Source organism: Choloepus didactylus, chromosome 7 (genome assembly GCF_015220235.1).
Source record: "Choloepus didactylus isolate mChoDid1 chromosome 7, mChoDid1.pri, whole genome shotgun sequence".
In the NCBI taxonomy this organism is placed as follows: Eukaryota; Metazoa; Chordata; class Mammalia; order Pilosa; family Megalonychidae; genus Choloepus; species Choloepus didactylus.
The window spans coordinates 8,955,311-9,199,103 of record NC_051313.1 but is presented as its reverse complement, the minus strand read 5'-3'; the positions used below and the strand labels follow the sequence as shown (position 1 = coordinate 9,199,103).

Genomic DNA, 243,793 nt, shown 5'->3' with positions numbered 1-243,793 from the left:
GGAGTACAGGAGAGCTGCTTGAAAGAAGCTGTGCTGCAATAACTGGACAGTGGCTTATAGGAAAAAGGACCTCAGGGATCAGGGCCACGTTTGATTCGAAGGACTCTCCTTTCACCCACCAGTGTCCCTATTTCCTGCACAGTAAATCAGCCTGCAGTGCTCATTTCAGGAAGGAACCTCTGCCACTGGGAGACAGAGCCTGTCCTCCTGGGACACCCACCCCGGGCATGGGGCCCAATCAAGTCGGGGTGCAGAAGTGCCCTGCTTTCCTGCCCTGGTCACCCTGACTCCATCCCCCAGGAGAAGCGGCAGATTATAGTCAGTTCAGAAACAGAAGGGGGCAGAAGTCAGACCAACGTCGAGGCCATTTCCAACGGGCAGACCAAATGATTGCTGGCTTTTCTTCCAATGATTGGAGAAAATAAGGCGGAAATGTTAGCCCTGGGGCTTCTGCCTATGACTCTGGCACTGAGAGTCTCAGGGTTTAAGGAGGGGCGTCGCCAACCCTCCCGAGGTTTTTAGATACAACATGGCCCATGATGAGAAGGCACCACGCATCTCAGGGGTGAGTGGAGCCCTCGCTGCCCTACATTTCAGGGATGCCTGTGAGTTCCTCTCTCCCCTGCCCATCCTCTGAGCCATCAGTCCACCGGTACTTCATAGTTATTCCCAAGTCCTCAGGACACGACTGAGGTTGGGTTCTGCTTGTGCCATCCAGTGTCACTATCACCCGCCCCCTCTCGAGTGTCCCCACCTCCCACAGATGCCTGGTCCTCGCTGCTGCTGTTTGTACGCCGCAGAGCCCTCAACAATCCTGTGCAAGACGACCTAGCTCAGGACTCGAGGCAGGTGACAAAGAGAAAAGTTTCAAATATTTACAATTGTTTTATTCAAAACAGTTAAAAACCTGGTGTAGTTTCTTTGTAAGGCAAATGAGGATTTTGTTACGGTTTTATGATTACCTTGCACATAAATGATTTATGTATTAAGTTAAAGGCTTCACATATCCACAGCTGTTCTCATATTTTTTAGGTAGCCAGGGATATTTTTCATATTCAAAAGCCATCGCTACTCTAATAAAATTCAGAAGATAAGATCCTTGTTCTCAGTGCAGTAGAGGTTTGCTGCAAATGATAAGTCCTTCTGCCTTGGGCTAGAAAGCAAGTCTTGATTTCCGGTCGTGGGTGGGGGTGGGGAAGTGTGGTGTTTTCTTCAGAAAAAGGATGTAGCCTTAATTCTTGAGGCTTGTTTTTCCTGACAGAGCTGTGTAAAACAGATATCTAAAGTTTTATTATATAAGTGACTTGAACTGTGGGGTCCAACATTAGATGATATTTTCATACCAAGAAAAAAAAATGACAATTGGCAGCTGCATTTTATTTAGACAAAGAATCACAGTACTGTCATCACAGGTCCTTCTGATGCAGAAAATGAGATTCTGCTTTTACTGAACCAACGAGAAAAGCAGGCTAGATGGGAGGAAGTTGGGAAGTGATAAGTTTATTACATTGAAATAAATTACGCACTTTTCTCTCATGTTTGAAAATGTAGAAATTCTAATTGAAAAGGCAATTAGCAAACTCAATTATTTATAAACAATGTAAAAACACACAAACCAAATGATGCAAAAAGTCATTTTAATCTAGAAACTCATTTCCCAGGGCTAATAGCCAAGCCCTGCCAATTAGTATCAGTTTATTTCACTAACAAGAGCTATTCGGCATTTTCTTCAAAGTAAGATAATAGACTTTGATAAACCCTCCTAAATTAGGACGTGATACCACAGGCAGGCAAAGGAAAAATAGCTGTAAATTTTTCTTTGGTGTAACCAAAAGTATATCCAAAAGTTAGCAAATGTTGACATCTCAAGGAATAAGAAATTGCCAAGTGGGAGTTTAAACTCTGGTACAAAAACGGGCTGTAAAAGGAACAGCTCCACCCACAATTCTGTAGTGCAAGTTTTCATATTTAATTCTGAAAAATAACTTTATTTCATAAGCAGGAAACAAATTCCAGCAGTGTATCACCTCCTTCTCTCCCCAGTCCCCCTCTTGCCCTCTTGCTTGTACACACCATCACTTCCTTCTCCAGGAAGGTCTCACTGTCCTCACGGAGAAAGTACACTTACAAACCACCCATGTTTCCTAAACTCAGGCTACGAGTTGTGTGTACGTGGGTACACAGCAGCAGGCTCCACGTTGCCATTTCCACAGGTTTGTCATCTGTACAAAAGAGAAAGGAAACCCTTTTCCCCCAGAAAAAAAGTACCTGAACCAATCAGTCACACAGCCCTTCCCAACTTCTCTGTGCCCATGGTGCCTGCCTCTCTTCCAGGCACACTGTGCTCGTGTTCAAACAAGTGTGTTCTGGGCAGCAAGAGCCAGCCAGCCTCCCCCTCTTGCTAGAGGCCACGGGGGCAGCTTTCACAGGAAATGCACCAACACCCATAAACATTTCTTTTATAGCGGTTACCGCCTGGTCCAGAAGACTCCACTGCTTTCCCTACCTTAACTCCCCCCATTTCTGTACATGCTGTATTTTTTTAAAATAAAAAATGTTCCAAAAAATGTGCACGCCCACACACCCTGCACACGCACACACACAGCATTGAGCAAAATCACCTTCCCCAGGAAGCACTTTCGGCACTTGAGCGTCTACTGGCTTTTACGCCCCGGGGCGAGTGCAGGCGGGTCCCCAGGCCTTGCCCTGCAGCCCCGGGCACCGAGCGGGCTGCGGGGCTTCCTGGAGGCTGTGTGGCTCGCCCGCCCCGCATCGGCGGGAGGCTCCCGGCCCGGCCCCTAGCCCTCTTCCCTCGGGGGCTCCGCGCTCTGTGCCGACAGGTCCCTGCCGTCGGGGCCGGGCCTCGCGTCTGCGGGGCCGGGGGCCGGGGTCCCCAGCAGGGCGGCGGGCTCGTCGGCCCGGTCCATCCCGGGCCCCGCCGGCCCGTCCAGGGCTCCCCCGCGGGCGGCGCCCGAGGCGCGGCGGGCTCTGGCGTCCGCGGGCTCCGCGGCCTCCCCGTCGCCCTCGCAGATGACCGTCATGGCGCTGCCGTGGCTGCGGTGGCGCGCGCTGTAGCGGCTGCTGGCGGCCGAGGGCGGCGTCCGGCTGCGGCCGTAGCGCGGGCCCGAGAGGGACAGGCTGCGGGGCATCAGGCCCTCGTTCCTGGCCCACTCCTCCGGGGCCCTGCGGTGCCTGCCCGGGGAGGGGCTGGCCGGGGGCTCGGGGGCGTCCGGGGCGGGCTCCGCGCGGGGCCTGTGGACGCGCGGGTCCGTGCTCCGGAGCATCTCGGCCGCCGACATGCGGGCGCTGGCGTCCGACCGGCTCCCCTTCCTCAGCAGAAGCGCCTTGAAGTTGTCGCTGCTGGTGCTGCTCTTCCGCAGGCCCCGCTGGATGGACCCCACTTGCTTCGGGGACGTCAAGCCGGGGGTGGCACTGGTGGGTGTCACCGGGGGGGATGGGGAATGGTTCCGGGAGTGGTCCTCATCCGAGTCCTTCCGGCCCAGGACTTTCCTTTTGGATCTGAGGTTGAAAAACAGAGGGGCAAAAGTAAACTGTGTGGGCTAAATTCGGGGTGCTGGCCACCCCCACCTGCACATTCCCCTCACCAGCAATTTAAAATATAGTCCAACACACAGCCGGAAGGAGAGGTCACTGTGTCACCAAGCCCACGTCCAACTGCAAGTATCATGAACTCACGGCCACCCTTCTTTCATCTCCACCCCACTGCATTACTTTGAAACAAATCTTGGACATCAGATTAAACTTACTTTGGATAGGACCATTTCCAGAGTTTTTAATAATTGCCATTTTTCATGAATGCTCATTTTTCATGACAGCCCTGTTATTAGACTGATGATGAGTGGATTTCTCGGTGCTGACCTTCCTCCCTTTCTAACTCTTCCTTTTCTCTTTTGGTGCCAGCACTTGAACAGGTCTAATAGATAAGCTAATGCCCAGAATATCCCCCATACCAAGATGTTCCCCACCCCAGATTCTAGAACAACCCAACAGCTTTACAGTCATTCTCAGTCATTCTGGGCTGTTGTGGGACCCCATGTGAACCGGACATCCAGTTTTCCAAAACAGCAGTGTGAACCTAGTCCTATTCCAGAACTGACTTTAGGGAACCCCCAACTGATCATAAAAACATGGGGAATGGGACGGGCCCTGAGAGAGGATGGTCGGATCAGGGAAAGTCAATGTTTCCCCGTGGTTCTTTCTCACCCCCAGTGCCCAAAAACCCGTGTTCGCTGTGTGTTCCATGGCTAGCAAAACAGATGTCCACGCAGGTGAGCCACGTGGCTCCTGGCTGGTCTCTTCATTTTAACAACTCAGGGAGTGTGTCTTCCATCAGGCCATGCAGGTGGGCCTTGCTTTAAGGAAATGCGATACAGCTAATAAAATAAAGATGTGGGTTTAACTCTCTTCCTGCGGCAAAATTCTAGAACATGCAGCAAGGAAAGGTTGAGAGTGTGATATCCTGCATAGCGGTTAAGAGTTGGAATAGAGCCCTGCCAGCTTCTAGCTGTGTCATCCTGGCCAAGTTACCCACATGCGTGGCCCCTCGGTTTCCATACCTGGAAAATGGGCATGATGATAGCCACCCCGTGGGCTTGTGAGGACTAAATGAGATAAAGAACACAGCCTCTGGAGTCACACAGACCTGGGTTAAATCCCTCTGCTAAAGGTCCCTTGCTTTGTGACCTTGGGCATGACAAATGTTCTGAGCCCATTTCCCAGCTGAAGAAGGGGACACAACACATAGCTCATGGCTTATTGATAAGGATAAAGGCAATTAGAGCTGTGAAGGGTCAGGCCTAGGGGAGGTGCTCATCAAGCCCTCAAATGACTTCCTGCCACTGGGTCAGGCTTCAGCACTGCTTGGATGCCACCTGCCCCTCAAGGCAGTGTGGACAGTGGCAGGCTGATGGCCCTGGGCTTGGCATCCCCAGTATCCTCTCCACGCTTCTGGCTAAAAGGAGCCACTGAAGCAGAGGACAGGAAGCAGAATGGACCCAACACAGAAGCTGAAGGGCCAGAGCTGGTATGGTGCCTGTGAGGGGCTGGCCTGGCACTGTGGGCTTCAGAGCCTGGCAGGAGGGACTCTGGCTCAGTGGTCCTGCTCAGCCTCTCCAAGAGTAGTCCCCCAGGAGAGTCAAGGACCAAATGGCCAACCCATGGGAAGAATAAAATCCCAGGAGTTTAGAGCTGGGCAGGACATCAAAGGCAGAGATGAGACAGACTGGCATGGCACTGTGGCTTCCAGGGAAGGTAACTTGATCCAGAGAGCAAAGTCACATGGCACCAGGATGAGAATCCAAACTGGATGGAGCATCTCTCCACGGAGTCCACATGGATTTCTCCTCCATGGCGGCTCTGCTCACCTCATCCTTTCAGCTACTGGTTTGTGGTATAATTTTTAACTGGGTTTTTAGATGGTCAGGCTGCACGGAGAGCCATAAACAAGCCCCAACTACATATACAAAGCTGTGTCCCTTAACTGTAGGTTTAGAATGGTTGTGAGAGAAAGTGGGATTCTCTAAATGCATTGCTGTTTCTCAAGAGCAGCTGTCCATAAAATGAGAATTAAATCTAAATGTACGAAGGCACTCTCGCACACGTGCTCTGTCTCTCTATACACACACACACACACACATATATATATAAACAAGATGGCCAAAAAAAAGTGCACTTAAATAGTTAACACTGGCTGAAAAACTAATTACTTCAATAAATATAAAAACTTCACACTTCAACTGGTGTTCTATATTTTCCATCTGGCTTTAAATCTGAAGTGAATTCATTTGCATTATAAAATTTGGAAGCTGCGTTTCAATTGAGCTATTCTTTATTTTAAACGATGAGCTGAGTTGCTGTAGGACATGAAAACAAAGACCCCCAAACATCCCAGACTCCAGGTGGACTTCCACGAGGTCGGCCCATCCATTACCAAGGCCACCATGGAACTTAGCCTGGGTCCTTGCCGTGCCCTGGCCCAGCGCCCCCGCGGCTTGCCTGGCCTGCACGTCTACAGGGCACACACACACAACGCAGACTGGGTGTTTCTGCATCGGCAGGACATGGGACTCTTTAGGGGAGCCACCAATTTCTCAGTGTCTTAAGAAGGCTGCCGAAACAAAATGCAGAAGAGACCTTTGGCGTTATTTCTGGGCAAAACACATAGCAATTTGGCCCAAAAGAGCTGGCTTTCATCCTTGAGATAAGTATTTTGTCCACAGAGCACCAGGCAACACAGATCTTCTCTGTGGGTTGCTATTATAAAAATACATGCTTGTATAACTAGAAACAATGTATTCCATACTAAATGAAAGCCCAGAATCTTAGAACTTCCTAGCTGTTTGATTCCAGTGGGTTTTGGTTTTATTTAAATCAGAAAATACTGCTTGAGAGCTTATTATGTGTCTAGCCTGCTCAAAGTCAGAAACAACATCTGTGCCAACTTCAAGAAATTCCAACAAAGTTGATTTCAAAGGAGGCAGCATTTTTAATTTTCCTGTTTTGAGAAATAGTTAGATAGCTAACTACCTTTTTATTTTGAATGAGATCAAAGGAACAAGTCAGAAAATGTTTATAAGGCATTATGTTTTAAAGTAGTTGCACCTATATAATCTTACCAGTTTTCAAAACGACACTAGTGGGGGCATTCAGCTGTTTACAACCAGAAAAAAAATGGTCAGTAAATAAAACTTCACTGCTAAATCATATTCACTCTTACGACTGACCATATGTCACTTATAACAGTTCAGGCAAATTAGTTTGAAATTTTCGCCCAACCTTTTTGTTAAGCCCAACCACTTTTGACACCTGTAGAGGGCACTAGAAGTATAGAGCAAGGCACAAATTTTATTCCTTTTGCTCCCGCTTAGACAAAGATGTGCTCTTTTATTGAAACATTAAGTAGCCAAGGAAACTGCACTTTGAAGCCCTGATTTTTCCGTAAATTTAAAAATAATAAAGTAAGACACCCTGAAGAAAAGAGGCACACTGTAGAGCTGTGCATCTAAGTTCAGAGAATACTGTGTACCTCCCTCAGCTTAGCAAATACTTTGCCACATGCCCACCAAGAGGCATCACATCTGCACCTTGGTCTCCAACATCAACATAAAAATCAGTGCAACAAAGGCAACCAGAAATTAGAGACCGAAAAGGAATAAAAATATAGAAAAAATCAACAGGAAAGTTACTGAATCATGATTAGGTGACAGAAGAAACCTTAAGAAAAATAAATAGAGGAACCTTTTGGAAAGGGGGGAGGGTTATGTAAAGCACCTGTGGATAGCTGCAAAAAGGTCTTCGGTGGTCCTGGGTCTAGTGGGGGTCATCGCCTCGTCACTCCCGTCTTCCCCGAGGGCGTCACAGGCCTCCGAGGCGGGACCTGCTGCATCCGTCTCCAGCACGGCAGCTAGAGAGTGGCCCCAGACAAACCAGACACAAGGGATTGAGTTTGCAGTCTTTAGCCAAGCTCCCCAGATACTCTTTCCTGCCCTTCCAGGGAAGGTGAGGACCACCTGGAGGCACAAGGGGTCTAGGGCTTGATGCACATTCATGTTCTCTGTTCGAGTACAGACTCGCCCCAAATATCTCCCGCATTTTGTGCCATTTCTTTGCAGCTCCTCAGAGGGAAGATGGCATGTTGTTGTTTCATAGCCAACATATTGTGGGACAACCCCACCCCGATTTTTTTTTTTTTTTTTTTTTTGACATTTCATAAGATGCAAAGCTGGCAAGCTACCGTATAAGCAGCACAGGAAGCCTGCGAGTGGCTGGCCTGAGCGTGCGTGCCTCTAATCTGCTCTCCCTGGCTTCCGTGTGGGGACAGTCAACTGCAGTGTTTGCCTCACCTGCATTCAAGCAGAGGAACTGAGAAAGCAAGCAAGACTTACCCTGTCCGCCCTCCGGGCCCAGGCGTCTGTCCAGGCACCCTCCGTCATCCACGCTGTCTTCCTCCGAGGCGCCTGGCTTCCCCTGCTTGGGGGTTGGCACAGCATCGGGTGGCACCATGGGGACATGGGCTTCCACTGTGCCCAGGGACGCCGCAGCTCCGGCAGCTCCTGCCCCAAGCACCGGGTGACCACTGGAGTCAGGCTCGTGGGAACCGGACCCCGCTGCCAGAGTCTCTCTGGCTTCTTCTCTGGGAGGCCTTGGCTGGGCACAGAGGGCTCCGTGGCCGTCCTCCACCTGCCGCTCTGGGAAGTCTCTCTGTGGAGGTGGCACCACCAGGAACAGTTTGGGCTTCTTGGAAATAGGAGGCGGTTTCCTGCTAGCTGGTGAGCCGGGCTGCTCTGGGACCGGTGCCGTCCCCTGGCGGGGCTGAGCCTCTGTCCCCGTCCCCGCTGAGGCCCTGGCTGGCCAGGCGTCCCTGCGGCTGGGTGGACTGTCGCGCTTGGCTGCCCCGGCACGATGGTGACCCTGAGTCGGGCTCTGGGCGGGAGCCGGGAGCGAGCTGCTCGGGGAGGCATTCCGGCTCTGGCTCTCCATGTCATTGATGCTATTTCTGGATTTCAGGAGAGCAGATGGCTTTAAATGATACTGTGGAACGCCCGGAGCTGGTTTTTCCTGAGCTATCCTTTCTGCTAACAGTGCTCCCTCGGTCCCTGAGTTCTTTTTCACGGGCCTCAGCTGTACCATCTGTAAGGCTTCCGTGGTGATCAGGGGCATGGGGGGTCTCAGGCTGTCCTCCCTGGGGGCAGGCTGCTTAAAGGCACTGCAGGTGGCTTCTGGCTGGCTGGATGGTGTGCGAGAAGGCCTGGGATTCTGCATCCATTTGGGGTCAAGAGGAGGGGCAGGGGGAGGAAGTGGGGAGGGTGAGAAAGGTGGAGGGGACGGGAAGGATGCTGAAGGCTCTGGGAGGTTGGGGCTCAGTGATGTGGGGGGAGGAGAGAAGCAGGTGTCAGTGGGGGCACATAATGCACCCAGGACTTCTGGTGGCGGAGGGGGGAAAACGGGGGAGCGGGGCAGAGGATAGTCGTCGGAGGAATCTGCCAGAGGAGGAGGGGGAGGAGGCAAAGGAGATCTCTCAGCATTTCCTGGGGGTGGCCCAGCTAGAGGGGCCGCCAGGCAGCTGGTCCCCGACTCGGGCTTCCTCAGTGTCCCACTCCCTTCCGTAGAAGTATTAGAAGAAAGCGAGGTGGAAGAGGAGGAGACGGACAAGGAGGATATCAGGGAGGACTTCCTCTCCGGCACCTTGGGCCGGGTCCTCCCCTTCCCGTTTGCTGGTGACGTTGACCTTAAGAACACAGGCACGGGGGTGACAGCTGTGGGCGTGTTGGACTGGCTGGAGTAACCACTGGATGGAGACGTGACCCTGGGCAGCTTCTCAGGGGAGGTGATCTTTGGTTTGACCGAGCCACCACTGGGCGCCTGCGGCCCCGCAGCCCTGAACCCGTCGGGGACATCGCGGGCGGTCCCGTTCCCGGTTGGTGCCCGGCCACTGGCCGGACACAACCCTGCCGGATGGCCGGAATCCTCCTGTAGGCCCGTGTAGTCGATGTAGTAGCCCCAGGAGTCTGCGTACTCGGAGCGGACGCTGCTCGTGTCGCTCTGCGACGGCGTGGCCGCCCCGAGGGAGCGCGCCGTGGGGGTGGCGGCGGAGGCCAGGCTGCTGCCCACACTGGCCGTGCTCTGGCTGCGGGAGCGGGGTGGCCAGGGCTCGTCGCAGTCGCTGCAGGGCCGGGGCGAGGGCGAGCGGCCGTCGGGGGACTGCAGGCCCAGGCGCAGCGATTGCTGCAGCGAGGCCAGGAGGCTCTCGCTCAGCACCTGCCCGTTGGCCTGGGTGCCCTTCTTGGGGACCCGGCGGAGGGAGTCTGTGCGCGAGGGGGGCAAAGGGGGCTTCTTGGCTTTCTTCAGGGAGATGTTTCGCGAAAGGGATTTCTCGGGGCCATTTGGTGGCCGGTCCCCTAGGGTTTTCTGGGCTCTTCCATCAAAAACATTGACCACGCTATGCCTGGGGTTTCCGAAGCTATCCCGGCGATTGCACAGATTCCCAGATCCGGGGCCCGGGTCCGTGGGCCCAGGGATGTAGTAGCCATCGGGGTCCCCGGAGTGCAGGGACCCCGCGTCCTCCCTGCTGGACGTCTGCTCTAAACTGCAGCTGCTCCCAGGACTCGCGGGAGAGGAGGACCCGGGCGCCCCGAGGGGCTTCTGCGGGGAGGCGCTCCCGGTCCCCGAGGTCTGATACTCCCAGGGCCGCGGGCTGCCGGGCCCCCTCCCTCCGGAATAACTCGACTCGCTGCGGCCATCCGCATCCTGGGGGGAGCTCGGAAAGCTCAGGCTGTTTCCGCAGTTATACGCCGCGCCTTGGGCCCCGTTCTCACGGCTGGCTGGGGGTTGGAGAGGGACAGCGGGGTCGCACAGGGACAGCAGCGAGGCGCCCCCGGGGGAGCAGGCGTCCAGAACCCGGGGGAGGGCGCAGGGGGCGCTCCCACCCCAGAGGCCCAGCGCACACGGAGGCGCGTCCCTCCCGGGCGCCCTGGAGGTGAGGGAGGCGCGGGGTTTCAGCTTTGGGTGGGCGGAGGAGGCGCTGGCGGGGGTCCTGAGCGCAGTGTGGATAAGAACGACTTCCGAGGAGCAGGGCAGCCTGGCGTTGGGGAGGATGCTGGTGGAGTAGGTCGCGTGAGGGGAGACCAGACACGCGGGGAAGGCCTGGCCGCCCGCGAAGTGCCGCAGCTCCTGGGACGCGGGCCTCCAGAGGGTCCCAGCCCCCGGGGCCCCTCCAAAAGGTGCTAGGATCCCATCTGGGTGTGGGTGCGCGCCCGGGTAGGGGAACGTGCCGCCCGGGTCTTCAGCCGCCAGAGCCCCGGGGCGGGGGAGGCTGTGGAAGCCGGCGTCGGCGTGCAGGCGGGGAGGGGGCACGACGCCGGCGGGGTCGCTCCGCACCGACACGTTCCCGGAGGAGCCCGAGAAGTGGCTCATCTGCGCCGCGATGCCCTGGCCCCGCTGCGCCCGGATCCTCCGCATGGAAGGGGGCACGACTTTCACGTCCTCGGTCTGACAGCTCGAGTCCCGCGTTTTTGAGCGCTGCCCGGAGGCCCGGGAGCTGCCCAGCCGCCCCAGCGTGGCGTAGGGCTCGGGGGCGCACGTCGAGGGGCCGCCCACGTCCTCCCGGCCAGCGCCCGACGCTGGAGACAAAGCAGAGAGAGGCCTGTCACCTGAAAATTAGAAACAGTGAGGGACATCGCCTCTACCTTTGGACACTGTGATTGAGATTATATATATATATATACATTTTTTTTGGGGGGGGGGAAGCTTTTCTATTTGATCTTTTTCTTCTGCCATCAGCATCTGAATGAGTTGAAATAGCTCCTGATAGCTCCTGAAGTAGAATACCCTTATTAATTTCACATCTTTCTCTTACTTTGTATTTCAAATCCTCCTGTAGATGGAATTCACAGGCATGCCCTTCAAGATCAAGGCTACTAAGTGTTCTGTGGGGGCACTCTCTTCACATAACCCCCTTTCTGCAAGACTTCAAAGGGGACTCACCCACAGGCAAACATTTGCTCCCTCACCTTGACCGGCCCAAAAAACCTGGCAAGCACTAAGTCTCCTTCCCAAAGGCAATGAACGTGGCAGTCGAGAAATAGGGCTACGGAGATGGATATTATGAGGGATATTGGTGTAAAAACAGTGTTAATTACATTAATGTTTTATGTAAGAAAGAACTTCTAAGAAAGAGGAAAATGATTTACAGGCCCCATCTGTGTTCCAAACATTTCATTATCCATCTTAAGCCATTATCATCTGTCTGTCAGTGACATTCGAAATTCAATAGCAATCTGTCGTGTTCTGGTGGGGGAAAAGCGGTGGGAACTAAGCCAGTGAACACTGCCTCAAATTATGGTTATTCATTCCTTGGAGCTTTACTACCAGAGTAGGTACGTTAAAAACTGAAGCACAGAGAAGGGCCAAGAGAGAGGGAGCTGGATGAGAAAACACAGATGTGTAGATCACCAAGATTTCAAGTTACCCGGGAAAGCAAAGAAGCTTTAAAAAAGAATCATGAAGCCAAGAACTTACCCAAAGTGTGGTGGGAAAAAGAAAAATCAATCCCTAGATGGTAATCATCACTTATGAAGTCTTGAAATACAGCAGCAAAACCAGAGTTCTCCCTACGCTGTTTTCATCAAACAAGGACCTTGAAGAATCTCAGGCATGGCCATTGCCGAGCAATGCTGGTTGAGCGCCTACCTGTACCACTTTGCTCCTGGGTGAGGTGCTGATGGTGCAGGGGCCGTCAAGAACTTCCCCTACCCCACACATGGATGCTATACCGTGGCACATGCCCTTGGCTGGACAGAGGGCCTTCTGCTCATCCCAAGAGCAAAGGGTGTTACTAAAATGGCGGCCGTTTCTATTGACAGGAGAGACGTTACCCTACAAAGAAGGCACCTGGCATCAAGCCGTGTTCTTCATTGTGATGGTGGAGAATCGTTTTATACGTAGGTTCTCAGCAAAGAGGATATTTATACTTCTTCTACCCTCTGCTGGAAACCCACTACCTTGAAAACCACCCCCAACTCGAGAGGTTCTCTATTCCGAAAGAGGGGAGGTTGGCAAAAGGGCAGGAACAGAAAGAAAATCCACTTTGAGGAAAGAGAAACAAAAAGTGAAAGTTTTAGCAATTTGCTGTCTTAGGAGATGGGAGCCTGACTTGTGTGGGTGTATCAGTTTGTATTGGCTAAATCCCAAGGATTCAAGATAACTTATTCCATTCAGCAAAGGGTTTTAATTTATTCCTTCCATCCCCGCTCTGCCCCGAACAGTAGTGGTTTTTCCAAGAGGTCAGTGGTAGATTTTTAGCCATCTTTAAATGCCATAAAGCTCTGAGTTTTTCAGATAACAATTCTGAATGTGAAACCATTCTAGGCTTCTAGAAAATGAGAATCTAGTCATTTTGTCACCATCTGCAGCTGGCTATCACTTCCCTATTAAAATAACATTGTTTTTGTAAAGACTTTTAAAAATATATGAAAAGTAATGTATATATAATTTATCACGGGGACCACCAAAATTGAACTGTCAGTATTTTCAGTTCAAAAAGTTTCAAAGTATCATAGGAACCAGATGACAGCCATAGTGATTAGAGTGAAAGAAGGAAGAAGAGAATTGCAGACAAATGTGGGACACTTGGGCACTCTGAAAATCTGGATGGGGTTTGTCTGACTTAAAAATATTCATGTGAAGAAACAACTGTGCATATTTTTCTCTTGTACTCATTATGTAATACTACAAGGGATTTCCCATTTTAAAAAATACATGTTATTAAGGACGATAGAAATCTGTAAGTTAAGTGAATATTTAAAAGTCTTGTCAGGCCTTCGGTAATGTACTTAGTACAAACTATCAGAAATTACTCAAAATATTACTCTTGGGATTCCTTTAAATGAGACTTTTTCTACTTGGAGAATGTGGATGGGAATAAGTTGCAGGAGAATCCAAACTATGAAGTAGCCAAGTAAAATTATATACCAACAAAATAATCCTATCTGATTCTAAAAGATGAAACCTCACAACATGATGGTCAAATGCATTTTAGATAAGATTTAGGAAAAAAAAAATGGAGATTTTGCCCCATTTAAACAAATTGTAAACACAAGTCATCATCCTTGATTTTAAAGCATTTTATGTTGGCTAGTCTCTAGAGACCACTTTTTAAGGATGTTGAAGTGAGAAGTGGATATGGAAGGGCTTGTTTGGCTAGACTTTTTTTAAACTCCAAAGCACTTGGCAATTTGGGGAGTATCTAGCAGCCAGGTCTGCAACTTTCCTAGTGAATTCCTTCTTTCAAATACTATTTCCTTTTTTATCTAACTTGTTTGGCTCAGCCATACTGCCTTATTCATTGTACCTAGAGGAAGGCTAATTTTTAAAGAAAACATGAAATATCTACTTTTGTTTATCACTGGTTAGGTAATCCAAGGCTTCCAAGCCAAAGTCTTTATAGGTACAAGATACAGGGAGAAAGAGGCACAGTTGACCAGAGGTTTTGAAATAGAGCAGATACATGATTCTCTTCTTTTTCTGCTAAACAAAGCTGTGTTCTAATGTTATTTTCCCTCATTCTATGCACCAGTTCTCCAGCTAGCGTAGCTATAAAGGTAGTGTCACGGTCTGACTGTCTAATTTTCTAGCTAGCTCCAGCTTGGATGCAGCTGCCTCCGATCGCCTCCAGCTGGGTCCACAGGCCACTGATGTGTGTGGGTGCATGCCTGGCAATGTGGCAAAAGCTACTTTCCTTCCTCCAGCATCAGTGGTGGTTCCATGTCACAGGCAAAAGAGAAATGAATGTGGGCTCTGTGGAGTCAACCACTGATTTAGAAAATATTAAAATGATAGAAGATACGATTTACCTGGCTGTCCAGATCATTCCAATAAGATAAAAGCAGCAGCTGAGTTATCTGGTATGTATTGGTGCTAAAAGTGATTAGAGTTCATAACTCTCAGGTTCCAGCATTCATGTTATTATGTAGAAAATTCACAAAACCACCCAAAACCCAGCTGTTTTTGTTGGAAGGTTGGAGGGTAGCCAACCTCAATCATCAAACTGTTGACTTCCAAAGGGCCTCAACTGCCTATCCTTAAAGTCAGTCCCTTTCAGTTAAGGCATATTTCCTAAAAGACCCATTAAACTATAAATGTTACCTGAGAACTGTAAGAAATTAACCCATTAAGCATCTACTGAACATTTTAGTACAAATTAGTTTCTCACATTAGTTAGCTGCCACCTAAAGGAGAATCTAAAGGAAAGGGGCACAGCCAGGTAAGTTTTGAGGAGAAGTGAGGCCCCATTTATATCAAAGACCCAGGTATAGCAGGTCTTGGGGCAGCAGAGGAGGAGGCTGGCTCATTAAAAGGAGCAGCATGTGGGGCATGAGCCTAAGACAGACTTCCCAACTGCACGGCATGCGGTCTGCCTTTGCTTCTAATAATCCCTGTGTTACGGGATAATGTGAGCATCTGCATGTCATCTGGACCACCAGCGCAACCCAGAGCAGAAGGCAAGCCATCAGCATCCTGTTCGGATCGTGGTTACGGCTTAGGAGGCAGAGCAGACAATCCTGGAGCACTGGATGGCAGTAAGAGACTGCCAGGTGACGAAGAGGGAGTGACTCTCCCCCTGAAGACAAGCCATCGCAGCAGGGCTGCTGGGGAGGAGCCCCCACGGAACAGCACTGTCTACAACACCGACGCTGGAAGGCTACCTCCAGGTGCTACAGCAGCACGTGTGACTAAAAGGCTAATGGCCAAGTTCAGAAAAAATGATTCTGAGTTTCTAGAATATAACTGTCCCTTCAAAAATAAATACAAACACACCAGTGGAAGTGAATATTAAGGAAGAAAGTGCCTGGTTGACTGAAGAGGTGATTTTCAAAACAGGCAGTATTGGGAATGACGTCATCAACATGGTGATATAAATAGCTACTGAACACTTCTCTCCAGAGATTCAACCAAAAAAAGGGACAATTCTGAATTGTTTGAAACTCTGGAGGAGGATATAGACTGGAGAAGGACCCTGCAAATGCCGAATTGAAGAAAGAGAAGAATCATCAGAAATGGAATTGTCCTCATACAGATAGTGTTGGTGAATGCACACCTATATGATTATACCGGGAACCATTAACTGTTTACTTAGGGGGGAATGTAAGGTGTGTGAATAAAACTATTTGAAAAATAAACAAAGGGATACAAGTGCTGGAGAAAATGTGGAGAGAGGGATGTACCTAATCACTGCTGCTGGGGAAGTAGAATGGTGCAGCCCAGCTGGAGGGCAGTGTGGTGGTTCCCCTGGAAGCTAAGCATGGGGTTGCTGTATGGTCCTGCAACCCCGTTATTAGGTACATACTTGGAAGAGCTGAAAGCAGGGACACGAATAGACATTTGCACAGTGGCATTTATGGTGGCAGTATTCACAATTCACGATGGATGGAGGTAGCCTAAGGGTACATCAGCTGATGAATGGAATGGTGAACTGTGGTGTATACATACAATGGAATACTGAGTAGCTAAAAGAAGGAATGAAGTTGTGAGGTATGCAACTAGATGAATGGGTCTTGAAGACAGCATGTTGAATGAAATAAACCAGAAATGAAAAGACAAACATTATAATGCCTCATTCATATGGACTAACTATAATATACAAAATCTGAGAATTGAACCTGAGAGCACAGGTTATCAGGGGAAGGCTCATGGTCAAGGTTCCTAGATTGTAAGCTCTTACAGCAGTTGCATGTATTCCTGAATTGTAACAGTTACGTCTAAATTCTGAGATGCTGGGATCTTTGTGTATAACCTTGTTGGTCCCTGGAACTTTGGGTATCTGTGTGACCCCTGAGACTCAGAGCCAGAGTCTGTCAGCTGTAAATGTCAACATTACCCCATACAGCATATGTTAAAGAAGCTGAAAAAGAGCTCAGACTTCAATTCAAGATATGAACAAAATGGACTTAGTTAGGGATAAGGTAAATCAGACGAAGGGGTAAAGGACTATATTGATGATATTTAAAACTTCAACTTCTGTGTGAGACCAAAAGAAGAGAAGTTTATTCAGTGAAAAATCTGTATTTTCTGTAGCACACTATACAATTTAATTTGTATGGTCAGTTTATTCAAACATCATAATTACATGGAACTTTGAATAAGGAGTAAGATCTGGTTGGTTTGTACAGGCCAGAGTGAAGCCCCAATATATCCCAGAGTAATTTGGACACCGAATGAAAAGTATTTGCAAAGCTCCCTTGAGGGACTGGGGAAAAATGTGGAAACATGAAACTTTCCCACCTGGGGAACTCCTGATATCCTCATAAGCACTGGGGACTACTAATTTAGAAGGCTGAGACCTCAATCTTGGGGCTTGCCCTCATGAAGCCTGTTACTGCAAAGAAGAGGCTAAGCCTACTTATAATTGTGCCTAAAAGTCACCCCCAGAGAAGCTCTTTTGTTGCTCAGATGTGGCCTCTTTCCCTAAGCCAACTCTGCAGGTAAATTCACTGCCCTCCCCACTATGTGGGACCTGACTCCCAGGGGTGTAAGTCTCCCTGGAACATGGGACATGACTCCTGGGATGAGGCTAGACCTGGCACCATGGGATTGAGAAAGCCTTCTTGACCAAAAGGGGGAAGAGAAATGAAACAAAGTCAAGTTTCAGTGGCTGAGAGATTTCAAATGGAGTTGAGAGGTCATTCTGGAGGTTATTCTTACGCATTATATAGATATCCCTTTTTAGTTTTTAGTGCATTAGAATAGTTAGAAGGAAACACCTGAAACTGTTGAGCTGCAACCCAGTAGCCTTGATTCTTGAAGACAACTGTATAACTATAAAGCTTACACGGTGTGACCATGTGATTGTGAAAACCTTGTGGCTTATACTCCCTTTATCCAGTGTATGGACAGATGAGTAGAAAAATGGGGAGAAAAATTAAATGAGTAATGGGAGGGGTGGTGGTGGGATGTTTGGGGTGTTCTTTTTTACTTTAATTTTTATTCTTATGTTAATTTTTTTTGGAGTAATGAAAATGTTCAAAAATTGATTGTAGTGATGAATGCGTAACTATATGATGGTGCTGTGAACAGACTATAATTTTGGATGATTTGATGGTACTGAATATATTTCAATAAAATTGAATTTTTTAAAAAAATAGGTAGTACTAAGGTAGTGATGACGTTGGCAGCAGTACCTGCCACCAACTGCTTCGTGTGTATAAATTCCTTTGACCCTCACCCAGTCCTACAAGGTGGCTCCTATTAGCATCCCTAACCCTGCTGTTCGAATGAGGAGGCCGTCTCAGAGAGGTGTCACCCGCGCGTGAGTGGCAGAGTTGGGACCCAAGGCTGGCCCTGGCCCTGCTGGCGGCTGGGTGCTGCTGCCTCTGCACCTGTCCCAGTGGGTCTCATACAGAGTGAGGGGGAGGGTAGCCCAAAGCACAAAGACCAGAAGATGGAAAATGGAGACACAGTGAACAAAACAACCCTCTCCACCAGCCAAAAACACTGTGTGGTTGTTTCTGTTTTCTGCCTTCTGTTTTTATCACAGGTTGAAAAAATACCAAATGAAAAAGCTTTGTAACTGTTTCACTGCAAGTAGTGGAAGGCAACTGCCGACATACAGTGACTCCGTCCTAGGGTACTGAAGTTTACCGCTAACCCCAGTTGGCTTTTCTGATGACAAAGTGCCACCTGCATGATCAGAACAACTAGTGAAGTCCCTATTCATCATTTGAAGTCCTAGAATGAGTTTTCAGAGTCTTGAAAACCTAAGATCCAAATGAAAAGTAAATTTAATTGTGGCACTACCCAGTGTTCAAGGTACACAGAGATGATGACCTAATGTAAATTTGTTATCCCGGTTAATAGTCGTCACTGAAGTTCTCCCCCTACCTTTTAACTTAAATCCAATAAATCGCCTGCACTGGGTGTTAAGATTTGCACCCGATGCCTGATTCAGGAAGGAAACTGGACCTTGGAGCACCAAAGGCTATCAGAATGTATCGATTTCAGAAGCATCACCAAGGAGGTTAGCAGTGAAAAGCCGAGCAGCAGTCAAGGGCAACAGAATACAGTTCTGATGAGCCATACCTAGCTCCTTCTGAATGTTGTCAGGGACTCCTGTAATAGTCTTTCTCCTTTTGACTTTCTTCGGTCGTCTTACCAGACTGTCTGTGTAAATTAGAGACCGCCGAAGGCTGGCCTGGCGATCGAAATTCTCCCCTAATGGAGAGTAGCAGAACAAGCAAAGCAATGTTACTTTCAAGCAAGCTGACACCATGCACTTTCTTCCAGAAGCTCGTTGTAAAATGATAGAAGGTATTAATAATGATGTTAGCCAGTCACATGATGAGGTAGGCTGAAGGGCAAAAAAGGAAGGAAAGCACATTATCATCATAAGGCTGTTTTCCAATTGCTATGTGTGTGGTCCTTCCAAAGGAAGAACCTTCACGTCAACTTCAAATGAGCCGGAGTAGCAAGTGTGACTCTGGAAATGATACACTGGAAGGGTGATTCTGTTTTCTGGTCACCAGAATCGCTCTTACATCAGTGTCTGTGCTGTGACGGCACTGAATGTGCTTTGGATCAATGTAGTAATTTTTACGTGAAAAGCATCTATAATAGAAAATAAAAAGCCTTATAATGACAAAGCACTTCCATCACAGTGAGACCCATTAGCACAGCCGCTGTTAAAAGCTCAACGGCTTCCCTCTTCCCATGATCCCGGCCTAAAGCTGACCCTAACCCAGGGGTTTCAGGTGATGTGTCCTCAAACCTGGGATAGCAGGGCCACAGGATGGTTTCCTGCCTGGAGTGTAAGCTTGTGTGATTAACACACCACGTGAAACTGAGAAATAAGTAAAAATCTGTAACACTCTCAGTTGTTTTTCTGCCTTGAATTACCTACCAGTTTAACTAACAAAAGTTTTACAGCATTGACCTTTTAAATGGTCAGATTATTCTCCTCAAAAAGAGATTTAAAAAGTACAAATATACACATGAATCACATACTTCTGTCATTCTTATGTAGTAAGAAAAGTGTACAAACACATGCTCTTCTAGCCATATTGGCACACATTCAAAGGGGGGTGCTGTGGCCAATGGAGCTTCTATTTTAATAGGAATAAACTGTAATAGAACCTTATCTAGTCAAAACTGAGGATAAAAGATCTGAATGACCAATACTGAGGAACAAGCTTAAATAAATGCTTTCAAGCTTGCAAACCCCTGCAGATTTGTTCCTAATGGAGAAGAAGAGACCCCGAACCACCAGGAGGTGCTGACACTGTGCTATGTGGAGCACTAAGTGCGAGAGCAAACATGGCATGTGTAAGGGGCAAGTCACGACTTCAATGCGTGGCCTGTGAGTTCTCTGAGTAAAGGGAAAAACATCTCTCCTTGTCAAAGACATTTAAGGGGGAGCAAAACATTGACACAAAGTTGCATTTGGTCTTCAGCTCTGGTTCCTAAACCCAAACAAAAGATTAAAACCACACAGCAACCACGGTATTAAGAAGAAAACCATATGAGGGTGAATATCTAAGTCATATACCATAAAAGGAACCAAACCTCCCGTCTCACTTGTGATGTAAAAGGACGGTCTTCCTGCTGGACTGTACGTTTCTTGAGGGAAGGAAACCATTTCCTGATTCATGTACCTTAGGGACCCACGGGGAACTCAGTTCAATGACGGGGGCAAAGTAGTTGTTCAATAAATATCTGTTGAATTGAGAGGACTCGAATCCATCCTATTCCCTGAAAAATGGCATCCATAGTCTTGGGTCCTATTTAGAAATAAACTTAGCTGGTGCAAACATTGGTACAAAGCCAGTTTGTAAAAGTTGTTTAAGTATATTTGCCCACTCTACTTATTTACCAGGTGGAAGAGTTGTCACCCTATGTGACAGATGATAGAATATACTTATATGTACAAACATTTCAGTTTATACATATTTTTCTCCTCAACCCTGAGGATATGCTGAGTCCCACGGGACTACAACTAAAGGGATTAAATCAGTTTTCAAGCCAGCAGCTCACTGTGCTAATGCTCTGTCCATCCCTGTTGGATTTTGCTCTGACTGTGAAATAACATATTTATTGGCATGTTTTCCCATGGAAACTTACTGAAAATCAAATTAGAGAGTCAATGTCCACCCAAAGTAAATGAATACTTGACAACTGCTTGCAGAAGCCAACGTTTTATCTCAAAAACCTTCTAGGGCTTTAAAAATGCATAATTTAAAGAAAGGAAGCTGTATAATCTATGTCAGTTCAACCAGCAAAACTGACATTTTTAAAATTTAATGTTTCTTTATGCCAGAATAAGAGAAAAACTAACCCCTTTAAGATATGCATCTGTGTATGCCTATGAACACACAGATCCAGTGAAGATGTAAGTGGATATTATATTTAATTTCTACATTTCTGCAAAATGTGAATCACTCCATTAGAAGTAAGTTGCATGTGGACATAACTCATTTTGCTCCTTCTTGTTTGTCATTCACTTTCCCTGTATGGCATTTTAAAGGCCTCCTTTGAAACTCTATTTAGTGTATATTCATCTGTTTCAAGTAATTCCTATCCACTGAGTCATTAAACAGGAGCAAATTAAAGCGCAAAGAAATGGCACCATCTTCTGTTGCAACAAGGTATATTATTGCAAATAATTCTTTATTCTTAAAACTCCAGTTACTCTGTTTTAAATTTCCTAATCTTATGATAATGCATTTTATCCTAATTCTATTAAGCGTTGCCACATTTCATAGCACAATCTTCTCATTTTGTAATATTATCTCTGGGCATTTAATCATACATAATGTAATTACATTTCTGCTGCAATCAGTCAAATAATATAATTCAATTTTCTCAAAGGAAATATTGCCCATGTATTTAATCTAGCAATAAAACATATACTTTGATCTGTGACACAGCTACACATAATAATCAAAATTATGATCTGGGTGTATGAAAAGCACGTTCAGAAAGATCAACAAAATATTTACAAAGAAAACGGATTAAAATGCCATGCTATTCCTATAAGGGTTAAGTAAAATAAATGTGGAAAATGCACGTGACATGTAAAGGAATACATGCACTCATCTGTTAAATTTATACGGAATTCAAAATGGTGCTTCAAAGCAAATTTTTAAACATCTGTAAGATTTTTAGAAAACCTTCACTAATCAGCAAAATGTTCTTCTCCCCTTCATGTTCCCCAATGCCAAGGCAAAAAGCCTTCAGCAGTAGCCTCAGAAACATGGCAAAAATGCCATGAGTTCTCATCCTAGTTACAGGTCACCTGAGTTCTTCAGATTCTGGACTTATGGGCCATCCTTTGCACAGACTGGTCACGAATGATGGCTAGTATTAACTCCAACTCTTGAGCACACATTCTAATTGTCAAAGCTATGAACTCTTCTTTTATACTCTGTGCACTGATCAATCCCCTAAACTAAGTTCTTTGTGGGTACAGAAGTGACAAGGTGGGATAATTTTTGACATCTTCTAAGCTTGTCAAGGATCATCTTGGAACTTTGTGTACCGTGTTCTTTGTCACCTGAATTACCGCAGGTGATCAAAGCCAGAGCATAGTATCCCCAAAGAACTTGAATTTCAGGGCTGGCAATTAATATTCACATTCTAGATTATCATATTCTAAAAAATTTATATTCAGAATGAATATAATTCATTCTTTTACACCAACCTTTGATGATACAGTCTTCTAAACGCATACACCATCCTTATTTCACAAGCTCACACTTATATGTTTTAGTATTGCCATTAAGCAATAGGCAGAAGCCAAACCACAGCTCTTTACCTCTGATGTATAAAGGAAATGCTATGGGCATATAATAAGCAAAAACCTTAGCCATTCTCCCAAGCATGTTCTGAGCCTGCCTGCAGAGCAAAGCGTACCAGTTATGTTAATCGGAACCACGTCGGCCTGGACCGTCTGAGCTTGCTGCCGCATCTTCTCTTCGGGCGTCGGCAGTGGAAGCGACTTGGTCCAGTTTGTCTGCGTGTTAAGGTCAGAGAAGTCACTTGAGGTTGGCGTTTTAGGTCTCCTGATGGAAATAAGCCTTTCTTCTTCCGATGAAGATACAGAACACTATGGGGGGGAGGAAGTAAGAAGAAGCTAGAGTGTGCAAATAGCTGACAGAGGCATTTACAAAGACACTACTTATTTTTAAAGAATAAGTTAAATGTATTTAAATCAAGCCAAAGCAATCGGCCACATTAAGGAACAGAAGTGATGATTTCACGAAGATCGCTTGTTATGATGAGCAGAACCAATATATAGGATTCACATTGGACCTGGGCTCTGTGTGAGGATTGCAAAAACTATGCTGACCCCCCCCCCCCCAATCTTGTAAGTCCATCTTCTTTTCCCTTTATTCACTGTGGTCAGAAACCTATGAATTTAGTCCAACATCAGAAGCCTAGCGAAGCATCGCAGCTGCAGCCAGCCTTTCCATTTTTATGAAAAAATTTAGTTTTGTTCAAAGTTATTTCTAGCCTCCAACTTATTTCCTTCAGGTGCTGACCACAAAGAACATTTCTAAAATGAAATAGCTATTGTTCAGCCATTTTTGCTTCTCCAAATCATTTATATGGGAAAAAGTCAGGGTGAAATTGTTAAATTCTAAGAAGCTGACGACAGCTCAGTTCTGGGCCTTATTGGAATTTCACAGGATTGTTTCTAGCAGAGGCTGTTTTGATTCAGATGAACATTCTAACTGCAGAGCTCCTCTTTAATGCCCTTCTTCCCATAACACCTTCAAAAGCATGTAAGGGGAAAGTTGCTTTGGACAGCATTCCACGCTGGACTCCACTGCAGTGCCCGGCAGCTGGTTTGGTGACAAGGAAAACCTGGGAACCAAGAGCAAGTGCGCTGTGCTTAGGAGCAACAAAGAAGGGTAGCTGATTGTACTGGTTTTTATATATTATGTCCCCCAGAAAAAGCCATGTTCTTTGATGCAATCTTGTGGGGGCAGACATACTAGTGGGGATTAAGTTGGAACATTTGGATTAGGTTATTTCCATGGAAATGCACCCCACCCAACTGTGGGTGATACTCTGACCGGATGATTTCCATGGAGGTGTGGCCCCGCCCATTCAGGGTGGGCCTTGATTAGTTTACTGGAGCACTATATAAACTCAGACAGAAGGAGCGAGCTTGCTATAGCCAAGAGAGACACTTTGAAGAATGCACAGGAGCTCAGAAGAGGAGCTGCAGATGGGAGACAGTTGAAGACGGCCATTGAAAGCAGACTTTTGCTCTGGAGAAGCTAAGAGAGCAACTAAAAGTGACATTTTTGAGGAACTGCAGCCTAGAGAGAAACATCCTGGGAGAAAGCCATTTTGAAACCAGAACTTTGGAGCAGACGCCAGCCACGTGCCTTCCCAGCTAACAAAGGTTTTCCGGACACCATTGGCCATCCTCCAGTGAAGGTACTGTATTGTTGATGCCTTACCTTGGACACTTTATGGCCTTAAGACTGTAACTTTGAAACCAAATAAACCCGCTTTATAAAAGCCAGTCCATTTCTGGTGTTTTGCATCCCGGCAGCATTAGCAAACCGGAACACTGACTTTTATGGGGAGATGGCAGTTTACAGTCACAATAAATGCAGAAGAACCCTTCAAGTCCAAAGCATCCAAAGGGAATGCTCTCTTAGGAAAACAAGGCATTTAAAGAATGTGGAGGAATAAAAAGCAATGAACCTTCCCAAAAGGAAATCCTGTGGAACCAGTACCTGGATCAATTCAGAACCCCTGTCCCATCCAACCCCATCCCCAGGCTCCCAAATGAGGGTAACAGCTATCCTGACTCCCAACACGCCAGCTCAGTTTTGCCTGTATTTCAACTACATATAAAGAGAATCATAATGTATGTTCTCTTTTGGGACCTTCTTCTTTCACTCAACTTTATGTCTGTGAGGAGTGGTCTATTTCAAAAAGCATGTTCTGATGCCTTTCTGGGTTTATTGCAAGGTTCTAAGAGGACATGGACAAGAAAATTTTCAGGAATGAATTGGTAAGAAAACTCAAGCACATAGAAAAACTGTTGTCACTGTTTGCTGCTACTGAATTACTCCTGCTGCAAAAAATCTGCATCTGTTCTACAACTACTAGAGGTTCACAGATCTGAACTAATAGGGGATGGTTGCCCTTGACTAAGACTCCAAAGATCTGGCATCTATTCACGCTATACCTTTCCGGCCAAGCAAGTGAGAAGGCGTCCCTTTGTTATCGAGCGGGGCCAGCCCAGGGGTCACTGCTGGGACCTAACGAGATGACATACGTGGACATGTTTTGAAGGTTAAATATCATGGATACAAGGCCATGGTCCTCTGACCTTGACTTCAGAATATCAAAACCATGAACTGACAATTACCCACTTTGTTATACTGCAAGGAGACTACAGACAATAGAAATATAAAATTAACGATAGGATCGGATATCTCAATATGTTTTGACTTACTATTCCAAAGAAAATATACAAAATGAAAGACCTATTTTCTTTTCCATTTAAGGGAAATATGAAATATAATATTTGTAATTAAAGTGAAAAATCAATGAACTCAATTTATAAACTGAGCATACCATGGATACTTACTATGATACTAAATTGTACCATATCTGCATTCCTCACATTTGATGGCGTTCTGTCAACTTTACATGCATCATTGAAAGACAAACAGCTTTTTCATTCAGCTTCAGTAGCTGAGCCACATCGAAGTAAAGCAATTCTTTACAACCTCTTTGCAGCTGTGACCCTCCCATTACATTTAACTGACAGCATTTTCTGTCTCTACTACCCTCATGTGCAGATACCCCCCATCCCCACACAGACAAGTAAATTAAAACTAATTTTATTAGAGGATTTCATGACAGTGCTTGTGATAAGCCACATGTAAGGCTGGATCTCAACCTAGTAAGTTAGATGGTCATTTGATTTTCTGATATGTTCACATATAAATGATCTTTCGGGTTGCACTGAAACAGAGCATAGGAGTTGGAAGGAAACAAGAAGCCAATCGTAATCAAATTAAAGTTTAAATGCAGGGACGTCCTCTGGAGGAGACGCAGGAGGTGCTTCTCCACCCCCTCTACATCTCGATGACACTCTTCTGCCACTAACCCACTTTCCCTTAGCTGGCTGCTGGTGTCACAGTGGATAATGATCGCAAGGAGAGAGCACTTTACCATGCCAATGGGCAGCCCCAGGGTCTGCTCCAGCATTGACAACTGATACAGATAATCCATTTTATAAAGCTCTCCCTTCTCTTCCAAGAAAATTCCCCAGACAAGTAGGGCACCCATGCAGTTACGTGCAAATGTGACTGTCACACAGAGCCACAATCTGCTAAAGAAAAACACAAACCAGGAGGGCAAGACCTCCAGGCTGACAGGGCTCCCATCCCTGCTGTGACTCCAGGCCTGGCCATGGCAGCTCGCTGGCGGAGCCCGTCCCGGTGACTCCACGCAGTGGGTATTCTCACGCTCTGGATGATGACATTCACCTCATAAGGGGTCTCCATGCTTCTGCACTTCTGACCACGTTTCCCCCTTAACAGTCCACTCTCAACACAGCAGCCAGAGGGATCCTTTAAAAATGTAAGGCGGATCAGGTCTCACACACACACACACCTGCTCACACCTGCTTACACCCCACAAGCCCCTACTGTCATCTCTTGGACCTCACCTCCTCCTATTCTACCCCTTTTAATTCTGCTCCGGCCACCCCGCCCTCTGTGCAGTCCCTCTTTGCACCAGGCAGCTCCTGCCTCTGGACCTTTGCATGTGTCACTTCTTCCCTTAGACCCCACACAGGTGGGCCTTCTCTCCCTCCAGGTGTCTGCTCAAGCACACCCTCCTTGCTGAGGTCCTACCTATCTGTCCCGTCTAAAATCTCCACTCCTCCCCTACAGGCTACATCCACCCCCTCCCTGGCTTTCTTTTTCCCTTTCAGTACATATCACTAATATATACACATTTTCTTAGCTTGTTTCTGTCTCCCACAGGGACCTGAGTCCCACCAGGGGAGAGCTTTTCCTCTGTCCCCCACTACTGCCCAGCTCATCGAGTAGTGCCCGGCTTAGAGGAGGGACACAGTGTCTGCTAAACATTTTCCTAATGAAGTAATGAAGGGAAGAAGAAATGCTGCTGCCCTAGAAACTTTAATTCTTTGAATCAAAATTCCACAGAAAGCTATTTCAGAACTTTAATGACAACAGTCACCATTTACAAACTGATTGCTAGAAGCCTGTCCCGGCTCATGGGCTTCACAGCAACTGTGGCCTCACTGAATCTGCACAGGGTTAGCCTCAGTTTATAAATCAGGAGATGGAGGCAGGAGTAGTCAAGGAACTTCACTTTTGGGAAGGTCACAGTGTGCAACTGGGTTAGAACCCAGACTCGGCCCCAATGCCTCTGCTTTTAAACGGTGTAAAATAATAACTGACAATATTTACAACAAATGACTGGAGCTCTCTGGTTCAAAAATAAAATCTCCATCTGCATCTCTAAATAAGAACAGAACCTTTTGAAAAGCCAGCAGCATGGATGGAACTGAATTCTTTGGAGTGAAAACTTTCTGTGCCAGCACCCTGCCTCTATCCCCGGCCTCTGCCCCCACCTCTGCCCCCACCTCTGCCGTGTGTTCTGAGCGGCTCCCTTGATCTGCCTGTGCCGAGGACAGAGCTTGTGGCCCATGCAGTGTCATCGCGGTAATGCAACCTCTGAACGCAGGAGGAATTACATCCAGGACTGAGTTGTAAATCGCCTTGCTTTCGGACCTGAAGGGCAGGTTTTTAGACCTGTTAGTGGATCAGTAACATGGGTCAAGCCCCCCTTCCTTGGCCCTGGAAGAAGGGAGGGTCACAAATGGGACAGGAGCGATCCTGGCTCCTTGGAACCCAGTGATTAATTTAGAAACAGCGACCCTGCGACACCACGGCCGCCTGGTGGCTCTGGACGCCGGGAGGCCTGCACCTCGGGGAACACCAGGCCGTGCCTGAAATCAGACAGACGCCCACCAGATGGACGTGGGGCCTGAAGACACTATCTGCCGTGGGTTGAACCGGGTCCCCCAAAGACACACGTCAGTCCCAGCTCCCGAGAGTGCACCTTATTTGAAAGAGGGTCTCAGAAGATGCAACAAGTGAAAATGAGGCCAACTGGACCAGGGTGGGCAGACGGAGGAGCCAGGTGAGACGGGGCAGAGCCGGGAGCCCAGGGGCTGCCCCAGAAGCTGGGACAGGCGGGGAGGGATCGCCCCTGCGGGTTATGGACGGGGCACAGCCCTGCCACCACCCTGGTTTTGGACCCTGGCCTCCGGGACTGTGGGACAGCAGGTTCCTGAGGTTCCTGGATGTGACCCTCTGTTAGGGCAGCCCCAGTCTCCCGTCCGGGCAGCCACAGCACCCAGCAGCCGGCCGCAGAACCCAGCCCTGCCTTGGCCTTTTCTTCTTTTATTTGCTAGGCTCTTTCAAATCAGAAAGCCCACTTTTAACCAGAGCAAAGTGTATCATTCATTCAGTAATTATTACATGAAAATAGATGCAGAATAGATGAAAACTATACTGAACCTATTGAAGAGGACACCGCGTACACTCACCCCTTTCTGCAGAATGCTTGCACAGTCTGCTGTTTTTCCTCCCAGAATTAAATCTCTTTTGGGTTGACTCTCTTGGTTTTTAAGATCCTGGGTAGTTTAATAACAGGCCTGAACCTTCGCAGTCTTGTTTGGCTCTGTGCCACCCCTGACTTCCATGTACCTAAGCACGAGAGAGCCTGACTTCCTTCTGTGCTCGCTTTGTTCCTTTTACTCATCTTTTCTGGAGACAACACATTTTTTAAAAGGGGAGGGGGACGGATGGGAGGGATCATAGACTACAGCCCCTCCAGCAACACCTGAGGCCGGAAGGTGTGAGGTGGCTTCTGCATCTAAATTATTCAATAACTTTAACTGTTCCTTCCCCCCTATTAAATATTCTTATATTCGTTCCTTTACCACAAACCTCATTCCTTTATCAAGGGCTCTAATATTTCTTAGCATATACTGAATTATAACACTTGAGATTTTGACTATCCCACATTAAGTGATATTTTCCTAAATTAGGAATTTCCTAAACTCCTAAAAACAGTGAAAATATTCAATCAGAATGTAAACATTTAAAGTAATATGGTACTTGGTTTCTAATCATCTTTTTAGTATAATAAACAACATACACAAAGTATATAGCATAACAGTGATTATTCAAGAACTCAGTACCCAACCCATGACCTAGAATATTGCCAGTTACCCCCGAGCTCCTCCCTGCTCCGCCCAGAGGTACCCACTATCCAGAATTTTGTGCTCATTATTCCTTTACTTTTCGTTATAAATGCACATGTGTACATGTATCTAAAGTGTATACTTGGATGTGCTGTGACCTTTGTGAAAATGGTATCATTCTTCTGTCTAGTGTTTTTCACGCAACATTATGTTTTGAAGACTCATCCATGCTTCTGGGACCGGCCGTAAGTCACTCGCCTCACTGGCTGTGACCCTCCGTTCATACCGCATTTATTCCTCCATTCTTCTCTACATGGACAGTTGGGTTGTAACAGATGTCATTCTCGTTACTCATCGATGCACAGCGCCCCGCAGGCGGCAGCCAGGGCCCTGCCCCGTGGGCTCACTGCAGGAGGGACCGTGGGCATCGGAGCCACGGGTCCAGATTTAAGCCCCAGGTATGCTTGCACCTTGACTGTGAAGATGGCTTCGCGTGTGCACACATGTCAAGACTCATCACACTCCACACTTGCAGTGTGTGCACAAACTGTGCTAACTACACCTCAACAAAGTGGCTTTCAAAAAGGAGAGTGGTCTCGGTTTCTGTATTTAAAAGCGATGTCATCTTCAGTCATTGGCCTAAACTCTCCGAGGTTCTGTTTCCTCCTCCGTGACGTGGGCACCGTTGCAGCTAGCTTGTGGGGCTGCTGTGCGTCCTAATTACACCCGCATGCGGCACCAGCACCGTCTCCAGGACCCGGGCCTAACGGTGCCAGGGGCGTGACTCCACATGGGGCTGCAGAGACCCAAGAGATAAGGATTCCCTTCCAGATGGGAATAGAGCCTCCAGGGGCCCCTCACAGGGCTGGGTGCACAGAGGCCTGGAGGTGACCAGACTGATGTCCTCTTCCAGGCCTGCAGTGTCCAGCTAAAAGTGCCATGTTTTGCAGAGCAGTGAGCACACGGAGCCAGCACGGCCGCCTCTATGTCCACACAGTGCCCTGAGATGACTCAGTGATAGATGGAGTAACGCGTGATTGCCCTGCGAGTCATCATAAAAAGATTTTCCAGACTGTCTGCTCCCCTCGGCCACGGATGTGTCTGTACACTGAGACCAAGCAGCACTTAAAAGGTTTTTGAAAAGAAGAAAGAATGAGTGAATCAATGAGTGAATGCACGACACATCAAAGATGGGATGAGCAGGAACGGGCATGGGCACCGTGGGAAGGGCTTTGGCCCCGATGTAACCTTACCATTTTTTTTTTACCCAAAAGGGTACCATGAGGCAGAATGGAAAGTGAAGAGGCCATGTCCAGAAGTGATTTTTGCATTCCTGAGCCCCAGTTTCAGTTCATTCAACAACAGGAACAGTGATTAGAATATCTATTCCCTGGGAGTCCTTGTGGAAAATGAGATAGAATTTGTGTACATTCTCTGGAAATGTTGGAAAGCTTACATTAGGAGCCTAACAGCAGGACTCCAGCAGTTCTGCCAATAGGAAATCTTTTTGGAGCAGCTGAGCCCCCTCAAATTTGTTGCTTTAAGGCAAGAAAGTCTAGGTGCCTGGAATGAAAGGCTTAGACCTTGGCTTAGGCCAAATTTTCATTAAAACAAACACCATTCATTGTGTCATTTCCACCAGTCTAGCTGGAAAAACCAAGCAGTTTAATAATATGAGTTATCATTAACTGAGCATATACTGCATGCCAGGCAATGGGTTTTATGTGCATGAGTTCACTGTAACTTCACCAAAGCCCTCCAAGACAGAGGCCGAGTAAGTGTCGCATTACTCGGCATGTGTGTGAGAGTGGAAGGGGTGCTATGAATGATTACACAAGTGGCAGCCGCATGCAAGGGAGGGCTGTCCGAGCAGAGCAAAGCACGTTGTCTGTGTCTCTTTGCAGTGGAGGGAACCGAAGCTCACGGGGGCAGCCGCCACGCAGGCCACCCTGCACCTGCAGTGGAGAAGCTGCCATGGCTGTGCGCGACCATCGGCCACACAAGCTTCCCAGGGTTCCGGTTACAGCAGCAAGGCGATGGCCCTTTTCCTGTCTTCCAAGTCCTCCTTCGATTTGAAATTTTTCCATCAATGAGACCTTGCACAGAACCCAAGGTGCCACTTCAAAGAATAACAAGAAGTAGAAAAGAAAATTCCGGTTCTCTCCATACCGTAACAGCCCACTGTTTACTGCCAAGATCCCGGTGTAATTCCTCTCATCGGTGGTGGGTTTTACACAGGAGATTGAGTAACTCGTGATTGACAATCTCCCGCTGAGACAATGAGGCCTCTGTGGACGAGTCGGCGATTTCAGGAACATACGGCCAAGGGGTAACTACCCACAGCGGCAACTGGAGAAATTCCAAATCCACGCACAGCAAGGATTTCTGGCACCTGTGACAGAACTGCCTTCAAGCACCTGAGTAACCCGTGTGCCAGGGCCTGGTACATCCTGCCCGAAAAAGCCAAGCCAAGGCTAGCACAGCACAAAGCAGCGACTTACTCTTTGATTTTGTGACAGAGTAAGAAGGTATTTTGTGGGGATTTCCAAATCCCTCTACAGACAGCATTTTTTTCACCCACCTGCTGAAGGTGTAGATGACAGATACGTAATAGATACAGTGGGAAACACCGTACATGTTTTTTTCTTTGCAGCCAGCATCACCACTTTGTGTAGCAAAGATTTACCTGGATATTATCAGCAAAATACTTGTCTTCACACCGTGAGCACATGACGGGGTCCTGCTTGGTAAACGTTTAGCATGAGGATAATTATTCTGGAATCAGCCAGTATAAATATGCAGATCAGCTGTCCCCTAGTTCTCGTTTCTAATGAATAGGTTCTCAACCTCAGCCTCATGAGGAACTCTCGTTGTAGGAGAGTGTTTCTGTCCTAAGCACATGGTAGATGCTTCATATTTGCTGAATACAAATCAGACGTTCTTTAAAAAGATCGATTGTGAAGTTGGGTTTTTGTGACCAATATTGTCGACTTGTCCGTCTCTTCTGCTATATATTCCTCTGCTCTCTTCATCACCACCCACCCCCAATGCAACCTTGGAAATTAGAAAGAAAAGGGTTTTTCCAATAGATTTTTTCTTCCAAAGTGATTTTACACCCTCTGGATTTAAAATGACCACAAACCATTAGAGCGACTTGAAGAACATGACTTGGAGCTGGGGGCGGTGGTCTGAACATGAAGATCCCACTGGCTGAGGCCCCAAATTTCTGGATTCCCATCCTATTTCAAACACCAACTTGACCAGATCCTCAACCCACAAATATTTAGGTCTTTTTCTGGACTTTAAATTCTGTTTTTAACATTCTCTTTTTCCCATCTGTGTGTTCAGGTGCCTCGTGGGAGGACACCTGGGCCTGCAGGTAATCGCACCTGGAAAGGTGACACCCCACTCTCCCTGCTCAGCTGGTTTAGGGTTTTCTTTGCTCCAAACTTCAGATGCAGCTTCTCTCGTCCTCCCCCCATCCAAGAAGAACCCGCCAACCAAAGCAAAACAGAACAAAACTATCAACATTTTTTACTGGTATTGTGTGATTTCTATACATTAACTTGGGCAGAATTGCCAGCTTTTTGATGTTGAGTCCTCCTAAGAACATGCTATATCTTTCCATTTGTTCCCATCTTATTTGTGCTCTTCTTCTATAATATTTCAAAGTTTTCTTCATGGATTTTGCACTTTTCTTATTAAATTCATCCCTAGTTATTTTGTCTATTATACCTGTTTTAAATAGATGTTTGTCTATTCTATCTTTTAACTTGCCTTTGTAGACATGAAAGTTACTGATTTCTGTAAATTGATTTTACACCACACTACATCAGTGAATTATATTATTTATGGTAGTTTTTAAAATTTCTTCTCCTGGATTTACCAAGTACACAAATTTACCACCTACAGAGAGTGATAATATAACCTCAACCATTTCCATTTTTCTACCTCTTACTTTTGGTTATCCTGACCGCATTGGTTCTTCCCAAACAGTGTTAAGTAATAAAAGTGATAGCGAATGTCCCTGTCTTACATCTCATTCTAAGGAGAAGGGCCAATTAAAATTTTGCTGGGACGAGTTGGCAAGATGGCAGCATAGATTGGTGTGGAATTTAGTTAGTCCCCTAGAGCAACTAGTAAATAGCTGGGAACAACTAGAAAATAGTCTGGAACAACTGATGGGAGGATAACCATGACTAGACAACATCATACACCAGTCAGGAATGGGTGGAACAGCTGAGATCGCAGCACAGAACTGTAAGTAAAGCTCCCCAAACTGCGGAGCTGGTGCCCCTCCCCCACCAGCACAGCAGGCTGAGCTGCAAAACTTCACTGTGGGAGAAAGAAGCAGAACCTGCTGGGAGCAAGGGACTATAGCTCAACTAATCTCCAACTTTGATTTTAATTAACAAATGTGGACTACTGAACACATGCTATGAGCACCGATAAACCCAGAGCAAGCAGGAAAGGAACCCAGAGGTTTATCCTGGCAGAGAGGAGGCGGGGCTAATGGAAAACACATATATATATATTTGAAGAAATAAATAAAAAACAGAGTCTTTTGGAGTCTGCTGAGCTCAGAATACTGGAAAAGGGCTATGTCCCAAGAAAGGGGCACACAGAACCAGGTACCAACTGTGTGCGATTCTTGCCTGGTGAAATGTAGGGCTGGGAACTGGCTCTGAAAAGGGGACTTCCTGCATTTTTCCTTTGTTTTCCCCTCTCTTATTCTAAGTAGCTCATTAGGGAGAGCCTCAGGCAGTTTCAATTGTCAGCACTGACCCAGGCTAGGATGGAGTTAAGATAGTCAGAGAATCAAAGGAAAAACTCAAGTGAAAGATACAATTCAATAAAGGGCTTATCTTCCCTAAGAAAATGGGGGGGGGGGGCAGCTAAATTGGCGGCCCTCTGTCAGAGAACTCAGACCCCAGGGGCTGGGGGAAACAGAAACAGCTTAAGCTTGGCTTCTGACAGCCTCAGTCTCTGGCCCGGATAAGGTCCACTGAGAATTAAATACACCAGACCTCTTTACCCTGGTGGTGAGCTGTGGGCTGACAAGCACCACCTGCTAGCCAGCATAGAAAAAGCAAAGCATCTAGAGGCCTCACAGCAAAGTCTCACAATCTTCTGGGTCTCAACCTCAGGGAAACCTGATACTGAAAACAGCCTCCTCCTGAGACCTGGGCCCATCTGGTCTGGGAAAGTCTGATTGAGGTAATCAAGGAAACGAGATGTCTAGACAACAGAAAATTACAGATCACACTAGGAAAAGCAAAGATATGGCCCAGACACAGGAACAAACATGCACTTCAACTGAGATACAGGAATTGAAACAACTAATTATTAATCAACCAAATCTAAATCAATTAAAAAATCAAATCAATGAGTTGAGGGAAGATATGGCAAAAGAGATGTGGTATACAAAGAAGACATTGGGCAAACATAGGGAAGAACTTGAACATTTGAAAAAAACAATTGTCAGAACTTACAGGAATGAAAGGACAATGGAGACCTACAACAGCAAATTTGAAGAGGAAGAAGAAAGGATTCATGAAATGGAGAACAGGACATCTGAAATCCTAGACACAAAAGAACAGATAAGGAAAAGATTGGAAAAATACGAGCAGAGGCTCAGGAAACTGAATGACAACATGAAGCACATGAATATATGCGTCACCGGTGTCCCAAAAGAAGAGAAGGGAAAGGGGCAGAAAGAATAATGGAGGAAATAATCACTGAAAATTTCCCATCTGTTATGAAAGACATAAAATTACAGATCCAAGAAGCGCAGTGCACCCCTAACAGAACAGATCCAAGTAGACTGACTCCAAGACACTTAATAATCAGATAATCAAATGTCAAAGACAAAGACAGAATTCTGAAAGCAGCAAAAGAAAAGCGACCCATCACATACAAAGAAAACGCGATAAGATTATGTGTGGATTTCTCAGTAGAAACCATCAAGGTGAGAAGGCAATGGCATGATATATTTAAGAAATTGAAAGAGAAAAACTGCCAACCAAGAATTCTATATCTGGCAAAACCGTCCTTCAAAAATAAGGGAAACTTTAAAATATTTTCAGACAAACTGACACTTGAGAGAGTTTGTGAACAAGAGACCTGCTCTACAAGAAATGCTAAAGGGAGCACTACAGGCAGATAGGAAAAGATAGGAGAGAGAGGTTTGGAGAATGTAGAAATGAAGACTATCAGTAAGGGTAAAAAGAGAGAAGAAAAATAAAAATAAAATAAGATATGACATATAAAATTCAAAAGACAAAATGGTAGACAGTAGACACTACACTGATTGAAATTAGCCAGAAACAAAAGGATGGATTCTGTATGGTCTCACTAGTATGGACTGACATTGATGAGCGAAATGTGTGAGTTGAGAACACAAGTCCTCAGGAGATAGAAAGAGGTTAGAGATCAGGCATTTGATGCTGAAGGAGTACAGAAGGTTCAACAAGATTGACTGTATAGATCTGGAAATGGAATGGATCATATAATAGTGTGTGATGGTAACACAATATTGTAAGTACTCTGAACAAAGATGTGTGTGAGTATAGTTGAAAGAGGAAGGCAAGGGGCATTTATGACACCAGAAGGAAAGACAGATGATAAAGACTCCAATTGTATAACTTAGTGAAACCTAGAGTGGTCAATGGTGGTGATTAAACGTACAAATATAAGAATGTTTTTAAATAGGGAGAACAAATGAATGTCAACATTGCAAGGTGTTGAAAACTGGATGGTATAGGGGAAAAATACAATGAATACAAAATAGATTTTATAGTTAATGGTAACACTGTAAGATGCTTCCACTAATTGTAACCAAGGCAATATATCAAAGCTAAATGCCTATAAGAGGGGGATATAATGGAGTGATATGGGATGCTAGGTTGTGGTGATATTGTCTGACCTTTTCATTGTATTTTATTTTAATTTTTCTTCTATCTGTTGTATTTTTATTCTTTATTTTTTCCCCTCATTTTCCTCTTTCTTTAGGGAAGAGATAGAAATATCCTCATATAGATTGCGGAGGTGAATGCATAATTATGTGATTATACTGGGAATCACTGTGTTTACTTAGGGTGGATTGTATGGTGTGTGAATAAAACTGTCAAAAAACAAAAAACAAAAAAAAAACAGGGATACAAGTGGTGGAGAAAATGTGGACAGAGGAATATACCTTTTCCCTGTTGGTAGGGAAATAGAATGGCATAGCCCAACTGGAGGGCAGTGTGTTGGTTCCACAGGAAGCTAACTATGGCACTGCCATATGGTTCTGCAACCCCGTTACTGGGTATATACTTGGAAGAACTGAGAGCAGGGACATGAGTGGACATTGCACACTGGTGTTCATGGCAGCCATATTCACGATTCACAATAGATGGAGGTAGCCTAAGGGTACATCGACTGATAAATGGAGTAGTGCCCTGTGGTGTGTACATACCATGGAATACTGAGCAGCGGCAAGAAGAAATGAAGTTGTGACATATGAATAGACATTAAGGATAGTATGTTGAATGAAATAAGCCAGAATCAAAAAGACAAACATTATAAAAGCCTCACTAATATGGACTAACTATAATGTACAAACTCTGAGAACTGAATTTGAGAGCACAGGTTATCAGGGGAAGGCTTATCGTAAAGGTCCCTAGATTGTAAGCTCTTACAGCAGTCACATCTATTCATGAGTTGCAATGGTTATCTCTAAATTCTGAGATGCTGAGCTGTTTGTGGATAATCTGGTTGGTCCCTGTAACTTTGGGTATCTGTGTGACACCTGAGACTCAGAACCAGAGTTCGGCAGCTATGAATGTCAGCATTGCCCTATACAGCAAATGTTAAAAAAGCTGACAAAGACGTCAGACTTCAATTAGAGATGTGAACGAAATGAACATGATTAGAACTAAGGTAAACCAGACTAAGGTAAAGGATGATACTGTCTGTGTTTTAAAACCACAACTTCTGTGTGAGACCAAAGGAAGAGATGCTAATTTGGTGCAAAATTTATACTTTCTGTAGCACACTATATAATTTAAATTGTATGGTCAGTTTATTCAAACACCATGATTACATGGAACCTGGAATGTTGAGAGCCGGCTGGTTTGTATAGGGTAGCATGAAACCCCAATACATTCCCGAATAATCTGGGCAGAGAGTAAGGAGTATTTGCAGGGCCCCCTTGAGGGCCTGGGGAAAAATGTGGAAACATGAAACTTCCCTACCTGGGGAATTCCTGATATTCTCGCAAGCATTGGAGACTACCATTGTAGTAGGCCAAGTCCTTGATCTTGGGGCTTGCCCTAATGAAGCTTGTTACTGCCAAGGAGAGGCTAAGCCTACTTATAATTGTGCCTAAAATTCACCCCCAGAGAACCTCTTTTTTTGCTCAGATGTAGCCTGTCTCTCTCTAAGCCAACTCAGCAGGTCAACTCACTGCCCTCACCCCTACATGGGACATGACTCCCAGGGGTGTAAATCGCCCTGGCAACGTGGGTCATGACTCTCGGGAATGAGCCGGAACCCAGCACTGTGGGATTGAGACAGCCTCCCTGCCTGACCAAAAGGTGGAAGGGAAATTAAACAAAATAAAGTTTCAGTGGCTGAGAGATCTCAAATGGAATTGAAAGGTCATTCTGGAGATTATTCTTATGCATTACATAGATATTCCTTTTTAAAAAAGTCTTTAGTGTACTAGAATAGCTAGAAGGAAATACCTGAAACTGCTGAACTGCAATCCAGTATGCTTGATTCATGAAGATGACTGTATAACTATATAGCTCATACACTGTGACTGTGTGATTGTGAAAACCTTGTGGCTCACACTCCCTTTATCCACTGTGTGGACAAATGAGTAGAAAAAAGGGGAACAAAAAGTAAATGAATAATAGGGGGGAAAAGGAGTATGAGATGTTCTGGGTGTTCTTTTTTACTTTTATTTTTATTTTTATTCTTATTTTTTGGAGTAGCGAAAATGTTCAAAAATTTATTGCAGTGATGAAGGCACAACTATGTGATGATACTGTGAATAACTGATTATACACTTTGAATAACTGTATGATATGTGAATATATCTCAATACAATTGCATTAAACATTTTTTTTTTTTTGCTGGATTTGGGGCCAAGACAGCTAAATTTCACCAAGTTCTAGAAGTATGCACTTACCTTTATTTTATTGAGTGTTTTATCAAGAATGGTTACTAAATTCTATCATACCTCTTCAACAGCTATGGTTTTGGTTATATGATTTTTTTCTTCCCTCATCTATTACCATGATCAATATATGATTAGACTGCCTAATACTGAACATTCTCTACATTAATATTGGAATAAACTCAAGTTGCTTTTGGAGAATTCACCTGTTAATGAGCTGCAAGATTGTGTTTGCAAATGTCTCATTTATTGCTTACACTGATTCTCACTCAGCCCATCTTTTTCAGATTTTGGCATCAGTGTTAGAATAATTCATTTTAAAAACCTGCACCCTTTCTTTTTCTTTGCTCTGGATCAGTTTCAATAGCATTGGACTTACCTATTCTTTAAAGGTTTTAGTAGAATCCCCCTGTGAAACGTTGTGGGCTTGGTGCTTTTTTTCAGTTTGGTGCAAATCTTTGATAGAATTTCTCTTTTTTCCCACAGAAACCAGTCTGTTAGGATATTCTCTCTTCTAGGGTCAGTTTTGATACATTACATAAATTAGAAAACAGTTTGCACATTATCTATAGATCTCGCATCTAACAAAAGATGATATATTTGATTTCATTCTTAAATTATAAAATCCTACGCGAAAAAAAATGTGTAATTTCCTGCCAGCTACACCACCCAAGCAAACCCCTTACGGTTCTGCGAGCCTAACCCTAACCCCCAGCCGCCCTCCGGCACTGCCCCTGCTCTCGTCCTCGGTGAACTCGGTATCCCCGGTCCCTTCCAGCAGCTTCTCTGATCCGCAACCCTGCCTCGGTGGCCCACTCCCACGAGCAAATGTCTCGTTCCGTGACACCTGAGTCGGGATGCCGGAGCCGGCTCAGGACATAGCAGTCCTATGAATATGCCGGAGGAGTGAGAAAAATAAGGAATCAAGAATACATCTAGGTTTTGACTTTAGCAACTGGCAGAATGGAGCCACACACTGCTGAGGGGCCGAGTAAGATGAGGCCTGAGAATTAACTATTAGATCTGGCAAAGTGGAGGTGACTGGCGGACTTAACGAGAACAGTTTTGTTTGCAAGCTGGGGATAAAAGTCTGCTTGGAGTGGGTTCAAAGAGATTGTGAGGAGAGGGAGTGGAGACAGCAAGTCTAGACAGTTCTTTGGAGAAGTTCTGCCACAAACAGGGACGGAAATACCGGTAGAAGTTGGAGGGGGATGAAAGGTCAAAGGACGCCTTCTTCAAGAAGCGAGAAAACAGCGTGTGTGTGAAATGACGGTCAGGAGGCAGCAGAGAGAGACAACATTATGCCAACGAGAGCGGGCTGAACTGCAGGACTGAAGCCCTGGGCAGGTACTGGGTGCCTCCTGTGTGCCAGGCCCTTGGGGTACAGCAGAGAGGAAAGCAGTGAGGGCCGCCTGCCCGTGGTGGCAGCAGGAAAGGGGCCGTCCACCCAGGAAGGGATGCGGGCAGGTGGGCAGGCCTGGCCGAGGACACATATACCCTCTGGTGGCTTTTACTTTCCCAGTGCACCAAAGAGGAGGGACAGTATCTTAGAGTAAAGCACAGAAAGGGGTGGTTGGAGATTTCAGGGGTGAGGTAAAGGCTTGAAATATAATTTGGGAGATGGAAGAATGAACTGACGCTGACAGGGTGGGATTGCTGGCTGGCACCACAGCTTTGGGACCGTGTATGTACAGAGAGAGATCAGGCTTTAACACAGAGCAGGGGGGGAGCTGGATTAAACCAGGGATGCGACTCCAGGGAACGACGGCAGAAGAGCTGGGGGCCAGTCAGAGCTGAACGTGTGTGTAAAGAAGCAAGTGAATGATGGACTGGAGCACAAGCCAGGACAGGCCAAGTGAGGGTGAGAAGCAGGTGGTGGACAGTAAAAAGGGAAGAGTTGACAGATTAGAATTGCTGACAGATTAATAATTTTTGGAATGGGATTCTAGAAAGATCTTGCCGGAATGGTGGTAGATGGAGTCATCCTTCACCAAATCCAGCAGCATCCACTTTCAAAATACACCGTCCCAGCCCCGTCTTCCATCTCTAGCCTGGGTGACGGCAACAGCCTCCGGCTCAGCCTCCACCTCCACCCCCAAGGTCTGCCCTCCACTGGGTGACGAATCACATTAACAAGTGAGTCAGCCCGTGCTATTGCCCTCCCCAGTGCCCCCCACAACAATTCCCAATTCAATCCCCCCATCCCACCCAGGAACAACCAATCCGAAGTCCTCATCGTGGCCAGCGAGGCCCCACAACCCTGGGCTGTCTTCCCGTGGACTTCACTCTCCCCACTGGGGCTCTGGTGTGGACACGCCGAGACAACCCCATTACTGCCCCCAGACCTTCGCTCTTGCTCTGCTTTCTAGCAAGTTCTAGAAAGTTCTTCCCCAGATGAACTCCACACGTGGAGCCCCCACCCTTCACTCAGAACTGCTCCAAGGATGCCCTCAGAGGATGCACCTCCAACACACGATCTAAAGCTCAGGCCCTGCTGCGCTGTAACTCTCCTTACTGCTTTAATTCAGAACACTCATCACCACCTGGAGTTAGGTTACACAAGTTCGCTTATATCATTTTCCCTCACAAGTATAGAAGCTTCTGGAAAGCACACCTGATGGGTGATCGGGCTCATTGGAGGTGCTGAATAAATACTTATTGAGGAAATGCATGAACGAACAGCCTGTTGAAGCAATCTCAGAGACCAATCTTGCTCCACTCCCCACTTTCTAATGCATAAAGCTATGCCCAGAAGGACCAAGCAAGCCAGCCAAAGGAACACAGCAAGGGGCAGGGCGAAGACTCAAAATCTGCCTCCCAGCTCCGGGAGGGCCACCATCTCTCAGCTCCATCTATACTCCCCCTTCCTCGCCAATCACGCACCGTCTTGTCGTTTAGGTCCTCAGTAGCTCTCATGGGTTGTGAGAGCCATGTACGGATTTCTCTGCTCTGTCTACTCTCTCCCAAGCCCTCCCCCATTTCCTGCCTGCCCTAGTCAGAAGAATTCTCTTTCACATGCTTCTACATGCGAGACACTTTCCGCAGCACGCAACGCACAAATCTTTTTATTCTAATTAGCTCGTCTGAGTGCTGTAAGGCCCTTGAAGTGAGGACAAATACCTTGTCAATCTCTGCATTTTGCAGTGTCTGCTGTACAGCACACGCTTAGGAAACGTTTCTCACACTGACTGCCTGCTCTTCCTGGAAAGTTCCTCTCCAACTGCCCTGCACGGCTCCCTCGTTCAACCCCACCACCTCTCTGCTTCACTGATCCTCTAAGGTGAAACTGCAACTGCCCTGTCTGTGCCAGATTGCATTTTGCACCCTAGCAATCTTAGTCTGAAGCCGTATTCCTGTGGATGTGAGTGCATTCGTAAACAGGACCTTTGAGGGTGTTATTTTCAGGTAAGGTGGGCATTCATCCCCATGACTGGAAGCCTTATAAACAGAAGACATCAGAGCACTGCACACAGGAGCCGGAAGCTGGAAGTCAGCAGAAACCACAAAGAGCAGACACAAGGAAGGAGAGATGGCCACGTGACGGGAAGCAGACGTGCAGGTCAGAGAACACTCAGGATTGCAGCAAGCCAGGGCCAGGACACTACGGACTCCCGTGAGAAAGCACGGCCTTGCTGACGCCTTGACTTTGGCCTTCCTGCTTGTGAAACCAAGAGACAATATACGCTCGTTGTTCAAGCGAACCCACTGCATGGTATTTGTCATGGCAGCCTGGCAATCTAAGACTGTCCTCTCACTCTCGTGCTTTCTCTTGCTCCGGACACACGCCACTTCTCGGCACAGCCTCACCACTGACCCACTCTGTCTTCCCCGGGAATCAAAGCTGCGCTTAGGGCAGGGCTCTCTTCAGTCTGGTTCGCTGTTGAATGAATGAGCCAGCCAGGCGGCCGATCGCCAGCTATGTCCCACGTGGGGAGGCTCACAGGAGACCCTCGCTGTGGCCTGAAGACCCTCCCACGCCAGCTAGGGAGAGGGTTCTACGAGGAGTGGGAGAGACAGGACAAGGACCCACGGTGGTTCTTTTCCACGTCAATGCCAGGCCCATCGCTGAGAAGCAGCCAGAAGCCTTGTTAACTTTCTATCGTTCAGAAGGAAACAAAAGCATATTCTTTGGCAGAGGGCACTGCAAGTAATCCAATAGTCATGAACATACAAAAGATGGAAGAGGCGCTCTTAGATCACTCGACTGGATACGGAATGGTGGGATGGCAAATGGATGCTTCACCACTCCACAGAACCAAGAACCTGCAGGAGTTAATACAACATCGGATGAGGCAGCACAACAGAGGAAAGTGCTGAGCTGCAGGGGAGGGAGGGAGGGAGAAAAGGAGGGACAGGAGAGGAAGAATGGGAAGATGTGAATTAGCAAAAACACACACACAAAATAAAAACCTTTGTTAAAAGGGGCACATTCACAATACACATACACTATTTTTAAAAGCCAAGAAATCTGACAGCTGGGGACATCCTTTCTTTTCCTACGAGTCTGGATTACAGTAGTCATATTATTCAAATGTGCAGCTCAAATTCTGTTGTTCCCATGACATGCCTCCAATCCATGGATCAGTCATGGTTAATTGTTTATTAACAACGAAGGTGGCCTTGCAATGTCCCTTAGCCGTGTGGCCTGTCAAGGCTGACATTTCTGAAGAACGAGAGAAGGATGGCCATGCACGAGTGAGAATGCAGACCATTCAAGGGAGCGTCCAGACTCTGAAAGTGAGGATAAATTCCCGTAGGTCACGGGCACTCGGGTATTGTTGGACCTAGTGGTCTTTACTCCACCGAGCACAGTTGGATCAGATCAATCAAGTTAACAGAAAAAAAACAACAATGAATTATGATTAATAAATACTATTTCAAACCAGCTTCCCTTTTCCATGGCTTATATCTGCTTTTCAAGAGTTATAATTAACTAGCACACAAAAATGTCCTTCTGGCCCAGTTAAACCTTGTGTTCACAGGAAAAGCTCTAGCCCAATCCTGATTTATTATTTCAGACCCCATCAGCCTGTAGAAAAACAGATGATCAGCAACATAAGCATAAAGTACATTTATGAAATTATTTGTTAAGAACAGTAATTCAGAGGTATTTTGAAATTCACAAAGAAATATGCTAAAACTGAACGTAAATTTTTGGCAAGATTAATCTTTCATGAAAGCCATTTAAAGGGGCGATAAGCTTGAAGTCTTAGGATGAAATTATTCTAATGAATGAAAGAGAATTAAGTTTTAAGATAGAATGAGAAAGCTACTGGTGCTAACTGGCATTTGTTAAAGCTAACACACTGCCATTTGCCTATCTATCTCGTTTGAGCCAAATCCTAATAAAAAGCCATTATGAAGAATAATTTGTTCTTAGTAAATTATTTTAATTCATGTTTACATATTCAGAAATCCATAGTTGCGGTTAATTATACTTTACAAACTTGACAGCAAAATTTCAGATGATCAAAACAACCTTTTTAAGCTTGAAACAACATTATAAAAGGCAACAAGTACAGAGTTACTAGATGGTATAATATGCTAGCTGATATTTAATTAATACATAATCTAACACATAATTTATAATTAACTAGTACATTAGAGATGTATATTTGATAGCCCCAAAGGATAATTTGATGTTTATCTTATTCTGAAACAAATTTCTTAGCAGAAATTGCCTTAAGTAGACATTCAAACCCAATTTAAAAATCCTGGATATAATTCAACTGGCTTCTATATATTTAAAAAGAAATAAAAACAGTTCCCCTTAAATATCACTAACAATTTATCCCAAGGATTTCAAAACACTTTCTATCCAGAACATGTATGAAACTATCATTAACCTGAATTTTTAAAAATCACAAAAATAACAAAAAAGTACTTACGTTACACAAGTAACAAAAATCTTAGAGTGGTGAAGGAAGCTAAGATTTGCAGGTGCCTCTGTGCTTTTGTGAGGGCCGAGAGAGGGGGAGGACCGCAAGTCCAGGTCCTCTAGCTGAGCCTGAGCCAGGCCGAGGTCGTGGGGACCCAGCAGGGCCCAGAAGGCAGCTCTCCTCCGGCTCGTGGCCCAGTGGGATCCTCAGGGCTCCAAACTCCGCCATGTCAAAGAAGGAAGCATGTGGGAGTCCCACGAGCACCTTCTACCTCCTGCCTAGTGAGCCCAGCGCTGCCCATCACCCAGAGGTCCTTATTACAAGACGCTTATGCCTATTAGACTGGGCCGCGTCACCTCATGTCACGGGAAGGAGGATACGATGGGTTCCCCCTATGCGCGCTGGTTATTCTCTAAAGAGTCACCATGAAGGAGGGATTCGCAAATGCTGAGCCATCACTCGTGGGGAAATGCAAAGACAGGTTCCTGTGAAGGTCTCCCCACAAGATGTTTGTCAACCGATCCATACTTGACCTTGTTTTAGGTGTGTCTCTAGCTAATACCTTATTTCAGACACACTGTTGATTCGTTAACACAGAACTCATGGCCAAAGGCACCGTAACTCACGCCTGAACGAAGCCTGTCTGAGACACGGATCTTCTCCATGAGGCACCTCACAGCCCCATGCTTAGGAACACTACACAGCACTTCAGCACTGCACCTGGAGTCCATTTTAAAAAGCAAAATTGCAAACAAAAGGCACAGAAATGAGAAAACGGCACTAAACAGACCACGAGAAGGGCTGAAACCAGAGGGCAGAGCGTTGCGTCATCTGGCCTTAGCTGAGAATGTACATGCCGGGCCACGCAAATTTCTCACTGCTCTGCGCAAGTCTGAGAATGGCTGTGCACGCGCTAAGAGTTTTGATTTTGGGATTTATTGGTAAATTCACAAATATGGAATCTGCAAATAATGAGAAATGATTGTATTTACACATGTTCTTTTCACCATGATAATGCATTGACTCATTTTTGACATGAGAGGAGCCTGTTTTCTCAGGGGTAAGGATCTATCGATACCAATCCACACGCATCTGGGAGACGGCTGCTCGGAGGTGGGGCTGTGGCAACGGCACCCAAGACGAGAAACTAGTCCATACAGCCTTAACTACCCTCGGATTTGAGCATCATGCTAAGCAAATAGTTGTAATAATTTAGAAACCGGGTTTCCACTTTTCCCCAGACCTTAGGGTGCTGTTGAACTAATGCATCTCTGCCACCAGGGGCTCCACGGCTCTTGGGCACCCCAACTTGAGCAGCCACACCCCACCTAGGAAACATCTCTACTTCACGGGGCCCCACTATAAACGGAGATTTCCTCCTTCCCTGAGCATCAGTGTAAGGCTAAGAAATATCTGGATTTTAAAAATCTCACTTTACAATTAATTTTCTGGCTTCTCTTTTCCTTACCTATGCCAACAAAAGAAAAATGAAATGGGTTTTAAAATTAAAGACCAGACTAATTTTGAAACAGCTGCTTTCTCTGTTATAGTAAGAGACTTTCTTTGTATGTTTCAGAATCCCAAGGGACTAACCTAATACGTGAAAATATCTTTAAAGAAATATGAAAAAGACTGTGATTAAAAACCTGGGCCCAATCTTCATTAGAAGGACAAAAATTTAAGGTAGCAATGGCCCATTTTCAACCAACTGTTAAAATACTACCCTTTTCTCTGACTTTACCTATTTGAGGAAAAGAATAACAAATTTTAATAATGTTCTCTACCCATATCACATTTTTGTATGGACCTCATTCCACCGAAAGTTCTTAGACTAATTAAAAATAGTGTCTGAACTAAACCTTGCTCATCAAACCTTAATTTGTTTAAGGAATTCCAGGGTCAGTCCATCACCTAATAAAACACATTTTTTCGTGTGCATTTAGTACTGAGAAAATACTAAAAACACTAAAAGATAAACTTTATTCTGATTTCACCAGGTTTTCCACTTCTGTCCTTTTTCTGTTCTGGGATCCGATCTGCGATGCATGTTGAATTTAGCAGCCTTACCTTTTGGTCCGTCTCCTCATCCTCATCTTGGTAATCGAGGCCAAGCGGGCTGGAGCTGGCGGAGAAGGTGGGTCCCTGAGAGTAATACTGAGAACTCCGATAGCCGTCCCGCCGCAGAGCATCACATTCTGGGGGGGACAAGAGGGACAGGGAGAGAGCACACGAGAATCAAACATGAGCATTTGCCTCACCCCTCCCCCATGAACCTTTTCTTGGCATAATAAGATTTCGAAATAACTGACAATATAAATAATGAAAATAACAATGAAAACAACAAGGAATTCTTAGTCCCCGCTGTATGCGTGCTAATAGATGTGACATGGATCATCTCGTTTAGAGCACACAACCACCCTCTGAAATGGATACTATACACATGGCAATGCAAGTTTACGGTAATTTAATTATTCATCCAGGAATGCTGGGCGAGTAAGCAGTGGACTCAGAACTTGAACCCAGGGCATTAATTATTATCCTATATACTATGTTATACCACACATGCGCGCACTCGTGGTAATTTTTGACACAAGACCAGCATTTCCACACAAAAAAAGGACATGCGATTTTTGTGCTATGTTTGTTTCTTTGGCTGGAAGACGGATGTGACAGCACTGGCTATAATTCCCCCACTTTGGTCTTAGTTCTCAGTTTAACTTGGGTGGCAAAGGGGCTGACAGCCACTGTGGACTTCCACTTGAACCTGGGGGTGAGGGTGCAGCCTGGCGAGCCTACGGGGCTGGCAGGGGACACTGGCCATTTGCGGAAAGAGCGATTCTGTCCGAGGAGAGACAGTCACATCGACTGCACTCACGAGACTGGCACACACATCAGTGAGGGGACAAAAAGTCTCCAACTGGAGTCTACAAAAATCGCATTTTCTTTTGTTACTTTCCATCCTGCTTTGACCTCACAGTGGGAATGGATAGAGGTTTCCAATCCAGAACTGCAAATCAGATTTTTAAAAAAGATTCCCATGGAAATAAAAGTCATGAGGCTCTATCAGAATGCCAAACTAACTAAAAAATGCATACATAATCATAAGATAGCCAAATAACACTGCCCCAGATACTTAAGAGCTGAAAGATTTGTGGCTGGGCTGGCAACCACTCATATTATCAACTAAAATGGAAATTTTTGTAGATTTCTGAAGCTTCCAGAAATGACATATTTTTTCATGAGTATTTACTCACATGAATCTAACCTTTTTTGATAGAAAATATTTTCACACTTTCTCCAACATTGGACACTTTCTCTAAAACAATAAATAGTACAATTAGAGTTTGTATTCTCACTCAGCAGAGATAAATGTTACATAAGTATCATTGGTAGTTTTCAAACTGGCTCTCTGCAGAATGCTGGGCTTCTGTAAATATTAAGACATGATTTTATCTCAATAACTACCTTAAAGCCAAGATAAAAAATAGCTCCCAAGCTCAAAAGTTTTACACTCTGAATTTTAATACAATGCAGGGAATTAATTCATTATCTTGTGCTGCTAAGTTAACTTCACCACATAAAACTATTCCTGCTAGCTCTGTAAAACTGACGTGTCCCAAGGATTCAAGGATATACCTTGTAAAACAAACTAACAAAACTGTTATCACTTGCAGCTACTTATCTAAGTAATTCAGGGTTTTCCAAAACTCAAGAAACAGAACAGGATAAAGGGGAGGTCTAGGCCTTTTAAGACTAAATCCTTCTGTTGTTCAAACAGATTACTTTGAAAAATCTGATTCATACAGATGAATTCATACAAGGCACCAAGTGGGGGGGAACATTGGATAAGATAATTTGTAAAGACAATATTGGTTCTGAGATCCTTGGCAATACTATTCAAAATAGCCAAAATGACCTGAATGCATTAAATCTTCAAAGACTGAAATAGTGCAAAATTGTTAGGCATACGTTAAACAAATGGAAGGTTGGCAGTTATCTGTACTTCCAGTGTGTCACCTTTCTGAGCCCAGTTTAAAAGACAGTGCATCTTTTCCTACTGTGTGGTTTAATATTTACATTACAGAATTGCTTAAATAGCAGTATAACACATGAAAAATGATGCTGGATTAAGATAAAGCTGGATCGTGGCAGACGACATATATATACTCTTATCCAGCTTCTAAAATCCAGTAAACTCATCCAATTTTATTGTCACTTGTCTTATTCCAACCCTAGAGGAAATCTAGGAAAAATTCCTTTTGTCAAGTTGTAAGAGATCTCAGTTTCTTAAATGACCTTGTTCATTAAAAACTGTCTGTACATATAGGTAAGAGCAAGCCATTATGAACAAGCAAAGATTTTTTAATATTAAAATGAGACTGCAGGCAAAGCATAATTAAAGCCAGGTCTGGCCAGCTGCTACAGGCTGGGAGCAGAAAAGCAGGTGAAAAAGATCCACCTCACATGCTTGATGCGAAACGGTTAGCAACTTAGCACAAGGCGGTGTTACTGCTACCATACTGTGTCACAGTGCTGCTCAGAAAAACTTATCCCTGTTCCTTGCATCCTCTGCTCTGTTGGGAAAACCACAAATGCTCTCCTCCTTGCTTTCATGGAGGCCAAACCCTTTTCTTTAGTGCAGGGACAATGGAAAAACTTTTCTTGGCACACTAATGTTTTAAATATAGAAGAAAAAAAAATGATATCATAGAACGAGATGGTCACCAGATCATCTCATAAATTTCCTACTGCCCTAGCCTCCAAAACTTCACTGCATGCAGCTATTCTTTAGACTCCCCATTTTAATATTTGAGACATGTTTAGGGAGTCTACTGCAAGAAGCTTTAAATAGTTATTTTCCAAAATAATTTTCTCTACTGGAACACGTCGATTTCCACTTTCGATGTTGTTCTTCCTAAATTTACTCACTTACTCATAATGAGCTAGAATATGCACCAGTTACAACAGTTCCAAAATCTCAGTGCTTAAAACAGCCAGATGCTTCTTCCTAGTTCGTTCTCCTCATCCAGGCAGAGCTGGCTCAGCAGCCGGCAGGTGGAAGGCACAGGTAGGCACAAGTCCCCTGTACTTCCTGTTTCACGTGGCTGTGATTAGGACACGGAGCCTCTCACACGGGCTCCACAACTTCTGCCCAGAGATCACAGGCATTAGTTTGGCTCCTACTCCATTGAACAAAACAAGCAATGGGGCAATTCCTAACCTCAAAGGCGAAAGAGAAGTACAATCCCATCACATGCACAAGAAGGGGAAAATTGGAATATTCCACAACAGCTCCAATGACACCACCAGAGAGAGAACACTGAGTCCAGATTCTTGTTCTCTATTTCCCCAAGACTTACTTGAATATTGGTTTCCAATCCCTCTTGAGTGAGGTCGAGAGGCTTGTGGTGTGGAATTTGCAACCACAAATGAAAAGCTACCCTGCCCTGCTTTAGTAATAGAAGGTGAATTCCTGGGAGGAACTCCAAAGGGAGTTTGGAATCCAGATAGGCATGTCACTTCTTATAATCTGTGAGACCTTGGGGACAGCATTTTAACCTCCTGGGGACTCAGATTCCACCTTTGTAAAATGGGAACAAGACTTCCTCATGGAAAGCTGTAGCGAGATTCGTGCAACAAATCTTTCCCGAGTGCTCTGAGCCAGATACAGTATCAGGCCCCACAAGAGACATGATGCAAATCACATCTGAGCTTTGCATGGCCCCTCCACGTGGCAGGAACACAAACAATGGTTGTTGCTGTCACAATTTACCACATAAGCCATAACTATCCCCAAACTCTGGCAATTTTAAAAGCCAGTAAGTAATCATATAATGAGATTTGCATGGCTGCACAATTCTTTTTTTGATTGCACCATTCTCACCAGCCTTTAGCTACATTGTTACCAAACATCATGTGGCCACAAGAGAAGGTCACTCTGGGATTCTCTCACTGTTGGTGGTTTTAAGAAACATCTGTGGGAATCAAAGTAATCCCCAATTCTGCGGAGGATCTGAGTAAAAACTGCTATGCTCTGAGTGTTTCTAACACCTCACAATTCAAAATAGACCAGAAAAACCTGCATTGATCTGGCTGACTTAAGAATTTATAAGTTATTATCAAATTGATTGCATATAGCATGAAGCCTTGTACTTGGGAGTACTTTTCTTAGATGGAAAGGGTATCAGCCAGATGCTTAATAAATATTCTTGAGATATTGTAACTGCTAAAACAAGGAGAGGAGAGGACCTCAGATCTTTCACGTCTGAAAGTCTGGAATGACCAAGACTCTAAAACATGGAAGAAATTGATGAGGATCCTCATGGAAATAGAGGTGAGCAGCAATCCTCCTTGGTAGGCGCGTCAGGCCATTGTGGGAGGAAACACGAAGGGCATCGGGAGTTTCCTACATGGGCAGCTGTGAGACTCTGGGCATAAAATGTCTCCATCAGTTTGCTGGTTTGGATGTATTATGTCCCCCCAAACCCCATTACCTTTGATGCAGTCTTGTGTGGGCAAGAAATGTATTGGTGGTGATTGGGTTGGAGACTTTTGATTGGATGTTTCCGTGGAGATATGATCACTCAACCACAGGTGAGATCTATATAAGCTCAGACAGAAGAAGCGAGCTTGCTATAGCCAAGAGGGACACTATGAAGAATGCACAGGAGCTGAGAGAGAGCTGCAAATGAGAGACAGTTTGAAGATGGCCGTTGAAAGTAGACTCTTGCTCCGGAGAAGCTAAGAGAGGACAAACATCCCAAGAGCAACTAAGAGTGACATTCTGAAGAGGAGCTGCAGCCTAGAGAGGAACGTCCTGGGAGAAAGCCATTTTGAAACCAGAACTCTGGAGCAGACGCCAGCCACGTGCCTCCCCAGCTAACAGAGGTTTTCCGGACACCATTGGCCATCCTCCAGTGAAGGTACCTGATTGTTGATGACTCACCTTGGACACTTTATGGCCTTAAGACTGTAACTTTGTAACCAAATTGGCCCCCTTTATAAAAGCTGATTCATTTCTGGTGTTTTGCATTCCGGCAGCATTAGCAAACCAGAATAATCAGCCACAGGGAGTCATCGCTAAGGTTCCAAGAAAAGTTACTCCGTGTGGTGGGGAAGAGTGAGATACAGCAACAGTCCTCAGCAGTCACAGTAGTAACAACTGCACAGCAGTAGCTTTGACTTTGATGGAGGGCTTCCAATGAATCAGCCACTGGTCTGGCACCTTCCATAAAGTAAGTCATTTACTCTTCACAAGGACGTGAAGAGGTGGGGATTATTATTATCCACACTTTACAGGTGGAAACTTTGAGACACAACAAAAGAAACTTGCTCCACCTGGCAGAGCCCAGGTTAGGGTGCAGGTGACCTGGCCCAAAGCTGGCTTCCTGCGGGAGGTAACAACTTCCTGAGGATGATGATATGTGGGTTGGAAACTCCCCTCCCACACTTCTCTCTGTACCACACTTCTTAATGCATGAAATTACATTCACCTTTATCTAGTGAATCAATAAATTCAATATTAGGTTTTAGCACCCTCAAACTCTTTCCTAGAAAGAAATATTTTAAACTAGTTCTATTATAGCTTTTTCCCACACCTCTATTTTCATAGTGAAAACAAATGAGTGCAAAATGAAATGAGTGTGTTGTGCTTAAAGCAAAGACTGTTGGCCTTTAAGGTCTTCTGATATAAGATTGGGGAAGAACTCCCATCTCTTCCTCAAAGGAAAAGCAGTACGTGGCAACACTGCAGAGCTCCCAGAGGTAAGGAAAATATCAGGGAAGCCAGTGTTTTAAGATAAAAGACTCTTTCATCTCTTCTTTCGGAAAAGTATTTTATAAATCCTTTAATTTATATTAATTATGTATACATTAATATGTAATAAATATCAACCATCACCACTTTCCAAAGCCTCTAGCAGATGACCTCAGGCCAGGCCCTCTCGGCCTGTCATGGCGGCCGACGCACTTGTAGGCAAACGTCTCCCCTCCTTCGAGTTTAGCTCAAACCCTCACTCTTCTACGAAGCCTTCTCCAGCTACTGCAACCTGCCACACTATCCTGAACTCTTCAGTGCTGGAGTAATGATGTTGCACCTTCAGCTGTCAAGGTCTCCCACACCCTTTGTTCAAACCACCAAGTGTCCTCTGTTTCAAAGGAATGACCCACAGCTCATGCTTCCTTGGAGACCCTACTATGCCTCCCATAGTAAACAGGTTCAACTGATGTTTTAATGCAAGAACAGGGGAGAAAAGGAGGCAGAATTATGACAAGAAGCCATCAGCCCTAAGACAATTCCCTCTCGCCTGTAATTCATGAATTACTATTTCAGGGCAGAGGGGCCCCACCCCACACTCATTCATTAAATCAACAAATTACTATTTACTAAACAGCTACTACAGGTCATGCACTATTCTAGGGCCTAGGAGGTTTTACAGGGAAGAGAACAGAAAACAGAAGAAAAAGGAGACTACACAGCATGTCCCAGTGCTCTGAGAAAATAAAGCAGGGTGGTGACATCTGAGCAGAGAGGGGTCCACAGCTAGAGCGAAGTGTGGCATTGGCTGAGTGAACAAAGGGGAGAAGAGGGGAGATGCAGTTAGGAAAAGGCGGGCAGGCACAGGGCTGTGGGTTACTAGAAGTTTGCTGGCTTTCATCCCGAGGCGCAGGTCTCTGAAGACTGAGCAGGTAAGTGACACAGTTCAGCTTACATTTGACACTTCCTTCCTGGCCACCCCCTTTACCCAAGATTCTAGGATTCAGGTCAAAACTACTTGTTCCGGTTTGCTAATGCTGCCCATTATGCAAAACACCAGAAATGGATTGGCTTTGATAAAGGGGGTTTATTTGGTTATGAAGTTACAGCCTTAAGGCCATAAAGTGTCCAAGGTAACACATCAGCAATCGGGTACCTTCACTGGAGGATGGCCAATGGTGCCTGGAAAACCTCTATTAGCTGGGAAGGCACGTGGCTGGTGTCTGCTCCAAAGTTCTGGTTTCAAAATGGCTTTCTCCCAGGACGTTCCTCTCTAGACTGCAGTTCCTTAAAATGTCACTGTTACTTGCACTTGGGGCGTTTGTCCTCTCTTAGCTTCTCCAGAGCAAAAGATTGCTTTCAAAGGCCACCTCAAAAATGTCTCTGTAATCTCCATTTCTCTCAGCTGCTGTGTGTTCTTCAAAGTGTCCCTCTTGCCTGTAGCAAGCTCGCTCCTTCTATTTGAGCTTATATAGTGCTCTAGTAAAGCAATCAAGGCCCACACTGAATGGGCGGGGCCAAATCTCCATGGAAATTATCTAATCAGAGTTATCACCTACAGTTGGGTGGGGCACATCTCCATGGAAACACTCAAAGAATTATAATCTAATCAACACTGATATGTCTGCCCACACAAGACTGCATCAAAGAATTTGGCTTTTTCTGGGGGACATAATATATACAAACTGGCACGCTATTCAAATATATAAATTCCAAATAAACCATAGTAAGAGTCTGAATGTTATCAGCGTGGGAAAAGGCCAATCCAAGCACGTCACCTGCATAGTCACCTAATGATGCTGGTAAAAGCACGTGGATGTTTTTACCATGGGTTTCCATAATTGGTCATAATTGATTCTTTTCACATGTATAATTCAGTGAGAGGGAAACATGCTATGCAGTGAAAATTTTCCTGAGTTTATTATAAAGATTTTGAAACACACTGTAAAAGGGGCAAAGTTCTTAAGTTACAAAGATGGTTGGCGCTATATAATGCCCAAAGGGTCTGACCTGCTTAAATGAGATGGAGAGAGAGGAGGAGAAGAATGAGACCAAAATGGAATGCAAAACAGGAATAAAAAAAGATATGTTCAATAATAATAATGGATCGGTGTGGGTCCATCAATGTAACAAAGGGGCCACCCGAATGCAAGACGTGAGTTACATGCAAAGCCCCTGGGGGTTGGGCACAGGGGAATATTGGAACTCTGTACTTTCTATGCAATTCTTCTGTAAACCTAAAACTGCTCTAAAAAACAATTTCTTTAAAAAAAAAAAACAGAGATTTGTTTTTCTACTCCCCAAGGAAAGTATGATATGGGAAAATGAGAGGAAACTAGAGGAAACAAGTGACAGGCGTTTGCTGGATTGTGAAGGAAGAGGGGAATGAAGAAAGCAGTACTTAAAAGAAGGGATGCTGCAGAAAACCCCAGGACCAGCTAAGTCAGCTACGTCGTCATTTTCCAGGCTGTATACGGGTCCTGTTGGAGTGCATGAGGATGAAGGTTTTGAAACATTCGGATCAAAAGAACAATTTTGGTATTTTGCAATAGTACAGAATTCTAGACATACCATACTTTAAAATCTGAATGTGGCTTACTCTTAGTATTAAATCTTTCATAATCCTCCTACTATAATTCAAGATCATTAAAAATTGGAAGGACTCCAGCTCCAAAGTGAATTACAAAAAGAATGGCCAAGATCTCCTGCTTCAGCGAAAATGTCCTGTAATGAACCAGTCTACAAACCACCCCACCCCCCTTTTTTTTCCAGTTCACTGACTTTAAAAACCAGTACCACTTAAGAAATGAATTTCCTAAACCAAAAGCCTTTTTGCCGTCATTATTTGGATTTGTGCTAAAAGTAATTCTGGGGGAATTGGAAAGCAGACATGATATCTCTCTCATGGATTCAGCCACATAAAGTTTCCGGCAGATCCAGTTTTTTTTGTTTTGTTTTGTTTTTTTAACTTCTGTCCCAGTTATTTATCCACCAGATTAGCAACAGGTGAAAAACCAGAGAGCAATGGGAGAAAAGCCTGGTTCTATTATATATCGAGTCCAGCAGAGGAGGACTGAGAACACACGAGAACATACACAAACATGTATGTTTAGAAGAAAAGCAATTCCAGCCCAATGGCTGTATAGGGGATTACATTATCATATAGTTAAAGAATCTACTGGAGCTTTCAAGTAAGCATGTAGGAAAAACTAACTGCACTTAAATATTATGCCTGGTAAAAATTAGAGAACATATCTTCATAATGAAAATCAGACTAAAAGGGATTAAAGACTAGAAGGGAGGCTTTACCCAGCTCACTGATTTGTTGGGGTGGCCATACTGGGAAGAGAAAGAAACCAGATGACACCATAGTTAGGGCTCTGCCTTGCTAGACATGCACACTGGATATCGATGTATTTGGATTTTCCATAAATTCTTCTGAACAGTTAAACTTTAATTTATTAAAATTGTCTTCAAGAATCCACAAGGATAACTAAGAGACTAAGTGACTCAGTTATTTGTAGCATATCAATTAGTTGAAAAGTTGGGTTCCATCTTAAAGACTCTGTGGACTTAATATAGGTCTTTTTAATGGATATTGTACTAGATGATTGACACTTGGCATCCAAAGCAACATAAAACATAAAAGGATAAAGAGAAAATGTTTTAATGATTAAGTCCAATTTTTTATAAACGTTCTGAAAATAAATATCTCCTCTAAAGGGTGCATACAAAACAATGTTCCAGGTGCTAGAGTATAATTTTCTTAACTACAGGTGAAGAAAGAGCAAGAAAGGGCAGTCGGAAAATGCCAGCTATCACCGGACGTTGAGGAAACAGGGACTTTCCTGAAGGGAATGAGTCTCAAATGGCCGCAAAAAGAGCTGGAGAAAGAGAAGTGACGCCGGTGACAAGGATATCTTTCTAACCTGAAGTTTCCAAGATTCTCCTGCCAGGTGCTTTGTCAGCCATTTCTTTCTACACCTCTGAACACTCTGCGTCCAGACATTCCGGGCCATGCTAACACGGAGAAACCACGGAATGGACGGGTCATACAGTAAAGTCCGGTTTCTCCAGCCACCCTCTGCTAACTCGCCGAGGGATGAGCAATGGCAGCTCTCTTCAAATCCCAGCTTGTAATGAGCTAGTGGGGCTGAGAAGGACACATCCCAACCTTCCTGGTTCTTGCAAGGTAGCTGACTGATAAAAGAAATTCCTGTAACAACTTAGAGAGCTGTGGGTCTCAAAATTTCTGAGCTTCAGAATCCTCAGAAGGGCTTGTTTACAAAATAAAGTGCTGTCACGGCAGGCTTGGGTAGGGTCCTTGATTCTGCATTTCTAACAGGTTCCTAGGGGCTGCTGCTGGTCTGAGAGCCACACCATGGGAACAACCATTTCCGAGAGAAGTGAGAACCTATAGGGAAGTGGAAACAAAGCTAAAGGTGCTAGACACCACCTCCACTTGGGGTGGAGGGAAAGGAAGAGGACAAGTCTTCCTGCAGGAAGTGTAAGGTGCAGCCCCTGAAGAGGGAAATAGAATTTGATGATTAAGAGTCTTTCTACACGCTCCCAATGAGAAATGATAAAAAGCCTAAGGGGAGAAGGGGAGTCTGTTTCTCCGGCTGTGCCATAAATGATCCACAAAGTGACTGATCCACACTCACCCAGAGAAAACCTTCACGGGAAGACTGGAAACAAAGGATGAAGAAGCCAGCTGGCTGGTACAGATCTGGGGGAGAGGGGGAGATGTGTGGGAGCTGCTTCTGCTTTCAGTCCTTCAAGAATACTGTTTGGGTTCGGGAAAAGTTTTTACTTTTTTGCTACTGGAGAACGTGCCCAATAAGCCAAGCTTTCCTTAGCACACTTGGATGGTTCTTGCTGTCATTTTAACACCCCAAATGCAGAGGAAGCTTCCAGAGTCAACTCTCACCTGGTCTGCCTGCTCCCACCCAGACCCCTAACCGTTAACTTCTCCCACAGACCCAGAGTGACCCATTTATAAACCACAAGTCAGACGATGTCACTCCTGAGTTCCGAGCTCTTCCTCCTGAAGGTCAAAGTCAAAGTCCTCCTGGTGAGTTCTAAGGCTCTCCAGGGTGTGACTCCATGTTGGCTACAGGTGCGCAGTGAGTGGATGGACTGAACGAACCCTCACCTGTATTCATTCTGCAGCGACCTTGAATACGTGAACGGGAACCATGATTAGAGGGCAGGACCTGCCCTCACCCAGGTGCGCCTCATCCTTGGCCACACTCTGCAGCCCGATTAGCCCAGGGCTCAGGAGCTGCCTCTCCATCCCAGGGTGGACGTCATCAGTGTTAATAGCACAACCGGAGTCTCTACCGAGTTTAACATGGAAGGGGGGAATCGAGGGGAGATTTCTACCACTCTCACGTTCCAGAAATAGAGAAAGGGGAGGGGTGCTGCATCAGGGTTTCTTAACCAAGGAAATCTAATCTCAGAATTTCCGAGAAACCAACCAACTCCAGAAATAAAAGCTAACTGCATCCTGGGCAATTCCCGAGAGCCCTCTGATCTGCCAGAACAGATGCCACGGGAAGGCTGCGTTTCCAGAGACAGCGCCGTCAGCCGCGAAAGTTTTGGGGGAGGAGGAAGGTGGGAGGGAGGGATGGAGATGGGATTCCCCGCCAACGGAGAACAGAAGAGAACGACCAGTAGACGGCAGGAGTCACAAGCCTACAGATCATTTCAGCCCAATCCCACCTGACTTCTCGTTTCCATCTGCCACGCTGCATTCAGGGAAATAAAGTGATCGTTTGGTCGGTGGAGCACCACAGAGAGAAAACGGGCTTCTCATTGTGGTCGCCAGCTCAGCACACAAACTGGAGAGGAATTGCTGACCAGTGCCTTACCCCGTATTGGAAAGAGGCTTTTCCTCCCATATCCTGGGCCCTTGCGTTGACATTTAGCAACCACAGGCAATCTCATTTTATGGCGAACAGTTAAATAAAGGTCGTCTCGAGCAATAGTCTCCCTCCATGGTTACCTCCTGTTAAGAGTAAAATAAAACCTCCCCAAATCTTAGAAACCGAATATAAAAAATTAAAATTTAGGTAAAACTCCTAGCTTTGTTTTTCACTGTACAACATGGATAAGGTTACTTTTAAAACACCACTTGTCATAATGAAAAACCAGTTTTTAACATGTCTTTGCTTTACGTACTCGAATTAATTTAAGAAGACATGAAGGTCAAAATTGGATTTAAATTAAAGTGCAAGCTTCTGGAAGCCCGTTATTAATGAGTGTGTGCGAAAAGTTGGCATGTTGAATCGAGACACCCTGAGAGTACAGCAGCATTGGAGGTGATCTCATTTCACTTTAGAATTTAAAGAGAATTAAAAAGCCCAGTGACTGACTGCTGGTAGAAGATCATCACCAAGGTTACTCAATCTCAGCCTGAAAAGACTCTAAACCAACACGAGAGCCTTCAGCTGTGCAGGGAATGATAAGATACCTTCAATGTTGCGTTTTGATACACTGCATCCAGTGAAATATAGAGGCCACTCAAGTTACTTAGTTTATCAGGAATTAAAATAGAATTGCTGAAACAGCAGACTGGCCATGGACACAAAAACCAAACAAAAAGCCTTTTGTTTGAACAATCCATGGTGCTTTGTTAAGTCCGAGTTCATTTAAATGACTGTCTTTGCTGTTTTATCTTCTTTGTGCATTGCTACCTTGAAAAAAAAAAGGCAACATGTCACTTTATCTTTTTCAAAAGGCAACTATTGTTCAGTTCTCCTTCCTCTTGCATCTGACTTCCCTCTCACAGGTAAACTACCTCTAGGAAAGCCCTTCTTTCAGGGCTACCATACTCAGAATAGTATTAGAAAAATAACCTGAGCCATCAAATATACTTTCCCAAAGAACAAAAATCCCCAAATGTCTAGTGAAATACCAACAGATAAAAATAATAATCATAATCATAATAAGCCTTCATAGCATTATCATTTGTCTCTGAAAAGTAATGGATGGTGGTGATGGCAGCACAACATTATAAACATAATTAATGGCATTAAAATCTATATCTGAATGTGATTAAAAGGGGAAATGTTAGATTGTATACAGGGTAACAGAATAAAATTTAAAAAAGAATCCATAGAACTGCCCTACACAAGTAAACCCTAAGTTAAACCATGGATTACAGTTAATATTACGATTATTAAAATGGGCTATCATCAATTGTAACAAATGTGTCACACCAATGAAAGGGGTTAATAATAGGGTGGTATATGAGAATTCAGAACTTTATGCAGGATTGTTCTGTAAACCCACAACTTCTCTAACAAAGCAAAAAAAATTTTAAAGGATAGAAAAAAATAATCAACCACCAAACAACAAAGTCAACCTAATTAAATTCACAAGCACTGAGCAAGAGGGCACAACATGAAGTCATCGTTTTCTCTAAAGGACCAACAAAGGAGCAGGGGCGCATCTCAATCAAGCCTCCAACACCACCCAGCGACAACTTCAGCCCCCTTTCCTCCATCTCAAAGCAAGTCCCTGGCTGGGAGGTAGAGGTCATAACCTCTGACCCGCCACCTGTGCCTCCCACGTGCTCAGGGAACATTCTCGGAGCCCGCCTTTTTACAACTGTAATCTTTCCCCCTTGTGTTGGTTCCTTTTGTCTAAAACCATGTTTAATTGGCTAGTCTGTGTGTGTTTTTTTTAAGTAATATTACCCCTACCCTGCTATCACCTCAAACTGTCTTTCTTTGCCTTTTTTTATGTCAATCACTCTAATTCCTTATTTCTTAAAAATACCTGTATTGTTTTTCGATTTATAGAAATGATTCTTATCTCCTGAAATCTGACTTCGTAATTTAAGGGTGTCCTTGAAGCTTCCGTTTGAAGGTCACCAACGACTCTTCTGACTCTCCCCTTCCCTGAGCTCCTTGATGGCTACTCCACTTGATTTACTCTTTTATGACTTCTCCTTTCCAGCTCCCCAAAAGAAACCCTTCAAGGCTCAAGCCTCACTGCTCTTCTCCTCTGCTCTCCCCGTCTGCATCCCATCGCTCCATGCTGTCACCAGGTGCCCTGTGACTTTGACTCCGATCTCTCCCAAGTTCCAGATCATCCTTCCTAATGCTTTCAGGGTCTGCACCGATGCATCCGTATTTACTGGACGATGCACTGGACTGCATGGTGGTGGTGGTGGTGGTGGGGGGCCTAAGTGAAAGACAAGGTCCTGCTCCCAAGGCCTTGGTGTCAGGTGGTGGGATAAGCATGTAAACCCGATGGCACAGCTCAGCATGAGGAGTCCAGTGCAGGGGTGTCTGAATGTGTGGAAACATGCAGGAGGGGGTGGCTGGTCTTCCCAGGGGAGTCCAGGAAAGCTGGGGGGACAAGGGAACCCACAGAAAGACTCTTTAGGGGGAATAGGTTTTGGCCAGGCTTGTGAGGTGAAACTCGGAAACAGAAGGGATGGATCAGGACATGTCGTGGGCAGAAAAGGCAGGACAGGATGGTGTTCCAGTGGAAGGATGTTCCCCTCCACGTGGAGGCGGCAGGTGCCTACAGGACTTGAGGGGAATGGTTGCAATGCATCCAGGAGAAGGGGCAAGTGGGAAGATGAGACTAAACCAACAAGGGCCAGATCATGAAGGTTCTCAGATGCCAAGGAGCCTGGGTTTTATCCTATCAGTGGCGGGGAGCTAGGAATGAATTTTTTAAAAAGAGGAGACATGATTGGGTTTACATTTTCAAGACAACCTTCTAGGAGCAGGGGCAAGGCTCAATGATTCCAACACCATCAACTCATCAACTCCTGCATCCTAACTACCTGGTTAGCTCTGAGCTTCTGGAGGGAAGTACCGAAACCATTCATCTCCAAGTTGGCACCCAGCCCAGCATCCCACGCACATTCCATGCTCAGCACAATGTCACGTCAACACAAACTTGATTTTAGACAACCCACTTAGGACCCATGTTCAGCAGTTGGTTACATCTTCACGTTGATGAACTTCACACTCATCACCCACAAACACTTACCTACCCAGAGGCCCAGTGGCATTTTAGAGCTTAGAAGGGAACTTAGAGATTGCAAACTGTTTTCCAAAAGAGGAAGCCACAGCACAAAAGATGGGACGTTTTGCCCAAGGCCCCACGGTTGGCTACTGAAATCAGAATTCCAGCTCCGCAAAAGAAACCCTCCAGTCTCATTTTCTGGAACAGTCAGTGACACAAAGAGCAAACTGTCATTGCTGCTGGGTTTCAGGAAAGACAAGACAATTGTATTTCTTACCTCTGTTCAGGGGCTTTTTCAGAATGGTTGACCACTTCTTCCTCTCAATTCTTAAGCCAACTTTTATTTAAACTTTATGAGTGAGTATAAGCAATTTCATGTTTCCTAATTATAAAAAATTAAAAGTAATCTCTCTTTAACCAGTGATATGTTACCCTCTCCTCAATCAATTTTACTGAAGGATTTTTCAGAAAGAAGACAAGTAATGAACTAGGCAAAGTGCAAACTCAGCCACAAGTGCTCAATCATTAATATATTTAAATATTTCCATGGCCTCATCTTCCTCTCCCTTGTCCTTCCATAACTGTGCCTTTAAGTCCACTGAGGCTCTAATGACTTGTTATAACCCTGAAGAAAGTACCAAATGCCAAACAATGGCTATAATATTAACCACACACAATGTTGTGTGATGAAGCTTCCTTTCTTTGATTTTCTTAAACTTATTTGAAGTTTAATGAAATCACGATGAGTGATGAAATCACAATGAGCGAGGAGAAGGTTCCCTGGGCCATGGGTTGGGTACCGTGGGACGTGAACTGGCTTTGGACACTGAGCTTGCCCGGACCACAAGAGGCCAGCCCAGGAGGCACGGGAGGCTGACTCCCAGCCCTGGCCCAGCCATCCACAAGCTGCCGCGGGGCTAGAAGCTGACCCCAGTGGAAAAGAGACAACGACCGGGCCACCGGGGCCAGTCCTCACAGCTCCAGCTGTCCAGGGGTCGCTCACGGATTGAATGTGAGCAGGAAGGAGGCGTCTTGCTTATGTGGGTGAAATGAACCTGAGTGCCAACTGCTCCTGGCAGTCACTGTCCTCGGATGATGCCCACTGTCCTGTTCCTCTGTCCCTGCTCCTGACGGCCTGGTCTCCAGAGCGTAAGGATTTGGGGGAAAGCACCAACTCTACCATGTTGCCATTTGGGAAAGAGGGCTGGGGATTCTAAATTCTGCCTGTATTCAATAGGGCTTAAATTAAAATGGACCCCTCTCTCCACCAACACTGCATCCACACTGAGGGGCAGGCACTTTGAAATACTTCGCATAAGTAAGTCCACTTTTGTGCTAGTTTGGATATATTATGTCCTGCCAAAAGCCATATTCTTTGATGCAATCTTGTGGGGGCAGACATATTAGTGTTGATTAGATTGGAATCCTTTGGGTGTTTCCACGGAGATGTGCCCTACCCAACTGTAGGTGATAACTCTGATTGGATAATTTCCATGGAGGTGTGGCCCTGCCCACTCAGCGTGGGCCTTGATTAGTTTACTGGAGCACTACATAAGCTCAGACAGAAGGAGTGAGCTTGCTACAGCCAAGAGGGACACTTAGAAGAATGCACAGGAACTGAGAGAGTTGCTGCAGATGAGAGACATTTTGGAGACAGCCTTGGAAGCAGACTTTTGCTCCAGAGAAGCTTAGAGAAAACAAACACCCCAAGAGCAACTGAGAGTGACATTTTAAAGAGGAGCTGCTGCCTAGAAAGGAACGTCCTGGGAGAAAGCCATTTTGAAACCAGAATTTGGAGCAGACACAAGCTATGTGCCTTCCCAGCTAACAGAGGTTTTCCGGACACCATTGGCCATCCTCCAGTGAAGGTACCCAATTGTTGATGCGTTACCTTCAACACTTTATGGCCTTAAGACTGTAATTTTGTAACCAAATAAACCCCCATTATAAAAGCCAATCCATGTCTGGTGTTTTGCATTCTGGCAGCATTAGCAAACCGGAACAACTTTATTCCCAGGAAAGCAGGTATTATGATCTCTATTTTATAGATGAGAAAACAGCCTCCAAGTTAAAGAAGGAAACTCAAAATTAAACTCAGATACTAAGCACTCAGGGGATGACAGAGTCAGCCCTCGACATGGCCTTGCTCTTTCCAACAACCCTGGACTCTGGTTGCGAAGCAAACACAGGGGGCTTCCGGAAGGCAGGCCATGCTCCCTTTTCTGACCTGGGTAGTCAAAGGGAATTGATGTTCACTTTCTAATCGGTTGTTAAGCCTCCCACGTTTTATGTGCCTCTCTCTTATATTCTATAATTTCTAAAAGAAAAGTAACAGAAAAGAAAAAGATGCAAAGCTCAACGTCATTAGCAAAAGATAGGCAAAACAGAGTCTCACCTTGAGGTGGTGGGCAGATGGGTCATTCTGGAAGAGAGGGCCCTCGGTCGGCACACACAAGGCTGAGGCCAGGCCGAGTCAGCCCTGACAACCTTGGCCCCGGGGGAGACCAGGCAGCCAGAGCCAAGGGGCCGGCAGACCTCCCCAGGCTGAGCAAGCGCCGCCATCTCGGAAAGCAGCTGGGGAGTGCCAAAGGGAACCGGGGGGCTTCCCAAGAAGGAGGTAGACACAGTCACCCTTAGATGAAGCCCCAGGGAACCCTGCTGGAGCCCTGCAGACACCATGTGTGTGCACGTGTGTGGGCAATATAAACAATAGCTGTATTACACACCCCCCACACACTATTGGCGTGAATCATTTGGTACAAATATTAACTTCTTCACATTTTAGATCCTCATCTCCTCTACTTCCGGAGAGAAAAATATACACCATGGACTCAGAATTCACACAGGTCAGATTTGACACTTGCCTTGCCCTCCCTTGTCTAATTCTGCAGGCTGAGGCGCTCAAATGTATTTCTTCAGGGGAGAAAGCTGCACAAGGGAACATTTCTGATAAAACAGCAGAAGCTCTGCGAACCGCCGGGTTCCGTGGACACAGTAACTAACTACTTTGTTACCATGTGGGGGAGATTATGTTTCTCCCTCCTGCTGGTTGGACTTTTCTGGTGATAGAGCCTTAAAAATAACTCATGTGTTTCTTTCAGGCTTTAACACGCTCAGACTTGTCAAATAAGGTCCACGGGTTATAAAGAAATGAAATCAGACCCCTGAAGGGCCTCAGCTTGGCTGCCACAGCCCCTCGATGCTCCCGTCTCCCTTTGTGCTCTTCTAGTAAACTAAAACCCGTCCAGATAGAAACCCAGTTAGCTGAGCGTTACCCATCGGCACAGCTAAGCCAATGGTTGCAAAGGGCTCAGACAATCTGGCCACAGAAAGGGTAGACTTCTTCTGTAAATTCAGTGTGAAACTGAGTGAATTCGTTATGGATAACAGGATCCATCTTAGAAATTCTCTTTTCTAAGAGAACTAAATATCCAAACACTGTTTTGAATCAAGGTGCACGTATGTGTTAAACCATTACCAAAATATCCAGGAATAAAACAAACCAACGAAACTAAGTTGTTTCCCCTAGAAGCATGACCAACCGAATGTTATCAGGTTCTCCAGACACTATCCAAAATCACCATGTCACAAAGGTCCGTGCTGTATTTGTCCAAAGTAGATGAAATTGCCCAAGGAAGACGACCTGCTGCACAGACAGCTCGGAGGACAGTCTCCTCTCGAATGCCAGAGTGGCGGTGTGGGGGACCCCCCCCAAAGCTTTTGCTTTCCAGCTGACTGATCTCCCCCTCTTCCCAGACATGTCTCCATTACACCACCGTCTGTGTTCTTGAGGCCGCAAGTTCATGATTAAAACCTCCTGGCACAGTACAGAATCGATGCTCAAATACATGTGAAATTGCGTCTATTATCTGCCTTTGTGTACTAACTCCAACTTATGTTTTTCACAAAACATTCTCTGGCAAACCAGTTCCTCCCTCAAGCCCTCTACCAATCACTAAGCATTTCTGCTCAATGTTTACAACATTAGGTTATTGATTATTACTTTATCATTTCCCTCAGCCTCTATTGTCCTCAAGAACAGAGCCGCTCCCATAAAAACTCACAGAACAATTCCTACAACAAGCATTTAAGGACCCTCACCCTGCTCAGCATTAAAGATCATGGACAAGGTTACAGCAAGAATAGAAGAAAAAAATAGGTTATTTATTATGAATAATTAGCTGCCTTTCTGTATTAATTTTTAAGCAAAGAATGTTGAGGTCAGATTAATTCTGACTAACTTATACAACAGCAATCCTCAGTGGTGGCACCTGTTTACTCAGGGAGTGGATTCTTTTCATCTTCACTGATAATGAGGCAATAAACCGTCTGCACACTGGTTGTGTTTATCTCAGGTTGCTAAGATGATTCAGCGGAAGTGGTAGGCAAAGTTTTGTGAAGGTAATTAACAGTGAAGAAACGAAGGAAAAAAATAAAACAACCCAGACACGCTTCCTCATTTCATCTTTCCCAACCACTGTTTTGAAAGCTGTTATTTGCCTGTCTCTTTTTAAAATCCAGACTTTAAAAGCTGAGCCCCCAAGAATTTTCCAAAAGCACTAGTTTAATTAATATTAAATCCCTTTGATGAACCACTTTAGAGCTTTAGAGCAATTAACAAAGCGTGTCTTTTCAAAATAAAAAGTTTAGGCAAAATCATTGGTGGTAGCTCATGCGGATCTACCGAAGAGTCAAAAAGAGAATAAAGTTGGACAAGTCTATAGAAAGATGTTCATTTTTTAAGGGGAAGAAAAGAGACGCTCCAATCTGATCCTTTAAAATACTTGAAATAGGCAGTGAAGCACAGTTTCCTGGAGAGAGATCAAAAAAGGTTGGCTCTGAACATTCAAACACACACACACCTTCTCGAAAGGGTTTTCTACAAGCCAGCCCATGCCCCTCCACTAGAAAAACGGTTCACAAAGGCAATGCCTCGGGGGTTTGTCCTGGGAACTGTGCCATTTAATATTCTTATAAATTATTTGGAGGAAGGCGAGCTATAAGTAGAGAACTTCCTGGGTGAAATGTACTAAAGGTGTATCACTAGGAACTGAAAAGATCTAGAAGAAAAACTGACTGGAGTAAGCACATGAAGAGACCAACATCATGAAGGCAATGAAGCTCAAAGTACAATTTGAAGGCCACAAAAAAGAGCCAACCTCATGCCTTTTTTCTCACTTGGAGCTTCTGGCAACTAAAGGTATAAGACTACTCGGGTTTAATGGAAGGGGGAGCCAATACTGTCCTCACTTCTGGACAATGCAATTCCAAGACTGGAAGTTGCAGGTATAGAAGAGCTCTTTTAAGCGTTTGAAAAGATCAAAAAATAAAAATAGGGCTATAGCCTGAAATGTGCACCCTGTTCCGTCCAAAATACCAAACCCATTGTGATTCTATGGAAAGCTACTCCTCTCTCCAAGCAGAAACTGTCGACTTCCTTCTTTATTTCCCACATAACCATTCTGGGCACATCTGAGTATTTTTCACAAGTATCGGTTCCTTGAGAGCAGAGCCCCCTGCCTCTGTACTCTGCAGTTCCGTGGAGCAATCAGGAGTACTAGCTCTCCAGCCTCAGACTGCCCGAATTTAAACCCTGGTGCCACCACTAACTCGCTCTGAAATCGTACATGAGCTTCTTATTTTAGTGCCTCCACTGCTTCATGTGTACATGGGGATAGTGATCGTAAGTAATGTGATCACTGTGAGGGTTAAGGGAGATGACACCGTCAAACATCTTCTAAACAGTACCTTATGCTTAAGTCTTTAATAATCGTTCACTAGTTGTCATAGTCGTGGCCATAGTTCTAAGAGTGGTACATTGGAAAATGCATCAATATGTGATTGACGAACTTGCAAAAACTATCATAAAAATTAGATGGGGCTTGTGCTAGGTTTGCCTTGCACCATGACAAAATTTCTCCCAGATGTGAGTCTTCCCAGATAACATACACCATGCACAGCTAAATTAGAATCACATAACGTATGATTGTGTCCCAAATACTGCATAGTAAGAGAAAACTGGGAGCAGCACCATCAGGTAGGAGAACTTCGGTTTTGTTGTGGTAAGACAAAGGCTCTGAATCTTACAAGTCACTGCTCTCTTCTTTTTCACCTTCATGAAGCCCATTTGGCCATGCATGTAGTCTTCACAAGGTCAACAATAAGTTGGAGCAAAAATGAGAATTTTAAGCTAGACCTAGCAATACAGGCTTCCTATATTTCCTAAAGGCTACAAATGCAGGCTGCCCTTCTGTGGACAGAGCCTTGCTGAAAGGAGCCCATTCTGTCCTCCTTCAAAGACTTCATCTACATCCCCTTTCCACCCAACTTGAACTAAAGAGAATAAACCACTGGAAAGTACCAGCTTTAACAAATTTGCTTTCAATAATTACCAAAGTTTTTAAAAGGCAGGGCTTTGTTTGGATTACATTACAACTGGTGGTTTAAACCCCCTCAAGGGCTTCTAAACCTGGGTGAGCTCTTTGAAGACAGCTCTGTAAACAGGCGGGTCCCTACAGCGGTCAGAACATTTTAGGCATGGATGGGGTTGTGTTTATGATTTAATCTTATAAAGGCACGTGTGCTACTCAATATAAATAGATCTTTTACAGATAGAGATCAAGTTCGTGCTCTGTTCTGATCGTCAGCCATCCTAGAAAGACAAGCTGGTGGGGGGCAGCCGTCTTACCCCTCAGTACTGATTTGAGGTTCAGCTGGGCTTGGCGGTGCAGGTCCTCCACGCAGGGGGGCCTGGTGGAGGGAAGGAACACGTTCTCCTGCTGGTGCCACGGGGCCGAGTAGTGGACCGTCCATCGGCTCTCCTCATCTAGGTTGGAAACAGCTGTAGGAAGAAAGACAGACACAATTCAGGCGTCCAGTTGGCCTTCATTGGCTCCAAGTCGATCACAGCAAGATGGCATCTTGGTGCCTAATAGTCCCAGGGAGTAAGGGGCAGCAAAGGGCAAAGGAGCACATTCTGGATGGGATCTAATCTTGGACTCCAAGCGTCCTTCCCGCAGTATTTTGTCTCTGAAAGAAACTCTACAGACCATCCACCGACCACCATGTTTGGGGAAGAATGTCTGCTTGGTTAACTGCTTCCCAGCATTTCTGGTTATCCCTCTCCTCATTACAAAACCATTGAAAAAATTAATTGACCCCAATCCTACTTAACTCCACCATGACAAAGAACTGTAGTGCAACTGTACAAAGCCACTGTATCAGTCAATGTTAGATCGTCCTAACAATAACAAATTTCTTACCAAGAGGTGGAGGACAAGACTTTCCTCTCTAAAGCATTATTTTAAAACACCATTATCAGAAAATCAACTAAATTTTTTAAAACTATGCAAGGACATTCAATTTAATACATTTAATTTGCATGTCTAATAGAAGTGGGAGACATGCTACAAAAGTTTCTCTGCATTTCTTGCTTCGTGGAGTACTTTAAGATTAAAATATTTTTTAAAAAGATAAACAACACAGTTGAATTGACTTTTTTCCAACACAATCCAATTCAATCAAAATTTCCCAACACAAAACAGATCGGAACACGAGAGAGGAAAGTGATAGTAACCATGAGAACAAGGAGAGCCCTAATAGAAATTTTCCTTTTGTATTCTTAGGGTTGGGGACCCCTTCATCTCTCTCATTTCTCCTGACATTACAACCTAGGTTGGGAACCAGTGGGGCCCAAAATGAAGCCAAGAGCACCCAAACAAACCCATCAACATTTTAAGACTTTTTATATACCTGGCACTGCCACCCAGACATAGGAGAGACTAAAGGGGTACAAGAAGATCCCTGGGCTGAGGCATGCGCTTGGGGTGATTGTTCTAACACTTGTCAAATCCTAGAACGGTGAGAGAGGGCCAAGTCTTCCCCAACTCTACCTGGTGCTGCAGAGTTCACACTGGGCACACCTGTGACAACTGAGCATGTGACTGGCAACCAGAGCATAAATCAGATTCTCAAAGGTAGGAGAGCAAGCAGGTAGGTAACTTTGAGCATATTTAAAATTGAACACACCTAATAGAAAAGCTATCAGGGCTACTAGGAGATCAAATGAACTAATATGGGTAAAGCCCTGAGTTCGTGAAACAACTGTGAAGTATGGTTGAGGCAGGGAAGCGAAATTTCTTTAAAGGAGCCCCTCTTTTAGAACCTCAACTAAAGAGACCCCAAAGCGCCCCCTTCAGAACCTACACTGAAGAGATCCTAGGAACCCCCTTTAGAACCCCTACCAAAGAGATCTCATGCTTTCTCAGCTGCCCTGTGAGTCTGGGCCACAGTTAAGCTCTCAACTAATGCACCATCATTTCCACTGCTACTAAATCCTCCAATTCCTTGAAATCTTTGCCTCCACCTAATTCATTTCTTAAATGATCCCACCTTCTCCGTAACTTGCTAAATGGGAAGGGAACTTTGAGAACAAGACCTCAATTTAAACCAGTCACATCCTGTATACTTGCTGCTTTTAATTTAATGCAGCATGTGAACCAGGCACCTAGTGTTTCATGTAATCAATCCCTTGGTGAACAGAAGTTTTTCATGGCGCAAAAAAACTATCAACCTCACTTCATGAAGTTCACAAAGACCTGACTCATCTCTCATTTATGGATCCAAGAACTAGCAGAGTGCTGAGCACATCATGTGCCCCCCAAAGAGTATCTGTGGTTCATTAAAACATTTTGTGCCTATGACAATGTATTTTAAAGATTTTATTACTCAACTTCAGAGTTGGGAAATATTGAAACTCAACATTCTTCCTATTTGCCAATTACGGATCGAATCGAAGTATTGGCCCGGGGTCTGCGGTCACAACACCGAAAAGGAGCCCACAGTGCTCTCTGCTGCTGCTTCTACCCACACCCCCACGCAGGCACATGCATCTACTTTAAATCAGTGGTCCCAAAACTAAAAAAATAAAATCAGCCGGCAATGATGTTCAAGTTCAACCAGGTATTTGTAAAAAGTACATTTTTAAGGGACAGAAGAAGGTGCACCTGGATTGAAGAACTTCAAACCAATAACGAGCACACACTGAATCCACACCACCCAAGCTCCGTCCTTTACAAGATCAGGGATCCCTCTCGACAGCCCGTCCTCGAGAGCTCTTAACAAATACCTAACCGAGAGCCCCCCCCACCAAAAATAAGTGATGCCTCACTCAAAGGCTCCTTGATTTCTGCTGCATATTAGCCAAAGAATCAAAAGCTATATACATCAAGGGAAAAGTAAAGCAAACACAAAGTTTTTCCCCTCCTTCTTCAAAGGCCTTTTGTGAGAAGCACAAAAGAAGCGAATACACTTTTTAAAATCCCAACTATAAATAAGAAACATGCTAAGATCACATAAAACTGCCCTTTGTACAACTCATACCAGTGTTTGCTGATTCACAAACTCCAGCTCAGCCACTCAAAGGATGAAGTACATAGAGAAATGCACACACGGCAGGAGAGGGGAGAAAAGGAACTACTTACTTTTCTTCTTAAAGAGTTTAATTAGAGACTTGATCTTGGCTTTAATGAAGACCACCATTTCCAGGCTGCCTGCATAGGCTCGAGAAGCTTCAATCCCATGAAGAGCCCAGCCCAGCAGGCAGGGGAGACCACTGGCTTCCTTCCGTCCCCAATTCTAACTTTCTTCCTGGTCACAGGTCCTTAGGCATCCGCCCGGGCTGCAGCAACTGAGGCTCGGTTTATTGTCAGGCAGTCGCAAACCATTAACAAGCAGTCCTTGAACCTGAAACGCTCCCACGGAAACGAAACCCAGTCTTTAAAGCTCAGTGCAGCCAGTCACCAAGTCCTCTGGAAGAAGGTGAAAACCAATCACGGCTCTCATTTGCACGGTGGCCCCAGCAGGCTTTCTGCTGGGACGCGCGTTCACCCGTGTTTCTCTCCGAAAGATCACAAGTTTTCCTCTCCAGAGCACGGAGAGATGGTGCACTCTTTCCTCTACAGAAGTCGGGGTGCAGCGAATGTGTCTCCCCTTCCCCCAGGCCACGACGCACACCTGGATGTTTTACCGGAGCCCACAAGCCTGCAAGCAATGGCAGCTCGCTCACTGCAGTGAATTCAGGGTGTGTGGGATCTGGACTGACTTCGGGGGGCGGGGGAAGGGCCACGCCCCCGGGCTCTGCCAGGCCGGCCTCGGAGCCCATCACAGGCGGTGCCGCTTTCCAGTCGCACCTCCCTGCAGCTGCACGGGGGGGCATTTTCGTGCTCATCAGGGCCCCAGCCCCCAGAGTCTCACCCTGCTTTGCCGGCGAGGGAGGGTCCCCACTGGAGTTGCCCTTGATGTGATCCTATTTGCACGGAGCTGCCACACGCTTAAAAACAACAACAATAAAACAAAAAGCCTGCCTCATTCCAACTAAGAAATGAGCTAAATCACCGTAATCACCTTAATCTCCATTTAATTACATCCTGAGCGCCTGGAGATACAAAATTCTTCAACCTCCCTGGATGGGGGGAGAGTCATAAATATTATTTGGGGCTGCCATCTGCACAGGGCTGGGGTTCTTTTGCACATTTCCAAGGACCACAGGGAGAACTGGAGGAATCAGAAAGTGGGGGGTGGTGAGGATGGGGGGTGGGGAGCATAAACTACAGAAAAGGATATCCCAGGGTAAAAAGGATAGGAACACAGATCTGGAAGTCTTATGAGATATTATGAAAAGAGAGAAGAAAAGAATGCCCCCCACTTCTCACCCCAATCTCCCTTCGCAGCAAAACCGTTTCTGAAACAAACTGGATGATGTCTTACTTCACAAGGCTTTAAAAGAGCCCGACTTAGAGCTGAATGGAAGAAGGCAATAAGCCTCTAATTCAAAACACTTAGCTTCTAACCAAAGCTCTAAGTCAAAGAATAAAATTTATGTAAGGGGCTCCTTCTAGGAAAAGCTTTGGAGTGATTCTTCCTCAGATATTTGTTTCCCTCTTTAACTTAGGTTTTGAACAGCAGCAACGAAAGCAAAGCAAAGCAAAGCAAAGCAAAGCAAAGCAAAGAGAAAGCCGAGAGAACACAGGCTTCTATCACCGTAAACATCATCGCAACTTTCCAGAGTGTTCTCTCATCCTACACAGCTTTATGGAAAAGTCCCTGAAGTCTTGGACAGCAAATGAGCAGGGAACGAGATGAGAGCCAGAGAGCTGCCTTAAGTTAGGGAGGAAAGTCCCCCTCAGGGAAACAGACTGCCCCTGAACTCACTCCATGAGGGACAAGTGGGGTTCTGGGCAGAAGCCCCCTACTCCCAGCCCACACGTTTCCGCACGCTTCCAACCGAGAGCAGGAAGTGCGCCTTCAGGGAAACAAGCCTCTCAGCTCTCACGCACACAAGGGCATCTGCGGGCAGATTCGTTCATCTGAAGACTAGAGCGCCAGCGCCGGCTGAGCCCCTCTTTCCTTCATTTGGGGAGCCTCGGGGAACAGGCTAGGTAAGAACCCTGCCCTCCCAGACGTCTCATTGCCTTGGGGGTGGGGAACTCGAGGAACGACAAGCAGGACCCCTAAATTACCTGCTGCATGAGGTGATGCCTGCAGTGGCCAAAAGTTGAGCCCATCAAAGGGGTTCTCAGGGGACGGGGAGACGGCCGGGCTGCCCGACTAAACGGGAGTCAGGGCGGACCTCATTGGAAAAGCGAGATTTGGATGAAAATTTGAAGGTGGTGATGGCAGTACAACAAACATCTGTCCAGTGAATCCCCTGACCCTTTTAAAGGGAGAGAGCTATTGGCAGAGCAGCGGGACCCGTTCCACCAGCCGGGGAGCCCCCCTGCCTCCTCAAGAAACAGACCACAGCGGGAGTCCTGTGGGGTGACTTCCTCTCCCACTGGGCAGTCTACACCCGCAAGTGGCAGACGCAGGGGCAGAAAACAGCCTTCCACCCAGCACCCCAGGGCACGGCTTCCTCTGTGCATTGCTCCAGACTGCCTCCTAACGCCCCAACTCCTGGATCTTCAGGAGAAAACCCAAAGAAATGATCAGATTTATTAAGTTGTGCTTTGGGAGGCCTCAGCCATTACAGGAGTTTTCCCCCATCATTCCATCCTCTCTGACTTTATCCCCTGCATGTAAGCAGGGAGCTAGGAAGGGCTGCTTCTGATCATTTGCAACATGTCAGTGCCACGGTTTACTGGAGAACAATCTTTTTACGGAGACAGCAAGTATTCTGAAGTTGCTCAGTTTATCCATTCCATGGAAAATACGTAAATCTTTGGCACCCCCTATTTTGGCTTCAGCCATATGAACAGCAGGAGCAGCAAATAAAGTTCCCATCTCCTGGACAGCTAGCCTGACTCTGGAGTCCACTGGCTTGGTTCTCGGCCACTTACTAGAGGCGTGACCACTCCAGGCCCCGGGTTCTGACCTGTCCAATGGAGGTGATGATGGCCTTTACATCATGAGGTTGTGAGTGGCGATTAAAGGGGTTACTACTGATCAAGTACTGAGGGCAGGGCCTGGTTCCTGGCAAAGCACAGGTGCATGTTTGTTAAATAGATGAAGACAATCTTAGGAGATGGCTCAGCTGCTTTAAGCTGCATAAAAGGCCCTGCTTTACTGTAAGGGAAACCAGCTTTGTGGACCTGAAGTTTGTCTCTGGATTGACCTGAGTTAACCTCCTAACTGCTTGAATAACTGCTTTCTAAGCCCACTGCTTCCAGGGTTGATCCACATATTCTCTTTCCTACCTCCTGAAATGCATTCTCAGGTCACCAGTGAACTGCTAAACTAGTAGCCATGGGCTTTTTCTCCATCCTCATCTGCCTAACCATCTTTTTAGTCATACACTGTTAACAACCCAGGTCTCGAACAATTCTTTGTTGACACTGCAGCCTGCTAGTCCCCTTCCTCCATTCTCTGTACCTTAGCTGACAAAACTCTTAACCAACTTCAAGGACCCAGTCCTTAAACCACTGTCCAATTCTCTTGAAACCTTAAAGATTCTCTTGGCCTAAGGCAGGAGCTGCCCAATTACGGCCCTTTGGTAAATCCAGTGAACCTAGTTGGGAAACAAATTACAGGGAGAATAATATTTTATGACGTGAAAATTATATGAAATTCAAGTTTCAGTGTCCACAAATAAAGTTGCATAGGAACACGTCACGCCCATTTGTTTACATATTGCCTACGGCTGATCTGGGCTGCTACGGAGACTTCAATAGTTCTGACAGAGATAGGACTCACAAAGCTGAAAATATTTGCTATCTGGACCTGTGGAACAAAGGCTGCTGACCCCTGGCTTAGGCTACTGTCTTCAACCTCCTGCTCAATCTTCATTTCTAGCTCTTGCCTTTCCTCTTCCTCTCCTTCAGTTTCATGATGCTAACCTCTACTCAGAATTCACTTTATCTCAAGCTGAACCTGTCTAATATTAAGTCATTCCGCACCCCCTCCCAAGCCCTAGCTGCTTCTCAGGAATTTTCGTATCTGTGTTAGTGGGTAGTCATCTTTTCAAGGAACTGCACAGGTCAATTTAGCTCCCAGTTATAAATGGAGGAGGCTGAGTTCTTGAAGCTAACGCAAGTCAGAGCTAAGAGGACAATCTGGGTGTCCCTACTCCTCCTTCATTAGCACGTACTCAGTTTTAAAAAGATATCTTTAGTAACTACATTGAAGTTAATATGCTTTACATAAGAGTCATTATAGAGACACACAAATAATAGAAATGAAAAAAAAAAGTCAAAAGATTACAATGAAAAGTCTGCTGGGACATCTCTGGAATAATCGTGGTGGCTTAACCTGGTCCACCAATTTGGAATTTGGAATTCGATCACATGTGTTACTGTACACGTATTCATGCCCTTTTCTGCTTAAGCTACCATTGAAATGAAATCTTATTCCTAACCAATTTTTAAAATTTTTTCCTCTAGGAAATCACACAATTACCTGGTTACTTCCCAGGAGTATACAACACAACAATAGAGATATACAGGAATATTTTGCAAAGTATTACACAGCCTCACAGTTTTCATAACTATGTGTTTCTGTGCAGTCATTCAACAGTTCTATACTGAGTGACTACTAGCTGCCTGGAGTTAAGGCGTCCGGGTCAAAGTGAGTCAGACTTGGTTACTGCTCCTTAGGAAGTTCACAGTTCAGTGGGATGACACACCCAACCAGATGAAGACGATAGAATAATGAGTAAGAACATGACTGTGGTGTTGCTGGGGGAAATGACAAAGGACACCTAACTCACTTGGACGAGGGAGGAGCAGCTGGTGGGGCCAGAGGGAAAGAGGAGATGCTTAAGTGGGGAGTGGGAGGGGGAGTGAGGGGAGGGGGCCGTGGGGATCTGCAGATAGAGGAGGGGCGAAGCAGAGAAGGAAGGGTCTTGTTGCAAGGGCTGGGGGTGGGTGGGTTTTAGGGGGTGGGCAAGAAGTCTTGGAAGGAGTTGAAAAAGGAAACTCAGTGTTGCCATATTTAGCAAATAAAAATACAGGACGCCCAGTTAAATCTTTGTTTATCTGAAATTCAACTCTAACCTGCACCTTGTATTTTATCTGACAGCCCTATTTTAAAATTTACTCCCTTATTTACACATTTATTGATTGTATTAATGCACCTGCCTGTTATTAATTAGCTTTATGATATGAATAAATGATTGCTATTTTGATAGACAGAAATTCCTGTTCTCAATATGAACATGTTTATAAAAACATGAAATATAATTCTTATCTCCAAAGTTAAACTTAAAGCTCTGGGAAGACTTTGCTCTCTCATAAAGAGAGGACAGGCTCAAGCTATCTGTAAATTTTTCCATTGCTAAAGCATTATGAAAAACGTAAGTGAATAATGTTGCCAGCTAATTTTTAGAAAGTTTTAAAATCATATACAACTAAATGTGCACCTTTTATTTCATGGGCCCAGAAGACCTACAGTGGATGTTTTCTGATGTGATATTTTCCAATGCTCATGAGTCCAAAACGCCTAGAAGGTGGGTATGTCTGTGGATTTCAAAATTGCATTTCAAGTATTTTAACCATGCAGAAAGACAAGTACACAGTAATTCACTGAGTCGTGGGCAATCTATTGTCCTCTTCTGTGCTATTTAAGATTAATTAAAAAAAAATAGCCTGAAATGCATCAACAATCAAAATAAAAGCACTTTTTATAGATCAGGTTAGACTGAAATTTTTTATTTTGAAGAGTTGCCGTTTCTCCCAGGAGCAAATAAAATGCTCATTTGCGACAGCCCCTAGCAGAACTCAATTATACCTGAGTTCCTTTCCCTTCCCTCCCCTTGCAACTTAGAAGACCAAAGTGATCTTTACTGATGACACTCCATTTTCAATTGATCAAGGATTCAAACTGTAGGTAGTTGAAAATCTGTATATACCAATTTAATTTTATTGCTTTTGCAAGTCTTGCCATACATGAAAGTAAGCAAATAAAATTAAACAAATCATTTGTCAGACTGCAGTTATGCATTGGCTTAGAAATAAGGCCCAGGTAGCCGTGACAGACCGCTAGGGAACTAATGTAGAAAGGAGGGTTTCCTGGCCCTTCTCAAATCATAGACTTGGGGGGGTGGGGTTGAGGGCAGGAGAAATTTGGCCCTATGGACATTTGGCAGTGTGGCTATGAAGGCCTGTTTTAGAAAAGTGGGGAAATCTGAATAAGCACTGGATCAAGCTTATTCTCATGCTCACAATTTTTGTAGCTGCATGAGATAAAAAAAAACACATATTTACAAGGCAGTTGTGGAGATACTGTCTTGAAAATAGCAGGTGCTCATGAAGAACTGAACCAACTGTCCTATGACTCATGTTATCTCACAAAAGTATAATAAAAATCACCAATATTCCAGAATGCCATTGGTGCAATGGTCTCTTCTTTCCTCTGCTTCTGAATTCACCGTTAGCGATGAGCCGCACTGCCATGGCTTTCAGACATAGCGAAAATAAGACAAACAGCAATCTCTCTCCTCATCAACATGGGTGCGGGAGCGCGCGGGCAGCCGGGAAACCGTAAGAGACAATGTATCAATTCTGGGGAAGGAACTTGATCCGGCATCCGCTGCGCTAGTGAGTTCCGAGGCTAGGAAACACCCTGGGCTCTGCATGTGTCGTAGCTGAGGGCTTCTGCTGTGAAGCTTAGTTAATAATTTAATCCAACATCATCGCTACCATCTGCTCGGTCAATTTCAAACGTCTGCCCTCACTCCGCCTAGTTTAGTTCAGCCACAATGTTCATGTGACAAATGTTGAACAAATGGAAAGGCTAGGCTGACAGAAAAAACATGCTATGGCAAAAAAACAAAACCCAAATCAAAGTGCGAAGCACAAAGGGAGCCTGGTGACCCAGCTCCAGACTGCCTGCATGGATGGGGAGTTGGGAGGAGGACATGTCTCCAGGGCAGGGATGGGACCTTCCAGAGACTGTCCTCAGTGGGTGGAAACGAGGTGGGGCTGCCGGAGGAGGGCTTTCTGGAGGAGAGGGGCACTGAGGTGGGAATTAATGGCGAGAGGGGATGTAGCGCCAGCAAGTTTAAAAGGGGAGATTTTGTAGGCTCCCAGAAGGAGCTAAAAAGGGTCTTAGGGAACATCCAATCCACTTCCTTTATTTTACAAAATAACTAAGCGATCTGCAATAGATAACAGTCTCTTAGCATCTGAGCTGATTCTCCATCCTGTGCTCCAGTTCTGAATGCAACACGCCACCTGCTGCCTTCTCCGGGCCGGGACCCAGGGTTAGGGGGTGGGGGTGGGGAGAAGGCTGGAGGCACGAGGCTCCACCCTCCACCCTCCAGCCTCATCTCAGCAGCCCCCACCCACATATGCTCTTGTCCACCTGGGATGCTTGGCCTGGCTCATCTACTTGGCACACCTCTATTCATTGTCCAAGTTCTAATTCAAGCGAGAAACTTCCTTACGAAGCATTCCTTGGCAGAGCTTTGGTAACTGTTTCAAAAATGAATGTCATCTTATTTCAAGGACAACTTCCCCAAAAGTAACCATATCTGGAAGACGATGAGTAACTTGCAGGAACATCATTACATGTAAGCCAATTATTCTACCAAACATTTTATCCAAGTAGCACTGATTGCATCTTGTTCATTCCACTCATTTCAGGAGAGAAATAATGTGTATGACCAGAGCTACATATCAGTTAGCTCAAGTGCAAAGTTAACTCACTTTCCCTCTTCCAACTCAATCACTGGAAACTTATTTTCTGAATGTATATTAAGGGTCTAACACATCTTAAAGACTATTTTTTTCAAAGACTTGGAAATTACAATATATTTACAATTGTAATATATTTAACATCATTATATACTTTTACAAGAAAAATAATTTAAAGAGACATGAATCTTAAAAAATTGCAAAGAAAAAAAAATCAACACAACCTTTCTTCTAAAACCTTTGGGGAAGGAAAAAAAAATTCCCATGTGCAATGAAAAGCCCAAGTCTAATCTTATGATCTCTCAGATCTTATTTAAGAGTCGGGGGCTTAGCTAAGTAGTTTATACTCTGGGATCGCCCGTACTTTTTAATTGGACAATATTAAAGACCTGCTTTCTTGATGGTTCTACCAAACCTACAAGAAATCTCTACTTGACAAGAATTTTCCGCTTAGAGAAAATTGAGAGCAAAGGAGACAGCTCCCCCTCAAGGTCACTGGGGGAATCTGACGGCAGGAGAAGGCTGCCACCTACAGGGGGACCGGGGACGCGCGACGGAAAACGGTGCCCGAAGCCCTTCGCTCTGCACGCCCATTCCCGGTGGAGCCTCGTTGTCTCCCACCAAAGAAAAACGCGCTCTATAGCCCTCGTGCCCCTTTGAGCCTCACATTTTGACAAAATTGGGAGCAAACCTGCGCAAAGATGCATATTAATAAACTCCTGGGTATCTGCAACCAAGCGCAGATTTGAGGAAGCACAACATGAAAAAGACATTTCTGAAAATCAATAAGAGGGCAGCTGCATTTTTAACTGAATGTCTAGGGCTGAGACAGAAGAAGTCCACACCAATTTACAGCCAAGAGGTAAAGTAAAACCCACACTAGAGGAAACCCAAGGAGCGTCTTCATCTGGAGAGAAGAGGACGCTGGAACCACTTTGTCCAAGAACACAAATAATAATCTAATTTAAAATAATGGAGTGGAAAACAGATTTATCATCGCCTAATGTCTTCCCAATTAACGACCAATAAGGATAAAGGTTTAGAGAAAAGGATTATCAAGCTAATTATTTAGTAAACGATGGAGTATCTTTCTGAACTTGTGTTCTGAAGGTTTAAACTGCTGTTTGATTTTTCTCTCTGTGTTTCCTGTGATTTCTTATATTGTTTCACATATGATTAAGATGAGTGCTACAACTGATAAGCTAGTGTGATGAACAGTTTTGTAAGAGGGCAGGTGATTCAAATGCAAAAGGATAATTAGACAAATCGAGACCTGCAGCTTTTGTTTGCCGATGAACTGACAGCACCACGTGATGTTAAATGTTTCCAACTCTACTTGGTTTTCTAGGAATGGTAAAGGTTGATCTAGGTGAGGAAAATATTTACCTGATTAACGTTGTTTTTTTTAAAAAAACTTTAATTGTCCTAAACAACTCAATAGAAGGCAGTAGAATTTGTCAGACAGAAAATCATAGTTTTTGTCAAGCACGGGCACCAGGAAGGCTTAGCGATTATGCTGGAGTTTGGGCAGCAGGGGCCAAGGAAAGTCTGGGGCATCAAACGTTTTTCAGAACCAGCCCAGGGAGTCCTTAAACACATCAGGTGTGCCAAGACCCTCAAGGGGTACAAAACCATCCCACATGCTCAATTCTTTATGTCCTTTCAGTGATTTTTCTGTCAAAGTCAGAAAGATAAAAATATTTTTAACGAGTGAACAAGTGACGAGAATAACAACACTGATGACTGTATGGCGTTATGTGTTGTTCAGAATCTTTAAGTGCCAGTGACCTAATATCTCTAAAACAAGGATGTCACCAGGTCGTGTTCTGAGCTGATGCCACAGAAGTACCACAATGTTTTCTGGCATTCCATTCCTGGAGGGGCAGCCGAGTGGCAAGGGGGCTGGGTGATGGGAGGGCCACATGATCAGCCCCCCTGCTCCCAAGAATCCGAGAGAAATCACACAGTCTCAAAACAAAACTCCTAATCATATGGCTAGCCGCCGACTTTGTAAAAATCATACACTCAGCACCTCCCATCAGCATCATGGATGTCAAAAACAGAAAGAATAATACTGGAATTCTTCACATGTTAGTGAATTAAAAAAAAAAATACTGGGAAAGGCTAAGGCCAGCAGTCTTCCTCATGTATCTAAAAGCTTTTTTAACTGCAGTCAAAAATAGGAAGCCTGAAATTGTGAAGACGGGTGTGAACAGATTATAATTTGGTCCATTAAATCTACAACCCCAATCCCCCAAGAAAAAAAGGGCAAGGAGTACAAACTTCTATAGGAATTTGATGGAAAGTGATGATGTAGGGAATCAATGCTTCCCTGATCCAGAATTAAAAGGAAAAAAAAAAAAAGTAAGCTATTTGCAGAGAAAATACACAAGAAGGGATCTCACAGTGCTGGGGTCTCCCAGAAGCTCTCCAAACTGTCCGGCAGCTCTCAGAGTAAGTCAGAGCAACTCATTTTATCACCAAACCTAAAACAACTGTCTCTTCGTGAGCAGCTTTCCATATAAATTTTTCTATGGTAAAACAGGTTTCAATTAAGCTGCCACAATCAATTTTCATTAGCAACACACATTTAATTAAATATACATTCATGCTATTGAAGGCAGTCCTGAAATGTCTGCAGCTTTCCACACTTGTCTTGATGTTTTTGCACAATCAACTCTCATCAACCTGGAATTTAATTATTTTACTGTAACTGCTTTCTCGAGAGAAATACTCACCAACTGCACCCCATCGGAGAGAGGAGACAGCCACGGACTCCAGAGAATATGTTACATTCATTGCAGAAATTCCAGGGTGTCCCACTTTGAAACAGGATAAAATTTACCTTTTCGCTCTTCCCTTTTCCACTTCTTCTACCCGACTGCCCTTCGACAACAATAATGCCAGATTCCGAACTTTCTAGCTTCACTTAAAGGATATTTTAACTCCACCCACGCACCCCCCCACACCAAAAAGTGACTGCCCCCTTCTTTCTGCAGCTGCCACACACCACAAATAGCTTCTTGTATCATCTGCATTAGAACGCACCCAAACTAGACCTGCTGAAGCAGATGTGAATGCCTCATTCAGATGGAAGTGAAGTGGGGCGCAGGGAAAAACATGGCAGTAAGAGAAAAAACCCTGCAGAGCTTGCAGTGGCACAGGGAGCCTTGGGAAGTCCTGGGCAAAGAGGACAGCTTTCAGCTGGAGCTGCCAGTTCTCAGGTCTATGCAAAGGGCGAGAGAATGATTTTGGAAAATCCCCACAAGGGTCCAAGGAGGCCCAGCAAGTTCTCCAATTGCCCTAACTAGATGGGGTTGCCCAGGAGCTCCCACTGACCCCCACAAATTTGTTTCTCTTCCTGCTTTCTTAATAAAATGGTACATAACCCTCAATCTCTTCATGCTGTAGCATCAATTATTCATTCATACATTAACTACAACACTTTTTAAAAATTTGGCTTAATGCATCACATGTTCTCCACGTGGCACAATCCCCTGTGAAGTTTTGGTAGGATCCTGGAGGGACAGAGCAAAATCCATGTGGCTCGCTTTCCACGGCGCCCAGCTGGGTCCAGGCAAAGCTCCATTTTCCTGGAATTTCATCTAAAGTGACAGCATGTAACATTCATGGGAGGATTCAAAGAAAAAGGATGATCACCCATCTTTTATCAAATGGGTGAGAAGGAGCCTGGAGAAGTAAAAGGTATTTGTCCCAGAAGGCCCTGATACTCTAACCTGTATGAAAATGTTCCTTAAGAAACAGCTTGCAAATATTAAATAAAAAATTCCACAAAGATAATGGTTGTTTTCACCTAAAGCATACTCATGGATGTTAGCAATTTTTTTTACCAAGCTTCCCTGTCTGTTGAAAGTAGAACTTATTTTCTTGACTACCAGGTATACTGGCCATCAGATGATTCTGGGGGCCAGTGGGCAAAGGAAGAAATAAGGATTAAAAGAAAACCTCGGGGCGGGGGCAAGATGGCAGACTGGTGAGCTGTATGTTTTAGTTACTCCTCCAGGAAAGTAGGTAGAAAGCCAGGAACTGCGTGGACTGGACACCACAGAGCAATCCGACTTTGGGCATACTTCATACAACACTCATGAAAACGTGGAACTGCTGAGATCAGCGAAATCTGTAAGTTTTTGCGGCCAGGGGACCCGCGCCCCACCCTGCCAGGCTCAGTCCCGGGGGAGGAGGGGCTGTCAGCTCCGGGAAGGAGAAGGGAGAACTGCAGTGGCTGCTCTTATCGGAAACTCATTCTACTGATACAGACTCCAACCATAGACAGACTGAGACCAGACACCAGAGAATCTGAGAGCAGCCAGTCCAGCAGAAAGGAGACAGGCATAGAAAAAAAAAAAAACACGAAAAACTCCAAAATAAAAGCAGAGGATTTTTGGAGTTCTGGTGAACATAGAAAGGGGAAGGGCCCTGAGGCGCATATGCAAATCCCGAAGAAAAGCTGATCTCTCTGCCCTGTGGACCTTTCCTTAATGGCCCTGGTTGCTTTGTCTCTTAGCATTTCAATAACCCATTAGATCTCCGAGGAGGGCCCGTTTTTTTTTTTTTTTTTTTTTAATCCTTTTTTCTTTTTCTAAAACAATTACTCTAAGAAGCCCAATACAGAAAGCTTCAAAGACTTACTATCTGGGCAGGTCAAGTCAAGAGCAGAACTAGGAGAGCTCTGAGACAAAACGCAATAATCCAGTGGCTGAGAAAATTCACTAAACACCACAACTTCCCAAGAAAAGGGGGGTGTCCGCCCACAGCCATCATCCTGGTGGACAGGAAACACTCCTGCCCATCGTCAGCCCCATAGCCCAGAACTGCCCCAGACAACCCAGTGTGACGGAAGTGCTTCAAATAACAGGCACACACCACAAAACTGGGTGTGGACATTAGCCTTCCCTGCAACCTCAGCTGATAGTCCCAGAGATGGGAAGGTAGAGCAGTGTGAATTAACAAAGCCCCATTCAGCCATCATTTCAGCAGACTGGGAGCCTCCCTAGACAGCCCACCAGCCCAGAACAGCCCTGGGGGGACGGCACTCACCTGTGACATAGCACAGTCATCCCTCAACAGAGGACCCGGGGTGCATGGCCTGGAAGAGGGGCCCACTTGCAAGTCTCAGGAGCCATACGCCAATACCAAGGACTTGTGGGTCAGTGGCAGAGACAAACTGTGGCAGGACTGAACTGAAGGATTAGACTATTGCAGCAGCTTTAAAACTCTACGATCACCAGGGAGATTTGATTGTTAGAGCCACCCCCCCCTCCCTGACTGCCCAGAAACACGCCCCATATACAGGGCAGGCAACACCAACTACACACGCAAGCTTGGTACACCAATTGGACCCCACAAGACTCACTCCCCCACTCACCAAAAAGGCTAAGCAGGGGAGAACTGGCTTGTGGAGAACAAGTGGCTCGTGGACGCCACCTGCTGGTTAGTTAGAGAAAGTGTACTCCACGAAGCTGTAGATCTGATAAATTAGAGATAAGGACTTCAATTGGTCTACAAATCCTAAAAGAACCCTATCAAGTTCAGCAAATGCCACGAGGCCAAAAACAACAGAAAATTATAAAGCATATGAAAAAACCAGATGATATGGATAACCCAAGCCCAAGCACCCAAACCAAAATACCAGAAGAGACACAGCACCTAGAGCAGCTACTCAAAGAACTAAAGATGAACAATGAGACCATAGTACGGGAGATAAAGGAAATCAAGAAGACCCTAGAAAAGCATAAAGAAGACATTGCAAGACTAAATAAAAAAATGGATGATCTTATGGAAATTAAAGAAACTGCTGACCAAATTAAAAAGATTCTGGACACTCATAGTACAAGACTAGAGGAAGTTGAACAACGAATCAGTGACCTCGAAGATGACAGAATGGAAAATGAAAACATAAAAGAAAGAATGGGGAAAAAAATTGAAAAAATCCAAATGGACCTCAGGGATATGATAGATAATATGAAACGTCCAAATATAAGACTCATTGGTGTCCCAGAAGGGGAAGAAAAGGGTAAAGGTCTAGGAAGAGTATTCAAAGAAATTGTTGGGGAAAACTTCCCAAATCTTCTAAACAACATAAATACACAAAACATAAATGCTCAGCGAACTCCAAATAGAATAAATCCAAATAAACCCACTCCGAGACATATACTGATCACACTATCAAACACAGAAGAGAAGGAGCAAGTTCTGAAAGCAGCAAGAGAAAAGCAATTCAACACATACAAAGGAAACAGCATAAGACTAAGTAGTGACTACTCAGCAGCCACCATGGACGCAAGAAGGCAGTGGCACGATATATTTAAAATTCTGAGTGAGAAAAATTTCCAGCCAAGAATACTTTATCCAGCAAAGCTCTCCTTCAAATTTGAGGGAGAGCTTACATTTTTCACAGACAAACAAATGTTGAGAGAATTTGCTAACAAGAGACCTGCCCTACTGGAGATACTCAAGGGAGCCCTACAGACAGAGAAACAAAGAAAGGACAGAGAGACTTGGAGAAAGGTTCAGTACTAAAGAGATTCAGTATGGGTACAATAAAGGATATTAATAGACAGAGGGGAAAAATTATGACAAGCATAAACCAAAGGATAAGATGGCTGATTCAAGAAATGCCTTCACGGTTATAACGTTGAATGTAAATGGATTAAACTCCCCAATTAAAAGATATAGATTCGCAGAATGGATCAAAAAAAATGAACCATCAATATGTTGCATACAAGAGACTCATCTTAGACACAGGGACACAAAGAAACTGAAAGTGAAAGGATGGAAAAAAATATTTCATGCAAGCTACAGCCAAAAGAAAGCAGGTGTAGCAATATTAATCTCAGATAAAATAGACTTCAAATGCAGAGATGTTTTGAGAGACAAAGAAGGCCACTACGTACTAATAAAAGGGGCAATTCAACAAGAAGAAATAACAATCGTAAATGTCTATGCACCCAATCAAGGTGCCACAAAATACATGAGAGAAACACTGGCAAAACTAAAGGAAGCAATTGATGTTTCCACAATAATTGTGGGAGACTTCAACACATCACTCTCTCCTATAGATAGATCAACCAGACAGAAGACCAATAAGGAAATTGAAAACCTAAACAATCTGATAAATGAATTAGATTTAACAGACATATACAGGACATTACATCCCAAATCACCAGGATACACATACTTTTCTAGTGCTCATGGAACTTTCTCCAGAATAGATCATATGCTGGGACATAAAACAAGCCTCAATAAATTTAAAAAGATTGAAATTATTCAAAGCACATTCTCTGACCACAATGGAATACAATTAGAAGTCAATAACCATCAGAGACTTAGAAAATTCACAAATACCTGGAGGTTAAACAACACACTCCTAAACAATCAGTGGGTTAAAGAAGAAATAGCAAGAGAAATTGCTAAATATATAGAGACGAATGAAAATGAGAACACAACATACCAAAACCTATGGGATGCAGCAAAAACAGTGCTAAGGGGGAAATTTATAGCACTAAACGCATATATTAAAAAGGAAGAAAGAGCCAAAATCAAAGAACTAATGGATCAACTGAAGAAGCTAGAAAATGAACAGCAAACCAATCCTAAACCAAGTAGAAGAAAAGAAATAACAAGGATTAAAGCAGAAATAAATGACATAGAGAACAAAAAAACAATAGAGAGGATAAATGTCACCAAAAGTTGGTTCTTTGAGAAGATCAACAAGATTGACAAGCCCCTAGCTAGACTGACAAAATCAAAAAGAGAGAAGACCCATATAAACAAAATAATGAATGAAAAAGGTGACATAACTGCAGATCCTGAAGAAATTAAAAAAATTATAAGAGGATACTATGAACAACTGTATGGCAACAAACTGGATAATGTAGAGGAAACGGACAATTTCCTGGAAACATATGAACAACCTAGACTGACCAGAGAAGAAATAGAAGACCTCAACCAACCCATCGCAAGCAAAGAGATCCAATCAGTCATCAAAAATCTTCCCACAAATAAATGCCCAGGGCCAGATGGCTTCACAGGGGAATTCTACCAAACTTTCCAGAAAGAACTGACACCAATCTTACTCAAACTCTTTCAAAACATTGAACAAAATGGAACACTACCTAACTCATTTTATGAAGCTAACATCAATCTAATACCAAAACCAGGCAAAGATGTTACAAAAAAGGAAAACTACTGGCCAATCTCCCTAATGAATATAGATGCAAAAATCCTCAACAAAATACTTGCAAATCGAATCCAAAAACACATTAAAAAAATCATACACCATGACCAAGTGGGGTTTATTCCAGGCATGCAAGGATGGTTCAACATAAGAAAATCAATCAATGTATTACAACACATTAACAAGTCAAAAGGGAAAAATCAGTTGATCATCTCAATAGATGCTGAAAAAGCATTTGACAAAATCCAACATCCCTTTTTGAGAAAAACACTTCAAAAGGTAGGAATTGAGGGAAACTTCCTCAACATGATAAAGAGCATATATGAAAAACCCACAGCCAGCATAGTACTCAATGGTGAGAGACTGAAAGCCTTCCCTCTAAGATCAGGAACAAGACAAGGATGCCCGCTGTCACCACTGTTATTCAACATTGTGCTGGAAGTGCTAGCCAGGGCAATCCGGCAAGACAAAGAAATAAAAGGCATCCAAATTGGAAAAGAAGAAGTAAAACTGTCATTGTTTGCAGATGATATGATCTTATATCTAGAAAACCCTGAGAAATCGACGATACAGCTACTAGAGCTAATAAACAAATTTAGCAAAGTAGCGGGATACAAGGTTAATGCACATAAGTCCGTAATGTTTCTATATGCTAGAAATGAACAAACTGAAGAGACACTCAGGAAAGAGATACCATTTTCAATAGCAACTAAAAAATCAAGTACCTAGGAATAAACTTAACCAAAGATGTAAAAGACCTATACAAAGAAAACTACATAACTCTACTAAAAGAAATAGAAGGGGACCTTAAAAGATGGAAAAATATTCCATGTTCATGGATAGGAAGACTAAATGTCATTAAGATGTCAATTCTACCCAAACTCATCTACAGATTCAATGCAATCCCAATCAAAATTCCAACAACCTACTTTGCAGACTTGGAAAGCTAGTTATTAAATTTATTTGGAAAGGGAAGATGCCTCGAATTGCTAAAGACACTCTAAAAAAGAAAAACGAAGTGGGAGGACTTACACTCCCTGACTTTGAAGCTTATTATAAAGCCACAGTTGCCAAAACAGCATGGTACTGGCACAAAGATAGACATACAGATCAATGGAATCGAATTGAGAATTCGGAGATAGACCCTCAGATCTATGGCCGACTGATCTTTGATAAGGCCCCCAAAGTCACTGAACTGAGTCATAATGGTCTTTTCAACAAATGGGGCTGGGAGAGTTGGATATCCATATCCAAAAGAATGAAAGAGGACCCCTACCTCACCCCCTACACAAAAATTAACTCAAAATGGACCAAAGATCTCAATATAAAAGAAAGTACTATAAAACTCCTAGAAGATAATGTAGGAAAACATCTTCAAGACCTTGTATTAGGCGGCCACTTCCTAGACTTTACACCCAAAGCACAAGCAACAAAAGAGAAAATAGATAAATGGGAACTCCTCAAGGTTAGAAGTTTCTGCACCTCAAAGGAATTTCTCAAAAAGGTAAAGAGGCAGCCAACTCAATGGGAAAAAATTTTTGGAAACCATGTATCTGACAAAAGACTGATATGTTGCATATATAAAGAAATCCTACAACTCAATGACAATAGTACAGTCGGCCCAATTATAAAATGGGCAAAAGATATGAAAAGACAGTTCTCTGAAGAGGAAATACAAATGGCCAAGAAACACATGAAAAAATGTTCAGCTTCACTAGCTATTAGAGAGATGCAAATTAAGACAACAATGAGATACCATCTAACACCGGTTAGAATGGCTGCCATTAAACAAACAGGAAACTACAAATGCTGGAGGGGATGTGGAGAAATTGGGACTCTTATTCACTGTTGGTGGGACTGTATAATGGTTCAGCCACTCTGGAAGTCAGTCTGGCAGTTCCTTAGAAAACTAGATATAGAGTTACCATTCGATCCAGCGATTGCACTTCTCGGTATATACCCGGAAGATCGGAAAGCAGTGACACGAACAGATATCTGCACGCCAATGTTCATAGCAGCATTATTCACAATTGCCAAAAGATGGAAACAACACAAATGTCCTTCAACAGATGAGTGGATAAATAAAATGTGGTATATACACACGATGGAATACTACGCAGCAGTAAGAAGGAACGATCTCGTGAAACATATGACAACATGGATGAACCCTGAAGACATAATGCTAAGCGAAATAAGCCAGGCAGAAAAAGAGAAATATTATATGCTACCACTAATGTGAACTTTGAAAAATGTAAAACAAATGGCTTATAATGTAGAATGTAGGGGAACTAGCAATAGAGAGCAATTAAGGAAGGGGGAACAATAACCCAAGAAGAACAGATAAGCTATTTAACGTTCTGGGGATGCCCAGGAATGACTATGGTCTGTGAATTTCTGATGGATATAGTAGGAGCAAGTTCACAGAAATGTTGCTATATTAGGTAACTTTCTTGGGGTAAAGTAGGAACATGTTGGAAGTTAAGCAGTTATCTTAGGTTAGTTGTCTTTTTCTTACTCCCTTGTTATGGTCTCTTTGAAATGTTCTTTTATTGTATGTTTGTTTTCTTTTTAACTTTTTTTTTCATACAGTTGATTTAAAAAAGAAGGGAAAGTTAAAAAAAAAAAAAAAAAAACCAAGGGAAAAAAAAAAAGATGTAGTGCCCCCTTGAGGAGCCTGTGGAGAATGCAGGGGTATTCGCCTACCCCACCTCCATGGTTGTTAACATGACCACAGACATAGGGGACTGGTGGTTTGATGGGTTGAGCCCTCTACCATAGGTTTTACCCTTGGGAAGATGGTTGCTGCAAAGGAGAGGCTAGGCCTCCCTATGGTTGTGCCTAAGAGCCTCCTCCCGAATGCCTCTTTGTTGCTCAGATGTGGCCCTGTCTCTATAGCTAAGCCAACTTGAAAGGTGAAATCACTGCCCTCCCCCCTACGTGGGATCAGACACCCAGGGGAGTGAATCTCCCTGGCAACGTGGAATATGACTCCCGGGGAGGAATGTAGACCCGGCATCGTGGGACGGAGAACATCTTCTTGACCAAAAGGGGGATGTGAAAGGAAATGAAATAAGCTTCAGTGGCAGAGAGAATCCAAAAGGAGCCGAGAGGTCACTCTGGTGGGCACTCTTACGCACACTTTAGACAACCCTTTTTAGGTTCTAAAGAATTGGGGTAGCTGGTGGTGGATACCTGAAACTATCAAACTACAACCCAGAACCCATGAATCTCGAAGACAGTTGTATAAAAATGTAGCTTATGAGGGGTGACAATGGGATTGGGAAAGCCATAAGGACCACACTCCACTTTGTCTAGTTTATGGATGGATGAGTAGAAAAATAGGGGAAGGAAACAAACAGACAAAGGTACCCAGTGTTCTTTTTTACTTGAATTGCTCTTTTTCACAATTATTATTCTTGTTATTCTTGTGTGTGTGCTAATGAAGGTGTCAGGGATTGATTTGGGTGATGAATGTACAACTATGTAATGGTACTGTGAACAATCGAAAGTACGATTTGTTTTGTATGACTGCGTGGTATACGAATATATCTCAATAAAATGAAGATTAAAAAAAAAAAAAAAAAAAAAAAAGACATAATGCTGAGCAAAATAAGCCAGGCACAAAAAGAGAGATATTGTATGTTACCACTAATGTGAATTCTGTGAAAACTGTACAATGTTTTATACTGTAGAATGTAGGGGACCTAGAGATACCAATTAGTGGAGGGGGAATGATAATCTAATAAGAACAGATAAACTATGGAGGGTAATCTCAATGTTATGGGAATGCTCAGGAATGATTATGGTTTGTAAACTTTCTTGGATATAGTAAGATCAAGTTGGAAGCAATAGAGTTATTTTAGGTTTTTTTTATCTCATTCCTTTGTTTTCTTAGGGGTTGTTAATTTTCTTGGGGTATGGAAGGAACATGTTGGAAGCAATGTAGTTATTTTAGATTATTTGTTTTTCTTACTCCTCTGTTTGGACATGGTTTATTAATTTTCTTGGGGTATGGTAGGAACATATTGGAAGCAAAGTAGTTATTTTAGGTTATTTGTTTTCCTTAATCCATTGCTTTGTTTGAAATGTTGTGGGGTTTTTTTGGTTGTTGTTTGCCTGTTTGTTTTTAATTTTTTGATAAACAAAGTTAAAAAATTGAAAAAAAAATCAGTAGAAAAATGGGAGTAAAAACTAAATGACAAATAGGGTGGGATGGGGGGATGGTTTGGGTATTCTCTTTTCACTTTTATTTTTTATTCTTATTCTGATTCTTTCTGATGTAAGGAAAATGTTCAGAAATAGATTGTGGTGATGAACGCATAACTATATGATCATACTGTGAACAGTTGATTGTATACCATGGATGACTGTATGGTTTGTGAATATATTTCAATAAAACTGAATTAAAAAAAAAAAAAAAAAAAAAAAGAAAACCTCTTCTTGCTGGTTGTGTCAAGGGGGGAGGCAGAGGAACCCAGGGTTGCTTTCCCCCTGCTCTCTACATCCCTGGGTCTCAGATTAAGTGCTGTTTCTTCAGGCAAGTGAACCTGTTTAGACCTCCTGTCATTTGCTCTCATGGAAGCCTACAGTTTTCTTTCACAACACTCCTACCAGTTTTTGAGCAGTTGTTGGTTGAGTGACTATCCCCCACTAGACACACTCTCTGGGTCTTGAATCAGAGGCACGTCTTGCTGGATGTGTAGGGTCTGCACCTGGCAGGCATGCAGTTAATATTATTTTATGAAATGAACAAATTGCAGCAAGAAAAGAAACAGGTTCAACAAAACAATGAGCTCAAGGGAATTTACCCTTTTTCTACGGTATTAGTCCTCAGCCTCTTCAACTGGTAGAGAGCTTTTAGCTGGAGACAAAAGTTCATTTCAAAGAAATCGGTGCTTTCACTTCCAGCCTCCTGCCTGAGGCACTTACCCACTCAGTATGCTAGACCACCTGTACCAGCTGTACCCTCGCAGGAAGCCCTCCTGACCTCCCCTCGCCCACCAGCTCTGCATGGGAGGGCGGACTGTCCACTCTCCTGCGGCTGGCAACACAGTTCTGCATCTTTGTTCCTGCAACTAGGACCCGCAGTCCCGAGGACAGGAACGGGCCTTCGCTGGCCCAGGAGATGCCAGGCAGTAAAAGTCTATTGCCCATAAGAATTCCACTCGATGGAAGAGAACAAGCACAATGAAAAGGTAACCAGGCACAACTTGAAACAGAGGGCACTTGCCTCTAACAGCAGGGCAGACTTGGCGGAGCAGGGGAACCTGAGCTGGACCCTGATGGGAAACAGGGTTGGCTGGACGGAGAAGGACAGGACGCACATTCCAGGAAGATAAGGAGCGAGAGCAGAGGCACAGAGCAGAGGGCGTGCACCCGAGTGCTGTGAATCCCGGGGCGTGTGCACGCAGCCCCTTGGCTGAACCACCTTGTGGAATGCCTTACTGCATGGCGGCTGGAAGCAGAGCCTGTGCTTCCCAGACTCCCTTGCAGTTTGCCCTGGGCACCTGGCCTAGCATTTGCAGCACAGGTGCCCCTGGGGCATGTGGCTGAGAGAGGCATCTGCTGGGGCACTTTGGTAGGACAGAGCCATAGTCTCATGGGGGTGGGAGGCAGGGAACATAACACTTGTCTTGCTGTGAGGCTGAAGTCTTGGAGTCTGTTATGGGGAACAATGTTCCCCAAAGACACATGTTCAAGTTTTAATCCCTGGCCCCATGGATGTGACCTTAAATGGAAACAGGGTCTTTGAAGATGTGATTAGTTAGGATGTGGCCAAACTGAATTAGAGTGGAGGGTCCTTAGAAGAAGAGGGAAAACTGGGCACACAGACAGACAGACAAGACCGTAGGAAGATGGAGGCACAGCCAGGAGTGATGCTACAGCAAGCCAAGGAACACCAAGGCTTGTCGGCCAATGCTGGAGACTGGAATGGGGAGGACAGATGATCCCCTACAGGTTTCAGAGGGAGCACGGCCCTGCCGACAATTGATTTCACACTTCTGGCCCCCAGAACTGTGAGAGAATAAATGTCTGTTGTTTGAAGCCACCCAGTTTGTGGTGCTTTGTTACGGCCACCCTGGGAAGCTAAAGCAGAGTCAAACGCTGGGGCGCCAGCTTCCTGACTCCTGCAGAGATGACAGCTCCAAGGCAAGCCAGCTCCGGGTGGAGTCTGGGAGTCATTCCTGGGGCTCGATTCGGATCTGTTCCCCATGCTTCTCCAACCAGTCCATAAGTACCACACACCCCGGTTTAAATCCCCCTCTGCTGGCACTGCTGTTGGCACTGAACCTCCCTAGAACAATCTGCTGGACTGACGGGGAGACAAAGTGGGCTCCTGGGGATATGGGGAGACATGGCTGGGAAGGAAGGTCCAGACCAGCAGGGGGTACCCTGGGTGCCAGGCCAGAGAGTCTGGACTTCAGTCGGCAATGGGTGAATGTCAAATGAGTTCATGCAGGACAGTGAGAAATTTTACAGATGTGGAAAACTGAACCGAAAAAGGAAACCAACTCTATAAATCCCAGGTATGTGGACACTGGTGAGAAAAGGATCAGTGGCAAATGGTCGGTCCTCTGCGAGGCACGGTTCCCCGATGCCCCATCTCTGGCATTTCTCTTATCTGCTTTACTATTCCCAGGAGAGCCTGGGGGCAGGTGCTACCACCTGTTGGCTCGGGTGGGCCTCTGGTCTCACCTGACCCTCTCTCAGTTCATGCTGTTGGGCAATTTTGAATGTGCAATATTTTAGTTCCTGATTGTTACTTCTTACACCAGACTAATGTTTCTTCTCAGAGTGGGGTTTGCAGAAATGGTTTGATCATGATCAATGCCCACACATGGAAAATAATAGCATAAAAGCCACTATCTATTCATATTTTAAAAGCTGACACTTTTACCCTAATATAGCGTAATTACACAAGATTCTGAAATATTGCATATTCTGAAAAAGAACATACAAAACTCTTGGCACAATCAATGTTTAGCGAAAGGACATCACATACTCTAAACAAGACAGCCAGTGGCTTGTTCAAGTGGAGAGGAAGAAAGGGAACACAGCATGCAGGGCCAGCAACAGAATGCCCTCCAGTTACATAAGGCAGAAAGGGTTTATTAAGGGGCATTAGGGGGATCTGGAGACCTCCAGGAGGGTCAGAGGCCCAAGTCTACAAGCCACACAGCCAGGATGTTGCAGAGAAATGCCCTTCCTGGCTATCTGCTGCTTATCCCTGATCACCCGAGGCCACAGTCCACGGAAGCCACCTTCTGCACAGTAAGATGCTGCTGGGTTCAGAGTCACCCCAAGAGAACCTCTTTTGTTGCTCAGATGTGGCCTCTCTCTCTCTAAGCCAAACTCTGCAAGTAAACTCACTGCCCTCCCCCCTACATGGGACATGACTCCCAGGGATGAGCCTGGCCCTGTTATCAGGGGATTGAGAGTGCCTTCTTGACTAAAAGGAGGAAAAGAAATGGAGTAAACTAAGGTTTCAGTGGCTGAGAGACTGCAAATGGAGTCAAAAGGTCATTCTGGAGGTTACTCTTATGCAAGCTTTAGTCACAGATTGCAAATTGCCACCATATGCCAAGCCCCAAACAACAGTATTCCTGAATATCCTAAAGAAAACCCAGGGCTCTATCTAAGACTCTACAAAAGTTTTACTTATTAAGTTTATTTTTCAGAAACCTAAAACTTCCAATTTGTTCCTATGCCAGATAAGCCCTGAAGAGGTACCAGTCTCTCCCAGAACATCAATCAGCTGGATTCCCCTACCCCATAATGTTGACACCCTTTTTCAGCATGAAAAGTTAGAATGGTCATTGTCCAAATATCCCTCAAGACTGAGAGCATGATCACATGAGAGGGGAGTTGTAACAGAGAAGTTAGAATTTAACAAATGATTATGACTACAGAATCATTATATAGATATTTCCAAAATGGCAGATTAGGAGAGACAGAGGAAAATTCTTCTCCGTGAAAAACACCAGATAAAAGACAGAAAGTGCTCCAGAATACTGGTTCCAGGGTCCCACCGGCTGGGCAAGGACTTATATTTCTGTAGTGACTGAGCAATTGGAAAAGCAAATAGTCTGTGTTCAGAATTGCGTCAGCCTTTGATCCACAGAGCAGCTGGGAAAACGGCAGCCAGACACGTGCTGTGGCTGGAGGTGGGTCGGAGTGGGACTTGGGGAACAGCCAGGTAGATGGCAGCCGAAGCACGGCGGGGAGTGCCTGCCTTCCCCGCCCCAGGCACATGCCTCGGCAACTGGCGTGGGTGATAGCCCTTTACACCCCCACAGCTGAAGGCCCCCGAGTTAGGGACAAGCTGCTGCAGCAAGTGGACAATTGCAGAATTGGGTTATTTTCCCTGCCCCAGGCAACCATCTTTGAAGTGGGCTGGGAGCCACCCCTTCCTGGTGCACTGCAGCCGAGAGCCTCCTCAAGGGAACTCGGGAGTCAGCTGACCTGAGACAGTGCAACCCGCCCCCCACCCCACTCCCCACCGCAGAAGCCCGCAGGGCACACAGCGCAGAGGCAGGGGGTCCTGCAGGGAGGTGACAGGAGCCCTACACCAAACCCAGGGACTTGTGGGTCCACAGCAGAGAGGGACTGAGCGGAGTCTGAGCTGAAGGGGAGGATGCCTGCCGCAGCCCCAGGGTATCACAGCTGCAAACCCAGGAACAGCTGGGCATACTGGGTCTTAAAGCCCTCTTCCCTGCCAAACTGCACAGGGCACAACCCCCCTTCCCCCCCACTCAGGGCCGGTGGTCCCCATTGCACAGGGAAAATTGGTGTACTGATTGGGCATCCACATGGTTTGGACCCCCACTCGCTGTATAAACAAAGTTGGGGAGATCTGGATTGAGGATGAGGGGTGGCTCAGGAGCGCCATCTGCTGGTAGGTCAGGGAAAGTGCACTGCATCAAGCTGTAGCTCTGTCAAATTAGAGAGAACTTTTTAAATAACCTGCATATTGTAAAAGAACCCTATCAAGAAAAACAAGCTCCAAGAGGCCAAAAACAACAGAAAATTATAAAGCATATGAAGAAACCAGAAGATATGGATAACCCAAACACCCAAATTAAAAAATCTGAGGAGACAGAGAACTTGAAGAAATTAATCAAAGAAATAATCATAAACAGCAATACCATGGCTCAGGAAATAAAGGACAAAAGAAGACCCTAGAAGCGCATAGAGAAGAATTTGCAAGAGTAAATAAAAAAATAGACGATCTTATGGAAAGAAAAGAAACTGTTGATCAAATTTAAAAGATTCTGGATACACACAGTACTACATTAGAAGAAGCTGAGGAAAGAATAAGCAAATTGGAAGAGTGCAGGCTTGAAAGTCAAAGTACAAAAGAAAGAAGGGAGAAAAAAACTGAAAAATTCGAAATGGATCTCAGGGATATCATGGACAACACGAAGAGGACAAATATAAGAATCATTGGTGTTCCAGAAGAGGAAGAGAAGGGTAAAGTACTAGGAAGACTATTCAAAGAAATTGTTGGAGAGAACTTCCCAGCCCCTCTAAATGACATAAATACACAAATCATAGATAACCAACAAACTAAAAACAGAATAAATCCAAATAAACCCACTCCGAGACATATTCTGATCAGATTGTCAAATGCTAAAAAGAAGGAGCAAGTTCTGAAAGCAAGAGAGAAGAAATTCCCCACATATAAAGGAAACAACCTAAAATTAGTAGTGACTACTCAGCAGCCACCATGGAGGTGAGAAGGCAGTGGCATGACATATTTAACACTCTGAAAGAGAAAAATTGCCAACCAAGAATTCTTTATCCTTCAAATTCAAGAGAGAGTTTAAAATCTTCACAGACAAACAAATGCTGAGAGAATTTGCTAACAAGAGACCTGTCCCACAAGAAATACTAACGGGAGCCCTAAAAGAAGAAAGGAGAGAGAGGTATGGAGAAGGACACAGAACTAAAGAGTTTTAGTAAGGATATGTTAAACGAAATAAAGAGAGGGGGGAAATATATCTGACAAATAAGAAAGAAAGGTTATGATGGCAGATTCAAGAACTGCCTTCACAGTAATAACATTGAATGTGAATGGATTTAACTCCCCAATTAAAAGATACAGACAGGCAGAATGGATTAAAAAATATGATCCATCAATATGTTGCTTACAAAAGACTTATCTTAGACCCAGAGACAAAAAGAAATTGAAAGTGAAAGGATAGAAAAAATATTCCATGCAAGCTACAGCCAAAAGAATGCAGGAGTAGCAATATTAATCTCGGATAAAATAGACTTCAAATGTAAGGATGTCATAAGAGACAAAGAAGGACACTGTATACTAATAAAAAGGACAATTCAACAAGAATAAATAACAATCATAAATGTCTACACACCCAAACAAGGTGACCCAAAGTACATGAGACAAACATTGGCAAAACTGAAGGAAGCAGTAAATAGGTTCTGCAATAACTGGGGAGACTTCAATACATCACTCTCTCCTATAAATAGATCAACCAGACAAAGGAACATTAAGGAAACTGAAAAACTAAGCAATGTGATAAATGATTTCGACTTAACAGACATATATAGAGCATTACATCCCAAATCACCAAGACACATACTCTTCTCTAGTGCCCACAGAACTTTCTCCAGAATAGATCACATGCTGGGCCACAAAACAAGCTTCAATAAATTTAAAAAGATTGAAATTATTCAAAGCACATTCTCTGATCACAATGGAATACAACTGGAAGTCAATAACCACCAAAGATTTAGAACATTCACAAATATCTGGAGGTTAAACAACACACTCCTAAACAATCTGTGGGTTAAAGAAGAACTAGGAACAGAAATTGCTAAATATCTAGAGACAAATGATAACGAGAGCACAACATATCAAAACTTATGAGATGCAGTAAAGGGGGAAATTTATAGCTCTAAATGCATACATTAAAAAGGAAGAAAGAGCTAAAATCAAAGAATGTATGGAACAACTGAAGAAGCTAGAAAATGAACAGCAAACTAATCCTAAACCAGGCAGAAGAAAAGAAATAACAAGGATTAAAGCTGAAATAAATGACATAGAGAACTAAGAAACAACAGAGAATAAATAAAACCAGAAGTTGGTTCTTTGAGAAGATCAACAAGATTGACAAGCCCTTAGCTAGACTGACAAAATCAAAAAGAGAGAAGACCCAAATAAACAAAATAATAAATGAGAGAGGGGACATTACTGTGGATTCCAAAGAACTTTAAAACATCCTAAGAGGATACTATGAACAACTGTATGCCAACAAACAAGATAATGTAGAGGAAATGGACAATTTCTTAGAAACACATGAACAACCTTGACTGTCCAGAGAAGAAACAGAGGACCTCAGTAAACCAATCACAAGCAAAGGGATTCAACCAGTCATCAAAAAGCTTCCCACAAATAAATGCCCAGGGTTAGATGGCTTCATAGGGGAATTCTATCAAACTTTCTAAAAAGAACTGACACCAATCTTACTTAAACTCCTTCAGAATACTGAAGAAAATGGAACACTACCTAACCCATTTTATGAAACTAACATCACTCTAATATCAAAACCAGGTAAAGATGCTACCAGAAAGGAAAACTATAGGCCAATCTCCCTCATGAATGAAGAAGCAAAAATTCTCAACAAAATACTTGCAAATCAAATCCAAAGACACATTAAAAAAATCATACACCATGACCAAGTGGGGTTCATTCCAGGCATGCAAGAATAGTTTAACATAAGGAAATCAATGTAATACAATACATTAACAAATCAAAAGAGAAAAATCAAATGATCATCTCAATAGATGCTGAAAAGGCATTTGACAAAATCCAGCATCCTTTTTTGATAAAAAACACTTCAAAAGGTAGGAATTGAAAGAAACTTCCTCAATATGATAAAGGGAATATATGAAAAACCCACAGCCAGCATAGTACTCAATGGTGAAGACCGAAAGAAAGCCTACCTCCTAAGATTGGGAACGAGACAAGGATGCCCGTTGTCACCACTATTATTCAACATTGCACTAGAAGTGCTAGCCAGAGCAATCTGACAAAACAAAGAAACAAAAGGCATCCAAATTGGAAAGGAAGGAGTAAAACTGTCATTATTTGCAGACGATATGATCTTATATTTGGAAAACCCTGAGAAACTGATGACACAGCTACTTGAGCTAATAAACAAATTTAGCAAAATAGCAGGATACAAAATTAGAGATGTTCCTATATGAACACGGAATATTTTTCCATCTTTTTATGTGTTTCTAAGAAATTGTCCATTTCCTCTACATTATCTTGTTTGTTGGCATACAGTTGTTCATAGTATCCTCTTACAATGTTTTAAATTTCTTCGGAATCCACAGTAATGTCCCCTCTCTCATTTATGTTCCTATACACTAGAAATGACCTAAATGAAGAGACACTCAAGAAAAATACTCCATTCTCAATAAATAAAAAAATCAAGTACCTAAGAATAAACTTAACCAAAGATGTAAAAGACCTATACATAGAAAATTACATAACTCTACTAAAAGAAATAGAAGGGGACCTAAAAAGATGGAAAAATATTCCGAGTTCATGGACAGGAAGGCTAAATGTCATTATGTCAATTCTACCCAAACTCATCTACAGATTCAATGCAGTTCCAATCAAAATTCCAACAACCTTCTTATTAGATTTGGAAAAGCTAGTTATCAAATTTATTTGGAAGGGAGAGATACCTCAAATTGCTAAAAACATTCTAAAAAAGAAAAACAAAGCAGGAGACTTACATTTCCTGACTTTCACGCTTACTAGAAAGCCACAGTAGTCAAAGCAGCATGGTTCTGGCACAAAGATAGACATACTGATCAACGGAATTGAATTGAGAATTCGGATATAGACCCCAGATCTATGGTCGACTGATGTTTGATAAGGCCCCCAAAACCACTTATCTGGGGCATAACAGTCTCTTCAACAAATGGGGCTGGGAGAACTGGTATCCATATCCTGAAAGAATGAAAGAGGACACCTACCTCACACCCTATACAAAAATTAATTCAAAGTGGATTAAAGACCTCAATATAAGAGACAGCACCATAAAACTCCTAGAAGATAATGTAGGGAATCATCTTCAAGACCTTGTATTAGGAGGCCACTTCTTAGACAGTACACCCAAAGCACAAGCAATGAAAGAAAAAACAGATAAATGGGAACTTCTCAAAATTAAAAGCTTCTGTAACTAGAAGGAATTTTTCAAAAGTTGAAGAGGTAGCCAAATCAATGGGAAAAAATATTTGGAAACCATGTATCTGAAAAAAGACTATCTTGCATATATAAAGAAATCCTACAACTCAACGACAATAGTACAGACAGCCCAATTATAAAATGGGCAAAAGATATAAAAAGACATTTCACTGAAGAGGAAATACAAATGGCTAAAAAACACATGAAAAATGTTCTGGGGAGATGCAAATTAAGACCACAATGAGATATCACCTCACAACAATTAGAATGGCTGCCATTAAACAAATAGAAACTACAAATACTGGAGAAGATGTGGAGAAATTGGAACTCTTATTCATTGTTGGTAGGACTGTATAATGGTACAGCCACTCTGGAAGACAGTCTGGTGGTTCCTGAGAAAACTAGATATCATGTTACCCTTTGATCCAGCAATTTCACTTCTCACCGTATACCCAGAAGATATGAAAGCAGTGACAGGAACAGATATTTGCACACCGATGTTCATAGCCGCATTATTCACAATTGCCAAGAAATGTAAACAATCCAAATGCCCTTCAACTGATGTGTGGATAAACAAACTTGGGGTATACACACACAATGGAATACTACGGGGCAGTAAGAAGGAACGAGGTCGTGAAATATATGACAACATGGATGAACCTTGAGGACATAATCTGAGTGAAATAAGCCAGACACAAAAAGAGAGATATTGTCTGTTATGACTAACGTGAACTCTGTGAAAAATGTAAAATAAAGATTTTATATTGTAGAATGTAGGGGACATAAAGACAGAAAGCAACTAGTGAAGGGAGAATGATACTCTACTAAGAATAGATAAACTATCGAGGGTAATCTCAATGTTATGGGAACGCTCAGGAATGATTATGGTCTGCAAACTTTCTTGGTGGTAGAATCATGTTGGAGGCAATGTAGTTATTTTAAGTTATTTGGTTTTCTTACTCATTTGTTTTGTGGAAGCAGTACAGTTATTTTACGCTTAAATAAATAAATAAATAACAATCAAATGGAATTTTGACACATCTCATAACTCAAATATATTTCGTGCTTCAAAAACACCCAGATATTATAATTTAAAAAGCATTAAATAATGATGTTCCTGTCCAGTGTTTAAATCAGAGACATATCATCTTGGATGAAGAAATCAAAATTTCCTGTCCTCCCAATACATGAATAATTTAATTTTCAAGACTAGAATGATGTTTGTATGAGATGGTTTTTCACTTGTCCATGATAAATGGACTTGTGATCAGAAGATCAGCAGGGAGCAAGAACAAGAAGAAAATGAACTCCAGTGAACAACCTGGTCTGTCTTTGTAAACAAGCAGAGCCACCAGCCTGCAGGTTGTAGCCTGGGGGGTGCTATTTCTTTCTCCTGCTTGCAAAGGATGCCTCTTCCCCATCCCCAGAGCTGGGGGTCTCCAGCAGGGTAGCTGGAAAAAGATCCAGAAGCTTCCATTGGGAATATTTCCTATTCCGTCCAGACTCAGATTGGGTTGATCTAGCAATTCCTTGATTCTCGTTTATATTACTGAAATATTCTCTCTTTAGAGAAAATGCTCTAGGAGCATCCCTTAAAAAGTTGATAGGGAGGAAGACACTATCAGAAATTCTACCTACACTTCGTAACTTTTCCCACATTTTCTATTTTTCCAGCTGCCTTAAATTCTTTGGGAACAAGGGAAATGCTCAAAGAATTTTTTTCCGTAAACTTGGACATTCAGTATACAATTAATTACCGCCCAAAATCCAATTATGTGGTGAGGTTTTTAAGGTTAGTGACAGAGAGTAATGACAATCATAATATAACAAAACTAAACAGCTTGTTTTAAAAGAAAAAAACAAATAAAACATAATTCCACAGAATCCTGGCAGACTGAAAACATACCAAAAAATGCAAAACATTAGTAGTGAGAACTAACCAACAAAATTTCAAAATTAGACACAGCTCTCCCAACACTAAGTACCAGAGCAGTTTCAAATTATAGCTCCACACTCGGACATAACCTTGCCCAAGTTGCTTAACCAATCTGTGTTGGTAAAACGGGAATGCTAATGAGAAAGCCTGGTAGGGTTGTAGTGGGGACTACAGGGTTGGGGGGCAATTTACACAGGCTCTTAGAACACAGTAAATGCTCATTGAATGCTAAAAGAATCTGGCTGCATGACAGCCTTCTGCCCCTTCACAATAGCTTAAAATATTACACCAGTATTAGATTTTAAAAACCAGCATTTCTCCTTAAAGCCTCAAAAATCCTTACCAAATTTGTATATTGCATAGATACTGCCTATGATGGAGCCCAAATTAACAGTTGGCCATTTCTACCTCGAGTTTGACTTTCTGCAACAAAAACATGGGCTTCCAACAGATACTATCCTGCAAAGGCTCAGGTTCACGTGTAACCGATCTGTGTTGAGCGGCACATGGGACATGGTCAGGAATCAACTTAATTGGAATTAATCAATTATCCCAGCAGCAATGTTTGATCCCTCTTTGAGGTCCCTCAATGCCTCTTTGAAGAAATGGAAAAGGAGTCACAGGATGGAGCCGTGAGCTTGGAACACAGTTGGGGATTCGGCCTCATACTTCAAGGTCTTCCTCCCAAAACCTGGGAAATCACTAGTGGAAGACAACAAAGAGAGACCCATGGCCAAACCCAAGATGGGTGCAGTTGCTGTCAGAGTGGGAGTGGCAGACTGCCCAGCTCCTCACACAGGTGAATGATAACTAGTACATGTGCTTCTCTAGTAAAAGTGCAGGTATCTGTGATGGATCATGGCGATGAATTAGTAAGAACTCATGGGTTTGCAGCTCCAGAATCTCGATCTAAGCTCTAGAAAACAAAAAGACAAACGGTCTACGCCAGCACTGCCCAACATGGTAGGTACTGAGGCGGTGGAGGCTGCTGACACTTGAAATGCTTTCAATGAAAAACACTCTCCAGATTTTAAAGACTTTGTATTGAAAATATCGAAAATACTTCAATAATTTTTGGTGGTGACTACATGCAGAAATGATTATATTTGGGATAAACTGGGTTGAATCAAATCTAGTACTAAAATTTCTGAATTAATGAGTTTCATTAAAGGGGAAAATGGGGGTCTCCATCCCCCTAATATCACCACCCCTTCACAGTTTCTCTGTACAACATTCTGCATTCACCATCTTCCCAACAACTAACACAGGCTGGGTTCCAGTTCTGGAACATTCCTGAGAAGAATCGCTGAGGCTATCCAGTAAAGTCAGGCTTTCAAAGCCTTGCAGCTCACTTTGTATTTATGAGGAAAAAAATTAACTGGAAGCAGAGAGGGCAGTGGATTAAGAACTTTTAAAGAGAAAGAAAGCTGGAGCAAAAAGCTCAGCAATAGAGACAGTGGGCTGAGACAGGGAGGTGTTTTACTCATCTGGAATCATCATGAAATAGTTGAACAGAAGTGTAATGGAGGGAGTGAGATCTCCCTCTTTGAGGATTTAAGGATGGGAAGCCTAAACCCATGTCTATGTTTTAGGTCCATCCTGGAGCCAGATGGCAAGACAACTTCATATTTTTAAAGCACAGACCCGTCTTTAGGGAAACAAAATAAAGACAACAGCTTGAAGTTAGTAACGTTTCCCACGAGCTGAGCATTTTGTGGGTATTATCTCATTTAATTCTCATCACAGTCCTGAGATAGACAAGCTTATTTTTATCCCCATTTTTAGAATTGAGAAAATGAAGACTACATAAGAAGCAATTTTCCAAGACCATGAGCTTGTCAAGTGGGGGGTGGGAATTCACCCAGGACTGGGGCATGCTGGGAAATGCCTACGGCGGGAAGGGGCTCTTGCGCAGTGCACAGAGAACCCCATATCGACTCAGACGAAGCCGGAGACTTGAAAGCTAAAATTAAGCATGGATGTTAAGCAAACTTTTTAACTGGAACAGAAATGGTCACAAATCCTAAGCGTGCGGCTCAACGCATTGCCACAAAGTGCACTCCCACACCACCAGCACGAGGCCAGCCTGCAGGAGGCCACCACTCCCAGCAGCCCCTGTGCCTGCCCTGGAGGCTGCTCCCTGCCCCCAGCATAACCACCACCTTGAGAGAATCTATGGTTCTTCCGGCTTATTTCACTCAACACAGTATCTTAGATTCACCGGCATGGTGGTATGCAGCTGGGCTGGTTTGGAGCTGATATGGACCCCAGAAAAGGCCATGTTCCTTCAATCCATCCATCTCGTGGGTGCAGAACTGCTGTGAGTGGGGCCTTTTGATCAGGTTGTTTCAATTGAGATGTGACCCACCCAATTCAAGGTGGGTCTTAATCCTTTACTAGAGTCCTTTATTGCATGGCAGCACCTACAGCAAACCGGAACAGAGCCAAAGTATTCTTATTGCTGTGTGGTAATGGATCGACTCAGCCATATTAATGGACATTTGGTTTCTTCTACTTTGGGGCTTTTAAGGATAGTGCAGCTATAAACATTCTCGGGCTTGCCACTTGGTGAGCAAACATACCTACTGATGTCGTGTTTAGTCCTAGAAGGGTATTTGCTGGGCACATACTCAGCTTGAGTGGAACACCGCCAGAAAAGTTTCCAACGAGTGATGAAAAGGTTTCCTACCCCAGCTAAGGGACACTCAAGTCAAAACAGCATTTTAAAGTATTCAAAGATACCATGAAAATTATCAGAGGGCCATTCTTAAATATCAGAAATAAACTAAAAAGAGAGTCTTAAAAACTTATCTGAAGGATAGAGGCCTGATTGCCAAAGTGGCTGAACAGGTCTTGAGGGGATCGCGTGTTTAAGCAGCACTTGCACTGGCTACAAGCTGTGGTGGAGACAGAGCCTGGCCAGGCACCGCGATTTCTATTTCTTGCTTTGCTGCCTTAACACCTCTCAGCCTTGGTTTTGTCACCTCTGTAATGAGGATCACACCAGTTGAGCTCTAAGTTCTATTTTGGGCACAAACTTACCTGATAAAGATAAAGGAAAAGAATGTGTCTGGGCCTGTTATAAACAGCCTTCCATGCTCACTATACAAAGACCCCAAAGCTAAAAAATATAAAGTCAAGGACATACTTTTGCCACAAAACAAACCAGCCTAACCAAGCAAGAACAAAACAAAATACAGAAAAAATGAGCTGTGCTGATACGTGAGGGCACACAGGGGAGTTCTATGGACAATTTTACTGTTAGAGAAATACTTGGGGGTCTGGTAAGGAAACCTTTAGGGAAAAAAAAAAGACTGGAAAATATTTGGCCAAAATAATCACAGGATTAAAAACAAAATAAAACATTACATGCTCTTGGGTTCCCAGGTCAGAGGGCAAAAACCTATTTAGCCCGATACAGCCCCCTGCTTCTCTTCCTTCTTATACAGAACATCCGTGTAATACATGAAATAACTTCCAGTGGGTTTGTCATTTTTCTCCTACTTTTATTATTAGCTTATTTTTTTTTTTACTATGTCCTTCATACTTTTTGAGTTGAAAGGTTAGTTTTTATTCCTTTTCTTTAAAAATGAAAACATGTAAGTTTATTAATTTCTCTCTGGTTGCACTTTGGGCCACATCCACTTTTATATATAGCTATCCCCTTTTCCTTCTTTTTTCACTGTCATACTAATAAATTCTATATAACCTGACACACGGACTTACCCTGAGCCAAATTCATCTTGATCATATCTATAAGAAGTTTATTGTTCCTGGTAATTTTTTTTGAAATTCCTCCCCCATCCATCCTTCCTCTTTTCACTCCAAAGATACACTTTAAAAGGGCAACACATCCTGTCATGTGTCTGACATTCGCTTCTTTGTCTTTACTTTGCAGTGTTTAAAAGGGAAGCAAATTGTGTCAGCTGGCCAAGCAGAGCCCAAGCCCATGTTCTCCCGAGAGACCCCACCTCTTTGTCCCATTGACACATGAGGTCAAGACTAGAGAGAGCTGTGAGGCTTCGGCGGATTTTTTACAGATAAAGATTTCTTTCACAGTTAAAGTATTATGAAAACCGAAATTAAGTACAGAAGAAAAAGCACTATGAAACACCAAAAATCGTATAGACATTTAAACGATCATTCTGACGTGGCTTACGAACAGCAGTCTGAGAATCTGAAAATGGAAGGCAAAAGTGTGGGGGCGGGGGGAGGGAGGTTCTTTTCTCTTTTTAATTTGAAGCAACAAAATAGGGCTTATGAGGCTTGTAGCACCAGGAAAACAAATCCCTTCATTTGCATCAGTGAACAGCAGCTCAATACTTAACTCCTGTGAAACGGTAAGTCAGACAGCACGGTGGATCACCAGTGTCACTGAAAGCATTTGCACATGAACGGCAGAAAGAAGTGGGCAAACATTACACCCTTCACAAGCCACTTAGGAGCAAAAACCCCAAGTGAAAAGAAGCCTTTGCCGCTGCAAGTGTGACAAACGCCAGTTAAGAGCTTCCCCGGGGCGTGGTTGCATTCACACACACACGACACAAAGAAAAGCAGTTAACAGTTATTGGCTCTAACTGTGTTCCGGGCAAGCTGTCCTTACATTATCCCATTTAAAGTTCATGAAAAACTTATGAATTAGGAGATTACCATCTGTGATTTAGAGATGAAAGAGCCAAGACCCTGGAAGTTAAGTGACTTGCCCCATACTCCACTCAGAGCCAAAATCACTGTCGGTGATTAAAAAATCCCAAATGAGAGCTCTGAACTGAAGGCCAGGTCTTTGTCCTTATTTATTGCTCCTGTGTTCCTCCGTTTTCCAACTCATATTGTGTTATCTACTGGGAATTGGTAAATTATACATATATGACTCAGACAACTTGACTTAATTATAAGGGTTTACAATTTATATGCCTAAAATACCAATACATTACATTTAAAAATATGTTTCTATTTCTTCACAGAAGATATACAAATGGCCAGTAAATACATGAAAAGATGCTCAACATCATTAGCCATCGAGGAAATGCAAATCAAAACCACAATGAGATACCACTACACACAAACTAGGATGGCTATTTAAAAAAAAAAAAAGCAACTGGAAAATAAGTGTTCGCAAGGATGTGGAGAATTGGAACCCCACGTGCATTGCTGGTGGGAATGAAAAATGGTGCAGCTGCTATGGAAAACAGCTTGGCATTTCCTCAAAAAGTTAAACATAGAACTACCATCTGACCCGACAGTCCCGCTCCTGGGTATCTACCCAAAAGAAGTGAAAACAGGGACTTGAGCGGATACTTGCACATCAACGTTCATGGCAGCATTCACAATAACCAAAAAATGGAAACAACCCAAGAGTCCATCAGCAGATGAAAGGATAAACAAAATGTGGTCTATCCATACAATGGAGCATGATTCAGCCATAAAAAGTGCTGAGCCATGCTACAACATGGATGGAACTTGGAAACAGTTTACTGAGTGAAAGACACTAAATACATGAGGACAAATGGTGTAGGATTCCAATTATATGAAATATCTATAATAGGCAAATGCATAGAGATAGAAAGTAGATGAGATAGGAAGTTATCAGTGGCCAGGGGGGAAGAGGGAATGAGAAGTTATTGCTTAATGAGTATAGAGCTTCTGTTTGGGGGATGAAAATTTTTGGAAATAGATAGTGGTGATAGTTGTACAACATTGCGAATGTAATTAATGCCACTGAATTGTATGAATCATATGTATATATATTTAAAGTGGTTAAAACAGCAAATTTTATGTTACATATAAAGTCACCATTTATGTGACTTATTTCTAATACTCAGATAATAATTGAAATATTAGAGAAGTAAATGATGGTTGAACGGCGAGAAAGAGCCGAAGGTTTCCATTCAGAAGGAACAGACGGGATCATATTTTGGAGAAAATTCAAAGCAGATACAGGTTAACAATTGTGCTAAGTCTCAGGGTCAGGGAAAAAAGGAAACAGACTTGGAAACAATTTACCAACCAGCCTGGCTTTCAAACACCACAGTGATGTAGGTTTGCTCTCATACTAAATAAATGTTTCTTTTGTAAAATAAATATGCTATGACAAAGGGAAGAGATGAGCTTAGAAAAGCAAGGAAATGTAGAGTGGTGAACTCAATGTGCAGCATATCAAATAAAATTTGCATTCCCAAATTTGGGATTAGATATTAAATTCATTACACATATAAAATAAACAAAGCAAGCAAAAAATATTTGACAGTGCTCCACGACCGTGTTACAATGGTGAGATCAAGGCAGTAGCCTGTCTCTTAAATTTTCATTCTTTGGCTTGTCATGCAGGAATTGTCTGTAAGTGTATTATTTGGTGCTCTGAGAGACTTCAATGTGAAATCAATGACTGTGCTACAGGGAGATGTAGGCAGTAGTAACATTTCCACAGGGGTGAGTGACTAAGTACCCTTATCCACTCTGTTCTCTTCTGACTCTGCTTTTCCAACCTAAGCCGATACCACCGAGCTCTCTGTTGACTCAAGTCAACAGTGTCAATATTTCCTCCAGACCAATTCACTGCCCTGGCAGAGCACAGCCCACACTCAAGTCTTTGCCTGCCTGCAGCTCACTAAAAGGAATGGCTTCTAGAACTGGAACCTGAGAGCACTGGAATTGGAAATGAAATTGACACCAAATCCTCTCTTTTGATTAGTACACATTTCAAGCATTTGGGACACGAAAGGGCCTTTGACAAAGAGATGGTGCTCCTGAGGGCAACATTAGAAAAGCTGCTAAAAAGAAGTAAACAGCTCAAAGTTCCTACCTTTACAAGAAATCTGGAAAAATCTAGCATGAGGCTTTGCTATCTTACTACCCAAAACACTCATCAAGCCTGAGATTTATTAATGTTTCCTCTGCAAAGTCAGCATCTAATGATGAAGTATACCCTTGGTTGATCTTGCCACTTTCCTTAGAAGCTGAGACACAGCCTGGAGCACTGCGCCAACTGGGATGTTCCAGAGGACGGTGCCAGCCATAAATAAAGACCTAGTCCAGCTGTCAGAAAGGACCTTCAGTTGCAGTATTTGGTAGACACAGTTAATTCAATTATTAAAGTCTACTAGAAACTAAATCTTCCTCGCAGAAAGGTTCCTAAATCCAAGGAGCCCATAGCTACTTCCCAACTCCATTTTTTGTTTGGTTTGTTCATCTACTGGTCTCCTATTGCTGCCGTAACAAATTACCACAAATGCAGTGGCTAAACCACCACCCACTGATTACCTAGGGTTCTATAATTCACGAGTCCAGCAGGGTAGGCTGCACCCTGTCCAGAAGGTCTCACAAAGCTCCAGCTGAGGTGTCAGTCAGCCTGGGCCCCTGCGTGGAGACTGTGGGGGAGAAGCTGCTTCAGGCTCACACAAGTTGTTGGCAGAATCCGTTTCCTGGTAGCAGCTCCCCCCACCTGCAAGCCAGCAACTGCCAAGTCCTTCTCTTGCCTGGAATCTCTCTGACGTTCCCTTTTGCCCTCAGCCAGGAGAGAGCTCTGCTTTAGGGGCTAGTGGGATTACTCTCCCATTCTTAAGGTTACTGACTGGTAATCTGAATCATTTCTGCCAAGTCCCTTCTGCCGTGTAGCATAACATATTGAAGGGTGTGACACCAGGGGGCAAAGGTCATGGGGGCAAAATTCTGCCTGCCACAGATGATGGAGAGAAAGGTTTTCCCAGTATTTGAATTTCTTAATTCTTAAAGACTCGTTGTATACTAAACAGCCCATTTTACCTTCATAATCCATTATGAATCCATCATTAAATGGTTCGTGCTTTTCTTGAAGGAGTTCATAGGCTTAGTTTGCACACACCGTTTCAGGCATAACTCATATTCTCTCCCCTTTGCTTGCACTCCTGCCAGTGCCTCTTGAATTTGTCCTTGGGCCCCCTTCTCTTCCTCCATGGGTCCCAGTGCACCCCCTGCCTGGACAGCCTTATCAGGCTCCCCACCCCCCAATTCTGGGCTGATGGCCCCTTAATCCCTTCTCTCAACTCTGTCCAGAGTGGGAATGACAGATCTCATCTGCACTCCCTCTGGGGTTAAAAACCCTGCATGTCCTTTCCCCTCCCCACCCTCACCCCATGGTCCTCAGGATTGGGTTTACATCCTCCTCCTGACAGGAGGCTCACCCCCAGATCGACTCTTCCCTATGCATATTCCCACTTTGCTTGGCCTTTCTTTGCAGAAGTTAGGACCCTCTGCCTGGAAGGCGTCCACGTGTCTCCCTGGTTACTTCAGCCTGGCATCTAGATTAGACGCAGCTGAGAATGTTTCTTCCTCCCGGAAGCTCTCCCCAGTATTCCAGAGCTTATTAGCCCCGTTGCCCCACTGCTGCCTGTTTTCTTGTGCTGGACAGTAAGAGTCTAGAGCAGGGTGTGGGTCCTATTCATTATTCCTATTGGTTGAATGAAATCATTAATATTTGAAAAATCTTTAAACATCAGGGAAAATTCTAGTGTATCCCCTGCCTTAGTATTAGAAGCAAAAGAGACAGCAAGGACATGCAAGAGCTGAGAAAAAGGAGCGAAAACAGAAGCCCAGAGACATTTTGGAGAAAGCTATTTTGAAACACAACCCAGAAACAAAGGACCAGCCACATGCCTTCCGAGACAACAGAGGTGTTCCAGATACCGTCGGCCATTCTTCAGTGACGGTATCCTCTTGTTGTTGCCTTAGTTTGGACACTTTTATGGCCTTAAACTGTAAATTTTTAACCTAATAAATCCCCTTTATAAAAGCCAATCCATTTCAGGTATTTTGCATAACAGCAGCACTAGCAAACCAGAACAGCAACCTATCGGGTGAAGTCCCCACAACCTCTAATAACTGCAGTGGTCCCCAACGATAACAGGAGAGAATAAAGTTCCTCTTCAGCTGAGCACCCCATCACTCCACAGACAGAAACACAGCCACCTCCAGGAACACCCTGACGTGAGGCTCTGAGCCACTGACAAAAATCCAGTCTGTTCTCTTGGTACCGAATACAGACGGACGGACATAACAACATACCACAAACAGGCTTAGAGAGAAACGGGGAACCAAGGTTGTAATGGAAAAACAATGGAAGATAGACAGGTGAACCTGGAAAATCATCCAGTGGCCCTAAAAATTTAGAACAACGGGTGGGAAGATGAAATGAAATAAAATTTCAAAAGATATCTTGGAATAGATAGCAAATGGAAATAGCAAACATTTAAATGGTTTCCTAAAAGAAAGCAATCCTGTATTTCAGAAGTAATTTTACCGCTTTCCCTTTCTGTCAATTGCCCATTCTGAAGTCTAGGCTTTGGAATAAGTGTTCAAAAAAAAGTGAAAAGCCAAAGCGCTCAGAGAGTGGTGCGTTTCTCTTCGGTGAGTCCTCAACCCCTTAACCAAGAGAAGTGTAAGCACTTCAGAGCGGTGCTGAGGGGACACCAGGGGCTGGCCATTTCTCAGCTGGTGAGTTGCCACTTCAAAGACCAAGAGGACACCTGGGAAACAAACCTCCGTCCCCAACACAACAGAGACTGGACTTGTTTGTTCTGATGTTTATATTTCTGGAAATACATTAACCTTTGTCCTCTGTCACGGCCAGCTTCCCACTCTTACAAGCCATTAATGATTGAAACAGCCCCATCTGATTTTTCCATTGGGTTGCCATAGTGAATAAGAACCAGAAAGCTCTGCTTATTGCCTGCATATGTTTAGTTCTGTCTAAAGTAGAAAAATCTGCTTTTATGTTTTAAGCTGCCCTTAAAGGTCCACTTATATGCATGCACTGGGATGGTTCAAGTCCTTTTCCCTGAACTAGGTTAAATGTTACATTTCATTCATTTAATACACAAATATTTGCTGGAATTCCTTCTTGGGCATTGAGTCAAGTCCTCAAGGAACTTGGAATCCAGTAGAGAAGTCAGAGGACCCCAGCACCTCACTATTGCCTGACAAAAAGCGAAGCGTGCCCCCAAGAAATGTCATTCCACTCAGCAAGTGGGCTGGGAACCTGCCCTCAATTTTACTAGACGCTACAAAAGAAAGGGTCCAGGAAAGGCACAATACTTAGCAAACAAGCTCGGCGGAACAGATACGTGCATGAGAGTAAAAGTTGATTTGCTTGTTAAACGTTTGTTAAGTTACCTTTCTAATTTGGATGGGTTTTTATTCTGTGGTTCTAACTTAATCTCTATCAATAAATTTTCAAATTTCAAAATGCCAACAGAAACTCTCTTAGCAAACTTACCTAATGAAGCCTAAAGGTAAAATCTCTGTGCAGCTGGGGCAGCACAGGTTGCTACTTTTAATGATGAAATGAGATGGGATAAAATGATCTTCCTTCCCACTGAGGGAAAGATGAAGGAGCCTCATAAAAGAATAGCCAACCCCACACCTCTATAAGCATCAATCGAGAAGTCACTCCTGGGAACTTAGCCCTGGCAGAGAATCCTCTTCCTTTTCTGCGAGACCAAAGGACTTGCAGCTGCAAGTTCCGTGGCCTAGAAAACAATCTTTCTCCTCTATGGCTTAGTTTTAGCCTGCGATTGATTCTCCCAAAATCAAGTGAAATTGCTAAGCGATATCGAAGCAAATGCAAATTCAAAGTGCCAGCGCTGCCCCACAGAAGCTATGCGTTTTGCAGACGTGTGCCCCGACACATGGAGACAGGTGAGAAGGCCGGGGAGGGGGACACGAGGTTTTCCACCCAGGTTAGAAAGAGGACAATGTGTAAAAGGGCAGCTGCTTTGAAGAAACTGGATCCAACTTCAGGAAAAGTGGTCTGTGTGGACAAGAAGAGCCACTGGGAAAACCGAGCATGGAGCCTCTAGCAGGTGCTCAATAAATATTTCTGGAATGAAGGAGATTATTCTTTGGACAAATCCAGTGTTTCGGTGGGACAAGCCAGGTGCAGACTGGATCAGCCATGTGGGGCGTGAGGCCATCAGGTGATGAGCCGGTGTTGCTGGCTTCAGTAAGGTTGTAGTTTGTCTTTGGTTTTATTCCTTTAAGACAGAATGGACTAAAGTGAATGATAAATAGAAAATCACTGGGCTCCCAGAAATGCTCTGAGAGGATGGCTGCACTTGGCAGGTCTTTTTCAAATTAGATGCATTCCAGAAATGTCCACTGGACATCTGCCAAGCTCTAGGCACTGGTTAAAGCACCAGGGAGTTGCTGGATAACAGAACAGCCCAAAACCTGTGTCCTGGTGGGGTGTATAGTCTAAGGCATGGTGTTAGGGGACAGATGAAAACCAAACAGAAGTAATTATTTAGTATGTTAGAAGCTGTTAAATGCTATGGAGGAAAACATAGTGGGAAAGGGAGTCCTAGAAGGGATTACAGTTCTAAATACAGTGGGCAGGTGGACCCATGGAGAAGGTACATGAGCAGATACATGAAGCATGAGCAGATACATGAAGGAGCAGATACATGAAGGAGGGGAGCAGATACATGAAGGAGGGGAGGGAGGAGCCCGAGGATCCCTGGGGGAAGCGTGGACCCTCGCCCTAAGGCCCCCGCATGCTTGGAGGCCTGAAGAATGACAAGGCCAGCCCAGCGGAGCAAACCCGGGGCAGAGGAGGAGGAGACAAAATCAGACAGAAACCTGGGGCCAGACTCTAGCCAGCCTAGAAAGCTGTCAGGACTTTATAACTTCTACTCTGAGGGAAATGGAGTTTTGAGCACAGAAGTGGCTGATCTCATCTATGTTTTAAAAGGTTCACTCTGGCTGTAAAGGGACAAGGAAGCTTGTCAGGAAGCAGTCCAGGTGAGTCCAGGTGAGACTCAGACCAGGGGGGTAGGAGTGGCAGTGGCAAGAAGGAGTCAGATCCTGGAGATATTTAAAATAGAGTCAATAGGTTGTCCTGACAGAGTGCAGGTAGACTAGGAGAGGCTTGCCACTGTGGAACAGACTGGGGGTGGTGGGGGAGTTTGGTGTAAGTTAAGGACGTCTATTAGCCATACCGGGGGAGGGGAAAGGTGGAGAGGCTGCTGGGTGTTCTGATTTGAAAGTTCCCCTATGGCAGAGAGACCCAGTCTCCCTTTGCCCCCAGGGCGCTCACGCAGAGCAGAGAGGGGCAGGGCCCGGGGGGCACAGGGGCAGGTAGTGGCCCTCCATTCACCACACTGGAAGGTCACCTGCCAACGTGGGGAAGGGAAAACTATTAGAGCAAAGAGAATCTAGTCAAACACAGGCCAGAATAGCTGCCTGGGCGCACCCTCTGGTATGTCACATGCCAAAGGAATCTCATCTATTTTAGGGGCTCCAGTTTCCCCCTCCACTCACAGATACTTTATCTTTTGCAGATAACACACCAACACTGGTCCATTCTCCCATTTCATGAAGGTGAGTGGGGGGTGGAGGGGACGCAATGAAGACAAATGCTTTTCAGCCAAATGTATTACCCTAAGCAGCTAAAAAGGCATAAAAATTAAGACCTATAACATTTGCCAGAGCAGCGTTAGCTTTCTATGGGAAGCAGAAAAAGTGCTGGACTTCAAAGCTGGAGATGGTCTCCGTGGGTTACTATAAAAAAGCCTCCACCGTGGGAGGGGTGTCACAAACCCAAACCTGAAAGTGATGGCAAATGCAAACTAATGCTTAAAACCATCAAAAATACACATCCTCCTTAAATCCTTTCAGAATATACAACCTCTGCTTTTTTGGAGGGATGGACACATAATGTCATCTTTTGAGGCTGCTGCTTTTTTTTTAGCATCCGTTGTCATTTGCTGACGATGCAGCTGCAAAGCCCTTGTGCTCAATGACCTGTCCTCCTTAGGGTGAAAAATGGGCTCCCAATTACTGGGTTAAGAAAGAATAGAGTACCTCATTGAAATTAAAAATCTTTTGTTCCTCAAAGGACTTTACCATGAAAGCAAAACAACCACCTATATATTGGAGAAAATTTTTGCAAACCACATATCCAGTAAAGGATATATCCAGAATGTACAAAGAAATCCTTCAACTTAACACAAAAAGATAAACAACTCAATTTTTTAAATGGGCAGAAGACTTGAACAGACATCTCTCCAAAGAGGATATATGGATGGTGAGAAAGCAAATGAAAAGATGCCATCAGGGAAATGCAAATCAAAACCAGGATGTGATAGCATTTCATACCCATTAGAATGGCTGCTATTTTAAAAACCCCAAAACAACAAGTGCTGGAGAGGATGCGGAGAAATTGGAACACTCATTCCTTGTTGATGGGAAGGTAAAATGGTGCAGCCACTGTGGAAAACAGTCTGGTGGTTCCTCAGAAAGCTGAGTATAGAACTACCACATGACCCGGCAATCCCACTAGTAGGGGTATATCCCAAGAATTGAAAGCAGGGACTCAACAGACATTTACACACTTAATGTTCATAGCGGCATTATTCACACTTGCCAAAAGATGGAAGCAACCCAAGTGTCCATCAACTGAAGGATGGATCAATAAAATGTGGCACATACATACAATGGAATATCATTCAGCCATAAAAAGCAACGGAGTCCTGAGATCTGTGACAACATGGATGAACCTGGAAGACATCACGGTGAGTGAAATAACCCAGACACAAAAGAACAAATATTGTAGGACCTCACTGATTTGAAACAATTAGAATAAGCAAACATATAGGGTCAGAATCTAGAATACATGTTACCAGGGGGTGGAGAGGGGATAAGGAATGGGAAGTTAGGGCTTAAAATGTAGAGATCCTGTTTGGAATGATGGAAATGTTTGGCTACTGGATGGTGGTAATGGTAACACAACACTGTGAATGCAATTAACAGCACTGAAATATATATATGAATATGATTACAAGGGGGAAATGTTAGATTGTATATACGGTAACAATAAAAATTTAAAACGAAAATTCATGGAACTACACTACACAGTGAGCCCTGAGTTAAACCATGGACTTTAAGTAATGGTAGAATTATAGAAATGTGCTATCATCAGTTGTAGCAGAGTGTTGGTGGTGGGGCGGTATGCCAGTTTGAATGTATTATGTCCCCAAAAAGCCATGTTCTTTGATGCAATCTTGTGGGGGCAGACATATTAGTGGGGATTAAGTTGGAACGTCTGGATTAGGTTGTTTCCATGGAAATGTGTCCCACCCAACTGTAGGTGGTAACTCTGATTGGATAATTTCCATGGAGGAGTGGCCCTGCCCATTCAGCATGGGCCTTAATTACTTTACTGGAGCACTATATAAGCTCAGACAGAAGGAGCGAGCTTGCTACAGCCAAGAGGGACACTTTGAAGAATGCACAGAAGCTGCGAGAGTAGCTGCAGATGAGAGATAGTTTGAAGACGGCCGTTGAAAGTAGACTCTTGCTCCGGAGAAGCTGAGAGAGGACAAACACCCCAAGAGCAACTGAGAGTGACATTTTTTAGGAACTACAGCCTAGAGAGAAACATTCTGGGAAAAAGCCATTTTGAAACCAGAACTTTGGAGCAGATGCCAGCTAACAGAGGTTTTCTGAACGCCAGTGGCCATCCTCCAGTGAAGGTACCCGATTGTTGATGCCTTACCGTGGACACTTTATGGCCTTAAGACTGTAACTGTGTAACCAAATAAACCCTCTTTATAAAAGCTAATCCATTTCCTGTGTTTTGCGAAAAGGCAGCACTAGCAAACCAGAACAGGCAGTATATAAAAATACTGTATTTTATTCATGATTGTTTTCTATTAGAAAGAAAGAGAGAGACAGAAAGAGAGGAAAAAAAAAAAGAAAAAAGAAAGAATATAGTGAGAAAAGTATAATAAAATCCCTCAGCACAGCTGTCCCCCTAACTATGGACATTTCCACCTAGGAAAGGACAAAACTATCTGTCCACCCATTTCTCACATCTAGATACGGCAAGTTTTTTTTTTTAAGTGAAACTATTTTATAAAAGGCACCATCTGAGCAGCCCAAATCTTTTCTTAGATATTTGTCAAGTATTTGTTCTTCCAGGAAGCATTTCCAAAAAGGAAAGGTCTCAATTGCTGTGGCAGCCAGCTCGTCCTCTGGGGCAGTCAGGCAGTATTACGATACTCCTGGCTTACAGGGCTTTCAAAATATTTGTGTTGGTACAACGCTCATTTGCCAGTAATTTTTGTTCATCTGGTTGTATTTATACAACCACGATTCCAGAAAATTTTACAAAAGTTGTTGTAAATATGCTGCAATGAAAAATGAGAAATCCATCTGCTCTTTTCGCTGAGATGGTTTCACTATTTTGGCAAATTATGGTACAAATCAGTCTGTACGTTCATAAGTCCCAGGTAAGACTAGTCAGTAACTTTTGCACGCACTTAGTGAGGTCATTTCTAAGTAATATCACCATATACCTGTGAGTAAATGACCAATATCTTATGTAAGTCACTATTTTATCCTTGGTATTTTTTAGGTAGATTCTATTCTCGCTTCTAAGGAAATCTTTACTCCAGGCATTAAACTTGTATTATTAATAAATAAAGTTGGGACCTTTTGAATCTCCTTCACTAAGCTATTTCTTGGTTCCTTAGGGCTACTGTAGCCAAACGCCACAAACCCGATGGCTTCAAACAACAGAAACGTGTTGTCTGACAGTTTAGGAGGCCGGAAATCTGAAATCAAGGTGTCTGCCACACCGTGCTCCCTCTGGATCCTGCAGGGAAGGACCTTGCCTTGCCTCTCCCAGCCCCTGGAGTTTGTCCGCAGTCCTCGGGGTTCCCTGGTTTGCGGATTAATCTGTACTGTTCTTCCCTGTGTGGCTTTCTTTCATGTTTCCCTCTTCACATGGGCTTCTCCCACGTGTCTCTTCTCTTCTTATAAGGGCACCAGTCTTATTGGATTAGGACCCACCTACTCCGGTTTGGCCTCCTCTTAACCATCAGGTCTTCAAAGACCCTATTTCCAAATAAGGTCACATTCACGGACAGGGGTTAATACTTGGGTATGACTCTCTGGGGGAACCCAAAACACACAATCCAACCCATAACATCTATGTTACTTATTCTGGTTATTTGGGTCATGATTGACAGGAAAACCCTTTAAGAAGTCTCTGGCTTTGCTTTGCTCTCAAAGCCAATCTTGAGGAAACAGGAATCCCCAAAAGGGAGCACAAAATGGGGAGCATCTCTAAACTGAAGCAGAAAGCAGCTGGAAGCTTTAGGGGTTCAGGAGACCCCGGCTCACTGGAGGGGAGTCCTGGGTCCTCCTAGAGGCAGGGAAGGATGTCCTGAAGGGAGGGGAGGGTCTGGGCTCCCAGTTAGTGCCTGTCAATAGCTGGGGGGAAATCGCACACCCCAAATTCTAGTGAAACCTTTGTTATATTTGATGAGCTTCTGACATATTCCAGCATATCAACAAATCTTAGATGAAATTAGACGTTAACTACCTCTGGTAACATTGGAGTTTTCTGCATAAAATACTGGGTGTTCTATTACAGCAGCACTTTCCAAGGAACAAAGAATGGACCATGGCTTCCTTTTTCCTCTTAAAATTAGGAAGGAGTCTGAATAAAGCAAAAATCCAATGTGCAGCAGACAGGTGAGGAAGGAGGGACTGAGAACCCCCCAGGGTCAGGCGCTTTCACTACTCCACTGCCCTCTGACCCGCCATCTGCATTGGGTGAATAACCCCCAACCCTCCCCTCCCCCAGATTCACGTCCTTCCCAGTACCTCAGGACGTGACCTTATTTGGAAACAGGGTCTCTGTAGAGGGAATTCATAAAGTTAGGATGAGGCCTAACTGAAGCAGAGGGGCTCAGAAATTCAGGATAGCTGGTGTCCTCGTAGGAAGACAGAGACCCCCAGGGAAGGCGGCTGCGTGAAGATGGAGGTGGGCACTGGGGTGAGGCGGCTATGGTGACGGCTGGCTACCACCGAGGCGTGGCGCAGATTCTCCCTCAGGACCTCCAGGAGGAGCCAACCCCAAGACACCCTGACTTCGTACTTCTGGCTCCAGCACCAAAGCCACCGTGTTTGGGGTAGTCTGTTAAGCAGCCCCAGGAAGCCAAGACGCCATCCGTCTACCTGAGGCCAGGGCAGTTTTCACTTGCTGAGGAGGGATGGCCTTAGATGACTGACCCAAGTGTCACCACCCTCAACTCCGGGCACAAATCGGTTTCCCCAGCTGATCCTCCACCAGCACGGGGGGTGGGGGTGGGGCTGGATGCCTGCTGCCCTCCTCAAGCTGACCCAGCTGGAGTACCCCAACCCCTCTGCCCCCTCTTCCTAAGGAAAATTCCTCCGCCCATCACAGTTCAACCAGACATTGGCTTCCTGGGAGAGCAGACACGTTTGCCACAACTTTCACCCAAGTTTCAGTAACAGGAAAGCTTGCAGTTTCACTCGGTGAAAGGAAACAATCATTACAGGAGATGTTCTCTTGGGTGTCCAAGGCTGTCTTGCAAAATTTCTCAAACAAGTGTGTCATGGACAATCTGACCTTCTGAAAACCATTCCCCATGTAAACGTAAAGTCACAAGTTTTATTCCAACTCATTGTCCCTAAAGCCCGCATCATGCAGTTCATATCCTTTTTGTTATAAGAAGACATTCCGGAGAAAGATGACCACCAGAGTGCCCAGTTCATGCACCCTCCTCCCCAATTAAACTCACATTGGGGTCCCCATGGCCTTTTGTCTTGGCGGTTCTCAGTGCCAGCACATTTTCACCATAACAAAGTTAACAAAAACTGATAAATGCCACGCGGTCAGCAGATAGAAGGTGAACACCAGGATGGTATACCAGATGGCTGGCCATCATAGTGCCTACAAAATTAAGACCCCTTTGCTTTAAATTCAATTGCTGTAAGATTCTACAAGATAATTACGAAGACCCATCTTCCCACCCTGAGTAGTCCCCAATAGTCAATCTTGCCAAGCTCTTTGGTCATGTAAAAGCTATTACCTGCTTAGAGACCCTTTGGCTGTTTCCTGATTTCAAAATAGGATAATCCCCACCCCTGCCGGCCTCTGCGCCTGCCTGAAGGCAGGGTCAGGGTGTGCTGGGCGGAGAAGAGCCTTAATCACAAGACCCGCCTGCCTAGCAGCTCACCTTGTTCAGGTGTGTGCAGGTTTCTTGGCACTTGAGGGGGGCTCGAAACCTCGGTAGGACACAGCACCCCCCCAGGGGGTGATCAGAGAAGAGGAGGAATAAGAGGGGGGGGAAGAAAAAGACAATGCGGGGCAGATGAGAAACTCCCCCAAATCAAGGCGAATGGGACAGGAGGGAACGCCGGGCTCTTACCTGAGAGACCTGTGTCAAAGCTTTCAGTCATTCAAGGCTTTCCACCCAATTCCCCCAAATCGCGCAGAGCAATATCCTCGGGCAGAGCCTGCTCTTAACACAAGCAGACGCCAGGTTCTGCACTGCAGGTGGGAGGTTCATTCACTGCTGCTTCAATCCTTAAGGATGGCTTCTCCTAGCTGAAAATACTGCATGAGCTATTCAACCAGCGGTCTGGCTTCTGCTGCAGTGCATTGAAAAGCAAGATTTTGACTGTTTGTGGAAGGAGGAACGAGAGCTAGGAAGCATAATAAAGTTTTCCAGGGAAAGACAAAGGAAACGAAGGGCTAGCTTTGTTTAGTTTATGAAATTAACAGGGCTTCACCTGGCAGTGTAAAAAATGTGTGTCATCACCAGTGTGAAGGTGCTACTTTATAAACTGCAGATTGAGAAACTGCTAATTCCCTTGGTAGCTGTAGATTGCAAACTAACTAACAATTTGATGCAATTTTTAAGTGAAAGAAGGGAGAAAGAATGGGGAAGATTCACAGGAAGGTGGTTCTAAAAGCTGCTGCTGATTTAAGTAAAACTCCAAACCAGACTGGGTCATAGCACAGGAAGATGTTCAGAGCCGTGTTAGCTGCAATATTTCCAGGATCACTTGGTATCTTGATTACTTCAGTCTTTTAAAGGATGCTCAGAATAAGAGAACAAAGGAGTATAAATGTAGACTGTTTCCTTGACGGCTTCTTAGAGGACACTTCTTAAGGACCTTGCAGAGTGGATGTCTGCTCGCTAGCTCACTTGAAGAATGCACTTGTTCCAGCACAGAAATAACAAATCTGTTTCTGATTCCAGACATTATTTTCTAAATGCTGCCAAGAAAGGAATCTAAGGAATTCTTTTACATGCACAACACACATGAGACAACTGGAAAGGCCTGCCGTCTGTCCCAGGGCCGGAGAGGAAGAAGGGGCGAGGGAGTTTCTAGATGAACGGCCTCGCAGGAGGAGAGCCGCATGCCTGAGATGATTCGGGCCTCTAATCTCAACATAAGTCTTTGCTAATATTAGACAACCAAAAGGCTCCCCTGAATCTTGTGAAGCAGAAAAGGATACAGCCAGGCTTACCGTGCCGAGCATGCAGTTGGTGGGGATACACCCACTACACAGAGCCTACCACTTGCCTACTCCACCAAACTCAGTTCTAAATCTTGGAAGAAACACAGCCATGAGAAAGGGCCAGAATGTAGCTCAACACCAAACCTGGGTCTGTATCCCAACGGAGAGAACGCAGACCCAGGTTAAGATCCAATATGAAATCCAGCAACTTAAGGTCAATGAGGCTCACAAAACAAACTGTAATTAGCTTTATTTTTAAAGCACAGGTGTATATATTAGTCCTTTCCATATTCAGAGCAACAACATTTTTTTTAAATGACCTTTTTTTTCAAACTCAACCTCACCGAGGATGGATCTTCCTTCAAAAATTTCAAAATTATGTAACGACCCAACCAATGATTTTTAAAGGGCGTAGTTTAGCACGCATTACTTGTGTGTTATCAAAAAGGGGGGAACTTGCTGCAGACTCAAATATGGAAAGAAGCAGGGGAAGCAGGAGAATGTTAACAGACTGAGTCATCCCCCAGACCAAGCTAGCAAATCCAACTGTGTAAATTTTTTGGCTCATACCGAGTTCACTGCCGTGAACTAAGTTCAATTTCCTTTCTTGATTTTTCCCTTTTCAGCAGGATAAGAATCCATGAAGGAAATGGAATCATTTATAGGAACCCAAAAGGCAACGTTCCTTTTGCATGGCTGATCAAAGAGTTTGGACCTTTTCAAGCCTGCCACCTACATATAACACACTTGTCCCCGTGAGCTCCAAACGCTCTGTCAAAGTGGCCATGGTCATCACACACCTCCTGTAAAGCACCCATCATCAGCACAACTCGCGGGCCATCCGCCAGTGCTGTCTGCCAACAATTACCCCAGGAAATGAGAGGAAATGTTTAAGGACGTTTACTGCTGTTTGACATCAACGTCATATCACAAAGCACATGATTTTATGTTTTCCCAAAATATCAGCCTGTGATGGATTGGACATTAAAAAAAAAAAAAATACTCTTCACCACAAATTAGAGATACACTGCAAAGATCATTAATATTTATAAAGATGAAGCTGATGTAGTGTAATTAAGAAATCTGCATTCTGCACCATCTCAGAGAAACTTAATTATGTTCCTTGTAGTTTTTGTGGTAGAAATGCTTTCTTCTAATTTTTTGAATTAAATAATCAGTGGCTGGTATACTCTCTACGCATGCAGGCATCCTATTAATCATATTATTTCATAAGCCAGAAAACCCCTTCCCAGACAATGGGGGCTCACAGTGAAGGAACAACCTGCTGTCTTTGTTAACCATAGGGATTCTTGGCAGAGCTTTAGAGAACAACATCCCAGAGCTGAGGGGTGGGTGGCTGAGATGTTGGTCATACAAAAGGCATTTGGGTGGAGTGATCTAAGCCAGAGTCTTCACGGCCCCACATGACCCAGGAAAGCCCTTGGTAATGACAAAAATGACATCTCCTTTCCAAGAAGGTCCTTTCTCTAGCACCCGGTTGATCCAAAGCTAAACAGACAGGACTCCAGGGGAAAAACAGTCTAAATGGACAGAAGATGCTGCATCAATGTGGGAGGCTGTCAGATTGGAATATTTTCTTTCAACAATGAAAAGAAACACACAGGAATATGATTTTAAGCAAAAGAGGGCCAATCCCATTTTCTTTAACATCAGAGCTAATCATAAGCCCAGCCCCTAGGATATCAGCGAAGCAAAGAAACAGGCCAATGCCCGAAAGCCTCTGGAAGAGCCTCGAGGAAAACACACACTTATAGCAAGGGCACAAACATCAGCACAGAATCTCCGACGTCATGGCTTTACCGTGGATTCGCCTCACTGTGTGACTCAAAGAATAACCAAAAACAGCATTATTGTAACTCAGGAGATGGTAAGTCACAGAGAGGGAGCCAGGGCCACCAGCCAGTCTAGTCTGTCCTGGCTGCTGGGAGGTCAGAAAGTGGAGGGAAAGCTGTGAACACACACTTCAGTCTACAAGTTCTCTGCTGTCATCGCATGCCAGACACTTGACTTTTTAAAACTTTCCTAAGTTACCATGGAAATTAAGAACACACAAAATTGAAGGATTCTTTAATAAAATGAATTGCTGTTGTGGGAACGGGTGGAGACAGATCTGATGAAGTTGCAGTCACGCTCTGTAAGGGCTCCAGGCCCACATTCAATGAAAACCCCTGAACCCTCAGAGAGCACTGAATCATCATGGGGAAAGGACACTGGGTTAGCAGCACCCTCACCCAATAATACAGCATTGTTAACTCTTCATAGTTCAGCTTTTTTTTTTTTTTAAGGAAAAAAAATGTAAGAAACAGCATCATGAACTCTTGTAACTGCTTTCATCTAACATTTTTTAAGAAACATTCAAATTCAAGTTAGCCCTATGGAGCATCTTAGAACTCTATAGTAAATATATTAAATATATATAAATATATTAAATATATATATAAATATAGCAAATATATATAAAATATATTTATATATATATTATATATATATCCTTCTAGAGTAAAAAATTCATTGCTTAGTGAGAGAAACATCTGATGTTCTTTTTTGTTCTTACCACCTCCATTTTATCAAGTACAAGCACTTACTATGAGGATAAACAAACATTCCAAACTCTGTGGAGACATTACAAGGGGACGAGGGAGGTTACTATGTCATATTAGGATTAGAACTGTAAAGCTGAGGCTCAGAACCTATGTCCATACGTCATTAGCAATCAGCCAAGCCGGCAACATTTCCCAACATTGACAACCTGTCAAGAATTCCATATCAACTGAATGACATATACTGAAAAATATGAACCAGACAACCTCAATTCCCAGAAAATTCATCTTAACTCCCCCATTCAACAGTCTCACAGCCAACCACACTCTCAAATACCGAAATCAATCATATTATGCCAGGAGTTGGGAGAAAGAGCTGAGGGAAAAGAATTACCTAAAAGGAGAAAATACTCTCCAATTAATCAGGGAATCACTACATACACTCATACATTTAGCATCTTACACTACTTAGAAAGTACTTTAACCCATCCACACCTAGAATATACAGAAGACTTACATATAGTGAAGTTCATCTCACTCCTGAATTCACATTTTAATCACACTTTAAGTCCGATTAATGAGGAATCCACTTTTCCCCGTTTCTATCACTTTGATCCTCTACACAACTCACTCCAGAGGACTCTCACTACAACTATAAACGAGTCTCAAATTTAAGCGTATTCTTTAAAAACCCTCTTTAACTTGAGAATTTTAACGACTTTTGTCCCTGGCAAAACCCATACAAAACACATTCCAACTGAGAAATAATACCCTTTTGGTCTAAAAGAAAATTCCAGGTCCCCAGCAGGAGCTCTGTCTTCCTGTTTGCAACAAAAAAAGAACAATGACTTTTCCACTTTCATACTTAACAAAACCCCGTCGCACCCTGGTTCCGCCGCGGGTGCTAAACGCGAGGCCCCGGCCGTCCCCGGGCCCCGGGCCCCTCACCTTTCAGGCAGAACATCCCGAGGCCGTCCCATGGCGGGGCGGGCGCTGCGCGGGGGGCGCGGGGCGCGGGCGCGGGGAGGCGGCTCCGCGCCCGGCCCTCCCTCCCCGCGGCCCGCCCGGCCAGGCCGGCCTTCCCGGAGCCGCGGCCCAATCCGCAGCCGGGGGCCGGGCCGCCCACACCGCCCGGCCCTCCCCCCGGCCCGCGGCGCACGAGCCTCCCGGGGAGCGGGGAGGGTCTCTGCCCGTTGGTGTGCGCTCGGCTCCAGCACCTTCCACGGCCGCTCATGTGGGCAACGCGGCCGAACGGAAATCGCTGGACTCTGTTACCCTGTTGGCTCTCAGCCGTGACCCCGTGATTGCATTTCTGTCCACACGCAACCCCCCCCCAATATGGAACGACCCATGTGCGAGTGCATGATTAACGCTCAACTATCATCATAGGAAACTTGGCGCACGGTTGTCCCATTAATAAGGATAAAAATGTGAAGGGACGTGATTCTACTGCATGGCCATGCTTCAGACGAAGAAACAAAGATTAATACGACTGAGTCAGCACTGAGTCCTACTGTAGTTTTGCAGCCATCCTCAGGTCACCGCACGTCCAGTCCCCGCACTCCCCATCCACTGGAAAGCAGGCTCAGGGCTACTTTACCGTGAACTCAGGCTCCAAAGTGAAAGCAGGAGCTTCACGACAGATCTGAAGAGGCACAGTCGGCAGACGCTGCACAGGCCACCCGGCTCCCTGGGTCCTTCCCCGCGCACACCCGCGGGTGCTGGCCGCAGGGAGCAGCCATTGTTCGCAGGAACCGTTGCTGTTTGCACATCTTCCTTCTGGCCGCACAGGATGCAGGAAGCTGACTCACGGACCGAGCCATCCATCCGTCTGTGTCCTGGGGCGCGCACTCAGCCCTTCTGGATTTAGTTGTCTGGGGCAGTGCCCCCTGGTTGGTTTCGGCTCCACATTCTTGCACGTCGCCGGCAGCGTCTGGTTCATAAAGGCCTACCATGGGGAACTCACCATACTGGCTAAGAAAGGTCCCTGCCCAGGGGCTTGATGGGTTGGGAGAAAGAAAAAAAAAAAACTGCCTATGGAATGATAAACAGGGATACTAACTCTTAGAACTGGAAGGAGCCTGGGAGCTCATCTGGCTTTGTAGCTCTCTGTTCAGAGAGGAAAAGTGACCTGCCTCACTCACCAGTAGCCGCAGAATCAAGTGGGGCCACCTGACTCCACCATCCCCAGCCCTCCAGGAACCCTCTCCGGGGGGGGGGGGGGTCGCCCTCGGGCCCCTCCTCCTCTCTGAGGTCTTACAGGCAACTGTGAACCGCAAAGGTGGTCCTGAAGGCCTTCTCCTGGGTTAGGGTCACCTCTTAAATTGCACAGAGAGAGAGAGAGATGCTGCCTTTCAGCTTTGGGACTGGGGACATGGGCTGGGACCCACCACTCTACCAACACGTGCAGAATACACCTTTTTATAGACAACTCTATACGCTGGAAGAACGCTGAACTGGAGAGTAGAGAGACTCCAGCTGCACCACTGATGCTCTCTAGCTGGACTCCTAGCAGCTCATTGCCTGTGAATGTGGGGGTTGAAAGGGAACTAAATAATCATGAAGAGTCTACCCTCTCCGTTAATGTTTTGGCGTGACTGTATAGTAGCACTTTGTTAGATGCATCATGTCAGGTCTCCAGAAAAGAAATCAGCTTTGTGTTCTCACGGTTTTGTTAGTGCAAGAGGCAAGTGGGTGACTAAATAACCATAAGTCAACGTAAGCTAGATAGTAGAAGAATATATGAAATTAATAATGATCAGTGGGAGCTTCTTGCCTATTCCCATCTAAGCAAGTTAAAACATTTATAATTTAACAAGGTAAACATTGTGGCAAACGGGGAATGAATGCTTTTTTGCTTTTTAAATTACTTTCAATTTGTGTTTGCATGGGCCAAAAACCTGTTTTTCCCATAATCCCGGTTCTTACTGTGGCTAAACTGTTAAGGAAAACACCTTCCTACAGTAGAGCACTACTAAGCAGCACAGACACCATCCTCTATGAAATTAATGGCCTTATAGAAATCATTGTCCGAAAAGCTCAGAATGTTCAATTCAAGCAATGGAAACAGATCATCATTTTTAAAAGCCCTCACTTTCAACCTCAGAACAACTATGAATATGTTTGGAAAAAAAACATGAAAAAGTGCATTATTCAAACTAGGAAAAAAATAAGAACTATCCATTAAAACTACTACTATTTGCCACCACTGATCACTGCTAGAAAGAATGAAATGTAAGTCCCCAGGCAGCTGACGGAAGGGGAGCCAGATCTCAGAATTTACAGCCTCTGGGCAGGACAAGATCTGCTTTGCCAATCACCGCCTGAGGGCGGCAACCTCTTTCCCCCCTGTAGGATTACAACATCCAGCATCATGTTCAGATTTAACAGTTATTTTCCCTGCAAGAGGGAGTGGTAACCACAAAAACAGCCCCCAATTTTCAGATACTTATGCCTTCCAAACCACACCAGTGCTATTTCACTTGTGTGCTATTTTTGTTGTTGTTTCAATAAAATAGTAGGGATAAGGATAAATTAGGAATTAATTTGTATAACACATGGAATCAGTGAGTCTAGATGAGCTCCAAACTCTACTTTGTTCCTGGCAAAAGCACAAAACAAAAGTATGCAAGAGCAGGCAAACTACGTCTCCCTCCCTCTGCATCCTGACTTCTCTTATCAAAGCAGCCAGACAAACACGGAAACGCTCTTCTCATACCCACGCGAGGATTTGTTTGCCACCGACTGGAAAGTGCTGCCGGTGTCATCAGGGACAGATCTGCTTCCACATCCGTATCTCTAAGCCTGCATGTCTAAGGCCACTAAGACATTTTTCAATCCTCATTTCCTCCTATATTGAAGATGCTGAAACCTTCTGGTACATTTGAGATTAGAATGTTCAGATAATGCCAGTTCCCTGGAGAAGATGCTCTGAGGGCCAAGGTCGATGACACTGTGACCTTCAAAAGCAGCCCCATCGGCACATCTAGCCAAATCATAGTTATCCCCTGCACCCCCACCTCACCCCACCCCATTGTTTTAAAATGCATCTGATATCTGTCAATTTCTGAATTGCTCAGAGGAAATACAGGCTCCTTCATGGCTTTCCTATGTATTTATTACTACTGCAACTGCACGACAGAGATGGGAAAAAAATTCTAGCATTATTCTTTTAAATTGGCGAATTTCACTTTTTCTGTGGTTGGTTTAAAACTAGTCCCTGTTTTTGGCTCAGCCCAGCCACCTCTGTAGCCAGAGCTATCTCATCCGAGGGAAATCTGGAACACGGGTCTTTGTTCTGGACACTTCCTCTGCCTAACACCATCTGACCCCATGTCCTGTTTGGTTTTCCTGCACTCCGGAGCCAGGCCTGATCTACTGCACCCCGGGGCATCCCTTCCTCCTCTGCGCAGTCAACTCTTTCTTGGGAGATGCCCAAATCCCGATTCTTTGTGTGCTAGACACAAACCATCGACCCAGCTCCAAGCCAACCTGCAAGGACCTCCACTGGCTTCTGGCCTCAGGTGGCCCCATTCCCATCCCTGTATTTCCTCCCTGAATCACAGAAGTTCTGCTCAAATTGCTCATTTTTCCCCTAATGTAAGATTTCTGTGCAGCCAGGCATCCCAGCCAAGGAGGTAGCTCTCATTTTGCTCCTTGCTGTGACATTTGTCTCCAGTCTCTTTCATGGCACCCCAGCTCTCCTAATACTCAAAGGACTCTAGTTTTCCCATTTTATTATCTTTGGGTGCACTGGTTCCATCTTCCAAAGGAATGCTGTGACAAGTCTCCAACTTGGCCTGGGCTGAGATATCCCCGCAGCCTCTCCCATCCCCTAGACGTGGCTGTTCCAGTGCTGTGCCCTGACCCCAGTCTGACTTCACCCATTTCCCTGGAGGCACGTTCGCCCTCTCGGACCCTGGAAAGGAGACTTCCTTGCATTGCTGCACCTCACCTATCCTGCCCTCGAGGGCTCCAGAGGGTGTAGCGACGGCGGAGACCTCTCTGTAGTAGACATGTTTTCCTCTCTAAGTCCAACCTCTTAATCCACCTTCATACCTTCTACACCTTTCTCAAAGAGCTCCAATTGCTCCTTTCTATCCCTTGAAAGAAAAATCATGTTTTCCCTTAAGTGAAAAGCACCTGATAAGGATAAACCCCAAACTAAATATCTCGCAGTAAAGGCCCTCTGGATTGGGACCCACTTCCTCCCGGGGAGGCTTCAGGCCCAGTACAGACGGCCGCAGGCTCCACTAGCTTTGCTCAGGATATCATTTCTTTTATCTGGAGTGCACAGCCCCCACCCAAACATGACAGGTGCTCAATGTTTGTAGCATAAGCACAAAAAAACAGAAAAATTATTGCTTCAAGTTCTTACCCACAAGCAAATAATTAGTGGGAAATGTATAAAACCACGGGCAAGATATATATGCAAAAGCAAAACAATTCCTATGAAAAGTCATTAACTTATTTAACATATTCCTGAAAATTCAATAAATGGACACTATTTTCCCTACATAAGGCTGTACTTGATATTTGTTATTAAATGAATTAAAGACCACTAATAGTTAACCTATGGTGGAATTTTTATAAATTATCATTTCTTTAAAAATAGGCTAAAGAGGCCTCATTTTCAAACACGCAAACACAGATACCATTCTTGCTGAAGTCAAGTTCACCAGAGCACACTCAGAAAGTAGTTTTCATACTCTCATTCAGCTGAATTTAAATATCTGAAAGAGGATGGATGAGAGGAAAGGGGGGGAGGGAGTAGTTTTTCTGGAAGTATCCATACAAGAATATTAGAATATCGATGTCCCTGCACCCAGCTGGAGGAAGGATACCAGAACATGTCACAGTAGTGACTCCAGATCCCCTTTCTTAGCAGACTGCTAATGATATGTATTAAAGGAGAGAAAAACAAAAACAATACAGTCTAAATATCATTCTCTTAAAGCTTTACCCTGGTTAGCAGCTCTAACAGATGCATCTCACATTTTGGAAGGTCTAGGTTAAAGGGTATAAAAAAACTTCCAGAAAAGAGGTGGCACCGTGTCTTTCATGCAGAATATTTCATCCATGACGTCCTCGAGGGACTGTCTCCCAAAATACACAGATCAAGGACAACCTCCTGAACAAATAACCTAACATAATGAAGTCATTTGTGTCATTTTCTCCTAAGCGTCTGAGTAATCTGAGGAAGTCAAAACAATAACCAACCTTCAACTACAGAAGCAGGTGCTACTCTTCCGCCCACAAAATCACCATCCCAAATCATCCTAAAGAGAAGTCACCTACAAATCAGAATTATCCCAGCCCATGGACCAGCCACCCAGGAGGACCACAAAGTCCTCCACAATTTACTTGCTAATAAAATGTATGCCCATAATCATGGAGAGCATCTGGATTGTAATGACTTTTAACAATCAAACAAAAAGATAAAAATAAAGAGGAAGTCACAAAACCCAGAGTCCTGATCATTTCTGCAAAGATGATACAGTACATTGTGCTAATGTGTAAGCTACTGAAGACTTATAAATATGAAGTATTTAATTTTGAAGCCAACCTTATAAGAGAACCTCAAGCCTCTGTAAAGAGCTACAGAATGTCTGCAGAGAAGGAGCTTACATCTGAAGTCACCACGTTCTCCAACTTTTGACCCACTTAAACCTTGGTGGCCAGGCTGAAAGGAAGTAGCAAATCATTTCCTTTTCGACTGCCAAGCCTTCGGAGTCTCCAGGCCGCTGGAACTTCAGGAATAGTGAGTTATTTCGGGACCCAGAGGGTTTCCAATGATAATGGGTTGAGGAAACCACAGCATCTGGACTCCTTTGGTCATTTTCCCCGTCCTTAGGAGTTTAAAAATAAGCACGCAAATGATCCTTCACATTGGCAGACCGATTTCCAAGGTGGAGTCTTACCACAGGGCGTAAAAATCACAGTTAGAATCCGCAGAGCACAGCGCACCCCGCGAGAACAGCTCTTTCCTGATCCTCCTCTGTGATCATTACAGACGGGGCTGAGTGTCTCCCTTTTTGGTTCTGGTTTTATCTCCTCCCTCCCTCTCAACCTCAGCAAAGCCGTAATAGAGGCATCTGCACGTCTTTTCATGGTAGTGGCGGGCGTTTCCTCTGTGTTCTCTCTTTAATGCACCGCTACAAGTTCAGCTATTAACTATAATAAATCCTCAGCCATTCCAGGGAGAAAAAGTTATGTGACAAAAACAGAAAACTCAGTTTAAAGCTTTAAAATGCATTAATTTCTCTTAATGCACGTGTGCTTCTGAAAGCTCCAGCCAGTTGTTTGAATGCCTCCAGGGACTTCAGTTTACACAAAAGAAAGTGGGCAGCCCGGGGCCTTAGCATGGTTTTTCTCCCCCCTCTTCAATTCTTTGAAAGCAAAATGTATTTTATTATTACTCCTGGAGGAAAAGTGAGAGCAGACGGCCAGTTTTCGGGGTGCAGGTTCCCCGTTTGCCTTGGCCGTCCTTAGTGAGTTGCTTATCTTCTGGATATCAATTAAGAAAACCTGCTTCCTGATACACAGGGAATAAAAAGTTTCCAGAACCTGCTCTGTAAGGTCAGCAAAGGAATCCCTCTCTTGACCTTCTTGGGGCAGTCAGGAACAAGCAAATTAAAGAAGCTAACCGGACCACACTCGCAATAACTTTTAAGAGAGGAGAAACAAATTCAGGGCCGTTGCCTGGCTCAGCCACTGCTGGCTGCATGCTCTTGAGCAAGATAACTCATCTCCCAGCATCCTCATCTCCTTATCTGTCAAAAAAGGGATCAGACGGGATTATCTGGAAGGCTCCTTCCAGCCTCAACACATCAGTGACTGCACTAGCCCGAGCCCTGCAATGTCACTAGGCTCCCATTTAGAGACCATGGATAAATAATATACAATTTAGAAGCCAGTGACTACATATACCAACTCAACTGCTCGTGAATGGCAATGAAAGGGGAAAATATGTGCTCACTGCTTCAGTAAGGCCTCTTTCTAAACAATCACGAGAGTTTATTAATTAGGTCTATACAGAAACCAGTTGCACTTCTGTGAATTTTCATGACATCAGAAAAGAAAGAAATTTGTAAATTAAGTCACCATCTCTGAGAGTTTACAAGCAAAGCATAGAACTGGGAACCAAAGAGTCTGAGGTCTCGAACATCAACCATGAAGTTTGTGTGGGGAGAGTGGGAAGATGGATAACAGTTTCTGAAATTGTTAACGTTTCTCTGAGCCTCATCCTTTGAGTCACAGAACAATATTTTTTAAAAAAATCTTTACTTTCAATGAATTTAAATTTTGTAGCTCTCCAAAGTATAGATCAAAATATTTATTGAGCAACTTCTGTGGGCCTAAGATGCAAATGGAGATTAGAGCATTTCAACACAGACCCTAAAAGGGCAGGTCCAGGCCGAGTATTGGGACATTAGTGGTTTTTTTAACAAATTCAAGGAAAAGGCAGAGACTCAGATCAGCCTTTTAGTTGCATTTTGTATCATTCCCATTTATGTTAAGGAAGGTCAAATGTCACAAGGTATTTGGCCAAAAATGTTCAGTGGAGCAGAGTAGCTTTGGGTTTATCTGCCTTCTCTTCACCATGTCATGATGTCTTTAGAAGCAGATTATGTGAAGAGAGATAGAGAACTGAGGATTCAGGAACTGTATGAAAAATGAATAAATATATTTGGTGTCCAAATATCAGATGGCAGGAGGAGAGGGGAGGGAGAAGGCAGGGAGCAAGAGCCGAATAGGTTGTTAGGGAAAGTGGTGAACAGTGAAACCCAAGCTTAAAGGCTTAAAAGCCATGGCTCTGCCTAAGGGAAACACTGCAGCAGATGGTGCTTGGCGAAATGCAAGTGAGTGCGCACTGCACGGGAATCTGGGGGAAATGCAGCATGAGTGTGCACTGTAGGGGGAATCCGGGGGAAATGGAGAGTGAGTGTGCACTGTAGGGGAATCTGGGGGAAATTGAGAGTGAGTGTGCACTGTAGGGGAATGCGGGGGAAATGGTGAGTGAGTGTGCACTGCAGGGGGAATCTGGGGGAAACGGAGAGTGAGTGTGCACTGCAGGGGGAATCCGGGGGAAATGGAGAGTGAGTGTGCACTGTCGGGGGAATCTGGGGGAAATGCAGAGTGAGTGTGCACTGCAGGGGAAATCTGGAGGACATGCAGAGTGAGTGTGCACTGCTGGGTGAATCCTGCCCCCACACAGACATGATCAAGTCCTAAGCTCAGTCCTCTGGATCCTAACTAGGATCTTCGAAGATCCCACTTGGATGAGGCCAAACGCACTCAGGATGGCCTGAATCCCTGCAACTGGGGTCCCTGAAGCAGAGATCTGGGCACCATCAGTAGGGGACAGTAGGAGGTAGGAGATGGGTGGCCATGACGGAGGCAGAGGTGGAGTTATGGGGAGCCAGCAAGCCACCCCAGAACGCCAAGGGCTTCCGAGAAAGCACGCCCCTGCCCACACCTTGATTTTGGACTTCCAGCCTCCAAAACTGGGAGGCCATAAATTCCTGTTGTGAGAGACAATCAGCTGTGGCATCTGGCCTCGGCCCCGGCACACTAAGACAACGACTTCGTAGAAGTGCTTAAAATTTAACGTTCACAAAAAGAACTGGGTCACCCAAACACAGCCACAATCCCCTAACTGTAATGCAGACATTTTTTCAGCTATACTGTACTAAAAAGAAAAGCCAACAGAAGATACTCAAATAAAAAGATATTTACACATCACAGTACACCCCATTTATCACGAGATCGATTTTCTGAGAAACTCGACCAGTCAAAACGTGGCCAAGAAGCTGGAGTGCCCTCCAACCAGCTGACTCCGTGGCTCAGGAACTTGCTCATCTTTGGATCAATGCAGCTGTGATAAACTGGGTTTCCCAGACACCCCACACATGAGGTAACAGATCAGAAACCCCCTAGGGAGGTGAAGAGAGAGCACACGGCCTCCAGCTAAAAGGGAAAAAGAGAAAAGTTTAAAAACCTGCCATCAGAAGTGAAAGAACACGTCAGTGGAGACCACCTGATGTCCACCCCAAGAGGCTTACGAAACCTGGAGGCCACCGGGGCATCCCCAGGGCATCCCCAACCATCCCATGGTTCAGCAAGGACTCCCAGCAACACCGAGGCATCGAGACCACGTCAGGCATAGATGCAGCAGACCAAGTCCTAAGCCAGGGATTCAAATCCAGGCCACCCCACTCACTCTTTCTGTGGCTTCAGCAAGTCACTTAATCCTGCAGGGACTTTCTTACCACCAAAGGGGGGGGTCTTAGTTTCCTGGGGTTGCTATAGCAAAGTATCACAACCGGGTGACTTAAAATAACCATCTCCGTTCCGGAGGCTCTAGGGAAGGACCCCTCTTGCCTCTTCCAGTCTCGGGCAGGGCTGGGGGTCCCAGGCGTTGTGGGGCCTGCGGCTGCCTCACCACAACCTGTGCTCTGGCTTCCCATGGCCATCTTCTGTCTATCTGTCTGTCCTCCATGATGCAAGTCACGTGGGACCAGGGCCCACCCTAAATCCAGTTTGGCCTTGTCTTAACGGATCACATCTCCAAAGACCCTGTTTCTAAATAAGGTCCCATCTGCGGGGCCAAGGGTTGGGACTTGAGTACGTCTATTTGGGGGGCGCAATTCAACCCCCAACAGGGGTAATTCCCCCTTTCCTGCCCACCTCACATAACTGTCCTAAAGACGAAGTGAGATGTGGAGCGTGGGAGAGCTGCGGAAACCACAAACCACAAACAGACACGCTCTGCAGAGTCACCTCCAGGGACGTCCACAGAAAGAGCATTTGAATCGTTTAGAATCCCCATGGATGACTGAGCAAGCTTCTGTGACATGGAAATATAAATAAATAAAAGGCTTATTCCTATACTCTTTGCACAAGCTGACATGTAGTCCATATGACCACAATTTAGAAGATATCCCTAATCAGTGATCCATTCTTTACTACAATAATTTTATGTTTGAAAGAAAATGCAGCTTTCCTTGCAGCCGGGGTGTGGGATCCCTGGTACATGCAGGCTACGCGGCAACCTTTGGAAAGTAAAGCTAAAGGGACGAAGTCTCTCAACTAATTTTCCGCTCCGTGTGGTGGACAACAGGCCACTAAGCATGAAGACGGGAAAATCTACAGGAAGAGGACAGATGCTGGGGAGACCCTGGGGTTCAGGGGCTTCCCCTCAGGAGGGCCAGGGGGTGTGGCCGTTCAGCCAGCCCCTCCATGGGCTCTGACGCGGCCTCCAGCAGGGACCAGGGTTCCCCTGGAGACAGCTCAGCCCTGTCGGCCAGCTCCCAGCGGGCATGCTCCAGCCGGGGCTGCAGGAGGAACCCCTGAAAAAGACTTGGTGTGCGTGTGCGTGTGTGTGTGTGTGTGTGTGTGTGAGAGAGAGAGAGAGAGAGAGTGTGTGTGTGTGTGAAATCTCAGGGGCTCAGGAACAAGGCAGTTCTCTGGCCACACACTCTTCTGAGACAAGCCACTCACTGTGCAGCCTCTGCAGATCCCGCGGGTGTGTGAGGCCCGTGTGCACGGCTGGCATGGCCCCCAGCGGAGGTGCCACCACAGTCTGTGACGTCTCCTAGACGCGGTGGGGAGCCTTCCAGTACCGGGGCATCATAAAACCCGACCGGAAGAAACAAAGCCTATTTAAAGCACCGCTTTGCCAGCTGAAGGCTGTGACCTGACTGGGGGTCAAAAAAATCAAATGAGTGGATCAGGGCTGACATTTTTTTAATTTAATAAAATAGAAGAGAAAAGAGAGAGTATTACATACAGTCATATAGTGAGGGGAAAGAGTTTCACCAACTTTTGTTTTAGAATATATATATAATATATATGAAGAGATATATATATATATATATTCTCTGTGTGTGTGTGTGCACATGTGCAAAATGTGTATTAGGACTCAAAGACAAGTGTATTTATTACTCTGCACACATGCAAAATTTTTGAAAGTCATTGACTTAAAACTATTTTTATCAACTTCTCAGACACTGAGAAATTCAAAACTTTCACATCATAGTTCCACCGTAAAAGATTCTCTCCCCCATTTCAAAAAAGCGTTTATTTGGATGACCAGATTGACAATATGTGGTACATCCATTCAACGGAATATTACTCAGCCATAAAAAGGAATGCTGTTCTAATGCACACTACATCAGGATGAACCTTGAAGACATTATGCTAAGGGAAGTAAGCCAGATGCAAAAGGACAAATATTGTAGGATTCCACTCTACAAAATATCTAGAATAGGCAAACTGATAGAGAGAAAGTAGGTGAGAGGTGACCAGGGGCTGTGGGGAGGGGACATGGGGAGTTACGGCTTAATGGGTACAGAGTTTCTGTTTGAGCGGTGATAGTTGCCCAACATTACGAATATAATTATGGTCACTGACTTGTACACTTAAAAGTGGTTAAAATGGAAATTTTTACATTGTATATATTTTATCACACTGAAAAAAAACACATAGGGGAAAAAAGCATTTATTATAGAGAAATCTAGCTCAACCTACTCAGAAACTAAAAGATAGACCCTGCCCTTTATTAGCTGGAGTTGGAATCAGAACATTCAATATTTCTAAAGTCAGGTTCCGCGCCTCTCTCTGGCTGTAATGACACAAGAACATAGATTGACTAATAAAATGACACATATCCCAGGGTGTGGGATGTAGCCAAGGTCTACGAGCCAAAGGAAAATCGGAGAAGAGCGATCCCCACCTCTCCAGCTTCATACAGCATCCACAGCACACAAGAACATCCAAACAAGAGAAGATGGCTTACAACTTGCTTATAAATCAAGCAGGACTAGCCCCCTTACGATGGAAAAACATTCAGAAATTCATACTCCAGGACAAAGCACTGGACTTGGAAAGCTAGCTAGAAAGAAAATTACAGAACAGATCTTTCTACAGTAGAGTACGGTGTGTTGATAAACTTGGCAATACAAATTACTCTAAGGTAGAAATCAAAGTTCTTTTAACAAGAAGTCAAAGCACTCCATGTACTTTCTACTAGTGAAAAAATTATGTAAATAAATAACGAGCAGGCAAAATGACACGGCAAGCAAGCCAAGTGCAGCCACAACCACCTGCCAAGGAAACGGAGCCAATCATCTTCTGTGTGCTTTGTAAAAGAACCCAGGACCAATCAGGGCTTCGGCAGCACACACACCTGAGCTCAGGTAGGAATTCTGGTTTATCTCAGACTGTAATCCAGACAGAAGAAACCCAGTTTCTACTTCAGCCGAGGTGTGTCGGGTTACAAAGTGGAGGAGACTCTTGGGAGACGGAGGCAAGGGAACTTTGTAACAAAAATAAAATACATTTCTTCTCACTTTCCCATTTAAAGGGTACTGCAAAGACAAAAGTCAAGTGATGCAGTTCGTCGACATCTAAACTGCCTGTGGCTTTTACTTATACATGGGATTTCCTTAGAGAAAGAAAAACATACACCTAGTTCAAACCTGACAATTAGCTTTTATCCTTGTTTCACACCTTTTCCAACCATCTGCAGAAATTTCACCAAGCCCTAGCTAGAAAATAAGCAGCATATCCAGAATCCTGCCCGAATCCCAGTGGACAGCCATTGGCATCTCTGGGCAGGGGGGATAGGGGTCCAAAAGCTGTTAGCAAAGAAGGGGGCAGAAGAGAGGGAGGGAAACACATGATCTTTCCACCTTGACATCTTTTGTCCTCCTCTTCCCTCCAGTCCACTCTTTTCGTGAATGTCTTCCATTCATTCCTGCCCCCAACTCAAGAGAGCATGCAAATGTGGGTCAGAGACCCCTCCATACCACCCACCCTACCGAGTGACATCCTGCAGAGCGGTTCACTCCAGGTCACCTCAAAATTCACACCCTTTCACCCTGAACCTGGGAGAGGCTTGCCCCTCACTGTGGGTATCTCAAGGAGCGGCTTTATCCCAAGCCATACTCAGCAACAGGTGCTCTCAAAACACACCAACCCACGCTGTGTACCCAGGCTGGGGAGTGAGCCCAGCAAAGGGTGGGCAGCAGTGGTGGGCAAAGCTCCTGCCGGGAAACATGGCTCTCAAATCTCCCCAGGGAGATGGTCTTGGAAGCTGCTAGACAGACCCATGTACACCGCTTATCATACATGTTTAAATATCCAACACAAGACGTTTCCTGCTTTCCCTGCGGGATTCCAGCCAGAATGAACTAAATACTTGTTGGCTGAATGTCCATGATGAGCAGTTGGTCTTGAAATGATGGGGACACGTGGAGAGGCTGAACTCGCTGGAAAAGGACAGAGGTGCTCGAGTGCTGGAGATGGAGGGGTGGGCCAGGGGGATGTCACAGCAACCCCAGGCACCACAGGGCCTCACCCCATGGACATCTGTGCAAACCCACAGCCTGCCAGGGGTTGTTGAGGACACAGAGCGTTCCAGTCACATTTATTACGATACACGATCACCATAAATACCATCCTTAAAAGGGAAGATTAGAAATATAAGATAAAGACCAGCTACATGGCCTGAAGCTAGAAAAAAAAATAACTGAAAAACACAGCTGTACACACTACAGGCAAAGACGATCATTAAACTGCAACATCCCCTAATAAAGACAGCCTAACATGAAAATCTTCATGACGGCTTTCCCTCATCTGTCTATCCCATCCCCTCCACCGGCACTTTGCCTTTTCTCAGTGACAACACCCCGAGGTGCCCTGATCTGTCTCCAGCCACACACCAGCACCAGCAGTTTTCCTTCAATACCACTCTGACCAGGTGGTTTCCATGCACAAATCCTTGCTTACTGTCTGCAAAGTGCAAGATGCAGGATGAGCCACAGGCCAGACTTCAACAAGCTCCAAATCAAGAAGTGCTACGAAGCAGGTGCCCAAATAGCCTCAAAGCAGAGAATCTGCCCTTAAGCCAATAGTTACCGAGTCCAAAACCCCCAAATGCCCCGGAGCTTTCAACGTCATTTCCCTTTCTCAAAAACTACAGTTGTTCGCCACATCCAAGTTCTTCTGCCTCATTTTCAGTTCTCCAGAATGATCTGACCCTTCCTGGCTTATCAAAACAACTTTTTTAAAAACTGCATGCTTATGATATGCAGACATTTATAAAATGAGTTAATTCCTTTAAAATGTTATTAATCATGCCTAGCCATGGTAAGCACCCTAAAATGTTAGGTATTATAATACATATGGTTAGTTAACTGGTTTAGATGCAAGTTTTAATTTCACATTTTAATCATTTCATGATTTAACATAAAAGCTAAGGTATAAAGTCCTTGCGGGATTGTTTAAAGGAAGTGACAGCTTCTACTTGAGTTGCCTATATTACATGAGTACTCCAAAACATACTTTTTCTATACTGAAAATTCTGCAGAATGTATTCCACTCTGTGGCATATATAACATATATTCCACACTACATCAATCGGCTGTTGATGGTGAAGAGCTTGCCATCCCTCTGGCCAGTACCATTAAAAAAACCACTTTCAGATCCACTCACCAATTCAATAAAGAAGTTGTACCTGGAACTGATAACGTGTGATATGGAGATATTTGCCCATTTTAGAGATATGAAAAGGACCGTTCCCAGGAAGCCGTGACTTGTCCCAGGCCCTCCATTCATTCAGCCACCCACTCTTTCAACTAAAGTGTGTCAGACACCTCGTTGGTGCTAGATGCTGCTTGTGTGGTTGAGGAAACAGCAAATGGACAAACATCTGTGCTCTCTTGGAGGAGACGGACAATACCCAACATAAACAGTATTTTAGATGGTGGGGAGTGACTTGGAGGAAAACAGAGGTGAGGGGTTGTATTAGTTCAGGTTCTCTATGGAAACAGAATCAATGAGAGGTGTCTCTGACTATCAGATTTGTAAAAGTGACTCACGCAACTGTGGGTATGCACGAGTCCAAATTCTGTAGAGCAGTCAGCAAACTGTCAACTCCAGGGAAGATGTCTGATGAACTCCTCAGGAAACGAATCAGCAACTTCGACGAACTCCTCAGGAAATGAACTGGGATCTTCGACAAACGTGTTCGACTAACTCCTCAGGAAACGCTTCACTGGGCAGCTGAAGAAGAAGTGAAGGTCCTCTATCTGTCTTGCTTACAAGTCTTCAACTGATTAATTGGATTAAATCCAGCCAATTGCATTCTCTCATTGTGGAAGACATGCCCTTTGGTGAGTCATCAGTCACAGCTGCAGTCAATTGACTGATGATTTAATAAACCAGCCTGTTGCTTTATTCACCAGCCACAAACGTCTTCACAGCAATTATTAGGCCAGTGTTTGCTTGACCAGACAGCTGGGTACTATCACCTGGCCAAGTTGACTCATGGACCTAACCAACACAGGGGTAGACTAGTCATGATGAGGCTAACGGTCACCGTTTTAAACAATCAGTGAGGTGACATTTGAGCAAAGAACCGAAAGAAGTGAGGGAGGTGGGAGAAGGGCAGAGCTGGGTTTCTAGACATTCTAGAAAGTGCTGAGGAGCCTCATGGGACTGCAGAGCAGAGGGAAGGGGTGAAGGAGGCAGGGCCTTACAGAACACTGTAAAGGCCACGGTCATTAAACTCTCCGAGGTGGAAAGCCGCTGCAGGGTTTCAAGCAATGAATCAGGCAGTGAGACTTATGGCTGATGTTTCACGGGGTCCCTCGGGATGGTGTGTTGGCATCAGCCTGACTGTGGGAAGCAGGGGGGGAGGTGGGGAACCCAGTTAAGAAAAGATTGTAATAGCACCCATCGCCTCCCCTCATTGGGGCGGCCCGCTCGGCCCCGCACCTCACCCCTGTGCTCTAAAGTTTACCCTCCTGGCAGTCACAGTGGCCATGACCTTATGGTTTATACACTATTCTGTACACGTGGATTTGACAGGAGCACAGGACACAGCAGACTGCCAGCCGAATCACGTCCCCACAAACTGAGTCCTCTCTCCTGCTACCCGCCCAAAGGTTCCGGCCTGTAGGACACCATTCGCCAGCATCGTGGGCGAGGTGAGCACACAGAGCTACCCCCTGCTGCCACGCTTCAGAACAAACGCAGGAAGCAGCTCTCCGGCCCGTTCGCCGCGTGCAAGGAGAACCAGCCCCGAGTGCCACGTGAGCGTGTTTGCCCACCCAGCAACCGATCGTTGGACACTTTCCCTTGGGGATAAAAGAGATGAGTAAGAACTGGTCTCTGCCCTGAAAGAGTTCACAGTCTTGTTCAAGAAGCAGACAAGTACACAAAGAAGTATAATCCAGGGGATGATAAGTGCAATTACAAAGGTATGTAGAACGTAGAGAAATAACTCAGAGACAGACGTAACCAGCTTTGCCGGAAGGGCACTGGGAAGGCTTCCTGTGTATTAAAGGGATCTGGAAGATTAAGTAGGAATTCAACAGGCAGACAGGAGACAGGAGCATCCTGGGAGAGGAAACAGGAAATGCAGAATTGTGCAGTTGTGAAGGAGCAACAAATGTGGCCGCTATACCCGGAGCTTAAGGAGTCAGGGGTGTGGGGGTTCCCACCTGGCTAAGCGGGAAGGAGGTCATTCTGTGGGCAATGGGGAGTCGGGAGAGTGACCTGAATATACATGTATTTTAGGAAGAGCACCCTGGGAATAGGCAGACAGGTTTGAAATTCACAGGAAAATTGACCCTACTCAATTGGCAGGGTCTTTTTAAAGTTAGAAAAATAATTAACATTGCTTTAAAAGGAGAACAGTTTTTTAAGTTTTCATAACTCAGGGAAGACATTTAAACAAAAAACACACATTATTCAGTTTCAAAACTGAGCCCTGGCGATGAACTGCTTTTTTCTTCACTCTAAGATAGTCTCGTATCCTAAGGAAGTTTCCAATTGGTAAGCAAATTCAACAAACTTTTCAAAATTGGTAAATAAAAGAATGGTTATTAGACTTATAACCATCTATTTCAATGGATCATCATCAATTTAATTAGTAAATAAGTCACCTGTGGGGGGAAAAAAAAAGGCAAAACAGCAACAACATACAAACAAGGCAGCAGAGATTACAGCTTCCAAAGAAACAATAGCTAAAGGTCAAAAAAGGGCAATCTCAGTGAACCAGATAAAATATTAAGTGGCACACCCAGTTCGTCTCATTCACAAAATGTCAGCTTCAGTAGGAAGTAAGACATTGAATGTGACATCTTTTTGTGCCCTTTTACAAAGACACCAAGAAAAACTTCACTTTGCCATTTTCCCAGTGTATGTAGAATAAATATTCCCTATTCATCTAGTTTTACTCTCACATTCTGGGTGCTACTTTGACAATATATACCAATAGCTTTTAGGTTTCCTCAATGCCATAAAGAAACTATTAAGTTCTGTAATTTTAAAAACTTTATTATCATAAATAAATCACAACCACTTACATAGAACTAGGAGCTTGACCTTCCTGCTTCCACACCATTTTTCTCCACTGTAGCATCTGGAGTCAATACTAATCGAATTCTGCACAAGGACCCTGTTTCTGCAAATACTTTATTAGGAGGAGAAGTGGGGTGGGGTGGGGGGGTGGAATGACTTTAAATACAGCCAACTCCCACACCTGGGGATTGACTCCTTAGTGTACAGATTATTCATGACCCTTGTCCCCTTGTGAGACCATTCCTTGGCTATTTCTGTAGTTCCTGGGAAGGGAGGGGACTGAGTGCAGATGGTTCAAATGTGATCTTGTTAGTAGTGCATGTACTAGGGTCCAGAAGAGGGAATGAAAGTGTTGTTTAAAAGGAGCCCCTGCCGTGGATCACTCTCGATCTGTGGACCTGCCGGTACCCACGTCATCAGTTGTGCCCCAGCCCAGAGGAGTGGAGAGCCGCGGTGCCACAAAACCACTCGGCTCAATGAGGGAAGACGCCACTGTTATTCCACTGCTTCTGGGTGATGAGAAGAGGGTGAAGTAAACTGGAGGAAGAGCAGAAGAAACACGACTAGCCATTAGCTTCCCTGGAGAACACTTCCACAGTGTGGGGAAAGAAGCAGGTGCTCATTAAACATGCTTGCAAGCAAAGCATGGAAGGTTCCAGATAAAGTACTTGGTTAAAGGACCTTCTCATCTCAGCCATGCATTTGACACCTTTTCACTATTATCTCGTATTTTTTTCTTTAATTCTCACCTTTTCTATTTAAGTATGAACTCCAGGAATGAATGAATCCAGGCGTTTGTGTCCTCACTTGTTACTTGGTAAGCATTCCTTCCACAAAGCGCTCTCACAAAGTCACATGAAGAGCTACACACTGTCTCATCTACCACTGCATTCCACCTCTAACTACACAAACACCTAAGAAAACAGCTCATGATTTGCTGAACTGAATATCAAAGAAGATACTGAGTCACACCCTTGACTTTTATGGCTAATTAAGTCAGAACATCACCTGCTACGGCACCAGGCACACACACTAAGACTGTAAGTTCTGACAACTGCTGCTACCCAACTCGTTTCCTGCCTGAGTACAAATGTCAATACAAGAGACTTGAGCTGATGTGTCACAAAAGTGTGACAAAAGAAAACCTACAGGTGCTTTTCTGTGACTTGGGATCAGGGAGGCATTTCGATGTGTATCTTCCGGTTACTTTTCAGGCTCAGGAAAAGTAGTCTTAATTGGAAATGTGCACATTAGTAGAAGCTAATCTTACAAAAATTTCTCCAAAGAAGCCTCAAGACCTGTTACCTTGTCCTTAGCTTTGAATATAAGTGATGAAGTTAAATCGTAAAGCTCTGGATTTGTGTACTAATGGATATCTGTAAGGGTAAATACTTATAAACTTTATTGTGGTATTACTGATGAGCCATCCAACACAGAAAGAACTTCTAAAACAGAGCTTAAAAGAACTGTTACAAAAAACAAACGTGTGACTTACAGCACATGGGACCCACACTGACAGTAGTGCCTCCAGCTCCAGCCGGGAGGGGAAAAGCCAGGGGCTGGAGACAGGGGCTCCCTGCCCACCAGCGGCCCCGTGGGGGATAAGGATGCGAGGCTGGTGGGTTGAGCTACCAACCCTTCCTGTAGCTGCCGCAGCTTGAGAGCAGGGTGTTTATGTTGAGGTGAGGGGGGTGGAGAGAAAATGTAGAAGCACACAGTCCAAGCAGAGGATGCCACACAATCCCACCAGACAGTGCCAGCCTGTGGCCAATGCATCCTCCTCCTTTGCAACCAAACCCTAACACGGGCACTAGGTATCACAGCGGAGACTGATAATCCTTGCTAGAGTTTCAGCTTATTTTATGCTCCTCCAAAACAACTGCAATCTGGCATAGTTTTTCTCAACAATTTTCCTTCTGTAAACAAATGTCACCACTAAATTTCTCCAAAGGAAAGAACTGTGTGTAATAAAGGGAGACTGACATAACACGCCTCTGAGACAAGATGTCAAAAGACGTCAAACTTGGGAGCCAATTCACTTTAGTACACGTGAAAACAGAATATCAAACAATGGATTTTGATCTGGAGACAGCTTTTTCAGCATCCACCCCACTCCATATGTCAAAAATGATGGTGTTACTCACACCCAGTTATTTCTAACAACCCTAGAAATTTATGCATTGTATTATGCCCCATTTATCTTCATGAGGCTTCTGTGTACCCCTCACGTTAAAGGATAAAGGGTGCAGTCCTTTGTGTTGTTACATAAACGAGCCCTCCCTTCCCTTCACAAGTGGCCTCTGTTCTTTATAACGACTTCTTTATTTTCCACAAGTCAAATGTACAGGATTTGCTTCATTTCCCAACCAAAACAATACACACAAATTCCCGGTCGCTTCCTTTTAATGTTAATTTGGACGAGGCACCTAGGATAGAAATCCTAAACACCACATGCTCACGTGTAAACAATCTTCAACAAAAATTTGACAGCAGTTGGTTTAAAGCAAAACATGCTCAAAAAGTAACTTTGGGCAAAGGCCAAAGGAATCAAAACTACACCCTCTTGCAACCACAGCACTGCCGTACCCACCCTTGAACAATTTTGCTTCAAACATTACAGTCTAACCATTTACCCAAACCACAGCTTATTCCTGATTTAGAAGAGTAAAGTTTATGGACTTGCTAAACTCCACAACTCCAGTCAGAAAGCACAAATGCTTGATTCTGTGCCCGGCACCCAAACAGCATCTGAAATAAAAGAACTTGCATTTTTAAGCTCAGTGTCGGCAGGCCTCCACCGACCACCTTATTGACATAATAAACAACTGACATCTTCAAAGAGCATTAAGTGGTCCCTCTTGTGGGGCAGTGGAATAGACAAGAACAAATGGTTTAACACCCATCATCCATAAAAAGGGCCGTGTTTAATTCTCAGTCCCTGGAATCTAATCATTACCCAGATTTAACTTTGTCTATTTTCTTACATTTCAGCAGTTTGGTTTTCCAAAAGAGGAGAGAACAGGTCACTGAAAGAGTCAGCAAGGTTTCTCTTGGCACGAGAAGAATGCGATAAGCAGGGAAATAGTCACGCGGAATGTCTGGCTAGCTAGGTTCTTTTGTAATACTTAAAAAGTGCCCCCCTCCTGGGCTTGGCCATGCACTGAGAGGAGAAACCATTTTAAGAGCATAACAATTCTGTCCCTGCAGTAAACAGAGCTAAGGGGAAGAACTCAGAAATTCCAAATATCAAATGCGTGTGTCTTAAGAAATATTGAAACATTTTTCTCTCTCCCAGCAGGACTAGTGTTTTTCTTCACTTTTGGGGGGGGGGGGCAGAACTTTCTAGTCCTGTGAACAGACCAGCTCTGGTCTGAAAAGGGACATAATCGCAACCCAAAATGCCTTTTGACCCAGCAGCCAGGGCAAGCCCCCCACCCCACCCCCCGCCGCCCGCGCTCATTTTCCTTGGTGTAAATCCCAACAGCTTGTTTAATTCAAAGTTCACCTAATTCACCAGTCTTCTGGGAAGAACCATGCAGGTGTTTATCCAGGAGTCACAGTCTTCCCTGCGTACCCCTTCCGGAACAAGCCCCGCATCCTAAACCCACATTCTTGTAGGAGCAGAAGATTCTCTCTGCTGGTGCCCATTGAACTTTTCACGAGTCACACGAGCGAGCAGATCCGATGGGGGGGGGGATCAGAGGACAAATAACTGCCACGTTCTCTTTCCTAGAAGGATACACACTCAAGCTGACTCTAGTTGTGAGAGTATTTTCACTTTAGACACACAAACAAATGAATGACACTGAACTCCAATATAAAACAAAAAAAGGAAATAAAGAAACTACTAATGGGGGCAAAAATCACAAAGTGAAACCTGTAACTGGAACCAGGAATCCTACACAGCAAACTTGTAACAGGTTTTAAAAAAGCAAGTCACCTTTCCTGGGCTGGTTCCTGCACGTCCAGCTCTGGCGGTCGGCGTCCACTGGCTGCCCGCAGATGGAGAGCTCCCCATCGCTGCGAAACAGCCTCTTTGTCTGCCTGGACAAGGAGGAGAAATTTATCCAGCTCACAGCATGTGAGAGAGAGCCCGAATGTGACTTGAGTCGGAAGGAGCCTGAAGAGCCTTCCTTCTTCATCTTCTTTCACATCAAAATCCACCATGGACAAAGGACAGCTCCACGAGCCAAAAGCCCGGCGTCCTAAGTTGCTCCGGGTCCCTTCTCACGAGTCTGCTCCTTCCCACTCACCCAGACAATAATGTGGAAAGCCAGCAGGGCATTATGCAAAAAGGTGGCTTCTGTGTCATCCAATTGAAAAGAAAGGGAAAGGGGGGATTCGGGGAATGGACGAAAAAATAAATGTTTTTGTTTTGTTTCCCTCATCACATCGCGGCACTGGTTCTCTAGGTGAGGGAAACCACTGACAAAAATAAAAACAAGTAAAAGTGCACCCGAAAAAACTGCAGCGGGGTGCAGATGTCAGGCGCACTTGTTAGGACTTTGCCCGGAGCGGAACCAAGGCGCCCCGGCTAGGCGGAGCGCACCTGGCACCCCCCACCGAAAGCCTGCTCCCCCGCCGGGCATCTCTCCCAGGGGGCAGAACGCCAGCCCCGGGCGGCAGAAGGAAGGACGCCTCCCCCCGCAGGGGGTCTCCGCTTCCAGCCCCGCACCCCGCCCGAAGGGCACCCACACAGGCTGCTGCGAGAAATCAAGGCGCTCCGCCCGCTCGCCCGGAACAGCGCGGGACCCTGGACCGCCCCCTGCCCTTCTCGCCGCCGGGGAGCCGCTCGGGACCCACAGACAATAAAACCGGCCGCGCGGCCCGTCCCCGATCTCCCGGCAGGGTCCCGCCAGGCCATAGGCTCTCCCGGGCTCCGGGCGCCTCATTGGAGACGCGGCGCCCCGCCTCTCCCCGCGCGCCCCAGGAAGCGGCCAGGAGCCGGCGGCGCAGGAGACGGGCTTCTGGGGGCGGGGAGAAGGGGACTGCTCATTAGCAGATGGATTTCTGAGGGTGGGCTCTGGAGGACAGGTTTTCATAGAGTATATATAGTTATCTGCTAATCTGGCCTTCATAGGAGGGTTTGGGAATGTCACAATCAGAGGGAACAGACTTCCCAGGAGAGTAAAACCTGCCTCCCTGCTGCTTGGCTCCGCGCTACCAGCACAGGTGAAGGCTGGTTCTGGGCATCTCCTCCCTTCTGCCAGCAGCTGGAGGGGACTGGGAGCCCCTGCCTCCTCCCCAGGGGCAGCCCCACAGGGCCCCTCCTCTCTAGCCTTTGGATGATCGTCCCATCTCCGAGAATCCTCATGGAGCACTAAGGGAGTGGCAATTAGCTGCAGGTTCTGGCCCGTGGACTCCCTTGGCTAAGGCCCATAAAATCTCCTGAGCCTCCTCGGGGAACCTCCCCTGCAGTCCCCCAAGGTCCCTGCAACTCTTCAATACGGAGACATGAGGCAGTGGCCCCCTCCCCAAAGTGCTTATTCAGAGTAGGGCACAAGGGGGGCTCTAGATCAATCTCACTCTCCCTTAATAAACATTGATCAAACACATGAGTACGAAAACACAGTAATGGAAAGCTCTGATTAGAAAATAAAAAATGGCAGCTATCAAATTATTGAATTGGAATGATGCCTCTACTTTGACCACTATTATAAGGACAAAATGATGTCACTGTGGACAGCGCCAGTGGCAAACATAAAAGTTCAAATGTCCTGTGCATTCTGAGTCCAAGACATTTTTGTAACTTTCAAAATATAAAGTGGAGGAAAAAAAAAAAAAAAACCATCTCTCCAGAAAATATATAAACACCCCAAATGTTGCTTACCATTTCAGAGGTTCTCAGACCCCCTGACATCCAGCTAGGCCCTCTCTATGGATCTGTGGACTCTGAAGAATGGACACAACTCTTCTCTGATGTCTACAGGATTACTGTAAATTTAGAAACATCTAACCTCTGTAATAAACCCTGTGCCATTCTTTGTAGACCAAAGCGCTGCTGAACCCTTGTCCCAACCCACCCTCCAGGGAGTCACACACTTACGATAGTGTCCTTAGGAACAGGTGTGTTGGCTCCTGATTCAGGCTGTCCCCGCACACCTCTGGGAAAGAGGTGATGGAAGGGCCAGAGATCTGTTTACTGCTATTATGGGTTGAATTGTGTCCTCCAAAAAGGTGTATTCAAACACTGACCCTGGTGCCTGTGAACTTTAATGGGCAATCAGGGCTTTGCAGATGTGATCAAGCTAAGGTGAGGTCACTCGGGATTGGGGTGGGTCCTGAATCCAGGGCCTGGTGCCCCTATAAGAAGAGAAGTAGCAGACCCAGGGGAGAAGGCCATGTGGAGATGGAGGCAGAGACTGGGGTGCTGCATCTAAAAGCCAAATAGCATCAAGGGTGTCAGCGGCCACCAGAAGCTAAAGAGCAAGGAAGGGTCCTCCCCGCAGGTTTCAGAGGAGACAGGCCTGCTGGCACCTGGGTTTTGACTCTGGCTTCCAGAGCTGTGAGACAATAAGCTTCTGTTGCTTCATTTTCAAGCCACTCTGTTTTGGCACTCCTGCCAAGCAACCGAGAGGGATGATTCGCCCATGCAGCAACCAGCCTCATGAGTCACCCTCAAAGTCAGCACGTATCTATGCTAGGTTTCCGGAAACCCTGACTCCAGGCTCGTGGACGTGTTTGCACAAAAACCAATTCCCCATCTACCAGCTGCTATGAGATTCTGTTATGTTGGGCACTAATTAGTAACATCTTCATTAATGTAAAAGAACTTATGTCCTTTTACAACTGGATGAGTTCCTATATGGTGAGCTAGAATATAATGGTTTACGTCAGCCTTCGTGGAAATATTTATATTTTAACAATCCATGAAAGGTTTGTACTCCAATTACCTTGGGAGATCCTAACTGAGCTGCTTGAGAAGCTATTTCATTCATTGAAACAATATTTATTTAGCTCCTCTGATGAAGCACATATTTCAATTATTTGGATTATAAACCCAAGAGTCATATAAATCTAAACCCTCCCAGCTGCAGGGTTTTAGGACTCTTTGGACCATGCATTATTTCTAATCTTCACGATAAGCCTGTGGTGGAAAATCCGGACATTTCCAGTATAATCGGTTCCAACAAAAAACTCCAGCTATACCATCAAGTCACAAAACATCATCATTTAACCATTTTCCCCCTGAAAAGCTACTGCAGTAAACACTCTTCCTTTTGACCAAGCAGGCCAAACAGATTTCACCAGCACCCCTCGTGCGTGCTGACTGCCCACCAACCACCCCCCTCGCTGTCAGGCTGGCGAAATGAAACGTCTGCCGTGGTCACCTGTGCCAACAACTGCTCCCTTCCCACCACTTGCCACTGCTGAGCTGCAGGCACTGAGAAATCAGACCAAAAAGCTTAAATGATACGCTCCGTGGGCATCAGCGAGGGTGCAGAGAACGAAATGCAGACCCCTTTAGAAGATGGGGCTGTCCCCACTGCCCACTGCCCGGCCGGAATCCTTTTCCTTACGGGACAGAAGAGCAAGGGCAAGTGGCTGGAGGAGAGACCCCGGGAAATGGCCCCTAGGCACACCTGCCCCACTGGTGGCCTATTGCATCTTTTATATTAATATTTATATTCTTCGCATGGAGGATGGTGAGAACCACTGGCAAAGGGACAAGAAATCACTCTGCATTATCACAGGGATGATTTAAAGTAGACATTAAAGAAAAGTTAACTATGAAAAGTGGGAGGCATGAGAATATATTACCAAGGGAAGTTCCAGAATCATCTCCTCTGGGAATTTCTGAGCCCATTAAATAGGGAAGATTTATTTGTGTTTCCACTGTGAGACAGGAATAGATTGAATACGTTTGGAAGGTCCTTGCCAGGCTAGAGATGCCAAAAGACACAATATTTCATGTTTCAAAGTATTCTGACATTCCTGAAAAGGAGCTGAGTTCAGCTCAAACAAAAGTGTTTGGTTTGATAAAAATGTTCACCCGGCAGGACAGGCCCCATCAGGCCCAGCCATTGATTCCTTGCTTGCCATTGGGGTAAAATGCCAGCCCAAAGGAGGAAGGATTTTCAGGGCCATCAGGATGGCCTCAGAGGCCCAGAAAGCTGCGGTTCTGGTTTCCAAGTGTCCCCTGTCGGCCTGACCCTGCCAGCGACAAGGGGCCGGGGAGGGCGTGGCCAGCAGGGCTGCCTGGTAGAGCTGGTGGGGGTTGGGGGGGGTAGGGAGGGGCTTGCAGACAGAAGGCTCTAGAACAGACAGAGGTAGGAAAAACACACTCAGTGGGGAGAAGAGTCATCCCAAGTGTGTCCCGTTCCCAGCCAGCGAGACCCGGCGGGAAGCAGTGAACCGGGCACCTTATCAGATTACCACATGAATCACCCCACAGCCCACGGGGATCGGCTGCTGCTAGGACAGGGCACAGGTTTTCCAACTGCTGCCTCCTGTGAATAATTTAACAGCAGATTTAAATGGAAATCTTTCTATGAGGTAATTTGTACACACTAATAAAACGAAAGCTTACCTCGACCTCTGAAAGTAAATAGTCTGAACCAGACATTTAGAACTAAAAAAAAACCATATTACCCCCTGGGCTACAGCTAAATCCTCCTTGCCTTACCACTCACTGCCCACACCCCAAAGAATTAAACAACTGATCGTGCTCAAGAAAGAAGTCATGGAGGACAAAACACAGCCGGTCACCAGTTCAGAGACTTTCCTTTCTCACCCTCACTGCTTCGATATTTACAAGAAATAACATCACTGCCTCATCAGCACACCCTGGCTTTGGAAGTCAGAAGGGGTACCTTCCAACAGAATTAATAATGTGTTTCCTAAAATGAAAGGTGAAACACTTGTATCTACAGATCATCACAAGCCTAAATCCCCCCTTTCAGTGTCTCGGTGTCTGGGAAGGACTCGCGAGCTGACCTGACAATCTAAACCTCCAGCACATCGTCCCCAGGGGGTCACCTGATACAGAAGCAAGATGACAGCATCTTCACACGGTAGGCCTCAATGGTACCCGCTGGGCCCTTGGTGAGCAGTCGATACTAACCAGGAAGGTTAACTCGGTGACATCCCTACCCATGGGGTTCAGGTGGGATGGACCCCTCTGGAATTCCTGTGATAAGAAGACCAAGGATGAACTGCTTCTAGTACTTACTCTAAGACTGAAATTAAATTCCCAGTAACAGAGGTTTTAAAATACATGAGCTCCTTTGTACCTGGAACCACTTTTGTGGCATGTCCCGTAATAAGGGTAGTTATTCATTTTCTTTTACCTACCAGACCAGTTTCTCATGAATTTTATTATGCACACAGATCTAAGGGGATCTTATGAAATGCAGATTCTGAATCAGGTCTGGGGTAGGGCCTGAAATGCTGAACTCCTACGAGCCCCAGGTGATGCCGTCTGGGGCCACGTTTGAGTTTGCACAGCCCTGGACTGTAGCCCCCCTGAGGGCAGGGGTCTTGCCTTCCCATCTCCTTGTTCCTTACATACCTCACACACGACTGGCATTTAACAGTTTATAGAGTGAACAATGGATCCACCCATTCATTGCCGTGTTACTTCTTTCTTTTGATCTTAATATGTTTCAGGGCAAGGAAATAATTGGATCTTTTAATTCCTTTATTCCTATATCTCAAAAAGCAAAAATAAAATTTATAAATTGACCAAAAATATAATCTGCTTTAAAAGGTCAATAAAATTCCATTACTCACATAGTTACCGCTTCACTCTGAGAAGGAAGAGGGCTCTTAATTCTCAGCTGTGTGCTATTCTTCATTTGTTAGGAGCCCCTAAAACCCCAGGTTTTGGTGACCCAGGCCAGACCCCGGTGCAATCTACAGTGAGCCAAACCAGAAAGGCAGCCCCACTCCACCTGGTTACCCACCAGACTACGATCCTTGGGGTCCACCAGGGGAATTTATTTGCCCTGGGTCAGTGGAAAATTTTTTACATCAGTTTTTCCTGGTAGATACTTAAGACAAGAATTTTCTTCTGAGAACCTTGAGTGATCTTCCAAAAAGGTTTATTTTATTTAGCTCTATCTTTAAAAGGATGACTTCAGCAAACCAGACAAATCTTACTCAAACGATATGAATAAGCAGAGCTGGGTATAAAACACTTTACAATTCATTAATCAGTGATACCCAGTACCCAAATTCACATACATCTCCAAAACAGACACAAATGGAAAGATATATATTTTTATGATTACGGCAGCTCACTGGAGGCTATTTTGCATCCATCTGTGAGTCATTTCCAGAGATGGGAATAGGCTCAGATAAAAAGGAGATTCAAACATTTATTGATCCCCTGCTAGGAAATCTGCCAGGCAGGTCGATTCAAAAGCACAAAAGATAGGGACCTCCCTGGCGGTGTTTAACATTTATTGTAGGAGACAGGTGTGCACACAGCTAATTTTAATACAATGCAGAAAAGAGAACAAGTAGGGGTCTTTATGCAAGCCTTTGGGGGTCCCAGAGGGTCTGTGTGGGGAGCCGCTTTCCGGGTTAAGGCCTAGTGGACACGCCGCGACCTGCTCTAGAGTAGCCCCCGCCCATCGTTTGAGCCAAGATGGCGCCCGTATCCTGCTTCCGCATATGACGCATGAGGCAGCGGTTGCTGCTAGCCTATTGTACACGCTTACGTAGTGCCAGCACATTGGTTGTAACTGTTGTATATAAGAAATTACCCGGGCTAGCCTCGGGGAGACAGCCCACAGGGAGCCGTGCCTGACGGCCGCATAGAGGTTGTTCTCCCGCGGGGTATAGGGCCTCGTGTGGAATATGTAACAGAGAAAGTTTTCTTCCTGGCTCCAGTAAAAGGCTTGCATTCACTGCTATTGTGTGCCTCAAGTGTCAGTTGGTCTGTGTCTCTCCCTCTTTCCCTCTGTTCTCCTTGCCGGCCGAGGACAGGACGCGCGGGACCGAGTGAGAAGGCGCCGGACAGGTCTGAGTGGGTTCTTCAGGATGAGCAATGCTCTGAGCTGTGTTTCTACTGGTCAGGGGGCTTGGCTGCCCGGGGCTGAGCTGGTGCTGATTTGGAGTCTTTGCCAATTCCCATGGTGAAAGGTTCCCACCATGACCAGTTTCAAGCTTCCCATAGTTTAACAGCTGGCCTGCTAAAATCCTGAAAATTAAGAATGGGCTCTCACAAGCCAGTACAAGCTGGCTCCAGCACACCACTGATTTGTAGCTGGAAGAAAAACTTGACAAAAATGATGACTTGGTAGAAAATTAATAGCCCCAGAAATAATAAAAAATAATGACTAATATTTTTAGTACCAGTAATGGGGGGTGGGGCGGAGCACCAAGGGGAAATTTTGCAACCGTTTACACCTTAAGCATTTCTGTTCATTTTCTAAGAATTCTTTTGAGGTTTTTTTTTTTTTTTTGCAATCTTACACTTTTCAAAATTTTTAATTCCTTGTCAGCCAAGCATTCTGTGTTGTTTATAAAAGCAAAAATTGGGAAGACTTGTCCTAATAGGGGACTAATTGAAGCAACTTTAATTGCCAACAACAATTGGCAATTTATAGAAATATTTTACAGAAAAAAAACCAATAAGGATCTGCAAACACATTTAACTAGTGTTCTGAACAGTTGACACTGGGCTGGTGCCTTATAGTATGACCTCATGCTCTTACTTTTGGAATCTTCTAGTTAGTTTTGAGTGAGGTCGGTCATGCCATGCTGAATGACACTACATTTTTAGCCAAAGTGGCTTAATTTGAAGAGCAATTTTTAAATTATTGGGAATATAAAAATGTAATAGGTAATCTTCAATTACTTCCTCAAAGCCAATTTCCCCTGGGGATTAACTGGCTAATGATACATGAAATTTTAAAAAACTAAAAAAGAGAAGAAAATGTTGGAAAATGCTGAAACGTTGGAAAATGCCGGAAGAAATAAAACTTTGAAAAATGCTGAAACCAGTGAGTAAATAGTCCTAATGATGAACTTGCCCTCAAACTCCGTTCTCACCCTATCATTTGCTGCCATTTTGGTAGATAAGTAGAATCAGAAGGAAGAAGAACCCACAGAACTTTCCTGCCTTCTACTTGCCAATTCAAACACAGGACTGAAATTATACTGCAAAAACCAAATACGAGCTACTCCAGCAAACTTTTCCATACAGGGCCAGATGGTAAGTATTTGAGGCTCTGCCAGCTCAATGACGGCGTCTGTGCCAAAAATTCTGCTCTGCCACAGTAGCGCAGAAGCAGCCAGGCAACACGTAACCAAATGGGTGTGGCTGGGTTCCAATAAACTTTTTTATAAGAGAAGTTGTTGTGGGTGCCAATAAAACTTTACTTACAAAAACAGGTGGTGGGCTCCACTTGGCCCAGAGACGACGGTTCTCAGAGCCCTAGATTAGGAAAACAAGATGGCCCTGGGCACTGGAAGGGCAGCACAGGCCATGGAAGTTCAAACCAGTGTCTGCCAGGATGTGTTCCCTTGGACACCTGTATCAGAATCACCTTGGGGTGGGGTGGAGAGCAAGGGAAGCACATTTCTGGATGCTACTCACCACCCACCCCCAGAGAGGAACCTGGGAATCCACCTGCAAACAGGTTCCCAAGATGCGTCTTACGCATATTAGACTCTGAAAATCATCAGTTTCAGCACTCTTACACCACAAGTTCAAGTAAATATGCAGAGTTGAAATCTATCCATAATTTCATTGAAAACAGACATTCAATATCCTATGAGGGAAGTACAGAAATAATTTCAAATGAACACAGAATTGAATAGAATGATATATGGAAAATATTACCATTGGCTATTACAAACAGGGAAGAGTTTAACAGATGATGGTAATTTTAAGTTTTGAATTTTCAATTTTTCCATAATTTAGAAGAGAAATACACACTATAAGTTTTTAAGCACCTGATTTTTAATTTTTCATTCTGAAATATTTTAAACAGAAAAAAGTAGAGAAATCAATACAGACTTAATGGTTAACAGTTTGCCAATTAGCTTCAGTTTTCTTTCCTTTTTTTTTTTTTAATGAAATGTTACAGATAAATCTTCCTCCTTTCCACAGCCTCTCAGGGGTAACCAGTGTTCCTCACGTGGTATGTTCCATTCCCAAACAGGTATTTCACTTTTTGTATGTACAGGTGTATGGTGTATTCATAAACAAGACAGTGTTTTCTGTGTTTAAGCTTCATAAACGGTATTAGGACATCCAAACCTTTTAACGATCTTTATAGAATCTGTAACATTAAAAACTTCTCTTTCACTCTGCAGATCCCTCTCACATACCAGTTCACCTGAGCCTTTTCCTACAACCTTGCTTGGGGAACTAAAGCAGCACCGCACAGACAGAGATGACTAAAAATCAATCTCCCTCTGTGTTCAGTCCAAACTTGCTAAAGCCCGTGGCCTTTTGTTTCCCCCATGTACTGTGTCTATTATATTTTCACTCATTGCCTAAGGATGTTTTCTTAAATTCCTTAAGGAAAAAAAAATCTTTTAACAAATTCAAGTTTTCCGGAATGAAAACCTAACAAGCAGCATAGAACATTCTTATCTCTCCAGCTCGACAGTTTTCCAGTCAAATGCACTGCCACCCGGCTCCGAGCATCAACACCACCACGGGAAAAGACTCATTTCAGAAGGGGATCCACTTTGATAACGACTACCTCAGTTGGCCTGTGCAATCACATTTGCCAGAGCCTTCCAGTAATAAACTCATTTGAGAAGGAGAAGCTCAGAAAACAGAAGGCCTAAAGAATACTTAAGGTATCCATAAATTTGGGAGTGGAGGCACCTGTTCTCCAGGGTCAAAACTGGATCTGTTGAATCAAGGGGCTTCCTGTTTCCATAATGCACCACTCCAAGGTGGCCCATCAGAGAGAACTTCAAAGAAGGACGAAGGGCTTCTTCAACCGGCCGCCAGGGCCTTCCCCCGACAGCAGACAGAGGGGGCAGACGACGACCAGCAGCTACACAGGAAGGCACTGGGCACCGAGTTGCCCTTTCCAACTTCTCCAACCAGCCCAGCCAGAAACACAGAGAGACCCCGACAGTGGCGCCCCAAAAGCCCCCTCCAGAGCAAGACTCCCCAGGGCCTGGCAGCCGCACCCACCCTCCGTTCTCAAGTCCACGCACAAGCCCCGGACACCAAAGTCCCTGCCGGCTTTGCTGCTTAGGGTTGCTAAGGAAATCAAATGTTATGGGGAAATGCTGACCTCGTTAGCACTCCATAATCAGCAGGTTTTTCACAGTAGCAGCAAAGAAGTGTGAGTTGGTCTAACAGGCCGTGAAGTTAACACTTGGTGGACAAGTGGAGATGACTGGCCACGGCCAGCAGGGTCACAGCTGGGAGGCAGAGTCAGGTTCTCCTGACCCTTCTGATGGGAGAGATGTCACCCACGCCAGGACCGCCAGGGAGCACTGAGCCTCCAGGTCTCACCGGTAAGGACAAAGTCTAAGGTCACGGCAGGTATGTTGTTTTGAGCTGTTAGACACACATTTCTCCCCAAAAGTGCAAAAGGCAATGAAGGATTCAAAGGAAAGTGTGAAATTCTGAGAAGCTAAAAGAAATTGCCACAAAAATAGCATAGATGTAGCTACCTTACATCATGAGGAATGTTAGTTATTTAAAACAGCTTGAACCAAGCGAAGAGGGGGAAGATGTCAAATTCTGTCCACTGACACACACATACACACTCAAAACATGGTCCAGGCATTTTCTAAAATTTGCTTTACTGCTAAGGTTTCCGGCTGTCTCGGGGAAGAACCTAGGAGAACAGCAACTACCCATATTGTTTCATAAAACACACACTTACTGGTTATGTGTGATAAGAAAGTGCTGAGTGAAAATGTAGGTTATGTTTCAAAACAAGAAGAAAATGTTAATGGTGTCCCATTACCTTTCATCTATCAGAAAGTCCAGCACCACTTACTGAGCACGTAGGAAAGGACAGCAGGACACAGCAGCTCTGGAGGTCTGGCCAGTCGAGGCCACTTATGAATTGACATGTAGGTGGGCAGTCAGCCATTCCCGGAAGAGACACCAACTTCAAAATGAGATTACAATCAGGTCTGAGGATACATCAAAACCGAATGCCTTTCATTAAAGTAGTGCTAAAGCAATCAACAGTCTAAGAGGTGATGCGAGGTGGGGGCAGGCCGAGGGGACGCTCAGTCACCACTTGTGGGTGTCCAGGATTCCAGGCCAAGCCAGTGCTGGGGACACTTCGGTCCCCAAGTGTTTGACGGCACAGCACAGCTTGAAGGCCAGAGACATGGGATGGGCCAGGCCCAGATGAAGCTGTGTTAGCACCTTGGTTCCCAGCCGCAGCCGAGCAACATAGCTGACTCTTCTAGAAGATTCTCTTTCAACAGGCTATGAGTAAATTGGGGTGTGGATTTTCTCCTGGGCTCTTGTGACTCTAAACAAGCTTCATGAGTTATGTAAGGCGTGACCCCCTCCATTTAAGAACCACTTACCCTTGAGAAAAGTTGGCATTTTGTTCATAGATACAGACTGCCAGGTTAAATGATAGCTCTGTGTTCCAATCAATAAAAAGAACAAGAAAATTAAGAAGACTGTCATTTCTCCAATTCTAACTTTAAAAAATAAGGCGAAATTTTAGAGACAGTAAAAAGATCAGTGGTTGGCAGGGGTGGGGGTGAGGAGCTGGAGGCACAGGACATTTTTAGGGCAGTGAAACTATTCTGTATGATACCATAGTGGTGGATAGAGGACATTACGCATTTTTCAAAACCCATAGAACTGTGCAACATAAAGCATGGACCCTAACGTAAACTATGGACTTCAGTTAAATAATCATGTATCAACATTGATTCCTCAGTTACAACAATGTATCACAGTAAATGCAAGTTGTTAATTATAGGGAAACAGGGAGTGGGGGGTTGTTGGTAGATGGGAATTCTCTGTTTGTCCGTGCAATTTTTCTGTAAACCTAAAACTCCTCCAAAACTAAAATCTATTAATTTAAAAAAAAAAAAAAAGTACCAAATGCAAAGCATGAAATTAGCCACCTGGTAGCTTCTTAGACAACACACTTGCGTCATTGGGACCTGGAGCACATTGAGAGGTCCCAAGAACAAGATTCTGCCCTCCAATCAGTAGGAAAACTCATTCATAACACTTCAGGCTGTTTTTTTCTCTCTTTTTTTTTAAGTTTCAGAAGCTTGGCACCAAAGGAGATTTTCAATATGGCCAGGTCACACACCTTCATTTTCCAGATGAGGAGACAAAGAATCAAAAAGCAGGAATTCCCTGGGGCAGGAACTACTCCAAATAGTAATTTCTGAGATTAACACAGGAAGCTGATCCTTTAAGATGCATTGTTCTTAATTCCATTCTTCACAACTGCGACTGGGAAAAAGCTCCGGGAACGGGGAGGCCACATAAAGTGCAAAAGGTTTAACTGAGAGCAGATGATCCAGTGGGCAATGAGACGTGGCTGCATCTCTCCTCAGCTGGAAATCCTGTTTGAACTCGTGTCTCACGTGAGCACGGGAGCCGCCCTCCAACGCGCCGGGGCGCCTCGAGCCGACCACCAGGAGGCGGAAGAGAGCAGCCCACCCCGGGGATCGCCCCGGAGGGCGTTTGCATTCCCGCCTGGCAGATCCGGCAAAAGATCCTGCGTGAACCCGTAACGTGAGGGTGCCTTGTAAGATAAAGACAGTCAACGACCCACTCACTTCAACAACCTACAGGCTAAAATTCAAACGTGGCTTTTGTGTCACCCCAGGCAGCGTGGGTGAGGAACAGAAATGAACAGGACCTGCCTGCCAAGTTCAAGGTGTCTGCATCCGTGTTTCCCAAGCTTGCCTGGTCATCAGCATTATGGGCAGTAGGGGGGTGGGTGTTAATGAAAACACAGACCCGAGCCCACCGCAGGTGTGCAGAATCTCTGGGGAAAGGGCAGAGGCTCAGGAGGGGGCCTGCAGGTGGGGAGTCGCGGTCCACGGCTGCTCGGGGAAGCACCAGGTAAGGGCGCGGCTGGGACCACCCTCTCCATCCCCACACCATGGACAGCACCAGTGAATTCCCAGCCTGGCCGGCATTTTCCCCCCGTTTCTGCACGATGCACTCTTTGCCCTCCACCCACAAAGCACCTCCCTGGCTCCTTGGAATCCTCAGCAGGCCCCCAGGCCCTGGCAGCTTGGGTGGCCTCAGCCCTCCGCTACCGTGGCTCTCGGGGGTCCCCCACACCCCGCCTCACTGCGCTGGCTACAAGTACGACCGACAAGCTGTACCGGGCCCTGATCTTCCTACAGGGCCTCCTTCAGGCCTCACTCCCACCTCCACAGCCAGTATCCCGAGAGACACCCCTCTTTGAACAAAGCTGAGAATGTTAAGACCTCCCCCTCCACTTTTCTTCCATCTTCCCCCAAGAAAGCAGAACCAGCCTCACCTCGGCCCACCTCTGCCCCGCAGTCTCCCTGCCCATCCTGCCAGATCAACTCACACACAACCCCAGTGTCCTCTCCTCCAGTTCAAGGGCCTCAGGGCTCTTCCAGCGCAGTGCTCAGCCCACCATTTCGGCCCCCATGGGAGACCCCTCTCAGGGACCCTCATTCCAGACCCCGGAGCGGCTGTGTGCTCACTCGGTCCCCAGAAGCCCCATGACGCCATGTGGCCCTGTCTTGCAGGAGACCCTAGCTGGCCTCGGGGGGCAGGTGCTGCCCTTCCCTGCCCACCCATGATGACCACATCCTCGGGAAGCAAAACTGTATCCCTGCGGGACTCAGCCTGGCACGACGTAGAGGGTCAGCGAAACCCCAATCAATGTGACAGTGAAAGACGCAAGGCATCGCTGCTTTCCTGCTCAAATACACAGTGGTAACAGCAGAGAGGGAGGGGGAGGGGAAGGGGGAGGGGGAGAGAGGACAAATACCACATCAGGCATAGATGGGTTTTTTTAGTTTGACACTCAGATTTATTGACAATTTGCTCTTGCTCCAGACTGTTTGAACGGTCTCTGTCCCCACACACCCATAGAAAGCAGCAACGCCGCCACCTCGTGGGGGTTGTGAGTACAGCAGCTACGCAAGGAGGCCCTCAATTACAGAATCATCCTCAGACATATCCTTTTGAACTTGAGAATTTGTAGGAAATGATCAGAAAAAGGTAAAGAATTATTGGTACTAGTTTTTCAAGGGGAAAAACACTGAAAATAAATATTACACTGCAGCCAGAGCTGCATAAAAGAGGGGTAAAAGTATGGAAACTCAAATAGTATTTAATTTGTAACATTACCATTTGAAAATGGTACTTTTTGCTTTCTCTTGCACAATTATTCAAAGACAGTTAATGCATTCTCAAAGCCAAAATAAAAACAAGAGACTCAAATGGCCCTCAAGAGAATAGCGTTACCTTCTGCTCCCCAAAACATAATATGAAAAAAAAACAGATTAGCTCTTTTAAAGAATACAAAAGTGATTTCTAATCGGCATAGCACTCCACTTCAAGGAATCTGTCAATCTAACCTGCACAAAAGAAAATCACTGAATGAAAATAATAGAGCACAGGATGGTTTTCATACTGTCGTGACCATACAAAAACGATGTGGCAAGAGCTAAAAACTGGAATGTGTCAGATACATAAGCGGCTGTTTTTTAAGGAAAAATGCCTGTACTGGGGTGGTCTATTTTCTAAGGGCCTATCAAGGAGTCAGGGTAGGAAATAGTCCAGCTTTGGAGAAGAAATCCTGATGGAGCAATAATTAAACTTTCTCCAAACCCATGGAATGGCAGCGTCACAGGAAAGCAGCTGCCCGCAGGCTGATAAATCCACGCTCACTTGCTATCCTCCTTCTTGGTTGTGAACTCTCCTGGCCCAGCACGGTCACAGCGGTTCACTTCACATTTTAGAAATAACTTTCTTTTCATGAAGAGCTGAAGAATCCCATCTAAAGGCCAGTGAAACATACATACCCACTTTTATGCAAAACCAGAAAGTCAGTATAGACGTGAGACCAAGATCCATCGAATCTTGTAGTGGGAACTGACCCCGGTGAATCACTCCAGCCTCCCCCACGCACAGAGGCGGGGTGCTCGGGGCTCGGCCCGTTGCCTGGACAGTGGGGGCACAATGGGGCCAGCTGGTCTCCTCGCCCCAGCCCGGCTCTGCCTACTCCACACGCCCCCCAGCTGGCTCTGAAGCTAGTGTCCCCCCGGATGGTCTTCAGGTCCATCAACGAGTCACCCTCCGGTTCCCCGCTGTCCCAGGCCTTCCTCGGCAGCCCGGGGCTCATTCATTCTCCACGGAGCTCACTCAGGGACGTACCACTCAGGAATTACCACTTTCCAGGCAACCCTCAAATCAGTTCAGCCAATGGCAGATGAAATCTAAAAATAAAAGGAACTCTGGCTCTTAGCACTTAAAATACTTCCTTTCAACCTACTGTAAAACAACAGCCTATTTAAGAGATGAACAGTGAGTCACTGCTTTCAAGCAGCAGCCGCACATCACACGCACTGTATTTCTCGGGGCCTTTAAAATATTTACTTGTGAGCTGTATTCTTCCTTTCAGGTCAAAGATTACAGGACTTAGTAACACAGAGAGCAAGGGGTATAGTTGTGAATTAAGTAAACTGCTTTGCCAAATCTTCCATTTGTTAATTCAGTCCAACTTCAAAAAGGATTTTTAAAAGAAGTGCAGCTGTCTGAAATGAACCCGAAGCAAATGAGTCCACCCAAAAGCGCCTCGGCGGCTCTTGCCCAAACTGCTCCAAGGGCAGTTGCAGGTGTGGGGGCAAAAAGTCTCTTCCCAGCAAAAAAATGTGTTGAACTCCAAGTTTTAAAAGGTTTTTGTTTTGTTAACCACAGGACTTTCCCAGCCTTTGATATGCTAATGTTTGCTGTAAATTCCAAGAGGGGGTTGCCGTGAATAAAATATGAGAACACAGTACATGGCTTCAGTAGCTCCCAAAGAGATTTTTCTAAAGCACCAAATATCTTTTTCTTTTTTTCAATCTTTGGCAGCATAATAGTTAGATTCCCATTCACGACTATTTCAGGGCAAGGCAGGTATCTCCCCCCTGGCCGCCCTCCCCCGGCCCCAGCAAAACCAGCCCCTTTCCCGTTCCTGCAGAAGGAAGGGGAGTCCTGGTGTTTTCTCCCTGGACTCTCTGACTTCCAGGCTCTGGTTTATTTCCGTGGGTTCTGAGCCTGCCTGTGCATCAGGATCACCCAGGGGGCTTCGGAGTCCACCAGTGAACAGGCCAGTGCCAAATCGCCACAGTCCGACGTGACTCCAAGGAGCAGCCAGAGCCAAAAACCGCCGCTCTGCTCCCCGGGAGGAGCAAGACAGCAGACGAGTCATTGGGTTGTGCCTGGACCGCTAATTGAGCAGGATGCTAAGAAGAGAAGGGCTGCAGAGCCAGAATTCATCAAGTCCTGAAGTTTGCGGACATATCTGTAGCAGCCACAGTTGGCCTTTTTCTTTTCTGGGTGTTTTCACAAAGAAACAAAAATGTCTGACTTTGTGAGGTGCCCAGAGCTTAGAGCCCGGCTGCTCCCAAACCTGGGTCTGTGGGTTGCTGTGAGCCTGCTCCCCCAACCAAGACCCACCTGAACCCCACCCGAGCCCCAACCAAGTCCCATGAGGCACTTGACCCTCACTTGGGACCCAGCATTTCCCTATGGAAAGTCAAAGCCTGGAACGTTCACTCCAGGTAGGGTGTGGCCCTGTGGGGGTCCCCTAAGCAGGAAATTAATCCATTACCTAAGGGAGATAGAAAGTGATTCTGGAAAACCAGTTGGCTTCCTACACAATATCAATTCCGGCTCTCTTAGGGACACGCTGTAACAGGCTCTGAGCAGAGTAAGTTGGAAAAAGGAAAGGGCCCAGGAGGGAGTACTTCACTTTAAAGAGCTGTTCAGTTTGAAAAGAAAGAACAGGCTGCAGGACAGCAGGGGCTGCCAGAATGGATTATGAAATCTTCTTCCTCTTTCTTGTGGGAATGGATAAGAACAAGACAGATCTGCGAGATTCCTGGGCAACAAAACCCTGAGTTGTGATGGGTGTGAGGCTAGAGGAAGCAAGGTGTCCGGGCTGCCCAGGTCCCTAGCGGCCACACGAACTTTGCACAGGTGTGTGCCAGAGGGCAGGACTCCTGGAAGCCCACCTCTCTCCTTTGGTGGCCCTTCTCTCCAACCCCAAGGCGGGGAAAGGCCATAAACCTCTCTTTGGCAGCTAAACCCCAAAATATCCAGGACAAAAGTACCCCTTCCTTTGCAGTGCTCCAGCAAAGCAACAGGAAGGCATTTCCTTGGTTGCCCTCTGGACGCTGACCCCAGATAGCCACGGGTCGAGCTGACGTCAGCAAAGGGGAGGACCCGGGAGCCGGGGCCCACCACCCGGGGCCAGCGGGGTCAGCCTGGACGAGCCGCTGAACTGCTCCTGTCTGCCAAGAGAAAGGGCTAAATGATCTTTCCTGAGCTGTCGCAAGGCTGAGTCCACGGCTCCCTGACGGACACAGCACTGATTCAATGTAGCTTTGCAACCATCGTGAAACCACCACGAGAGGCCACCAGGGTCACGTGGAAATAAGTTTTTAAATGAAACCCTTTTATGAACTGCATGAAAAGCACCTAATACATCTAAAACTCGACTGAAGGATAAGTCAAATATGATGTTGATGGACTAGGTAGATTGCTGGCCTTAAAATATCATGACAGGAATTGAAGGAAACTTCCTCAACATGATAAAGAGCATATATGAAAAACCCACAGCCAGCATAGTACTCAATGGTGAGAGACTGAAAGCCTTCCCTCTAAGATCAGGAACAAGACAAGGATGCCTGCTGTCACCACTGCTATTCAACATTGTGCTGGAAGTGCTAGCCAGGGCAATCTGGCAAGACAAAGAAATAAAAGGCATCCAAATTGGAAAAGAAGAAGTAAAACTGTCATTGTTTGCAGACGATATGATCTTGTATCTAGAAAACCCTGAGAAATCGACGATACAGCTACTAGAGCTAATAAACAAATTTAGCAAAGTAGCGGGATACAAGATTAATGCACATAAGTCAGTAATGTTTCTATATGCTAGAAATGAACAAACTGAAGAGACACTCAAGAAAAAGATACCATTTTCAATAGCAACTAAAAAAATCAAGTACCTAGGAATAAACTTAACCAAAGATGTAAAAGACCTATACAAAGAAAACTACATAACTCTACTAAAAGAAATAGAAGGGGACCTTAAAAGATGGAAAAATATTCCATGTTCATGGATAGGAAGGCTAAATGTCATTAAGATGTCAAGTCTACCCAAACTCATCTACAGATTCAATGCAATCCCAATCAAAATTCCAACAACCTACTTTGCAGACTTGGAAAAGCTAGTCATCAAATTTATTTGGAAAGGGAAGATGCCTCAAATTGCTAAAGACACTCTAAAAGAGAAAAACGAAGTGGGAGGACTTACACTCCCTGACTTTGAAGCTTATTATAAAGCCACAGTTGCCAAAACAACATGGTACTGGCACAAAGATAGACATATAGATCAATGGAATCGAACTGAGAATTCAGAGATAGACCCTCAGATCTATGGCCGACTGATCTTTGATAAGGCCCCCAAAGTCACTGAACTGAGTCATAATGGTCTTTTCAACAAATGGGGCTGGGAGAGTTGGATATCCATATCCAAAAGAATGAAAGAGGACCCCTACCTCACCCCCTACACAAAAATTAACTCAAAATGGACCAAAGATCTCAATATAAAAGAAAGTACCATAAAACTCCTAGAAGATAATGTAGGAAAACATCTTCAAGACCTTGTATTAGGCGGCCACTTCCTAGACTTTACACCCAAAGCACAAGCAACAAAAGAGAAAATAGATAAATGGGAACTCCTCAAGCTTAGAAGTTTCTGCACCTCAAAGGAATTTCTCAAAAAGGTAAAGAGGCAGCCAACTCAATGGGAAAAAATTTTTGGAAACCATGTATCTGACAAAAGACTGATATCTTGCATATATAAAGAAATCCTACAACTCAATGACAATAGTACAGACAGCCCAATTATAAAATGGGCAAAAGATATGAAAAGACAGTTCTCTGAAGAGGAAATACAAATGGCCAAGAAACACATGAAAAAATGTTCAGCTTCACTAGCTATTAGAGAGATGCAAATTAAGACCACAATGAGATACCATCTAACACCGGTTAGAATGGCTGCCATTAAACAAACAGGAAACTACAAATGCTGGAGGGGATGTGGAGAAATTGGAACTCTTATTCATTGTTGGTGGGACTGTATAATGGTTCAGCCACTCTGGAAGTCAGTCTGGCAGTTCCTTAGAAAACTAGATATAGAGTTACCATTCGATCCAGCGATTGCACTTCTCGGTATATACCCAGAAGGTCGGAAAGCAGTGATACGAACAGATATCTGCATGCCAATGTTCATAGCAGCATTATTCACAATTGCCAAGAGATGGAAACAACCCAAATGTCCTTCAACAGATGAGTGGATAAATAAAATGTGGTATATACACACGATGGAATACTACGCGGCAGTAAGAAGGAACGATCTCGTGAAACATATGACAACATGGATGAACCTTGAAAACATAATGCTGAGCGAAATAAGCCAGGCACAAAAAGAGAAATATTATATGCTACCACTAATGTGAACTTTGAAAAATGTAAAACAAATAGTTTATAATGTAGAATGTAGGGGAACTAGCAATAGAGAGCAATTAAGGAAGGGGGAACAATAATCCAAGAAGAACAGATAAGCTATTTAACGTTCTGGGGATGCCCAGGAATGACTATGGTCTGTTAATTTCTGATGGATATAGTAGGAACAAGTTCACAGAAATGTTGCTATATTATGTAACTTTCTTGGGGTAAAGTAGGAACATGTTGGAAGTTAAGCAGTAATCTTAGGTTAGTTGTCTTTTTCTTACTCCCTTGTTATGGTCTCTTTGAAATGTTCTTTTATTGTATGTTTGTTTTCTTTTTAACTTTTTTTTCATACAGTTGATTTAAAAAAGAAGGGAAAGTTAAAAAAAAAAAAAAACAAGGGAAAAAAAAGATGTAGTGCCCCCTTGAGGAGCCTGTGGAGAATGCAGGGGTATTCGCCTACCCCACCTCGATGGTTGCTAAGATGACCACAGACATAGGGGACTGTGGTTTGATGGGTTGAGCCCTCTACCATAAGTTTTACCCTTGGGAAGATGGTTGCTGCAAAGGAGAGGCTAGGCCTCCCTATGGTTGTGCCTAAGAGCCTCCTCCCGAATGCCTCTTTGTTGCTCAGATGTGGCCCTCTCTCTCTGGCTAAGCCAACTTGAAAGGTGAAATCACTGCCCTCCCCCCTACGTGGGATCAGACACCCAGGGGAGTGAATCTCCCTGGCAACGTGGAATATGACTCCCGGGGAGGAATGTAGACCCGGCATCGTGGGACGGAGAACATCTTCTTGACCAAAAGGGGGATGTGAAAGGAAATGAAATAAGCTTCAGTGGCAGAGAGAATCCAAAAGGAGCTGAGAGGTCACTCTGGTGGGCACTCTTACGCACACTTTAGACAACTCTTTTTAGGTTCCAAAGAATTGGGGTAGCTGGTGGTGGATACCTGAAACTATCAAACTACAACCCAGAACCCATGAATCTCGAAGACAGTTGTATAAAAATGTAGCTTATGAGGGGTGACAATGGGATTGGGAAAGCCATAAGGACCACACTCCACTTTGTCTAGTTTATGGATGGATGAGTAGAAAAATAGGGGAAGGAAACAAACAGACAAAGGTACCCAGTGTTCTTTTTTACTTCAATTGCTCTTTTTCACTCTAATTATTATTCTTGTTATTTTTGTGTGTGTGCTAATGAAGGTGTCAGGGATTGATTTAGGTGATGAATGTACAACTATTACAATGGTACTGTAAACAATCGAAAGTACGATTTGTTTTGTATGACTGTGTGGTATGTGAATATATCTCAATAAAATGAAGATTAAAAAAAATCATGACATATTTAAATCCAAGTAAAGAAATAAAATTATTATTTGATTTGTTAAAATGCTTAAAATTACAAAAGAGTGAAAAAAGTTCAAAAAAAAGTTAATAAAATACTGTTAAATAGCCTTATGTCAATTTGACAATCACATAAATAGAAAGGCATCTACTAAGTTTTCCAGTCACCTTGGGTCAAAAATAAGGTAATGGAAATAAGGCAGACACAAAAGGACAAATACTATATGACCTCAATGAAGGAAACAGAGTAAGCAAGCTGAAACTATGGGCAGGAAAAGCCGGTTTGTGGTGATATCCTCTGTTTCTATAATCTTTTCTTCTGAGCTTGTTTACCTGCAAGTATATTAACCTGAGCATGTACAGAAAACATGCCCTTTAGACAATCTTGGAGATACCAGGGACAGAGGTCACTTCCCTCAGGACCAAGATTAGAAGGACAGAGAAACACTGGAAGCAAATCAAAAGTGAGAGGTCCTTCAATAAGAAAGATCCAGCCTAAAATCCACTCTACCACTTATGGACAGCTGTAAAATTAACCAATTGAACTATGCCAAGTCAAACCTCCTGACTTCTGTCCCCACCTCTCACCGCCCATTCCCCAAAAATCTCTGTTAACTCACAGAGTGGGGACACAGATTTGAGCCTGGGCTCCTGTCCCTATACCAGTCAACCCTGCACTAAAGCTCTTTCTCTTATCAAAATCCCAAAGTCATAGTATTGGCCTCTGGGTGCATCAGGCAGTGAGCACTTAGCTTGGTAACAAAACTCATTGAGTCAGAAACTGAAATACAAGTTACCAGGGGCTGGAGTGGGGTTAGGGAATGAAGAGTTAATGCTCCTCAGGTGACAGGAGTTAATGCTCCTCAGGTGACAGATAAGTTTTGGTACTGGACGGTGAACATACCACTGAATTACATATTTGAATGTGGTTAAAAGGGGAAATTTGAGGTTGTATACATGTTACTAGAGTAAAAACTTTTAAAAGCCATAGCACTGTACGACACAAAGACTGGACCCCAATGTAAACTATGGACTGTAGTTATCCTGTGTCTCTTAGCACCCCAACTTCATATATAGCAACAAAATCTTTATTTTATTGAGCTAGTGAATTACTGATCAAGTACCTAAAATCCTCTAATGAAGACCTCAATCTTTTAATTTTCCTGCATTCAATGGAAACAAAACATCTATTTCTTGAGGTTTTCCTGCATTGAGCTTTGGCTTTCTTGTCCTCTAGTCTGGTTTCAAACTTAAGTGTTTCTTTCTTTCTGACGCCCACATCTCCCCGGGCTCCACAGTCCACCAAGCAAGACAGTGGCTTAGGGCTCCTGGGTCCGTCACACCGAGGACAGGCCCTCCCCTGTCTGTCTCAGCACCAGTCCCTCGTAGAAGATGGACTGGCCAGCCTGGAGATGGTGTCCAACCCAGTCCAATCCACTGAAACTGCGGATCAGGCTCGTGGAGCAAACACAACTTTTGGGGGCTTGCAGGAAGAATCTAGAAGGCAACACAATGAACACTGTTTTAGGACAATGCTACAACAGGCTACTGTTACCATGTTACAGAAAATACTCTACTCCACCTCTACTCTATGGCTTTGATTGCTGACACACTGGTCAAACCAAGCAACACTTTTGATAAGTTACCGAGCCATCCCTGGCTGTCAGTGACTGATTTCACTGGAGTGACCAAAACTAGGTGGTTGCTAATCTTTGCAATTTTATATTCAATAATACTGAATAGTTAACAGTTCCTAAGAAAAATTCCCATCAGCAATCCTTTCACAATAGTGTTTACAATGATCCCCAGCATAACCATGGAGAGAATGAGGAACAGCAGATGATTTTTTCAGGGGCTAAAGCACTACACTAAAGGTAGGATCTGATCTTCACTCATGAATTAATGAAAAACATGACTACAAATTCTTTTTCCCCCCAACACACACGGTAAAATCCGACAAGAGCAGAAAGATAAGGAGAAGCTACAACAGAAGGAGTTACAGCTTCTGAAAAGTAGGCAGGTCATCAAAGAGAAGCAGGAAATGAACTCGTCAGGAGTGGTAGGTGTCCCAGCAGGAATTTTGGGAACTGGGACAGTTTGGTTTGTCACATGCTTGGGCAGCACCACTGGCACTTAGTGGGGAGGCAGCAGGGATACAGGACAGCTTACAATATATGGGACAGTGTACTGTCCCCTGAATAGGTGTCCGAAGTTCCAGACATCTGTGTCAGTAAAAAGCTTTTCTGAAATCATCTGAGCTGAGAAACTCAATTCTGTTACATCGAAATACAGTATTTGGGCTTGGCTTTAATGTATGCTGAATTTCCCAGAAATGCAACCATCACTGAAATTGAAAGATGATTTCAGTTTGCTTAGTTTGGAACTTCATCAACAATTGTTCATTATTCCTGAAAGTTGCATCGGGTGACACCCCAGCCTGATTATGTGAGTCATCAGCTTTCACATCAGGGTGGTTCCACACACATCACCGTTTCATTCCATCCTCTAGTGTACCCTCGCCCAAACAAGAAATATGGGGAGTTATGAATGACTTTCCTTTTATTTCACCTTTATGTTACAGTAAGGGTATTACACTGACTTTTTGGAACTGTGTATAGGTGGCTTTTACTGATATGAAATTCCCAACTCAGGATAGAAAAAGGATACGACAAAATATTTGACATGAATGAGAGAACCACGGGTCTGAGAGTGTCCTGACATTTTAGATCAGCTGCCCACCCGGCCCAGCCCTTCTGAGCCAACACAGGGTGGACGGCTCATCACCTTCCTAAAAGCCATCATTTGTCTTTCTTCTAAAAACTACCGAAAAATGTGTGAAGATGGATCCCTTCTCCACAGTGCTCATGGATTTGGATTTGCTGAACAGACAACAGGGGGGTGCCCCACTGCCACTGGTCTCCAGGCCGTACGAGGGGTTAGAACGTGTGATCCCAAAGGCGGAATCCTACCTCCGCTCCCACACCCTAAGCCTTACAAGGAAGATGAAATTACAGTAAACGGCCTTCTGCACATTTCTTTTTAATTTGGGTCACACCTGTGTTTTCGATCGTTAGATGGTGAGAGAAGTGTCAAAGGCCAGTACTCAGTGCCCCACTTTCCAGCAGATTCCACATTGGCTCAGCAGCGAATCACCTTCTCTCCATAGCACTAACTCTATTCAGCTGCAAAATTAGAACCAAACATTGTCCAAATCAGAAAAAAAAAAAAAAAAAAAAAAAAATTAGGATCAGATTTGCTTGTTACCTCCCAAAACAGTGTCAGCATAATCTAATAAAACATTCTGAGCTACCTAATTGTTTTGAATTCATTCACATACATTGCATTTTACACAATATCATGTTTGATGGTAACATGTACAGAATGAAAAGTATTGGGGACCTGTTCTTTTTCTTTTCTTGTATAATACATACAAAAAGAAAGGTGCTAATGAAATTAGAATTGGCTTATCTAACTAAGTGTGTAACTCAGACACGCTAGAAAACCTCCCGTTTCTTGTTGAGAGCTTGAGGGACCTGGAGATTATCAAATGACAGGTGTGTACTTTGGTCCAATCTGATCTCAGTGCAACATCTCAGGTTGGATCAGGTTCCTATCAGTAGAAGGAACCAGAAAGTAACCCTCCAACATTACCTGCATGTCTTTCCTATGAATTGATGCTGAAAGAATTCAGGATGTCATTCTCTGGACACCCAAGAAAAAGGAAGTAAATTTAAAATGAAGCAGTACAGAGGCGTTTTGATGTTCTGTGGTCTCCTTCTTTGGATCTGAATTAGCAGCAGTGACCACAAAAATTAAGTGTTTTCTCTTTTGTTTATATGTTCAATTTCACAACAAAAATTAATTTAAAAAAATTAGTAGTGTTTTACCGGCACTGTAAAGGGTCATTAAACTCCAGGTGCTGAGTAAAACCTAAGAACTTTCCTTCCAAATGTTTTTAAACTTTTACTTTTTAATCAAAAGACAACATTGCTCAGCAAAATCAATTGCAATCCATGCTTCCTTGGGTCCAAAGCATTTGCTTCTTATTAATTTACTATAAATTTTAATGGAAATATAATTCTTGGTACTTTGAAAAATCCAGAATATTATTTAAAATTTGCTTATCTTAATGTTTTTAGAAAACAGAGAATTCAGGCACTGAGATCTGAATGTGCCCATTAGAACTTACATGTTTGGCAATTCTAGGGATCGACAGCTTTAACTTCTAAGAGGGAAAACTATGTTTTACAATTACACTAACCTCCAATGTTTCAAAAGTTGTTTAGAAAATTCACCCCTCAAAAATGGCCACTTCCTTCCGTTACATGATATATCTGCATGGATCATCGTGTGTCCAAAAACACTATCTACTTGGAAAGGGCTACCTCAATTTCTACACCATTTCTTAATCACTTAAAATCATTTTCTCATGATGATTATGAAAGCATTAAATTCAATAAGAGATAAAGGTACATAATATTATGTGGCTAAGTTTACATTTTAAGTGATCAGATGTTCAGAGTAAACTTGCATCCACTGGAAAGGAGTGAATATAAAATCTGGTTCCACCATAAATCCAAATCACTTATCCTGGAACGCTTACCCAGAGTAAACCTCACCAGGATTGTTGACCAACTTTTGATAATATTCTTTGGCCTAATTTTATTTAGCTAATTCTTTCCTTCTAATAAAGCAATCATATCCCTTGTTAGTTTTTAAATCTGTTCACTTGTATTCCCCAGTTTCATGCTTACCTAACCCCAAGCTAAACCAACTCCGAGGTCATGAAGGAAATGCAAAGCATTCTGGGTCGTCTGTTGGAAAACCCTGTAACCTTTCGTTGTGCGTTCAGCACGCCCCTGGACGGGGGTCCTACAGAGCACGTGACCTCGCGTGCAGAAAGGGCCTGGGAGAGGAACACTGTTTTTAAAAATCTGCTCTTGGTTGAATCTAAAATGATGACTAATACTGGCCAGAAAGGGGTTTTCTTAAATCAGGCAACAGCCCCACAGAGATTCAAGAATTTATTTTAAAAACAAAACGATGTGGTTAAGGGAGGAGGAACATGTATATGCTTTAACTTTCTCAAAGAAGATCTATTGCATTACAAACCCCAGTGCACAGTGAGGGGGTCATTATTTCTTAGGACAACAACTAGACGGCACCACACAAATACTGAAAAATGATGACTGTACAGGAAAGTCCCAGGGACTCGTCACTCAGCCTCTCCCACTGCTAACATCTCACATAACTATAGTACAATATCAAAGCTGGGACACTGGCATTGGCGCAACCCATACAGTATGGATTTCAATAGCTATGTATGTACTCGTTTGTAGTATGTGTGTGTGTAGCTCTATGCAATGTCTGTGTAGCTCCATGCAATGTGTGCATGTAGCTCTATGCAATATGTGCAACACTCCATACAATGTGTGTGCTCTACATGACTTTATCACGTGTTAGCTTTGTGTAACCACCACAATCAAGATACTTAACTACACCATCACTACAAGTCCCCCTGGTGCTACCCCTTTAAAACATGCCCACTCCTTCCCCTCTCCCCATCCCTAACACCTGGGAACCACAAATCTGTTCTCTAAAATTATGGTTTTTCGTGAATGTTATACTACCGGAATCATGCAACAGTTTGAGATTGGCATTTCTCATTGAACATCATTTTCTTGAGCCTCATCCAAGTTGTTTTGTGTATTAATGGTTCATTCCTTTTTATCACTGACTATTAGTCTATGGTCTTGATGTACCACAGTTTGTTTAACCATACACCCACAGAAGGATGAGTGGGTAGTTTCCAGTCTGGGGCTATCACAAAGTTGCTATGAACATTTGTATACAAGATTTCAACTCTCTGGAAAACATGCCCAAGAGTGCAATTGCTGGGTCAGATGGTAAAGTCCATTTTTAGTTCAAAAGGAAGTGCCAAACTATTTTCCAGAGTAGTTGCACCACTTTACACTACTAAAGCAATGCAAAAGTGATTTAGCTTCTCTGTATCCTCACTAGTATTTGGTGTTGTCACTATTCTTTATTTTAGCCATTCTGATATTGGCATAGTGATATTTCAATGTGGTTTTTAATTTGCATTTTCCTGATGGATAGTGCTGTTGAACATCTTTTCATAAGCCTTTTTTTTTTTTTGGCCGTCTGTACATCTGCTTTAGTGAAATGTCTGTGCACATCTTTTGCCCATTTTTTAATTGGATTTTTGTGTGTGCTAGGCTTTAAGAGTCCTTTATATGTTCTAGAAACAAGTCCTTTGTCAGATATGCAATTTGCAAATAGTTTCTCCCAATCTGTAATGTATCTTTTCATACTCTTACCAGGGTCTTTCTCACAGCAAAACTTTAATTTTTATGAGGTCCACTTTATCAATTTTTCCCTTCTATGGATTGTACTCTGGTGTCAAATCTTAGAACTCTGCCTAGTCCCGGGTCCTGGAGATTTTCTCGTTTTTTTTCTAGAATTTTTATATTTCTTTAAGTCCATGATCCATTTTGAGATGATTTTTGTATAAAGCATGAAGTTTAGGTTGAGGTCCTTTTTTTTTTTGCCTATGGATGTCCAATGTACTCCAAAGGCGCTCAATTGCTTTTGCTCCTTTGTAAAAAATGTTGGTGTTTTCTGTTCTGTTCCATTGATCTGCATGTCCATCCTGCCCCCAGATCACCATGTCTTGCTGACTATAGCCATGGAGCAGCTTTAGCGTCATCAGGAAGGGTGAGTCCCCCCACTTTATTCTTCTTTTTCAAAATTGTTTTGGTACTTCTGGGGCCTCATTCCTTTTCATGTGACTTTTAGAATAAGCTTGTCTATTTCTAAGAAATATCTTGCTGAGATTTTGCTAGGAATTGCACTAAGCCTCGAGTCAATCCCGGGAGAATTAACAGTTTTCCTGTGTTGAGACTTCCCATCCACGAGCAGGATACGTCTCACAGGTATTTGGGACACCTTTGGTTTCTTTCATCAGCAACTCATAATTTTTAGCATACAAATCCCATCCATATCTTGCTGGATTTACACACACATACCTCAGATATTGCAGGTTCGGTTCCCGACCACCACAATAATGCGAGGATCACAGTGGAGAGAGTCACATGAATTTTTTGGTTTCCCAGTGCATATAAAAGTAATGTTTATACTATACGGTAGCCTATTAAGTGTGCAATAGCATTAGGTCTAAAAAAACAATGTACATATCTTAATCGAAACGTGACAGATATGAGGTGAGCACATGCTGTTGGGAAAATGGTGCTGATAGACTGGCTCGATGTAATGTTGCCATAAACCTTCCATTTGTAAAAAAAAAAAAAAAGCTTTCTCCACAAAGCACAATAAAGTAAAGTGCAATAAAATGAGATATGTCTGTACTTAAATATTTTCATTTTCTTTGGAGCAATTGTAAATGGTGTTGCATTTGTTTTTCTTTCCAGAGAAAATACAATGTTGATAGAATTATTTCTAAATGGTTTTTCCATCAAATTTTGGATTTTTTCCAACCATATGGGGCATTTGTCATTTCCCACGGACAATGCAGCAATCAAACAGACTTCACTCATGACTGAATGCGGCATACTTTTTGTTCTTTTCATCACCAGAAAACATAAGTGTTTCGAATTACAGCCTCATCACCAGATGCATGAAGAGCTCCTGTATCAGACGCTGCTGTCTTGTGAGGAATTAAAACAGAATTCCTTCCCACAGAGCCTGTGAATGACCCGCAGAGAAAGCCCTCCAAGCACGCTGAGAGAGAAACTGCCAAAAGGAACAGAAATGAACTCATCCCACACTGCTGTTTGCTGGCCTCAGTTTCCTTTTACAGAGAGCAGAAAGACAAGATGCCCTCCTCCCCAAATTAGCTACACTTAAGTAACTGGCTCAAATGTGATAGTTTTGTTTTTGTTTTTGTTTTTGCTTTTAAAATGAAAAAGTTTGCTGACAGAGGAATGGTATTTTACGCACGTCTAGCCTCAGCGGTCTGTGCTCCAGCCTCTGTGATGGGGGTGAGGACACCCCACGCGCCAGCACGCGAGCCCCAGGAGGCTCCCCGGTCCCCGAGCAGTGGAAGTGGCTTCTGGGAGCTCTTCTGACAGTCACCCCACAGGCGCCCTGTCCCGAGCCCAAGCTCAGTGCTGAGTGACAGCCGAGGGTCCTCCGGCCCTGGCCTGCAGAGCCCGCAGCCCGACGACAGGAGCCACTGGGAAAGACCATTTAAATTATTCCAGGTAAATCCCAGCCTCTGACAGCCCCAGTCACCACCTCTCACTTCAAATCTCTCTTCTAAGAGCTCCTTGCCCCTTTAAAACGGAAACATTTCCTAAGGACCACATCTACAGTCACAGTGCAAGGTTATTCCGTGTGAATGCCAGGCTGACTTCCATTTTTCTTTGGGAGAAAAGCACACACCTGCACCAACCACACACATAGAAGAGTGAACATGTCCAATGCATCAAGAACTTGAAACTTGCCCTGGAACTAATTTAAAAGACCACCTGGATTCTGAAAAGCAATTGATGTGTGTGAGGCAGTTGGCCACTTGGAATGGAGGGGTGATAAAAACGGGTTCTGCGGGACACTGATTACGTGCTTCAACTTGGCGGGCCTGGGCTGGGGGACCTGATCAGCCCCTGGGGAGGGTGGTGGGCACGGGCGACAGCGCCCTCCGCAGCCCCCCGGGACTGGGAAAGTGAGGCCGGAGGCAGGCCCCATTTCCTCACCCAAAATAACACTGTTAGGGGAGGCTTGCCGGAGGGAACCGCCTTTTCCCCACCCCCTTATCTTGCCCGGACACTCCCCGTTGCCAGTGCAACTCCCATCACCACCAGTGCGCATACATTGTTGCCAGACACCGTTACCGGAGCAACTCTCGCCCCTTTTCAATCAACCTCCGCGCCCTCTCAGAACCAATCCAAGCCTTTAACCTCTACAGCTACCCCGCCCTCTAAACGCCCGATATAAGCTTGTACTCTCCCCTAATAAACTCTCTTGGCTTCTTCACCCTCAAAGAACCGTGTCCTGCCTGTTCCTTCTCGCCGCCCTCCACACCTTGCACGCCTCCGCCGGGGACCGGGCCCAGTCCCCCGCCTCGCCCTCGCCTCCGGGTAAGAGCCCCTGCCACCGGTACCCTCCGAGCAACGCCGAGAGCCGAGGGTTCAGCAACCGGCCGCCCCCCCCCCCCAGATAAATCAACTGCGACCGCAGGGTTCTGTGCAATACAGTGTTCACTTGACACAACATTTTAGACATTTCTTCCTTCTCTTAGTGTAAGCCCTGCTAACTAAGTTAACCACCCCAAAAACCACAGTCAGGCTGATCAGTTCAACAGCTCTAAATAGTTTAGTTTAGGGGGTCAAACTTTTTCTAAAAATCCAACACTTGCTCAACAGTCAACTCAAGAGAAATGTACAGAAGTTCAATGGGAAACTCCAGGAATGCGAGGTTCCGAAGACAATTACTCCACCGGCTTACTGCCCTCAAGATGCCAGCAGGTTTTCTAGACACCGAAATTTCTTTTTGAAATCCAGGCAAGAGAGGTAACCACCTAAGGCAGCAGTTCAGAACCTCCAACATCTGATGAACACTAAGGACAGTTTCCACAGAAAGCACATGCAGAAATCCAGACACCTGCAGTCAAGCTCGACAGCCCAGAAACAGAGGAGGCTCGGCTCTCTCTAGTTAACCCTTAGCCAGTAAGGCCTGTCTCCATTACCCCATAACTAAAACGATGCCTGGCACACAGGAAAGAACTGAACAAGTATCCAGTGAATGAAGGAATTATGAGTACATTATTCGTGCTATGATTCAGATATTCCAAATTGTTTCAAATGTAAGGAAACCTGTTTTTTTAAATATTAATTGTACTGGTGAATCCTCTTTAATTACTTTTTAAAAAGATGTTTTGTTCTGAAATAATAGACTTACAAGAAGCTGCAAAAGCCGAGCAAGCTTCTGGCATCCCCATCGCCTGGCATCCTCAAGAATGGCACCGTACATGAGCTGCAACACATTTTCAGAGCAGGAAACTGACTGCCAAGGCTGCGGACCTAACTTGAACTTCATGTTTTTTGTATGCACTCATCTAACAGCCTTTTTATGGAAATAAATACAAATATAAATTTCTACTTTCTCACCTAAAAAAAAAAAAAAAAAAAAAGGCTTACCAGAATTAAAATATTGCAGCAATCAAAAATGGAACAGCTTTATACCAGTTCGATGTCACAAGGAACTGCTGAGCTGAGAAAAGGCAAGGCTTTAGCTCCCTTACAGCTGCTCTGACTCCAGTCCCCTTGTGTCCTGCCTCCATGGATTTATTATTTGATTTGAAGACAGTGGCATCATAAAAACAACATGGTTTGCTTCTGCAGAACCGGCCACCACGCTGATCTGATAAGATAAATGTCTACCCTGAGAAACCTCTGTCCATGCCTCAGTGCCTCTGAGAGAGGGGGCTGTTTGCAAAGCTGGGAGGAAAAGGGCCGCCGAGCAGGATAAAGCGCAGGAGGGCGGAAAGCCCACGCCTTCTGGAGTCACACACTGGGGATCCCCACCCCCAACTGCAAATTCTTCAACACCTCACTCAACTTCTGTGAACTTCAGCTGTAATTCGAGGAGAATGATTGTTCCATCTTGTAATAAGGATTTTGTGGGCGCAAACAAACTAACACAGGTGAAGGGACTTTACAGAACAGTGCAGGGCTTCCGGAATGCCGATCAATATTGAGCTCTCCAGTCGTCTGCTGTGCCAGCCTTGCCACCATGACCAGCTGCCTAAAAATCGCATCCACACACGCTCCCCAGAACGAAGGAAAGAGCCTGCACCTCCTCTTTCTCCTCCTGCAACCCAAACACTCCATTCCTCACAGCCGGGGAGATGCCACCATCAGGTCAATTCCAACTGTCATACACTATGATTAATTTCCATCAACCATCATCATAAAATTTCAAAACAGAACGGGTGGTAAGTCCCATTGCATCCATTAGGATGGATTCTTCAAATGTCTATTCATTCATTCAACAAGCCTCCGGGGCCAACTGCTCATTCACCATCTTGGCCACGTCTCTCCCATCAATTCTCCAGGTTCAGACGGAAGCTCCTTTGTCTGACGTCCGACACCCACCACGGGAAGGCCCCTGTCACCTTCTAGGTTTCTGGCCACCCCCCTCTAGCACTGTGTCCCCAGCACCCCCCATGCTGCGTATCGTGCTTTCTGTGCCTCGCTGCCCAGCCCCCATCTCCACCCGGCTTACCTGCACGCCCCTCTCACCAGGAGGACAGGACAGGGGTGACAGCAGCACAGCATCGTGAATGTAAATTAACACCACTGAACTGTACCATAGTGTTACCAAAAATGGGTAAAACAGAAAATTTTATGGTATATACATTACCACAATTTTTAAAATATCCATTCTTTTAAAATAAAATAAAAGAGCAGAGGCCTGCAGAAGGCCTTCTAGGAGAAAGCAGAGGCAGCACTTGGACATAACTTTGGTGTCCTCTCTCCACCCCTTGTGGCTTTAAAGTTCGTCGCTGAGATCTGTTTCAGAAGGACACTCAAAGAGAACATTCTTGGGAGACCAACTGGATACTCGGCAGTGCCCTTAAATTCACACCTTCTAGGAAACCGGAGTAAATGTCTAGGCTCTGAACACATGTGGCTCCAAGAGCAGCAGGCTGCACCCTGTAGCTCAGAGGTGCAGCCCACCCGGAGGTCCAGCTGGGAGACCCCGTGGCGCTGCCCGAAGGAACAGAACTGCAAGGCTGACCCTCCAAGCCCCAGCCCCCCTCGCCTCTCAGCCACAGGGCAAAGCAGGGAAAACTGCCACAACAGGGAACCCCAACAAAAGAATCCAGACCAAGACACAGCTTTGTCAAAGCAAGTATTTTAGCTCATGAGAAGAGCAATCTGTTAAATGAAGGCTTTAGTTTGTTTGAAAGGCGTGGACACATCTGTCCATTAGAAAATCATGAAATCTATTTTGAATGACGTGTTTCTCACATCAAGTAATTTGAGACAAAGGAAGTCTGTTTTCAAAAACAAAACAGTCCCAAGATTTTAAATCTTAGCAGCAACCGTCCAAACACAAAAGCTCAAATTCCTACAGGAAGCAGAATTTTAACTGTTGGCTTAAAAAAAAAAAAATCTAGCTCCTTTACAGGTTCTGTGTGTCCAAGACAGCGTGAACTGGTGAAAGAATGGGGTTGGAAAGGCAAAACTGTAAATGCATTTCAATGCAATCATGACCAAGAATTCTGCTCTCACTGTAAAATGGGTACTGCTGTAATGTGGTGGGTCTGTAGCACAAGGTGATTTCTTAAGCTTACTGGTTTGATAAAACTTGTTTCAATCCCAAACGTTTTATTTCTATTTTGTCCAGTTCACTTCCCACAAAGGAAATCCCTGATGCGTGACTATGGACAACAAGCTGCAGTTACTACTTGGAACAAGGATGCTTTAACAAAAAACAAAGCAGAGGGGTCTCCTCCAACGCCCACTGATGACAAATCTCTACAACGTCTAAAATAAGTAACGGTGCTTGTTACATTGTAATATGGTAATACATTCCGTATAAAAGATTAAAACTCTCCCTCCCTGCCAGGGGATTAGGAAGAAAGTTTCAACACAGGAAACATGTTTACAACATAGGAACATTTAGTTCAACCCAACTGTACTACGTATCCACTGTGCGTTACTTACTGTAAGATGCTGGGCATGTAAAGGTACACAGAATACTTATAAGCCCATAGAAATGAATGCAAATTTGCATGCATAAATGCGTATATGCAGTTTTCTAGAGGGTGCATGAAGCTTGTCCAAGGGGTCCACAACTCCCCCAAATTAAGAACTGCTGATATAGACAATGCAGGAGGGTTCCACAGGCCAAACCTGGAAGAAATGGTGCATGGAATGGGGGGAGCTCTTCCAAATTCTGGAAGAGCCTGAATGCGAGGGAAAATGCAGGATGCAGGTTTGACATATGGTTGCACAAAATCCGAGAAATCAGGCGGCCTGGACCCCAGGGGCAGCACTGCCGCTGACTGACTATGCAGTCTTGGACAGGTGCCTTAGCGTCACCTTCCCTGTAAAACGGTGACGTTGATATCACCTACGCTGCACAGCTGTCCAGTGAGATAACGCATGTGGTGCGCCGAGCATGGTCCCTGCAGATGCTCAGGAAGTGTCCCTGTGAGCCCTCCAACCATGTCCGCTATACCCAGACCCCAACCCCAGAAACGAGCGTGGGAGGGAGAGGGGTGCCAGCTGTGGAGGGGCTCGGGCCCCTGGCCCCAAGCCACACTGCTCCTCATAGCTGACCCACGAACAGCAGGGAACTCTCAGCCTTTTCTTCCCCGTATGCCTGCACCTGCTTCAACCTGGGCAGCAAGAGGGGGGTGGGCTGACTGCCTCCCAAGGCTCCACCAATGCCTCCCCCTCCCCAAGGGCTCCGAGCCAGTGAAGACTTGAGAAGAAAGGAAAGCTGGGTCTGGAGGCTTTATCAGCTAGCTTTAAAGCAGCCCCATGCTGGGAAATCCACCCTTGTTTTCCAGGTGAGGTGGCGTTTTGGACATCTGACCTCTTGCCCTCCTCCACATCCAGAGCCACTGACCGCTGTGTGCTGTCAGCCAGCGGCTCCAGGGCAGGTCACCGTGATGGGAAACACCGCGCCTGGGTCCATGAGGCGAGCCAAGTTCACCTCCACTCACAGAGTCAGGAAAGCCACCGTTTCCCTTCCATCAGCGGCCGGCAGGGGAATGGAATGCCAGTGAAAGTGAGGGAAGCACGTGGGCCCAGGAATTTGATTAGACAGGAGAAAGGTGCAGCAGAAGGAGAGCTGGACCCGGGACAAATTCCTCAAAGCGTGTTCTTTCCCCCTTTCCCACCTTGTGGCCCTATGACCTTGTGGACGCCCAGCCTGCCCCTGGGTCAGGGCCTCTGTGGGCAATGGAACAGGAGGAAGCACCTGGAAAGGGCAGCCCAGTCACCTGGAGGGGGGGTGGGGGCGGTGGGGGGGCACGGGGGCAGCAGGAGAAAGCCGTGGTCCAGGGCAGTGTGAGGGTCACCCGTACCCTGGACCCGCCCCCCGCTGCAGAATTCTAGAAGCATATTTCCATGCTCCCTGATCAGGTTCCCGAAACCTTTCCGCAAGGCTCCCTAGCTCCAGCCAGATCCAAAGACAGTTTTTATGGTGATAATATCAACTGCTGTGGCCGAGACTGCTGCTTTCTCTTTCTTCATTACTAACAGTAACCACCCTGATGTTGTCAGGAGTGATAATGTGCTTGATTGAAAAACTGCATTTCTTTCCTCCCTTACAGATAAGGCCACATGATAGGATTCTGGTCAGCGAGATATAAGTGGAAATTGATGGGAGGTTTCTCAGAAATCTCTTTATAAGGGGAGGCAATTCATCTGTGTTCACCTTTGCTCTTTGCCATTCCTCTTCTTCCTGCCTGGAACCTAAGAATGATGGTGGAGATGAGGCAGCCACCTTGTGACTGTGAGGTGACAAAGACATGCTAAATATAGTGGAGTAGAAAGACTGGAGTCCATGATGGCCTCATGAAACCACCACACCAGCCCTGGGCTGCCTACTTCTGAACTTCTCATTAGGTGAGAAAAATAAACACCAACAAGTGTGATGGCTTGGGATCTATTACTTGCAGCGAAATAACAACTAAATGCCAGGCCTTGTTCTAAGTAAGTCACTCACTGAATCTTCTCAATAACCCTAAGAGGTAATATCCCCATTTTTTAGCTAAGGAGATTAACATACAGAGAATTTAAATAATACACCCCCAGATTACAAAATTACAAAGTGGCAGAGGTGGGATTTGAGTTCAGACAATCTAGCTCCAGGGCCCTGGGAAAGAGGGAGAAAGCCCCCGCCTCGCAGGCCCAGGCCTCAGCCTGTGACGCTGTGGAGGCCTCGGGCCCAGGTGCTGCTGTGGGAAGGAGCCAGGCTGGCCCCAGCCACCCAGGCTCCCCTCCAGCAGGCCAAGGGCCGGCCAGGCAGCAACCTAAGAAAAATTATGTGGGTGCAAGGCCCTATTCCATTATGCTTGAAATGCAGTTTTCCAGCCCCTACTTACCAAGACACCTGTTCTGCTGTGAAAATGAGGAGTCTTTTCATAAACATACCTCTCCCCCATCTTCTGAAGCTACAGAAAGACCAAGTTACACATGAATGGAGGTAGCTGGTTTAAGACTCCTCTCTTTGCTAGAGAAATAACCCACACAAGCAAGCCTGGTTCTTAAAATAGTAGCGATGGCAATGGTAAGAACAAGGGATCTGCAAACAAATCCAAACTGATGCCACCTGCCTTGAGATGTGCAGGCCAAGCTTAGGGCAATGCCAACGACCCCAGGTAAGGCTCCAAGGACACAGAAGCAGATTTCGTGCTCCTTTTCAATACACCTCCTCTACATCCAATTCACCAAAGTCCCAGACAGAATAAACCTGAAGTCTGATGTGTTATCCATTTGAAACAGAGCAAATAATTAAACAAACTTTTTTCTTATGAACTTCAACATACATACATAGTAGTAAAATAACTTTCAAAGTACAATATAAGCAGTTAATGTCATTAAAGTTTTATTTCTTCTCGGTGCTAGTTCTGAAAGACAGGCTGAAGAGACCCTGTGCAGGGTCTATCCCTTGAAGCAAAGCTGCGTTACTATTGCACAGTTGCTAACTATGGGATATTTAACCTACATCACTCTAATTCTTCAACCCTAAGAAGCTGGTCAATCAACAACAGTTCGAAGACAAGACTTCCCCCACTGAGTAGCACAATATTAAGGCTAGTTCTTGATATGATTGTTTCAGGATATTACAGATTCCCTGTAACAGATGTAAGAGATGGCAAGAAGGAGATAGAAATAGAACAGAGAGAGGAGATGAGAGAGCAGAAGAGAGGAGAAAATTCCACCTGTGCCTGCCCACCCCAAGTATCTGGGTCAATGTTTAAGCACGTCCCTCTGCACCAGCACGTCTGGAGAAGCCAACCGCAGGGCCCACTTGACAACAGCCTGAACCCAGGGGGAGAGGCCCACTACAGGTCCTGCAGGATCTTTGGTATTTTTTGAAGCCCATCTACATTCTCCTCTTCTCCCACCAAAAGTCTCAGTCCTGGGAGGGGACTCCAGGAAAACAGGCTCAGCGGCCAGTACCAGATCAAGAAACGTGATGAACGACCTCGAGTCATCCAAGTCACTGGTGTTGGCTGTGAGCCATCGGGGGCAGAGGTTAATCTGTCCATCACCCATCAGGCCACAAGCCAAAGGCACAGTGTCCTAAGTTCTCAGGAAGATTCGTGAACTTGGGAGAGGTCAGTGGCTCTGCATAAAGCAGTGAGCAAAACTGGGGAGGGCAACTCGAGCCCTCTAGCAAGTGCAGGAGAGACTCCACCCCAGGAGGGGATCCCGGGCAGTGGTACCCGAAGACTGAGACTTACACCTAAAGGAAAATGCTGACTAATCAGAGAGGGAAAGGGTTCTGCTCAAGCGGTGGGAAGGGCAGAGGCAACGTGCGTACAAAGTTGGGTCTGTGCTTCTGTGACTGCTCCAAGCAGAAGTCTATCTCACAGGGAATAAGAAAAATTGCATTATCCCACAACCAATGAAATCCACTTGACCTTCCAGACTCACTGTGAAATCCATCAGTCCCCCTCCTCTCCCTCTCTCTCTGTCTCCCTCACCCAAATCTACCATCCCCCAAATTATCAGAGACAATAAAATCATTAAGTTCACCTTTCATTCCCTCACCTATCGATTCATCTATTCTTTCCTCCTCCCCTCCCTCCCTCTCTCCAGTGTGTGCTCATTAACAGAACACAGTTTTCTAGAACAACATGAGTCTGCCACATTGAGTACACTTGAGAAGAGAATAAAACACAGAATGAAAAACAATTGAGGTCCTAGACAGCTATTAGCAAGGCTGACCGAGCTTCTGAGCAGGTCAGGAGCTCTAGGAACCCAGGCCCCATCTTCAGATCACTCCTGGAGGGCAGGTGGAGTGACGGAGGGCAGGTGCCCCACCTGCTCTCAGCTCCCAACACAGCTAGCCGGTGTTCAACCTGAGCCATGCCCTGTGGGGTGGAGTAAATTTAATTTTCAATGCCTGGTGTTATATATACACATGGGAGTCTTCACTAAGAAGCTCATGCCCATGATCAGACCCTCTCACAGGTGGGATCGCTGCTAGCCCCTGGGCCAGGAGTACCTGGAAGAGCCCAGAGGCCCCCTCCCACTTTCTCTGCACTTCCCACTCCTGGTGAGAGTGAGAATCAAGAGAATACAGGTTCCTAAAGTAACAGAATTAAAAATGTGTGAGGAAGATGGCAGCATAGAGAGGAGTGGAAGTTAGTTAGTTCCCCTGGAACAACCAATAAGCAACTAGGGACAGCTAGTAAATAATCTGGAATAACTACGGGGGGACAAATGTGACCATCCACTCATCATACATCAACCTGAATTGGGAGGAATGCCCAAGAACGCAGCATAAAATCTGTAAGTAAAAACTTCGGACCCAAGCCAGGAGTCCCCTCCCACCATGGCCCGAACTGCAAAGCCTTGTGGAGCCAGAGAGAAGCTCTCTCCAAGCAAGCGAATATAGCACAGCTGAGCCCCAACTGCAGCTTTGATTAACAAGTGTGGACTGCTTGATAGGAATCCCCAACAAGCAGACAGAGGCTTGGGTGAAGACTGACCTTGGAGAGCTGGAGGGTGGCCATGGACTGGCCCTGAGGGGGGCTTTCTGTCCCTGTTTCCACTCAGTGGAGAAAGCCTCAGCCATTTTCATTTCCCAGTGCTCTGACCCAGACAAGGGTGGAGATAGCACAGACAGAGAAGGCCATTGAAATGCTAATGACCTCTCCCTAGGGGGTCTATCTTCCCTAAGAGGAAAGGTGTGGGGTCCAGCTCTACTACCTGCCTTCCATTCAGAAACAGATCCCAGAGCCTGGAGGAAAACAGCCACGGGCCACACCTCCTTACACCAATCTGGAGCAACAGGCTAACAGGTGCCACCTGCTGGTCAGAAAAGCACAGTGACCCGAGGCATCACAGGGTGTACCAATTTTCTAAGATACACCCTCAGGGAAACCGGATACTGAATATTTCATCCTTGTGGGACCAGAGCCCATTTTGGTCTGGGAAAACCTGACTGGGGTAACCAAGGAAACCATGCCTAGACAACAGAAAACTGCAACCTACTCTAAGAGAAATGAAGTTATGGCCCAGTCAAAGGAACAAACTTACACTTCAACTAATATTAAGTCAATTCAAAAAGCTTAGGGAGGATATGGCAAAAGAGATGGACCGTATAATGAAAACACTGGGCGTACATAAGGTAGAAATTGAAAGTTCGAAAAATCAACTGGCAGAATCTATGGAAATGAAAGGCACAACACAAGAGATGAAAGACACAATGGAAACATACAACAGCAGATCTCAAGAGGCAGAAGAAAACACTCAGGAACTGGAAAAAAAGCCACCCAAAATTCTTCACACAAAAGAACAGATAGAGAAAAGAATGGAAAAATATGAGCAATGTCTCCAGGAACTTAAGGACAAAAGGAAAACTAGGAATGCACGTGTCATTGGTGTCCCCAAAGGAGAAGAGAAGGGAAAAGGGGCAGAAGCAATAATAGAGGAAATAATCAATGAAAATTTCCCATCTCTTATGAAAGACATAAAATTACAGATCCAAGAAGCACAGCGTATCCAAACAGAATAAATCTGAATAGGCCCATGCCAAAACACTTAATAATCAGATTATCAAACATCAAAGAGAAAGAGAGAATCCTGAAAGCAGCAAGAGAAAAGCGATCCATCACATACAAAGGAAGCTCGATAAGACTATGTGTGGATTTCTCAAAAGAAACCATGGAGGCAAGAAAGAAGTGGAGTGGTATATTTAAGATACTGAAAGAGAAAAACCACCAACCAAGAATCCTATATCTGGCAAAACTGTCCTTCAAATATGAGGGAGAGCTTAAAATATTCTCAAATAGACAATGACAGAGTTTGTGAACAAGATACCTGCTCTACAGGAAACACTAAAGGAAGCACTGCAGACAGAAAAGGAAAAGACAAGAGTGACAGGTTTGGAACACAATTTTGGGAGATAGTAGCACAGCAATGTAAGTACACTGAACAAAGATGACTGTGAGCATGGTTGAAAGAGTAAGGTTGGGACCATGTGGGACACCAGAACACAAGACAAAGGATAAAGACTGGGACTGTGTAACTATGGGAAACCTAGGATGCTCAATGATTGTAATAAAAGGTACAAATATTTTTACGTGAGGTAGAACAAATGAATGTCAACATTGCAAGGTGTTAAAAATAGGGTGGGATTGGGGGGAAAATACAATCAGTGCAAACTAGAGACTATAATTGATGGAAACATTGTACTATACTTCCTTTAATATAACAAAGGCAATATACCAAAGCTAAATAAATATGGGGGGGCAGGGGAGAGATAGGGGAAGGATATGGGACTCCTGGCATTGGTGATGTTGTCTGACTCTTTATTCTACTTTAGGTTAATGCTATCTTTCCTTTGTTGCTTTCTAGCTGTCAAGTTTTCTTTTGTTTGTTTTCTTTTCTTTCTTTTTTTCTTTTGCCTTTCTGCCTTCTTTGACTCATCCTCCTCTTTGGGGAAGAAATGGAGATGTCCTTATATAGATAGTGGCGATGGTGCTGAATACATAAATACGTGACTGTACAGGGAACCAACAATTGTTTACTTAGGACAGAAGGTATCATGTGTGAATAAAAGCATCTTAAAAGAAAGGGGTTGATGAAGAAATCCTGAAGGCACTATACTGAGTGAAATAAGACAGACACATAAGTGCAAATATTGCAGGCTCTCACTGATAGGAACTAATTATAATATGTAAACTCATAGACATGAAATATAAGTTACCAGGATATAGAAGAGGCTAAAGAAGACGGAGTGTTTGCTTATTTTGAGCAGAATGTTCAACTAGGGTGAACGTAAACATTTGGAAATGGACAGAGGTCATGTTAGCATGTTGTGAGAATAACTAACAGTGCTGAAAGGTGTGTAAAAGTGGTGGAAAGAGTAAGCTCAGAGTCACATATGTCACCAGAAGGAAAGTTGCAAGTTAAAAGATAGGAATGTATAAAACAGTGAATCTTGTGGTGGATGATGTCTGTGATTAACTGCACAAATATGAGAAATCTCTTTCATGAAGTAGAACTAATGTACGACACTATAACTAGAAGTTAATAATCAAGAGGCATATAGGAAAAAAAATATATCTATTGCAAACTACATACTACAGTTAGTAGTATTTTAAAATTCTTTTGACAACAGTAACAAATGTACTATACCAAAACTACAAATCAGTAAGGGGGAGGTGAGGTTAGGGGTGTGCCAGTTTGAATATATTGTGTCCCCCAAATGCCATTATCTTTGATGTATTCTTGTGTAGGCAGACGTTATCAGTGTTGATTAGATTGTAATTCTTTGAGTGTTTCTGTGGAGATGTGCCCCACCCAGCTGTGGGTGATGACTCTGATTGGATAATTTCCATGGAGGTACTGCTCCTCCCATTCAGAGTGGACCTTGATCAGTGGAGCCATATAAATGAGCTGACAGGCAGAGCGAACTCAGTGCAGCTGTGAGTGACATTTTAAAGACGGGCTACAACCAAGACGGACACATGAAGAAAGCACATGAAGAAAGCTGAGAGAGGACAAATATCCCAAGTGCAACTAAGAGTGACATTTTTGAGGAACTGCAGCCTAGAGAGGAATATCCTGGGAGAAAGCCATTTTGAAACCAGAACTTTGGAGCAGATGTCAGCCATGTGCCTTCCTAGCTAACAGAGTTTTTCTGGACACCATTGGCCATCCTCCAGTGAAGGTACCCGATTGCTAATGTGTTACCTCGGACACTTTTTGGCCTTAAGACGGTAACTATGTAACCAAATAAACCCCCTTTTATAAAAGCCTATCCATTTCTGGTATTTTGCATTCTGGCAGCATTAGCAAACTAGAACAAGGGGTATGGGAGGATTTGAGTCTCCTTTTTTTGTTTTTATTTCTTTTCTGGAGTAATGAAAATTTTCTAAAAATTAAAAAATAATTCTGGTGATGAATGCACAGCTGTATGATGGTATCATGGGCAAATGATTGTACACTCGGGATCTTTGGATAGTTGTATGGTATGTAAACAATCTCAATAAAATATATATATATATATAAAAAATGTGTGAGGACAGATTCATCCATCCATCGAAGTTTCCCAAAGATAAATGCTTTTTTACAAGGGCAGCACATAATACTTAATGTGATAACTAAAAGCTAGCTAAATTAGAAGTAAATTAAGTCATTACCTCCAGCATTTATGGAGGGATCAATGGCCACTGGTTATACCCACCATTTCCACCTATTAAAGGGCCTGGCAAAGACATCCAACACACACGTTAAATGAAAGAGCAAGTGAGTAATACGTTCCCTGTGGAAGTAAAATACAGAGGAGAAGAATCATTTAAACATTTGGGGGAAGAAAGAAAAGAAAGAAAAGAAAGAAAGAAAGAAAGAAGGAAAGAAGGAAAGAAAGAAAGAAAGAAAGAAAGAAAGAAAGAAAGAAAGAAAGAAAGAAAGAAAGAAAGAAAAGAATGTGCAGTGACAAAATAAAAAACACATCCAACTCCCAAGAACTAACCAGCCTGAGGATACCCTAGCACAAATGAAGTATAATGATGCAAGATCAATTCATTGGCAAGAAAACCAACAAGATCAAAAAGGTTTGAGAAACTGAACAATATGAATCCAAATCACAGAAATATATATTTTTTAATTCCATGAACTGAAGGGGAAGAGTGTGTACACTATTAAGGAGCAATCTTCAAAGTAAATACACTCAAGCAAACAACAAAGCAACCACAGTCTAACGGTCAAAAAAAAGAACAAGATACTTCTTACTACCTGCCAAGAAAGAAGACAAGATAACATTTAAGATGCAAAGAAAAGAACCCTTCAGATTTAGTGACGAGAAAGAAGAACTTGAAAGAAAATATGTACAAAGCTTAAGAAACAAAGTTGTCACCCTTTAGAAGATGGAAGAAAAGAATCTCTTGACCTAAATGTTCTGAAACAATTTGTCAACAAGACCAGCTGAGAAGATCACAACAGAGCAGAAAGAGTTTATGGAAGAGAATCATGCCCACTGCCCCCCAAAATTCAATGCTAGCAAAATGTTGTAATTACTTATACCATTAGTCAGTTATTTTAAGAGGAGGAGCTAATAACAGAACTTCACCAAGGATTCCACCACTATAATGATGAAATATGACACTAATTCAAAAAGTTAAACTCTGTATCAACTCTAGAAAAGAGGTCAAGATGGCCATGGCTAATATAAAATAGGACGAATTAATTTGAACAATGTTACTACAGATGTTAATGGGAAAAAAATGGAACTATAGGCACCTCTCTTTTGTATACATAACGCTATGGGAGAAGTGTCATGGATTGAATCACGCCCCCTCAAAGACACGTTCCAGTCCTCACCCTGGCCCTGTCAATGGGATCATTGGTAAACAGGATCTCTGAAGATGTTATTAGTTAAGATGTGGCCAAACAGAATCAGGGAAGGGCCCTGATCCAGGATGACTGGGGTCCTGATAAGCAGAGGAAATTTGGACACGGAAGGAGACAATGGGGAGCGAGAGGGCCAGGTGACCGAGCAGGGGTCGAGTTAGGGGTGGCTGGCAGCCACCAACAGAACGCTGAGACTTCAGAGAAAGCATGAGCTAACGACACCTTGATTTTGGACTTTTCACCCCCAAAACCATGAGACAATAAATTCCCGTTGTTTAAACCAACTAGTCCGTGGTATTTGTGATAGGAGGCACACAAAGACAAAAAGCACACTGGGAAAACAAATGTCTAACATGAGAACAAATACTTTTGGATTCAGAAGGAAGGGGATTCTAGAACAAAAAAATTAACAAAAAATATTAACATTCCCAATTATCGCTCCAGCAAGTTCCAGCCTCCTTCCACCTGGCAGGGCACAGCAACATTGGAGCAGGGGATCCCCCACCCCCCATCCTCCCCGCCTGAACATATCAGACATGCTCCCATCTCAAACGTCATCCAATGTGTGGGTGTGCTGGATGCCCAGAGCAAAGGAGAGGAGAGGAGAAGAGACAGAGACCTGAAGTGCAATTCCACCTCGCTCCACACACAAGCCACGGCTGGGAGGAGAGGCTGGGTTGGGGGAGGGAGCACCCACTGTTGGAGCAACCCATCCCAGAAGACCCAGCCCCAGGCCAAGGAGCTCACCTGGGGAGAAGGGAGTAGAGAGAAGGAGGGAGTTCTTGGATAGATCAGGCCATCAGGCACCACCATGAGGCCCCCACCCCCGGAGACGTAAGTGCTATCTTAACTTCAGTGCTAAGAAATCTGAAGACCAGAACATGAACAAAAAGGGGTTGAAAAGGGTTCATGATACTACAAATTGTATGAAAGTCAGACATATAAAAGTTCAGGACTGCCTAGAAGCACGTATGATTATCTTCCAATTGAGTTCCATGGAAAATCAAAGATTTAAGCCCATCGCAGATGCCTAACAGAGAAAAAAAATCTTAAAAAATCAACTGTATTGCTATACACTAATGATGCAGCTAGGGAAAAAATGATGAAAAATTACAAGTCTATTTCATAGGATGTAGTGGGGAGATTCAGATTCCTGTAAGCAAGGGAATTCCTAAGGCCATGAGCAAGCACAGGCCCATGACAAGACATACGCTCAGGAAAGATGGAGGGGAACCCGCACTTCACTTTGTCTTGGGCTGATCTTAGGAGGAGGCCTAACTCTGAAAGAGAGCAATGGCCAACTCAAAGCCAATTTCAAATTGTGAAAGATGTTTGCTTTTACTTGCTCCTGGCATTCAAGGAAAGCTCTATCACATTACTAACTACATAAAAACTTAGGAAGAGGCAGCTCAGGGACTAAATCCCAGAGTTGACACTTTGAAATATTAAAATGTACAGTATGCCACAGAAGATTACAAGAAAAACAAAGAAGCAAGAAATTATGGTCTAGCCAAAAGAACAAGACAAAAGTTCAGAAACCATCAATGAAAAATACTAGACTTTGGGCATACTGGAAAAAAACTTTTAAAAATGATCTTTAGTATGCTCAAGGAGGTAAAAGAAAACATGGAGCAAGAACTAAATAATATCAACAAAACAATGAATGAACAATATGAGACTCTCAATAAAAAGGAAGAAATTTTAAAAAGGAACCAAATAAATACTGGAGTTGAAGATCACAATAACTGAAGGGAAAAATTTCCTAGAAGGATTCAACAGCGGATGGAAGCTGGCAACAGAAAAAAAATTAGTGCACTCAGAGATAAGGTGGTTGAAATAATTCAGGCCAAGGAGCAGAAAGAAAAATGAATGAGAACCTATCCAATAAACATAATCCTTATTATTTGAAACAAAAAAAGAATTTTTAAAAAAAGTTAACAGAACCTAAGAGACCCGTAGGATATCACTAAGGACATCAATTAAGTGAGGACCAGAAGAAGAAAGAAAGGGGAAGAAGGAATATTCAAAGGAATGATGGCAGAAATTTCCCCCAATTTAACAAAAGACATGAATACACACATTCAAAAAGCCCAGTGAACCCCAAACAGGATAAACTCAAAGAGAACCATGCCTAGGCTCGTAGTAATAGTCAAACTGCCGAAAGCCAAGGCACATACAATTCTACATCTGGAAAATTCAGCTCCCAAACTACCCACTTTCCAGTTTGTCAATTTCTATCAGTCAACATAATCAAGTAAATTATCTCTTTTGGCCTATATGTTAGGGATGAATAATTAACTTGCAAAAAGCTTTGTTGATGTGTACCAACAATATTATTAGATAGGATGCTACTGAATCTATTCTTCGTAAACAAATGAAAACTAAGTCTAGAACAGTAGCCTGTGCCAGTTTGAAGGTATTATGTCCTCCTAAATGCCATTATCTTTGATGTAATCTTGTGTGGGCAGACATTATCAGTGTTGATTAGATTGTAATTCTTTGAGTGTTTCTTTGGAACGCGCCCCACCCAACTGTGGGTGATGACTCTGATTGGATAATTTCCATAGAGGTGTTGCTCCGCCCATTCAGGGCGGGTCTAAGTTGAGTCACTGGAGCCATATAAATGAGCTGATGGACAGAGGGAACTCAGTGCAGCTGTGAGAGACATTTTGAAGAGGAGCTACAGCCAAAAGGGACACTTTGAAGAAAGCACAGGAGCTGCAGATGAGAAACGGTTTGAAGACGGCCGTTGAAAGCAGACTCTTGCTCCGGAGAAGCTAAGAGAGGACAAATACTCTAAGTGCAACTAAGAGTGACATTTTTGAGGAACTGCAGCCAAGAGAGGAATGCCCTGGGAGAAAGCCATTTTGAAACCAGAACTTTGGAGCAGACGCCAGCCACGTGCCTTCCCAGCTAACAGAGGTTTTCCAGACACCATTGGCCATCCTCCAGTGAAGGTACCCGACTGCTTATCTGTCACCTTGGACACTTTATGGCCTTAAGACTGTAAATAAACCCCCTTTTATAAAAGCCAACCCATCTCTGGTGTTTTGCGTTCTGGCAGCATTAGCAAACTAGAACAGATTCTGGTACCGAGAGTGGGGTGCTTTTGCTGCTGAGTTTGCAAATACCAAACATGCTGAAATGGCTTTTTAAATGGATAAGGGGAAGATTCTGGAAGAATTGTGAGGAACTTGACAGAAAAGGCCTAAACTGCTTTGAAGAGACTGTGTGTGGAAATATGGACTCTAAAGATACTTCTGAAGAGGCCTTGAACAGAAATGATGAATGTGTTGTTGTGAACTGAAAGAAAGGTGGTCTCCCCAATGTGTGGGTATGTTGGAGAATTCACCCCAGCATTTGGAGAGGAAAGGGCTGTGGAAAAGGCCCTTAGGAAGGGTTAGACTCCCGCTCTCTCAAGCCCCAAGGATGGAACATCATTCTGTTAATGACTCTCAGACTTTGAAATCTAATGGAGTCTGTCTTGCGGGTTTTGGGAACTGTTTTGGTCCTGTGAACCCCATTTTCCTTTCAGTTTCTCCTTATGACAGTGGGAATGTTTATCCTATGAATGTCCCTCCTTTGTATATTGGAAGTACATAACTTGTTTAAGTTCACAGATCCACAGCTAAAGGAAAATTATGCCTTAGGACTGACCACGCCTATAATTGATTTTGATGGGATCTTGTACTTCACTATTGTTACTGAAATGATTTAAGTTTCTGTGATATTGTAGGATGAATGTATTTTGTATATGGAAAGATAATGTCATTTTGGGGTCCAAGGGGTGGAATGTGCCAGTTTGAATGTGTTATGTCCCCCGAAATGCCATTATCTTTGATATAATCTTGTGTGGGCAGACATTATCAGTGTTGATTAGATTGTAATTCTTTGAGTGTTTCTTTGGAATGCACCCCACCCAGCTGTGGGTGATGACTCTGATTGGATAGTTTCCATGGAGGTGTTGCTCCGCCCATTCAGGGTGGGTGTAAGTTGAGTCACTGGAGCCATATAAATGAGCTGATGGACAGAGGGAACTCAGTGCAGCTGTGAGTGACATTCTGAAGAGGAGCAACAGCCAAGAGGGATACTTTGAAGAAAGCACAGGATCTGCAGATGAGAGAGTTTGAAGATGGCTGTTGAAAGCAGACTCTTGCTCCGGAGAAGCTAAGAGAGGACAAATAGCCCAAGAGCAACTAAGAGTGACAGTTTTGAGGAACTGCAGCCTAGAGAGGAACATCCTAGGAGAAGGTCATTTTGAAACTAGAACTTTGGAGCAGACGCCAGCCACGTGCCTTCCCAGCTAACAGAGGTTTTCTGGACACCATGGCCATCCTCCAGTGAAGGTACCCGATTGCTGATGTGTTACCTTGGACACTTTATGGCCTTAAGACTGTAACAGCGTAACCAAATAAACCCCCTTTTATAAAAGCCAATCCACCTCTGGTGTTTTGCATTCAGGCAGCATTAGCAAACTAGAACATAACTTATTTGCTTCCTCTGGGCTCCCTATACAAGAGATTCAGAAACTAATAACCATAAGAATAAGTTATGCCAACAGAGCCCACTATATACTTCTTAGACTACTAACATGGTAGTGGTTTGACTATTAATGCAGTTCGTTTTACATTAGGACAAACACACCAACAGACATATTCACAATATAAACCAAAAGAGCTCTTCATAGTATTCAGAATTTACCAGCAGTATAGTAGATACAAGAAATTCATTTGTCTGAGTGCTGTGGTTTATTTAAATCTTCTTGTCAATACATTTTATCTGGAAGAGCTCAAAGTTACTATAAGCTTTCAAATATACACACATATGTATCTATAAAAGTATTGCTTGTGATCAATATTTAGTAATTTCCTATACTCTGTTCTTAATATGTAAATTTTGGATGCACTTTATGGCTTGGCACATCTTCATGCTTTTATAATAAATCACCCTACCCCAGTTAAGCTAATTCTTCATCCCAATACTTTTATATGCTGAGTACTCCTGAGAAGAATTATTCAATTACTAGAAATACAGATTTTGAATTTTTTATTGCTGTGCCCATTTAATGAAAGGACGTTCTTCCATTCTTTTTGCTACAGTAGCCATTGACCAAGCGAAAACTGTGACTGCAAAAACGGAGTAACTTTAGGAAATTTTTGTCCCTGGTGCATAACAGGCACTTTGTAAATATTTATGGGCTGAATGAAGGCAGAATAAACTGAACATGTTTATCAAAACACTGACAGGCTTGAGAAGAAAGTTCTAGACATGTAATTATGGGGCTCAGTCATTTCCGAATGTCCTTCACATAAGCTGCAGACAGCACTGGCAGAATCCCAACAATCAAACACAGTTCTCTTCCATGGCAGCAACTTCAAAAAACAGTGCTCAAAACTTAAATAGTCTTAAGAAGCTCTGTGCCTGTATATGTAGGAATCTTCTCTTTATAAGGGGACTGAATACCGTCAGGCTCTGTTGGGGGCAATGGTCTCCCCTCTTTACTTCCCTCCCCATCCACGCTGTCAAGAAACTACTACTGTTTTGGACAAATGGACACAAACCAGGTGGCAAGGGATTTTTATCCCTAATTGTTTCTATGACAGCCAAATCCCATGATGACTTGTAAGTACCAAATTTATTTGTTGCCCAATAATTTTTATATCGGTATTACTTAAAAGAAAAATGAAGCTATTGCCAGATCTTTTTTTATACACAGATTTTGTGGTACTGACAATTGTTACAAAATTCTTTGTGGTAACACAATTTCCTTGTAACCTTATGAGAAGCCTCAAACCTTGGTAAGTAAACAAATAACTGTTAGAAATTGATTCTATGAAGCCAGGTTATAAAGCAGTATAGGCTGGAGGTAACATAGTCACACCCTTTAATTAAGGAATTTTCAGATTTTCTTCAGCAGAACAGGCACTACTGCAAATAAACAACCCAAAACTTCTACTAAAAGATCCTACACTCTAAAACCCTATAAGATACACGTTGTATCCCTTTGAAAGAGATAATTCTAGATTCAGATGAATACCTACTGTGCTTTTTTCCCCTCAAAATGCTAAAAGAGAAACAATTCAATCAAAAGTTTTAACAGTTTCCATCTTAATAATCAATTCACTTCATCCACATTGCTGACAGTAATTCTTAAAACAACTTAATATTTGTCAACCCATGTAAATATGCTTGGGCTAAAAAATGTGCAACCCCTATCTTAAGCTGATTAATCATTTATTTTCAACCCCAAAGCCTACTCACTATAAAAGAGGCAGAAAAGTTAAGCCTTAATTGAATCTGCATTAAAAAGAAAAGAGAAAAAAAACTTTCTATTTAAATCAGATGAAAGCAGTAAGCATTCAAGTGCCTTGAGAAAACTTGGGGACAGGGCTCCCGGGGACATTTGCATCTTTCCCCAGAAAGCCCTCCTGGGAGCTTTCAGGCACTAACTTCCAACCCCTTGCAGCCTTCTCAGCCGCCACAGATCAAGCTGAATATTAATGAGTAACAGCAGCCGGAATATAGAAATCTCAGCCAAAAATACTAGGAAGGACAAGAAAAGAGCTCACTATTTTCAAGAAACCATCTTTTTAAGAGTTCTGGACTCCCAGAAGTCAGGCCAAAACAGAGAGAAACCGCCTTTGGATGAGGATAAATAAGTTTGAGCTTTGCCCACAGGGGATGGGAAAAGACTTTTCTTCTTTTGTACCATCTGTTTTAACACAGTTAAATGAGAGTTACAGCAGACTCATACTTAACATCAGAATTACCTTATTTGTCTGGAGAGATAACTGAATTTATAGTGTTAGTAAACAGGAACTTGAAGGAAATTGATCATTGTTTTAAATGGCCATCTGGAAACTGTCATATTTTCTTTTTCTCTCTTCATCTACTCCTGGGAGCAATTAAGGCTATTCTCCAAAAATATCTGCAAGTTAAAAAGCATCATCTAAAAACTTGAGAATTCAGCATAAACTACATTTCATCCATCCACCACAAAATAAGTAATTGTCATATAACTTTTACTCATTAATGGCTTAAAACATTAATGAATATACAACCTGCTCTCCCTTATATGCAAACTCACATTTGAATTTTAGCTAATTTTTAATCATGCAGCTTTCTGGCAGGAATGCTATATTTCATCATAAATGCCTGATAGAGTTCTGTTAGCATTTCTAAACTCTACACAGTAGGACTCGATATTTCACCCCGACTATAAGCTCATGGAGACAAGAAACCAATCCTCTCTTGGAAGGTTTCGCCTTGCTGGACAAATTGGTGAATCACTGCGCATACTGTGAACTTTCTCCTTCTGAAGGGCCTACGGGTCTTCTTGTCTCTTCCACGTATCGACTGGTTTTTACTATATTATAGCATCTTGATGCTCAGCTAGTGCACCTTTATATACATAAGGAAACTGAAGCCAAAAATCCCCTTATATTACAAAGTTGAATTGCCAGTGAGTGAAAGGGACCTGGTATTTTTACTTATGGGCTAAGGCAACCAAACTTCTGTTGTTTCTTATTATTTCTTAACCATTCTCATAGCATCTTGTAAGTGCCTTGCACACAGTAGGCATTTTGAAAATATTTTGGGGCTGATAAACTGAAGCCACCTTCAATCTTGAGCCCATCCAAGCATGTGGATTCTCCAAACACGTACACACTGCCACCTTTGCTGACGTCAAATGGCAATGTTTCTAGCTAGTAAGTAACATTTCCAAAATATAATAGCCTTGGTCAAAAAAAAAAAAAAAAAAAAAAAATTGGAAAGCTAAAGGAAAATAAAAGTTTTCCCATCCCAAAGCCCATCTCTGATCAACTGATGGTCAGCCTTGCCCCTCTTATTTATTTCAAAGAAAGTGGTAGCAGTCGGGGGAACATCCTCAGCTTCCAGTGTGCCCTTCCTGCTTTCCCAGAGATATCTGCATCCCTCATTTCCTCCTGCCTTAGAGGATAAGATGCTCTTTATTCTTTGCTAAATTCCTCTGGCCTCTGTATACATGGGGCCCCTTCCTACTCCAATCCAAAAAGATCCCTTATGCTGCACTGGCACCTCCTTAGGGGGAGGGCCATCACCTGCTCCCTCTCTCCCCCATCTACCTACCACCCCTGCAATCCCTTTTCACCCTCAAACACAAACATTTCAATGCCTCTCCCATATAAAAAGCAAAAGAAAAAAGGGGGCTACACCTAAGCTTCTTGACTAATCCTGGCTCAATGTACCGTTTTCTCACTTCCCATTTTCCCTCCATTGGCTGCAGTTTGGCTTCCACTCCTTCCACTCAAGAAAACTGCTCCAGAAGACCCACGAGGGCTTCCAGCAGCCGATTCCAAGGAGTCCCTTCCCTGCCAGCACCTCAGCAGCAGCGGCGCCGGAACTGCCCCCCTGCCCTGGCTGCCCCTCCTCGAACCCCTGCCTACGCTTCTGGTCATTATTCTCAGCCTCCTTTTGGCCATAAATTTCTTTTGCACATCCCAGAAATGAGGTTTTCTCTAGGGCCCAGTTCTGTCTGTTTCTCATATTTTATTAGCTCTTACTGAGCAATCTCCGCACCGTCACAGCTCCCAGCACCACCCACTCACCGAGGGCTTCCAAATCCAGGCCCAGCTCGGATGTTCTGGCTATGACCACTAACCTCCACACATGTGCTCTCCCAAAGGTCCTTCACACCATAAATTCATTTTTCTTCCAAAATAGCGCCACTTACCTGAACAGGTTATGCCCTGCTCTCGGAGACCCTGGTCTATTTCCTCTCCTGAGACATCCTGCCCTTGGCCCTGTGTGTGTGTGTGTGTGTGTGTGTGTGTGTGTGTGTAGAGGGGGAGGCGGGTGGTTTGAATGGAAAGGGACGTGGAGAACTCGGGGGGACTTGGAGAGGTAAGGCAGATATTCACAGATACATTAATGTATATATATTTATTTGTAAAGACTTAAATTGTCCACTTAAGATCTGTACATTTCACCATTTGTAATTTATATACAAAAAGAAAAATCAAGGTAGAAAGAGGCAATAGCAAATGTAGGCAGGGAAGGGCAGTCAGACCCCATTTCCCAGCGGGGGGTTACAGACTTTATGGTCAGGAAAGCTGCCTGTCACATCGGCTCAGTCACCGCATCCTCCCGGGTTATTCCACCCCACCACTTGACTTTTTGTCATGTTTTATATTGCAGAGACCTATTTTTAGTGTTTGCATATAACTTGAGAAAAAAATATTTCCTCGTCCCCTATCAACCTCCAAATTTTTGTAGTAAGAAATTCCATATTCTCTAACATACATTTAAGACTAGAAGAAAAAAAAGTAACATATCATGTTTTATATTTATTCTAAATAAATATTTTTAAAATGTAAATCTTTCAGGTTGACATCTGATTAAATTTTCCCTTATAAGCCATATTATATTATTCTCTTAAATTCATATTAAAGTCAATTAAAAAACAAAGGGGTTTAGAGAAGTAAATCACTCAAATGTTAAGTAGTCAGCTCTTGGCCAGGTGTGGTTATGAATACCTAATTCTACAAGAATTTATATTTCTACTCAAGATGTTTATAATCTAATCTGAAAGACAAAACATGAAACAATTCTAAATTGAAGACTGGAATGAGCACTTTGTACTTCAAAATACATTCCCTAATTTAATTTTTCAGGTAAGCCCAAGAGGTAGGAACTGGTAGGACTATCCTGTACACGGAAAACAAAGGGGAAAAAAAGATCCCTAAAGTTTGAATGAGTCACAAAAAGACTTTGAAGAGAATGGAGAACTTGAACACTCTCCCAAAAGATGGGCTTGGCAGAGAAGATGGGGAAGAAGTACCCAAATGGAGAGAAGGGAACAAAAAAGAGCTTTGAGTAAGAAACACACATGAGATATACATGGTTAGTGCCCTGTCCCCAAAATGGTTTAGGGATCATGGAAAACTGAACTGAATAAAGAGAGAAGACGGTGCTAGACTGTAGTAAACCACAAAGTTTAGGCAAACGAATTCAGATGTGGTAACAAAGAACCAATGGACCGTTTAAGAATACACAGGAAGGGGTACAGTGGTGTTTAAGAAATTTAGTCTAGCAGCCATGTAGAATAGAAAAGGAGAGGGGAAGCAGGAGTAATGAGAAGGGACTCCAAAAGGAGGTTAAGACAGCAAACTAAGCCCAAGGCGATAGATATGGGCTTCAGGGCGCTGAGGGAAAAGATAATAAAAGGGAAACTCAAGAGTTCAAAGAAAGACACTCTAATTAAAGAGCAATCACTCCCAAGGTATTTACACCAGGATTCCTTTAAATATAGGATCTGCTTCACCCATGTGCTCATCAAACACTGAAGCGATTATTTTCAAAAGGCTGAAGAACAGGGTAGGGACAGGCAAGCTTAAAATATTGGCTGAAGACATCTGAAAGATGAAAACAAAACAAGCCAAAATAACAACAGTGAATGCAATGATGGCTTTTCATTTTATTAGCAGCATCTTCCACTCACTGAGGGCCTCATAGGGGTCTACGGCTGTGCTAGGTATGTGCAGGCCTCATCTTATTCCCCACGATTGTGTGGATGCAGAGAATATTGGCCCTATTTTTTATAAATGGGGAGACTGAGTCCCACAGAGTGAAGTACTTAACCTTAAGAGTGAGAGCTCACCTTTAAAAATGGCAGGGCCAACAGTATACAAAGCAATATCCATTCCCATGTGTTATTGCATATGAGGGAGATGCACTTGTCTTACCCAGACACCTCATGGCACGTGGTTTGCTCCAAATAAATAGTATCTCGGTCATCAAAATTATACCATCATGAGGTACCATCTTAACAGAATCATAGGATTTACACTTTCTATAAAAGCTAAGCAGTTCAAGTACCTTCAAAACAGAATACATCTTGGGATTTAGGAAAATACCTTGGCTGTTTAAGAATTTTATCTCTTTACAATAAACAAAACATTTCTCAAATTTATATGTACTAGCCATTTAAAAAAGGAAGCCATAGAACAAGACTGTAAAGAAATTCTCAAACACATTTATTTTCATATTATAATATTCAAGAAAAAGCAATTCCCTCCAAAGTACCAAATAGTCGGTTTAAACATCCATCTGTCTTGAAAAGCTTCAAAACATGTAACAAGCAAATAAAACCTTTTCAGAAAGGAGATGTATGCATTACTGTGTTTTTAGTATTATTGGTTCAAGATCTGGTTTTGATTTGGAGACACAGGAACTATGAGGAATGGATGGAGTGATAAGAGGCAAAACTGAGATGAGACCCAAGATAACTTTTTTAAATAAAAAATTAACTTAAAAATTGACTTGTGTCTTCTACATGGGTATATAAATATTCAAGCTATCTTCTAGTTTAAAGTTTAGTTCCAGATTCCATTAATATTTGAAAAGTACTTGCCATGTACACACAGAGATTTAAGGAATTTCACATACCCCAACTCTTTTATTCTAATTAACTTACTTGGTCTCTCACCTTCAGTGCAAAACCAATAGTGCTGAATCCTAAACATAAGAAAGCCCCCAGGCCTGACGAGGAATTTTAGAACAAGAGTTACCTGTCACTGTAACTATAAGGTTCACAGAAGGATAGAAGAAGTATTTCAAGGTCGCATCTTACGCGATTGTATGATAATCTCTCTTTCTGGGGTTATTTTATGATTTGATGACAGGTTTAAGTGATAGAGAACGATCATCTCCGGCCGAGGCCGGCATGACCGAGCAGTCACGCGGGTCAAGTTTAACCGGCGAGGAGGCAGCCCCCAGCTCAGCGGGCACTCTGCCGGGAAGGCTCTCCCTCGCCAACTTCATCTTTGCTCAAAAATCACCTGCCTATTTCAAATTAAATCCCACTCTCTCCCCTTGCTTTCCATTAACCTGCTCTATTCTTCCCATAACACATATGACCCTATCATCGACTGTAGTATCTATTCGTGTCTTCTCCCATTCTAGAATTAAAAACACCCCCAAGTGGGGATTTTGGTGTTTTTGTTCACCAAGACACCTCAAGAACCTAGGAGGTGTTGGCGTAAAATTAGGGCTTAACAACAAAACAGAAAAAAAAATAAAATACAGAAAAAGAAGTGCTCAACATACAGTTGTTGAATATTTTTTTAAAAATGAATGAAATAAAGCAAGATATATTCTGAGCATAAAAAATAAACCTAGAACACAAATTACTTCCTGTTCTTTTTTTGGGTGGGAAGGGGGAATTTAAACACAAGCAGTTACCATAGAATCTGAGCACCATTCCCAAGAACCTAAAAATTTTCTCTCACAGTATAATTACAGGAATACAAAAGCCTTTCCAATACATCTCTCTTACTCAAGTATCTTCTAACTCAATAATTCCAGAAACTTCTTAGCATTCTTAATATGCCATACAAATCCCTCCTTATACAGATTTTCAATAGGGAATTATAAGAACATTAACAACACCAACATTCTCAACCCCTAAATCCAAATGATCTGTTGTGAGGACTAGAAATAAATATTGAATGAACCCAGGAATAATTAAAAATTGTTATCAATACTTGGGGGTTAAACAAATTGGGATTAAACAAACTGATGACTTTCCACTGAGGAAGATGTGGGAAAACGTGACTATGCTCTGAGTATCTGCCAATCCTGGAGTGGCTGATGTTCTATTGAGATGTGCAACGCCTGGGCAAATTTTAGCTAAAAAGCTAAATTCATTCTTTCAAGAAATATTTGAGTGTGGACTTAAGAATGCTAGGACCTGTCCTAGATTCTGGGGGTACAGGGAGAGGCAAGTAATACACAACTCTGCCCTTGTGGAGCTTACACACTGTAAGAAAATATTTCTCTATAAAATTACTTTTACACAATCACACATGAGTCCCATGGAGGGACTACTGACATACTCAAACGAAAACCTCCTGAGCCCAGTAAGAATTAAGTGAAATGGAGCACATTCTCACCTGGAAAAATACACTATGAGGCGGGAGAGTGCTTTCATGTGAATGATGGTTTTTCTTGTGCCAAAAAAGTGGTGCCCAGTTTTACATAATATCCATGATGAAAGAATAAGCTCTTGGCTCATCATTTCCATTCAAGCACCAGCTTCTCCTTTCTCTACTAATCGCTCAAGTACAGTCAGTCACCAAAGGACCAGCAGCAGTTACCAAAATGAATATATTTTGTTCTGCAGTTTCCTGTGCCAGGGGCAAAAATACAAAACAAAAGAAACAAAAAATGAAGCAATGTACAGCACCAAATATTCAATTAGAGGCACAAAGCCAAGGAAGCAACAGAAAGTTTTATAATACTTGAGCCAAGGGCTCCCGGGTTTCTTTTAAAAATTTAAATCGTGACAATTATCTTGATGTTTCTTGATGAATCAGATCTGCCTAAGAACAAAAGCCTGCTCGGGAGTTTTGTGTACTTTCAGGAATAATTATTTCCTAAGCTTATTCACTTTTTTAAGAAAGCAGCTTACACAGAGATTTGGAGGCCAATGAGCCTGAGTGGAAACATTTGAGATCATTCTACCTACAGTGGCATTTTTGCTTGAAATGTCAACTGAAAAAAGAGAAAGATTTTGTGAGGAGAAAAAACTTAAGAACTCATCCCATCAGAAAACAATATGTTTAAATTTCTTACATATATCTCTCTTCCCGCTCTGTAGTCTGAAACTGTTATGATGGGATCACTTCTACTGAATTTTAACAGCATCAAGTGACATTTAAATCTCTTCCATGGCTATTTCATTTGTTCCCCTCTTGACGTAACCGTATTAGTAAATAGCACTTAATATACTAATAAATGTCTTTTCATTAGCAAGAATTTGTATTTTACTTTTCTAGCATGTTGTGCTGGTTTGGAAGTATTATGTCCCCTAAAACACCATTATCTTTGATGCAGTCTTGTGTGGGCAGGAAACCTATTGGTGTTGATTCGGTTGGAGACTTTTGATTGGATGTTTCCATGGAGATGTGATCACTCAACTGTGGGCAAGACCTTTCATTGGATAATTTCCATGGAGGTGTGGCCCCACCCATTCAGCATGGGCCTTGATTAGTTCACTGGAGCACTATAAAAGCTCAGACAGTAGAAGTGAGCTTACTACAGCCCAGCGGGACACTTTGAAGAATGCACGGAAGCTGAGAGTAGCTGCAGCTGAAAGACCCATTTTGAAGATGGCCATTGAAAGCAGACTCTGGCTCTAGAGAAGCTAAGAGAGGACAAACACCCCAAGAGCAACTAAGAGTGACATTTTTGAGGAATTGCAGCCCAGAGAGGGACATCCTGGGAGAAAGCCATTTTGAAACCAGAACTGGGGAGCAGACGCCAGCCATGTGCCTTCCCAGCTAACACAGGTTTTCCGGACACCATTGGCCATCCTCCAGTGAAGGTACCCAATTGCTGATGTGTTACCTTGGACATTTTATGGCCTTAAGACTGTAACTGTGTAACCAAATAAACCCCCTTTTATAAAAGCCAATCCATCTCTGGTGTTTTGCATTTTGGCAGCATTAGCAAACTAGAACACATGTGAACACAAATTATTGCCCAACGGCTATTAGCACGCATTTACCAATGTGCATCAGTCTCGGGCATCAGTCTCGGGCTATTTCACTTATCTACTGCCATATAATGAACCATCCCAAATCTTACTGGCTTAAAAAAACAGTAGTGTGATTTGCTCGTGATTCTGCCTCTAGGCTCGGCTCAGCTGGCCAGTTCTTCTGCTGGGCTTGCCTGTGGTTCCGTGAAGCTGCTTTCAGCTGGGTGGGACCAGCCGGGATGTGGGGTGGCAGGGCCTCACCCCCTCACTACCCACGTGCCCCCAGGGGCTCTCCCTGTCCAGGAGGCATCTCCACTTGAGTAACTGGAATTCTTAGATGCAATGACCAGGAACTCGCACAGTGTATCTCCTGCCAAGGAGAGGACTACGGCAGAACCCCCACCTCCTAGCATCACAGACCACAGAGACTTTTTTTTAATTGTAGAATATAACACATATACATAGAAGTGATAACGTTCCAAGTGCAATTTAACATGTAGTTCGAAAACAAATTTCAGTTCCAGTTTCAGTAATTTCCATATTGAGAAATATAACATATATCAGAAGGTGATAGCTTTCAAACTACAATTTAACAAGTAGCTATAGAACAAATTTCAAAGGATGCTATGGATTACAATTCCACCATTTCAATTCTTTTCTTCCAGCTATTCTAGTATCCTAGCAACTAAGAGAAAGAAAATTAAATAGAGATTCGGTATTCATAATCTTTTGTTAAATTCCATCTTGTCTGTTGCTAACCTTTCCTCTAATTTAATCACTTTCCTGATCTTCAGGGATGTCTAGGCACTGACCACCCTAACTTGTTCATGTAGAAAAGGGGTGTCAACATTATGCAAAAAGTGGACACATCTAGTTGATGTTCTTGAAATAGAGGGAACTTTCCTCAATATGATAAAGGGATATATGAAAAACCTATAGCCAGCATAGTACTCAATGGTGAGAGGCTGAAGGCCTTCCCTCTAAGAGCGGGAATGAGACAAGGATGGCCACTGTCACCTCTATTACTCAACATTATTCTAGAAGTTCTAGCCAGAGCAATTCGCCAAAATAAACATATAAAAGCTATCCAAATTGGAAAGGAAGAAGTAAAATTGTCATTATTTGCAGATGATATGATCTTATATTTGGAAAATACTGAGAAAATGATGACAAAGCTACTTGAGCTAATAAAAAATTTCAGCAGAGTGGCGGGATATAAGATTAATGCACCTAAGTCAGTAATGTTCCTATACACTAGCAATGACCTAATTGAAAAGGCAATGAAAGAAAGAAAAGAAAGAAAGAAAAGAAAAGAAAGAAAGAAAGAAAGAAAAGAAAGGAGAGAAAACATTCCATTCACAATAGCAACTAAAAGAATCAAGTACCTAGGACTAAACTTAACCAAGGACGTAAAAGACCTCTACACAGAAGATTACAAAATTTTACCAAAAGAAATTTAAAAGGACCTAAATAGGTGGAAAAATATTCCGTGCTCATGGATAGGAAGACTAAACATTGTTAAGTTGTCAATTCTACCCAAACTTATCTACAGATTCAACACAATTCCAATCAAAATTCCAACAACCTACATTGCAGATTGGAAAAGTCAGTTATCAAATTTATTTGGAAGGGAAAGAGGCCTCGAATTGCCAAAAACATCCTAAAAAGGAAGAAAGTGGGAGGACTTACACTTCCAGACTTTGAAGCCTACTATAAAGCCACAGTGGTCAAAACAGCATGGTATTGGCACAAACACAGACATATTGATCAATGGAATTGAATTGAGAGTTTGGAAATAGACCCCCAGATATATGGTTGACTGATTTTTGATAAGGCCCCAAAACCACAGAACCAGGACAGAACAGTCTCTTTAACAAGTGAGGCTGGGAGAACTGGATAGCCATAACCAAAAGAATGAAAGAGGACCCCTACCTCACACCCTATACAAGAATTAACTCAAAGTGGATCAAAGACCTTAATATAAGAAACAGTACAATAAAACTCTTAGAAGATAATAAAGGGAACCATCTTAAGGACCTAGTAACAGAAGGTAGCTTCTTAGACATTAGACTTAAACTACAAGCAACAAAAGAAAAAAGAGAGAAACGAGAACTCCTCAAAATCAAAAGCCTCCAAAAACTTTGTCAGAAAGGTGAAGAGGCAGCCAACTCAACGGGAGAAAATATTTGGAAACCCTATGTCTAATAAGAGACTGATATCCTGCATATATAAAGAAATCCTACAACTCAACAACAATAGTACACACAGCCCAATTATAAAATGTACACAGAGACTTTTAATAGCCCACCCTCAGAACTGACAGTGTCTTTCTTTGGGTTAGTGCCATGAAAGAGGCAAGAACAAAGAAAGCTTTCAAGCAAAATATTTGAAGGAGACATAATAGATGGGGGTAACTGATGGGAGGGGGTGTCCTGCTGACAAGATGAAGAGAGTCGATTACAAAATAGCCCATATGGGTACAGTTGGGTAGGGGGAGGGTCCCAGAGCTCAGAGATACTCTCAAAAGCATACTGAGGTATGAAAGACTGTACCCTCCTATATTGTGATTTGTTAATGTAACTTATTTATTGGTAAAATTAAGAAGGGGTGGCACACAGATGCTTAGCCATTATTTATTACACATCACATAATCCTCAAGAAGCTGAACAAGGGGAGGGATACGTCAGGTGATTGCAGGAAAGTGTGTACACTACACCCTTTAACCATTAGAATGACTAACAGGTGGAATCCGGGAAAGACAAGAGGAAAAGGTGGCTCAGCCTGGCCATCGAGAACTCCTCTCTGACACTGTCCTGCAAAGACAGGGATTTCATAATCTGCTTCTAGTCTCTCACTGGACAGAGCGGATACCCTCATTCCATCTACCGTTTCTGTTCTGTAGCTTTACTCCACGTCAAAGAAGCCTTTCTAAATCTTGATGGTCTATGGATCAGTATAAATCAGATCTATATGTGCAATGGATCTTTATTTCCTTCAATAAGACCACTCGAAGGAAACAGAATCCTAATGTGCCATAAACGCACCTGTTAACCCCTCTAGATGACAAATGCCAAGCAATTTAGTGGAATACCCAATATTTTCAAAGAGAAAATTACTATTTATTACAACTGACTTTCCATTTTTTCTATATGTGTTGACTAGCCTCTTTTGCTTTTGTTCATTATTTGAAGTTGGGGAGAGAGTGTCTCGGGAAAAGAACAGAAAAATAAAAGCGTTGAGGAGCACAAGAAATTCTATCCAAAGAAACTCACAAAATGTTTTCCTCAATTTAACATATGGAGCACAAGCTGTGTTACCACATTAGCTTTCCTTTTCATTTCTCAACATCTACTAATAAGACTTTCTTTGTGCAGTACGCATGCTTCTTTCATCAAGTCAATTGGCTGAATTAGCATTTACATCATCTGAAGTTATGACACAAGTTAACAAAATAGCACAGCCAAATTAGAAACAATGAAACTTCAACACTTACTCAGAAATCCCCAAAGCCTAAATCTGCTCTTCTCCTAGATTCTGACTGCAGCTTCTTTAGATGAACGGCGTGTGGAAATGAGTGTTCTACAGGGGAGAAGTGGGTCTAACCCCGCCCAGAGCTCAGCCACACAGTCACCCAAAGGGGACACTTGACAGAGAGGTCAGGAACCCATACTCACCACCCACAAAGCGCTCAAAGCACTCACCTCCGCGAACTTCTTGTCGAGTCAGCAGGAGACGCTGACCCTAAATCACGACAGCCACCTCCAGGAGAGAGACGTTGGCATCGCGAACCCAACAGAGATGGACAAAGACTCACACGCTTGTGCTCAGTTCCTGGGATGCCAGCTCTTAGATGAATGAGGCTATGCATAAAATCATTGTAATCATCTTTGGGTTAAAAGTTTTTATCTAAAGTTAAAGCAGCATGATCAACATCCTCGATTCCAACGCTCAAGGCGTCACTATGCTGCACATTAACAATTTACACACTCAACAATGCAGTGTGCTCCTTGATGGTCCTCAAAGAGCTTTCACGTCTGTCTTCTTTGGTCTATGAAATATTTATTATCTTGTGTGTATATCTGCCAAAAATGTATCACAGATACCTCATGAAATTGAAAGAAGCAAATTTATGGTTATTTCACAGAACTTTCAAAGCACAAGTAACATAAATATTTATAAATCCAGAAAATAAAACTATATTTCCATTAGTATTTTTTATGATGATGCAATTATTCCAGAAGAATAATTCAAGTAAGAAAGTTAGAATTGGTTGAGGTGAATCAAATGAAAAATACTACCACATTGAAACACCCAGCACAATCCAAATTAGTTGGATCTCTATTACTCCCTAAATGACAGGCCATACCCAACCCCAAAGGGGAGAAATGCCCAAATGTGGCAAGATACCTCACAGAAAGGCCACTATTTACCCAGAAATTGGAACATCTGCCAGGTAATTGAATACACCCTGCAGAGTGCTCATCACTTTTTAAAATTTTAATTAACACCATTTATTATAATCACCAACAGGTAATTTTCTAAGCAACAAGAAGCTCTGCATTGGAATCAGGTGAGCTGGGTGTTCCCGATGAGTTCAGGTGATGGCTCTGGGGGGACCCACTGGACTTGGGTCTGCTCATGGCAAGAACATCTGGGCACCGAGGACGTGCGTGCCCTCTTGCCTCGGTTGCTAGGGTCAGGTGGAGAAACTGCAGGGAAGCACTAAACTGCCTGGCTCAGCCAGATCAGCCAGATCAAGTGTAACAGGGTGTAACTCCACATTTCTCCACCCTGCACCCGAGCCAATTTGGCTTTCCACACCCATAGCTTCAATCAGGTTCAACCAAGTGATAGCTACGCTTGAGCATCTAAATCCCCTATAAGCTTGAGTCTTTGACCTTCTGGAAAGTACTGATACTATTGGCAACCTATTTCTATAAATGCCATGATCAAGTATGAAACTGCTGCCTCAGGTAGGATAGAAATAAACCATGCTATGAATCCATTGTTAAAGCCAAGATTTTCCATACCAGCCTTCCTCCACCTACAGCTAGAGACACATCTGACATCACAACTCAGTAGTCAGACACGCTATATATGCACACACATACATACATGAGATAAGCCTAATGAGACAGGACTTGCTCTTATTGTGTAAGATACTCTCTGATATTTTCTTTTTTTTTTATGCTGCTCATGACTCCTAATTTGATTTCACCAGCCCGCTGATCGAGTGGTAACCACAGTTTGGAAAACATGGCTCTCACTGTACAAATACCATTCCTAGTTCTCCATAAAAACCATGCCGGCCAGTCAGCACCAGGGCGACACTCCCTGCAGAATAAAACTGAAAGACACGACAAAGAGGTGACTGGGTTGTAAATAGGACCGTTTCTGAAACACGAATGAAATCAAGGGCAGGAAGTCCAGAGGGGAGGAGTACAGCGCGTGCATCTCTACAAGCAAATGAAGTGCTTTTCGTGCCACTGAACCTATGCTATCAAAGGTGTCGGGGCCAGGAAAGCGGCAATTTAAACAAGACTTTATTTTTTCTGATCAAGTAAGCAAAAACTTTTTCAAACTGATCATATCTAGTGTTGAAAAGGATGTGGGAAAATGTGGGCCACTTAAATTATTTAAAGCATGGTCACTTTTTTTAATATATAAAGAAATAATAAGCAGACAAGGTATCTCCCTATCACTGTTACTCAGTGGGATGATACTGGTATTCTAGGCAGGCTATTAACTCATAAAGGCCCCCCCAGGGGAAGGAAGGACCATCCTTTATGGAAAAAAACACTCCTCCATGTATACAGAGGAGAAAAAAATCATAAAAAGATGCCATGCAAAAAAAATAGCAAGTCGTGGAACATCACATGCAGGATGATTCTAAGTATGTGGGAAGAAAGCAGCCACATTCAGGGAGGCCGGGGGTCACCCGCGTGTAGTGAGTTGGGGGACCTGACATGTTTCTAATGATGTGCTGGAATCCTAAAAAGCCTTGTCCTTCCTTATTAAAGCGTTGAGAGCTTTCTTTAATATGCCAATTAAGGGTACATAAAAATACAATTAAAAACTTGGAAATTAAACAATAACACTCAAGTATTAACTCGCCACTCTCACTGCCTTCCCATCATACTTGTAAAAATATTGCTTGTAACCTCCATACGGGGCTTGGATGTCATGTTCCTTTTTGCCGTGAGGGCAGACGCTGGGTGGCACCCACTGGTGACTCCACTCCACCTAGAAAAGCTGCCACTCCAGGGAGAGGCTGGGAAGAACGGGGTTTCAAAAAATCTGTGGAACAAATACCTAACTTGGCATGAGTTTTCACTAACTTGCAGTGATGAGATGAGTCACAGAAAACTGGATCCCAGTCAACGGCAACCGTTGAAAACAAAATTACAATCGGCCTTTCTTTCCTAACATGATGAATACTAAGCTGTTGTTTTATTTTAATAACTTTGAAACTGAAAAAATTAAGCAAAGCCACAGGAAGTACTATCGTTTGATGTGAGCAATCATTTCAGAAGAATTATAACCAAATAAAACCAGCACAAAAGTAGCATTCCGGGCACACACCGCAGGCTGCTGACGCGGCACCCACTCCCCTGTCCCTCTTACCCGTGAACTCCAGTTATGCTCCAGGGTAGCCATGGGCCCAGAGCAAAATGCAAGCCTCCCTTGCAGCTAGGAATGGACATGCACAGCTCCAGCCAAAGGCATGGAGGGGCTCACCAAGAAAGTCCCTGCAGGATAAAGCCGTCCCCTCTTTCTCCTTCTTTGCGCCTGGAATAGGGCCTGGAGAAGCAGGAGCCAGTGGTGACTTGGAGAGGGAACCCATGTGACAAAGGAGGAAGTCCTACAACAGAGAGCGTCTGGCTTCAAAGGCACTGCTGAGCAGCTGCTTGAACCCTGGACAGGCTGCCTCCTGGGCCTTCTGTTACGGGAGAGAAGTAAATGTCTGCCGGCCTTGATGCAGCGGGTTTTCTGTTGCAGCTGAAACCTTCCTAAGGATACACTCTCTCTGAGGTTGCTGGATGAGCACCACACTCAACACCTAATCCTGTGCTGGGATAGTCAAGCATCTAGAATAAAATGAGACATGAAGATCTGACATATATAGGTCCTAAAACCATATACCAACAGGGAAGGGAAGAAGACAGAAGCCGCTCATGGCATTGTGTTCACCATGTGCCACACATCCCTAAATGAAACAGGCCTTCCTCTCCTAAGCTTTCTCACCCTAGCCACCTAGACCTCCCTTCTCTTGGCAACTATCTTGGAGATGAATGTTTTCTGGAGCACGTCAGTAGCACATCCTAATTAGCCAGCTAGAAAACATTATTGAGAAAACCAAGGCAGGTTCTCAACACCACAAATTACCCTATGACTTACTTTTCCTTACATGCCGTGTTTTTAATTATGCACCTCTACATTTCTCAGTTGCAACCATCAGTTCTCATTTACAGAGGACTGGAGTTTTGCTTTCATAGGCTTGCGCCATCCCCTACCCCATGTGTTCACAGCGTGGATATTCTTCTGCTCCTGGAACTGATTTCCATGCCGACCATATTGACGCAGAATTGGGCAACCCCACATCCTCACCAGCCTGGCTCGGAGGAGGCGGCAGGATTTGCAGACAAAACAAACTCTTTAACAGGAAAGTGCTCACCCAAAGGTACCTGCAAATCAACATGGGGTCTGCTCTGTTGGAAAACCAAGTTGTATGGAATTGGGGTGACTAAGCTTCTCATTTAGATTTCAGTTATCTTTTCTATAACTGTTTAAAGAAATTCATAAAATTTTCAGAAAAGTCTTATAAGCAAATTATCAGAGGCAAAAGCTTCCCCTTGTAAAGAAACCAACTAGGGACAATGCACAAGCATTTTAGAGGAAACTTACACAGTCCCTGGTAGCACCAAAACCAGTGTTTGATAAAAAAGTAATTGAAATTATCAACCATGAGAAAATTTAAATTTCATTTCTCATATTGCATTTAACTTTTGTTACATTTGTAACAGCAGTGAAGAGAAATAGGAAACACTAGGGTTGATCTAGCTTGGCTCTATGAAAACGTCTTCAATCTTGCCTAGAAGTTTGAAGTTTCTAGAATGCCCCTGAACTATCTGGAAAATGAAATAAATCTAGGTAAGGAAAAAATAGGCTGGAAATAATTTCAATGAGAGAACAACAGCAAAAAAAAAAAAAAAAGAGAGAACTTTTAAACTATATAATTCTTGGAAATAATAGAAGAAAAAAAAATCCTGGATGAAGAAATCAATCATAGAATTACCTTGGAAAAAATCCTATACTTTCTACAGTATCTCCTAAGCCTGAAACCTCTAGCTATCACTGAGCAGCATAATGGTCCAAAAATGAGGCTGTACAAGTCCTTATAACTTTAAGGCAAAAATAACTTAAAATTAATTTAACAAAATCCACTGGCACAACAGAAGAACCTCCTGGAGCTAGCAAGAAGGAGAATAACATTGCAAAATGTTTTGTTTTTAATTAGGCAGCTTTCTTTTAGCTTCGCAGTTACACCCGGGTTCTTGGTAGCCGTGTCACAGATCCAGCCTGGTGAACTGAAATGTATATGCACCAAGACGGGGCTGGGACACCTCAACGTTTATCCAGACTGGCAAAGGGCAGGAGAACAAGGAAGAGGAGCTTGCACGATAGGCTTCAGATAGTTAACATAGTTCTTAACCTATTCTTTACAATAACACCTTCACATTTCTCCTAACCAGTAGTGAAAGTGCAAACAAATTTAAGACACCCCTGAATGGCCACCATGAAGGAGCAGTAACATTTCTCCCAACCAAAGAAAAGTCAAGATGATCCTGGGCACCTCCTGCCAAATTACAGGTCTGGAGTTAAGAGAAGGTGTTGAAACACCTGACAGTGACTCGTTGAGGATGTCAGAGCCCAGGGACTAGGAAAACAGCCAATGGAGAAAATACTTCATGACATTTTGACTTATTACATTAATTGAATGTGATCATAAATCACATAATAAGCTCATTAAGGGGGCAAGAGTTCTTTTCCCCACTCCACCCTTTCTGAAATACACAGCTTGTCTGATGTCCTTCCTCCACGAACCTCAGGCTCCTCTCACTACCTCTTTTGCAAATGGTGTGCACAGCTGAAGGCCCATGAGCCTCACGGGTTCTGATCCAGCTGTTTAAACCCCACCTAGCTGAAGGAACCACACCTAAGCAATTTCCTTTCTGCAGGAGCACACCTAGCGTCACTACTGTATTTTAAAATCATTTATCTTCTTTTTCTACATGTCCTCTATCTCTTAACTAGTTTCTACACGTCCTCTACCTCTTAACTAATCTATGCTGAAACATCTAAGGTTCCAGTGAGCACAGAAAATTTCAGATTTATGTGACTTAGTACTTCTATTTGAATATTTCGGGAATCAAACTCACAAACTCTATTACACAGAAACCTTTTTATGATAAAAGTAGTCTTCCCTTGAAATCCAGAAGTGGAAAATAAAAAATGCTGATGGAAGACACAGAATTATTCAGCCCCACATGCCCCCTTTAATTTTTACAGGTACCATGGGAACTACTTTCAATCACCCATACATTTTCAAAATTCCAACAATTTTTTAATGTGATGATTAATGAAAAAATAAATCAAAAGGGTAAAACATGAGAAAATGTAAAGTTCATTTCTCATATTATGGATTTACCTTCTTTACATTTGTCATCAGCAGTAAGCAGAGGTAAGAAACACAAGCCCTCAAGCTATGAAAGCATTCTTCATTTTTTGGCTAAAATTTGGAGGTTTCTAGAATGTTCCTGAACAAAATAGAAAATAAACTAAGGAAAGAGTATCAATTAGCCTCAATGAGAAGACAAATGGATTGCTAGAATAAAACAGTTTTTTTTTTTTAAAAAAAGGACCTTAAAATAAATGATAGCCCTTCAAGTCAAAAAAAAAAAAAAAATTAGCTTTAGGAAACAAGCAAACAAAAAATCAGGAATAAGCACACTAGCTATCACAGATTCCTTTCTGCTCTAAAAGTTCCCTGGATTGTCAATTAAATAACATTACAAGTATAGTAAATCCAATACCATATTCAAATTTGAGGCTACAATATTATTCTTTTAACATTTCTTCCCCAAGACACAGGTACTGAAATGTTATGCTCTTGTCCTTGGGAAGCCGTTGTTTTTAACTGGCAGTTGTATCATTTGTCACATTTTGGAATTTTATGTCAATACACCATGATCTGTGTATCCCCTAAAGCTCAGGTTTGACAGACCTTTGGTCTCACATGCCACGTGATGGTTTCCTTAAAGCAGATTCACCGCCCTTTCGCTCACCTCCTCCCATCTTTTCTCATTTCACACAGACAAGTGAGTCACTCGTGAATGCTGCAAGACTGGCTCCTCACATTTTGGATTCTCAAGCATTTTGTTCCAACAAGCATGGATACATGGTGACTATTAACTCGTCCTAGTAGAACCACTTACATAGGCTTAACAGGTTGAGCAAGACCTTATGCCGAATATTCTAGACTTAAGAAAAAGCAACCTGTCTCAGAAGACAAAAAAAATCCATCAAACACCCATACGTGTTTTAAGAACGCATATCATGCAACTGTCAGACACAGCTAGAGGTAACGTATATTGCTAAAACATGTCTGGGGCGCACTTAGGTGCACACATAGCCAAAGCCTCTTTTTTAAAAAAAAGGAGTGGGGGCAGAGAGCGCTACCTGTGGCCCAGAAATTCTACTTCTAATCATTCATTCTCAGGAGATAATAGCCAAGTCCACAAAGATGCATACACTAATATGACCACTGAGCCTATATTTAGAATAGCAGAAAAAAAGAAAAAGAAAGACAAGAAACAGTTTAAATATCCAGTAATAACGGGAATGGTTAAAAAATGCATATTTCCCTGTAATAGAATATCATGCAAGTATTGAAAATAATGTACAGTTAACAACAAAAAAAGATGTCATGACATGTTTGAAAAAAAGGAAATAAAACAGCAGACAATGTGCTATCATTGCATATGTTGTATATGTTTAAAAAAGTGTTCATCGTTAACTGCGGGTAATGAGATTACAAGCATTTCTTTTTCTTTCTTGATATTTCTATGTTTTTTGAAAAATATCGCTAAGAAGTATTTTAAAGTGTAGCTTTAACTGGCAATGTCTGGCATTGCATCTGGATGAATATCTGATAAATTAAAAAACAAGCAAATGCTGACTAGATAACGGTTCACTGTCGTCTTGCAAACCACCTGCCATCCGGGACAAGGCCAAGGTCAGAAGACGCTGGCGATGGGCTGGCAAACTCCTCCAGGCTATGAGGTCCCACTTACTTTCCCTGTAAGTGCTTCAACTTTTCATTTCTTTCTAGCCTCACCCTGTGAGTCAGATCAGAGCTAAACTCATTCCCTCAATAGACAGGAAGCGACACACTCCCACGTGCCAAGCAGACTGGGCCTTGGACCCACAAAAGCTCGGAGCAGCACGTCGTTGTTGCAGGGACCTCACATTTCAGTGTGGGACAGCAGGTGCCACGCCAACAAGTCCGGCAATAAGACAGCACGACAGAGGCAGCCACAGCTACTTCCTGAGCAAGAGGACTATCAGGCAACTCAGTCTGGGAAGAGAGAATGGCCTGTCAAAGGATTCAAAGAATCAGGGATGGAAGTAAATGCTAAAGAACAACTAAGTAAACCGAAAACACAGCCAGGTCAGAAAAGTGGATCAAAAGGCAGATGCAAAAAATTGGGAGTTCTTTGGCCTCCAGCTTTATTGAGCATGTCTCTTTGCCATCTTCCCTTTCCTCTCACCCAAATTCAGGGCTCCTTTCTCAATCATCCATATTCGAGGATGCTTCCAGAACCCCTTCCCCTTGGCTTCCAGGCCACGCTATAACAGATCAACCTAACTTTCCAGCTACTTGGAATCTAGTTCTTTGCAATTTTTCACAACTGTGTCATCAACTCTCACCTCTACACAGATTAAACCCAAAATCTACCTCTAAAGAAACACACATTACCAACATCCTGTGGAATATCCATTGGCAGCTTAAACCCTGTGAGTCCATAAGCTAACAAAACTGTCCATTGGGGCCAGTTCCTCTGTCCCAACACCACCATTTCGGCAGTGGGTATCGCCATGCTGCATGTCACCCACCCACCCGGAATGCCCAGCCCCTCTGGCCCCTGCTTGTTCCTTACATCTTAGCACATCTTAGCACTAAGCTTGACACAGAGGGCAGGGCAATGAATCAGCAAAGCGAATGAACAAACATTGAACCTACACCAGTTGTCAAGAGTAGCAAGCTCCACTCCAAAGATTATCTCCTTTCTTTTTCCATTATCAGTACACAAATTCAAACCAGACCACTTTAATCAGGCCCTGATTTGTTTTTCAACCCCGTCTCCATTTTCTATTTCATCATATACATTACTTCCACATCCATTTTGTTAATTAGAACTGTAATCCTCTCATCCCTCTGCTCAAAAGCCTTTAGTTCATCACTGCCATGGGTTGAACTGGACCCTCAAAAGAGACGTGTTCACATCCTAACCCTTGTTTGTGAATGTGATCTTACTCGGAAATAGGCTCTTAGAAGATGGGGTGATTGGCTAAAACGAGGTCAGGCTGGATTAGGGCGGGCCCTCATCCAGTACACTGTGTTCTCACAGGAAGAGTAAATTTAGACCCAGACATGGAGAAGACAGCCACGTGATGGAGACAAAGATGGAGTTATGCCACGAGCCAGAGCATGCCCTGGATTGCCTGCCACTGCCAGAACCCTACCGACACCCAGATTTCCAGCCTCCAGGACTGTGAGAGAATAAATTTCTCCTGGGTTAAACCGCCCAGCTGGTGGTCTTTGTTACAGTGGCCCCACGAGACTAAGACAATCACCCACTGCATTAAGCACAAGCTCCACCAAGTGACAAGGCCCAGTGTAGACCCAGGCCCTCGGGTGCTGTTCCCCACCACTGCAGGCGTGCACGTGACCTGCCTCCTCTGGATGGGGTCAAAGGCCGCCTAAATCTGGACAGTGCACACAGTAAGAGAGAGCCAAGACCAGGGGCTGTGGGGACACCGAAGGCACGGGGACGGGCCACTTGAGGACAGCCTACAACTTAGCTCCAAAGCCACTTCTTTAGAAGAGCAAGAAGGTTTGGCCAGATTGACAAACTGGAGGAAAAGCAACACAACAGCAATTATAATTTAGGGAAAAGTCAATGAGGAACCCAAATATGTTTATTTAACTAAAGATTCAAAAACAATCATCTATTATAACTAAACCACATCTAGTGCAATCATTTCAAAAGCCACATCTAGTACAATCATCTGCTTATAAGCTAAGGATTGAGATTAAACACACACACTCACACCAGCAACTGATATGTCCAGAAAAGTGTCATCCTTAAAATTATCAATCTTGAGATATTTATTCCAAGGATGCCACCATCCTCAAAACCACCTCAAATGTCTTTTCAGGGGGCTCTGGCTTGACACCAAACGAGAACTCCCAAAGAGCCCAACTGCCCGCTCATCACCAGACGGCATCCCAAACTCCACTGCACCCCCACGGGACAAGTGCACACAAGTTCAATGACTGCAGGAAGGCACTAGGATGTTCACGGCCTCGTGCTTTGAAAGGGTCCACGATGAAATTCCACCCAATGTCTATCAAAGGGAGGGTGACTAAGCAAATCGTGACATTCGCAGAAATGGAAAACTAGGTCAGCATGAAAGAAAAATGAAGAAAGGCTGTATGGACAAAAATGGGGTGAAAATTCATATATTAAATGATCCTAATCACTAGAGAGAGAGAGAGAGAGAGAGAAACATGCACAGGTGTGCAAATGTAGCAGGGACTCAGGAGGACACCCAAATGCTGACCGTGATGGGCTCTGTGGAGATGGGTGGGCCTGGGAGCAGCGGGGAATAAGAGTCTGTATCTCCAGAATCTTCTCAATGGCATTTAATCCTACAAGTAATACACAGGCACACACCAAAAACATAAACACACTAACAGATTTCAGATCCAACGTTTTACAACTTCAGCCATGCTCCCAGCGATGCCAGCTACGTCACAGTTAGCACACACTCTTGCAACATGAATATCAGGAAAAGAACTCTCTCCCTAAAGTGTAGAGAATATTTCTGTCAGCTTTTTCATGTCAAATGGCATTTTTCCACAGCAATCAGTAGCACTCCAGGGCTGTATTCCGGGGGGAAATGTGGGGCCCTCCCTCCTACCACTGTTAACATCCCTCTAATGTGGCAATTCCTTAGGAAAGACTTTGAAAGAACGAGAACTTCAGAGCTCTGAATGCAGGCACAGGCCAGCAGGTAATCATTTCTGAACTTAATCAATAGCACAGACATGACAAGAAAAACCAAAGCAGAATTTTAAAATGCCTGTTTCTGGGCTTCAGAGTTTAAAGTTTATAAAAAAGTTTATAACATCAATTATTTAGTAAGAGGCTTTTTCTAGGATAGTCAAAGGTATTTTCTGCCATAGAATAACATCTTTTTTACTTGAATTAAAGAATATATCTTTCTACAACTGGTCAAAAAGGGATAAAAGGAAGGAAATAATAAAAAAACAAACAACAAACAATGCAGCAACTTTTGACACTGTTAAAAGACAGCTTGAAATAACAAAACTCGAAACCTAAGAATTGCTTTCTAGTCTACTCCAACAATTTGGATTTTCATGTTATGCCACAAACAGAGACAAAGCAGCAATCTCTGCTCTAAAAGTAAGAAGAATAGCATGGCCATCACTCAACACAACAAAATTTCTCTTAAAAAGGACTGAATGGAACTGCATATACTTTTAAAACATGGAGAAAGAAAGAGATGATAAAATGTCAGTGTTTAGTCAACCACAGTGTTTTCAGTCTCTTCTAGAATTTCATTCACTAGCCAAATCCCAAATAATTCAAAAAGCAGAATTGCAGGCCCTTTAACTGCCTACTCAAGGGATGTATCTTTATTTTGTGCATTATCTTCTCTCCTTTCATGTCCTCCCCCATACTCGCACTACCATTGTTGTAGAACGGGAAATACCACATGAGGTATTGTTAATTAAAAATAATGTTGATCGTGAAATGCTTTTGTTATACACCCAACTGCCAATTGTGGCTACATCTGGGGGACAGGATGATGGAGAAAGTTCATTACTTATATCATGTATTTCTATAACTTTAACAGGTAATAATTAATTCTTCCTTTGGAATCAGAAAAACACATTCTGGTATCTTTGTTGCAGATGTGTGGTAAGCTTAGGACCCCACAGAAAGAACTCATGATAATGGACACACAGACCAAAGGCTAACCCAGTGTGGACATGGGTGACTTTGAGCAGGACTCCAAGGAAAACAGAACTCCCTTTTGTTACCCAAAATAGAGAAACGCCAGTTACATTCAGTGTCCAAAAGTCATATGATATAACGAAATTACCAGAAATTATGCATAAAAACTGTCCAGGCATTCTAGGTCAAGAGGGTGAATTCAACACAAACCTCAAGTCTAGTTCTCCCTCATAGTCCCACTAAAACTGCCAAAAGGGATTCTTTTAAGAAGATGGGAGAGAAGAGGCAATGACAAAATTTTTGGAAGGTGGAAAACAAAAGTATGAGCAGGAACTGACCAGAGACTTGATAAAGCTTAACCCAGCATTAGAACTAAGAACCGCCGTGATTTGCACTGCCAAGTCCTCAAAGCTCAGGAATTGGTGGTCCCAAGTTACTTTGGGAAGTAGAGATTATTTCTTGGGAAGAGGGAAAGAGCTAAAATAAGGACTGGTTAAAAATGTTTAAGAAGTAGTTTGAGTTTGAGTCCTACCTCACTACACCCTAGTTCATGTCCCTCACCCACCCAGGAGGAACTGAAGGTTAATTCCCAGAAAACACAGAAACAAGCCTACAGACCTGGAGAAGACAAGGCACAACTGAGAGCCTCCCAACCAGGGGGATTAGGTAAACAGATGCATTCTAAATGTGGGAGGTGCACCACCCTTCTTTCCACAGAGCATCGGGGAAACTAACAGCCCGACTTACCCTCTTAGCTTCCAAGAGATTGGAAGAGTCTTCTCTGGGGACTCCAACCAGCCTAAAGTCACAAAAGCTGCCCACCTAACCAACAAGCCCTGTCCAACTCTCAGACCTTCCAATCAGCCTTTTAGTTCCCCACCCCCCTCTTAAGTGAGCAGATGACAAAAGGCTATCAGACACCTCAGGCAAATCACTAAAGTAAAAAACAAAGACCAAACAAATAGAAGAAATCAACTTGGAGATAATACAATTCAGGGTGAAGAAAACTTTTTAAACTCATTAATATTCTTGAAGCAATAAGAGCAGGCAGGACATGGATGACCTAAGATAAAGGAACTCTCAAAACAACAAAAAAAGTGCTCTTGGGAATTAAAAACCTGATAGCGAAAATGAGAAGCTCAATACAAAGGCTGGAAGAGAAAGACTAAGAAATGTCCCACAAAGTAAAACAAAAATACAGTGGAGGGAAACACATGGAGAAAAGATAAGTTTGAGGATCAGTTCAGAAGACCCAACATCTGAAAATAGGAGTTTCACAAAGACGAAGCGAGAACATTCAGGAGAAGAAATTAAGAAATAATTCGAAAGTTTGTGTGTGTGTGTGTGTGTGTGTGTGTGTGAAGCAAAAGAAAAGTTTCCAGATTCAAAGAGTTCATCAAGTACCCAACAATACTAATTAAAGCACACACATGCACACACCAAAGTACATGGTTGTGAAATCTCAAACACTGGGATAAAGAAACGTCCCTGAAAAAGAGGGTTATGCATAAAGGATTAGGAATCGAAATGGCTTCTCTTCTCCACATCAACACTGGAAAATAAAAGACCGTGGAGCACTGTCTTCAAAATATGAAAGATTTTTTTTAAAATGTAAAAGATCCTTAAAAAGATTTTTAAACTGGAAATTCTTACCCAGCCAAACTATCCACTTAATGAGAGGGCAGCTTCTTAGGAAGCCATGAAAACTTTCTTAGGTGAAGCTCCTATGAAATGAAGGAGCAAACCAAGGATGGTGACTATAGGGGAAAAATGGAATCTTCAGGGCTCAGAGGTCATTAGTGATAGTGCACCAGCCACTGAGAAAATCCATCCAGATTACAGGAGCTCAGAAAGCTCTGGAGAAGCTTCTTCCAAAAAGAAGAACCTGGTAGAATTCTTTAGGTGAAAGAAGGCATCAATAAGGTAGAGCTGGAAGTTGGAAGAGTAACACCTTTAGAACACACACACCCAGAGGGCCTCTCTAGGTGCCAGAGAAGACAGAAGTCGTGCAGTCAAGGAGATGCCCTCGAGCTTGACGACGCGGCTCTGCTCCGACCCTTGTGCCTACGGAGTGATGAGGCAGCGGACCCCGAATGTCCACTAAACTGCGATGGGGGCACACGGGGCAGATGGGTGATGAAATGTGGGTGGGAAACAGTGGAATCCTCTTCCCCAGACTTCAGGAGAGAAGGCCTAAGACTGAAAAGACTTGAAGTAGCAAAACAAGCAGGATGTTTAGAAACGGGGAAGTATATATTTTTTTATAATCAGGTAAAAATTTTAATGACTACCTTTGGGGAAGGAGAAAAAAGCAGGGACGAGGCTGGAGTGGAAAGGTGGGGGGAGTGGGGAGAGACAAAAGGAGGAAAACCAGGTGTCCTGTCACAGGCGTCATGGGCTAGAAGCCTTTCTCTCTCCACCGCCCAGAGGCCACCGTGGTCCCAGCCATGGCCCCGCTGGCCCCAGCAGTGTCCCCCACACAGCAGCCAGGGAGCTGGGCCGGGTGGCTTCCCTGCTCCAAACCCTCCCTGGGTGAAACGTGAGGTCCTGGCCGCAGCCTGCAAGGGCCCAGCCTCTGGGGCGTCCAGCCCGCACCCCCCCTCCTCTCCCTCCTGCCATGGGCCCATCACCCTCCTGCACCCCTCAAGCCCGCCTGGCGCACTCCCACAGGCCTTTGCGTGTCTGTCCCCAGCCCCCCACCTGGAAGGCTCATCCCCCAGACATGTCTGGGCTCCCTCTCTCACTTCCTGCCGGCTCCACTCACATGCCCCTTCCTGGTGGGGCTTCTCTGGCCTCCCCATCTCCAGTGTCAGCACACGCACACACACATGCACACACACACACACACACACACCCATGCCCACACACCGCCTGCCCTGCTTTGCTCTCCTCACCACCTACCGTACCCCGCGCTGTACTCCGTCTTGCATATCATCTCTCTCCCCACTGGAATGGCACCCCCACGAGAGCAGGTATTTTTGTCTGTTTTATTCTTTGCTGCAGGGGACTGAAAGTGCAGAGGGAGCATTGTAAGGTAATACTACTTTCACAGAACTTTGTAGGAGGCAGTCAAGGTTCTTATTTTAAACAGCTGTCAAACCCCAGAAGCTGTGCTTGCCACGGTATTAACTGTTGGGTGGTTGGCTGTGACCCCCGAGGTCAGCGTGATTCCCAGTTTCGTGACCATGACCTTGGACCTGGTTTTCACGTGGGCCAAACACCCGTGCTCCCCTCTGCGTCCGACATCAAGGGAAACCCCGTACACAGAGTGAGTCACCTCCAGCCCCGGCCACCGCTGCAAAAAGAGTCAGAGCAGGGCCTGACAGTCTGCAAACCCAAGGACAAGCCGTCCCCTGCCCAGGTGTCACCAGAACTACCAGTCAATAAAGGATCTTATGGCTGCCCCCTCCTTGGGGTTCTCTCCCCCTGTTGTTACTCCTCTGACCACACACCATTCAGCCCCAAGACTTAAAAGTTAAATAATTTGGCAAGGTGTTAACTATAGGGTGGTATATGGGAACTCCGTATAACTCTTACCGATGAGTTTTCTGTAAAGCTACGACTTCTCTAATAATTATTTATTTATTTATTAAAGAATTTAATTAATTATCTCTAACCTGGGTAAACCTAAAGCCGCAGTATATCGAAAGAACATTTCAGACCAGTCTGTATCTGCAAAGCCACCGAGAGATGACATGGTCTATCCCTAACATGGAATGGGATTAGGAAAAAGAGCTGAGCACAAGGGCATGACAGATAATCCAGAACACTGTCCAGTTCACTCCGCTACTCAGCATGGCTCAGTTTAAAGTACTACATTACAATCTCAAAACTTGAAATGTACTCCTTTTCAAGGGCACCAGATAGAAGAATATCTCTAGATTGTTCCCATTTCCTCTCTTCTCCAGGAACCCCAATAATCAAGAAAAATGAATAACCAAATATGCCACCATGATTGGAATTTCACTGTAAAATCTACATATTTCCTGATTATGCAAAATACTAATTTTTAGCTATTCATATGTTTTCCCTGAGAAATTTGCAAAGTGATTTCCCAGGAGGGAATACATTTAACCAGAAAAAAAGACTATTCTTATTTTGTCTTCCCCGCTAACATAAACAGACATTTATATCACTAAGATTCAAGTGACTAGAACAGTTTCCCAGATTTGGTATTTTATTTTTTACCTCTTCTTCCCTTCCTCTCCTTATTTTTATAGCTATGGAGAAAGCTGTCCAGTTTCATTTCTGGCTACAGGGCTGGGGAATCCCAGTTCCATGTAACAATCACGGCACAGTTCTAAAAGCTCTTCATCGGATTCTTTTTTCAAAGTTCAAGTTAAAAAACAGAAGCTCATTTTCACTTTGGAAATCAAACTTGAAAGAAAAATGCGACCTCCCAGAATTTAATTCCTTCCAAGGAGCTCCCTCAAGAACATAAATTAAGCCACAGCCACTTGGGGAACATTTTTAAGTCATATCTGACATGTGAAGGTACACGAGGACTTGACAGGAATAATTTTTAACAAGCTCATCTGTCTTTTCTTTACATGTCCAAGTCAGTTTGAAAGCATGGACTTTACCAGACGCTGGTTGGATTCCACAAAAAACTCAGATTCGTTTACAGTGGGAGTGGAAAATTCTTTTATGCTCTGCATATTTTTTGTTAACAAAAAAAAAAAAAACAAAAAAAAACCCACAACCTTTGAACAGAAATCAGATGTAAACACATGCCCCTATATAACTGAATGCATGTTTTCTTGTATTTTATCACTGGATAAAAGGGTTTATAAGTATTAAGCAACAGGCTATGAGGTGTGGTCTTCAAAGCAGGGATAAAACTACACATGCATGAAAAAAATGAAAATGATTTCTGGCAATAAAGGTAGGTAAAACCAAAAGGAAAAAAAAACTAAGCAGACTTTTTTTTTTTTCTTTTTAAATACGTTCTCACCTAATTTGTGTGAAGCAGTCCCCAAAGAATGTCACGGTATCAGCCAGCACATGTGCAATATTGCTTTCAAATAACACACATGTTAAGCGGACTTTTAAAACTGGTAAAACTGCTGACCTCATCCATTTAAAACACCCCCCTAGAAATAAGCACAGCCCCTGCTTAACAGAAACCTCATACCCAGTGACGAGGTTCCGTGTACTGTCGGTCTTGGGGATCTGTTTCAGGTTGAACAGGCTCTGAGACTGCCCTTAGAAACACAGCGTGTAAGAGGAAATGTATAACAAGGTCAAAACGACTACAAATTTACTTCTGTCGCTTGACAGGTTCTAATTTGAAGACTGATTACCTGCCTGCCTGTAAGACCAACTCACTGGAACCCAACAAACCAAAACTCCTAACTTGATTTTATCTGATCTCAATCTGCAAAGAAGAAAATGACATCAAAATAAACTTCTCTCAGATGTGGATGCAAACACTGTGGAGAACAAGCTGAATAAATTTAATCCAATATTCTGTACCTTCAGAACTGAATTTTATCATGACATCCAAAACACTGCTCCTAAAGCCCAATTTTCAAACCATCCGCTATCCAGCTATCCAGGAAACTCACCTAGAACGTAAGTACACTCATTAGGAAACTATACTATATTGACGTACAACCCAAGTCCAACCCTTTATTCCATTGTCTTAACTTTTTGACACTTATGTTTTAAAATACACTCAGAAAAAATAGTTTAAAAAATTGCAAAGCCCAGTCCAAAGTATCTATAAGCTAAAATTTATTGTTTATTGTGAGCCAGGCATGGTTCTGTTTAATCTCATTTTACCCACACAACAGTATTTGAGGTTTTACTACAATGCCTATTTTACAGAAGAGAAAATCTAAGCACAGAGAGACTAAGTAATTTATTCAAGGTCACACAGCTACTTTTTCTTGACTCCAGAATCTCCTCTTAACCATTTTACTCAGATGCCTTTTATCAGTTTGCTTCAATTATCTTTGACCTCTCCAAATTACAGTTGATTAGACTGTACTAACAGCTAATTTCAGATAAGATATATAAATAAGAAAGTAATAAAATTGAAAAGCTGAGTTATATTGGGTAAAGCAAAATAGGTTTCCATCATAAGCCATAAAACACCAACTGTGCAGTAAGTTCACGCTTACAGATTGTTCTCATGTTTACTGCAATGTTTAAGTGCCATCTACAAGTAAAATGTCCCATGTCTGCCCCAAGTTTTCCTAGCTACATTTTTTAGGAGGCAACTCTGTCTAAAATATCGAATGGGGATTTTATATAATCAGTATTTAGAAAGAATAATCTCTCCGCAGATTCTGTCTAGCAAGTATGCCCAGCCCTGCCAGTGTGCTGCATCTCCTCCGTGCTCTGGGGGTGCAGTTTAGGTTCCTGGGCAAAGGGAAATCAGGGAGGCTGCCCGGGCCAGGTTAACTCATCTGCAAACAGGGAAGGCCAGCTATCAGGCTACCCTCTAAAGCAGGAATTGGCAGGACTCTTAGACTTTGAGAGCAAGCCGCTCATTGTTGTGTGGTAATGAAGTGTTTGTTCATAAGCCCCGTTGTCCTGGACCAGAGGCAAAGCTTTTTGAAGAACCCTCTGGGAATTCAGGTTTTTGGTGGCCCAGGCACTGCTGGAGCACACCCAGGGCCGGAGGTCTCAGAGGGAGTCACGCTTGGGCCGGCTGACGCTGCAGGCTTGAGGCAGTGCTGTCACCTGGAGGGCGATCTAAACACCTGGCGGGCTAGCTAAACACCTGGAGGGCTAGCTAAACACCTGGAGGGCTAGCTAAACAGGACTGCGGGGCCACCCCCTGCACCCTCAGCACACAGGTCTGGGTGTGGCCAGGATCCTGCATTTCTAACAAGTTCCCAGAAGACGCTGGTGCTGCTGCGCCAGGGAACACCCTTTGAGAACCGCTGATGTAAGTTAATGCCACCAAGAACCAGACATTAAAGGTATTTTCCATCAACACAGGTAAACATATCAGCGAGCGGAGTAGCAAGTGGCTAGTCTGGGCACTGCTTCTCAATCTCCTTAAGGTTATGGGCTCTAGGCAGCACTGTACAGTGTCAGAGTATTTAAATACAGCAAGTCTGGGAGGAGAAGGGAAAGAAAAAGTGAATTCCCCCCCACCCCCAACATCTCACTAAATAAAAATAAGCCCGAAAACAGAATGGGGTTTCAGTGCCTAAGAGAATTCAAACAGAGTCGAGAGAGGCTGTCCTGGAGGTTACTCCTATGTAAGCTTCAGCTAGATTTGCCAAATGGCCACAGTATGATAAGCCCAAGTCAACGGTAGTCCCGAAAACCTTAAGGAACACCCGGATCCCTATCTGAGACTCGAGAAAAGTATCACTCACTAAGTTTACTCTTCAGAAACGTAAATCCTTCAGAGAACTCCTGTGCCAGCTAAGTCCCAAAACCCAGCAGCAATAGCCTTTTCAAGAGCATCAACCAGCTGTGTCCCCTTTTCTCATAAAGTTGACACCCCTTTTCAACATGAACAGGTTAGGGTGGTCACTGCCTAGACATCCCTGAAGGTTGGGAAAGTGATTAAATTAGAGGAAGAGGTAGCAACAGACTACCTGTTGGAATTTAACAAAGGATTATGAATACTGAATCTCTGTATCATTTTCTTTTTCTTGGTTGCTGGGGTATTGAAAGAGCCAGAAGAATTTCATAGCTTCCTTTGAAATTTGTTCTATAGCTACTTGTTAAATTGCAATTTGAAAGCTACCACCTTTTTGTATATATATGATATTTCACAATAAAGAAATAACTGAAATTATGCTACTATAACTCATAACAACTTTGGAAATTTCCTATATGAATACTTGTTAAAGCATACTTTGAAAGATATTACCTTTTTGCTTATATATTTATATTACAAACATTGAGGACTGACGGTTTGGTATGCTGAGCCTCTATCTTGGGGCTTGCCCTTTATGAAGCTTGTTACTGCAAAGGAGAGTCTAAACTTGCATGTAATGGTGCCTAAGAGTCTCCCCCTGAGTACCTCTTTGTTGCTCAGATGTGGCCCTCTCTCTCTCTAGCTAAGCCACCTCGGCAGGTGAACTCACTGCCCTCCCCCTACATGGGACCTGACTCCCAGGGGTGTAAAATCTCCCTGGCAACACAGGATATGACTCCCGGGGATGAATCTGGACCCGGCATCGTAGCATTGAGAGCATCCTCTTGACCAAAAGGGGGATGCAAAATGAAATGAAATAAAGCTTCAGTGGCTGAGAGCTTTCAAATGGAGTCAAGAGGTCACTCTAGTGGGCATTCTTATGCACTATATAGATATCCTTTTTAGGTCTTAGTGTATTGGAATATCTAAAAGTAAATACCTGAAACTATCAAACTTCAACCCAGTGGCCTTGACTCCTGAAGATGATTGTGTAACTACGTAGCCTACATGGGGTGACAGTGTGATTGTGAAAACCTTGCGGCTCACTCTCCCTTTATTCAGTATATGGATGGATGAGTAGAAAAACAGGGCCAAAAACTAAATGAAAAATAGGGTGGGATGGGGGTGGGGGGTGATTTGGGTGTTCTTTTTTACTTTTATTTTTTATTCCTATTTTTATTCTTTCTGTTATAAGGAAAATATTCAAAAAATAGATTGGAGTGATGACTGCACAACTATATGATCGTACTATGAACAGCTGATTGTACACCATGGATGATTGTATGGTATGTGAATAGATATCAATAAAACTGAATTTAAAAAAAATAGAGTGCATTAGAGGTTGTAAGAACTCATTTACTCCAAATTACTTGACATCTCTGTGCCACTGTTTCATCATCTGTAAAATGAGGATGGTAACACAGTTACCATCTTATTCAGAGTTTATGAGGATTAAATGAACCTCGCACATAGTAAGCATGCTGTAAGTCTTAGCTATTAGTATCACTATGGATCAGTTTACAATTTGCAAACAATATGTTTAGATTATGTCAAAAGTACCACCGGCACTTGCAGACATTTCCCCCACCCCATTTGACACCACTATGAGCGTGGGGTGAGAGTGGCCCAGAGTCCTGTTTTTCTACAGACTACATATTTTTCAATCAACCTGCCCACCATTGAGAATTGGAAGAGCAGATCTAAGCTTAACCCTCATCCTTCCAAATAAACAAGAAAAAAAGTATCAGCAAGAGAGTTGCCAGACCTTCGTTTCTGAATCTTGTTGAACCAAACCATAACAGACCCCATATGCTGCCAAAAGCAGGCACCCGCCAAGGTGGGAAAGTTCGAGAAAGATGTCTGATCGCTGTTTTGGTATACGGAGAAAGGGAAATGTTTGTTTTTTAAGAGAAAAAGGAAAACATTAACTTAAAAAAAAAAAAAAAGCAGCTCGTAATTTCTCAGTGCAACAGGCAACCTGTTCAAGTAAGGAAACAATTTGGGGGTGGGGGTGGGAATATCAGCCACAGTTCTCCTGAGAAACAGATACAGCATAAATATGATTTATTTTAAGGAACTGGCTTCTGTGACTTGGGGGTGAGGGTGAGGGGACTGGCAGGTCTAAGATTTCGTAAGGGCTACCAGCAGGCTGGAAATTCCAGCAAAAGTTGATGATATAGTCTTGAGGCAGAATTTCTTCTCCAGGAAACCTTAATTTTTTGCTCCTGAGGCCTTCAACTGATGGGAGAAGACTCGTCCACATTACTGAGAGTCATTTCCTTTACTTAAATCACCTGATTGTTGATGGTAACTACATCTGCAAGCACCAGGCAGCAGCACCTGGACAAGTGTTTGACCACATGACAGGGCACCATAGCCGAGCGGAGCTGACCTATAAATCACAACATAAACTAAGTTTAAAAAGTCAGAATACAAAACCTTCCACAGAGAATGACATCCCAAGTTCCTGTCACTATACCAAGATTGTATAGAGCTGTAATAGAGAGAGGAAGTGGAGTGATACTCTCTGGGTTGTTTTTCTTGATTTTTCTCTTCTCTATATTTTCTGCACTTTGTATGTTTGAGATTCATGATGAATATACACTCACATTTTATAATCAAAAATATTTTGTGGCATACTTTGTAAGACAGAAAACACTTTAATGTACTTTGATTTACACAAAACTTACATGTTAGGCTGTGTAATTAGATGATTATATATCTGGGTCTACACTCACGAATAATGCTTTAATTAGCCACTTCTATACTAATCCCGAACAAAGCTTTGGCCTTCAGCAGTTAACAATCGGAAAATTATTCAAATGACCCTAGTTGCTTCATTCAAATGTCTGCAGTATGACTCTGACATGCCCTGACAGTACCTGGTAAACAGTCAGTGAAGCTATAACCAACCCAGTGAAATAAACATATCAAGCAGACCTCAGGATTAAATGCATTTATATAGCAAAGGAAGTGACTATCTCAGGGTAAAATATTCCACACGGAAATCCAAATGTGGTACTATCTCAGTGACATTCCCCTCCCAAGACAGGAAGTAATTCACATTCAGCATGACAGGATGGCCAGATAAAAGGCAGAAAATGCCTGCTTTTAAATAAACTCAACTTACTGTGGGATTACAGGCATTCAACTGAAGTCCCTCCTCCCTTTTCCCTTCTGCATACAGGAAAAGCTTAATCATCTCTTAGGAAGCTCAGATTTACAATATATCTAAAAACCAAAGCATTAGCAAGCAAAAAACATTTAAGAAAGAGTTTAAATTAACAATTCATTTTGATGTTAACTAGCCCTATTTTTTCCCAAATCATTTGCCTTTTCTGACCAAAATTTCTTAAAAATTAGTAACCGGGATTTCAGAAATAGAAAAGACACCAGCTAAGAGAGATACACAACAAGAATGAAAACAATCACTTTGGATTACATAAATGAATACAGAGGCACAACAGAATAATCCAGAAATTATGCTTGTAAATGAATAGTTTATGTTGGCATAAAGAAACTCTGGAAGAATACAGAGAAACCACCCCAGAAAAGCAGTATTCTGGTGGCAGAAGGGGAAGGGGAGGAGGATGGAAGCAGGAGGGAGACTTTTCACCGCAAGGCCTTTCACATGTATTTTTTGAACAATGTGAGAATGTCACCTGTTCAATAAGCTGAATGAAACGTATGCTAAGATGATCTGGGGGCATCGCTATTTTCCGCCAACCTTGTCCTTCGTGTGACACAGAGGTCAGAAGCACGGGCCAAGGAGTCGGACCCCCAGCCAGTGAGTCAGAACAAACTGAATATCCTGCGGGACAGCAGGCAGGGACCCTGCCCGGTCACAGCAGCCAGGACGGTCGTTCTCAGGCACCAACGTCATCGGGGTTTTGATCCACGGCCAGCCCCTGGCAATTCCACTTCCTCACTGCACACCGTGGTCCACGGGTCCTGAGAACATCGTCTCAGCCACCCGGTGTGTCAAGTAGAAAGCCCTCATTCCCGCTTGCCAGGGGTCACTGTCCTCTTCACCAGCTGACCCTCGGCGGCAGAGGAGAGTCTAACCGAGGACTTCCCTGCAGGACCCACTGAGGCAGCTGTCTGTCCTTCCAAAGACGCGGCTTCTCTACATGGGTGGAAGCTTCTAGTTGAACCAATCAGAGGAGTAAGTGAAAATAAGCAGTGTGCACAAAAGAAACTGTCCACCATCCCACAGGGGCAAATCTTATTTCAGAAGGGTCTACAATTGTCTTCTGGAAGGTAGTTTTTAGACAGAGAATGCTTGCAAACCTTTAAAATCATTGTTTTGGAGGGGTGGGAGTGCCACAGTTCCACAGACTTCCAGGCAGGACTTCTACCTTAGAAATCTCAAAATACAACTTAAATTGGCAGGTTGACATTCAGAACACATCTTCTCTGAGAAGTAATGTTATAAATCATGGAGCCTTCTGTTCTCCATTACTCAGTTACCCACCCAGCCACCCCCGGGGCCTGCAGGGTGCCTGCCCAGCCCCTCCACACACCCTTCGGGAAGGGGTGCTTACTGGGCCACGCTCAGCGGGAGGGATCCCTGACTCACACAGGCTGGGGTTTCCAAGACCTGGTTATTCAGCCTCCCCGAGGGGGAGGTGGGACTCGTCAGGGATGCCGTTTCCCACCGCACCCAAGACCTGCTGTCTACTCTCAAACCAGCCCGCAGCGGGGCCCAGGATTCCAGATGAACGAATGCAACTGGGCTAACCGCTGCTCCGGAGTCTGAGCTGCCCAAGGAAAGCTGAGTCTGAGCTGCAGCCCTCACAGTCTGAGTGGGATTAAAATCAGGTAGAAATCAGGTATGAATCCGGTTTCAATCAGGTTTGGTGGAACCAGGGAAAAAGGGACCGTTCTAGAGCTGGATGGTCTCCGGGTCCTTAAATGGAAGGAAATGGAGGGGAGGAGGGCTCAGAAAGAGGCCAGCCACAAGAAGGCTCCAAGAGCAGGGCTCAGCCCACTCCTTCCCAAGCCTCTCCGAGGCGGAAGAAACCGACAGCCCTTCCCCTGTTCGTGTCAGCAGCGACAGACTTTACATTTTCTGTGCAGTCTGGACTCCATCAGCCTTCATATTCCAGGCTTCAGCTGGGCTTCTCACCAGCGTGGGTGATAGATGAACAGAAATGGACACACACGCTAACTCGGCCCTCACTTCACCTAAGCGACAGTAAGCCCGAGTGCCAGCTCCCGTGCCAAGCACTTTCAACCCGTGTGTCAAGTTTCTTGGACACCTGCTAGTAGGTAGAGGTTTCAAAACAAAGGCAGAATGAAAAGGTAAAAGCTCAAACGACCTAAGGTGTTCTTTTTCAGACATTCGACAGGCTCTGGCTATATCTTCTTGGCATCGGTTTTCCTCATCCGAGTACAGAGATGTCATAATCTGAAGTTAGATAACGTGATCCAGAGGCAGTGCCACCAAATGGACAGGAGGGCAAGGCTCTGCTGGGCTTCAAATCCCAGCCGTCAAGCTGGGAAAGGAAATGACTGGAGTCTTGGTTGTGTCATCATCTATAAAACAGAAAAGATAAAGTGTGCACCTCACTTTGCACTTATTCGAGTGTCCGACCTACAGCAAACGCTCCAATATTAACTCAGTGTCAAGGGGCACCACAGATCGAGTGAAGACAGTCCAATGTTGAGGGCTCCAGAAATCAGGACTGGTATCCATCACATCACTTTTTGTGTGAGGACAGCCAAGTGCTTTCACAGACAGCACGTCGTCTAAGCCACCAGGAAAGGGACTGAAGGCCAGAACCTCATGCCCTGGGCCTCAGGTGTCCCTTGTCCAAGCACAAGCCCCAGCTGCTCCGGTCTGTTTGTCTAAAGTGCTGCTAGGGGTGTGTGTAGAGGACCACAGAGGACACGTGTGACACCCATGTGAGAGCAAGATGGCCATCATCATTCACCTGGTACTGAACTTCAAATCCTGCAGAATTAATTCGTTCCGGGACATGAACTGATATACGGAGAAACGGAATTAAATAACTAAATAAATTACCAAGTGCCTAGAGTGAGTTAGTTGCCAGTCATTTTATTTTATACTTAAAACCTTATTTTTTAAGGATATTAAAATCACAGCCTAACAGGGGAAAACATTGTACATTTTTGTTACTGAATTTTCTTCCAAAATATTAAGAGACTCAAAGGTTTCTGTTTCATTATATCATTTTTTTTTCATGTGCTACTCCCAATCCTAAACAATACATACAATTGAAAATTTAATGTAAGTTTTTCCTCTAATACAAAGGAAAAATGAATTATTGCTAAATAAATCATTTCAACTTCAATATATGTACTAGCTTTTTCAAAGCAGATAACATTTTCAACAACCAAGGGTCAATGTGTAGACTGATGTTTGGGGTTAAAAGATATACTCACCTAATGCAAAAAAGAAAAAAAAACAACAAAAACAAAAATAACAAACACCTCTTTTTTTAAAGACACCTGAACATATGGCAAATACATTTAAATAATTCTTTTTTGATAATGATATTAGCCCTTTTGTTTTTTAATGAGGAGGAGGGTATGCATGTACTGTGGGCAGGATAGACATCATTTTGAAACAAGTACCTGCCTGATCTGTTTGGAAAATGACTAACTCTCAGCACGTGAAGATCCATACACTCCATGTGTTTGTGAAATATGAGTTGAAAGAGAACTCTACAAGTTTGACTCACATGGATATGAGAGTTTCTTTCAGAGGTGAAAAAAAACACCCCTAGTCATAAAAATCAGAGGGAAAATCAAAATCGTATTTACAGCTCATCTGACTGGCTATTATCAAACAGTAATCTCTCATTAGAATCACAAAATTTCAAAATTGGAACAGCCAGTAGAGATTATTTCAGTCAAAGTCTCTATTTTACAGATAAGGAAACTAAAGGCTTGGAGTTATTGAATAAATTGTTCAAAATCTGCGTTTAGTCAATAGCAGAGTTCATGTGGCCTGTGCCCCAATTCCTAACCCAACGTGCTTCCCAAACTATTCCAATGCTCCTCAGACTTGCCTGCTCAAAGGAACACTGTAGCCCTGGAGACTCTGGCTCAAGAAGTCCTTGGAAGAGTCTGGGCATCTTGAACCTTACCAAGAGTCCATGGAAATACTTAAGGTCAGACAAGTGTGGGAAACTCTGCTTGAGCTCAGATCACCTCCTTGACCTGAAGGTGCTGTCCCACCACTCAGCTACTGCCAGTTTCTGTTAATAAATTTAGAGACCCTCCCGAGGGATTAAGGGTGGATGGAGACCACATAGCTCCCAAACAACCTTCTAGTAGGCGGAATATTTCAACAAATGTAAGGCCTATGCCAATTTCACCAGATGTACATCAATGAGCAGGCAGACACAAAAAGAGTCTTATAAGTGCAGCGAACCCTCTACTCTCTGTCTTTAGAATCCTGACAAGCACCTTGCATAAAAGGCTCATTTTAAGGAAGAAACAAATATATTCTGACATTAGGACCAGCTAACCTTCTGTTTGGGTCAGGGGACAGTGTGTAGCGAAGGAGGGGCAAAGCAGTTAGACAGCTAAGCTATGACATCTGCCCAATTCTCAGACCTTGTTTATGAAACAGCAGTGGTGCACAGATGATCTTCCTGCCAATCGGCTCCTTAACACTATTCACCTTCCCTACAAAAATTGCACACTTTCTAGAAGGCCATCATGCCCAACTGCACACGCTGAGCATCATGCCAACTCCAGGGGGTGCCATCACTTACACTGGTGTGCATGGAGTCCCCTAGGGTTGTATAACACCACAAACCACCATCGACTTGGAACACATCCAGAGTCAAAGGAAAACACATTCTGCTTTTCTAGAACTCCAAGAAAGACAAGCCAGGAAACCATATTTTTTCATGTTCTATTTCAACAATTACCTTTCAAATTCACCTAGGGAGTTCTTTGAAGTGGAAGTAGAATGAGTTTGGGATTAGAAATCAGGAGAGTCATAGTATTCTTATGTATACTCCTAGGTCCAGAAGTGCTACTTCATCTGTAAAATGGTTATAATGCAACATGTCCTTCTGAGAAAGGTAATGAATGTGAAGGATACTTTTTCAATCATGAAAGCACTACATAAATATGGTGCCATTATTAATTACTCAAAGAAACAAATCACACAGGGCTTTAAAAATAAAACAGGACTATTAGGTTGAGTGTCTATTGATTTCTGCATAGCAAAGTCTATTTGACTGTTTACCGATCAGAGATGAAACTGTTCCCATCTCTGGCTACTGTCACTGTTTTCAATGAGAGCTTATTTGTCAGCAAAATTAATCAAGTCTGACTTGTACAGAAGGAGCAGAGATGGATGGTTAAGCACAAAACCTTAAATAGGTAGAAAGTTTACATTTTCATTTTCTTTTAAAGTAATTGTCTGTGTACCTAGATTTGTAGCAGTCAGGAGAGTCCTTTCCCCCCACGGGTTTCTATAGTTATTCTTCCCAACACTGGGCACTAAGTATTAGATCAGATCAACTATCTATTGAGTTGTCACATTCCAGGCACCGTTCTAAGCTTTGAAAAATAAAGATGGTACCATCCTTGACTTCATGGAGCTTGCTCTCTGGCAGAGGGACCAAAGTGGAAACAATTTCACCCTCGTGATGAATGTGGGGATAGAAGGGATCCAAGAGGCTGCCAGAACCCCAAGAAGCACTGCCCCCCACTTGGGGGAGTCAGGGAAAGCACCAGGGCCGTCCTCAAGGGTGAGAAGGAAAAAAATAGGACACGTGCCTTGTCCCCAACCTATAACCAAAATTATTTTGGATGACTTTCTACCCATGAGATTTTGAGGGCTGGCAAACTTGAACTACTCAGAAGCACAGAGGCCAGCCTGGCTGGTCAACGGGTCAAAAATGCTGCTTCTCCCCGATACATCCCAGAGTAATTTTGTAAGAGAATAAAAAGTATTGCAAAGCCCCCTTTTGAGGGACTGGGGAAAAATGTGGAAATATTAAACTTCCCACCTGGGGAATTCCTAGTATTCTCACAAGTATTGGGACTACCAGTTTAGAAGGCCAAGCCCTTTTAAAAAATGCTTTTAAAGAAGCTGAAAAAGAGATGAGACTTCAATAAGATACATGAACAAAATGGACTTGATTAGAACTAAGGTAAACCAGACTAAAGGGTATTGACAGTGTTTTTAAAACTGCAACTTCTGTGTGAGACCAAAGGAAGAGATGTTTATTAGGTGTAAAATCTACATTTTTTGTAACACACTATATAATTTAATTTGTTTGGTCAGTTTATTCAAATAATATAATTACATGACACACTGAATAGAGATTGAAATCTGGTTGGTTTGTATAGGTTAGTGTGAAGCCCCAATATATCCCAGAGTAATTTGGGCAGAGAATAAAAATGTATTTGCAAAGCCCCCTTGAGGGACTGGAGGAAAATATGGAAATATTAATATTGGTATTCTCACAAGTATTGGGGGCTACCAATTTAGAAGGGCAAACCCTCAATCTTGGGACTTGCCCTTAGGAAGCTTGTTACTACAAAAGAGAGACTAAGCCTACTTATAATTGTGGCTAAGAGTCACCCCCAGAGGACCTCTTTTGTTGCTCAGATGGGGCCTCTCTCTCTAAGACAACTTGGCAGGTGGACTTGCTGCCCTCCCCCTACATGGGGTGTAAATCTCCCTTGGCAACATGGGACATGATTCCCAGAGATGAGCCTGGACCCAACATCACAGGATTGAGGAATCCTTCTGGACCAAAAGAGGAAAGAGAAACAAAACAAAGTTTCAATGGCTGAGAGATTTCAAATGGAGTCGAGAAGTCATTCTGGAGGTGCGGGATACTGATTATGTGCTTCAACTTGGCGGGCCTGGGCTGGGGGACCTGATCAGCCCCTGGGGAGGGTGGTGGGCACGGGCGACAGCGCCCTCCACAGCCCCCCAGGCCTGAGAAAGTGAGGCCGGAGGCAGGCCCCATTTCCTCACCCAAAATACCACCGTTAGGGGAGGCTTGCCGGAGGGAACCGCCTTTTCCCCACCCCCTTATCTTGCCCGCACACCCCCCGTTGCCAGAGCAACTCCCGCCACCACCAGTGCGCATACACTGTTGCCAGACACCGTTGCCAGAGCAACTCCCGCCCCTTTTCAAACAACCTCCGCGCCCTCTTAGAACCAATCCTAACCTCCGCACCCTCTCAGAACCAATCCTAGCCTTTATCCCCTCAGCATTGGCTTGTAACAACCCCCGCCCTCTATGCCAGCCTATATAACCTGTGCTCACCCCTAATAAACGCTCTTGGCTTTACCCTCCTGAAAAAAGCGTCCCGCCTGTTCCTTTCTCGCCGCCCTCCATACCTTGCACGCCACCGCCGGGGACCTGGCCAAGTCCCCCGCCTCGCCCTCGCCTCCGGGAAAGAGCCCCCGCCGCCGGTACCCTCCGAGCAACGCCGAGAGCCGAGGGTTCAGCAACCGGCCGCCACCCCCCCCAGACGATTTAACTGCGACCGCATGGAGGTTATTCTTATGCATTACATAGATTATCCTTCTTAGTTTTTAGTGTACTGGAATAGCTAGAAGGAAATACCTGAAAATGTTGAACTGCAATGTAGTATCCTTGATTCTTGAAGATGGTCATATTACTACACAGCTTACACCGTGTGACTATGTGATTGTGAAAACCTTGTGGCTCACACTCCCTTTATCCAGTGTATGGACAGATAAGCAGAAAAAAAGGGGACAAAAAGTAAACGAATAATAGGGGAGGAGAAGGGGTATGGAATGTTTTGAATGTTCTTTTTTTTCTCTTATTTTTATTTTTTGGAGAACTGAAAATGTTCAAAATGTATTGTGGTGATGAATGCACAACTGTGAACAACTGACTGTACACTTTGGATGACTGTATGGGATGTGAATTTATCTCAACAAAATTGCATTTAAAAAATGCTGCTTCTGTTGTGCAAAGACATCATACATGCACCCTCCAGATAACTGGGTTCACATCCTCGATTTGAGGTGCACCACCAGCCAATGAGACGCACGGTCTTGACACCCAGAGCCCGTTCCTTAGGAGACTCACTAACAGGTTTATTTGACCAGAAGGAAGAAATGAACGTTCGTACCTCTCTGTGGGGTCGCTGGTGGAATGCAGCTAACCTTCGCGTCCATTTCCCCACACTCCTCCTGGGAGGTGGCCCACGGAGGGTGCACTCCAGGCTGGCTGGGTCCTGCACCCTCCACCCTGATGAGAATCACTTCGATTCCCTTGCACCTGACTTCTTCCCTGGTGGAGCTGACAAAGATGGCCTTTAAAGTCAACTCTAAAGTCCAAACTTGAAAGTCTAAAAGTCTACACAGCCACCTAACGATTGGCATTCTGAAGACCTGCCTTAAAAAGCTGCCAACAGGACTTCAAAATGCAGCTTCTACCCAGATTTAAGAGTTAAGGTTTATTGTTTGTTGCTTTTAAAAAAACAAACAAAAAAAACCAATCCTAACAGATGTTACACGGAATGGATGCACAGGCATTTCATTGCTCCTTAGCCTATAAAAAAGTTAGTGCAGAAAGGTGAAAAACCACAAAAACCAGAGTTCTTTATAGTTCAGCTTTCTTCTCTGTATATGCACTTCTACTCTCAAGCATAACTATGTTCAATAAAAGCCTTCTTTCTTGATCATAAAAAACGAGCTAGGTTTTCAGGTATGAAATCAAAGCCATTTAAAATTCAAACAAACTTATGAAAAGCTTTTTCAAAAAAGTTATGTCACAGTAATCAGGGCAATCTTAGTTAATTAAGGGGATTTGGGCTAGGGAACTAGTCTATAGGGGCATATGTATGCAAAGAAGAGAGAAAAGTGGTTTGTTTGAATATAAAACCAGCCGAGTTCTTGACCTGAAGGGAGTTTTCTTCTTTTATTTCCCACAATAGACCAGTTCACCTGGCAATCAGACCTTCCTCATCTGCCACTCACACCCAACAAAGGAACAGTGATTTGCGTGTTGACCATGACATTCCACCAGGACAGTACATCCTTATGCATGAACTCATTACCCACATTAAGGAGATATAGGCTGTCTATATCCCACAACGTTGACGTTTTCCTCCTCTGATTTCTTTCTTTCTTTCTTTCTTTTTGTTTTCGAGGGGTCAGCTCCCCCTTGTTGGGACCTGTCCACAACTTGCAATGATGTGTTGACAGCACAATCAAAGAGATGAACTGCAAAATGCAAAGCCATAGCACCATAACTGCATAACTCGCAGAAGGATACATTATACCAAGTAATCATGTTGTCATTAAGTTACTTAAAATCTGCAGGCTTCAGGCTGTAAGGCAGTTAAAATGAAGTTAAGTTTTCCTAGCGAGGAATAAATGGGAAATGAGCTATTCAAAATTGCGTACGAAATGAACCTAAAAGAGACAGTATTTCATCCAGAGCTGCTGAAATCGGGCGTGTGTTACACCAACACCTCCCTTCCCACCTTTCAATCTGTCAACCACCTCCAATTTACTCCTTACAATCAGGATTACCACCAAGTCCTCGTCCTAAAAAGGGGGAGAAGCCACACGGGCACCACACTGCAGATCTCTTTGGGTCAGCAGGAAATTCCAGGTGTTTCCTTCACCGGAGTCAGTTAAGCTGCTGAAATGAAATGGATGCTTGGAGAGATCCCTACCTCCGTGGGCTTGATTCTCGGGTTAGGAGGAGGTCAAAGAGGAATGAGATCCAGTCAAGGCCCTCGAATCGCAAAGAGGTGATGGGTGACTTGGGGGAAGAAGCAAGTTTCCGCCCCCAAAGTGAAAACCCAGAACTAAGAGTCTGCAGACTTTATATGTAAGAGCCCAGGTGGGCGGCGGGCAGAGGTGACAAGCGGCCCCCACTCTCGCTGAGATCCCCCGAGATTGTTACAAACGGACCCCCCGGAGGCGCAAGGACTGTAACCGCCGCGGATCCATAACACCTGGCTGTAGGTAGCCACTTGCTTCTCATACCTGGCTTCTCGCACAGGCCACCTGCCCTCTGACCCTTTTCCCACGCCCCCGGCTCCTCCTGTCTGCAGCGCCCCTGGGTGCCCTCAGCTTCCCACACAGACCGCAGGGCCGGACAGTGGGGCGGGGTCGCCCCTCTCGCGTCCCGCGCGGCCACCTGCACCACCCGAGGGGGTCGCGGCCGCCAGGGGGCGGGCGGGAGCAGTTCGCCGCCCCCGCCCCCGTCGCTGCCCCCAGCCCACCCCCGTGTCCCCGCACTCACGGACGGGCTCCCGGCGGGGGTCGAGGCGCGCGGCGGCGGCGTGCAGGGCGTCGAGGCGGCAGCGCAGCGCGGCGGTGCGGTGGCCCAGCGCGGCCGCCTGGCCCCCGAGCTCGCCGAAGAGGTCCCCGGCGCCGCGCGAGAGCTCGGCGAGCTGGCCCAGCAGGCGGACGAGGGCGCGCGCGCTGCCCTGCTCCAGCGAGCGCGGGGGGCGGCCCGGGCCGGGCGGCGGGCCCCACGCTCCTCCGCGGGAAGGGCATGGCGGCGCGGGCGGTCAGGGCGCAGGCCGGGGGCGCGCGGCGCGGGGCCGCATCCCGCACAGAGGGCGGCCGCCGCGACCCACGGCCTCGGGCTCCGGCGACGGCTCCGGGGGCTCCGGGCTGGAGACCGGCTCCGGGCTCCGGGGGTCCGGGCTGAGGCTCCGGGGATCGGGCGGGCTGCGAACGCTGGGGGTCCGGCGGCGGCGGCTCCGGGCGGCGGCCCCGGGTCCGAGGGGGGCTCCGGGGTCCCGCGGCGGGGGCGGAAGGACGAGCAGCCCCGGGCGGGACGCGGCGAGCCGAGGCGCGGGCCCCGCCGAAGTTTGCAGGCGGCAGGAAAGCGCCGCGGCCCCTCGCTCCGTCCCGATTGGAGCGGGAGGAGGAAGCGGGGGAAGTGCCGCCGCCGCCACCGGCCGCCGGGGAGGAGGGCGGGGAGCGAGGGGGCGGGGGCAGGGCCGGCCCGAGCCACCTGCGGCGCCCGCGGGGAGGGCGCCCGGCGCCCGGCACACCCTACCGGGCTCTCCGGGCCGCCCCCGCCCCTGGCCGAGCCCCGCGGGTGGCAGGACGCTCACCGCCCCCGGGCCGGGCGGGACCCGAGGGGGAGGGGAGTCCGCGAGTCTGCGCTGCGGGGCTCACCTGCGCTCACCTGCGCTCACCTGCGCGCCTGTCCGCTCCTCCTGGGGGGAGGGGTCTCTCCTAGTTTCCCGCCAAGGCTTCTGGGCCGCTCGGGTGGACCGAAAAGAGAACATCCTTAGCTTGTCCAGTGGCCAGAGGTTCTACAGCCGAATAGGAGTCCGCGTCCCAAAAAGAGACACCCTTGAGGGCCTCTTTTGGGGTGGCTTCCAATGGATTTTTCTTAGCAAGATGGTTTTACACGTGGCTCCCTCCTCCTCCAATTGGAAAGTTCCAGGCTGAAATGAGCCGAATCTGGGTTTCTTTCCGCAAACATGTGACTTTGGGGAACAGGGAAGCAGAACCTAGAACCCTGAATTCGGGATCGGGTTATCTAAATGCTACTGAGAGCACCGCCACACTAACAAACCGAGAAGACCGCGCCCCCTGTCTCCAAGCTAAAATTCCACGGGCCTGCCTGTCTGCTCAGGAAAGGAATCTGCCCCTTTGGTCGCCTCCGGGCCAGAATCCCTCCTTGCTGAGCTCTTGCTTGCAGACTGGGAATCAGGCTTCCAGATCTGGGCTGAGTCCACTACAAAGACCTTCCCTCTCTCAGGGAACACAGAGACGTGAGACAGACAAACAGGCCTGCCAGAGCATCTCCAGGTTCAACTCAGGAGAAAGAACCATGCTTTGGTCTTTCCGCTGCTGTACAGCAGCTCAGGTGGGACAGTCTCCTACCACATACTCTGGCGGCCTTCAGGGTTTACCACACACGGGGACTTGTGGGTCTCCGTGAACAATGCTGGAAATGTATGCAGCACGGTCAGAGATCTGGTGCAGGACAAAAATGTCGTTTTCTCAAACCTTTATTCAGTGCCTGTGTGTGAGGCCCAGGGTTGTGCAAAGCTGGCTCCATCCTGCCCTTGGGAGGCCCCCAGCCTCTTGGATCATGTATAACAGCTTCCCATACCGTGGTTTTTAGTATATTCATGATCAATTTTAGAACATTTCATCACCCCCTGTTATGGGTTGGACTGTGTCCCCCAAAAGGAAAATGTTGATGTCCCAAACCCTCTGTAGCTCAGAGTGTGACCTGATTTGGAAATAGGGTAGTGTGAGATGGAATTAGTTAAGATAAGGCCAACCTGGGTTAGGGCCCCGCCCTAACTAATTCCACCCTGATCCAATACGATTGAGGTCCTTTTAAGAGGGAAAGTTGGGCATGGAGAGAGGAGCAGACAAGGCAAAATTGGAGTGAGTTGCCACAAGCCAAGGACCGCTTGGGGCCACCAGAAGCTGGAAGAGGCCAAGAAGGGCCCTCCCCACAGGGACAGAGGGTGTGTGGCCCTGAGACACCTGGATTTGGGAATTCTGGACTTGAGAACTGTGAGACAAATGTCTGTTGTTTTAAGCCGCCTGGTTGGTGCTGGTTGGTTATGGCAGTCCTAGGAAGCTACTACCCCCCACCCCCCAAATAAACTCCTCTCTCTCCCCACCCCCTCACAGCCCAAGGCAACCACTAATCTGCTTTCCTACTCCATAGATCTGTGATTTCCTATAAACTGAAAAATGCAGTACGTGAGCTGTGGTGACTGGCTTCATTCACCTAGCATGGGGTTTTTGGGGTTCATCCATGCTGTGACATGTGACATACATCAGTACTTCAGTCCTTTCTGTGGCCAAATAATACCCCATGGTGTGTTGTCTGAGTTTCCCATTCCTGGAGGCTGGAAGGCTGGCTTCCTTCCTCCCGATGTTGGTGGTGTCCTGGCCATCCCTGGGGTTCCTTGGCTTTTCCATCACATGGCCACGTCCTCTCCTTTCTCTTCTGGGCTCCCACTGACTTCCGGCTTCCGGCTCCTCACCGCAGCCTGCTCTCTCAATGTGACTCCAGTAACCTGGATTAAGGCTCACCCCCGTTCAGCTCAGCCATGCCCCAACTCAAACAGCCTCTTCAAGAGGTCCCATTTACAACGGGCTCACAGCCACTGGAACACAGACTGAGACCAAGGACGTGTGTTTTGGGGGTGCATAATTCAACCTACCACAGGGGACACACCACATTTTATTATATGTTCATCAGTTCAAGGGCACTTGGGTTGTTTCCACTTTTTGGCTTTATGAATAATGCTGTTTTGAACATTTGTGTACACATTTTTGAGTCGTTATGTGTTTTCATTTCTTTTGGGTATATCCCTAGGAGTGAAATTGCTGGGATATATGATAACTCTGTGTTTAATCTTTCCAGAAACTGCCAAACAATATTCCAAAGTGGCTGCACTGTTTTACATTCCCACCATGGGTGTGAAATGGCATCACTGCAGTTTTGATTTGCATTTCCCTGATGGCTAATGAAGTTGAGCATCTTTTCATGTGCTTATTGGCCATTTGTATATCTTCCTTAGAAGAAGATAACATACATTTGGAGAAATGCCTTTTCAGATCCTTTGCCCCTTTTTAAATTGGATCCTTTGTCTTTTTAGTATTAAGATACATGTTCTTTACATATTCTAGATACAAGCCCCTTATAACTTATTTGCTTACTAACTGCTTCAACAACTTTCTGTAATTAAGTATTGTTCTTTAATTTACCAATTCTTTCTTTTCATCCCTTGAGAATATCTTCTTGGTTTAAAAAGAAATATGGTTTAACCACATAAAACATAAAGGGAGCAATGATATCTTTTGTAAATTTATAAACCCGGGGCAATATGAGTAGAATTTTTTGGTAAAACGGTTTCACTGTTCCAGAGGCTGAATTTAAACATACATGACCATAACACTGAATACACAGCATTCTTGGGGTGCACTCGCCTGTTATCCTTTGGAGAATCTGCTCAGGGAAGATAGTTCTTCCGCTGAATGACAACTCACTCAGTCCTGTGACTTTTTTGTTCCCTCTCAGATAATAGAAAATCCAGTGTTGTTTTAAGAGATGAAACGTGCTCTCTATTCAGTCATTAATATCTTGGCAACTTCTCCAGCAGGGGCTTTCTGGGGGTGGAAGTCAGGCAGGGCTCCTTTGTCCCACCCATCCACCAACATGGGTGGGGTGGGGGTGGGTGGCAGGCAGTTGCAGTGGATTCTGGAACTCTGGTAAGGGGCATCACACCCTGTGTGCCTGGTGGATTTTCAAAGCTGGCTCTTTCGGGCACACTTTTGTGCTCACTCACTGGGAATGTTGGCTCGCACATCCTGGGACCCAGGCAGTGAATGTTCTCGAAATGCCTGCTCTCCCCCACCCCTGGTTTTCCTTCTGTTCTGTCCTCACAGGCTCATACTATTGGGATCCTTTTGGCCCTTCACAGAGGCCTTTTAGGCAGAATTCCTTTTAAGATGACCCCAGGCCAAACTTCCTACTATGGATTCCACATATGGTCCCTAAAATTCATGCACCTTTGGCTTCTGGTCAGAAGACAGGGCCCTCACCTCCCAGGCATGGCCCTCCGCTGGGCTGCCTGCCATGGGGTGCTGCCACGCTGACCTCTCCAGTGTGTGCAGCACCCCTGGGGCCAGTCTACTGGGGCCAAGTCTGGGACCTTGGCTGCTGTGCCCCTGCCTGTG

The 243,793-nt window shown here is 44.3% G+C and overlaps 1 protein-coding gene across 6 annotated transcripts; it reads right to left on the bottom strand.

Moving 5' to 3' along the window:
* Nucleotides 1-865: 865 nt before the first annotated feature.
* Nucleotides 866-146,144, bottom strand: NHSL1 (NHS like 1). 6 transcript variants are annotated; one of them, XM_037842177.1, is made up of 8 exons: nucleotides 145,248-146,144; nucleotides 67,264-67,416; nucleotides 45,896-46,023; nucleotides 22,417-22,609; nucleotides 18,592-18,723; nucleotides 7,905-11,138; nucleotides 7,291-7,423; nucleotides 866-3,519 (listed from the first exon to the last, which is right to left on the bottom strand). In XM_037842177.1, exons 1-8 carry the CDS (start codon nucleotides 145,447-145,449, stop codon nucleotides 2,799-2,801), a joined length of 4,896 nt encoding a protein of 1,631 aa, XP_037698105.1. In that variant the 5' UTR covers nucleotides 145,450-146,144; the 3' UTR covers nucleotides 866-2,798. The 6 variants fall into 6 exon arrangements, with proteins under 6 accessions (XP_037698105.1, XP_037698104.1, XP_037698109.1 ...); XM_037842176.1 differs by lacking the exon at nucleotides 145,248-146,144 and adding an exon at nucleotides 123,884-124,192; XM_037842181.1 differs by lacking the exon at nucleotides 145,248-146,144 and adding an exon at nucleotides 70,058-70,962.
* Between the last annotated feature and the right edge of the window lie 97,649 nt (nucleotides 146,145-243,793).

Bases quoted from the DNA above. Each gene is read 5' to 3' on its own strand.
- NHSL1 (XM_037842176.1), bottom strand. From the start codon at position 124,169: ATGAGCGGCCGTGGAAGGTGCTGGAGCCGAGCGCACACCAACGGGCAG. The intron at 22,610-45,895 runs GTAAGGCTGCTA...TCCCCCCCATAG, and splicing joins ATGAGGAGACGGACCAAAAG to TGTTCTGTATCTTCATCGGA. The intron at 3,520-7,290 runs GTGCTTTACATA...TTTCAACCTCAG, and splicing joins CTTTTTGCAGCTATCCACAG to ATCCAAAAGGAAAGTCCTGG.